The 288358-nt window shown below is 45.1% G+C and overlaps 3 protein-coding genes and 1 pseudogene across 7 annotated transcripts; 1 reads left to right on the top strand and 3 right to left on the bottom strand.

The window, feature by feature from the left end:
• Nucleotides 1-32906: 32906 nt before the first annotated feature.
• RBP2 (retinol binding protein 2) lies at nucleotides 32907-55318 on the bottom strand. Its single transcript, XM_066245691.1, has 4 exons — nucleotides 55164-55318; nucleotides 43211-43389; nucleotides 34755-34856; nucleotides 32907-33164 (listed from the first exon to the last, which is right to left on the bottom strand). The coding sequence occupies exons 1-4, from the start codon at nucleotides 55234-55236 to the stop codon at nucleotides 33114-33116; spliced, it is 405 nt and encodes a 134-aa protein (XP_066101788.1). The 5' UTR covers nucleotides 55237-55318; the 3' UTR covers nucleotides 32907-33113.
• A 25477-nt stretch (nucleotides 55319-80795) lies between these two features.
• RBP1 (retinol binding protein 1) lies at nucleotides 80796-103619 on the bottom strand. Its single transcript, XM_066244618.1, is given in 5 exon segments — nucleotides 80796-81031; nucleotides 83076-83177; nucleotides 102732-102910; nucleotides 103368-103470; nucleotides 103472-103619. Coding segments are annotated over 5 exon segments (582 nt in total). The 5' UTR covers nucleotides 103616-103619; the 3' UTR covers nucleotides 80796-80977.
• A 22569-nt stretch (nucleotides 103620-126188) lies between these two features.
• On the bottom strand, nucleotides 126189-248112 carry NMNAT3 (nicotinamide nucleotide adenylyltransferase 3). Of its 5 annotated transcripts, none has more exons than XM_066245504.1 (5): nucleotides 247871-248112; nucleotides 185800-185949; nucleotides 138458-138641; nucleotides 132656-132738; nucleotides 126189-126794 (listed from the first exon to the last, which is right to left on the bottom strand). In XM_066245504.1, exons 2-5 carry the CDS (start codon nucleotides 185906-185908, stop codon nucleotides 126412-126414), a joined length of 759 nt encoding a protein of 252 aa, XP_066101601.1. In that variant the 5' UTR covers nucleotides 185909-185949; nucleotides 247871-248112; the 3' UTR covers nucleotides 126189-126411. The 5 variants fall into 5 exon arrangements, 3 of the variants coding, with proteins under 3 accessions (XP_066101601.1, XP_066101602.1, XP_066101603.1); XM_066245505.1 differs by having other exon boundaries at nucleotides 185800-185944; XR_010727323.1 differs by having other exon boundaries at nucleotides 126730-126794; nucleotides 132656-132979.
• Nucleotides 209313-210707, top strand: LOC136314452 (DNA-(apurinic or apyrimidinic site) endonuclease 2 pseudogene; annotated as a pseudogene).
• Nucleotides 248113-288358: the final 40246 nt, after the last annotated feature.

Genomic DNA, 288358 nt, shown 5'->3' with positions numbered 1-288358 from the left:
TTCACATCTCATATTTTGTATAAAAAATAAACTCAAAATGGATCATGGATTTAAACGGAAAGCACAAAATTATATAGCTTTTAAAGAAAAAATAGGAGAAAGTCTTCAACTCTAGAGCTAGGCAAAGATACTTAGACTTGACACTAAAAACATAATCCACAAAAGGAAAAATTGATAAATTGGACTCCATTAAACCGAAAATGTTTGCTCTGCAAAGAGCAATAAGAGGATAAAAAAAAGATAAGCTACATACTCGGAGAATTATTTGTATACCACATATCTGACAAAGGACTAGTATCTAAAATATATGAAGAACGCTCAAAACTCAAAAGTAAAACAAATGAATAATTCAGTTTTAAAGTGGTAATAATATGATGAGATATTTCACTAAAAAGAATATACAGCAGGCAAATAAACACATAAAAAGACAGTCATCATTAGCCATTAGGTAAAGGCAAATTAAAACCACAATGAGACGTTACTACACACTGATTAGAATGATTAAAATGCTGACAAGGATGTGGAGCAAACAGACAACTCATACATTGCTGGTGAGAATTCAAAATAGTAAGGTTATTTGGGAAATAGTTTGGTAGTTTCTCAAAAAACTAAACATGCCTCTACCATACAACTTAGCCTTTGTACTTCCAGGCTCTATCCCGGAGAAATCAAGCTACGTTCACATGAAAACCTGTCCACAAATGTTTATAGCAGCTTTATTTGTAATAATCAAAACTGAAAACAACCCAGATGCCCTTCAACAGGTGAGTGATTAAACAATCTGTGGCACATCCTATCATGAAATGCTAGTCAGCAACAAAAAAGGATGAACTATTGATACAGATGACAACCCAGAGGAATCTCCAGAGAAAGAAGCTGAGTGAAAAAAGGCAGTTTCTAAAGGTTGCATATGTATGGATGAAATGACAAAATTACAAAAGGCAGAATAAATTAGCAGTTGCCAGGGATTAAGGCAGTGGTTCTCAAACTTTTTGAAGTCGGGACACATTTAAAATCCTACAAATAATTGTAGGCACACTATATACAAATTTCTGAGAAACATGTTATAATAATTAAGTCAAATATTAAAGAAAAAATATAAAGTCCAAGCATGCTTTTATGGTAATTAAAGAAAATAAATATGACAAAATTAAATTTATTCTGACATTAAAAAACATTTTTATGTTACATCTTTTGTTATGCTTTTTAGAATTCGTAAAAAAGAGGGGTTAAAAATTAAAAAGTGACAAAAAGTTATCTTTTTATATATATAGATACATTCTTAGTAAGATTTAGTAAATTCGGCAGGTCTTGGTGAGAATGTGTTAAGTTTTTTTTGTTGTTGTTGTTGTTTTTTGTGTGTGTGTGTTAAGTTTTTTTATTCTTGTGTTTATGAGAAACATGAGCCTGATGTGTCCTAGCGATTTCTTCAATGTTTGGGCATATATTTGAAAGGCAAACTCTCATTTCCTCATCAATACATTGAAGAATTCCTCTCTTTTTACTCTTAATTGTGTTGAGGGTAGAAAATCCTAATTCACATAAATAGGATGTTGAAAATTGTAGTAAAATGTTCAAAGCTTTTTTAGATATTGCCGCATATTCTTCTTTTATAGAAATCCAAAAGTCTTCAAGAGACAATTCCTTATGTTTAATAATCCACGATCAGTGGATATAGCTGCCAGTTCTTCTGTTAATGTTAAACCAAAATCACTTGAAGCTTCCTTGAATGCGTTTCTAATCCAATTGTATTGTTCAGTGTTAAGTGATGGAAAATGCTATAAATTAAATTCTGCCCGTCAGCCTTCAAGTCCTATTTTATTTACACTTAACTTTTGCTCACTTCCAGAATCGAATTCTTCAATATCACACTTCTTTTTGAGAAATCTATCCATTTTATTTGGGTGTATTTATCTAAAAATAATATAATGATGTGTTAATAATAAATATAATAATGATGTAAGAGTGGTATTCCCATAATGAAATGGTATAATAGAGCAACTATATTTATTTTTATATCTAGGTACATGCCACGAACCAGCGCAGCTAGTAATTCCAGGTCCCGAGTGGGAATGGTGTGGAATTAAGAAAATAGGGGGTTAGGCCTGACTTGTGATGGTGCAGTGGATAAAGCGTCAACCTGGAAACACTGAGGTTGCTGGTTCAAAACCCTGGCTTGCCTGGTCAAGGCACATATAGGAGTTGATGCTTCCTGCTCCTCCCCCTTCTCTCTCTCTCTCCCCCCCCTGTCTAAAAAGAATAAAAATTTAAAAAAATAAAAAAAATAAAAAATAAAAGAAAATAGGGGGTTGGGAGGGCCCTGTAATTGCTGCTGACAAAAATTAAATGTGCCCAAAAACCGCATCTTGCTTTATTTATAGGGCAAAATGGGCCATTAACAAATCAATGAGATAGATCTTTAATCATGTTTCCAAGGCAACTCAAGAATTTTACCAAGTGTAGAAACCCCACCATACATATCATCTTAACTTTATACCAAACAAAGGATAGAAGATAGAAGAAACTAGCCTCCAGTCTTTCCAGGGAACATGGGAGGTAGTGTAAACAATCCAGCACCACAGTTTAACCAGCCTTTTCAACCTAATCAGGCAAGTGAGGTGAGGGGTTGGGCAGACTGTCAGCTTACAGCCAATTTCCCACACCTCTGTCCCCCCAAAATCTAAACTCCAAAAACCCTGTAGGTTTTTTGGTCCCCAACAGGCATATATTTCTCTGGAATACCATAGGGCGCACCTGGAAATCTTCTAGGGCGCACCAGTGTGCCCTGGCTCACACTTTGAGAACCACTGGTTAATGAGATTATGGTTGAGAGGAGAATGGGTGTGGCTAAAAGGGGCACCATGAGGAATCATACAGGTAGTGGTTAAGTTCTATATGTTGACTGTATCAATGCTAATATCCTAGTTATAATATTGTATTATATAATAGTTTTACAAGATGTTACCATTGAGGAAAACTGACAAAGCATTCACGAGATGGCTATTCTTTCCTACAAATGTATGTGAACTTACAATTACCTTAAAAGAAAAGGTTTAATTTAAAAATATCAGTACTTTTTTTTCAAATAATGTATTTTATTATTTATAAAACAACTTGCATTAATTGTGAACTACTGCCCTAGAAGTACGCTGCTCACAAAAATTAGGGGATCAGGGAACATGCAGATACTCCAGTACTTTCAGCCTTTGGTATAGTGCATTTTCACCAATGAAATAAAAGTTGGTTTTGCATCTCATTTGCATAATCAAACAACTTTCTTTGACTTGTCGTTTGCTGTTCTGATGTTCTTGTTTAATAAAAATAAATCAAATGCTTCTTTTTTTTATCACTTCATATTCATTTTGAAATATCGCCTAATTTTTGTGAGCACTATAGTTATTTACTTAACTTTTTATTTTGAGCTATGTAGATCTATAGAATAATTGCAAACTACTTAGTAGAGTTTTTATGTATCATTTACCTATATGCGCCCAATTATTAACATCTTGTATAAATATAGTGTAATGACCAGAACCAGGAAATTAACATCAGTACAATATCATTAACAAATTCAAGATACCATTCAAACTTCATCAGCTTTTCTATTAATGTTCTGTTTTTGTTCCAGGATCCCAATTCAGGAACCACACTGTATTTAGTTGTCATTTATTCCTGTTCTCTGACTGGCTCCAATTGTTTCTTAGTCTTTTCTTATCTCTTCATGACTCTGACATTGCCAGAGATCAGTTGTTTTAGTGAATGTTTCTCATTATAGTCCTGTCTGGTGCTTTCATGTAATTGCACTGAGCTCTTTGCTCTATGAAGCCATCTGAAAGCTCCTAGCTTCTGAAATTAGAAAAGGATTTCTAGGAAAACGGAGAACTGAAGGAGAAAATTCACTGGGTCCTACAGAAATATATTTATGTACATACAACACATACTTACAGGGCAGTCCCTCCAAAAGCCCCAACCAACCATATATGCCGGCTGTCCAGGGTTGTGAGCCATACTCTGTTCTTGCATAAATACTTTTAACCGCTAGGTGGTGCCTTAATTCTTCTCAGTTGCAGCAATTTTGCTAGGTTAGCTCCAGGAGTCTGCTCTAAAAGTCTTTTAAGTTCTTTGTCAGCCAAGCGCAGAGTGTGCAAATCATTTCTGCAGCTGATTCAGATGTATTATGATGTGCTGGGAAACCTGAGCATTCTCTCACCCTGTGGAGATTAATTTCCTTGAAATATTCATTGGATTAAATGTATTTAAACATGCACTGTTTAAAGCTCAGTGCTGCAAAATGCCATACTTCAGGTATATATTACATGTTAAATAATTAACTTCAGTGTGGGAGAAGAAGGAAGGGAGGGAGAGAGGGAGGGAGGGATAGAAAGACCGTGTTTAGTACTAGGCCAAGGGTGAGGCTGATGGCTGTCAAGTCTAAAGCTTTCCACATCAGCTAAAGTGGGGGGAAACAGAACCTCGGAAGTATGAATTTTACATGTCTAACACATGAAAACCGTGGGGTGCTGTGCCTAACACAGAGTAGGCACTCATACAAAACAAGATTCAGGAAGTTTTCTGCTTCTTTAGACCAAGGGATAGCATTGGTCCTGGCTCTGTGGCACTCTCTTCTTCCCTGTGCCGACAAGCTCTCCCTTAGTTCTGGGACGTGTTAGATAGAGCACAGGTGCTATGGGCACAGACTCGGGAGCCAAACTGTCACGGCCCGTGGCCCAGCTCCACCGCACACCCGCTGTGAGACCCTGGGCAAGTTTCATAAACTCTCAGTGCCTCAGTCTCTTCATCTGAGGATATTAATTGTACCTTACCTTACAGGGTTGCTGTGAGGGTCGACTGAGCCATTCATATAAATTCACGAGAACAGTACTGGCATCCTTGGAGATATTGCAGGTTTAGCTCCAGACCACTGTAATGAAGCCAGCATCAAGTCCTAATCATTTTACCGGTGGAGAGCCTTACCTTCAATTTGTAAAAAGAAATACACACTACCTGTGAAAACTAATAAAGAGAAGCACAATAAAATGCCTGTACCTGTCACATAGTTTATACAGGTGTTGGCTATTATTGTTATTTCAGGTTAATTCAGACCTCATGAGCCTTCAACTCTTAGCTGGCCCTCACACATGAGTGGGGTCTGTCCTGCCTCCCAGTGTTCAATTCTTTGTCTTCGGGCCATGATCCGATTTTCAAACTTCTGGAAGCCTGTATGCAGGCCTCCCTTCCCCAAATGGCACCTGCTCCCCTGCTGAAGCCTCTCCTCTCCTCTTGTATTCAAATTCACCTTTCTCATACCCTGATTTGTGGCTACAGTAGAAAATAGAGCAAACCAACAAATTCATACGAAGATGCTAATGGCTGAATATAAGCTCCAGGGGGGCAGAAGTCTTGCTGGCCTTCCTTACTACTATCCCTAATACCTAGCAGGTACCTGAACATAAAAGGGGCTCTGGCCCTGGCCGGTTGGCTCAGCGGTAGAGCGTCCGCCTGGCGTGCGGTGGACCCGGGTTCGATTCCCGGCCAGGGCACATAGGAGAAGCGCCCATTTGCTTCTCCAACCCCCCCCCCCTTCCTCTCTGTCTCTCTCTTCCCCTCCCACAGCCAAGGCTCCATTGGAGCAAAGATGGCCCGGGCGCTGGGGATGGCTCCTTGGCCTCTGCCCCAGGCGCTAGAGTGGCTCTGGTCGTGGCAGAGCGACGCCCCGGAGGGGCAGAGCGTCGCCCCCTGGTGGGCGTGCCGGGTGGATCCCGGTCGGGCACATGCGGGAGTCTGTCTGACTGTCTCTCCCCGTTTCCAGCTTCAGAAAAATACAAAAATAAAATAAAAAAAAAAAGGAAAAAAAAAGGGGCTCATTAAATATCTGTTACATGACATTTGGAACTGTAGGAACACAAAACCTTATTGAAAGTAATGCTTCTTGCCTGGCCGGTGGCGGCACAGTGGATAGAGCAGCAATCCAGAGCGCTGAGGTCACCAGCCGCTGGCTAGTGCCTGAGGTTACCGGTTCGATTTCCGATTAAGGCACATAGGAGAACCAATCAATGGATGTACAATTAAAAGTAGAGCAACAAGTTGATACTTCTCACCATCAAGTAATGCTTCTTGAATGGTGGGATTTCAGGCTGAAGAGGGAAATGTTGAAGGCAAGGTACTCCTACCTGCGTCCTTCAGACCACAATGACTAGGGAAACCTTTACTTCACTTACATATACAACTGTATTTTAAAATAGCATTTTCTTTGGAAATAATTTTTGAACTATAGAAAAGTTACAGGGAAAGTGCCCATTTTTCAGCTTCCCTGGATGTTAATATTAACATCTTACATAGCCATAGTGCTCAAAACCATGAAATTAACATCAAGACTATGAATGTAACTATTAATGCTATTAATTATTATTAATTAAACTACAAGCCTAATTGGAATTTTACTAGTTGCCCCACTAACGTGGAACTAACATTGCATTTAATTGCTTTAGTCTTCTCCAATCTGTGACACTTCCTCAGTCTTTCTTCATTTTTGGTGACCTTGCTACTCTTAAAGAATACCAGTCAGTTATATTGTAGAATATCTGTCATCTGAGTTTTGTTGGATGTTTCTCATTATTGGGTTGAATTATGGATTTTTGGAAGAAATAACCGCAGAGCGATGTGACTTTCTCAGCATAATATATCGGGGATACATGGTGTCAATGTCTTATTATAGGTGATGATTAACCTTGATCACTTGTTTAAGGTGGTGTCCATGGGTTTCTCTACTGTAAAAGTGCTATTTTCCCTTTATAATTAATAAATATCTTGAAGGAGATACTTTGAGATAATGCAAATATTCTGTTTCTCCTCAAATGTTCTCACACTGATTTGAACATCCATTAGTAGATTTTGTCTGTAATAGTTATTACTGTGGTATTTGATACTTCTTATTTCTTCTACATTTATTTACTGGACTTCTTCTGTAAAGAAGAGCTGTTCTTTCTTCTCCATTTAGAAATAAGATTAAAAATTTATTATTAGTATGAAACCATAGGTATTTATATTATCTTATGGATTATTATCCAATATTTACTTTATTTCTTAATTTGTTCCAGTTTTGGCCAATGAAATTTGCTTCAAGTTGGCTGTGTGTTTTGTCATGTGCCCCATCCTTTCTTGAGCCTTTTTATAAGGTCATATTTGGTAACCATAGAGATCACCTGGGCATATGCCCCGTTATACACTGGGGAGAAAGGTCCAGGTGATCCAGTGCTGTTAGGAGAGGTTGTGCTTAGAATGTCTGTTCTGCTCTCTGCACACATTTTTTTTTTTTTTTTGTATTTTTCTGAAGCTGGAAACGGGGAGAGACAGACAGACTCCCGCATGCGCCCGACCGGGATCCACCCAGCACGCCCACCAGGGGCGATGCTCTGCCCACCAGGGGGTGGGCGATGCTCTACCCCTCCGGGCGTCGCTCTGCCGAGACCAGAGCCACTCTAGCGCCTGGGGCAGAGGCCAAGGCGCCATTCCCAGCGCCCGGGCTTTGCTCCAATGGAGCTTCGCTGCGGGAGAGGAAGAGAGAGACAGAGAGGAAGGGGGGGCGGGTGGAGAAGCAAATGGGCACCTCCCCCATGTGCCCCGGCCGGGAATCGAACCCGGGTCCCTCGCACGCCAGGCCGACGCTCTACCGCTGAGCCAACCCTCTCTGCACACTTTAAAGTCCTTGTTTACCAAGAAATTCACATAAACCCACATATCCCTCTGATTGCCAGGGCTCAGCCAGCCCCTGGTTGGCCAGGAGGCAGGATTCTCTCCCTACTTCTGCCTAATAACTCCTGCAGCCAAGTGTCAGGGATGACTGGCCTTCCCTGGTGGCTCTCTGCATCTTCCCCTAACCCCTGACAATCAGGGAAGGTAAATTTTTAGGTTATTGTTATTAATGTTATTATGCTACTATAAAAGCAAGCATCTCACTTTTCAGCGAAATGTGGCCAGCCAGAGCTTTTTTAAAAGTGGAGGTGAAAGGGATATAGAAGTATAAATTGTCAGTTATGAAAACAGGCTTGAGGCTATAAAGTACAGTGTAGGGAATATAGTTGATAATATTATAATAACTACACATGGTGAAAGGTGGGTATAGAGTAGACTTACTAGGGAGATCCCTTTGTGAGGTATATAAATGCCTAATCACTGTGTTGTACACCTGAAACCAATATACTATTGCATGTCAACTGTAATTGAAAAATAAATTAAGATAAATAAAGAAATACATTTTTTAAAGTGTAGGTTCAATTTATTTCTTATTCATGCAGTAATGGTTTGAAAGTAAATGAGTCTTGTTAAAGGAGCCAGAACATTTAAGTCGAAAATGGTTTTCTTTGCAGAGAGAGGAGTAAGTGAAGGCTATCACTCAGAAACATCAAGACATATCCACAACGTGGAATCTTTTACAAGAAAATTGGCCTGGACTCATAACAAAGTCAGTGTCATAAAAACATAAAGAAAAGTGATGAGGCTTTTGTAGATTAAAAGAGGCCAAGGAGACGTAACAACCAAATACAACGTGTTGATCCTTGATGGGATCCTGATTTTTAAAAAGTTATAAAAAGTCATTTTGGAGACAGTTGAGGAGATATGAGTTTGGACTGGATATCAGACACTGGGGAATTATTAATCTTCTTAGGTGTGATTGTGGCATTATCATTCTATAGGAGAGCATTCTTGTTCTTAGAACGTAACATGCTCAAGTATTTAGCAGTGAAGTGTTTTGATGTCTGCAACTTTCAAAAATTCTGAAAAGAAGTTAATAGAGTAAGTCAAATGTGGCAAAATGTTAATAGTTATTAATTCTAGGTATATTGATATAACACTCTTCCTCTTTTAGTATTCTCTACATTTAAAATTCTTCAAAATAAAAACTCTGAGGAAAAATTACCCCCTCCCCAGTCTTGTTTTATATCCTCCACTTATCAAGAAAAAACACACTCCATTTCATTCCCATAAAAATAACAAAAGTCAGTTCCTTTCAACTGCAATGATCACACGGGCAGGGGTTCAGGAACTCACATTAGCAGGGCCACGAGTATGAAGCCTGGATCTGTGGAGAAATGGTCAGGGGTGGGTGCAGAGCTCTGGCCTTTGTATAGCTGGGCTCAAATCCTGCCTCTCTGCTATTTCAGCATTCAGTGCCCTTGGCTAAGGAATTTAAAACTTCTGGGCTTCAGTTTCTGCAACTGTGAAATAATGACAGTAACATACATAAATATTTTTTGACAGAGACAGTGAGAGAGTCACAGAGAGGGACAGATAGAGACAGACAGACAAGAAAGAAGAGAGATGAGATACATCAGTTCTTCGTTGCAGCTCCTTAGTTGTTCATTGATTGCTTTCTCATATGTGCCTTGATGGGAGGTGGAGGTGGGGGCTCCAGCAGAGCAAGTGACCCTTTGCTCAAGCCAGTGACTTTGGGCTTTAAGCCAGCAACCATGAGGTCATGTCTACGATCCCACACTCAAGCCAGTGACCCCGCACTCAAGCTGGTGAGCCCACGCTGAAGCCGGCAACCTCGGGGTTTCAAACCTGGGTCCTCCACATTCCAGTCCGATGCTCTATCTACTGTGCCACCGCCTGGTCAGACGTAACAGTTATTTGTCGCAAGAATCAAATGTTCTATTTTTACATGCCATCTAATGTGGGTATGATAACACCTCCGTGTAAGGTGGTAGCAGCTGTTGTGTTAGGTACTAAGGGTCATCTTGTGAGCCCCTGCAGACAACCTAGTCCCTCCATGGAGTACAGAGAATATGGAGATAATGTGCAGGCCCTCGGCAGCTAGACATTGGCTGATGGAAGCAGGCATGAGGGTGGGGCGGGGCAGGCATGGGGACCTTGAAATAATTTGAGCAAATAAGATTTTACTTATAATCACTATACCTTTATAACTTTTAGATGGAAAACATTAACTTATTAAATGTAAACATGTGTGACAATATTTTAAAAGTTTGTTTGGCACAGTTCCTTCTGTTTTTGAATCAGGCGTCTCCAAGAATAGAAAGGTTGACAAGTGGATATCTTTATGCAAAAACATGATCCTTGACTCTTACATGCCTCTACAGACAAACATTAGTATGAAACGGATCATAGTTAAATGTAAGAGCCAATTATACAACTTCTAGAAGTAAATATAGAGTAAAACCCATCGTGATCTTAGGTTAGACAGACATTTCTTAAATAGGACACAAAAAGCATGAATCATAAGAAAAAAAATTGATTAAAATGGACGTCATCAAAAGACATTGTCTTTAAAAAAGATACTGTTAAAATGAAACAGCAAGTCCCAGACTGATAGAAAACGTTTGCAAAACATATATTTAATAAGGGACTTGTATCTGAAATATATAAAAGACTTCTTACAATTCAATAATGAGAAGATAACCCAATTAAAAAGGGGGCAAAGGACCTGAACAGACCTTTTTCTAGATAACATATACAGATGGCAAAGAAACAGATGAAAAGATGCTCAACATCATTAGTCAAAAACTACAATGAGCCAGCACCACACAAAACTAAATGACTAAAATTAAAAAGACAATACCAACTGTTGGTGAGGGTGTGGAGCAACTGAAATGTTCATACACTGCTAGTGTGAATGCAGAATGGTATGGCTACTCTGGAAAAGGGTTTGGCAGTTTATTATAGTTAAACATACACTTAACATAGTTCCACTTAATATAGAAATTCCACTCCTAAGTATTTACCCAAGAGAAATGAAAGCATATGTTTGCATAGAGACCTGTATGTGAGTGTTTATAGCAGCTCTATTCAGAATAGCCCCAAACTGGAAACAACGCAAATGCCCATGAGCTGATAAATGGATGAAAACTATGGTATGTCCATAGAATATAATGCTATGTAACAATAAAAAAAAAGAAAAAAGAATGAACATACAAAAAAAGTGCGTGAATCTCAAAAATGTGGTAAATGAAAGAAGGCAGAGATATAATTATATAGTCACTTACATGACTTTCTGGCAACTTTAACAGGGGTGTTCTGGAGATTATAATCTAGTGATGGGACTCGATTTGTGAAGATCCTAGGGTGGTATACCTGCTAGGAGGCTGATGTAACTCTGACTTGACCTTGTGGGAGCCTGGGTTGATGGATTAGAGAGAAGGAATGAACAGTAAGAGCATTATGCAGAAGACTTGGCTTCTTATCCTTGCTCTTCTAGGAGTGAGCTGTGTGCTGTTTGACAAGTCACTTAACCTCTCTGGGCCTCAGTTCCTAATCAGGGAACTGAGTTCCTCAATAGGGATACATATCTACTCCCAAGAAGAGTGAGAGTTAAGTTGGAGATAAAGGTAAAGTGTCTCATACCCAGAACAGAAATGGAGCTCTTTGAAGATTAATTCCCTTCCCTGCTGATTTCATCCCCTTTGTTCCTCATTGATGCGCCTCTTGGCCCTTTCTTTTGCTTCTCTTCTGTAGGAAATGTAAGCACAAACCTAAGCCAGTCTGATACATGTCTCTTGCTGGCTTTTCCCAAGCACCAGCCCTCAGTTGTGTCTTCCTCGTAAACAACTTAGCAACTAACATTCTGTGAGATCTTGGGCAAGTCAACTTCCTTCTCTGGGCCAGATGGTTGCAAAGGGCCCCTATTTCAGCTTCTTTGCTCCAGGATTCTAGTGCAGGAATGAAAAAGTGGCAGAAGTCAAGAAGCAGTTGCAGATGAAAGTCTAAAGGAGGAGACAGAGCCACGGGGGCCCTGGGCCTAGGCCTGGGGTCCAGCCGTGAGTGGAAAGAGGACCTTTGTGAAGTCAGTCTAGAGTTTAGAGGAGAGGGACGGGAGTTCAGACTGGTTCCTGTTTCCTCTCCACAGGACCCCCACCTGGCAAAGTGTTGTGTGGTAGGTGGGGGCACTGCCCTCTCTCAGGGAAAAGTCACTTCTCAGGGTGGGGTGCCTGCATGTTCCCAGTCTGAGACGCTGGCCTGCTCTCTTCTGGGCACAGCTGATTCATCTCTGGCTTCCAGAGAACAGCGGCACTTGGCAGCGTCCCACCTTCTTGAATTTCTAGTTTTCTTGTGGTTTCCTTCAGGCTTAGCTACAAAAGCAGTAAAAAACAAAGACAATCTAACTTCTCAGCTGCCTATTTTGGGTGGCATGAGGGGCTACATATTTTTGATACGTGTTTGTTGAATGGGAACTCCAGTGTGGACTTGGCCCCTTCCTCACTGCTACTCCGTGTGACAAGTAGAATATTCATAGGAGAATAAACTGCTGTTCGGGGAATAATCCAGCCCCTGGGACTCACCAGACACAGACAGGGTCTGCCTTTGCAAATGTCCTCCAGTCCTCGGTCAGGCCCTAGGAAGCAGTTCTTGGTCTCTGCAGTGGAATATGAGGTGCCAGCCCCAACTTATGTGGCAGCAAAGGGCAAGGCAAGCTCGGGGTCTTTGCAATGTGGCTGGCTGCCCAGGCCTCCGTGTGACCCTTGGCCCCACTGGCCAGCAGTACTCACTCTGTGGGGAGGAAACAGCAGAGCACCATAGTCTATCTAGTGACCTTAACCTCCTAGGAGATTCTTGAAGTATGATGCTGAGCAACTTCGGAGAAAAGAGCCAAAGAAGAACCATTGACCTCCCTGGGCTGAGGGTGATTGACCTCAGTGAGATAATGCCTTTCCCTTTAAGCTGTGATACACAGTAACTTCCAAATTGGCCTGCTGCCTCAGTCCCCACTTCCAGCTAGATTGGTATTTTGTCTCTAACGGGCATATTTTATTAAAATACCACGCAATCACACAGGCCTGGGTTTGGATCCCAGTTCTTCCCCTTTGGGAAAGTGACTTAGCTTCTGTGTGTCTTACTTTCTCATCTGCATGAGATTGGAAAAGCCACCTGGAGGAGTCATTGGGAGAAGAAAATAAAGAAAGAAGGAAATAAAGGCAGGGAGGGAGGGAGGGGTGAGGGGAGGGGAGGGGAAGGAAGGGAAGGGAAGGGAAGGGAAGGGAAATGAAAGAAAGGAAGAAAGAAAGAAAGAAAGAAAGAAAGAAAGAAAGAAAGAAAGAAAGAAAGAAAGAAAGGAAGGAGGGAGGGAGGGAGGGAGGGAGGGAGGGAAGAAGAGAGAGAGGGAAGGAGGGAGGAGGGGAGGGAGGGAGGGAAGAAGGAAATGGAAAAGCAGTGCTCTGTGCATGGTGGAAGCTCCGTAAGTGGGGCGTATTCTTACAATTGTTCCTAGGACCCCATGAACAGGAAAGGGTCACATATACCAACAAAGTTGTTTTTACTAGACCAGTAGTTCTGAGGGTGTTGTACCTCAACCAGCAGTATCTGGGAACTGGTTAGAAGTGCAGATTCTCAGACTTGACCCTACCTCAGATCTTCTGAGTCAGAAACTCTGGGGTGAGGCCCGCGAGCTGTTTCAATAAGCCTGTATGTGATTCTGATGCACACTTGAGTTTGAGAACAATTGTACTTGTTTTGCAAACTTGAGCTAAGACAATTTAAAATGGTGTTGTACAAATGTATTAATTTTGCACCAAATTTGAAATAATGCAAATCCCCCAAGAAGTATATCATCACAATTTCCATCATCTCAAAGCTGGTGAGTGAATAAATTTTGAACAGTATTTACACTATATGCTTGGTAGTATCCTTTTAGTCACTATCAAGTAGGATGCTTTTGGAAAGAGGTAATCCTGACTGAAACTGGCTTAAGAGATCAGAAAATGTATTAGTTCATGACTTATCCCATAGGTCATGGGTACATCCTGGAACAGTTCATCAGGGGCACGTAGCTGCCCTGTGACTCCTGTTCTGCACATGTCCACACGTTGGTTTACCTTCAGGTAACCAACGTGCGGACATGTGGATTAACTTTGGATCTTGGATTAACTTGGATCTTGGATTAACTTTCTATTTCTGGAGGGTGGGGGTAATTATGACTGTGGCTGTTCTAGATGTCACACCAGACTTGTCAACACTGCAAGGAAGAAACTGATTTTTGTGACTCTTTAGAAACCAAAACCAATGATACTTCTTTAGAGTATGACCATGCAGTATTTTGGAATACCTGTACTAAAAAATTACTTGCTATTTATCTGACATTCAAACTTAGTTGGGAGTCCTGGTATTGTTATTGTTATTGTTATTATTATTATTATTATTTTGGTTAAAGCTGGCAACACTACACCAAGATAATGGCAGATATTCTTAAAAAAATTAAAAACAAAACAACAAAAATGCCTCCAGCAGAAGCCCCTAACTACCCTAGAGAAGTCGCATTGGCAGTAGGACCTACCATTCCTTGGGCTCCTTTCCAAATGTGGGTACTGTTTTAACCCCTTATAGGAGGTGCTTGTGGCTTTAATGAAATTCCAATAGAGAGATCCAAAATCTTCCAGGCTTCACATGATTTTTACATGGGTCCTTCTCCTCCCTACTGTCCCCTCAGGATATAAAAAATTAGAAACACTTGCATTACTCCAACCTCTACAGCTTGCAGAACTCAAATAGGTTTGAGGTACAACAGGATAGAATTGATGAGGAAAGGTTTTTATTCAGAGCTCTCTATGTAATGAGCATAATAAAAATGAATATATCCCAAGTATAAAAGCAAGCAGTATGTAGAAGGCAGAGGATAGATGAAGAACCCTGTCCAGAAGAAAACCCAAAGGAATGAAAGAAAATTCCCTCTGGCTATTTTGAGGATGTTGTTTGTTTAGTTGGCTGTCCACCAGATTTTTCTAGCAATAAAAGAAAGAAAAAGCCATGGATCTTTAATTAACTTTCTACTTCTGGAAATTACTGCTTAAGAGAAAATCGAATAAGTGCCCCAAACAATAAAAAATGCTGTATGTTCAGGGATATTGGTTCTACTCTTGTTTACAGTAGTAAACAAAAAAATTTATATAGTCAGAAATTGGTTGAGCAGATGATAAAAATTCATACCTTGAAATACCATGCAGTGTTGAAAATGAAGACTGGGATCTGCATGTTCTACTTCTGAGTAAAAATAGTTAGGTTATGGAGCAACACGTAAAGGAAAATCCCTTTGAGATTGATCTGTTTACCTGTGATTATGTGCTTTTGTTCATAAAAGTTCCTGCAAAGGTGTTTTCTCAAGTTGTTATCAATGGTTCCCATGTTTTATGATGGGATTTCTAATTTTTTATCTTTCTCTACACTTTTCTGTATTGAGTTGAATTTTTTTCTAAACATCATATATGTATTAATTTTATTTAAAAAATAACTTGTATCTCCCTCTGCCTTCCTTGAGCTCAGGGGACTTGCAAAGTACTTGAAGTACCCTAAACCCAGGTCCCATTAGCTTTGTAATGAGTGGCCCAACACTTTGACCTCAGGACAGTTCTGCAGCCCATACCCTCGGCAAGTCTTAGCAACAGCTGATTGACTTACAGCTACCAATGAGCAGCTGTTGGGACACTGGACCTGTGGCAGATGAATTGTTTTGGAAAGCAGAATGGGGCAATGGAAGAGTAAGAGTCCAGCAACTTACTGGCCATACCATCTTAGGCAATTATTTCTCTTCTCTAGCTGTAATTTTCCTGTCCAAAAATGGAGTTAGTAGAACCTACATTATAGGGTTATTGTAGGGATCAGATAAAATATATAATCTATGTAAAAAATACTCAATAAATATCAGTTTTCCTCTTCAAAGTCTTTTCATTCTGTGGTTAAAATCAGATTTTTAATTTTATGGATGACTGAACCTTGAGTTCAAATTTATTTGGAAATGGTTGTGGAAAGGTAAATGCCCTCCCTGACCCCTCATATATATCCATGTATCTCGCCTTCAACACACTAAGATTTCACTAGTGGCGGGAGTCTTACAACTCAATTATTTGTTTCCAGACCTTTGATTTCCTGGTGCATTATCTCATTTGATATGTGGGAAACAAGAGAATCATACTGTTATTTTGATGAATAGAACATGATTAAACAGTTGTCAGGAAATCAGAACAAAAGGGAATGCTTTGCACTCAAAAGGCTGGCAATCAGCAACGAAAGGTCAGAACAGTGTCTGTCACCAGCGATGGGAAGAGGGTTTTCATTTCCCCACACGGTGACAGACTCTTGCTTTCCAGCTTTGCATCTCTGGGTTTCAGCTCCATTCAGCAGCAGAGTCAGCCTGCTGCCCTGGACTGCAACACAAGTTGAGCACATTGGGTTACTTTTGTCTTATTCAGTACAGCAGTGTGGGGTTTTGTTTTGGTTTTTTTTTGTATTTTTCTGAAGCTAGAAACGGGGAGGCAGTCAGACAGACTCCCGCATGCGCCCGACCGGGATCCACCCTGCACGCCCACCAGGGGGCGATGCTCTGCCCATCCGGGGCATCACTCTGTCGTTACCAGAGCCATTCCAGCACCTGGGGCAGAGGCCAAGGAGCTATCCCCAGTGTCCGGGCCATCTTTTGCTCCAATGGAGCCTCGGCTGCGGAAGGGGAAGAGAGAGACAGAGAGGAAGGAGAGGGGGAGGGGTGGAGAAGCAGATGGGCGTTTCTCCTATGTGTCCTGGCCAGGAATCGAACCTGGGACTCCTGCACGCCAGGCCGACGCTCTACCACTGAGCCAACCGGCTAGGGCCAGTGTGGGTTTTAAAGAATAATTAAGAAGAAGGAACCAGCCTTCCATGCTGTCTTCAGAGGGTCAGTCTGTCCTAGGGTATGATGAAAACATTCTCTCTGAAGTCAACTTAACTCAGGAACCCAGCAAAATGAGATTGCTCACCGGATCAGAGTTTGGAAACACGTTTAAAATAAGAAAAAATATTTATGGCAACTAGTATGTGAAAGCAATGAAGTCAAAAAGTTGAGTTCCAGTTGGGGCACCAAGCATGTGGCCGTGGAATCCCGGATTAAGCAGAACAAATAACTGCTCTGCACAAGTCCAGACAATTTCTCCCTCAGATCACATTTGTATTTCTGTATTACATCTGTATTTCTTAATGAGGTTAATGTTTAGAAAAGATGGATAGACCAATGAACCTTGTGCTTAGGCCAAAGGGCTTCAGAATTTAAAAATGCACAAAGGTCCATGTCATAAAATTTCCCAAGTCAGAGTCCCTCAACCAGGGGAACTTTCCCTCTGTTTGAGTGGGTGTACATCTGAGGGGGCTAACCAACAACCTGACCCTCACTAATGCCCTCTATTTGGGAGGTGGGGAGCGAGGGAGATTCTAGGGGCTCTGCATGGGGTTGAACACCATTAGGAATTGATGCTGATGAATTAACAGCTTCCAAACAGTCAAGCATTGAAACCAAACTCTCATAATTTTGGTCACTGGTAACCATGGGATTAGTAACTTGGCTCAGATTGTGAATGACTCTGTGTGTGTATGTTTATGTGTGTGTGTGTGTGTGTGTGCAAGCACGCACACACATTAAGTGGAATAAAAGAACAGAAATAGAAGATCCCAAACAATTAATTGCCCAATTAGCTGTCCTCGCAATTATAGGCATGTGACATTCAGTAAAAGCACAATGATTATTTTTAATTAAGCTGCCCATTGTGAAAATGTCCTCCTGGCTCAGCCACAATGCCAACAGGTTCTTACTGTGGTGCCTTTGCTTTTGAGAGGCAGGCACAATAGTTTCCTTCACACTAAGCCCAAGTCTGCTTTCTTAATTAACAAAGTTGAAATGAGGGTGGGAAAAAATGTGGTTGGGAGCTGGGGGCCCAGGGCTCAGCTAGACGACCTTTTTAATAATTTCTCAGGCTTGAGGGTTGCCTGCCCAGTCTGCATCTGAGGAAATATTGCAGGGGGAAGCAGGGCAGGATGGGAAGACTGGCTTTGATCCAGGACATTGTTGTTAGCTAAACGTCTCTCTCGTTTTTTTTAAGTGAGAGGTGGGAAGCAAGGAGGCAGAGACAGACTCCCACATGCGCCTTGTCCAGGATCCACCTGGCAAGCTCCCTACAGCGTGAATCTCTGCGCATCTGGGGCAGCTGCTCTGTTGCTCAGCAACTGAGCTATTTTAGCACCTGAGGTGAGGCCATGGAGCTATCCTTAGTGCCCAGGGCCAAATTGCTCAAACCATTTGAACCATGGCTGCAGGTGGGAGAGAAGAAGAAGAAGAAGAAGTAGAGGAGGAGGAGGAGGAGGAGGAGGAGGAGAAGAAGAAGAAGAAGAAGAAGAAGAAGAAGAAGAAGGGAGAAAGGGAGAGAGAGAGAGAGAGAGAGAGAGAGAGAGAGAGAGAGAGAAGGAGGAGTGGAGAAGCAGATGGTCACCTTGCATTTCCTGTGTACCCTGACCAGATGTCAAACCTAGGACTTCCACATGCCGGGCCGATGGTCTACTGGTAAAGCCAACCGGCCAGGGCCTAAAGGTCTCTTTTCAAAGCAGGGTGGTGTATAGGCAAAAATGAAAGATGAGTGAAAATGAGCACAATCTCAGGTTCCAGAGATTCAACAACATTAATGATTGAGGTCTGACTGACACCGTGTCAACATTTCCTGCCGGAATCTAGAAATCCAAGGAAGGGCCAGAACCTGAAAACTCTTCTTCCTCCTCTTGGTTTTCAAGTACCTGGTCTCAGAGACTGACCCGCCCACCCACTCAGGGCCCAGCTCCAGGATGCACAAGAACCTCAGTTTTCTTTGGCATTCTCCCCTCCTGGCATCATGCCAACCCCCTGCCCACCCAAAAAGACAGCACAACCCTAATACAGTGGGTCTTGAGGTTCTCGCATGTATCATTTTCACATCCTTGAGCTCAGAAAGACGAGACCAAGGGGAACCAGAATTTTGAAGGCCCCTGAGAACTCATCGTAGGCCTCTTCTGCCTTTGGTGGCAGCTCAGATCCCAGAGCCTGGGGAGGGCTCTGCACGCAGCGAACACTTAACCAATGCAAGCTTATCTGACCCAGTGCTCCTGAGAAATCCCCACTAGCCAGCACTTCTGCTGTCTTGTACTATGAGATGTGGTGTTCCTAATGGTCCTATTATAGGACACGGACCAGCGTTTGCTTAAAGGCAAGGGGGGCTTATGTATCTAGGCTTACTGCAGGCTTTGCGGCTTCACAACCGAGGGAATCTGAGTAGGTTACTTAACTGTTCTGAGCAGCAGGGAGCCTATGTGTAGAAGGGGAATAAAAGTGGAACCTGTCTCATGGAGACATTGTAAAGACTAAATAAGGAAATTCATGGGAGGGTCCCACCACTAGTCAGTACTCAAAACTGGTCACTATTATTAATATGTATTTATTATTTCTTTCAAAATGGTGGCTCAATGTCAAAATTGGGCCTGCAGAGAAGACCCATCAACCCCTCAGCCTCACACCGACCTTGAGGCTTGGAGGGTAAGGCACAGGCTGATGGGCCCATTGTGTGATCCGCCCTGCACGTGACCTCCAGGAGGGTCGTTCTAAAAATGGAGCTCTAAAGCATATCTCTCATACTACTTGAAGCCCTTCAGTGGCTGCCACTGACCACCGGCTATCAGCAGGGCATCTTGCATGACAGAGGGTCTTCTTAGCAACCTGGGACTCAGGCAGAGGCAAAGTTGGAGAGGGTGTGGGGGTCTGCATGGGTCAGGGTCCCAGGGTTTAAACCAAGTCTAGGGAAGACTGAGGAACAGAAAGGAAACGGATTTGGGGCAGGCATTTCAGAACCTAAGGCAGGCTGGAAGGAGGTGGGGCCTGCGTGACAGCTGGACCTGAGCGTGACCGTCGATCCTGGGGTGGTGGGGAGATTTTGACCTCTCTTTGTGCATCAGCGGATGGCTGCCTTTCTTCCCGGTGTGTGAAGAGAAGCGTGGCAGCACCCGGGACAGCTTCAGAGGCTGGTGTGCAAAAGAAACCCCCACCATGGGCAGTTAAGGTGACTGGGGTTGCAAGTTAGAGAAACTCCAATTCAAATAGGCTTGAGAAATAGGGATGTTTCCCCTCGCAATTCTGGAAGTCCAGCGCCGAGGCAGGCTCCAGGTGAGGGACTATAGATGGCTCAACACTGTCATCGAGCATGCAGGCTCTCCTGTGTCTCAGCTCTGCCATCCTTGCTGTGGACCCCCTCCTAAGATGCTCCAGAGTCTCGAGATGGCTCCAGGGAAAATGACGTAGGGCCCTCATCGGAAGGGGGGCCCTACGTCGCCCTTCCGATGACTGGGCGACGTAGGGCCCCCCAGACCAACATGGTTTCCCTTTGGAGCTGGATGGATCCCATAACAAATTTTGGACTCAGCTGGAGAATACTCAGGGGAGATTGTGGGTTGGGTACACAAGCAACCTCTCCGCAGGTCCTAACAAACACACACCTCACAGCACACATGGGAGGTATGCCGGGTTTGCAGGGCGGAGACACACTCGAGCTTCTTGAAGACCCATGGCAACCTGGAGAGGCAGGCAAGGATTAGCCCATCTACTTGCCAGAGGAGGGCTCAGAGAGGCTAAGAAACGAATTCAGGGTCACACAGGCGAGGCTCAGCAGCAGGCTTTCTTTCCCCTCCCTGCCCACTCAAAGGTTGTTTGTGGTCTAGAGTCCAATGAACGCCCTGAGGGCAAGAGGGAGGCCCCGGGTGACTGAGTTGTTCTGTCTACGATTGGATTGATACGTAACAATCCCTTCAGGAACAACCCCACCATGTGTGCATGCTAGAACTTCCATGCTTGACTCCCTCCCGGGCCCCAGCCCTGAGCCACCAACCCACTGCTCTCTGGCCCTGGCTTCTCCCCGCTGCCATCCCTGCTTCCTGCCCACAGGCCTGCTGTTCATGCTTTCCTTGTCTGCTCCTATGTGACCTTTGTCCCAAGATTCCCCGTTATCAGCCAATGACAAAGTCCTCCCTGTATGGTGTCACAGGCAGGGGAGCAGAAGGCAGAGGGGAAGGACATTCTTATGCAGACAGGCTGTGGCAGCTGCCCCAAGGCAATGTGGCACTGAAGCCATCTGAGCAGGTCTGGGTAGATTGGTCCAGGGGTTGCCAGCCAGAACACCAACTCCATCAGGGCAAAAACATTGATTTGTCCACTGGAAGTTGGGATTCCTTCCAAGGAGGTTCCCTGTTGATGCTCGGTACAAACTAAGGGGTTGGAGACAGCGTACTTTAGACAAGCTGGTTTTCAAAGTAGCCGAGGGGCAGAGGCCACTTGTTGGCGGCTGGGGCTTAACCTTTGCTCCTGTAGGGGTGCAGGGGGGAGGGGAATGTGGCCTTCTTCTCTTTCTTCTTATTCTGATGAGAGAACCAGGGTTAGGGAGGCTTCCCTTCCCAGGTGCCAGTGAGAGGTTTGGGCCCCTCTGGTGTGGGCCCCACTGTGATGCCCACCCTCCAGGCCCACGAGTCAGAGGTGCCATCAGGGTCCACCTGAGTTTCTTGCTGTTTCCCAGGGCTTCTTCCCTCCTTCGCCAAAGGGAGTCTCCCAAGCTCGGGTGGGTCCCACCAGGGATTTATGGATACCCTGCGGGGTCTTTTTGCCTTTTGGAATCCCTAGGTTGGCAATAAATGTGAGCCCCAGAGTTGTGGGGGACACTTTCCTCGTCCACTGGTTAGGAGACCTGTGGCTGAGTGTCTGCTCTGCCTTAGCTACCTGGGTGACTTGGGGAAAATCAAGTAATCCCTTTGTGGCTCAGTTTCCTCATCTGCCAAGAGGATTTCCATAATATCTACCTTTTATCCTGGTTCTTATGAAGATTTCAGATGGTAACAAGTATGAAAATGCCATGCAAACTGGAATGCAGGTAATAAAAATAGAGGCGACTCTTCTGGTGATCCCTAACCCAATGCTGTGCTTTGTAATTCCCCCCTATTTGGACATAAGGACATGGGAGAGGGCGTGGCTTTCAGAGAGGTAGTTCTTTTCCTTAGGCCCCATCGTATTTGGGAAGAGGACGGGAGCGGAAGTCAGGAAAACCTGAACTCGAGTCCCAGCTTCCTCCACCACTAACTAAGCAAACTCCTTCTCTGGCTTCTGGTGGTGGTCGTGGGGGTGGTCAGATAACCACTAGGCTCCCCCTCCCGATCCACTTTTCTGAATTTTATTGAACTCCTTACCCTTATAGTCAGTTATAACCAGGTTTCCACTGTAGTTTTGGCTAAACAAAAAGAAAGCTTTATTGAGGTACAATTAGCATACAATACACTAGGGGTGCTGATTCTGAGAAAATGTGGCTGCTTCTTGCCCGATGCCTTCACAGTCTCTGGAACTGCCCCCTGCTTGGGGACAGCAGCACTATTTTTCCTGGCATCCAGGGTCCTCGTTACTGGAAGTGCATTAGCATTTCCCAAACGTTATGATGGGGCTAAGAAGCACCTCCAGGCCTGTGAAAGGGAGAGAGGAAACTTTGAGAGAGTGATCACTTAAAAATGTCAACTAAATCTTTGAAATCCTGACTCTTTCTGCAAAGAAGCATGTTTCGGCCAGCTCTTCCATGTTTCCAAAAGAGCCAACAACGGAGAGGTATGAGCTGAGCCAAACAGTGGCAGCACCCCAAAGCCGCGCTGTGAAGGAAACTCGCAGGCGACTGCGACCATTCTGAAATCTTGGATGTTGGGGTAAAGCAGATTAATCCTATACTTGTGTTATAGAAAAAAAAAAGTCTTCCTATATATTCTAGATAGTCAGCCATGTGGTCAATGGCTCTGTATCCACTGAAGATAATGTTATAAAAGAATAATTAATGACTCAAGAAGCGTCCTCACTAGACCAGCTTCTCATCTTCTGCACTATTGTCATTTGGGGCCAGACCCTTCTTTATTGAATGTTGGAGACTGAATAAATAAACAGGGTATTTTTGCAATCTGGACAGAGGTGCTGGGCCCAAACCCCACCTCATTTGCCTAGTTAACAAAGAGCTACAGCTGATTCTCATTTGTCTCACCCATGTTCTCCGGAGGAGGCTGGAAGCTAGTTTCTTATTAGTGTAAAGTAGATTTGGATGGTATGGTGGGGGTTGTCTTTGAGTTGCCTTGGAAACTTAATTGAATTGCTGATGGACCACATTTTTTCTATGAATAAAAGTGGATGCGTTTCTGGGAGCAAGCACATTACAGCTAAGGAACAGTTGAGACTGTTTGCTGTGGCGTCCTCCTGAACCCAGTTGTGTGTGTGTGTGTGTGCGCGTGTGTGTGTGTATCTTTAAGTCCCTATCTATCATTTATTCAATGCCATACCTTTTCCCGTTCGAAGACCCCATAATACACTCGTTGTGGCTGGACCACGACAATTGGGGTGTTGGGGGCTGCCCTGTGCGTTGTAGGATGTTGAGCAGCATCCCTGCCTTTACCCATTAGATGTCAGGAGCACCCCACCCCCAGCTATGCCAACCAAAAATATCTCCAGACACTGCGAATGTCCCCTGGGGGCAAAACTGTCCTAGTTTGGTTTCGTAAAAAATGGTTCAATTTTTGTTTTGTTTTTTTTTGTTTTTTTGTATTTTTCTGAAGCTGGAAACGGGAATAGACAGTCAGACAGACTCCCGCATGCGCCCGACCGGGATCCACCTGGCACGCCCACCAGGGGGTGACGCTCTGCCCACCAGGGTGCGATGCTCTGCCCCTCCGGGGCGTCGCTCTGTCACGACCAGAGCCACTCTAGCGCCTGAGGCAGAGGCCAAGGAGCCATCCCCAGCGCCCGGGCCATCTTTGCTCCAATGGAGCCTTGCTGCGGGAGGGGAAGAGAGAGACAGAGAGGAAGGAGAGGGGGAGGGGTGGAGAAGCAGATGGGCGCTTCTCCTATGTGCCCTGGCCGGGAATCGAACCCAGGACTTCTGCACGCCAGGCCAACGCTCTACCACTGAGCAAACCGGCCAGGGCTTGATTTTGGTTTTTAAAAAAACAAATTAGGAGTGCTGTTTTAGCCACTGCTTATTGTGTGACTGTTATGAGCCAGGCACCAGGTTAGGTGCTGTACAGACCAGTGTATGGCCAGTAGTCGCCACAGTTGTGGCCATGCACATGCATGTTCTCATTGGATCCGGGCAGATGGTAAAGCAACAGTGGAGCCTGACCAGGCGGTGGCGTAGTGGATAGAGCGTTGGACTGGGATGTGGAGGACCCAGGTTCGAGACCCCAAGGTCGCCAGCTTGAGCGCGGGCTCATCTGGTTTGAGCAAAGCTCACCAGCTTGGACCCAAGGTCGCTGGCTCGAGCAAGGGGTTACTCGGTCTGCTGTGGCCCCACGGTCAAGGCACACATGAGGGAGCGATCAATGAACAACTAAGGTGTCGCAACAGAAAACTGATGATTGATGCTTCTCATCTCTTTCCCTTCTTGTCTGTCTGTCCCTGTCTATCCCTCTCTTTGACTCTCTGTCTCTGTAAAAAAAACAAAATAAAAAAATAATAATAAAAATTAAAAATTAAAGAAACAGTGGAGCCAAAAAATGGCAGGCCATGCCTTTATTAAAGTCTTGCACCGGCCTGATGAGCAAATACACAGTGCTCCCAAAACCATTGACACATTGTCCGGTTCCGCAACCAGGAGAATCTTCTCCAGTTTCTCCTATTAATAGAATCAAAGGCCCCACCGATCTTAGCGGAGCTTGCAAAAGCCCCTCACCTCTGGTTCCCCATTTGCACACCTTCTCCTCTCTGCTCAAACTGGCTTCTTCTTCAGCACTCAGCATTCTCTCTGTTCTCCCTGCAAAACATGGCCTCTCTCTCAGCACCCTTCTCCTTCTTCTTTTCTCCTTTTCAAAACTATCCGGTGTGAAAACCTCTCCTCCAGCAAACATTAGCAAAACAATGGCCCTTCCCAAGCAGGAAGGTAATCTGCAATTTCACAGACCACATATACCTGGCATTGCCCAGCCCCCAATGCAAACTATAAGTGAGCCAACATAAAAATCCTATTTTACAAACTTATTTGACCAACAGACGGGATCTTGTTTACTGTGACTAGTGGATTACAAGGGCCTTCTATTTCCTTCTCTTATTATGAGAAACACATAAAGCAACAGGGTATTTTTATTTCTCTAGTGAATTTGCAGATTCTCCCTCTGCCTCACACCTTACCCAGCTAGGAGGAGGGGCAGTGTCGCTGGGGAAAAGAGATTAGAGTCCTGGCCCTGTCACCTCTTAGGAGTGTGCTTTTAGAATCTGTCATGCTGGGCGTGGTGGCATGCGCCTGTAGTCCCAGCTACTCGGGAGGCTGAGGCGGGAGGATCGCTTGAGCCCAGGAGTTCTGGGCTATAGTGCGCTATGCGGATTGGGTGTCCACACTAAGTTCGGTATCAATATGGTGACCTCCTGGGAGTGGGGGACCACCAGGTTACCTAAGGAGGGGTGAACTGGCCCAGGTCGGAGTAGAATCTGTCTCACCCTTTTTGAGCTTCATTTGTAAAATAAAGAGAAAGGTACGTGCCTTGTGAGACTATGAGGCTTAGAAACAGAATTTGTGAGGAGGGAGAACATACCTGCTTTGCTTACTACTGCCTCCTCAATGCCTGGCCCTGGGACTAGTCCTAGTGGATAGTCAATACATGCTCCCTGGATGAGTAGGTTAATGGAGAGAAATGTCTGGCATCTGTCACAGGCACTGGCACCCATATATACCCAGTAAATGCTCACTGGCCGACTGGCCGTGATACAGGTGCAGAGGAGAGAGGCACCAGCAGGTGTCAGATGCTTCAGAGGGTAGGCCACAAGCTAGAGCCACCTCTGTCCTTGTGGAATTTGTGATCCCGGAGAATGGGAATAATAGTTAATGCAAATGATTAAATAATTGCAAGTGTGAAGATTACGGCTAAGCAGGGGTGTCACACTCACACATAAGCACGCCCAGCCATGGTGGCGCTGAGACCATCTGCCCAGGACTCTAGCCTGCGGGACTGTGGTTAGCCAAGGATCTGGGCTCTGGAGAAGTTTTAGAGAGGTTTTTATTGCTTTTTAAGCTGAAAACAATGAACTCTAATAACAGAAAACATTTCCACTGAGCATGTAAGTAATGAGTTAAAAGTAATTAACTAGTCTATTTTGTTCTAATTCAATAGCGCTTTCTTTTATTAACTTCATCTTCCTTTAAGATCGAGATTAAGTTTTGTTTGCATTTGAAAAAGGTCACATTTGCCTAAAGATGGATGGATGACTGGAGTCAGGCAGCTAATTGTGCTGGGAATGCCAACAAGTGACTGGGCTCTGTGGGGCCGTGTCACACCCTGGCCCTCCCGTGGCTGGTCTGTTACCCTGGGCGTGTTCCGCGCCCTACCTGCCGAGCTGCAGTTTTCTCCTGTGAAGCGAGGATGGTTTTACCATGCCAGGCTGCGTTGAGGATTAGGAGGCTGCAGTATGCACAGAAAGCACCTGGCATACCTGCGGCCCTAGGAGGGGTCAGTTTATGATGAGCCCCTCACCTCTTCCTTCTTCCTTCACTTCAGAGACAGCCTCTCCTATCATATTCTCTTTACTGCTCATTTCCTGGGGGTGTGCTCACCCTCACGCATCCTTGCAACGGTCTGAGTCAGACTGGGCCCGCCTGGTGGGCAGGGGCTGGGGGCTCACCTGAGTGCCCCTCACGGCTCATTTGCTATCAGACACTGACAGGGTTGCCGGTGGGAGCCATGACCCCCTCCTCCCTTAAGAGGTTTCCTTTCATTAAAGCCTGTTACACTGGTCTTTCAGACTTCGATTGATTCTATCAGATGCCTCCCCTCCCTTCCTGTTCTGCTGTCACTGCCAGGAACTGTTTCTAGCCTCATGGCAGCAGGCTTTAGCTGGTTTCTACCAGTGGGGGCGCTGATGGGAGATTGGAAAATGGAAAGAAAGGAGAAGCCAGGTGTCTGTCTACTCCTCCCTCTTGTGTTGGGGGTATTACTTTTGGCGGTGGCTGTGTCCTCCCATAACCATGGTCCAGTCCTTCTCATCACACCACCTTCCTCCCTGCATCCCTCTGCGCCTCGTGGGTGGTATTGGCAGCTTACTGAAGTTGCAAAGCTTTGAGCGATGTCACCATCTCGGTGGACTTCTAAGCTCTTCCATCTTCTGTGTGAGCAATTCCCTGTACTGACTTTCCTCCATGGGAAATGCCTCCCCTGGCTGTTTCCCCGACAGGAGCAGATTGGCACACTCCGTGTCTCCAGCCTCTGCCCGTGGAAGGCTGGGGGCATTTTCTGTTATAATATACTAGAAAAGGTGGGTTTTGCTCACCTTTTCCAGAAATTTAGTAATCCAGAGCATTGAGGAGCAACTCAAGTGAGGGCCAGTCAGTGCCAGAAAAATCTATGTCTAAATCTTCAAAATGTATGAAAGTTCTGTCTGGTTCATTATTATTTCATTTTCTCAAGCCCCAGCTTCTAACTGGATCTATCTACATAACAAGTGCAATCAGTGAGCCTAAATTAAATATCCCTCACCTCTGCCCTTCTAATAGTCACAAATCATGAGTATAAAGAGCCAGTTCAAGGGGAAAAAGTGGCTCCGGCGGCCAGCTCTGTCCATCAGTTCTGTTCAGCTCTGCACAGAGGCAGGACCTAACCCCCGGGCTGGGAGACTGCAAACAAGTCACTTTCAATGAGGGCCTGTCTGCAGCAGAATTAGTCTTGAAGGAGACTTACAGTGAATGCTGATTTAAGAAAAGTGCAACCTGATTACAGATGATTGGGAGGGAATGACATTTGTGGTCTCCTGAACGTGCCAGGGACCTGGAGCCTGCTACGGTATGTCTGGACATCCAGGAAGCAGGAGAACCACGCTGTGTCTGCTGGGAGCCCCCTGCTTTGTGGAGCGTCCCAGACTCTGGAGACAGAACCAACTGGGTTCAAATTCTGCCTCTGTTACTTACCAGCTGTGGGGGCGGGGTGAGTGGTTGTGCTGGTCTGAGCCTCAGCTTCCTCATCTGTAAAATGGGCTCTTTTGTCTTAGTCCTAGAAAAAGCTCCAGGACAGAGAAAGTGCTCAACAAAGACCAAGGGCGTATTATCCTTTCCGTGAACATCCTTCAAGAACCCAGGCCACGGCTCTAGAGCGCCTATAAGCACACTTGCTCTGTGTTGACTCTGTTAGTCAAACTTAAATAAACTTCTTGTGCTTTGGGAGAGGTGGGTTCAAACTAGAAAAAGCCCCTGGGGCGAGTCTGAGCTGCTGTGGCTCTGGTTGTCTGTGCAGTCTGGTCAGGAGGACGGTTCATATGGGACTCTTTCTCCTGCATCCACTCAGAGTGAGGCTGGGTCCTGCCCCGAGTCTCTCCTCCTCCTCCTTCCTGCCCTCCTCTCCCCAGCTTTCCCATTCTTTCCTCCTACTCCTCCCTTTTCTTCTCCTCTTCTTCTTTTCTTTCTTCCACTCCCCTCCTTTCCCAATCTTTTTCCTCCTCTTTTCTCTTCTCCTTTCCCTCTTCTCCTCCCCTCACCCCTGGTGACATCACTGCTCTGTGGCCTCAAAAATGTCTGCAGAGGTCTGGCTGCTCCGTCAGCCCCAGCCAGAGGAGGTAACGTGTAGGGCAGGGGTCCCCAAACTACGGCTCACGGGCCACATGTGACCCCCTGAGGCCATTTATCCGTCCCCCTGCCGCACTTCCAGAAGGGGCACCTCTTTCATTGGTGGTCAGTGAGAGGAGCATAGTTCCCATTGAAATACTGGTCAGTTTGTTGATTTAAATTTGCTTGTTCTTTATTTTAAATATTGTATTGTTCCTGTTTTGTGTTGTTGTTTTTTTTACTTTAAAATAAGATGTGTGCATAGGGATTTGTTCATAGTTTTTTTTATAGTCTGGCCCTCCAATGGTCTGAGGGACAATGAACTGGGCCACTGTGTAAAAAGTTTGGGGACCCCTGGTGTAGGGGGTAACAGTTAGCCATGGGAGGGTGGCAGTCGGTGATGGAGAGAAGGCATGTGGCCTTGCAATTATTGCTCCCTTACCTTGTGTGCGAGGTCTGAGCCAAATCCCTCCGCCATCCTCCTCTCCCCTCCCACCGCTAAGCCATGCTGAGGTCATTCTTCTGCCTCTTCCCCAGACTCACAGGCGTCTCCATTTCCCATCTCCTCTGGGAGCGTCCTGTGACCCCTGCCCAGTGCAGCGCTCCTTGGAGCGCCTCTCGTGTTCTCCCCTTCCTTCCTGTGCCCATTCCCTGGCCTTGACACGGGTCTCTCAGTGATTCTCCCCTGAGCATGTTACAACAGCCTCTGAACACGTGAACCTGAGTCCCTCTCCCCACCTCCATCTGTCCTGCCAACAATGTCTGGAGCATTTCTCCTGGCCTGTGTATTGGGTCACATCACTCTGTGCTCAGAAGCCTACACTGGGTCTCATGATCCTCCAGTGAAGCCCAGCAAGGCATCCACAACCTACCCACCCGAGGGGGAGACAGCAACCTTCCTGGTGCCTGGCCTCCTCTCTTCCACCACAGGCAGGCACGACAGTCCCATGTTCCTCAACCCTCTGCATTCTTCTGCCTCATGCCTTCGCTACTGGGCCCTGTCTCCATCAGCCACTCCAGGGTCCCGATGCTTCCAATCACAAAGCTGCTCTAGAACAGGGGTTGGGAATCTTTTTGGCTGAGAGAGCCATGAACGCCTCATATTTTAAAATGTAATTTTGTGAGAGCCATACAATGACTTGGGTACCTTAGGCATTATCCAATAAAAATTTGGTGTTGTCCCGGAGGACAGCTGTGATTGGCTCCAGCTACCCGCAACCATGAACATGAGTGGTAGGAAATGAGTGGATTGTAATACATGAGAATGTTTTATATTTTAATGTTATTATTTTTTTTAATTAAAGATTTGTCTGCGAGCCAGATGCAGCCATCAAAAGGGCCACATCTGGCTCACGAGCCATAGGTTCCCGGACCTTGCTCTAGAAAGTTTACCATTCTTTCTCTCACAGGCCTCAGCACACACACACACACACACACACACACAGGCTGGGGCTCTGATTCTCATCAGAAAGATGTGTGGGTGGTTCATGCGACCTTTGACCACCTGTAGAGATGGATGGGGCTTTTGCTTGAGAGGGTGAGAGAGTGGATGCACATTTCAAAGGAATGGTACCTTTAAAAACCACAATGAAATGAGTCATGCGTTAACTGATTGAGGTTGGGTTTGTCAGTGTGCTTGCTTGCCTGGCCCCTGCCACCACTCGCCTGGGCCCTGCCGGTGACCTCAGAGTCAGAATCTTGAAGGCAGCGGGAGCAGGAGTCTGTGTTTTTAATGTCTTCCTGGTGATTTTCAAATTTGGTGACTGTAGAAAGGGATCTTCATGTTAAAGCTTGTAGAAAGCAGAGAGTTTTAACGAAGGGGCTCACTACCTTACCATGTATATGTCTGTATAAATGTATGGGGTTGGGGTGCACAATGTGTAGACACAGCAAGGTCTCACTTAAAAATTATCGAAAGGTTCCTGGAAACGGTGATTTTAAGCAAAACAACATATAAGAAACCAGTTTTACTGTAGGCTAATTGGTATAAGCAAGAGTTAAATTCCTAGGGCACATACCTGATTACAAAAGACATCACGAAATCCCTAAATAAAGATCCAGAGCGCTTCTAATATGAAACATTGAAATAAATATGAGCTCTAAATGCATTTAAGAAAGATAAAAAGCAAGTGAGATACCGTTTCCCCCATGTATAAGATGCACCTTTTCCCCGAAAAAGTTGGGGTCTAAAAATTGGGTGCATCTCATACAGTGGTTGTAGATTTTTTTTTTACTTGCCTTTCCCTCTTTTTTGCACAGATGAGGAGTTGTATGCATTTTATGATGAATAAAACGAGTTCAGTAACTTTATATAATACTTTTTTTTTTCAAATTTTGGGCCCCAAAATTAAGGTGCGCCTTATACATGGGAGCATCTTATACATGGGGGAATAGGGTAATTACAGTATTTTCCAACCCGCTCATTCCAGTTCAGGGTCTTGGGTGGCCGGAGCCTGTCCTGGCAACTCAGGGCACCAGGTGGGACCCAGGCTTGGACAGGATGCCCTACCCACACAGGACACTCTCATACCCACACCCACACTCACTCAGATGGGGACAATTTAGACAGGCCAACTGGTGAAGCTCACCTGCACATCTTTGGACTATGAGAAGCAGATGGAGTCCTGGGAGAATATCCACGCAGACATGGGGAGAGTGTGTACACGCCACACTGACAGTGTTCCCGGGCAGGCATGGATTTCTTATTTTCTCATCAATGCTATTATGAAACAACATTATTTGGGAACCTGCTGCATGTGTGTATGTCTATATGTACACATTACACAAAACACATACATACAGTATCAACTGCTGTTCCAGTGGCTGTGCTAATATTTTATTCACTCCTTACTACCCCGAATGAAGCAGGTTCCATAGTCCTCCCTTTATAGATGGAGAAATGGAGGCTCAGGGAAGGGGTGTAACTGCTGCAGAGTCACCCAGCTGGACAGTGGGGGCCGGGGCAGGATTTGAATTGAGGGCTGATGCAGAAGTCCATGCCTCAGCCACTCTGCAATGCTGCCCATTTGTGAGCCAGGATTATAGCCGGTCCCCAGTGAGCTTTCAGACATGATGCCATTCAATAGCACTTTCTCAAGGGACAAAGGAGAGGGTCATCTGAGATTATGGTGGGCAAGAGCAGGACTAGGTAGGGGAGGGCAACCACAGGGGGACACGGGGCACCTGGAGAAGTTTCAGGGAAGCTGGGGACAAAGGTCCCACTTCACCAGTCCTCCCACTGGGCTCCCGGTCTGCCGCAGGAGATGGGCCTGCATCTCCTCAGGAGGTTCCGCTGTTCCCGGAGCCCATGGAAAAACCCACCCCCCACCTCTGCCAGGTCCCCAGCCAGCAGGTGGCCTCACCCGGGCACTGTCCTGGCTTTCTTGCCGCAGGAGCATGGCATGGCCGTTGGGCAGCACAGATTTCCAGGAGGCCCCTGGCATGGCCACCTGTCCACAAGGGCTTGAGTCAAGACCGGCCCTGAGCCACATGGCCGGATTACAGCCTTTCTGCCTCCGACCGCATTTAGGATGCTCAGGGCCACTGAAGGAGCTCATCATTCAGATCACACCAGAGTATTCTGACCCCACGTGCTAACCCTCTTGGGAAAAACCCATTTTTCAAGGGCAATGTTTGCCTAATGTTAGGACTGCAGGCCCTGCTGCAGAACCATGAAGGAGACGTCTTTGACCTGCAGTGCCCTCCCAGTGCCCCACCATGAATCCATCCCTGTGAGCCATTCCCTCTGCGTCTGCAGGTGCACTGCTGCATTTGAGTGTCCAGCAGGGAAACACAGTGCTTCTCAGAGTTATGAACCGAATGTTCGAGCCACCAGAAAGCCGTGGAGGTACTGACCTATTGCTACTTAGCGCCCACTCATCTGGACCCCTGGGACTGTGGGGAGAATAAATCCACATAATGACCAGAGCTAACAGGAACCAGGTCCCATTTCAAGTACTTTGTATGTATTAACTTGCTTAAGCCTCACAGTGATCCAGTGGAGGAGATGCTGTTTGTCCTCTCTACGTTGTAGAAGAGTAAAACAAGGCTAGAGAGGCCAAACAATGTGCCTGTGGTCAACCAGCTAAGAAGTGGGGACATAGGACTTGAACTCGGGCTGTCTGGCAGTTCTTGGTGACTCCTCCGCAGAGATGCCAGTCGGCCCAGGGCTGGAGGGCAGTGGGCCGGCCTAGCCCAAGAGCAGCTGGTATTGCAGACCTACAGAACCTGTAGAATTAGCTCTGCCCATGCTGCTTGAGCAAAGTATAAACCACAAGGCATATGCATCTTAGAATCTTAGAGAAATGAATGTGCTAAATAAAGGAATGAATGTCAAATAGGCAGTGTTCAAGAATTAATAGGGGATGCTGTATTGGCCAGAGAACAATTCCAGGTAAAAGAACCCCCTAACAAACCAACTAACAAAAGAACTAATAAACCAAGCTAATCTAAATTAAATATAAACAACAACAAAGCCACAGGGAAAACCACCAGGCAGGCAATCACCTCTTCTGCTTGTGGATAAAAGTGACAGTTCTAGAAATAAAGGGAGAGAGAGATACAGGATTTCAAAGTATGAAAGTGATCTTTGTTCGTTTAATGCCAGGTTTCAGAGGAGGGGGAATATGTCTGTTACTGTTACACATTCATTCTGTTTGAGACCCATCCAGATGCCTTCACGGGCTGTCAGGGGTGGGAGGGTCCCTGCGGCTGCTTCTCAAAGCCAGTCAAGAACTCTTCACTGGGAGTGCGGGGCAGGCCCCCTCGCGGCCATCACTTCTTTTTGAACACTTGACGGCACACCTGGTCACAACATGTCAGCTCCTGCAACATCAGAAAGTGGGTGAGTGACCAACAAGCCGGGCCTTCCTTCTGCCCTGCCCCGAGCCCTCTTGCTATCTGCGATGTGGGTGGGGGGAGGGGAGCTCTAACACACATACATTCTGGAGCTCTAACACACACACAATGTGCATCTCACAGACCCAATCAGCTGGCATGCCCTGCAGGTAGCAGTAATTTGATTTTGACACTTGAATTGAACTTGAACAACTATAAAAATGAAAAATTCCAAGAAATTACCCTCTTGGGCGGGATTTCTCCTACTTTTATGATTAAAGCAACATCGCTTAATTTATGAAAGGCAGAAAAGCCACAAAGAAGAGGAGGACCTAGTGGGGAGGAGTGTTCGAAAGGCAAGGGCCTAGGAAGATGCAGGCTGGTGAGCTGTGTCCCACCACCCTGTGGCTTTCTGGCCTCGGAGATTAGAACATTGGGTGGTGGTGGCCCAGGCAATAAAAGGGTGCGTGCTGCAGAAGGTCCTGCCAGGCCTGCACGTGCAAAGATGCTGTTTTTTTCTGAATCCAGGCAGAGGGAGCTCCCAGGCCTTATCTGCGCCTCATGGCCCTTTGCGGGAGGAGAGAAAAACACAAGTATGCGGACCACCATAAAATCATTTCACTTGACGATGAATCCATTCTCTTACTCACAGGGACTGCTGGGCATTGTGCTACAATTAAAAAGATCCATCATCCGAAGTAGAGCAGGTAGGTAAAACCGTCAATGTGAAAACACAGTGAATACCTCCCATTTATCATCAGTTGACGTTGCCTCCAAAATAAAGATCTCAGGTGAGGCAAGGCTGGCTCTGAACGGCACCATGGTGACCTGAATACTGACATTAGAGCCAGGGACCTGCCTGACTCCACATGTATGAATGAAGAGACATTTGTGGAATGAGCCAGTCATTTAACAAATGGGTGACTGAATGCACAAAGGAGAGATTTTTCACTATTTGAATGTTTGACCCATAAATTGCCTAAAAGATTGAAGAATGAAAAATTAAGCTACCAACAAATGTATAATTTAAGGATCTCAGCAATGGTTCCTACTGCTCTGTTCTAGTACCAAGTATCCTAGTATATTTTGGAATTGGGCGGACATACCTTACAATGAGAGGCCAGTGTCTGCGGTCTGTCTATAAGCACTTCACTGGTCCAGCGGTCCCCTGTCCATTCTGCCTGCACCCCAGCCCCTCTTCTTCCAGGCTCATTACTGTGAGGAGGCCTGGTCCCTCCCCCTTTTGGGACATCTTAATTCTGTGCTTCACTCATACTGTGCTCCAGCTGGACTTTAATAGGTTCCCTGCATTTCTCCATGGACCTCTGCTTCTTAACTTAGCATTTTAAACTTGTTTTAATTGCAACCATTCACAGAAACAGCCATATAGATTTCGTCCTGGAGCTGCCTGAGCCAGGCAGGAATGGCTTTCTGGCTATATGACCACACGCACTAGGCTGGAGCTCAGGGGAAGTGTGCAGAGCCTTTTTTTCCCCTTTGGTGAAAGCGCCAGACTAGGTGAACAGGCAATTTGTGTGATTACAAGTGAAAGGGAGCCCAGCAGATCCTGAGACTTACCAGGTGTAGCTTGTCCCCTTCAACCCACTGCCTCCAGCCACGGTTTTCTTTCTCCCCCTTCTGCACGCACACAAGGACGTCACCATCCCAGGTGACCAGCGACTGCAATGACAAGTTCCCAAGCAAATCAACGATATGGTCTTGATTGCAACTAAACAAACCTAAATCCCAAAGCTGTTCTCGGGCTCTTGTGTGTCCACTGGGTAGAGCCTCAGCCTCAGCCAAGATCCTTTCAGGCTCATTTGCCACATACACCTGCCATTCCAGCCAAATCAGCTTGTAGCTGGTTCAGTTCTCTTTTTAAGAATTCTGCTCTTCTGTTTTTATCATATGGTGGATATACTTTTCAAATCAGAGGGGGGAAAGCTGATGAATTTGATGGTATAACAGTGTAAAATTTCTAGAAGGGAAAAATACCCTAAAGTTAATCTGAATAACAAACTATGAAAAATAATTATAACACATGTCAGATAAAAGACCTAATTCCCTTATATATAAGGGACTCCTATAAATCATTAAGGAAAAAAATCATTAACCTAATAGGTAATCCAACAAAGGAGGCCAACTGACAGCTTACAAAGAAAAAAACAAACCCCCCCCACAAAATACAACCCTAGCTGATGGCTGATGGATTTTAAACATAATAAAAGATATTCAACTTTACCCATAATAAGAGAAATGCAAGTTAAGGCTGTTTTTGTTTGGTTGTTAGCAAGAGAGAGAGAGAGAGAGGGTGCACGTGCATGACAGATAAGCTCAAAGGGAAAGAGATGAGAAGCATTAATTCTTCATTGTGGCATCTTAGTTGTTCACTGATTGTTTTCTCATATGTGCCTTGGCTGGGGGGCTCCAGCAGAGCAAGTGACTCCTTGCTCAAGCCAGCGACTTTTTGCCTCAAGCCAGAGACCATGGGGTCATGTCTATGATCACATGCTCAAGTCAGAAACCCCACACTCAAGCTGGTGAGCCAGTGCTCAAGCTGACAACCTTGGGGTTTCGAACCTGGGTCCTCAGCATCCCAGTCCAATGCTCTATCCACTGCTCTACTGCCTGGTCTGGCAAGGCTGTTTGTTTTTTAGGTACAATTCATCTTACAGTCAAAGGTAAAAGAGTGATAGCACACCACAGAGAACAGGAACCCTCCTACATGGCTGGTGGGTATATCAATCAATATTAATCTTATTGTACCTTTCAAAATATAACATTATATATATATACTAGAAACTCTACTGGGAATTTTCCCCTACAGGAATCACAATGCAAGGCCTGCTCACTGTAGGTCAGTAAAAACAGGAGGGAAGCTACCTGTCACAGGGTGCACAGATAGATGGCTCTAGGGTCAGCTTCGTCATCCAGAACCAGGAGGGTGGACCTGCTTCTGGTCCTGGGTTTCCCCCAGGCAGTGATGCCGACTGGTTACTATCACAGGGTGGCAGCAACGGTGCAGAATTTGTACTGGATGATTAGCAGGTTGGAGAAGCCACAAACCTACTAAAACCTAAAAGGCTCAAACCCTTGTGCATATATTTACAAATTACACCCCTCCAACTCTCCCTCTATTCTCCCTCTTACCTCTGCTAGCACCTGCATGGTAACAGGTGGTCCTGTAGGGCCACCCACTTCTGTGCCAGACTTAGGCTTGCCCTAAGTGCACCTCCTGAGATGACGCCATTCTCATCCAAGCAGTGGTTTTCCATTGGTGCTGTCCTGCCTTGGGGATGACCCCGATGCTGGTTTACTTCCCAGTATGTGCAAACCGTATTACATCTCCATGAACAATATTATGCTAAAGACCAGATGTTTACTTGTCTGTATATCTTGTAAACCCAGTTGGTGATAAACTGAGTTGTATATTTTAATTCACTGTCCTTGTACATTCAGGTCTGTTTTTTGGTACAAATCTGTTTTTAGACTGTTTAAGTCTAGCTCCTTCTAAAATAATATTTGACCTCGATCATGTTATATATTTTATGTACAATTTTATTCTTCCTCATGTTACTTCTCAACACATTGCAGCACTGTTTGTTACAGCAAAGGAAGCCTCATGAATTCTGTCAGTGGGAGGCTGGTTAAATATGGCGTGGTTCATCCTTGCCATGCAGCTCTTGGGAGAAGGGAGCAGTTCTACACTTATGGAGAAGAGCAGTAGTCTCCATAGCACACAGTTTAAGTTTTAAAAGCCAGGAGCAGGGCCATATGCATAAAACAAGCGGGGTGGGGAGTGTGCCTGCCTGCATGTTTGCACATGTTCCCTGAAAGGAGGTAGCAAACCCTATTCGTGCCTGCCACATGGGGTGGGAACTGAGAGGCTGAGCACAGGGGTGGGAAGAAAATGTTACTTTTTATTCTCTGAATCCTTTCTAACCATCTGCAATATTAATATTTCCTGAATTAATCCAACAATTAATTCATATGCTTTCTAAAGCCTCACATCTTAGAATGTCTTGCAAAAGCTTAGTTCATAGGTTGTTTTCCTAGTTTTTTGTTTGTGTGTGTGTGTGTGTGTTTATTAAGTGAGAGGTGGGGAGGCATCTCCTAGGTTTTCTAGGGGGGAGATGTTGGCTGGAATATTCCAGAGTTTCCTTCCAAACAAATGAGAAAGGAATATACATTTTTTTGTTACCCATCCTTGATCTTGGACCCAGTCCCTGCCCTAAGAGATAAAAAAGGACTCATATCTTCTATTTGGGCAAGGACTGTGTCTTCTAATCCCCTCACCCATATTGTCTTACACATCACAGATATCTAATAGACATTGATTGAGTTAGTATCCGTCTCCCCCCATGTAAGCTGTTCATTTCTGCTGCCTCAGACTGGGCACAGCCACCAGTGCATAGGAGGTGCTGGATAAGCCTTGTTGAATGCATATATGATTGTTTTTGTTACGAGGGAATCTTGAGGTAAACCCGCATAAGGAAATAAATGAGAATGTGTATTCTTTGACAACAGTTCTTGACAATGACTCAGCCAGCCCACCTCTTTGCCTTTGTTTCTGTGGCACCAGCAGAGCACACACATGTCCAACGACATGAACACTGGATGGTAACTGTCTATCTACTTGTCTACTTCCTCATGAGGCTAGGAGGTCTTTGAGGGCAGGAAAGGGGGTCTAATTCATCACTTTATCAATAGCTTCTGACCCTAACCGCACATGTAGCAGGGACTTTGCAAATTTATAAGGAAACAAAGGAGAAAAATGTTGGTGCATGAGGGCCTGTCCGAATATTTTCTTTTAAAAACTCATGTTGGGCAGCAAGATGAAAAGTTATTCTGACCGTAAAGTACATTGATTATCAATGAATCATGGTAATGCCTATATATAACAGCCTTACCCCTACATAAAATAGACAATGAGAAGAGAGAAGGAAATGGTTAAATGAACTAAAATTCCAATTCAATTTGCTTTTTTATATATATATATTTTTTCTGAAGCTGGAAACGGGGAGAGACAGTCAGACAGACTCCCGCATGCGCCCGACCGGGATCCACTTGGCACGCCCACCAGGGGCAACGCTCTGCCCACCAGGGGGCGATGCTCTGCCCACCAGGGGGCGATGCTTTGCCCCTCCGGGGCATTGCTCTGCCGCGACCAGAGCCATTCTAGCACCTGGGGCAGAGGCCAAGGAGCCATCCCCAGCGCCCGGGCCATCTTTGCTCCAATGGAGCCTCGGCTGCGGGAGGGGGAGAGAGAGACAGAGAGGAAGGAGAGGGGGAGGCGGGGGTGGAGAAGCAAATGGGCGCTTCTCCTATGTGCCCTGGCCGGGAATCGAACCCGGGTCCACCGCACGCCAGGCGGACGCTCTACCGCTGAGCCAACTGGCCAGGGCCCAATTTGCTTTTGTTGGTGTCCTTTATGTCTGTATCAGAGGAGGCTTTTAAAAGAGGCTCAATTGCCTTAAAAGATGTTGTGGTTGAGGACATGGATATAAGCGAGGGAAACCACTGCTGCTGAGCCTGGGGCGGGAGAGGGAGAGCATTCCGTGAGGATGAAGAGGATGGATGAAGGATGCTGGGCCCATGCTGCGATTTTCCCTATCACATTGTCCACAGTTAACATAATTAAAAACAGCTCTGGCCGGGTAGCACAGTTGGTTAGAGCATCGTCTGGATAAACCAAAGTGTGGGTTTGATCCCCAGTCCGGGCGCCTACAAGAGCCAGCCAATGAATGCATGGATGGGTGGAGCAACAGGTTGGTGTTTCTCTCTCAAAACAAAACAAAACAAACAAACAAAAAAACCCCACAGCCCTTTGTGGTAAATTAGATGCAGGTACTGCATCAATTTAATTATCAATGAAATTTACAGAAGTTTATAAATATACTGTGGAATATAAGAGAATATCTTAGTTTTTAGGAAGTACACACTGAATTATTTAGGGGTAACACAACAGATTGTTTAGAAAATATATGGATATTATAGAGAAAGAGCATGTACAAAAGATAAAGCAAACAGGGCAAGAAGTAACAATAGGTAACTCTTGGTAAAGGGTGTACAGAATGGTCTTTGTTATATTCTTGAACCTTCTCTGTAAATTTAAAACACTCCCAAATAAGTGTCTTTAAAAAGAAAAGAGAAGAGAAAATAGCTGTTTACATTAAGAGCATTGAAGGATACTACCAACATGTCTAACCCCTCCCTAGCGTGCCCCTCCCCCAGGTCAGAGTTATTCCTGTAGCGCCCACCCTCCTCTGGCATCTCTGAGGGGGTCCTCCCGGAGGGGCTGCTTCTCCTGAGCTCTCTGGAGACATCACAGTCATATTATAGGTTCTATTGTTTTTTTGTTTTTGTTTTTTGTTTTTTTACAGGACAGAGAGAGAATCAGAGAGGGATAGATAGGGACAGACAGACAGGAGCGGAGAGAGATGAGAAGCATCAATCATTAGTTTTTCATTGCGACACCTTAGTTGTTCATTGATTGCTTTCTCATATGTGCCTTGACTGGGGGCCTTCAGCAGACTGAGTAACCCCTTGCTTGAGCCAGTGACCTTGGGTCCAAGCTGGTGAGCTTTACTCAAACCAGATGAGCCTGCGCTCTAGCTGGCGACCTCAGGGTCTTGAACCTGGGTCCTCCGCATCCAAGTCCAACACTCTATCCACTGCACCGCCGCCTGGTTAGGCGGGTTCTATTGGTTTTAATTGCCATTATCTTTCTCTGCTTTTCCCTGCCCCAATTACTTATTTTTTTTAATTAACATATAATTCACATGTGATAAAATTCATCCTTTTAAAGTATCTAATTCAGTCATTTTTAGCACATTCCCAAGGTTGTGAAACCATTACCACTCTGTAAATCCAAGCATTTTCCTTGCCTCCAAAGAAACCTCACACATACTAGCAGTCACTACCAATTCCCTCAGCTCCTGGCACCCACTTTCTGTTTGTATAATTTTGTCTATTCTGGACATTTCATATAAGTCATATAGCATGTGGTCTTGTGTCTCACTTCTCTCCCTTAGCATAATGTTCCCAAGTTCATCCATGTTGTAGAATTAATCAGTGCTTCATTCTTCTTTATGCCTGCATGATATTCTGTTGTATGAATATCAATTGCTTCTTTTTCACTTAATTTTATTTGGGGTAGCTTGTGTAATTTTGAAAGGGACTTTAAACCCTCTTAGAAACAAGTCAGGGTAGGCAGTGAGAAATAGATATGATCTCAGAAGGAAGAAGGGGATCCCTGGGCCCCTCAGAGAGAAGTCAACCCCATGATCAATGTGGGTTTATTGCCTTGGCTCTGGGATGGCGAAAAACTGGGTACTATAGGGCCCTACGGAACCTTGGCTGCGACCCCGTCTCTCCACCTCTCCTTCAAACTGCTGAATGGGAGATTTCCAGAGGGGCTCATGAGGGTGACCAAGGACTTGAGAAATGGAACCCTGGGGAATAAGAGCATTAGTAGTACTACACAAACACATACACACACATGTGCACACACACAAACATACATACACACGTGCACACAGACACATAGCTTGTGTCTGCATTCAGGCATACCACCATGTGTGGGCGACAGAAATTAATTAGAGACAGACTCACCTACACCCTGTCGCCCCCTTCTAGTTGAAGGGTTCCAGTCAAGTGACAGGAGGTAGGCTGGCCTGAGGGCACCTGCTCTGTGCTGGGATTTCCCTGGAAGGGGCCCTTAGTTGGAGCCTGAGCAAACTCTGTCCTCAGCTCCAGAGAGAGAATGGGGGGGGGGGTGGCAGAGAGGGCAGGAGGGTGGTAGGGGAGGGGGAGAGGAAAGGAGGGAGGGGAGAGAGAGAGAGAGAGAGAGAGAGAGAGAGTGTGTGTGTGTGTTAGCCCCAACTTCTTGCTATGGGAAAGCAGAGACAGAAAGTGGGCGAGGGGGTCCTCCCTATGCAGGGCTAAGAACTGACCTGGGGGAGGATGGGGTCGGAGGAAGAGGAGAGTGGGAAGCAGAGAGGCAGAAGAAAAGTGAGTGTGAACAAACAGAATCCTTTAAGTGTCAGGAAGGTTTGAAAGGGCACAATTCATTTCAGGAAGAGTGAGTTTTCTACCATCCAAGGTGATAAAAGAACAAGTCAGAAAGAACAGGCCTGTTTTTCAACCCAAAACGGAAAGACCAGGGAAAATGAATCATCCTGAACTGATTAGGTTAGGACAGCAGAGTGATGCAAAAATTCTGAGCACATTTTCCTATGAATTCCGGTGTCTGATGAATTGGCCTTCCAGCCACCCAGTTCAGAAAAGCCCTGTCAATCCATCAGCCTCGCGGGGAGGGACGCACGGGGGCCGTCCCAGGGCTCCTGCGGCTTAGGCTCCTGTGCCAAGTCGGCTCCGATGGAAGCATTTCCAAAGTGCTTTTCATTTCCTACTTTTCTTTAGGAAGCAGCACTAAATATAATTTAAACTTGACGTGATGGCTGAGATTATCAACGCTGCAGGACAACTTGAGAAATAAAATGTGTCCTGCTCTCTTGGCTTTGGGAGTCAGTAGCAAAGAAAGAGGACAACTTTTCCTTTCAGTCCCCTCAGGAGAGGAACCAGGGCCCCCGTCCCTTGCTTTGGGGGAGAGCTGAGACCTTTAGCTTTGAAAGAGCTTCTGGAAGCACAAGAGAAGGGGGACTCTGGGGAGAGTGGGGCTCCCTGTGAATGGGGAGGGGGAGTGGGAGGGGGAGGCTGGGTTTCTTTTTGGCACCCTGAAGGGCTGGCCTCTGCTGGTGGTGAGAAACTGGGTACCTGGGAACAGGAACCAGCCCCACCCTCCCCAGCTTGGAGCCAGGGCAGAGGTCCTGGTGGCTGCATTGGCACAGATGGGGTGTGTACTGTAAGTATTCAAGCTGTTCACCCTCATATAAACTGCACGGGCACGAACAGTGAGCAGCCAGTGGCAATCACGGTAAATGACAAACCAGAAAACCTTTCCTGGACTGTAACCTCCGGGGTTCTTGCATGATGCTAAGGTTGAGTTGGGAGAGTCCTTAAATTCGACTGAGACTGGACTTTTCTCACTCCCGTTTGTGAGAACTGACCAGGTATAATTGAATTTGAAGAACCAAAGACAGGCGCACTGGGTGTGAATATAAACACTGCGACAAATGGTCACTAGGCAGTGATACTACATGGTGACTGTAGCGGAGAGGGACCTGCTGTTGCCCCTGCCTTTCCCACCACCCACCCACTTTCCCTGTTGCTTTTTCTCTCTGGCTTACTGACAAACTGCTCTTCTGCGTGAGGGCCTGCCTCTTCTGCATTCCAGTTCTTGGGCTTTGAGATAACTCCCCACCTGTGTACTCAGGGCTGTCTGCTCATGTTCAATTCCTACCTATACCCAAACCGTTCAAGCAGTCTGGCTTCTGATGCATGGGCGGTCCTCCGTTATATCCTGTGAGTTAAGGTGATGTGAACACAGAAGGCACACAGTTGCCCGAGATTTCTGTAAGTGACTAGTACTGGGGAAACCCTGACTTCATTAAGTACACTGAGTTTTTGGTTTGCTTTTTACTGAATTACAAAAAAAATTAAATCATTGGGGATCATCTAAAATTGAGATATTTCGTATAAAAACATGAATTCTCAACGTCTCCTGAAAAGGAAAAATGTATTTCACCATGAGGGCTTCGTGGAAATCTGCCACGAAGGCTGCCCCTCTGGTGGAGCTGGGCTACTCAGCTCACACGGCGGCCTCCTCCCTGGGCAGTCTGCCTTGCTCTCTCTCTGCCTGCCGGCCCACGCCAGGCCCCAGAGAGGCCAACGTCCTTTCATCTCTCCTTTGCTTGTAAGCTCAGTGCAGAAGCCAGCTTGCCTCTTCCGACATTAAATAATGATTCTTTTTGCCGGCACTATTGAGTCCACTCTGGTCCGCCTTTCCAGGTTGTTTCTGTCATTGTGTGTGTGTGTGTGTGTGTGTGTGTGTGTATGTGTGTGTGTGTGTAAAGCTAAACAGCCACCCTCTCCAGAGTGTACGAATGGAAAGCACCCACCCAGGTTAGTACCTTAACAGTCCGGTTGTCCAGGCCCTTGGTATGCTCGTCAAACTCCACTCCAACAGTGAAATCCAAGTCATAGTTGCGGAATGTGCTGTTGGTTTTCGTCTTGAAGTTATCGCCATCTTGATTAATGATCTTCGTCTGAGTCAGGCGCACGGCAATCTTGCGGGTGGCAAAATCAATATCTGTTGGCAAAGGGAGTTGTGGAGGTTCCGATGTGCTCAGCCAGACTCATTCAGTTTTTTAACAAGGCCAAGTAATCAAGACCACTGACGCAGAACAGCACCAGCCACATTTCCTTGCTTAAGTGGGAAATAAGAGTTGTCTTACACACGACCAATTTGGGCATCTCAGTCAATTGTTGGGGACCGTAGGGTTTCTCCTGCCTCCTCAGGAGCCCTGCTGGCAAGAGGAGGTAGCAGGCAGGGCTCCTGCCTGAGCTGCAACTCTCCAATATGTGTTCATACACACACACACATACACACATCTCTCCACCACAGCAGCTCCATTCTATGTATTTGACATACTGGGTTTATTTTTAAGAGTTTGCTGAACAGAAGACTTAAAAGTTTAAAAGAAAAAGGAGTGTTTAATAATAACCAGTCTAGATCATGGGTAAAGATGGATTTTGTTAATGTCCACAGCGGGGAACGATATGATACAAATTTCCACTTTTAGAGCAGATTAGGGGCTTCCTTAGCTAGGCTGTTCTGCCTCACTCATCAGCCTCAAGTACAGTTTTAAGCATACTGCAGACACTTAATAAACGTTTGCTCAGAGATTTTTTTTTAAGGAAAAGATGGGTATTTGTTTATATTTTTATTATGAAAAATTACAAACAAACAAAAGTAGAGAGGAGAGTACAGGGAACTCTATACTCACCACCAAGACTCAACAACTATCAAGATTTTTCTGTGTTCATTCCATCTATAGCTTTTCTTTGTCTCAGTGTTTTAAAGGAAATCTTCTTCATCTCTTAGAGACCATTAGTAAGTAAAAGGGAGCATGCCCTTCAATGGAGTGTTTCATTTCCTAAGCTTTACATTTTACAGTAAGAAGCTAAGTGCTGAGCTCACCTCCTTGCTAACCTCTGGTTATACATAAAACATCAGCCAAGCCAAAATGTCACTATCCTATGGATTAAACCAGAGGATAATTCTGGAACTGCTAAATTTCTGTCCTTGCTATGAACATCATTAAGCTCTTGGTCTCTCACCAAATCATATTTGATCTCTTTTATGCCTATAAATTCTCAAGATAATTTTGGATACCAATCTGAATCTTTATTTTTTGGAAGTCCACCTGGAAGATTTCAAAAACAATAAGATTGATTCTATTATATCTCAAGGACAACCTCAAGGGTGAGAACAGTTCCGATTCATTGAGTGCCGTTCCTCTGAGACTTCCAGCCTTGTCTCTATGATAGGTCGGTGATTAACCTCACAGTGTGCGCGTCTGGTAGGGGATAAATGCTGTTGTATTCACGAGAGACCGACAGCTACCAACAATTGAGGGAGCTCGTGTCAGTTTGGAGAATCAGCATCTCCTCTGGCTGTACCCTTACCCCACCTGCTGCCCTTCCATGTAGCCAAGCGCCACTTCCCTCACCCTCTCTCCTTTTTGACTTTCTGACCCATTGCCTTCTGAATCCCCTTTGGTCACTATCATACTCCTTCTCCCAAAGGGCCAAGGCGAAGCCCAAGCTGATTGCTTGGACAACAACAGAATCACATCTGCATAGGAAACAGCCCTGGCTGGTCTTTAGGACCCTAAGTTATATAAAGTCAGCTTTTATCATTAGAGAATAATTTTAAGTAACATCAGTCACCCCAGGAGATAAAAAGATACTATACCTGTATCCTAACTTGCAAAGAGAAATTAGGGTCAAGTTGGCATGAGCTGGTGAATGAGTACCAGTGCCTTGCTCAACTACTATTCACTACTATTTGTTGAGAACTTGCCTTGTCTAAGAATTCATCAGTGAGTCCCAAACTGGCTGCCCATCAGAATCACTTGGGAAAACGTAAAAGAAACTATAGACTTTTAAGACCTACCCAAGGCCCAGAACCTTCAGATAGCTTTAGATCTTGGGTTTCCTCATAAGGAGCTGTTTGGAGAAAGACTTCCATGGTTTAAAAAATCTAATAGCTACTGTTTATCTTAGTCACCTGGGCCCTGCAATTATGAAAATATCTGTTTAATTTTTCACCTTTCAAGGCAACTGCTGGCCTGTTTGGAAGGGAGAAGATGAGACAGGACCAAATGGTCAAGGATTTCTGACTTAAAAATGAATCCTTCCTGCCCTGGCCAGTTGGCTCAGCGGTAGAGCGTCAGCTTGGCATGTGGAAGTCCCAGGTTCGATCCCCAGCCAGGGCACACAGGAGAAGCACCCATTTGCTTCTCCACCCTTCCCTCTCTCCTTCCTCTCTATCTCTCTCTTCCCCTCCTGCAGCCAAGGCTACTTTGGAACAAAGCTGGCCTGGGCACTGAAAATGGCTCCATGGCCTCCACCTCAGGTGCTAGAATGGCTCTCGTTGCAGCAGAGCAATGCACCAGAGGGCCGAGTATTGCCCCCTGGTGGGCATGCCGGGTGGATCCTGGTCGGGCACATGTGGGAGTCTGTTTGTCTGCCTCTCCCTCCTTCTCACTTCAGAGAAACACACACACACACACACACACACACACACACACACACACACACACACACACTCCTTCCTTAAAATTGCTAAAAGCCACTAAGGAACGTTTTCCCTATTCTAGTCAGTATAAAGACATGCTTACAGCAGGCAGAGGGCTAATATGTCACATTCCAATCTGTAAGTCTCTCATTCTACCCCAGTCTAATGCAGCAGACAATGTCCATGTGTCTAACTTCAGTCCTGTTGCTGGACATTTGGGTCCAGGTTTAGAAGCAGCAGAAAGAAGTGGCTAAGTGGAGCTATTGTTAGCAGCATTGGGTTATTCTGAGGATGAAATTGTGTTCTTGAAGAGCTCTGCCCAGTGGCTGGTGGCTTGTGGTAATGGCCCATAAATGGTAGCTGCTGGCTCCATCATCACTAAGTCCCCTGATGTCACCAGGTGGCTGGTTGGAGTCCTTTGCATCTTTCCACGTACTCCCTGTATGTTTGCTCCCTGAATTCCCACCCCTGTGCTCCCAGCCCTCCAGATCTCACAGGGCCCGGCCCAGCCTCGCCTTCTCCAGTCTGCTCTGCAGTCTCTTCCTCCTTCCTCACTGCTGTCCAGGCCGTATGGTTTGACGCCCAAGAGACACTTCCTGGTATTTTCCTCTGACTTTGTCATGGGGCCGCTTGCTTTTCCCTCTGAAGTCTTACCTCTAAGTAGACAAGAAAAATGCTGTTTCCTTGCTGTGTCCCCATAGAACCAGGCCCAGAGCTGTGCACAGATCACTTGCTCAAGGGACATTTATGGATTGGTTAATAGGAGCACCGTGGTCCGGGACAGTGGTTCTCCAGGTGAGGTCCCTGGGCTCGCAGCATCACAGTACCCGGGGACCTCTTAGAAATGTTAATTCCGGGCTCACCCTAGATGTACAGGGGTTGGGCCCTGCTTGTTTTTACAAGCCTTCCAGGTGATTCTGTGCATGCTAAAGTTTAGAACCACTGGTATAAAAGAGTGAGGGTGAGGGCCAGATCCGGGTATAAATCCTGACCCTGAGTTCCCAGCTATGTAACCTCCGTGAAGTCACTCCCTTTCTGAACCTGTTATCTCACAGTAAAATGGGGGAAAGAAAGCTCCTCTCATAGAGTTTTTTAATGCAGGATTCGCTTAAAATAATGGTAAAATGCTTTACACGGTGCCAAGGAGCTCATGGGTATTTGACACACATTGGCCTCCAAGCTGTGGCCTTTTCTGTTCAGGTCAAACACAGTGACCAGTGCAACTTTCAGACTGGAGTAAAATATTAGAGTCACATTTACATCTGCTGCTCCACGCTGTCCAGGGCCCTGGACTCTGACAATCAGGCTGGCGGCTGACCCACCTTCTCACTTGCATAGCCCTGGTCTGTCATATGGCATTTTATCAGCTTCTTCACTCTATGGTTTGGCCAATGGGTAGGCACAACTTTAGCTCCTGCTTTGGCCCTCCATGCTGAGGTCCATGCTGTGCTATACCCTGCTGCTGGGCCCATAGTAAGGATACGGGGAAAAAAACAACCAACCAACCACAGGGCATGTACTGACCAGATGAAACAAAGAACTCTAGGCAAAGCGACTCAGAAAGAATTGGGATTTACAGAGAAATTTAGAAATAAAGTGATCCTCAGAGAACAAGTCTATTTTTATTTTAGTTTTTTGTAAATGTATTGATTTTAGAGAGAGGAAGGGAGAGAGAAACATTGATCTGTTGTTCCACTTATATATGCATTCATTGGTTGATTCTTATGTGTGCCCTGATTGGGGATCAAACTCACAACCTTGATGTATCAGGATGATTCTCTAAACAACTGAGCTATCTGGCTAGGGCCTGCGAGCTATTTTTATTCCCCAGATGTGGCTATCAAGTCCCACAGACATTAAGTGGTGGGTTCAGAGCTACTTAGGTAGGCTCAAGCTCCTAACAGTTTGTCTACGGATGCATTCTGTTTGTCATTCACAACTAAGCCTTTTCTAACAGAAAATACTGCTTGCCCTTGGCTGCTCAGAATGGTGGGCTGCAATTTAAAGTGCCTATTGCTGAGAGAACTGGTTTGTCCTGGAAACACCGTCCCTAGTCAATCATTCTGACCAGTGCCGGGGGAATCTTATTAGGGGCTCTATGCAAATGAGATCAAGTACCACTTCTTCTCTGGACTGAAAAATGGTGTGGCCTCTTTGCTACCCTTTAGTGTTTACACAGGCTAGTTAATCATGTCACCTCTGCTCCACTCCAGGGAAGGGGGCCAAATGTTCTGTTGGTGGATGCGTGATATTTCTAATCAGCAGGAAAGGTTTACCTGCAGCTGTAGAGTACACATGCACACACACACAGGTTATAAAAACACTTCCTCTTTGTACTTTCCAGAGAAGATTATTTTTCTGATACGGTATTTTAACACCAGGGTTATCGACTATGTTTTATCTGCTTTTCTGGATTAAAAGTAACTCTGAGCCTGATTTATAACCAGGTGAAATGAATTTCTATCTCGGAGCAAAAGGTCCAAAGGCAAGCTATTTCTGAATAATATATATGGCTTGTAGTTGCTGCAGAAGAAAAAGACAACACTGGAGGGACTTTATTAAAAGCATACTTTTCATAACTGCATTTTGAACAATGCCAGCCATAAAGTTGAAATATGAGTATTCTACTCAACATTAAAATGCATTGTAATGTGCGTGTGAAAAAAGCTGAAGTTGCAGGCTAAGAGGGCAGGCGCTCTCTGCAAATTAAATAGCAGAGATGCACACAGATTCATCATATAAAATCTGAGACCCGTTCCAAGTGCAGCTTTGATGGGCTTCAGACCTGGACTCCTTAATTCTCAAATCATCAGCACTCTTACTTAAGCAGTCGTGAGCAGCAGCATGGAGGAGCAATACATGCCATCTCCTCCTCCGGATAACCCATTTTGAGAGGAATTAGCCTGGCTCCTGCCTGCCTCCTCCTCCTCCTCTTCCTGTCACTCCTCAAGGACATCTCCAAAGAGGTTTCAAACGTTCCCGGGCCAGCAGAGGCAGGCGGGGGACCTTCGGGTGCCTCCCTGATCCCTTGCACTATTTCACCTCCTCACCCGCTGCCTAGCACTCGCCCCTGGGAAGGGGCTCAGGGTGGAGATTCTGGTACATGCAAAAAAGGGACCAAACTTCACCTGGGTTTCTTCCACCCCAGCACTTTCTCTGACTACACCCTGTGCTCTAGATTTTTTTTTTTTATATCAGTGTGCCAGTTTTAATAATCCCCTTGGATGAATAATGGGCATCTGAAACCAAAATATGCAAACAGAATTCTGAATGTACTTCCCCATCCCAGCACCCCTATCCAAACTCACTCCTCTCCATTTCGGCAGATGAGATCACCATCTTTCCAGTTATTAGGGCCTAAGCCTGGGGGCTGTCTTCATTCTTCCTGCTTCCTAGTCATCTGTAAACCCTGTCAGTGTTATCTCCAAAATAATACACTGAATCTGTTCTCTCTTCTCCAGCCCTGGCACAGCCCTAGCCCAAACCACCATCACTTCTTGCCTGAACCACACAGCAGCCTGCTAATGGGCACCCCTGCTTCCAACCTTGCCCACCTAGGATTCGTTCTTCATACTGTAGCCATAGTGATCCTCCAAGAATATAAACTGAATTAAGTTTTTCCATCATAAGGCCTGCCATTCCTCTGTGCTCAGACTTTCCCTTGTTTATCACTCTCTCAACACAACAGCCTTTGTATAGTTCTCAGACGGGCCCAGAGACTTTGCGCCTGCTGTTCCCTGTGCTGGGAAGAATACTTTTCAGTCTCTAAGTTTAGGCTTTGAAGACACCTCCTCAGACAGCCTTCCCTGACCACCCATCACTCTCCACCAAATCTTTCCTTCATATTTTCTTTAAAGCACTTATCACTACTTAAAATCTAATTAAACCAGTGATTTTCAACCTTTTTCATCTCAGGATACACATAACTAATTACTAAAATGTCTCAGTACAACAAAAATATATTTTTTGTCAAACTGACAAAACGATATAATTTTTATTGATTTACAAAATAATAATAGTAATTACCTACCCTTTTTGCTCCAATGTGATTCTTTTTTTTAATCAGGTGCCTATACTTGTTTATAAGGATTTTGGTACCAAGAATTAACCCATCAGACACAACCTTGTTATGTGACATGACCAATAAGATGCAACTTTATTATATGACCTATATATTTATGATTCAAGACAGGGTATTCACACCGGACAGTTATTGTTGGGTTGGCTATTGTCATTTTTTATTGGACAAACTAAGGGAAAAGAGGTCAGTGCCCCTGACTAAATAGTCAAGTATCGCATGTTTTAAAAACTCTTGCACCACATTGGTTGAAAATCGCTGTCTTAAACTGTTTACTCTCTCCCCCCTCCACTAGCATGTACCTCCACAACACTTGTTGCCCGGGTTACCACCATATTGTCAATGCCTAGGGGACTTCCTGGTACGTCATAGGTGCTCAGTACATTTGTTGAAAACTGAACTAATTAAATAAAATAATGTATATAAAACTCTAGCACAAGGCTTATCGTGACATGAGGATCATTCATGTATGTGCTCACGTCTGCTGCTAGACTGGCACCTAACAGTCAGGATGACAGGATTTTGAACAATTCGGGTGTTCAGGAAATATTTCCTGGCAGAGACGACTCAGCTGAGAGCTGCCTGAGTTTAGCCTCTAAAGGTTAACGCCTTCCTGGTGGAATTATCCAGAGACCCACTAGGACTTTCGCAGTGGCCAGTGCTCTCTTAAATCTGTGCATGTTAATTTAATTTCAAAGATTGTTTTCATTGAAGATAATCCTCATTTGTTTTCATTGAAGATAATCCTCATTTTCTTTTGTGTATTAAGAGAAGAACTGGATTTCTCCTAATATTACAATTTATGGAATAAAGATTTTCTAAAAACCATCTAAATTTAACATTAATTGAGCATTTTTAAAAACACACACCTTCTGTTACATGTCCCCCATCTTCTTGATTAAAGTTACATGGTAGTGTTTCACTTCCCAGGCTGTCTTCTTGCCTTTTCCTCACTCAGTCACCAAATCTAGTCTATTTCCTGCTCTGGACATCCCCTGTCCCCTTTCTTAAAATTGCTCTCATCCTCTTCCAGAGCATCGCCCCCTTCTCAGTTCTCTGACAGTCTCTGCGAACCAATCATCAGTTGGCCGGCAGACTGAGTGCTCATGGCTTCTCTCCTGCATGCATTTCCTCCTGTCCTCACAGGATGATGGCAAAGCTCCTTTCCATCCTGTCCACACATGATGGCAAAGCTCCTTTCCATCCTGTCCACACGTGATGGCAAAGCTCCTTCAAAATTTGTCCCTATCACCTTTCCTGACTCTTCTTTCCCTTCCTTCTTGCGCATCAACTTCTGACAATACAATTCCTCTGTTCCCCCTGCCTACACCAGTTCTTACTGGCCTGACCCTTGCACAGGCCCACAGGGCCAATCTTGACTCCATCTCCGAATGGAGCACTCCTCTCCTTCCTTCAAAAGCCCACCTAGAAGTACTCAGGAAGCCTTCTGTGACCTGTGTATCGTAGATCGCTCCGCCACCATCCTGTACACCTGGTTACTACTGTTCCACTGTTACTATGGCCCTTTCAGGCCTGAGGGACGGAATCACCCACTGTCCCATCGGGAGCAGCTTATAGGTTCTTAAATGGTTGCAATAGTACTTCCCATCCTACATGCCATTCTTTCAATGATGCCCTCAGTATGGGTGGGCTTCAACTGACAGACCACAAAAGAAAAGGTATTATGTGATTTCTGAGTCTGGGTCATTAAAGGTCATTCAGTTCCTGTGTCCTCTCCCTTTGGACACTGCCAGCATTCAGTGAGGAAACCCAGGCTACATGGAGACATCACATGTAGATGTCAACGGCCCCAGCTGACGTCTCAGCCACCGGCCGTCACCATCCCCAGCCACCGTCTAACCACAGCTGAACAGAGCTCCCAGCGAGAACCACCCAGGCGAACCCAGTCAGACTGCATAACTATGAGAGATAATAAGAAAATGATTGTCAGTGTTTTAAGACACTATGTTTTGAGGGTGATTTGTCACACTGTAATAGAAAATAGGCACACCATTTGTGCACCGTTATAATGTGACTGTCTGTGCCAGTCTGAGCTCCTGGGAACAGAGACAGGGCTTCATTTTGCCTTAGATGGTGTAGTTCCCAGCTTCCACCACTGGCCTCTAGAACGTTCATAGAAAAGTCACATGACTTCCCTGAGTAGTACTGGCCTCACTCCTGGGCAGTGAATGGACTCTTAGCCAGCATTCTCTCATAGCACTGGGACCTCCTCCTTAGACAGCCCTTGTTGGGCTCCCCTTTAAATTGAAGGCCACTCCTCCTGCTCCCTGATGCCCTGATCCAACCTGAATGAGGACCTTAGGACATGACACATTTCTCAGGGTAAATGAATGGACCAGCTGTTTTCTTGCTGTCAAAAAAGTACCTAGGGCCTCAAGAAACATCAGGTGTCCAAGGAGGCAGGAAAGCAGATACCATTGACCTTTGGCACTCACTGTTGAAATAGTTAATGACTTTGATAATTTGGGGCAAACCCAAAGGTTTTCATGACGTGTCATGTCACTCTGCTGAGGCTGGCAGCTGAGTCATGTGGCGAGGTCAGTGTGTGGAGTGAGTCACTGGGAGCCTCTCCTTCCAGCAGTCCTGTCCACAGAGGAAGCCAACTCCCTGGAGCTGGGGATTCAGGTCTGAGAAAGTGATGGTTCTTCGGCAGAAAGAGAAGTTATAGTGAATGTTACTTACATAGCTGGGACTTACTGAGCTCTCTGCATGTGTTCTCCCCAAATACCAAGGGCCTCATGTTCAAAAGGGCAAGGAAGGCAAGCTTCATTGACTTGTTAATGTTGGAAAAACAACTCTGCCTCGCCAGGTGGGTGTGGAGGAAATTGTACAGATCTGCTGGGTTGCTTTCAGGAGAAAAAACTGACAGGGTGGCCCCACCTCAGCTGCATCTGGCTGAGGCCCTTGAGACCCGTTTTTGGTCACTGCTAGTGCCGGCCCCTCCCCCCACGCATGGACCCTGGGCAGGTGGGAGGGATCAGGTGTCCTGTCACCATGGTGGGACAGCTATGTGAGCTGAAGCAATCCTGCATAGGGCATCATGGACTCAAGCCGGAGCAACTTCCTGGGGCCCTACAACACTGTGGGCTGTCAGCAACTGGGTAAACTGAGGCATGAGGCACACCCACATTTTGGGTTTAAGTAGTACAACCACACACAGTATTAATCTTAATTAGGAGACTGTCAGTCTAATGGTTAGACTAAACTGCAGAGACTCTGGTACTAAAAGGTCCAACAGTTTCCACGTTAGTGAGTGAAACCAATGTAGTATGAGGCCAAATTGGAAATCCTGACTGAAGCTCAAAGAGACAGCAGGTGTCTGATAGCAAAGACACCGCGGCAGAGGTACCCAGATAACAAGCACACCCATGAGCGGGGAGCCCCTCACCCACACTGAGGGTATGAACTGGTATGGAAGGGTCCACAGTCCACAGGGAGGCTGTTTCTAGAAAGAGGGTACTTTGGAGAGAACGGACAGTGTGCCCCCTATTCCTCCCTACATTGCCCCCCTTCCTCCCGGAGGGGACAGAGGGTGGTGAGAGAGTGGCTTGCCTCTCACCTTAGACCTAGAGAAAGGGATTTCAGTCCCCCCACCCCCACACCCCACCCCCAGCAGAGCCATAAACTAAACTGAGACTAGATTTTATACTTAAAGTCATGGCAGTACTTTTTATTATTTTAAAATAAGCAGCAAAAGACACAAAGTTGCTTTCTGATCTTACTTCCTGAGACCTGCTAGTTTGGCCTGCAGCTGAAACCTCGAAGCCCCCAAATAGCCCTTGTTAAAATGCTTTCCACATCTTCCAGATGACAACCACTTCCAACACCATCTGGAGAAACAGGCAAGGCTGGGGTATTATCCCTGCTTGGCAGATGAGGAAACTGGTCAAGGTCAGAGAGAAAGCCTCAGCTATGTTGGCCCCTCTGGTTTAGTTTCCTTCTCTGATGATCTTTTCAGAATTACAGTTCTGAGCTGAGCTCCAGACCATTCATTTACCCACAGGTAGAATCAGAATTCAATTTCTATTGCTCACACAAGACACTAAAAACAGGTGCAATAGGGTTAGGATTTTGGATTTTGGCCTTTGGCCTCCGCCCTCCTGCCTCCTGCCTCTTGCCTCCTCCCTTCTCTTCCAAGTATTCTGATAACCAGGAGGAAAAAAAGTTATCCAGTGCTGGAAACACAGAAGAAAGCCCCAGTCTCTATAAACATATCACAGCCCTCCTTGTCACTGACACAGTGGAAATGTGCATTAAGTTAGAAGATAACTGCACAGAAAAACCCATGACACCTGTTTTTGATGAGACTTCCCATCACCATATCCAAATGATTGGGTCAGAGGCCCAGAGCTGTTTTCCTTGTGTTTGCATGGGTGCGTTCCAGCCAGGAGCCCCTTCTGGGGGGACAGTGCTAGCGCTGGGGAGGGTGCTCGGAGGCTGCAGCAGGATGGGATCAGGACACCCCGCCGGGCTACCTGCTCAGTGCCTGGACCATGCTAGCTGCTCAGCAAAGTAAGCTCCCCTTTGAGGGTCAGTTCCTCCAGTTTCTGGTGTTTTCTGCCAGTCCCACAAGAGAGTCAACTCAGGACATACATGGATTGAGCCCCTGGCATGAAGTCTAGAGCCAAAGTCAGATAAGCAGTCCTACACTGCTGGATCTATATGACCAAAGCCTTTCCTAGCCTCTGCGAGCTTGATTTTCTCTAGGCTGAAAGAGAGATGTGCTAGTCACTCCTCTTCTGCTTCCCCACTGCAAGGCTGATGAAAGAGCAAAGCAGGGGGCATTGGCGGATCATATCAGGTCCAGCTGGTTATCTAAGAGCTGGCAGTCACAAGGCAGGGGAGCGATGGCATGGTCCTCACAAGTCTGGCTTTACTTTTGCTTGCATGTGTGTGCGTGTAACTATGTATGTATATGCTCCATTCACTGTATTTTTTGTGTGTGTGTGCCAGAAACTATGCTAAGGACATTCTAGACATAATCTCATTTACTACTATTCCCAACTTACAGACAAGAACTCAGAGAACGTGTATGATCTCCCTGATATTACACAACAGGTAAGCAAAGAGTGAAGGAGGCTGGCAGTCAGGCCTGTGGAATTCTATAGTGGCACTGTCTGGAGGGACAGCCACAGTCCTTCTGAAGCGGCCCTCCCTCTTCCGTCCCCGGCCACCCCCTTACCCAGGGCCTTCATGTAGCCTTCAAAGTTGTCATTACTCTCCATCTCCCAGGTTCCATTCTGGTCCCTCGTCATGGTGGTGGTCTCTGGTTACCCAGGTGTGTGGCAGGTATCAAGGAGTAGGCTGCAGAGAGAATGTTTCGAAAGGAGCCACTTTTAAAGCCTAATGGATTATCATGCCTTTGAAGATAACAGGTTCAAAGGTGATAAGCACAGCCCAAAGGAACTTTCCTTTCCTTTGCAAAGTTCAAAAGGACTGCAGACAACCCATGCTCAAAGTCCCACAATGGAATACTACCCAATAGCAAAAAGGAACAATCTCCTGATACACAGAACAACATGGATGCCTCCAGTGACGTTATGCTGAGGGTAGGCAACCTGACACAAAAGATCACATACTACATGAAACTCTAGGAAAAAAACACCACCTAATTTACAGTGAACTAAAACAGATCAGTGATTTGGAGGGTCCGGGGCAAGGACAGGGTGCAAAGGACACTTTGTGGGGAGATAGGATGAAAATGTTCTGTAGTTGAGACGGCGGTTGTATGAGCGTTATCAAAACTCAAACTCTATAACTGATACCTGTCTCCTATCACTGTCATTTATACTTTAATAAAAAAAAATGAATACAATAATTTTTATTTGTGTATTTATTCATGGTTGTTTATGTAAAAAAGATTTAGTATCAACCCAAACTAAAATCCCATAGTACACCTACAGCAGTGAGCTGATCAGCATGAAGTAAACGTGGGCTAGAGGCTGTAATTAGAAATTGACTAGATGTTTGTAAGAAATGTCAGCTTAGCCTGACCTGTGGTGGCGCAGTGGATAAAGCGTCGACCTGGAAATGCCGAGGTCGCCGGTTCGAAACCCTGGGCTTGCCTGGTCAAGGCACATATGGGAGTTGATGCTTCCAGCTCCTCCCCCCTTCTCTCTCTCTCTCTCTCTCTCTCTCTCTCTCGTCTCTATAATGAACAAATAAAATCTTTAAAAAAAAAAAAAGAAATGTCAGCTTAAATATTAGCTTAAAAAGTTAAGAGGAACGTCTAGAGAGCAGTGGTTCTCAAACTCTAGCAAGTGTCAGATTTATCTGGGGGGCTTTATTAAAACATAGATTGTTGGGCACTACACTTGACCTTCTGATTTAATAGGTCTGGGGTAGGGCCTAAGAATCTGCATTTCTAATAGCCACAGCCACCACCACCACCACCCCCCCCCCCCCAGGTGCTGCTGCTGCTGCTGAGAACTATTAGAGTCATAGAAATCAAGGACATCAATGGAGAGGAAAAATAAACCCTTAAAAAAGTTTTGGATTGGCCACACCAAGTTTTGAATCCAGCTTTCACTACTTCCTAGCAGGGGGACCCTTGGACTTCACCTTCTTTGAGTGTCAGGTTCAATGTAGAAGTTAAAGGTGATAAACTTACAGCTCTTAGCAGAGTCCCTGGCACACAGCCTGTGTGGATTCCAAGGTAGTGACTACGGTATGGGGCGGTAGATTAGGTTTCTAGGAAGTGTTTGACTTAATCCTCAACAAAACACAGCTTCAGCATGTTTTTTTAGACTCAGATTTGTGTGTGTAGAAAATGGGGAGGTAGGAAGGACAAATTCTGGCAAAAAAAATGTGACGGATAGTGGATGAAAGATGGCAATTGCCAATTACTCAGCCAGTATTAGCCCCTACACCTTCCATCCAAGGACGACCACCTATCTTAGAATTGACAGCGGAGCCCCAATTTCAAATGTTCTGTCTCAGGGCCCCTTTATTCTCTACTCATTCTGACAAATCACATACCTGAAGCTTTCCTTTTCTCAGCCGCCTGGGTGTCTCCACTTCTGAACTCATTTGCATAACTCTTTGTAGAATCCCTTAGGTGACTATTAAAACTGGGAAAACTCATCAGCCATAAACCAGTCTTTCTAAGTTGCAAGAAAAACCAGTCTTTCTAAATTGCAAGAACCTCTCTGGAGACCACACTAAAAAGTGAAATTGTGGGTCTCTCAAGAAGCTTGGGTTTGAGATAAATCAGTCAGTCAAGAGTAAAGACAACAGAGGTCCCTAGGCATTTACCTGCACTCCCCGAGAGCATCCAACGCTCGGCCGCTGGGCTCCCGCGGGCTCCCAGAGCCAGGCAGCTCCTCAGGCCCAGCCTGCCCGGCTCAGCCCTCTCTTTCCTCATGATGTCAGAAGGCCTCTTTTCAGCAGGCAAATGGCATCAGCTGGATGCTGACTCACCTTCTCCTCAGGGCCCACTCCTTCCCCTCCCTGTGATTTGCACATATGGCCCAGCCAACTGTGCTTGTTATGGGAACAAGATTCCGACAGGTTTTTTCACCCAGAGTCCCTTCAGCCGCCAGGCACTACAGGGCCTTGCTTTAGTTTTTACTTAAATTGTGCTGCTTCTTCATGTTTGCTCCCAAAATGCAGGCCAGGAGAGCAAGAGGTCACAAACCCTCGTCCCTCTCAGGGCCACAGGGATCAGATTGCTCTGGCCCAGGAAGGAGCCTATTTGCAATCCCCTGTGGAAGGGAGCTGGCAGGGGTCACACAGACCACCTCTTCCCAACGGGGCTATTCCTGCCTCTCTTCTAAAGACTCTTGGAGAGCCCTTGGCAGTCCTACCCCTAGCAACCGTTTCCGCCAGAACTTAAGGAATGTCTGACATTCTCCAGATTAGGAAAATCTGTTTATTAATAAACCTCTTTCCCTGAGATTAGGGCCATTTCCTGTTTTACCACCATATCCCCAGTGTCTAGTGCAGAGCAGATGAGGAATAAACAAATTTGTACAAGCAGTGAAGACTTCTTGTATTGAGTGCGAGTGAGGGAGGCCACACACAGCACAAAGCCCCAATTTTCTGCATCCTCTGTGGAAAGCAGGGTGGAAGGACTTTTACTCAGTGATGCTGTGAACTACCTGCAATCTTTCTTTTCCAAACTTCAAATTAAATGAAAACATTGGTGAGTGAATAAGCTATTGGTCCATATACTCTCCCACCATTTATCAAATGCTGTCTGATGTGTTAAAAAATCAATAGAGATGTGCCCTTTGAAGAACTTTTATTACATAGTGTTTTGTTTCCAATAAGTGGTGTGACCCATGATTAGAATAACAATTGTGACCTTTGTTGTGAGTGTTGAGCACTCATCCAGGCTTGTTTCATTTAACTTTCTTAACAACTCTTCAAGGGAGGGGGGATGTCAGTGAGTTTTCACTAGTATAAGGACTATGAAGATGATGTTCAGAGAGGTTAGGTGCCTTCCCAAAGGTCACACAGCCAGGAAAAAGATGGTAGATTTCAACCCAAACACTCTTCTAATATGGCCTTTGTTTTCTAATTGAGGAACATAATATTTATCTCTTAAGGCAGTGTTGAAGATTGAGTTGTGTAATGCTGGTGGCCGGAGCCAGGCAGGTCCACATTGGATTTGGGCAGAGGGTAGAGAAACTGTGGAGCCAGATAGCTTTGGTCCGTTTCATTTAATAGAGTCTCACGGTGGTAGACAAGCAAACGGGAAAACCACTTCTCAGGCAAACAAACAGCAAAAATGACCCCTGACAATGGCGGGCAGGCATTCCACAATCCACCATCCACCCTGGGGGCAGGCACTGTAGCCTTACATAGACTATACACACATGGTGCTGCCGTGTGCTCACAGACTAATCAGGCAAAGAACAAGCGAGCAAGCCTAACACAGCTGTTTTCCCAACAGCTTGGATAACTTTTTTTTAATATAAGAGAAAGATTCTTTAGAAAGTCACAGCCTGACCTGTGGTGGCACAGTAGATAAAGTATCAACCGGTAATGCTGAAGTCGCTAGTTCGAACTCCCGGGCTTGCCCAGTCAAAGCACATGCAGAAGCAACTACAAGCTCATGCTTCCTGCTCCTCTCCCCCCCCCCCCGCCTTTCTCTCTCTCCTTTTTGAGAGCTACAGTGTGAGATGCAGGCTGAGCACCAATGGCACCTGGAACTGGAGTGGTTTCTAGAGAAGGAGTTGCAGGTTTGTGAGCTCCAGTTTGCCCTGGAAGCAGAATGTTGGCGCGGGCAGCTTCTGGAGAAACATTTGCAGATTCAGAAGCTTGAGCCTCAGCTTCAGGCTGAGAGCCGGCAGTCACAGGAGCCAAAATGGTTGTTGAAGCAGCATCCTGCTGGCAGAGTGGCTCTGAGTTGGTAGCTGGTGGGAGCAGGTGTTTCCAACTTCTCCGTTTCTGAGTAGAAGGCTTGGGCTGAAGCTGTGATTCGCAGACTCAGAGCCTGGCCAGTGGTCACCCAGAAGGTAAAAATCCAGCATCCAAGAGTGCCCCAGGGGCAGGCATAATGCTCACCACAGGTAGTGGAGTGCTCTGTGGTCCAGCCCTACACCCAGGCAGAGCTGATGGAGTTTGGGGCGAAATTCAGGCAGAAACCCATTGAGCCCCTGGCAGCCTGGTTGCTGCAGTTGTGGGACATAGGGGGTGGATGGCATCATGTTCCTCAGAACAAAGATGGACAGTAAGGCTGTGAGGGCTGCTGCCCATGCTGCTCCCCTGACTAACGAGAGAAATGGGCCTGGAAAGGTTACCTGAACACAGATGTGGGTAGATTTGATTGCAGCCAGGGATGATAGGGAGAAAGTAGATGGCAAGCCTAATAAAGTCTTGTTGGAGCTTTGTCAGCAGCTTGAGTCAGAACAGAGGTTCCAGCCAGTAAAAAAGCTGGGGAAGGGGGTGCCCCTGGCATCTTCCAGGAAAATGGTTGGCTTTCAGGTTGCAGGGTCCCCAAAAGTCGTCCCAGTTTGCACAGGGGGAAGGGTGAGGGACCCGTCTAACAGATACAGGTGGGGGGCGGAGGCCCCATGTGAAATTGGCAATCCACTGATGCCCTTCTAACGTGCAGCAGGTGTTGGCATTGCCAGTAATGGATTTTTATCTTGATGATTTGCACAGACAGCTGGGCTGTCTATCATGGACTGCTTCTCACCCAGTTTCAGAGATGCACCAATGTCACTTTCTTCAATGAACATGGCCCTGGACTGTACAGGCCCTCCACCTTAGATGGGTGGTGTTATTGGCACTGTGAGGTAAGGAGCTAGAGGTGGGCCTCCAGTTAACTCCCTGGGCAGAGTGCTCAGGGAGACATTATGACATTATGTAATTGTCATTTTGGTGTGTATGTAATGTACCTATTGTGAGGTGAACAATCCTAAAGGGGTGGAATGTGGGGCAGCTGAGTGAGGCTTCTTGCTGGTTTACCAGCTGCAAGCACTTTGCCTGATTGGTGCGAGTGTGTGGCTGCACCATGTGTGCATAGTCTATGTAAGGCTAGGGTGCTTGCAATCGGGGGATTGCAGATGGCGGATTGCCTGCCCGCCACTGTGGGGGGCCATTTTTCCTGAGAAGTGGTTTCCCCTGCCTGTGTGCTCGTCCACCGTTGTGAGACTATTAAACGGAATGGCCCAACTTTTTCCAGCTCTGCAGTTTCTCTACTGTCTGCCCAAATCCAATGTGAACCTGCCTGGCCTTGGCCACCAGCAATACACTACCAAAGTGTGAGAACCATGCTACAATGATACACGAAATCATAGGAGAGCTAGAAAAACAAGCAAATACAAAATTCCCATGAGGTCCAGGTGTAAAGAGAGAGCAGGGGGTGGCCAAAGATGTTAGGTCAGAGAAAGCATCAGCTTTATATGGTCTCCTCAGTGCCCACATTCTGCGGATGCTGCCCCCTGGACTTGGGAGGACCAGGCCTCAGGAACTGTCACACGGCTATGACCACACGGCTGCCCTTGTGCCAACAGGGGCCTGGAGGCGGCCCCTGGCAGCACGCACTGTGCTTGGGCCATTGTTGGGCTGCTGGTGAGGAGCGCCTGGTTGTGCTGCACTTCTTGATTGGGCAGATCACCCACCTCAGCCTCGCTTTTAATCTGATTAAATATTTCCCAACCAGACACCCCCCCGAGGCTCCCTGGGTAAGGCGGTCTGTTCTGCCTGCTGACAGAGGTGAGACCTCAGACCCAGAGCTTCCACAGAACCTTGATTAAATTATTTGGCAGCTCTTAGGCTAGGGTATGAGCAATCAGCTTTGTCCTCATCTGGAGACTCAGAAGGAATAGGACCTGGAAGTTCCTTCAGCTACCAGGCAGCACAGGGCCTTGCCTAAGTTTTTATGTAAAATGTGATTCTTCGCTTTTGCTCTGTAATGCTGGTGGTTGAGGCCAGGCAGGTTCGCCTAAGTTTTTATGTAAAATGTGATTCTTCGCTTTTGCTCTGTAATGCTGGTGGTTGAGGCCAGGCAGGTTCGCCTAAGTTTTTATGTAAAATGTGATTCTTCACTTTTGCTCTGTAATGCTGGTGGTTGAGGCCAGGCAGGTTCGCCTAAGTTTTTATGTAAAATGTGATTCTTCGCTTTTGCTCTGTAATGCTGGTGGTTGAGGCCAGGCAGGTTCGGGCAGATGGTAGATGACTTGTGGAGCCAGAAAGCGTAGGGCCACATCAGTTTATTGGAGGCTTACAAAAACAGGCAAGTGAATAAACAAAAAAAGAAAAGAGTTAATAAAGGAAAACCTGCTTCTTGCAGTGAAGGACAAGGGAGCAGGAAAACCGTACCTCGTAGTGGCGGGAATGTGATCTGGGAGAATCGCCCTGAGGGAAAACACCCTAGCCTTACATAGACTATACACACATGGCACTGCCACGAGCTCATGCACTAATCAGCAAAGTGCTTGCAGCCAGTAAACCAGCGAGCAAGCCTAACACAGCTGCTTTCCCTGCATGCTCTCTGAAGGCAGGCTAGGAGAGCAGGAAGTTACACATCCTCATCTCTCCCAGGGCCACAGGGATGAAATTACTCTGGCCCAGAAAGGGCCCGTTTGCAATCCCCTGTCCTCCCCACTTTCTCTCACCCCCTTACCAACAGTCAAAAAGAGGTAGGGAGTAGGCAGGGGTCACTGCAGACCACCTCTTTCCAAGGGTCTGTCCCTACGTCTGCAAGAACCCCTAGACTGCCTTTGGCAATCTCACTGGATGGAAACTTCTTCCCATTGACCTTTCCTTCCACCAGACCTAAGGAATGTCTGACATTTCCATTTAATATACCTTGAAAATATTTTCAAATCAACATATTATTTATCTACTTCATTCTTATTTATTTATTTACCTATTCATATTTTATTCTTTTTTTTTCTTAAGTGAGAAAAGAGGATGCAGAGGGACAGACTCCTGAATGTACCCTGACTGGGATTCATCTGGCAAGCCCCCTATGGAGCAATGCTCTGCCAGTTAGGGGCCTTTGCTCCATTGCTTGGCAACTGAGCTATTTTAGCACCAGAGGTGAGGCCATGGAGCCATCTTCAGCACCCGGTGCCAACTTGTTCAAAACGAGCCGTGGCTGTGGGAGGAGAAGAGAGAGATAGAGAGAGAAGGGAGAGAGGGAGGGGTGGAGAAGCAGATGGTCACTTTTCCTGTGTGCCCTAACCAGGAATCAAACCTGGGACATCCACATGCCAGGCTGATGCTCTACTGCTGAGCCAACTGGCCAGGGCTACCTATTTATATTTTATTGCATTTTTGAGAAGGTAACCTAGTCATATAGTTTGAAATTCAAGTAGTGTAAAAAAAAATACTTATTTTTTCACCTATGCAAAGTGTTGTTCACCTATGCTCAGTTCCCACTGCTGCTACATTTGTGTGAATTTCTTATGTTCCTTTCTTTCCAGAGATCCTTTATTGCATGTAAAGTCAAATGCTAAGATATTTTCTCCCTCTTGCCTTTTTACCCAAACTTGGATTCACACGTTTCTTTTTTCTAATCTTGGCCAACTTTCCTTAGCAATACAGAAAGACATTTCTTATTTTTTCTGACTGCTGCCTAGTGTCTCACTGCTTACAAGTACCATAATTAATTTAGCCAGCCCTGAGATGAAGGTCATTTGAGTCGCTTACTACTACTTATAACTACAAACATTATGCTATTAAGAAAATATCGGCCCTGGCCGGTTGGCTCAGTGGTAGAGTGTTGGCCTGGCGTGCAGGAGTCCCAGGTTCGATTCCCGGCCAGGGCACACAGGAGAAGCGCCCATCTGCTTCTCCATCCCTCCCCCTCTCCTTCCTCTCTGTCTCTCTCTTCCCCTCCCGCAGCCGAGGCTCCATTGGAGCAAAGATGGCCCGGGCGCTGAGGATGGCTCTGTGGCCTCTGCCTTGGGCGCTAGAATGGCTCTGGTTGAGGCAGAGCGACACCCCAGATGGGCAGAGCATTGCCCCCTGGTGGGTATGCCAGGTGGATCCCAGTTGGGCACATGCAGGAGTCTGTCTTACTGCTCCCCGTTTCCAGCTTCAGAAAAATACAAAAAAAAAAAAAAAAATTGTAGTGGTTTTCAAGTAGGTTGTCCCAATGTATTAGAGTTCTTATTTCATCATGTTCTTAGCAACCCTATGTATTAGCAAATAATTTTTTAAATATTTATCAAGAAACTATGTAAAATGCATTTTATGTTTTAAAATGGGTTTCTTTTATTAAAAGCACAATTGAGCATTTTTCAAATATTTGTGAACCTTTTTATTTTTCTGCCAGCTGTCTTTTTATATCCTTTGTCATTTTAAATTGGGTCATTAGTTTTTTTCATTGACTTACAAAGAGGTTTTTATATATTAAGGAAATATTATGTCTTTAAAGACAATCCTGAGAAAAGTCTACCACCTCCTGTAGGAATATGCTATGAAAATATGCAGAGTTAGGATGACATTAAGAGACAGTGAGGCGCCCTGGCCGGTTGGCTCAGTGGTAGAGCATCAGCCTGGCGTGCAGGAGTCCCGGATTTAATTCCCAGGCAGGGCACACAGGAGAAGCGCCCATCTGCTTCTCCATCCCTCCCCCTCTCCTTCCTCTCTGTCTCTCTCTTCCCCTCCCGCAGCCAAGGCTCCATTGGAGCAAAGTTGGCCTGGGCGCTGAGGATGGCTCTGTGGCCTCTGCCTCAGGTGCTAGAATGGCTCTGGTTGAGGCAGAGCGACACCCCAGATGGGCAGAGCATTGCCCCCTGGTGGGCATGCCGGGTGGATCCCGGTCAGGTGCATGCGGGAGTCTGTCTGACTGACTCCCCGTTTCCAACTTCAGAAAAATACAAAAAACAAAAAAGAGACAGTGAGGCACCATAGGGCGAAAGCCCTGAGTGGACGAGAGTCCAGGAGCCTCTCTGACCCCATACTAGAAACAGTGCATGCTGGAAATAGCACAACAGCAGGATAAGATTCAGCAATGCAGAATATGTTTAGGCTCTCAGAACAGAGATTAGAAGTCATCATGTTCCTTGTACTTTACTCCCTGAAAACGTCTGCTGTCTGTTTTCTTGAGTTTTTTGTACTGGCTAATAACTATCTAAGTAAGTCTGGGGACCAGGCTTCAGTCCCTTGGTTTGCTGACCAGGGCTTTGCCTCCCCTCAGCCCCTTGGAGCACGTCATCTGGTCTCCGAGTTGTTCATTGTCACCATGACAACCTCCATTCCTGCTTGGTTAATCACATGTGTTAATAATTTTAACTGTACTGACCTCTCTGAAATTACTCTAAAAGGCTCAGCCTGAAAAGTGATGTTAAGAGAGACTTTGGGGGCCCTGGCCGGTTGGCTCAGCGGTAGAGCGTCGGACTGGCGTGCGGGGGGACCCGGGTTCGATTCCCGGCCAGGGCACATAGGAGAAGCGCCCATTTGCTTCTCCACCCCCTCCCTCCTTCCTCTCTGTCTCTCTCTTCCCCTCCCGCAGCAGAGGCTGCCCCAGGCGCTAGAGTGGCTCTGGTCGCAGCAGAGCAACGCCCCGGAGGGGCAGAGCATCGCCCCTGGTGGGCGTGCTGGGTGGATCCCGGTCGGGCGCATGCGGGAGTCTGTCTGACTGTCTCTCCCCGTTTCCAGCTTCAGAAAAATACAAAAAAAAAAAAAAAAAAAAAGAGAGACTTTGGGTCTGAAGCCCTCTGCCTTTCTGCCCTTCTGTGCCTGGCCTATAGTCCTTGCTCTGCTCATGTCTATCTAACTGCCTACCACGTTTTGACCTATCTGTAAGACAGGACAAATTTCCATTTACTAAACTTCTGTTTTACCCGGAAATGACCCTTTGAAGCCCCCAGGGTGCATTAGCTCAGGATGTCTTATGTACCTCTATCTCCCTTTCTATTTCTGAACCTCTCATGAATGGAGTGTTTCTGACTCATGTATGTGGGCTTCCCATACATATATATGTATTAAATTTGGTTATTTTTTTCTTGCTAATCCATCTCATGTTTAATTGATTATTAGACCAGCCAGAAGAACCTTAAAGTAGAGGAAAGTTTGTCCCTCTCCCATGCAATCTAATACTCATCTTTAATTCTTTCCAAACTCTCAATTATAATGTAAAATCATTTTCAATAGAATCTAGCACATCAAGTAAAGACATTTTTTCCCTGATGATACTGTCCTGGCGATGCCCTTCTCCCTCCTATTGTAGCCCTACGGTTTAGGCTGCACCACAACCAATGGGGGCTGTGCTGTGCCCAGTGTCATTACATCTAGAAGCCCACTTGGACAATTTCCGAGAGAGTAAACCTGTAGTTTTTGATGGGGTAAGATAGGTATAGTCAATTTTCTGGATGGCACAGAGGTGGAAATGCAGGATCCCAGCCGTTCTTTTGTAGATGTGAATATAGTTAATCCTTCTGCTGTTAGTCTTTCCCCTGCCTCCCGGGGCGTTCTGTGCTTCTGACTTCTGTGCCCCACAGAAGGCTCTGTGGCTAAATTGGATTGCTTTTTATTGGCATACCTTTTTGTGACACTTCAGTTTCCTTTTTCTACTCTGCTAAGTCAATCACCACGTTCATTCAACCACTTTTCCATTTTTCCCATCACTCAATGGCTCTCTCTCATTTTCTTCACTTTTGTGGATTTATAACATTTTTATTCATTTCTGAAAAATTATAAAAAATTTTTGAAATGGGCAAAAAAATATGACTGGGTGCTCTGTCTAGCTCACCTATTTAGGGGATCTTTGCCTTTGGTTATCTTTGATTAGGCTAGTTTTCAACTCTGTAGAAATAAAAGTTAACTTATAGAACTGATTGTAATGCAAATATTTCTGGCCAATAGCTCCACAATTGATTCCTGATCATGGCAATGCAAGTAGGTTTTATCCAGTAGAGAATATGAATCTTGTAAATCAAATCTCTATTTGAATGATAATATAAGCAGATTGGAAATGAATACAAGCAGATTGTAACATCTAACTGGTTGCCTAATTAACTAATGAGTTAATTTTAAATCTTTGCTAAGTGTTCCTTTTATGTTTGTATAAGGTTTTGATTTCATATTTTAGAAAGTTATCTTTTGAAGCACTTTGGAGTTCTTGCTGAGATGCTCAACAGATTTCCCTGAAAGAACCATGTGCAGCCTGACCTGTGGTGGCACAGTGGATAAAGCATCGACCTGGAATGCTGAGGTCACTGGTTCAAAACCCTGGGCTTGCCTGGTCAAGGCACATATGGGCGTTGATGCTTCTTGCTCCTCTCTCTCTCTCTCTCTCTCTCTCTCTCCCCCCATTCATTTTTTTTCCTCTCCAAAATGAATAAAAAATTAAAAAATAAATTTTAAAAAAGTTATCTTTAAGAAAAAAAAAAAAAAGAACCTGGTGGACTGTGTATCCAGAGAAGTACAGTTCATGAGCAGCTCAAGCCAAGGCAGTTTTTCTCAGCTCTTAGGGCTGAATCCAAAGTGTCACAAAACTTGAACTTCACCAGCTCTGTATTCTCTGTTGTCCCCTTCCCCCACTTCATTTTGTGTTTTGGTTTGGGTTCACTTACAGCTCTTCTGTGATAGCAGGGACTGGGAATTTGGCTTGATGGTCTGACCCTTGGTGACTTCTGTAGATAAATGATAGGTATGTATTCTTTGCTGGGTGAGAGATGACAGAAAATCAAGTTTGTTAGTTTTTTAAAAAAATTATTTGCTTATGTGTTTGTCTATTTTGCATACAATTATTTAAACAATTTATGCCCACTAGGAAGCAGAACAGCACTCTATGTCCTGTCACCTGGCCTGTGGCTAACATTGCAGAATTAAAGCTCTCAATGTGGATGTGCCTGTTTCCCTGTGTCTGGAGGGAATAATAAAATTACATTACAAAGATTTTTTTTAAATTAAAGGACCCTTGTTTGAATTGGTTTATAGAATACATAAGTGCCTATTAAAATACTGAAAAATAGCCTGACCTGTGGTGGCGCAGTGGATAAAGCCTTGAGACCTGGAATGTTGAGGTCACCGGTTTGAAACCCTGGGCTTGCCTGGTCAAGGCACATACAGGAGTTGATGCTTCCTGCTCCTCCCTACCTTCTCTCTCTCTCTCTCTCTTCTATGAAATGAATAAATAAAATAAAAATAATTTTAAAAATACTGAAAAATAAGATAAACTCCAAATCCATAAAAATGTGTCAAAAATTGTTCTTCCTGCCCTGGCCGGTTGGCTCAGTGATAGAGCGTTGGTCTGGCATGCAGAAGTCCCGGGTTTGATTCCCAGCCAGGGCACACAGGAGAAGTGCCCATCTGCTTCTCCACCCCTCCCCCTCTCCTTCCTCTCTGTCTCTCTCTTCCCCTCCTGCAGCCAAGGCTCTATTGGGGTAAAGTTGGCCCGGGCAATGAGGATGGCTCTATGGCCTCTGCCTCAGGCACTAGAATGGCTCTGGTTGCAACAGAGCAACGCCCCAGATAGGCAGAGCATCGCCCCCTGGTGGGCATGCCTGGTAGATCCTGGTTGGGCACATGCGGGAGTCTGTCTGACTGCCTCCCTGTTTCCAACTTCAGAAAAATACAAAAAAAAAAAATTGTTCTTCCTGAAACTAAACTTAGAAAACTTTTAAGAATCCAAATTCATATAAAGTACATGTTAGGTAAACTAATGTGATTTAATAAAAACAACAACATGCCTTCTCTGATTTATCACTGTTAAGTATAATACAAGCAGATCAGAAGTGAGGACTTAGAACTGGCATTATTTGAGGCAATATAACCATCATCTACCCAGGAAAAGTCAGAATCAACACACCATTTGTTAAAACTGATACAAGTTCAGAAAGTTTGCCAGATATAAAAGCCAACTAAATCAATAGCATTGCCTTATACTAGCCATGACTTACTAGAAAATATAAATTAAAAATATAAGAAATAAAGAAGTGAAAAGAAGAAATTGTTCATAAGGGCAAGAAATCTATAGAGTATAAGAATTAACAGAAATAAAAACATACAAGATCTCTATGAAGAAAAATTTTAACAATTACTTCTTTTACCCTTTATCTTTATATGAAAGAGACTTTTTAAATACAGCATTTCTCTTTCACTCATAATATGTCATGTGCCTAACAAAATTCCACTAATGAAAAAAAAAAGTGAGAAAAAACATATATGGTGATTAATCAACAACAGAAACCATACCTGGAGAAGGACCCTGAGTTTGGTCTCCCAACAGAGATGAGAACCAGTTGATCTTGCTGGAGGCTTGGGCAGGGGCTGTGAGGCCATCCATCTGGTGACCAGCTTGGCCTTAACTCCTCCAGATGCTGGGATGGAGCATGAGGGAGATTTCCTATGCAGAAACCTTGACACCTCTATTAAAGAACACACAGGGTGGGGGATAGGCGAAGACTTGACTTGGGGTGGTGAACACACAATACGCTGTACAGAGGTGTTCAGAGGGCTCCTGAAACCTGTATAAGTATGTTAGCCAGCGTCACCTCAATACAATTCAATTTTAAAAATAGAACATATAGTTGTGACATGTGGAACACAGGGTTAATAAAGCTGTTGTAATAATTCTAACCTGCATGTCATTTTCCACACGAACAACTGTAAACCTACTTTTGTCCATTCCTGTATAAGATTGAATTATCAATAAAAGGGAGATATTTGGATTAGATGACATTGTGAAGTTTCCTAGTCCACACAAATTCATCCATGAATTCAATGTACTCCTAAACAAAATTCCAGGTAGAATATTTGTGTGTGTGTGTGTGGGGGGGGGGGGGACACAATAAAATTGCTCTAAAATTTATATGGAGTAATAAGAGTCCATGAATAGCTAAGTCTAAGATTGGAGGGTGGGCCTGACTTGTGGTGGCACAGTGGATAAAACGTTGACCTGGAATCCTGAGGTCACCAGTTCAAAACCCTGAGCTTGTGTGGTCAAGGCACATACAGGAAGCAACTATGAGTTGATGCTTCCTGCTTCTCCAACCCCCCTACCTTTCTTTCTCTCTCTCTCTCCTCTCCCTAAAACTAATAAATAAAATCTTTAAAAAAATAAGATTGTAGGGTGGGAATTTGTCTTAACAATATTAAGATATGCTATAATGTCAAATTAATAAATATACTATGGTATTAATTAACACCAGTACAGACTGATAGACCAAAGGAGCAGAATGGAGAGTTCACACACAGACCCCTATGCTTAGGGGAAGTCACTGTACAACAGAAGTGATATCACAAATATATTAATTTCTCTATAATTTTTTGCTGAATAATAATAATTAAAGGGCACAAATGTTTTCTCTGATCCCTGTTTTAGTCATATTCCTTAGATTTTATATGTAGTATTTTAAAAAACTTTTTATTTTGATATAATTATAGACTTAGAAAAAGTTACAAAAAGAGTACAAAGAACTCCCATGCACCGACCACTAGGCTTCCTCCAATGGTGGCATCTTCTATAACAATGGAACATTATCAAAACCAAGAAATCGATTGGCACAATTAATACAATTAATTACAAATCTTCCTTAGATTTCAGCATTTTATATGTGCTTATTTTTTGTAAGGCTTTGTGTACAGATCCATGATATTTAATCACATGTATAGATTCATGTAACCACAACCATAATCAAGATACAGAACTGTTCTGTCCCCACAAAGGAACCCCCTCTTTATTCTGTCCCTTTACAGTCATATCCTCCTGCCCCTTCCCTAACCCCTGGCAAACACTGAAGGAGCTGGACCTCCATCTCTCTAATTTTGTCATTTAGATAATGCCATATAAATGGAATTAAATAGCATGTAACTTTTGAGAGTGGCTTTTTTCACTTTCTTAATGCTGTAAGACCATCCAAATATTGTAAATACCAATAGTTTGTTCCTTCAATTGCTGAGTAGTATTCAGCTGTATGAATGTACCCCAGTTTGTTCAACCCTTCATCAGTTGAAAGACATTTGAATTTTTTTTTTTTTTAGTCTTAGGTTATTATAAACAAAGCAGCTATGGACATTCATGCATGGTTTTTTGTGTGAATACAAGGTTTTATTTCTCTGGGAAAAAATACCCAAGAGTGTTACTTCTGGGTTGTATGAAAAGTATATGTTTAATATTTTAAAAAACTGCCCGGCTCATTTCCAGAGTGGCCCTACCATTTCATATTCCCACTGAAAATGTATGTGTGATGCAGTAACTCTGCATCCTTGTCAATACTGGGCATTATCAGATTTTAATTTTAGCTATTCTGACAAGTCTGTTGTGGTATGTTATTGTGGTTTAATTTGCATTTTCAACAGCTAATGATGTTGAACATCATTCAATGTGTTTATTTGCTATCCTGCTATCTCCATTGGTGAAGTATTGATTCAAGTCTTCTGCCCATTTTCTAGTTGGGTTATTTGTTTTCTTACTGTTGCGTTTGGAGTTCTTTACATAGTTTGTATAGAAGTCCTCTGACAGATATGCATCTTGCAAATATTTTCTCCTATGTAGTCTTTTCCTTATTAATTTCTCACTATTTTGCCATTTCAGTTTTGATTTACTGTTTGATCCAAAGGTGCTTAAAGAGAGTTAATGGGCCACAAAAAAAAATGGAGTTGAATAATAAATGTCAGCCAGCAGAGAAGTCATCCAGGGCCGACGGGGAAGACATCTTTTTTAGGCAGGGCCTTTAGCTGAGTCTTGAAGAACAGGTGGGGTTTGGGGGAAATATCTGTAGTGATTACAGCAACCTTGAGGATTATCAGTAAGGAGCTATAAAATGGTGAGAGTCCTAAAGTGCAAAATCGCAGAGATTTTCTTGAGACACTCCAGGCGTTATCTCGATACCCCAAATCAGGTGATGCAATGCCCACCGCATTTGAAGAGTGGCACCCTTTTGTGGGCCAAAGGTCCTCATCTATGGCTGCGTGGCAGGAAGAGTTCTTAACATAGTCTGGAGGTCTCCTTAGGAGGGCCATAAATGAAAACGTGGCCAAGGCTGCGCTGATAATCACGGTGTGTGAAGTGCAGGCTATTAATTAACGTACTTGCACAGTCCAGTAACTCAGAGGACACAGGGCGAAGGGAGGAGGGAGAGGACAGCATGAGACTATGTCCCACCCGCCTGGGGACAGTCTGCTGAAGGCCAGATGGGGATAATAGGAAAGAACTCCTGGATGTGCGACCCGACTTGGCCCTTCTCTGCCAAGATCACTGCAGCACCAGACCCATCAAAATTCAGCAGAATTAGTTATGAAAGTCAGTCAAAGATGGCTTTTTAGAGAAAGGGCCTTTTCAGCAGGTTCCCAAGAATATTCTAGAAAGGGAAGAACTGAGCATTTGGGGGGGGGTAGGGGATGAGAAGAACAACAGCATAGTACAGGAACCATCACGTCCACTTCAGGAGACAAGCATGACTCAGACAGAAAGGGTATGTCCAGGAGCGTCAGGGGAGGGACCTCTGACAGAGGTCTTGAACACCAGAATGAGGAGGGAAGATGCTACAGGCCAGGAATGAAAGTGCTCCTGTGGGCACAGGCAGTGCCCCGCATTCTCTGGCCCCCACTCTTGTCATGGTGTCTGAGATGTCAAGGAGGTCTAGGCTCGTTCCTTCAGATTAAGACATCACCCCCTTCTGGTTCTTCTTTCAGGAGCAAAACAGTCTAAAGATACTTCTTTACTCTCATGTTCCACGCACACAATGGGCGAGCCCAAGTAAATGTATCTCATGAGGCTAGGCCTGCTAAACGTTTCCTTCTCTTACCTTTCCAAATACCTACCAGCTGAACCTGATGTGACATGTCCTGTGTTAGTGGCCTAGCCATGACCCTGGCCTGATTGGGCGATCAGTATACATTTATGGGGACATCTCAAGCCACTAATGCCATTTTGAAACTAGTATCTGATATTCAGATATTGCCTCATCTATTTAATATCATTGGTAGTTTGGGGGGTGTTTTGAGCTTAAAACAACAGAAATTCTCTCACTTCAGGAGACCAAGGTCCAAAATCCAGATAGGGAAAGGGCTGGTTCCTTCTGGAGGCTCTTAGCGAGAATCAGTTCGGGGCCGTGCTCTCAGCTTCTAGCGGCTACAGGCAATCCTCGGCATTCTTCGACTTGTAGACACACATCACTCTATTTTTTGCTTCCATATTCAAATCACCCTTCTTTACTGTGTCCTATAAGGATTAGAAAATTGTTGGATTTAGGGCTGACCCTAATCCAGTATGATTTTATCTTAATCTCTACCATAATCACTTCTCCATCGTGTTTTCAGTAAATTAATAAGAGAACCGCCATCTTATTCTTTCCCCTAATTCTTGGTTTCTCTAGTATTCAAAAGAGCAACCTGAGGTCTGTTAGCTCTTCCCTCTCCCTTTTCTAGCTCCTCGAGTCCAGACTCTAAAATATGGTCTCGTGAATTGAGCCCAGTCTATGTCATCACAAAGACCAGGTGCCAATCCCAGTGCTGCCTCGTGGTTCTGCCTGTAAAGCCCAATAGAGAAGAAAGGGAGTCCTGCCAGCGGCTGATAGATCATACTCAGGAGGTCCAGAGGATGGGGCACAGCACTTCGTCATGGTTTCCATGGAGATCTTGTCAGCCCACAGAAGCCACACTGTCGTGTTTCTGAATTCCTGTATTAGCGATTGATTGCTGTATAACAAATTATCCCATAATTCAGTAGTTCGAAACAAGATAAACATTTATTATCTTATGCTTTCTGTGGGTCAGGAGCTTGAGAGTGGCTTAGTTGGGCAGAGGATCTACTTTCCAAGGTGGTTGTGATGAGAGGCCTCTGCTGCTGTCCAGGTGGGCCTCTCCACGGGGCTGCTGCGGTGTCCTCGTGACAGGTGCTGGATTCCCTCAGCTGAGTGATCCAAGAGAAAGAGCAAGGGGAAAGTTCTAGCCCTGGCTGATGGCACAGTGGATAGAGCATCATTCCAGAACGCCAAGGTCGCCTGTTCAATCCCAGGGTCACTGGCTCGACTCCAAGGTCAACAGTCTAAGGGTACCAGCTGGTTCCTTCAGTTGTGGGTTTGATCTCGGACAGCACAAGTTGATGATTCTCTCTCTCTCTCTTCCCTCTTCCTCTTTCTAAAAAAAAGAAAAGAAAAAGAAAGAAAAAATGCTATTTTTGTATGACTTAGCCTCAGAAGTCGCATACCATCCATCACTTCTGACACCAGTTCATATTCAAGAAAGGGGTGGGGGGAAATTAGGCTCTGCCTTTTGAAAGAAAACATATCAATGAATTTGCCAAAGTAGTTTTTTTTTTTAAAGGATTTTTATTGATTTTACAGAGAGAGAAGAGAGATGGAGGGGGAAGAATGAGAAATATCAATTCATAGTTGCTTCATTTTAGTTGTTCATTGATGCCTTATTGTATGTGCCTTGACCAGGCAAGTGCAGGGTTTTGAACTGGCAACCTCAGCATCCTAGGTTGACACTCTGCTGTGTCACCACAGGCCAGGCAAATTTGCCAAAATATTTAAAAACCACCACAGATCATTTCTCATTAGGCCTCCATCCTTCTCTTCTTCTGTCTTCATTTACTTAGTCTTATGAATACTCTGCTCTCCCTACCTCTAACCCCCACCCCATGGTCCAGGACAGGGGTCAGGAACCCTTTTGGCTGAGAGAGCCATGAACGCCACATATTTTAAAATGTAATTCCATGAGAGCCATACAATATGTTTAACACTAAATACAAGTAAATGTGTGCATTTTATGTAAGACCAACACTTTTAAAGTACAATAAGTCTCTGTTATGCTGTTGTTAACCAATGATGAATAAAGTACTTCTTACCATTAATGCGACTTCTGGTGCTGCATGGTTTTGCTGATGGCTTTGTAGTCTGGTTGATACATGGTGAGGTTAAGCTTCATGCAGGCGTTGAGACTTCCATCCATTAAACGTGATCGGTCTTAACATTGTTTAGAAGTGAGAATGACTGCTCACATGCATACGTAGAGCCAAACATTGTCAGTACAGCAATACTCACACGCTGCAGTGTGTGGTATGTGACGGTAAGCGCGATCAAAGTTTTGACAATCAGCTGGTCCGCAGGTTGAAGTTTTTCCATTTCTCCCCACTTGTGTTTGCTCGCCAACTCTGCTTGCTGTCATACAAGTCTTTCCAAATCTTCATTCAGTGACTTGAACTTATTCACCCACATGTCTGAGGCCTTCAGGTCAGCAGCTTGTAGCTCAAAATCTCTGACGGAGACACCGGGGATGTAACTCAGGTCGGCGCTGTCCACTGCACACTCATGTGGATGGGTGATGAACTTAAAAAGACAAGTGCGCTCATGAAATTCTCCAAAGCGGGCTTTGAATGACTGCAGGAGATTAGGTGTGAAGCCCGCCAGCTGCTGGAGATCAAGATGTTGAGCAGAGTCACTTCCTGTGCATGCATCTTTACACTCTCCAAGTTTTTCAAAGTGTGGTAAACAACCTGTTTCAATGTCGGAGATGAAGAGTTCCAGCTTGTTTTCAAATACAAACACTGCTTGTTGAAGGGATAAGACTGTATTCCCAACGCCTTGCATTTTCACATTGAGCTAGTTCAGATGTTCAGTCACGTCCACGAGATAGTAGAACTTCAGGAGCCACTCAGTGTTAGCTACTCAGGATGCTCGACGTTTTTCATTTCAAGAAAAGTCTGGATTTCGCTCAGACAAGCCGTGAAACGGCTGAGCACCTTCCCTCTTGACAACCAACGTACATTGCTGTGCAGAAGCAGACCAGGATAATTATTCCCAACTTCATCCAGCAGTGTTTTAAACTGGTGATCATTTAAAGCTCGGGCAAAATAAAGTTGACCACCCGAATAACCAGCGACATCACCTCACCAAGCTGCTCGCCACACATCTGAGCACAAAGCACCTCCTAATGTAGGATGCAGTGAAAACTTAGGATGGGTCTCTTTTCATGTTCACAAAGAAGCACTATGAATCCTCTGTTTTTCCTCACCATGCACAGAGCACCATCAGTACACACCGAAATAAGTTTATCCATTGGTAGATTTTTTCTTTAGCGAATTCAGTAAAAGACTTGAATAAATCCTTCCCTCTTGTTGTCTCTTTATTAGGCAAAACAGCAAGACTTTCCTCACATAGTGTGTCACCGACAGCATACCTTGCAATCACGCTGAACTGGGGTAAATGACTTACGTCTGTTGACTCATCCAAAGCGAGAGAAAAGAGTGGTGCTGCATTTATGTCCTTCACTTGTGTTGCCTCAATTTGATTTGCCATCATGATGGTACGATCGTGAACAGTTCTTGCCGACAGAGGCATGTCTTTTATTCATTTGATTATCTTGTCTTTATCCGAAAAGTCATCAAAAAGTTCACTGGCAACATCAAGCATGAATGTTTTGGCATACTCCCCATCTGTGAATGGCTTTCTGTTTCTCACAATTGCTAAAGCACCAGCAAAGCTAGCCGAATTCCAGTCACCTTGTTGGGTCCAAACACGGAGTTGCTGCTGAATAGCATGCACTCTGCACAGGAGCTCTTGACATGCTTTCTTCCTGCTGTTCCCTGCTAGATATTTCGATGCAAATGTAGTATGGTGTGTGTCGAAGTGCCACTTTATATTTGACCGTTTCATCCATGCAAATTTATCATTGCATATTAGACACACTGCAGAACCTGCTCTCTCCACAAAGGCGAATTCCTCTGTCCATTCCTGTTGAAAAGTATGATACTCTTCATCTATTTTTCTTTTAGCCATCTTCTTTGTCAAGAGGGTTTCTGCAATTAGCTAGCTGACTACTTGATTAAAAGGAGGGAAGTTTACTTCCTGACCTCACAATGACCTGTGTATGTTAGGCATTATCCAATAAAAATTGGTGTTGTCCCTGAGGACAGCTGTGATTGGCTCCAGCCACCTGCAACCATGAACATGAGTGGTAGGAAATGAATGGATTGTACTACATGAGAATGTTTTATATTTTTAACGTTATTATTGTTTTATTAAAGCCATCAAAAGAGCCACATCTGGCTCGTGAGCCATAGGTTCCCGACCCCCGGTCCAGGATCTCTGCCAGAGTGGCACGTGTGTGATGGTGAGGGTGGGTGCTGAATAAGCTCACAAAAAATCTCTTCTTGTTTTATATTCCAACGAACGTTCTCACTAAAAGGTGAGTGAGGAGAAAAAGGAAGAGGTTAGGGGGAAAAAATACCCTATTTTGACACATGAAAGTGCGTAACTTGAAGCAATTTCACTAACTTGTCAGAGAGATTCAGTTTGTTTTTTTTTTATCAGGAGGTTGGGAGTAATAACATAATAGGACTATTTTAGTCACAGGTAACTGAACTCCAACTCGTACTAGTTAAGGAAAAACAAAAAGGTTAGTTGGCTCAGAAGAAAAAAGCGGAGGTTTGGGACAGGTGCTGGCAGGGCTGGGCCCCGACACACAAACGAGGAAGCGTCTCTTCCTCTCTTGTCTCTGCCTCATGTCAGTAAGGCTCCCTCCCCTGATGGCTCTCAGCAGCTCCAGGCTGACCTTCGACCCCCTTTGCACCCCCAAGTGATGGGAGCATCTTTTCCCCAGTGGTTTAAGCTAAAAACGTGAGCTGATGTACTTGTGCCAGCCCTCGTGACCCCGGGCTTGACCGGCCCAGCCCGTGCTGTGCAGCCGGCCTGGAGAGTGGCTGGGACGAGGGGGGTAGGTCCTGTCTGAACCGCGAGGATTGAGTGTTCCTTCCGGAGGAAAGGGGACCAGACTTGGAACAAGCGAGCTGACAGTGGTCCACTCCGCTGATGAACACCAAAGCAGATAGATGTTTATGTGGCAATGGATGGGAAATGTTTTTTTCTGAATTCATTTAATCCTCACAAAGTAAATGAGGAATTGTGATTTACAGATTAGGGAACTGAGGCACAGGGGATGTGTGCCTTGTCTTAACCTCACAGAGCTAGGAAGTAGCAGAGTTGGGATTGAGCCCAGGCTGCATGGCTCCAGAGCAAAGCCGCCTGCCTTTGCTCAGTGGGTCGTGCCACCGCCCTCAGCTCAGTGTAATGCTGGTAGTTGAGGACATGCAGGCTCTCATTGGATTCAGGCAGACGGTAGAGAAACTGCGGAGCTGGAAAGCATAGGGCCACACTCATTTAATAAAGTCTCGCAATGGAGGACAAGCAAACTGGCAGGGGAAAACCTCTTCTCACAGCTGCAAGCGAACAAACAATAAAATGACCACTCATAGTGTTGGCCACGCAATCTACAATCTGCCACCCGCAATCTGCCATCCTCTGCCAGCCCTGAGGGCAAGCGCCCATAGCCTTACATAGCGTATACGCACCTGGCACTGCCACGTGCTCACGCTCTAATCAAGCAAAGTGCTTGCAGCCGGTAAGCCAGCAAGCAAGCCCAACACAGCTGTTTTCCCGACACTCCGTCTCAGTACTTTCTGCCTGAGAGCTACACATGGTTTTAGTTTTTGAAAATCTGATGTGATGTAAATATACTAGTAAGTTCTCAGAGTGTATTTTGAAATACTATAACTCTTCAATTCAAAAAAATATGTCAAAAACCTTTCCAACTTGGCAGACCCAGGGAATTGCAAGATACAGTGACACTATTTTCACAGCCTAGTGGCACCAGGCCAGCTGGCCAGTCCTATGGGCAACACAGTATGTTGCCCTGCTTTGGAAATGCAGGGAGGGAGTCCGTGAATAGTACCCACTTATGCTGTCAGGTACTGTTGTTATCATTAAAAATCTTTATAACCTGTTACAAGGGCATCCAAGTGACAGTTGAGTGGTACAGCCTGCAACAGGCTGTTACACTGTTACAGCCACTGTTACAGCCCGCAACAGTGTTCCAGAAGCAGAGCTAACGTCAATAGCTTTGGACTGGAGGTGAGAGGTGCTATAAAATGCCACAGAGATGGCTGAACAAGCTGACACGCGCTGCTGCCAAGTTCAGGACGGTGCTGAGTAATCAGAAAGCTGCTTTAAAGCCAGAAGCCAGCCTCTGTGGTTACAGATTTAGGCACAATAAGAAACAGGCCTCCCACTTTACATATACTTCTTTGGGGAGATTAGTCTCATATGAAGTGAATTTTGAATTAAATGCGACTGCCCTGTGCTTAGCTCCAGCTGGTATGCTTTGCTCTTTTCCCTTCTCACCACTGAGAGAACAGCTGCCAGATTGGTTTTGCTGAAAGGCTGATCATGCCACTCTCCTGCTCAAAAACCTCCTGTGTCTTCCGCTGCCCATTAAAATAGGTCCCGTCACTCAAGCTATTCAGAGTGGGGCTGAGTTTCCCATTGGGACCAGAGGATCAAATCTCACATGCACATTCACACTAATAGGGCTACACCGATGAGCCCTCCAGAGGAAGCCAACTGTTGAGGGAGGTACTGGGAGTCGTCTGATGGGGGGTCTCAATACCTGGGATGGGATGGGAGCTCCTGAATGCCCAACCAATAGGTGTGGCACTAGCTCGGTGCCTGGCACACATAATAGGTCTTCATTAAACATTGTGTGATGAATGAATGAATGAATGGTCTTTATAAGAATCTTTGCCTTTCCCCCGACTGGATGGCTCGGTTGGTTAGAGCCTTGTCCTGAAACACCGAGGTTGTGGGTTTGATCCCCAGTCAGGGCACACACAGGAACAGAGGCATGTTCCTGCTTCCCTCTTCCTTTTCTCTCTAATCAATAAATTTACAAAATTAAAAGAAAAAGTTTTGCCTGAGTTTCCTATGCTCAAGGACAGAGCCCAGAGCCACAAAGGTAAAGGGGTCTCCCCAATCCTAGGCAATTCTGAGTTTTCATGTCCTTGGTCTCAGCTAGGGAAATGACCTTAATAATAAAAAGCATTAAACATTTCTCAACCTTATCACTGTTGACATACTGGGCTGGGCAGTTGTCGTGGGGGGCTGTCCCGAGGACTGCAGGGTGCTCGGTGGTATCCCCGGCTCCTGCCTAACAGCATGGGTGGGGGCACTACCGGCATCAAGCAGGCAGAAGCCAGAGGGGCCAGTAGAGAACCCCCCCATCCAAGTTATTAAATTAAATGTCTCCAGACATTGTCATATACTCCTGGGTGGAGACGGGATCACCTTCAGGTTCAAAACACTGGTCTAGGCAGTGAATCTTGACTCCTATGGCAAAGTAGAATCACCTGGGGAGCTTTAAAAACATCCGGATGCCTGGGTCTCACCTTGAGACAGTCTGGTGTAACTGGTTCTGGGGAATGGCCTGGTACAGGGAGTTTTGAAAACCTCACAGATGGCTCTAAGGTTCAGCCAGGTCTGAGAGCCACTGATGTAGTGCTTGGCAGTCTACAAGCTTTACAGGCACTACAAGGTACACCCCCCCACTCCCCCCCCCCCCCCCGTGCGGGAGGTGAGGCGGGTCATTCCTGTGGTGTGCTGACTGGAGAAGGTCCAGAGAAGTGTGGTGTTGCCCTGTGGTAGAGCTGGGATTCAAACTCAGCGCCTCTGACTCCTAACCCAGTCCTTGTTCCGAGGGGCAGGGCACAACCTGGGCAGCCTTGCTGTTAAGGGGTCCCTCAAAGTAAGTCCCAGGGGCTTCCCTATCCATGGTCGCCCCCCTCCTCACTCACCCTTCAGTTTTCCTGTGCTTCTTTAATCAAAGGCACAGCTGGGAACTCAAGTTATACTTTAGTATGAACCTGAGGTTGCTTGCCCTCTTCTAGAGGAATGTGCAAGTTAGTCTCATCTGTGACAGCGAAGGGGTGGGGGAGGCAGAAGAGGGTAAACGGGGGGTGGTGGTGGTGGTGGTGATGGAAGGAAGCTTGACTTTGGGTGGTGAACACAATAAAGTATATAGATGATGTATTATAGAACTGTACACCTGAAACCTACATAATTTTATTAACCAATGTCACCTCAATAAATTCAAGAGAAACAAATGCATACACACACACACATAGTGAAAGGGAAGGTTTTCTATCAGCGCATAGATGAGGCAGGGATGGTCTGAGGTTGGTTCATGACCCTCTGAAATCAAATCCAATTGGCAGTTGCCTCTGATTAAAGTTCACCTCATTCTCGCTGTTTCCTAGCTGCTACCCAGTCCCACCTCATTAGCAAACAGTTTTTAGAACGTCTCCGATGTGTACACGCGGAGTCAGAGACCTCTGTTGGTCAGGTCTCCTAACTAGGCTCTAAGTTCCCTCAGCGAGCACCTTCTCCGGCTTCTGTGACGCTCGGTGCACGGTGGCCCTGACTGGACAGGTAATGTGGTAGGTGCACAGATGAACTGAATGTCAGGCCGTGTTCCCCACACCCGAGCCAGTGCCCCGGGGGAAAGATCACACAGGTGCCAGGTCATGACGTGCGGCTGGATTTTCCCCTTGTGTCCAGGAGAGGCATCAGAAGCTAATTCCAGAGAAAAAGTGAGCACAGTGGGGTTGTGAAGCTTCTTCAAAACAGACATCTTGAGCAGAAATCACTTTTATTGGGATGGTTTTAAGAAAAGGAAAAGAGACAAGGTCAAGAGCCAGACTGCTAGCAGATACCTGGGGGTGGCTGGACATCTCTGCCCCATGCTGTGCAGAGAGTGGGACCCTGGCCCACACGTCCACGCCACCCACTCCTCGAGACCGAGGTCGGCCCGGCTTCAGTGCACCTTCTTGAACACTTGCTTGCAGACCACACCCTGCACTCTCATCTCCTGAAACAAAAACAGATGCTGGTTGTTGGCCAGAGCAAGGTCACGCTTGGGGCTCAGTACATCCAGGGGCAGAAATTTTAAAAATACTCAGTGGCTGCCATTTTCCCCAAGAGTTGGTTTGAATTAACCAATTCCTTGGAAAGTCGGCTGAACTGGATCAGTGGAGATCAGGCTACCGCCCGTAAACGGAACTGGCTGGGAAACAGATGTGGTTCAGACCTGACCGATGGGATTGACCCTCTGATGCACTCACTGCCTCCTGAGGGGGCCAAAAGGCTCTAAGAACCTTGGGCCTAACTCAGAACAGAGTCTGTGGCCAGCCTTGGAAGAAATCAGGCCCAGGCTCATGGCTCAAATCCCCCGCCGCCAAGGGGCTTCAATAGGTGGCAAACTAGTGCAGTGGTTCCAAGCTTTAGTTGCACGTTGGAGTTAGCTGGGGAGTTGGAAAAATGCCTGGGCCCAGGTGAGACAAGCTGTATCGGTATCTCAGTAAGTAGAGCACTGGAGTTGCTCTTATTAAAAGCTCCTGGGTAGTACTGAAATATAGTCAAGAAAAGCCCTGCCCTGCCTAAGGGCAGCCCCTGCTGATTGCTCTCAGGGAGAATGGCAGCGCAGTGTTGCACACCTTCCAAGGTGTTTTTTTAGAGAGAGAGAAACACTGATTTGTTATTCCACTTATTTAGGTATTCATTGGTTGATTCATGTATGTGCCCAACCGGGAGTCGAATGTGCAACCTTGGACATTGGGATCATGCTCTACCGACTGAACTACCAGGCCAGGGCCTCAACGTGTATTTTTTTGAAGGAGGATAGAAGGATAGATAGAAATCAGAATATTTATATGACATCTCTTGATTTTTAAATTGTTGGCTGAAGGAGTTTAAAGCCCACTGATGGCCAAATAGAAGAGGCCTGTGGCCCCCAGTTTGTCACAGAACCACAGGACTACTGAGCTAAAAAGGCCCGTGGAGATTATATAACCTTCCTCATTTCTCTGCAGTGAGGAAGCAGAAGCCCAGGGCCAAGGTCAGGCACTGCAGCCTAGGCTCTCTGTATCGTCCTCAGCTGCCTCTGAAAATACTGCCCTGTGCCTCTTCCCCCGCACACATCTTGCAGACCCTCATTTTTGCAGAACCCCTATGTGGTAGGACATTTTGCAGATGACGCTGAGGGAAGAAAGGTATCTACTCAAAGGCACCCAGTGAGTCAGGACTAGAACCCAGGTCCCTGGGTCATGCTCCTTTCTTAGAAGGAAGATACTTGGGGATTCCGGGGCGACAGAAAGAGCGATGAGAGGTCTCCTCTCAGAGGACACATGTTAGTTCAGCTCTCCAAGTGCTAAGGCCCCGACTCTGGATTTGTCTGTGCTTTTCCCAGACAATGCATGGAGTAGACATGGCTTTGTCCAGGGGGCCCAGGCTGGAGGACAGGGTGAGGGGGCCCACACCTGAGCTGAGAAAGGTTTCTCCTCTCCCGACCTAGATTGTTACGATCATGCCTTAGAGAAGCTTAGAGAATTCTAGGTTCATGTCTGCCACAATTTGGCAGGGTCAGAGGCAGCTGTAACAGCGGGCGCACTGGGTGCGCCCCGGGGCCCCGAATTCTGAAGGGCCCCGCAAAACTCCAAATTTACACTTTTTTCTAATGTAAGGGGTCCAGTATTCTGCCCCCGGGGCCTCAACCGACCTTAATCTGCCTCTGGGCATGGTGGAAATAGACTTCATTTGGGAGTAAATTTAGTTTTGCCACTTCCTAGCTGTGTCACTTGGATGGGAGCCTCCACGTGCTCGCCCTGAAAACACCAGTGCTTGGCCCAGAGGGTTGCCCAGAGGATAGAAACGGGGAGGGAAAGCGAAAGGGCCCACCCCCTCCCTCTGAGTGGCAGGTGGCTCAGCCTATACCTAGAACACACATTGCTCAGCATCTTCGCCAGGCCCTGGGAACAGAAACTTCAGAGCAGAACCAAGGTTCATTGGGACCTCAACCGTGACCAGGGCCTCTCGGGTGCAGCCTGGCCCGGCCGACACCCTCCCCAGGAACCTACCAGGTGCAGTTCGTCACCCTCAATCCACTGGGTCCAGCCGCGTCCCTCCTTCTCACCCTTCTGCACACACTCGAGCTTGTCCCCGTCCCAGCTCACGGTGGTCTGCCAAACAAAGACACAGTTTATGACAGTCTTGAGCAAGCATCCCCTGGGGGCTGGAGGAAGGGAAGCGGCACCCTTGATAGAGATATCCAGTCAAGTTCCTTATAGAAAATTTGCAGCCTGATAGTCCCTGTCCATCATGTGCTCTTATTAAAATGTGCAAATCAGTTTTAAGAGTACAAAATCCTTAATAAATTTCATTTAAAAGGGTGATTAGAAGAGAAAATGTCACTGGGATGGGGCTGTCAGTGCAAAGGCTGAGAACGGGACAGGGAAGGGGGAGGGGCTTCCGAGGGCTGAGTGCACACCAGGTGCAGGCACCTGAGGGCTGCTGTCCTGTACAGACTCCCCTGCCCATCTCCAGAATTCATTCATTCATCCGTCCACTCATTTGTTCGTTTGCAAGGTCCTGAGACACCAAAAAGACCACACTGTTGCCTTTAAAGAGCTGTTCATCTCATGCAGAATGAGCTCAGATATAAATAACCAACCGAGGAACAACGGCAGCACCTCCTGGCGCTCCCTGTGCGTCTCTGGACCCTCCTGACTGTCCACTCGGAGCACGGATTAGCATCTCCACTTCACAGACTTGCCAAGTTCATCCAGATGGTCAATGGCAGAGCCAGTTTGGAACACAGACCTGCGGGGCTCCGAAGCCTCCCTCCCCACTGAGCTTCCCTGCTTCCCTAAGTGGCCCAGGGTGACCAGTTACAGACCATGGCAGCAGGAATCCAGATGAGAGCCAGGGAAGGAGAAGCTCGGAGGAGGAGGCCCAGGGCTGGGCCTTGGAGGGTGAAGAACGGAGCTGAAGCAGAGCACAGGAGGTGCTGGGCAGAGGGGCGCTTGAGGGAGCTCCCTGAGACGAAAGCACAGAGATGAGACAGCACAGCCACGCCGAGGAAGCTCCGTGGGAGGGGACCAGGGAACTGGAGGGCAAAGAGGAAGCCCCCTGCCGTGTCAGTGCTCGCTACCATGCCCACCCACCACCTTTGAGCCTCCACATCTTCCCTGAGCTCTGGCTGCCCTGCCAGGCGATGGGTGCGCTCAAGGGGAGACAGATACTGGGGGGAGGCCCAGCCTGGGCCAGTGGCAGCCATCAGTCTTACTGGAGCGGCAAAGGGTCCACCCAGAAATAAGGAGCTCAGAGTGTTGGAATTTAGAAATGAGACCGTCCCGGAGCTCATGGTCTGGGCTGGGACCTGTGTGTCGGTACAGTGGGCATCTACACTACTTGCAGCTACCCCCTCCTTCTGAACAGCCTGCTTCCCCACCGTAGCAGTTAGAACTCCATCTGCCCCTTGGTCACTGTGTGGCTGAGCAAGTCCCTTCTCTGGGATCCAGTGTTCCCATCTGTCATAGGAGAGGGGTGGGCCATAGGCCATTAACTCAGAGGCCCTGGCTTTAGAGGTAAGGTTCTAGGATTTTTGTGTTCCCAGCCTTGCTCAGCTGAGTCAGGACAGTCAACAACAGCCTGATAAGGATTAAAGAGAAGGAGAAATCAGGGAAATGGGTGTGGGGTGAGTGTGGCCACTCCCTATAGGAAGACCACCTTCTCCTGCCGCCCAAACCATCTCTTTCCTGGGCTTCTTGATCACTACTGCCCTCTGCTGTTGGGATGACTCCTGCAAGGAGACACATGCACAAGGGCGCCAGGTGGTGCCAGCTGTGTTCCCTCAGGGGTATGAGGCATGGGAGGACTTGGGGTGGCAGCGACTCTTCTCCCCACAGAGCTCATTTAGGGCGCATGTCCAGCCCCAAGTCAGAGAGAAGGTCCCACCTCCAAGTCAGAACATAATGAAGTTAACATCTGACAAGGTGTGTCATGGGTAATGACCATTAATGACTTCAAGTCAAAAGACAAATTGTCCATTCGCTGGGTGCCTTGTCCATGCCAGGCCCATGGAAGGAAGAGAGGAATGAGAAATCAGACAGTTCTTGGTTTCAAGGAGCTCCTCAGAGCCCTTGGCTCTGTAATCAACAGAGCTTCTCTTCATGTTTATCCAGAGTCTGCATACTGAGGGCTCCAGGCTCAAGCAGAGACCAACAGAGGATCACTGGTTCTCAGCTACGCTATACACACTTCTGCCTCTACTGGAAATATGAGAGTCAGTGAGCATCTTCACACCCTTTATACCAGAAAGCACAGGAAATGCTTAAAAAAGAACACAGAAATGAGAAGAATACCTGTAATCTTGCTTTTTCAAAGATAAAGACTCTAACATTTTGGTGTATTTTTGCCTACTCATTTTTTCTATTGATAAACATATATATTTCTGGTTTTTTTATTTACTTTTTTATATTTTATTTATTAATTTTTATTAGAGAGAGAGGGGGGAGAGAGAGAGAGAGGGAGAGATAGAGAGAGAACAGGGGAGGAGCAGGAAGCATCAACTCCCATATGTGCCTTGACCAGGCAAGCCCAGGGTTTTGAACTGGTGACCTCAGCATTCCAGGTCGATGCTTTATCCACTGCGCCACCACAGGTCAGGCCTATATTTCTGTTTTTTAAAATTAGGTTCGCATCATTTGTGGTTTCGTACCCTAGTTTCTTCATTTAATAGAAGCAATCACTTCAACACATTTTCTCCATAAGCATTATTTTAATTGTTACACAATATTCAGGAAATGGCTACATTGTTTGTGAGGACCAGCACAAAATAAAAACGATGGGCTTCTTTTTAAAAAATGATTAAGCGCCTTGACCAGATACCTTGGTTGGTTAGAGCTTTGTTCAGATGTGCCAAGGTTGTGGGTTCGATCCCCAGTCAGGGCACATACAAGAACAGATTGATGTTTCTGCCTGTCTTTCTTTCTCTTTCTCTCTCTCTCTCTCTCTCTCTCTTCCCCTCTCTCTAAAATCAATCAATAAATTTTAAAAAATTATTAAAAAATTTAAGGCAGTGAAAACCAGAGCATTAAACCAAGTGCAGGGCCCTTCTGAGTCTTTGGAAGCGCTTGAATGCTGAGGGCATGTCCTCTCAGAAGTCCTACCCCTTGGAACCAAACTGGTGTACTTTAGGAAGTCCAGGCTAGACCACTGAAGAGAAAGGCCATGTGGAAAAGCCCTGGAGGACAAGAAAGAGAAGTTACTGCAGAAGAACTGAGTCCCCAGCTGAGCCTTTGGCTGAATGCAGTCACATGGGGCTGAAGAGCTGTCCTATGAATCCATGGGATCATGAGAATAAACAGTTGTTGCTTTAAGTTATTAAGTTTGGGGGTGGTTGTTGTGTGGTGTTCAGGCACCTGAAAAGCCTACTTTACGAGGTTGTGCTGAGGATGAGAGAAAAATACATCAAATGCCTAGGGCTGGCATGTGAGGCTCAGATATGGATACATGGATATGAATGGGGTTTGCTTGCTGAATTGAACAATAACTAGTCTTCTTTTCTTTTTTTTTTAAGTTGGAGATAAATGAAGAACTGACGGACATGCTATTTATCATGGCTAAATGCTTCGGAAGCTCCTCCCTTCCTGGAGACACCGCTCCAAACAGAAGACCTTGCAGGGCTGCCTGCTGAGCTGGTTGCCAAGGAGCACCGCTCTGTTCGTGTCCCTTCCTGTAAAATTTAATTAGTCTTTGTTGAAGCAGAGGATCTATTTGGAGACTTCCCTCTGATAGTTCTGATGGCTCCAGAAAGGTGATTTAGTTCTCCTACCCTGCTGTCCCACATTCACCTGTGGTGGGCTGGGATTTTTCTTTTTAAGCTTTGTACCCTGTGGCAACAAACTAGCCATTGCCCAGAGAATCAGATTTGTCCTAAGAATAGAAAAGGGGGTGGGGATTCAGGGAGAAGGACAAACATCCAAAACAACTGAAAGGAAGAAAGAAAGAAGCAATGTTGCAAGGGTAATGGGTAACAGTGGTCACTTGTTTTCTTATGACTCAGAACATAACTTCTGATAACAGCCTTTCCTGGGACTAAGAAGAGGTTACTCTGTGACCCTCGGCAGTAAGCAGCCAGCCACCTGCACTAGACCAGCAGCACTGAAGGCCCGCCAGGGTTTCAGCTTGTCCTGTGAATGCCAAATCTGGCAGGGTCCCTAAGATCTCATTCAATCTAGTTTTCTAGCTTGGCCTCTCACCACTGCTTATTCCATTGAATGGCGGAATTTCAGCCAAGAGGATGTTTCTGATGCTTTTCAGGTGGCACAGGGAGGCTGATGCTCTGGGGCTGAGGTGGACAGGGTACAAACCAAGGGATGGGCAGTGTTGCCTCCAGTGCCCCAGCCCCATTAGCTCTGGCACTTCACCTTGGAAATGAAATTCAGAAGAACCCAAGGACAGGGAGGAAGTACGACCATACTCAACTCCCCTCCTAACAGTAACTCTCACTGCATACACCACCTAAAGGTCTGCAAACGGACCGGAGCCCAGAACAGCTGGTTGTAAAGTGAAGCCAGTCTAACTTTTCTATTAAAAACTAATCATCTCCAATACTTTGGCCTTGTCAGCAGTTTTCCCAGAAAGACATGCACCAGCAGATGAATGAAGACAGCTTTGTCACTCTGACAAGGGACTGTCGCTTTAAAGCCGTTATCTAGCTGCCCTGACCACTTAGGAAGCCCAGCTGGCACTGCTGCATGGGGGCCAGTGACACAAAAACCTGCCTTTCACAGGCAGCCTGAGGAAGTATGTCCCAGGGAAGCCTCGAGGTCTCCTTGCCCCATGCAAGTGACCTGTACGAGGAGTGACAGGCCATTCCCAATAAATGGATCCACCTCTCAGCAGTGACCTGGCATGAACCACAACCAGTGGGATTCAAGTTGGCTTCGAGAATTTGTGCCATTAATTATAGTTCTCAAAGCCCAAAAACCCACTCCAGTGAATGGGACGTGGGAGATGACCAGTCATCCCTTGACACTCACCGCCCAGCTCTAGGAGGCCCTCTGCTATGGGCCACCTCCCTGAGGGCTGGGACTGAATCTTGTTGTCTCTGGTTCTAGAGCCAGGTCCTAAGAAGGCAGGTCTTACCCATGGTGATTCTGGCTGCAGAGGCCAGAGCCAGCATTGACCCACGTGTGCTTTTTAAGTTGGGGGAAAGGGGATTGAAAATCCATGATGTGAATCACTAGATGATGCAAATTGGCCATTCTTCGTGGAGTTTGATTTTAAAGTATGCTTCACCCTTTGAGGATTCCTGGGACAATAAGGCAGTCCTCAGCCTCTGTAGCTTGTGTTAAATATGTGAGCAGATGGGAAGGGCAAGGAGGGTACAGAGAACCTGCCAAATGCCTAGTACTGTGCTGGGACGGTTCCATGTTTCACTTGACCTTCAAGCTTTAGAGCTGTTAAAAATGAAACCTAGGCCCTGGCCGGTTGGCTCAGTGGTAGAGTGTTGGCCCAGCATGTGGAAGTCCCAGGTTTGATTCCCTGTCAGGGAACACAGGAGAAGCGCCCATCTGCCTCTCCACCCTTCCTCCTCTCCATCCTCTGTCTCTCTCTTCCCCTCCCGCAGCCAAGGCTCCATTGGAGCAAAGTTGGCCCAGGCACTGAGGATGGCTCCATGGCCTCTGCCTCAGGAGCTAGAATGGCTCCGGTTGCAACAGAGCAATGCCCTAGATGGGCAGAGCATCGCCCCCTGGTGAGCATGCCGGGTGGATCCCAGTAGGGCACATGTGGGAGTCTGTCTCTCTGCCTCCCTGCTTCTCATTTCAGAAAAATATAAAATAAAATAAAATAGAATAAAGCTTAGTTGAGTAAGCAGCCCAGGCCACCTGGGGATTAGGAGTTGAGCCATCACTACACCCAGTGCTCTCGGGCAGAGGCATCCGCTAGCCGCCTCCGAGGCCAGGCTGATGCCTAAGTGGATGAGCTGGCTCCACCTCTACTGATCCACTCCTAGGGGGCTGGCAATTATCTAAAATCAGCACATTCAGGGGAAAAGCCAATTCACTCTAAAAGCAGATTAAAACTAAATTAATAAGGCCTTAAAATGTGAACAAGTAATTAGGGACATAAAAGCTGTTAAAAGCAACTATTACAAACCAGTAAAGCCACAAAAAGGCCTTTGTGGGCACAGAAGAATACAGTTCTAAGACCATGAAGAAGCTTACAACAAATGATAACAAATTCTCAGGACAAACAAAATGATGAAATGTTAAGACTCATCTCGACGTGTCCTTTTTTAAATTCCTTAAGCATTTACAAAAAAGTACCCAGAATCAATTTAAATAAAAAAAAAACACTGTCAGAGAACTCAAGGCCCCATGAGGCCAAGGTTCTGGATGGAGAGGAGAGAAATGGAGCTGGAGATGGTCACGGGGCTCCTGTGGAACTGCACTCAGTCATTCTGGGACTGGCATTGGCGGTGGCCCTGAGGCTGAGCTAGATCCAAGCTCTGCCCGCGGCACAGACGGAGGGAGGGCAAACATATAAACTGACACGCACCCACCTGTGTTCTGTGCTGGGATGTGTGATGGGCACCCAACCCAGCCTGGGGTACTAGAGAAGGCATCCTGGTGGAAGGAAGAGGACCATTATCATTAGCACTGTCACCATCCTCATTCTAAAAACACTACTGAATACTCACTGTGTGCTAGGCAGGATATTAAACAGAACGTGGGTCATAGCAAGTTGACTCTTTAAACATCCTGGAGCAATTATGCTTCCCCTCATTTTATAGATGGGGAGACTGAGGCTTTAAGGTAATCCACCCAGAAAGTGGAGAGATGAGATTTGAGTATAGTAGCACTCTTGGCTACTGCGCTCTGCCGTTCCCTGATCTAGGCTGCCCTTTGAATTAGCAGTAGGACGTGCAGCACTGTTCCACGCAGGGAAACAACATTCAGCAACTGTGGGTTCCACACCTGCACAATAGCGTCCGGCACTGTAAACAGAGGCAGGTGAGGCCAAGACCCTGCTCTCAAGAGCTCACACACTACTGGAGAAGAAGACAAGCAGAGAGAGAATTCCAACAGGACAGGAAGTGCTGGCTCGCGGCAGGTGACGGTAGTTGTGCAAGGGGGAAGGTATGTCATCAGCTTCTGAAGTGGGGCAGAGGTCCAGCAAGGAAGCGTTCCTGGAGGGAGTCATACTGGAAGGAATGCTGGAACTGACACCAAAAAACACCAAGAATATTCAGTTAAAAAGTAAAAACTGGGCCCTGGCCGGTTGGCTCAGCGGTAGAGCGTCGGCCTGGTGTGCAGGGGACCCGGGTTCGATTCCCGGCCAGGGCACATAGAAGAGGCACCCATTTGCTTCTCCACCCCCCCTCCTTCCTCTCTGTCTCTCTCTTCCCCTCCCGCAGCCAAGGCTCCATTGGAGCAAAGATGGCCCGGGCGCTGGGGATGGCTCCTTGGCCTCTGCCCCAGGCGCTAGAGTGGCTCTGGTGGCAGCAGAGCGACGCCCCGGAGGGGCAGAGCATCACCCCCTGGTGGGCAGAGCTTCGCCCCTGGTGGGCGTGCTGGGTGGATCCCGGTCGGGCGCATGCGGGAGTCTGTCTGACTGTCTCTCCCCGTTTCCAGCTTCAGAAAAAAGTAAAAACTGGAAAAGAGGCATGACGGACTCCCCGGAAGAGGGAACAGCCTGGAGAGATGCAGGGAGGTCAGGGGCTACATGAGGGAGGCTTCTAAACGGGCTTGGCCTGGCTGGACTGTTGGCATGACCCTCCTCATGGAGCCTGATCCTGTTCCTCCAACTCGTGGACTTACTGCAGAGACCACTCATGGTCTTCCTTTTTCCTCAAATTCACTTCTCCGTGGCTCCAACCAGCCTAACCTGTGCCATGGACAATCCAGATGTTTGCTTATCCGGCAGGCAGCACTGGCTCTGCTACTCAGGCCAGTGCGAGGATTATTAGGTCTGTCCGAAGGTGGGGCAGATGGGTAAGGGAGGGGCTGTCCAGCCAGAGAGTGCTCAGAGGGGTTCTGGAGGGCAGAGGCTACCCTCCACTTTTTATCTTTCAAGGAGAACAGAAACAAACAGCTCCCAGGAGATAAGAGATGCTAGCCCCATAACCAGTAACCAAGGGAGAGTGAGCAGGTCAGGAGCTCTTGATGGAGAGCTCCCTGGGGTCTGAGATCCTTTTAGTCACAGCAGGATACCAGCCCCCACCTTAGAATCTACTAGGAGAAAATGCACATTACCATTCACTGAGTGAATAAGTGAATGAATGAATGGCAGGAAAACATTCTAGGGGTACTCTTGTAATTTTTCAGACAATGAGCACCCATATGTTTTTTTTAGACAAACTATCCCAGGCAACGTGGCTGTTTATTCTTCCATAGATTATTAGCCTTATAAAATTGGGTTAGCCACTGGAGTGGCAAAGGCCCCAGTTTTCTTGGGCCTGTAGCACTTGGTCATCATGCCCCTGGGCACACAGCCAGTAAGAGTACCAGTCATGGCTTAAAGCCCCTTCTGCTGGACTTGGAACCCACAGCTGCCCTATGTTCCCACATGACTATCTTGCTGTCACGGATGCCGTCACTATGGATGGATGCTGTCAGTCACTATGGAACAGCACCCGCCTGGCAGGTGAGCTTGGGTCTGGCCCAGCCACCAGAGAGCAGTTCTCCTTCCTGTGCTAGCCATTCAGGAGAGACCCACCAACAGCCTTGGGTAGAGGCAGGCCTGAGCTCCAATCCCTGCCCTCCTCTTTCTAGTGCATGACCCCAAGCAATTTACTCCACATCCTGAGCCTCCATTTCTTCATCTGCAAAATGGGCTAAAGAGTTTGCCACAGGCCAGAGCTACAGGAGAAAATGAAACAAGGGGCCGCAAGGACCTATTTCAGTGTGGGACACATAAAACACTTGCTAGGTGGTAGATGCCCTCTGCCCTTGACCTTGCCCAGCCTATGTGTTCAGGTGTGGAGGGGCACACGCCCTTTCAGGCCTGCCTCCACCCAGTGACCCGGCTAGCTTTTCCCCGGATGGCTGGGTGTCCCTTCACATGTCACCACCCCCAGGATTTGTCTTTCAGAGGACATGCTTTACAAGGTGAGCGGATATTAACAACTCATATTGCTAGAGCAGTTGAGTGCAGACTTTCTTTCATCTATCCCTTACCAGGGAGTAGATATCCTTTATAATTATCCCTATTTCACAGACAAATAAAGGCACAGAGAGGTGAAGTCACTGGCTTAAGGGTGGTGTATTTTAAATGGCAGAGATGGAATTCTAAAGATGACAGTCTCGTTCCAGAGCTACACTGGTTACAAACCAGCCAGACTGCCAGACCCGGCCTCAGAGGGGGCTGCGCTGTGGACAAGGATCGGGTGCCCTCAGCCCTTGAAGCTGGGGTTCTTGGCCAGCAAAGTAGTCTCCACTGTCGGGCAGAATGGCACGTAAACCAGATGTCACTCCCCTGCCCCTGACAGTTCCATCCCACAACACTACTACTTCATGGGGGACACTGCATTTGAGATTTCAAGCATTTCACAGAGAAGTTAACCCAGAGCTTTGAGCCCTTAACAGCACAATGATCTCATCTGCTCTGGTAACAATCTAGAGTCAGACCACCCGGATCTAAACCATGTTCCGCCAGCCACCTCATCTCAGAGGAGATACCTGTTCTGCCTTTTCTTCATTTATAATATAGGAAGAATTCCGGCATCTTCACCAGGGAATTGTGAGGATTAAAGGATGAATGGACAGAAAGTGCTCAGAATTCTTAGCACATGGGAAATAACGGACAAACTTAGCTATTATTAAATGGCAAGTGGATCGTGCAGTGATAGGGCAATGGCTAGCATTTATATTGTTTGAAGGTTGGCTATTTTTACTTAATACTCATTTGACAAACACATTGGAGCCCACTGTGCTGGGCACTGAAGATACAAAGGTGTGATCCCGCTGCCATTGACAAGTGTCACAGGTACCCTAGGAGCAGCACCTGCAGAGAGAAGCAGTGAGGCAGAAGGCAGAGATGAGGTGGGTTGGTGAGTCAGGACAAGATCGATGGAGCAGTTAAGCCTGGACTGGTCTCAACCAAAGAGAAGTTATCCTCCTGGGGGAAGAGACAGGGGCCTTATCCCAGGGAAGTGAGCATGGCAAGTGAAAGCTCCTGCAAAGGGTGAGATGGGAGCAAGTGTAAGGTGTGAGGTAGGGAATGGGGCTGAAGAGGCTGGTGTGGACCATGTTTTTTTTTTGTCTGGTTGGGTTTTTTTTTTGTATTTTTCCGAAGCTGGAAATGGGGAGGCAGTCAGACAGACTCCCGCAGGCACCCAACCGGGATACATCCGGCATGCCCACCAGGGGGCGATGCTCTGCCCACCAGGGGGCGATGCTCTGCCCCTCCGGGGCGTCGCTCTGTTGCAACCAGTCATTCTAGCGCCTGAGGCAGAGGTCATGGAGCCTTCCCCAGCGCCCCGGCAAACTTTGCTCCAGTGGAGCCTTGGCTGCGGGAGGGGAAGAGAGAGACAGAGAGGAAGGAGGGGGGAGGGGTGGAGGAGCAGATGGGCGCTTCTCCTGTGTGCCCTGGCTAGGAATCGAACCCAGGACTCCTGCATGCCAGGCTGACGCTCTACCACTGAGCCAACTGGCCAGGGCCTGGACCATGTTTTGAAGAGCTCGAGGCACTGGAGAAGCTTCTGGGGGTCTTGAGGTTAGAGTAGCATGATCAGATTCCCTTTTTTTTTTTTTTTTTAACAGAGGCAGAGATAGACAGGGACAGACAGACAGGAACGGAGAGAGATGAGAAGCATCAATCATCAGTTTCTCGTTGCGCGTTGCGACTTCTTAGTTGTTCATTGATTGCTTTCTCACATGTGCCTTGACCGTGGGCCTTCAGCAGAACGAGTAACCCCCTGCTGGAGCCAGCGACCTTGGGTCCAAGCTGGAGAGCTCTTTGCTCAAGCCAAATGAGCCCACGCTCAAGCTGGCGACCTCGGGGTCTCGAACCTGGGTCCTTCCGCATCCCAATCCGACACTCTATCTACTGCGCCACCACCTGGTCAGGCCAGATTCCCTTTTTAGAGTGAGAAAACGGGGCTGCAGTGTTGAACACTGTAGAAGGGAGATCAATGTGAAGATACTGCAGTCATTAAATGAAATAATCCATGGGAAGCGCTAAGCCTGGCACACAGTGAGCACAAGCGATGCTAATTGTTATTATTACTACAGGCAAGAGACAGGCAGATGCTAAGCAGCAGAACCTATGGAACTGGTTGACTGATTGCCCACAAACGCTTTTCATATATCTTCACAGTGATCATTTACGTGACTACGTGGTGGTCTACAGAATTAAAACGCCAGTCACTGTAATCACCGTGGTTAGGAACACCTGCAGGAGGCAGTCTCTTCTGTAAATCATACAGAGCAGGAGTCAGAGAGACCTGAAGGAGGATCACCAGTAGTGTGCTGGGGGCAGCCCCTTTAGGTCCCTGTCTCTGAAACAGGACAGCAGCGCCCCCTCTAGGACTGCCGGAGGATTACATGATATAGGGAGAGTGCTAGGGCAGTGGCTGCCACAGAGTAGCCCTCACACGGTGGCTATGCTTCTCTGGGTCACTGGGGATAGGACAGCCACAGGTACCTTCCTACGGCTAGATACAGTTTCTTTTTTCTTTTAAATGATTTCCCTGGAATATAATCCCATACGTGGGATCTCTGAGTCAAAGAGTAAGATGACTTTTCTGACTCATCGCACACTGCAAGATGGGATCCTCCCCCCATTTTCCGAGTGCAGGGCCAGTCTGTTGCGAGGCTGGCAAAGGTGGGTCCTGCAGCCTGGGTTCCCTATATCCCGAACTCCTCCCTCATGCCCACCTTGTTTATGCAGTTCCTCCCCTGCTGTCCTCAGACCGCAGCCAGGGAAGAAGGGGGAAGGCAGGAGGGAAGGGGAGACTCTTTAACATCCAGCTATTAAGGACAGCTAGCTAGCACTCTAAGATTTGCTTATTAAAGAAGTCTTTAATAGGGAAGTTTTTGGTTAGTTAACTAAAACAAATGTGCTCTAATGGAGGCAATTAGGCAGCATAACAGAGACCTGGGGTTCCCCTTTGGAGGACAGGGATGTGTATGTGTGTGTGTATGAACACAAACTCTAGCACAACTTAATTTATACAACAGAGACAGCAGTACAAAGGCTTCCCCAGAGGAAGCTATTGTGAACCAGTGTGGTCCTTGCTCTCAGAGATTTCAACCAACTCCAAGTCAGATATGAAAAAACCCCAATCACATTGGAATGTCTGCAGTGGGACCTGGGCTGCAGGGCTGGTTTGCAGAGACTTGACAGTTCTCTGCTTACAGACTCTGGACACCCGCAGGGGAGGGCGGAGGGGTTTCTTGCCCTACGTATCTCTTCTGGTTCCAGGCTCCAAGGAGCCAAGGGTCCCGGTTGACTGTCAGGGCCTAGGAATCCTTCGAGTCTGGGATGGTAAACCCCCAGCCTCGGGTGTCAGAAGGGCTCTGGCTTTTTGTTGCACACAGCACTGCGGCTTCATGAGGGACTGTCCCCGGTACTATCTCTATGGGCCTGAGAATTTGACTTGTACGCAGCAATCATGATGCCCATATTTTGCAGATATGAAAACAGGTATGTTGTGTCCAATCATGGAAGGTCACTCTTGTCCACATCTTCATTCTTTGTCAACACTGTCTACCTCCATGTCGTGATGAGGCTCACAGTAAGTGCCAGCCCTCAGCAGAGCTCTGTGGGAGGTCTTGTAACAGAGACTTGTATCTAATTAGAATCCTTTTTCTGCCACCAGCTGGCTGGGTGACCTTGAGTTACAAAGGTTCTTAACCTCTCCCAGCCTGAGTCTCATCTGTAAAGTGGGTATAATGTTATTTACAGAATAGCAGTTGTTGTGGGGATAAAATAAAAAGCTAAAATCATTATAGGCAAGGTACTTAGTAAGGATTGAATACATGTTTTTTCCCTTTGTTCCGGCCTAACAAAAAACAAAACCTAACAAACCAGTGTGATTCTTGAAAGCTACTTTGTGAATTTTATTTGGGTTGATCTAATTCTTTTACTAATCCTCAAAAGCATGCTGCTGACCCGATTTCAAAGGTCAGAGAACTTTAGCTAAGACATGAAAGAGACTCCGTGTTTCCATCCTGGAAACGCTCCAGCCGAATGCAGGGGGCCTGATCCGGGCAGAGGCGGCTCCTAGAGGCTGCCAGACCTGATGGCACACTCCCAGCTCTACAGCCCAGGGAGTTGTTTCTGCCACTGGCATTGTGCTTTTTAAAAATAAGAATAAAAAAAAAATCTCTTTAATGAGTCAAGAACAGGATCAAGAAAACTGGCAAGAATTTACACCAAAGTGTGAACAGTAGTTTGGTGGATTTTATGTATACCACATATAATTGGATGGATGGATGAATAGATGATGGACAGATGGAAATAAGAAAGTCAGAGAGGTAAGGGAAGGAAACAGAGATGGTTAAAAGGGACAGAATTCAGAAATCTGTAAGTGCTGATACAGAAAGATGCCCAAGAAATATCAATGAGTGAAAAAAATAATATGCAGAGAAATGGGTCTTTCTTTTGCCCTTTCCCTCTTCTTTCCTTCCTTCTTTCTTCCTCCCTTCCTTCCTTCCTGGCATTAGAGATATTGACTAATTATCTGATCAATAGACAGAGGAAGATTTCCAGACAGATCCACCAGAAACAGTAACAAGAACAACCTCTGGGGAGTGGGAATCAGGCCAAGAGAGGGAAGGGGTCCTTTCCCTTTCAGCTGACTCTCTTCTGTGCTATTCGAATTTTTTTCCTTTTCAGTAAAAACAAAGAGCCCCACAGAGGGGCGGAGGTCTAGAAGCAGGAGGCAGGCTCTGAGGAAGGGGTCATCCTGAGTTCAGAGCTGCAGATGAAGGCAGGGTCTCTCAGCCAGGGGCAGAGGCGCCAGACTCCTGCATGAACAAAACCACCTCCTCCAGGGAAAACCTGACTGGGTGTCCATGGTGGGATGACAAATGGCCCTTCTACCACCACCACGCAGAGCCAGGCTGGCTGTGATTCCTGGCTGAGACTCAGTCTTCTCCCACAAAAGCTGCTCATTCCGGTAGTGGGGGGCGGGGAGTTGGGAACAAAGAACCCAGTCATTAATCATTCCGAGGAATTCCCTGGCCCCGGAGTGGGGAACACTATTTGAAGTTGAGGAGCACCTTCCTTTTTCAAGGGTCCCCCACTCTGCCAAAGCCTATAACTGCGAGGTTCAATAAATGATAATAGTTTCAAGCTGGGCTGGAGATTTCATCTCAATGGATTAAGGTATACAAGAGACAACAGAGAAAAACTGGGTCTAGTCTATACATTTCCACCAAAATGATAGCCTCTCTCGCTTGCTGGCCATGTAAAAGCTGACTAGAACAGACTGAAAATGAGAGCTGAGGGACCCTGGGCTACACAGACCTCAGTCCCTCCAGGCCTCTGCCTGCGCAGAGACTGCAGAGCCATTTCTGCTGGTTCCGGGCACCGACTGTCGTGTCTACAGGCGTCAGACGACGGACTAAACCAGTCAGCGGCCGTGGCTATCTACACCTGGACTAACCCAGTCAGCGGCCATAGCTCTCTACACCTGGACTAACCCAGTCAGCGGCCGTGGCTCTCTACACCTGGACTAACCCAGTCAGCGGCCGTGGCTCTCTACACCTGGACTAACCCAGTCAGCGGCCGTGGCTCTCTACACCTGGACTAACCCAGTCAGCGGCCATAGCTCTCTACACCTGGACTAACCCAGTCAGCGGCCGTGGCTCTCTACACCTGGACTAACCCAGTCAGCAGCCATAGCTCTCTACACCTGGACTAAACCAGTCAGCGGCCATAGCTCTCTACACCTGGACTAACCCAGTCAGCGGCCATAGCTCTCTACACCTGGACTAACCCAGTCGGCGGCCGTGGCTCTCTACACCTGGACTAACCCAGTCGGCGGCCGTGGCTCTCTACACCTGGACTAACCCAGTCAGCGGCCGTGGCTCTCTACACCTGGACTAACCCAGTCAGCGGCCATAGCTCTCTACACCTGGACTAACCCAGTCAGCGGCCATAGCTCTCTACACCTGGACTAACCCAGTCAGCGGCCGTGGCTCTCTACACCTGGACTAACCCAGTCAGCGGCCATAGCTCTCTACACCTGGACTAAACCAGTCAGCGGCCGTGGCTCTCTACACCTGGACTAACCCAGTCAGCGGCCATGGCTCTCTACACCTGGACTAACCCAGTCGGCGGCCGTGGCTCTCTACACCTGGACTAACCCAGTCAGCGGCCGTGGCTCTCTACACCTGGACTAACCCAGTCAGCGGCCATGGCTCTCTACACCTGGACTAACCCAGTCAGCGGCCGTGGCTCTCTACACCTGGACTAACCCAGTCAGCGGCCGTGGCTCTCTACACCTGGACTAACCCAGTCAGCGGCCGTGGCTCTCTACACCTGGACTAACCCAGTCAGCGGCCATGGCTCTCTACACCTGGACTAACCCAGTCAGCGGCCGTGGCTCTCTACACCTGGACTAACCCAGTCAGCGGCCGTGGCTCTCTACACCTGGACTAACCCAGTCAGCGGCCGTGGCTCTCTACACCTGGACTAACCCAGTCAGCGGCCGTGGCTCTCTACACCTGGACTAACCCAGTCAGCGGCCGTGGCTCTCTACACCTGGTTTTAGAGAGACCCAGGCACAGAGACGGTTCTTGACTCCAAAGCAGTCGTGGAAAGCCTTAGTTGCATTAGTACCACCTGGCGGTGTGCTGAAACTCAGATGGCTGGCCAGCGCTGTGGCCGGAGAATCTGTGTCTCTAACATTCCTGTGGTGTTGCTGCTGCTAGCCGCTGCTCAGGAACCCACAGTGCCACCATGGCGACGGCCAGCTGAGCCTCGACTCCAAGTAACAGGGTGGGCTGAGCAGACAGCCTGCGGTAAACGGGAGAAGGTCCCATCTAAAGGGAGCAACTGGGACAGTGTCCCAGGGAGCCACACGGCACGAAATAATCAGGCACCCAGCATTTTTAGCATCTTGATTTCTTTTTTTTAGGTAAAAACAGCCAGAAATATGGACTTTTTGCTATGAAATCTTACACTCTTTGGCAATCACTGACAATTGGCTCTGAAGTTTTTCAAACATTGTGCAGGCCAAACATGACACATCTGCAGGCCAGATTTCAGCCTCTGGCTGGGGACTTATCTGTGTTCCCATGGAAAAGAGGCCGGGTTGGGACCTCTGAGCCAGGAAGCCTCAGAGGGGAGTGTCAGCCTGACCACGCCTCTCTCAGCAAGAGCTCCCTGAGGCTTGTCCAGGCCACAGCTGGGCTCCCTAGCAGGTCCCCATCACTCCTCTCCTCTGGCCACATGCTCCACTCCAGCCACACCCAAGTCTTCCAGACTGCATCTCTCTGACCACCCAAAACCTCCTCCCAACCAGGCCCTTCCTGACCTCTGGCCTTTCGATGCCTGTTCCCTCTGCCTGGAATGCTTTAATCCTTCCGCACATCTTCCCTAACTCTTGTCCTTCAAGGCCCCACTCAGCTGTGATCTCCTCCGAGGAGCCTTCCGTGAACACTGCTCCCCCAACCCCCAGCCCTTTGTGCCTGGCCCACTGTGTTTCCATCACAACACTGGGCTGTAATGGCCTGAAGATGCAGCTGTCTCCTCCACTGGCCTGGCTGCTCCAGGAGGACTTGCTGACTCTGTCCCCACACTGAGCCCAGGGCCTGGTGTGGGGACAGATCTGAAATAGCCTTTACCAAGTGTTGTTCTCTTGGCCTTGACCTTCCTCTCATCCCCTTCCTGTTTGCCTGGCTCCTTCCTGCCTAACCTTCAAGCCACAGCACAGACTCTACTTCCTGTGGGAACTTCCCCTGACCTCCCAGGCCCAGGAGGGGGGGTCCTCTCTGTCTGTCCTTCCTCCATGGCACACTATCAAAGTATGACCGGCTGCTTTGGTCTGTCTCCCCACCACCCTGAACTCTGTGAGGGGTGGACTCTCATGTGACTCATCTCAGTGACACAGGGGCTGCAAAGACAGAACAAGCACCTCAAACTGCTTGTAGGACCAAGACAGGAATAAACAAAACATGAGTGACTGATCCCAGGTGAGATGGAATTGCACTGTAAGACGGCGACAACAGACTGGCTCCTTCCCAGCTGCTGCTTCTGGCTGGTGGGTGCACCGCGTGTGGAGCAGAAGGGGCCACCACCTTGCTCAGGACCCCTGAGGGCCCAGAGGCCTCAGCCAGCATGGCACCTTGGTATGCAGCTCCCCTCCGTTAACCAGCCTCAGGCTGGACAGTTGCTGTAATTCTTTTATCCTAACCCTTCCGCAGCCACGCTCTCCACCATGGTCCACCATCTACCCGGGCAGCCATGGGGGCGAGGATGGGGCCAAAGGCCTGAGCAGTGGGGCTGTCCACCCTCCAATGGGCAATAGCAAGGTGAGTGAGTAGCCATCTACTAAGTCCTAGGACAGCAAAAGTGGCCCTGAGTGCTGCCCAAGTTCATCTAGTTTGCCCAGGAAAGTCTCCCTGATCTGCACACCTACCACTGTCCTACTGCTGGGTAAAGAAAAGAAGGCGGCAGTGTGTCTTTTCCTTTGTGTCCAAAACCCTCCCTTCCACCTCCTTTTCTTTTATAATCAAGTGCAGAAATGACCCTCTCCAGAACCCCTTCTGGGGCCCCCTCTGTGTGCTTCCCTTTGTCACCACTGATCTCACCGTGTTTGGACTGTGTGTGTTTCTACCACGAAAACTGTGAGTTCCTGAACATCAGGGATTGTGCCGCGCTGGGCGGCAGCCCTGTCCCAGGTGCAGGGACTACTAGCATGCCGGGACAGCGGGAGGGACAGTGCAGTGGTTAAGGGCAGGCACTGTGGCACTGACGGACCAAATTGGTATCTTCCCTCTACCATTTCCTTTGCTTCCCCAAGATCACAAACAAGAAGTACTGCTTCAGTTTTCTTCTCTGTAAAAGGCTGTGAAGATTGAATTAAAATAAAATGTGAACAGTACCTGGTTCATAGTAAGGACTTGATGACTATTAGCTAGGATTCCTAGGTGATCAGTAAATGTTTTACGTATTAATAGAGGGAGAAAAAGAGTGAAGATAATTAGCCAAGTACAAGCCATCACATTCCAGAGGTTGTGGGTGACCCAAAGTAGAGATGTTTTTTGTGTTCTGTGAGTACCCCAAGAGTGAGTGGGGGTGACTGTTCTTACAGTGCAATTCCAAACAGTGGGCCAGGGAGCAGATCTTGGGCAGTGGTCTGAAAGGCAGGGCCCCCAACTTCATGAAGGCAGACCTTTCCCACTGTGAGCCTCTGGGCAGATTAAGAGGCCTCGTGTCTTTTTAAAGGCACAACCTGACATGTCCCTACAACAACAGAGTTTTTACCACAACTGGCTTCTCCAAGGACACTCCCTGTCGGCTACCACCTTTCCGCCGACATTCCAAACAGCAGGTTCACACTCACTCCCGACCGCCTTCAGATGATTCAACCGATTCAACGTAAGGGATGAGTCCTCCAGGCCTGGGGCTCCTTGTTTCCACACACCAGCACCGCTCAATCAGTCCTAAGAAACCTCAGCCACCTGGTGTCTGCAAAGGCTGCCAGCAGAGAGCAGGAGCATGGGCTTCAAAGTCCGAAGACCTCGGGTTCAAATCTCATCTCTTGCAAGTCTCTTCCCTTGTGGAGCCTGTTATTGCACAATATGGGGTGACTAATCCCTCCCTCACCGGGCTGTGCACAGTTCAGGGCATACAGCGGACTCCCAGTAAACGATGGAAGGGGGAGGGCCTCATCAGTAAGCATAAGCTAGCCCTGCACCCGAGACTGCGAATGGGAGACCGGAGAACCCTGACCTCCCAGCAACCTCAGAATGTTGGTGGAGGCTGGGGCTGACCTTCTGGAGTTTGCAGTAACAGCACTAATTGGGGTCTCCCGGTCACCAGCTTCCCACACGGGGGGGGGGGGGGGCGGGTCTCCCTCCTCTCCCCTCTCCCCTTCCCATTACTGCATCCTCTGGCCTGAGCTACAGAAGAGCTGACCTTCCCAGTAGGTGTTGGCTGCAAGGTTCAGAGGAGGCTCAGCAGGCACAGTGGAAGACAGGTGGGAAAGGGGATGGTCATGAGCCAAAGCCCCGCTTGGGGACGGGAAGGGGCAGATCAGAAGGCTTCTGGCAAGGGTCACAGTGCCCCTTGCTTCCTTGAGTGGCTTCTATGCTAGGTCATATAGGAAGTTTACATTCCAGGAGGGCTCCTTGTGTTTTTTCTTTATTTCCTCCCTTCCTGCTCTCTCTTTCCTCCACCAGCCAGAGAACAGGCAACAAACATGCTTGGAATTCCAGGCCGGCCCCTCCCTAGTTGTGCAGCTCCAGGCATGTTACTTCATCTCTTAGAGGCTGTTTTCTCATCTGTTAAATGGGTGTACTCATACCTCTATCAAAGGTTGTTGGAAGGATTAGGTACACGACCCATTGTCTGGATACAGTAGAAACTAAACAGAGTTTTATAACTATAACCGTCTGGTATAGACGGAGGGGGATGCTGGATGAGTGGGTACTGCCTACTTTGGGGGCTGGGGTGCCAAGGTCCCTTGCTCCCTTCTCAAATGAATTAGCGCAGCATTTGGCCAGGCCCCATGGGCAGGAGATGCCCTGGTATAGGTAAATCCTCACCATGCACTTGCGGTCATCTATGCCGGTCAGATCCTCCTCAAACTCCTTTCCCACCTGGAAGTCCATGATGTAGTTCCTAAAAGTGCTCAGCGTGCGGATGATCATATGGTCTCCCTCCTGCACGATCTCTTTGTCTGGCTTCAGCAAGTTGGCGATTTTGCGCAGGGCCACATTGACATCTGCAGGGATGCCGGGACAGAGAGAGGCAAAGAGTTGGCTAAAATACTCAGAGAGCTGTTCGTAAGGTAGAGGGGCTTGCTCTCCCGGGAGAAACAGCTGCGGTTTCCTCTCGCTTGGGTTATCTCTGTGTACACCCAGTTTGTGCCTTTTTCTTTTTCTTTCTTTCCTTTTTTTTTTTTTTTTTGGCAACCAAGTTTCCGCCCTTATGCTTACTCTTTAAAAACAAAAACTAGGAAACCAAGCTCAGCTTTCTTAACAAAGTAATCCATGTCTAGAGCCAACTATTAGATATTTACCACCAATGAACCTTAACAACCCCCATCCTCCAATTCGAAGCCTGCTGGCCACCCTGGGAGCCCTGGCGGCAGACGCCCTTTCCGCGCATACTCTGGGGAGGAGCCCCCTCGTGCGGCTCGGAGGGGCCCCCCGGGCCGAGCTCGGCGAGCCGCGGCTTACCGAGCGCGCGCAAGTACTCCTCGAAATTCTCGTTGGCCAGCATCTTCCAGTACCCGGTGAAGTCGACCGGCATTTCGGGGGTCGACTGGGACCAGACGGCCACGGAGTGGGCGGGAGCAGCTCTCGGCTCTGCCGGGGCAGTGGCTGCAGACGCGACCCGGCTGGTGGGCGGCCCGGAACTGTGCACCCTCCAACGGGGCGGCGACAGCTGGATTCCGAGCGCGCACAAAGCCCGCAGGAGGCTCCATTGTAGCCGTCGCTCCTCCTTCCTTGGCGGGGGCGGGGGCGGGGATGTTGGAGGGCTAGGTTTGTCCCTGGCCGGCGGCCACCTTCCTTCAAACCGTCAATTCGCTTTTCTATGAAGGAAGAAATGGGGGCTGTGTGTGTGTGTGTGTGTGTGTGCGTGCGTGTGTGTGTGTGTGTGTATGTGTGTTGGTTTGTAAATTCTTTCAAAAGCCATGAACTTCTCACATTCGGCGGCCACTTGAGGGTTGGGAAACAGAAAGTCTCTCCAGTTCGCTGGAACCATTAAGGAAAGAAGCCACTTTATAGGCCTTTGTCTGAAGCCCCGTGCTGATGGCCAGGGTGGTGGGTGTCCAGTCAGAGTCAGGAAAGCTGGGCAGTTCAGCTCTGAGCGATAAAAGCGGGGCACTCTCCACATCCTCCCCCAAATAGAAGCAAGGCTGAGGTGGTTTTATGAGGTTGTTTTAAGGAAGTGTGGCTAAAAAGGCCCTCTGGGCAGTTCGGATCCACACGTTTAAGAACTACTGCTTTATGCAAATAAGCAATTATTAATATACAGCTGATTTTATTCTGACCCTGTCACCTAAAGGCAGCGCAGCACACCAGTGTTCTGAATTTCGCTTTTTTCACTTAATATATTCTGGAGACATTTCCATATCTGTACATAGGCAGTATCCTCATTCTTTTGCAGGACAGCCTATTGTTTATCTAGCTTATCCCTCATCTATTGACATTTGTATTGTTTCTCATCCTTTCTAATGAAGATCCTTGATCACATCTCATTTCCACCTGGGGATATGTCACAGTGCTTTAAAATCTCTTTCTTTGCCAACAAGATGACATCATCATGTGGGTTGACTTTTTGACCCTCTATTAAAGACTAAATATTGCTTTGACATTGCATTTTGCACAAATCATAGCCAAGGTGACAGCAGATACCCACCCCCCACCCCCAAGTTCTACAGTGGCTCCCTCCCACCAACCCCCACATCACAGTTAGTCTTTACACGGCATCTGGCTGGGTTAGGAAAGGATGCCTCTTCCTGATGGGAGGGGCAGCTTTATCCTCCAGGAGTGGCTTGGATTTCAGCCCCTTTTCCGCCTTACTCTACACTAGGGTGTCTCAACCTTGGCACTGTTGCCATTTTGGCATAATCCTTTGTTGGGGGTGAGTGGTGGTTGTGCTATGTATTGAAGGATGTTTAGCAGCATCCCTAGCTAGATTCCAGTGGTACTTCCCACAAAGATGTCTTTAGACCAGGGGTCCCCAAACTACGGCCAGCGGGCCGCATGCGGCCCCCTGAGGCCATTTATCCGGCCCCCGCCACACTTCCAGATGGGGCACCTCTTTCATTGGTGGTCAGTGAGAGGAGCATAGTTCCCATTGAAATACTGGTCAGTTTGTTGATTTAAATTTACTTGTTCTTTATTTTAACTATTGTATTTGTTCCCGTTTTGTTTTTTTACTTTAAAATAAAATATGTGCAGTGTGCACAGGGATTTGTTCATAGTTTTTTTTATAGTCCGGCCCTCCAACGGTCTGAGGGACAGTGAACTGGCCCCCTGTGTAAAAAGTTTGGGGGCCCCTGCTTTAGACAGTGTGAAATGCCCCGGGCAGGGTAGGAGGGGATGGATCCGATAGAGACCCACCATCTGACAGCTGTACCCCTTATCAGGCTTGTCTCCTATTTCTTCTCACCCGGCCCTGGGATGCTCATGCCATCAGTTGCTCACACAAGACCTGACCCTATGTCCCTCCCTCGCCAGCCCAGGGCTTATCTCAATGGGACAGCCCACCCTGGCCCTGCCCAGCCTGAAGAAACCCCTGTGGCTCAGGCAGGTGGCTGGGAGGGTCCCAGCCTGGGTTGGGTTTTCTAAGGCATCTAATCAGGACTAGCCATGGCCTCTGGTTGCCCTGTTGGCTTGACTCACTAGAATGATCAGCCAAACAATGAACTGGTCATTCTTCAGTCACCCCCAACTAGTCAAAATTCCTTTTCTGCTCCCTTGCATCATCCAGCTCAACCAACTGGATTCCTCACCCTCCTCCACCTTCTGCCTTTGTGCCGGGTCTCCTGAGATGGTTTATGCCACCTGTCCAGCACAGTGCCTGGCACACAGCAGGGCCCTGCAGTTCGGGCCCTCTGCCAGCACAGAGTGGTCCCTTCATGCTCTACGCAGAGGCCTGCCCTCTTCACCATTCCCCTCCTCCCTTGTCCATCCCAAAGAACCATGGTCTGGCCACTCCGTCCTCTGGCCAGTTTAGACATCTCCTGTTCACCTGGCCTCACTGTGCTGAAATGGCCAGCTGGGCACTGCTGGCACTTAGCTCAGCCTGTTTTGCCCGTGTCTGCCTGCCTTTGCTTGGTCCCCCCGCAGGTCAGTGTACTCCTGCTCTTCTCCCGGGAGGGCTCTCCCTGGTGCACCTGGGCTGGCTGTGCTGTCACTTGAGGCTGGGGCGGGTTGTGAGGGCAGGCTTTAGAGGCAGAGGCTTGGTTGGAAGTTGGCTGTCACTGTTCACCTGAGTGATCTTAGGTAAATTGCTTATCCCTCTGTGCCTCAATTCCTACATCTGTAAAATGGGGACACCTCTCAAGGTGGTCAGAAGCAAAGGAGAAAAGGGATGTAAAGGACATAGTAGATAGAGTCCTGGAGCTCCAGAAATAGTGCTATTTGAGGAGCCTCAGAAGTGAGGGGAAAAGCCAGGGAGAAAGGGGTGCTGGCCTGTGCCCTTTTGGGACTTTGAGATCAGTCCAGTGAGTTAAAGAGGGAAGTGCTCTGCGGAAGGGTCGTGGAAGCAGCAGGTATCAGCACGGTTGTCCTTGCTCAGCCCACTCTGTCACTCTTGATTTAACCCATTAATCAGTTTTCGGAGCTCCTTGCTGTCTGGTTGATCACTTGGATATGTTAACCCAAGTCAGCAACTGAGAACAGTGTGTGAAGAAGAGAGAGGTGTTCTGTGTGGGACTGGCAGTTAGTGAGGACCCCCTGGAGGGGGTGAGGACAGGCAGTATCAGAGAGGTTAGGAGGAGGAAGGATAGGCCAGGGGAGGGAAGACAGGTGAACAAAGCAGTTCAGAGGAAGGGGCAAACTTGTTAGTGATTGAAGAGAGAGAGAGGTAAACACTAGGACATCCTAATGGGAGGTAAACACTAGGACATCCTAATGGGCTTGTTTCATTCACTAGTTTTAAAAAAGAGCAGCAGAGATCTGAGATCCACGATTAATCTCAAAGCCCTACCAAGACCATAAGAAAGGGAACCAGCCGTGTGGGGAACCACCCTGAGGCTGCTGAGAGGCACAGGGAGCCACCCGGGGTTGGGGGCGGGGCAGAAGGCCAAGGGCCCCAGATGGTCTCCTGGGGGAGAGCTCAGAAGAGCTTAGGAGGAAATGTGCCGGCTCATTCTTTAGTGGATCAGTGTGCTTCATGGGGATAAATTATAGCTCAGGGGGCCATCTCCATGAAATGTTTCCTCTCTTGCCCTTGATCCTTAGTCACTTTGTGAGGTGGGGGGTCCTGTCCTTTACTGAGTGGTCAAGCAGCTTGTCCAGGGTCCCCAGTGGTTGGGCCAGCGGAGGAGCTTCCCCAGGACAGGGGGGTTGCAGCAGAGAGCCCTGGGGCAGACCTCCAACTACTACCACACCTCCCTCATCAAAGATGCTTCTATGATGCTGGGGCAGGGGTGTACTTTCGAGCCTCATCCCTGCCCCTGTTGCTGTATCTTCTACACCCAGAGACCCCTAGCAGGGAGTAGGTGGCCTTGTACTCTTGCTTTGGGCTTATAAAGAAAACCTTTCTCATCTGACACCACATCCTTGCTTTTCTTCTCAAGGGCTCATTTTATTTTGAAGGCTTGTAAAATCTCTTCCTGTGTTAAAATATGTCTCTAGAGTTATGTGACAGGGAACCAGCCCTGCTCCAATCCCTGAGCTGTCACCATGCCGTCTGTGAGGTTAATGTCTGAAAGGCCAAGAGTGGCCTTACTGAGTCCATAGAGAGGGAGAGGGCTTGTCAAGAGGCCACAGGGGCTGAGGGGCACCAAGGTCCACTGAGGATGCATTTCTTTGATGATGCAAATGTGCAAACAACACACTATGTCCATAAGCCCCAGAATCTTTTTTTTTTTTTTTGTATTTTTCTGAAGCTGGAAACGGGGAGAGACAGTCAGACAGACTCCCGCATGCGCCTGACCGGGATCCACCTGGCACGCCCACCAGGGGCGATGCTCTGCCCCTCCGGGGCGTCGCTCTGCTGCGACCAGAGCCACTCTAGCGCCTGGGGCAGAAGCCAAGGAGCCATCCCCAGCACCCGCACCATCTTTGCTCCAATGGAGCCTTGGCTGCAGGAGGGGAAGAGAGAGACAGAGAGGAAGGAGGGGGGGGTGGAGAAGCAAATGGGCGCTTCTCCTGTGTGCCCTGGCAGGGAATCGAACTCGGGTCCCCCGCACGCCAGGCCGACACTCTACCGCTGAGCCAAGCCCCAGAATCTTAATTCCACTTTAGCGAGGCGTGGTGGTCTAAGGATTTATTTCTGAATAAAAAATGTGCATCAGCTACCTGCTATCAACATGTGACAATTGTTTCTAGAGATGGTGACATACACCTTTCATGGGAAGGGTTTCTTTTTCTTTCTTTTCTCCCCCCACTTTTCTCCCTCCCACCTCTCCTTTCCTCTCTCTCTCTCACTTTTTTTTTTGCTTAATTATTTTATTATGGAAAAACGTCAACTTACGTAAACATAGAATTGCGTATTGAAGTCCCACGGATTTGTCACCGGCTTCAACAATTACTAATCCACAGCCAACCTGGTTTCAGCTCTGTCTCAACCCACTCCCACTGCCCAAATTATTTTCAGGCAAGTACCAGACATTTCCTCTAGAAACACTTCAAGAAGTATCTCTATAAGATAAAGGCTTATTAAATATATATATATATACACCATCACCATTATCACAACTAAAAACAATAATATTAATTCCTTAATGGCATCAAATATTCAGAAAATGTCCACTTATTCTTTTCTTTTCCATTTTTTTCATCTTGCCCCTTTCATTTTTTTCCTTCACTCTCTTTGTTTGAATCAGGATCTAAACAAGTTGTATACATTGCCATTGGTTGATAATCTCTTTTATTTTGTGGTTTATCCTTTCATTAAAAAGTATAAATATATAGTCATGCCTTTTCTTAGAGAAGTGGTAGCAAACAATAGAACATGGCAGAGCTCCCTCACAGCATTATGGGGGGAGCTCCCTCCTTCCCCACACAGAGGTGTAGTCTCCATTGTGTGATGTGCCGTACTTTCCCGAACCAGACCCCTCCTGATGGACACAGGGATTGTCTCCAGTCTTTTGCAATGAGCAGGTTAAGTCTTTTTATATTTTTTTAGTATATTTTAGGGCTATATTCTTGAAGGTGGGTTGCTGTGTCAAAGGGCAAATACTTTATGTCCTTTGGCTAGATCAGGGGTTGGGAACCTATGGCTCGCGAGCCAGATATGGCTCTTTCGATGGCTGCATTTGGCTCGCAGACAAATCTTTAATAAAAAAAAAATGTTAAAAATAGAAAACATTCTCATGTATTACAATCCATTCATTTCCTACCGCTCATGTTCATGGTTGCAGGTGGCTGGAACCAATCACAGCTGTCCTCCAGGACAACACCAAATTTTTATTGGATAATTCCTACTGTACACAGGTCGTTGAATGGCTCTCATGGAATTACATTTTAAAATATGTGGCGTTCATGGCTCTCTCAGCCAAAAAGATTCCCAACCCAACCCCTGGGCTAGATACTGCCCAATTTCCCTCCTTAGGGTGGTACTATTTTACCTTCTGAGCAGCAATGCATGATAGTGCCTTTTTCCTCACTAATAGACTATGTTGCTAAACTCTTGGATTTTTGCTAGGTGAAAAAGGGTATCTTGGGTAGTTTGCATTTGAATTTGGGAAGGGCTTTGGTATGAAGAAGTGAGCAATCATTTTCTTATTTAGCCAGGATTATAAAACCCCAGGCGATCCCCTCTGTATGTGTATGTGAGGGACCATCAGAATGAAGTAGAGCTGCTGAGCAGTCATGACTTCAGGGTTCGTCTTATTAAAATGTATTTACAGACTCCATCTTCAGTGCTTAGTGCTGCATGTTACTTGTCCAGCCACAACAAGTTATACCAGGGTCCCGAATGGAAAAAGGTATGGAATTGAATAAATGATAGACAGGGACTTAAAGATACACACACACACGCGCACACACGCACACACACGGGTTCAGGAGGACGCCACGGCAAACAGTCTCTACTGTTCCTTAGCTGTAACGTGCTTGCTCCCAGAAACACATCCACTTTTATTCAGAGAAAAAATGTGGTCCATCAGCCATTCAATTAAGCTTCCAAGGCAACTCAAAGACAACCCCCACCATACCATACAAATCTACTTTACACTAATAAGAAACTAGCTTCCAGCCTCCTCCGGAGAACATGGGTGAGACAAATGAGAATCAGCTGTAGCTCTTTGTTCACTAGGCAAATGAGGTGGGGTTTGGGCCCAGCACCTCTGTCCAGCTTGCAAAAATACCCTGTTTATTTATTCGGTCCCCAGCATTACCTCATGTGAATGGCTGCTTAACATGCTATCAGAAGTGGTGTAGTCAGGATTCCAAGGAGAGCAGGGCCTCCCAGGGTCTGGGAAGATGGGCGGTGTCCCACGGGCAGCCCTATCTGTCTACCATCTTGGGAGTCATGCCAGGATCCAGGTGTTTTTTTTGTTTTTTTTTTAGGGTGGGGGTGGTTACTGCACATGCCTTCCTGCTGTTCCAGCCACGGGGTGGTGTGGTGGCTCCCTTGGCTTGCTGCCAGATGGCTAGAGCACCTTGGAAAGTGTGGTTCAGAAGGCGAAGACTCGTAAATAGCTTGCACACAGTAATGATGTGGTCTGGTGGGCCAATCTAGGACACTCAGTGAGGATGTTGTTAGTCACGACAGTTTTATGAACAACAGAACCTCTTCTACTTTATCTCCCCCTGCCCGCCTCCCCAGTCTAATCTCCTTCTGCCCAGATACCAGGTCTCAACTTCCCTGTGTTCCCATAGGCATACATTGGTAAGGAAACGCCTCCTGGAGAATGAAGCCTGGGTCCTGTGGAATCCTGTGATCTCTGTGGGCAGGCACACATGTTGGGGGCGGGGGATTATCCATAAGCTGGTGGAAGCCCACACGTGGGTTTCAAGGCTGTGCCAGGCACGTGATTATTCTGGATGTCTCCTGATCTGATAGCCCAATTCAGGGGCGAAAGCCTTATGGAGCAGAGGCTCACCAACCCAGATGACAAGACTGGGAAGATTTTGGTAACAGGCTTTATGGAAAGGAAGAAAGGAACCTTGCCAAGCTGACTAGCAAGGGAGAGTGGAGCACCAGGCACAGCCTGGGACTGGGTTTTTTAAGGGTTTTGGGGAGGGTGAGTGAGAAGGGTCGTGGGCATTCAGCCGATTGGCTGCTGAACAAAGGAGGGTCTCTTATGGAAGTCTGCCAGGACTTTCCGGCTTGTCAGACATTCCTTTGCGGCTGGTCGTCTGCGAGCCCTGACACAGACTTACTGGCAGGGCTAAAGAAATGAAGCCCAAGAGCAGATGGGAAGACTGGAGATGCCATCATCTCATGCTTGCCATGTCATGACAGTGACACTGGGATGGTTTTTGGTCAGAAGCAATTACTAAAAAAAATTTTTGTCTGACTGGTGGTGGCACAGTGGATAGAGCATCGATCTGGAACGCTGAGGTCCCAGGTTCAAAACCTTGAGGTCACCAGCTTGGACGCAGGCTCATCAGCTTGAGCACGGGATCGCTGGCTTGAGTGTGGTATCATCAACATGATCTCAGGTCACTGGCTTGAGCCCAAAGGTTGCTGGCTTGAAGCCCAAGGTCACTGGCCTGAGTCCAAGGTCGCTGGCTTGAGCCCCCCCCTCCCTCAAGGCATGTATGAAAAGCAATCAATGAACTAAAGTAAAACAATTAGGAGTTGATGCTTCTCTCTCTCCTTTCTCTCTCTCTTCCTTCCTCTCTCTCTCTCTTTCAATAAATGAAAAAAAAAATTAAAGGACTTTTTAAGTGAGATGCCCTTAGCAATTAATTTATACCACAGTCATTAAAAGGTGGGAAAAGGGTCAAAATAATTTATTTGCTATGCCCATGAAAGGACTAAAGTGGGAGGCAGGAACAAGTTATCTGAGAAGTTGGGCAACTAGGAACAGCCATTGCCGAGTTTTAGACAGAAGACTGGACGAGGCAGATTCTTGACGCACATGGTGTTTGATCTACCAGTAGGTCCACTGGCCAGTAGCTGGGAAGAGGTGGCCATAGAGGTGGCCAATTTTTTTCCCAATCACTTCTCTTGAGCAGTACTTGGTATTCTTGGATCCTGAGTGTTTGAGACTTAACAGAATATTCTGTGTTTTCACTTTGGTGAGACTCTCAAAAATATATTTTTGGCTAATAATAATAAATTTGAAAAAAATACAAGTTATATATATTCACAAATTTTCCCACTTTCCTACATTTTTTTTAAAATCAATGGTAATAATTTTATTTTATTTTATTTTATTTTTACAGAGGCAGAAATAGACAGGGACAGACAGACAGGAACGGAGAGAGATGAGAAGCATCAATCATCAGTTTCTCGTTGCGCGTTGCGACTTCTTAGTTGTTCATTGATTGCTCTCTCACATGTGCCTTGACCGTGGGCCTTCAGCAGACCAAGTAACCTCCTTCTGGAGCCAGCGACCTTGGGTCTAAGCTGGTGAGCTCTTTGCTCAAGCCAGATGAGCCCGCGCTCAAGCTGGCGACCTCGGGGTCTCGAACCTGGGTCCTTCCGCATCCCAGTCCGATGCTCTATCCACTGCGCCACCACCTGGTCAGGCCCACTTTCCCACATTTTAAGGAAGATTGTGGTTATGTGTACTTTACCCCGGAACGACTTAGAAAGCTAATCAGAGGTGTTGTGTGGAGGGGAGGGCTGGTGGTGGCCCTGAAAGGCTGACTTAGTGGACAGAGAAAGAGCAAGAAGCTACCCTTGGAAGAGGAGGGAGACTGGGAAAGGCTGAGTGATGGAGAAGTGCGGTGAAGAGGCAGGTGTCCCAGCACAGGATTAAGAACTTTTCAAAATCAATTGTTATGACCACTAATGGTGAGATAAGACTCTACTAGATCTTCATTTTCAGACAAGAATGCAATTTTTAAGAGGTCACACGGGGCCCTGGCTGGTTGGCTCAGTGGTAGTGCATTGCCCAGCATATGGACATCCTGAGTTCGATTCCTGGTCAAGGCACACAGGAGAAGTGACCATCTGCTTCTCCAACCCTCCCCCTCTTCCTTCCCTCTATCTCTCTTTCCCCCCTGCAGCCATGTTGGTTGGAACAAGTTGGCCCCCGGCACTGAGGATAGCTCCATGGCCTTGCCTCAGGTGCTAAAAATAGCCTGGTTGCTTAGCAACTGAGCAATGCCCCAGATGGGCACAGCATCCTTCTAGGGGGCTTGGCAGGTGGATCCTGGTGGGGGTGCTTGTGGAAATCTGCCACTCTGCTTCCCCGCTTCTCACTTAAGAAAGAAAAAAAGAGGTCACATGGGCCCTGATGAGATAGCTCAGTTGGTTAGAGCACTGTCCTGATACGCCAGGTTGCAGTTTCAGTCCCTAGTCAGGGCATGTACAAGAAGCAACCAGTGAATCCATAAATAAGTTGAACAACAAATTGATGTTTCTCTCTCTCTCTCTCTCTCTCTCTCTCTCTCTCTCTCTCCCTCCCTCCCTCCCCTTTTCTCTCTCTCTAAAATCAATTAAAAAAGAAAAAAGAGGTCACGAGGGTAGAACTGTAGGGCTTAGGACTGAAGTTGTGTCTGGCCCTGTCTGACCCCAAAGTTCACGGTCTTACCCACCAGCTGTGTCCTGAATGAGGCCAAGATCTATGGGAACCTTGGCATGCTGGATCTGAAAAATAAGCCCACAGAAGAAAATCCCAGAGAGAAAATAATTCTCCAGAGTCATCATCAATATGGAAGCAGTACTCGAATCCCCAGGTAAAAAGAAAGCACAGGGTATATATTCTAAGCAGAAAAATCTATAAACAGTTAAAGATTAATGTACCTTGGTGAAGCTCCAGCCAGCCTTAAAAAGAACAAATCTTGCCAGAGCCATGTTCTGGTGTTCTCGGGGCAGAACTACACACTGAAGAGATGAAAACGAAGCAGCTGGTCAAACACACTGATTTCCAGGAAGAACGTGGCCCAGCCCTCTGAGGACTTCCTGGAGACCTGACAGTGAATACAGATCTGGGCCGAATCTGTCCCCTGAGGAGCGGGAGGTGGCCTCTGAGGGGAGGATGGGGGGTGGGGGTGGGGTGGGCCAAGATCCCCTCTTCAGTTCAGGGCTCGCCTCAGGGCTCTGTCTACATCCTGTCTCCGTGGAAGCAGTCAAGGGTGGATCTCCTTTTTAGGCAGCTCATGGAAGTTTTGTGCTTCCAAAAAGGGAGGAAATAGGCCAGGAGCTCATTGATTCAGGGCAGAGAAGACATTCCAAATAACTTTATAATAATCTTTGTGAAGACCCTTCTCCCCTGTGAACTTCCTTCCTTCCTGCTCTACCCTAGCCTCTGGGTTGAGAGAGCCCAGCAGAACTGGGCTATACAGTCAGAGTGGTTTTGAATCTCAGACCTTCAATTTCCTAGCTGTGTGATTATGGGTAAGTCACTTGATGTCTCTGAGTCATCACCTTGTAGGGTAGTTTTGAGGGGTCTGGCACATACATTCTCAACAATACCTAGTTTCTTTTTCTTCCTTGTCCTTTGAGGCCCTTGACCATCTGACCTCAACACCTTTTCCCAGCCCCTCTGTTCCTTTCCCGTTCACACCCTCCCACGCCGGTGGCATGGTCTTCCACGCCCTCACAGCTACGTCTTACTCCTATAGAACCTGGGCCCAAACACTCTCCCACTTCTCCTCTTCTCCCTTCACATCCTCGTGTTCCAACTTCACCAGGATCCTGCCCTGAATTCTGAGGCATGAGCTCTCCCAATTATGTTGTTCTACCCACGCGGCCTGGGGCGACCCGAGCTCTTTCTGTGTGGTATGCTTGTGCACGCTGGCGTCGCTCACTCAGTGAGACTGCTGACGTTTTGTGGCCAGTGACCTCCATATTTCTTGCAGCACATGGTCATAAATTGGACACACAGTAACAAGAGCTCCGTGGACACTCACCAAGAGAACCAGGGCAAGTGTCAAAGCCGTGAGTTCATGGTTCCTTTCAGCAAACACTTACTTAGTGCCTTGTAGGGAGGTGGCTGGAGCTGGGCTTGATGCCGAGGACACTGCCATGGGTAAGACACTACCTGAGGAAGTGAAGTCCAGTGGGAGAAGAGGTGTAGCAAGTAGCGGTTTGTACAAAGCCCTTCGAGGCCAAGGTGATGGTTGAGCACAGGGCCAAGGTTTAGACGGATGAGTAGGCACTTGCCTTATTGAGGGTGGAGGGGCTATTCCCAAGAGGGAACGGTGCATGCAAGAACAGGAAGGCATAGGAAAGGCTGCAGGGAAAGTGGGATAATCAAATGTGGCTACAGTGTGGCTAAGGGGAGCAGGTGGGGGCAGGAGGGATGGGTGGTCTGACACAGTGGAAGAAAATGTAGGAGACAAGTGTGGCCAGGTCATGGACAGCCTTATATGCTATAACAAGCCAGCTGGACTCTATCCTGTAGGTAGGAGAGCCACTGAGAAGGTGAAGTACAAGAGTGTCACTCTGAGGGAAAGGGGGGAGAGGGGCATGCAGTCACGGTAGCAGGCCCTGGGAACGAGCCTCTGCAAGCCAGCCAGCCCAGAGGAACAGAGCACAGGCTGGGGGTGCAGAGGACAGGAAGGTGGCTCGCTCTGCCGCCACGAGATTGCAACGACTGGACGATGGCAAGCAAAACCATCTTGTTTTTGTGCCACCACGTTCCTGGGCTCTCGGGATGAGAGTAGGATGTGAAAGTTATCTGCCCACCTAGTTACAAATCCACCATTCATCTAAACAACCTGCTTTTCTCCACCCATTGGACGCACTGCCAAAGAATGCACCCAACCTCCTACCCATCACCTATTCATATACCCACCCACTCATTCGTATACAGCACTGTCCACCCACCCAGCCATCCTTCTGACCATCTTTCCAACCGTCCAGCCACCTTTATTTTAAAACAGAGTTTTCACTTCAAGGTATAACTAGCAACATAGTGAGTCGGAGAAATTCTTGAGACCTGTGGCAGACTGCCAAAGTAGCTATCACATCATCAAGAGATGGGCTGGCTTCAGTACTTGCTCTGACCAGTAGAACTTGTGGCGGAAATGATGTACCAGTCCTGAGTGAGGCCTCTAGAAGTCTTGCAGCTTTTGCTCTCATAGTCTTGGGACCCTGCCACCTACCAAGTGAACAAGCCTGGGCTGGTCTAATGGATAACAAGAGATACATGGTCCAGTCACTCCTGTTGCCTCAGCCAACAACAAGTCAGCCACAGACGTCAAAGTGCGTCCAGCCAAGATCAGCTGATATTGGCCCAGAAGCTCCCAGCTCACTACTAGATTTATAGGGAAGAATAAATGGTTCTTGTTTTAAGCCACTACGTTTTGGAGTGATCTGTTTCACAGCAAAGTTAACCGACATAAATGCTCAAGGAACTAGCATATTCAAAGTCCTGCCCACCTCCACTGAGGCTCCCAGAGCCCTCGCCAAGGCATTTGCCTTTATTTTTCTGGGCAAACCAGTAAGACGTGGAGCGGCTACAGACAAGATGTGGTAGCATAGTTTTGGTAGATCTTGGATGTTCTAAGCATCCAAGAAAAGCTAGGAAAAAAATAAAACCCCCAGCCTGATGAGGATGATGATGATCCCAGCCATTGTTTGAGTGCTCATGTGACAAACACGATCTGATTTAATCCTTAAACCGCACTGTGGGCTAGGAATTCTTACCACTCTTTTATGGGTAAAAAGCAATGAAGTTTGGAGAGCGTAAGTAGCTGGCTCAATGTCACATAGTTATAAGTAAGTAAAAAAAAACCATGATGCTTAACCCCATTCAGGGAGACAGCCATAAAACAGGGGCACCCAGGGGGCCTGGCACCGTGGGAGAGGGACACGCCAGGCTGTAGCACAGAGAGGCTGTCCCTAGCGGCGGAAGTTAGGAAAGCCAGGCAGCTTGAGATGAGAGGGAAATCCACACCTCACAAACATCCATCTGTATAGACTTGCGTCCTCACGCCAAGAAGCCAGTGAGCTTTGGCCAGGTCAGAGCTCCAGGAGAGGCTGTGTATGGAGACAAAGCTCTGGGGCTGCGAGAGAGGGTCGGGACCCCACACCAGGCCCAACGCTCTGTGCCCTGAGCTTGATGCAGCTTCTTGGGAAGGAAGACCCTGGCTGCTCTGCAGGATCAGGCTGCAGGTGACCAGCCCACCAGTCTAGTAGCAGTGTACTGACTCTGTCCTGCTCCGTGGAGTCAGGCTCCCAGACCTACACTCCCTCAAGCACGGGCTACAATGCCTGTGGGCCTGGGGGGCGGGGGAGCTCCTTCTAGCTTCTGCCCAACCTGCGTAGGTCCAGGTCTGCCCGCCCACAGTGGAGGGAGGAATGGAGGAGGATAGGAGGAATAGGTGACACTCAGGTGGCATCTGCCTATCCACCCCTTTTCTCCCTCCAGGGCCCTGCTTTTCCCATCACGGTGCCACTTCCTGCACCAAACAGGAGCAAAAGGGGTCTACACCAACTGCTGGGCTACTTGGTGGTGTGTGGGCACTGACCCGAGTGTTGGGGGTGCCCACCACTTCCTCTCTGTCTGCGCTTACAGATGTGTCGTTGCCACATGGGCCAGGTGGGCAAGTCCATCTAGGGCTGGTGAATCTCTCTCTGGGAACCTAGAATTGTGACCCTGAGACACGGTTATGGTGAGAGCTCACATGGGCACCAGATGATGAGCAGTGGCCAAGGAGCATAGAAGCCAATCTGGGGAGTAAGGGCCGGGAGGGAGGGAGAGAGGAAGAGAGGAAAAGGAGGAGAAGAAAGGAGAGGAAAGGGGGGGAAGTGGCAGGGGGCGCTTAAATTTCTTCTTTCTTTCCAGTTTCCTGTGAACCCTGTAGGTGTCCCATCCTCGGGTCCTTTCAGTTGTCGACATCCTGTGACACCTGGTGTTCCCATCTCCCTTATTGAGGCTAGTTTGAGGAGCTCCTGTTTAACAAAATGAAAAAAGAGGCTTTTAAGGTGCCCAACCAACACCAGGAACACCGTTTGCCTACAAACTGCGATGTCTCTCTGTGGCAAGTGAGTTCCTGAAATTCATCACAAATTATCTGTTAAAATAAAGAGGTATCGCTTTAGCTTGTATAAGAGATAAGGAAAGTGACATTCTGGAAAAGAATAAGGAAATGTGAATTTCAACAGCTCAATGAGATTCTTTCCACCCCCTACACTCCCATTTTGTTTTGTGTATGTGCTTACAAAAAAAATTCAATTTACTTTAAAAAATCTAGAGTCTACAATCTGGTAACATCGATTAGAATAAAAAGTACAGAAACCATTTGACTCAGCAATACTACTCCTGGGAGTCTCTCCCACAAAAGCACTGGTTTGCAAGGGCTGATGTATAAGGGTATTTATTGCAGAATTGTTCGTAGCAGCAATAAACTGGGAAAATCTTTAGATAAAAGCTTCCTAAGATGCTCCTTTGACTACTGTGTTCCACATATTAAGTGTATGCATATAAATAAAAAGGGTTCTGTGTGTAAACACGCTTCAGAAACACTGACTTGCACAACGTGAAACCAGTGGGTTTACCATGGGCTTCTCAGCACCACTGAATGCTTATTCGAATATTATTTCATGAAGTACTTATTGAGCTAGGAGTTGTACTGGGGAAAAAGAACAATGATCAAAACAAACCCTTGCTTTCAGGGAACTTTGAGTCAATAATTTCAAGAGTGATACAATTCTCTTATGAGAGGACAGGGAGCTAGGAGCATTGTGGGCAAGTCGAAGTTCATCGGGACTCGGACAAGCCTTCTTAGAAAAATGACTTGAGGTGGAAAACTGGAGAAGAAATGGAAATCAGCCCAAAGACGGGGAGAAGGGAGACAGCGTCCCAGGCAGATGCGAACAGTATGCAAAAGCTCCAGTGAGAGAGAGAGGTGGGTGTGAGAAACTGAGAAATGCCGGTATGGCTGGAGCAGAGGAAGCAAGAGCTGTGGGGGCGGGGGCCGCGGGGAGTGGGGAGGGAGGACTGGGGGGGTGTGGAGCAGGTCACCCCAGGAGGAGTCAGGTCTTTATTCCAAGGGCAGGCAAAGGAAGCTCGGGAGGATTTAAAACAACAACAACAAAACCTTTATTGCCTGACCAGGCGGTGGCGCAGTGGATAGAGCATTGGACAGGGATGCGGAGGACCCAGGTTTGAAACCCCAAAGTCGCCGGCTTGAGCGTGGGCTCATCTGGTTTGAGCAAGGCTCACCAGCTTGAGCCCAAGGTCGCTGGCTTGAGCAAGGGGTCACTTGCTCTGCTGTAGACCCTCCCTCCAGTCAAGGCACATATGAGAAAGCAATCAATGAACAACTAAGGTGCCGCAATGAAGAATTGATGCTTGTCATCTCTCTCCCTTCCTGTCTGCCTGTCCATCTCTCTGTCCCTCTGTTTCTGTCACACACACACACACACACACACACACACCAACCCCCCCCCCCCCCCCAAACCTTTATTGAAGTATAACTTAAATGTCACAAAATTTACCTATTTTTGTTCCTAGTTTGAGGAGCTTTAATAAATATATATAGTTGTGCAACCATCAGCACAGTCTAGCTAGGACATCCTATCACCTACAAACCTTCCCTGTGCCCAGTTGCGTCAATCTCCACTCCTGCCCTCAGGCAGCACTGGCCTGCCTTCTTCTGTAGTTTTGTCTTTTCTAGAAATTTCACATAAATGGAATCATACACTATGCTGTCATATATGTCTGGCTTCTTTCACTTAGCATTATTTTGGGAGTCATCCACATTGGGGCAGGTATGTATCATGAGTTCCTTCTTTTAATTGCTGGATATGATTCCATTATGTGGTCATATCTGTTGATCCATTTTACTAGTTGATGGATGTCTGAATTTTCAAGTTTTGGGCTATAATGAATAATGAATGCTGCTATAAACATTGACACACAAGTCTGAGTGGACCTGTTTGCACCTCTTTTGGGTGGATACCCAGGAGTGGATTGCTGGATGCTTTAAATCATTCTAGTGGGTACAAAGTGGCATCTCACTGTGGTTCTCTCAAGGCTAACAGTGTTGAGCCTCGCTTCATGGGCTTCTTCTTCTTCTTTCTTTCCTCTTTCTTCTTTTCCTCCTCCCCCTCTTCTCCCTCCTTCTCCTGCTCTTCCCCCTCCTCTTCCCCCTCCTCCTCCTCCTCCTCCTCCTCCTCCTTCTTCTTCTTCTTCTTCTTCTTCTTAATTCAGTGAGAGGAGGGGAGGCGGAGAGACAGACTCCCATATGCGCCCTGACTGGGATCCACCCAGAAAGCCCACTAAGGGGTGATGCTCTCCCCATCAAGGGCATTGTTCTGTTGCTCAGCAACTGAGCTCTTCTGAGCACCTGAGGCGGAGGCCACGGAACCATCCTCAGCACCTGGGGTCAATTTGCTCCAATTGAGCCATGGCTGCAGGAGGACGAGGAGAAGGAGAGAGAGAAAGAGAAGCAAGAGGGGGAGGAGTGGAGAAGCAGATGGGTGCTTCTCCTGTGTGCCCTGACTGGAAATCAAACCCGAGACACCCATACCTGGCCAATGCTCTACCACTGAGCCAACCAGCCAGGGCCGCTTCGTGGGCTTCTTTATCCTTCATGCATCTTCTCTGGTGAGGCGTCTTGTTTCTGGGACTCCACATTTGATAACTCACCTGAAGGACTTAGAGGCAATTATTTATACTTATGCAATGGGTTATTACAGCAAAAGGACACACAGCAGGACTAGCTGGGGAGAAGACAGGTAGAGTCTGGAGAAGCCCCGGCAAAGGCTTCCCATGTCTCCCTTTGGAGGTGGAGGCTGCACAGAGCATTTCCCTCCAGCAGTGAAATGCAGCAACGGGTGCACTGTTTCCGCCCGGGGTTCCAAATCCAGGGTTTTTGTCACGCGCTGGTGAGGCAGGCACACTGCCTGCGCAACCAGCCACAATTACTGAAGTTCCGGGCTCCTAGAGGGAAAGCAGGTGTTCTCGATCCATCACGTTGTTCACAGTCTCGGCAAGCTGGTACAGCAAGATTCAGTGCCCCGGGCGGGGTTCTTATCACTTAGAAACATAGGCAGCGCTCCAAAAGCCGATTTCTCAGATGCCAGCCAAGGGTCACCCAGGAGCTGGTCCTGCTAAAGAGCAGCACCAGGCCTGCTGCACACGTCCAGCCAAGTCTTTTGATCATTTTAAAATTGGATTTTAGTCTTCTTTTGGGGGGAATTGTTAAGACTTCTTTATATCTTCTGGACACAAGTCATTTATTAGATAAATGTTTTGCAAATGTGTTCTCCAACTTGTCTTACACTTTCTCAGTGGTGTCCCTCGGAAGTTTAGACAGGGAAAAAATACGACTAGATTAGCACGTGCACAAAACTGCTACTGTGGAGAGTAATTGACGGGGCCGGGGAGGTTGGGGAGGCCACTGCCGTGGTCCAGGTGGGAGATGACGGTGCTCTGTTTTTTTTTTTTTTTTTTGTATTTTTCTGAAGCTGGAAACGGGGAGAGACAGTCAGACAGACTCCCGCATGCGCCAGACAGGGATCCACCCGGCACGCCCACCAGGGGCGACTCTCTGCCCACCAGGGGGCGATGCTCTGCCCCTCCGGGGCAGACGATGATCTGGTTTGGGAGGTGACAGGAGGAATGGAGAAATTGGGCTGCATGTGAACGATGTATATAAAGTAAGACTGACAGGGCATGCAAACACTGTTGGATTTCCAACAGCAGAAAGGTAAGGTCCCCCAAACCTTTGTCCATGGAATGTAACGTTATTGCTGTTTGTCACAGTGAAACTCCCACGAATCTGTGGCATTTCAGTGTTTTGATAATTTGGGAATTGGTGGGGCCGGATGAATTTTAGGGTCCCTTCTAGTTTTCAGTCTATGGTGCCATGAACACGTCCTTCTGGGGTTACTTTAAAAATTCTGAAATACTCTGCAGTGTGTGCCTAGGTGCATCATTATAGATTGTTTATTAGTTACACACGTGTACCTGTAATGCTGAATTTTGGTCCAAGAAGACGACTTCCGGACTGAAACTGAACACAGTCTCTGCACAGAGAGCGCTGAAAGAGTGAAGGCAGGAATGCTTTTGCACAGGCAGCGCAAGGACCGGGTGAGGAAATTCATATTCATATATTAACCCAATTACCAAATGTACCTTGCAAATCCGGAGCGCTATAGGTTTAAAATGGGATTTCACATCATTCTGTCCCAAATGACACCGACAGTATTAGAAATGAGAAATTCTCTCCTCAGGCTGGGATACAGAGCTCCTCTCATTTGGGTAGCACATGCTGTCATAGGAGAACCTTTATTTCAGACTGGAAGTTCTGTTTAACCAGGAGTCCGAACCACTGTTTTCCTATTCTTGCAAAATAAACACCCAGGCAAACTAGATGCAGAAAAGGCCCGAGGACACGGAATGGAATGTGAAATCAGGTATGCTGGTCAAAGTAAGTGCAGTAAATCAGGAGCCCGTGGTGAGACTTTTTTCCTCTCCCTGATTACTAACAAAGGGAGGCTACCCGCAAATCTAGGGGACAGAGTAGGAAATGGGGTGTGTGTGTGTGTGTGTGTGTGTGTGTGTGTGTTGTTTTATTTTAGAAGAGGGCATTGTAAAGGCTCAGAAATGAATGTTTTGCTCGGTAGGAGCCCTATGAGAGTCATGACTCAGAGAGGAAGGCATCTCCTCTGAGACCCGCTGGGCCCGGTACCCTGAGCCTACGGAAAGGCTGGACAGGGGGATGGCACGCAGGGACCTCTGCCCTCAGGTGCACCCCACAGTACTAACCCCTTCTTCAGGAGGTGATGATGAATCTAGCCCATCACACCGTGTACTCTGCCCTCTCCCTCCTCGGGGCTTTTGTACACGCTGTTCATTGTGAAACCCGGGCCTCGGCCCATCCCCAAGTCTCGGGACTTCATCCTTCAGGTCTCCAATCCATCTTCTCTTCCCTGCCATCAGGGCGAATCCCTGATGTTGTATAGGGTCTAAACTCGGTACGATTTTGATGGCCTCTTTTCAGAATAAGAAGAACAATTATGAACGTGACAGCCGACATCCACCCAATGAGCCCCCCCCCCCCCCAGGTGCTGGAAAGGGCCTGGGCAAGTGCAAGGCTCCATCACGGGGAGCCTGCGCCTCTTGCTGTCAGAGCGCATGGCGCGTTCGCCATCAGAGCCCTCCTCACAGTTTGTGATCATATGTTTAGCTGTGTGAATATTTGATTCCTGTCCATCTCCCCAATGGACTGTGAAGGGAGGGACTGTTTCCCTTTTGCTCCTGATTGTACCCCTACTGTTTAGTGCTTGGTACGTGACAGGGCCTTGACAAACAGGATTTTTTCTTAAGTGAGAGGCAGGGAGACAGAGACAGATTCCCACATGCACTCCGATTGGGATCCACCCAGCAACCCCCATTTGGGGCTGATGCTCTGCCCATCTGGGGGCATTGTGCTATTGCTCAGCAACTGAGCTATTTTTAGCACCTGAAGCGAGGCCATGCAGCCATTCTCAGCATCCAGTTCCAACTTGCTTGAACCATTCAAGCCATGGCTGTGGAAGGGAGGGGGAGAGAGAAAGGAGGAGGAGGGGTGGAGAAGCAGATGGTCCTTTCTCCTGTGTTCCCTGACCGGCAATCGAACCCGAGACTTCCACACACTGGGCCGACATAAATCAGCCTTGCAACTGGCCTGAGTCAACTGGCCAGGGCTAACAAATAGGATTTGAATAAATGAATCCTAAATTTCGAATCATAATAATCAAAATCATAAAACTGCTAGCTTTCACTCATTGACAGTCTCTATGTGCCAGGCCCTGGATGGCAGTTCTGAGGGTACAGATATGTTGAAGGCCTCATGGGAGAGAAAGCCATTATGGGTACTGGGAAATGGAGATTGAAGCTGAGGATCCTCTGAGTCAAGGATGTGACTTCTAATTCCTACTATCAAGAGCACTATGGGACTGGCAAGTTGCTCAGTGGATAAAGCATCAGCCCAGCTTATGAACATCCTGGGTTTGAGTCCTGGCAAGGAAACACAGGAGAAGTAACCACCTGCTTCTCCCCCTCTCCCTCTCTCTACCCTTTCTCCCCGCCCCCCCCTGCAGCTAGTGGCTTGATTGGTTTGAGTGTGGACCTGGGCACTGAGGATTGCTCCATTGGAGTGCATCAGCCTTAGGTGCTAAAGATAGCTTGGTACTTGAGCATGGGCCCCAGATGGGGTTTCTGTGTGGACCCTGGTTGCGGTGCATGAAGGGTCTGCCTCACTATCTCCCCTCTTCTCACCTAAAAAGAAGCAGCCGTGTCCCTGAAAATAAACATGACTATGTAAGTGGTAGGGACTTCTTCCAAACGAGTTTTATACAAGAGCCTGTTCTAAAGCTGCTGCTCCCGAATTTCTCTCTCGGGAAACAGAACCCCTCCTCATATACATATCCTCCACAGCCATGTGCTTAAACCAGTGGGTCTTAACTAGGATGATCATTTTGTGCCCGAGGGGACATGTAGCAATGTCTGCCAGCATTTTTGTTGTTATAGCAGTGAGTAAGGGGATGTTACTGACAGCTTCTAATGGATAGAGGCCAAGAATGCTAATACGCATCCTACAATGCATAGGACAGCCCTTCACAGCAAAGAGAGATCCAGCCGAGAGTGTCAATATAACCCAAGTTGAGAAACCCTGCCTCAGACCAATAGGCTCTCTCTCTAACCCCTTTCCTGGACACCACAGCTGTTTGCAGGGTTTTCTTTTCCTTTGCCTTCTATATGCCACACAAAACAGTGGGGCAACACTACTCAGAGAGCGAGGAGAAAGACATTCACCAGAGTAAATCTGATGTCATTTCACTGATATATTCAGCTTATTAAAGATAAACTAGTACTTACTGTAGCAGGCAGTGTTCTAGGCTAACGCATCGCATGGCCTGGGAATCTTATTAATGCAGATTCCGAGTCAGCGGGTCTGTGGTGGAGCCTGAGAGTCTGCAATACTAAGCATCTCCCAGGGCCTGTAAATACTGTGCCTGGGACCACACTTGGAGCAGCCAATTCCTAGGCACTTAGGACAGATCAGCAAACAACACAAAGAACCCCAGTCCTCGGAGAGCTCTCAGTCTGGTTAGAAATATATTGGACCCAAAGGAAGGTGGAACGTCTGCAGTCAGAGGCAGTCAGAGACTTAGGAAATCAGAGCCAGAGAACACTTAGAAGATGTCTAATCAAACCTCCCATTCGGATTCAGTGTCGGTCATCGCAGTTCTGACACACATGCAAACCCTGGGGTACACGTGGGGAGGTACTAGGTTCCCACTGACACATTGCTTTTCCGCAGGACGGAATCTGTAGCAAGGATGAGCCAGGGGAGAAGTATGGAGAAGCAGTCTGAGTGCATGCAGGCACCTGGTCAGCAAGGGAAAAGAGCACACTCAGACAGAATTAGGCCAATCCAAACCTCTTCCTAATCAGGAGAGACGGGACCAATCCCGAACCCACGCTAGGTCCCCGTCCTCATCCTGCAGAGCCCACCGGACACGGCCACCTATCCGGAGCGGCTTCAGATTAGGGAGCCACTGCAGGGTGTTGAAAAGCAATGGCCTCCACCACTGCTGGGGCTCGGGAACATAAACTTTCAAACTCATGCCAGTTCGATTGGAACAGTAGCAAATTGCATGGAGCAGCTAGAAAGAAGAGCAACAGCTGGTACGCCACACATTAATAATATAACAAAGGAAGAAAAAAGAGAAACTTCTCATTAGTACTTTTTGATGTCAATTTATTATCTATCCCTTTGTCAGTACTCAAACGGGCAACCATTAAACATTCAGAGAGATCCTTTAACACAGTTGAGGCATCTCTTACCTCAGTTTCTTTTTAGAAACCCGGAAGTCAAGATTCCTGGCACTGATAGAATAGCTGTGTTAAAAATATCTGCTGTATCAAAAATATTGTTTGAGGATCAGTACTTAAAACAATTTTAGTTTAAATTTTATCAACAGCCAGTAAGCAGGAAGATCCTAGTTCTTAACAGAAGATTTGCTGTAAATCAGCAAAGTGCTGCTTCCAACTTTTTAAGTCCTCAGTATTGTTTGAAACATGGTGTTGACAAAGCCTGCCGACAGTAATTAGCGTCCTGTCAACTCTCTCCAATCAAGATCAGCACACTGCACCTGGTGGTAGTTAAAAAATGCATTGTGGGCAATTCTGCTCTGACTCACAGGGGACCTTGTCATATGCAGGATTGCCTTCAATGCATGTCACAGTTACTGTTTACAAAATGAGAAGGCCTCTTCCCTCAGAGGTTCCGAGAGCTTTTGCCTAATCCTAACGACCTGCCACACGGCTTTAACTCCTTTGATAAATGTCCATCCTTGCGATGTAGCATTTGCTCCTCCTGAAAGAAGGAATCTCTTCTTGGGACAGAAGTCTCCTCAGAAGTAAGATCACTGTTGTAATAAAAACAAAAAACCGGAAAAGCAAAAAGGAAAGCAGAGACCTTCACCGCTTCCTCCTCAGGAGGGGCTGGGCGGAGAAGCGGCCGGCCCCCCCTAGCTTGTCTCTCTGTCACTGTGCTGGGCGCCACCGCCTTCCCAGGCGCCGTCCCCGGAATAGAGGTGGTGGTCCTGGATGTAGGCGATGACGGGGTCCGGGAGCAGGTACTTCACGCTCAGCCCTCGGCCCACGGCCCTCCGGATGAACGTGGCGCTGATCTCATTCTGCACCGGCTCCTGCACCAGGTGAATGTTGTGCCGGAACCTCTGAAGGACGGGCGAGCCCGAGATGTAGCCCTGTGGGTTGTAACCAGCCCGGCTCACACACACCAAGCCGAACTTCTCCACTATTTCCTGGATGTGCTCGTCTTTCCAGAGGTCGGGGGTCTGGAAGGTCTTGAGGATGTCTGCCCCGCAGAGGAGCTTCAGTTCCGGCACGGCTGGAAAAACAAGGGTGGAGCCCAGCGAAGTTAGAGGGAGGGTCATGGCCAGTAAGGATAACACATCCCATTTGAAATGATCATAGAATGCATTTCTTGGAATGTATTGGGAACAACTCAATGTCTCCATGTTCATGACTTAAAAAAAGAAAAAGGATGACTCAGAAGCTACTTCGGGGACATACAATTATAATAATTCAATCAATAAATCTTTTTATATTGGTGAAATGTCAAGTAATAAAAAACCAGCTTTTATTTTCAGTATCATAGCACAAGTCCGTTATCCCCCAGCAGAGTGGTCCAGAGCGGCTGCGCTGTGCCCAGACCCCAGCTTCTGACAGAGATACGCTTCTTGAAGCCCTAGGACTAACAAGCTGTAGGCCTCAGGCAAGTTACTTCCCGTCTCAAAACCCATTTCAGCTCTAACATGTGTACTTCTAGAACTAAGATCTCATCATAAAGGTTAATTATAAAGGAAACCCAAAAGGTCTCTAAGACCCCAGCTGATGACTGTTCCTCTGTTTTTAATGAAGCAAAGCTCTAGAACAACTGATCAATATGGATAATCCTTTGACATTTGTTCTAACAGAATGGTGATTGTGATGATAAAAGAATATAGTACCTTAACATTTACTGGATGCTTACTTATAAACACTATTGATTGCTAAGCGTGCCTTCCATGTAATAATCTCACTTGAGCCTCAGAAGAACTTTATGAGGTAGGTATTATTGTTGTGCCCATTTTTCAGAGGGAGAAACAGAGGCACGGTGAGGCAAGTGACTTGTCTGAGGTCACTTATCTAGGCAGAGTAGTCAGGACTCAAACCTGACAGCCAGCCTCCAGGTGGGGTATTCGTAATTGCTAGGCTCTGCTGCCGCCTGCTGGCAGGAATTGTACATGCATCAGAAACGAGAAGCCCTTCCTGGATTTGGAAAGGAAAAAGCAAGTGTGTGGTAGAAGCAACGTTCTGGTATCTCTACAGGTGGATTCTAGCTTGAGCAAACTGCGAAGGCTGGGCTCCCAGAGCACTGGCACCTCTCAGTCACCATGAAACCTCATTGGGAGGGGCTGCAGGGATACTGCCTACTGGGGAAAAACCTGATGTAAACATTCAGTTTGGGCTCCTGCACTGTGGAAACTTTGAAGGAATCTGGACATGGACCACCGAGCTGAATTTAAAGAGGAGTACTAGATTGGCTGTGGGATGGAAAGTGAAAACTTGGAAGTGTCATGGAGGCCTGCGGTCCAGCCTCAGTTGGGCACAGGCTGCTGTGAGGCTACAGCCAAGATCTTTCCTTCTCTGGGCCTCAGTTTCCCATCTGTGAAATGGTGGGCACAGACTTGTTTATTCAGCAGATGTAATTATAGAAACACTCTTTTCAAACACTCCAGCAGCATAATATTGACATAATGAAATGACATTCAAACACTTAATGCATGGATTCATGAATTCTCCATGTTAAGAAGCAGGATTCTAAGAGCCAGATACCTTAGATTCAAATCCTGTTTCTCTCATTCAACAGCTGTGTGACCTCAACTTTAAAGTGAAGTGAGGATATTAACAGTCCTTATCAAATCAGATTATTTTAGAATTGGATGAGCTTATAAATGTAAAGAACTTAGAACATTAATTGGAATAGAGTGAATGTGGTATATGTTAGCTACCATCCACCCACCCACCCACCTACTTATCCACCAATTCATTCATCAACACAGCCATCGAACAGTTATGGGGTATCTCCTGGCCTTGTAAAATCAATAAAACTTCATTTAAAAATTATTTGGTATCTCACACTTTTCACTAATTTGGGCTGATCTCATTGTTTCAACATATATGTGGATTGGAACTATCCTGCACCTGTGAGGTTTTACTCTAATTTCTTATTTATTCAACCATTGTAATTAGCATAAGTCCAGAGTTTGTCCTTTTAAACAGATGGGTGGTTTTTATATGCTCTTCCTATGGGGGACATTAAATGAGGATTTAATTCCAGGGTCTCCAGAGGACTAGGGCACACATACCCCGGTTCCCATAGGTCAGAGAACAGAGAAGACACCCCTTTCTTCTCCCAGTAGGTGTTTGTGAGGACAACTGCCATATATCAGCTTCAATATTAGGTACCACTTGATTCATTAAAAATGACAGTAAGGAATATGATTCACCTTGAGCCCTTGCCTACAGGGAATAAATGCTCATATCTCCCTGTTCTTGAAGTCAAGGCATGTCTTCTTCTGGCAACAGGTGCCCAGACCTCAACTCTGGGCAGCCCTGTTATCAGGCCTCACAGAGGCGTTTGCATATCTCTTTCAAATCCATTCACATCACTCTACAAAATCTTCAGATCGGCTGGCTCTGACCATGCAAATCCAAAGTACATAAGTCTGAGGTGTTGAATAAAGGCTGCCAATTTGACTTGTCTGGACGGTGACACAGTGACATAAATAGGGTATCTACTGGCATTTTCAGGCAGCGTGCCCTCTTTGTGAATAGCCACAGGCTTTGAAAAGCAGATGAAACTGAGATTTATATGGAATGTGAGGGAAGTGCCATCAGGGCCCTTTCCTTTGAATGTCCAGTCGCCCTAACTATGACATTAAAGAGCACAAACCTGCGGTCAGTCAGCCCTGGGTTCGAATTTCAGATCTTCTGGGACTGGGGTAGTTGTAGCAGACACGCCTGCTTCCCCAGCTATGAAGGGGGTGACAGAGCCTCCTGAGGAAGCTATGGGAATTGAGTGAGGCAGCGGGCGCTGTGTGAGCTTCCTGCCTAGCACAGGGTATGGACATGGCCACGCGGGCCACACAGACACATTCCAGAGCGTGGGACTTCTGAGTCTACACAGGAGGATGCCAAAGATGAAGCCGGGGACTGGCATCTGCAGGGCAGCACCCAACTTAACCAGACAAGTCAGTGGGAAACGGAACCGGACGGAACGCCTGCCCTGGCTGTGTGGAAGGGAGTCCGCTGAAGGTCACCGAGCTGTGCTCAGCCCCGCTGGCCAAGGGCGAGGGCCACCTTCACAAAAGACAGACACAGGCGGGCTTTAAAGGACCCAGGCATCACCCATCCCCGTGTTACACTCAAGTAGCCCAGAACGCAGCAAGCAATCCACATGGCTGGCGAGGCCAAGGAGGACTGCAAATCCCAGCAGTGACGAGCAGAGCAGGGCTCTGGCAGCCAGAAAGTGCTGAGCTCAGCCTGTCATTTGCAATCCTAGAGCAGAAGAGCACACAGTAAAAATTACACGGCACACAAGGTCCTTTAGAAACGCGTCACCAGTACATGCAAGCCACCGCATCAAAAGCCAAACTTACGCCGAGAAAAACTCCACTTTCCTTTTTAAAATGGCTCTAGCGTTGTTGTTTTTTCTGATTACAAATATGAGATCTGTGTCAATTATGGAATGTTTGGAAAATATTCCAGTGTTAAAAGTAGGAAACCACAATAATAATTCTGCTTTCTACAAACCATGTCTTAGTGTATTTTTAAATATCTACATATTTTCCTATAACTTGAGATTATAAATACAGGATTGTACCCTGGTTTTTCCCACTTACCTCATAAACGTTTCTCCGTACCACGCAATCCTTTTGTGTAGGTTCTTCACCCCATGTATACGGTATAATCTACTTACACATCCCCTTGTATTCAACACTGAGGTTGTTTTTATTTTCTGCCATTATAAAAATTGCTGCGGTAAACATCTTTCTGCATAAATCTCTGTCCTAATTTCTAATTATTTTCTCAGCTAGATTCCTAGGAGGGGACTATTTCAAACAAGAGGCATGGACATTTTTAAAGCCCCTAATATATTTTGGTAAACTGAAAAGCCCATTTTTTATTTATTGTAAGCTTCCTTTTTTAACATTTATTTTTGACAAGAACAAGATGAGTAGAATTTAGGGTTTGAACAGAGAGAGAGGGGATAACAGACCCCAACACTGCACAGCCAAGTAGAGCAGGCTAGTGGCCCAAAGAAAAACAAACCCCAAAGAGTATGCTGTGAGCTTCGGCAGAGGGAGGGCGAGTCCCTCTCAGTGAAAGTTGAGGGAACTGGTTTCATGCGGAAGGTATGTTCCAAACTGGGCCTCAGGGTCACACAGGTTTCAACAGGGGGGCAGGCCCATAAAGAGCTGAGACAGGTATTCTGGAAGCATCTGCAGAGAGGGGAAGTGTGAGAAGATGGGAACGGCAGCATCCCTCCCACATCGCTGGGGGCGCCAGCACTCCCTGGTGGCACAGAGCGCCCAGCACCTGTGCTCATTCCTGCCTCTGGCCCTGCTCAGCTACCCTTCGGCCAGGAATGCCCCCAACCCCAGATAACCTACTGATCCTACGGGTCTAGTGCAGGCGTTTCCTCCTCCAGGCAGCTTTCCCGATCCATGCCCGGACTCACTACCATCCACAGCCTGTCTCCAGCTGAGGTCAGTGGCTGGGCACGCTGTGTGTTCTCAGCCTGAACCAGGGCGAGGTCCAGGCAGGTGTTCAGCGAGCATCACTCCAACCCTATTAGCAGTGACCGCTGAGCCAGTGATGACTCAGAAAGGAGGCAAAGGCTGAGAATCACTGTGCTCATGACGGAGGGCAGGGGGGAGTAACCCATGTGGTCCGGAGGATAGGCAGAGACCAGAGGCATATAATAAACACTGTATCAGCTTATTATACCGGAGACGCTACAACTCCTTCCTTCTTAGATTCCTACTCACATGCAGTTCCCCAAACTGCCTGTAAAGCACATCCTCAGAGCGCCTATCAAACACCCAGATTCCCAGGTGCCCCTCCCACTCAGGAGGTCTGGGGATGGCCTGGGAATTAGTGCTTTAAACAAGCCTCACTGGTGATTCTGCTGAGAATGACCCTCTGACCAGCATTTGGGGACTGCTGCATGAAACCCCCATGGCCTCGTGCCACTTTCAAGTTCTTTTAGAAGAATGTTTCCCAGCTGGTGTTCTGGCAAGCACCAGTTCTGAGAAATACTAACACGCATGAAAAAGAGTTCCGCGACTAAAACATGCTGATGGCTGCCATTTCCCTTTTCTGAAGAGTCGGGATGCACATAAACACAGTACAGGCCCTGCAGGAAGGAAACCATTTCAGTTTTGTTTAACCATGACAGTCCCAAGCCTTCTGATCTGAAAACAGTGTCCCACCAACCGAGGTTGGGAGGGCCGCAGATAGGGCTCTGGAGTCGCAGCCCAGTGGGACCAGTAATGAATTCCCTTGTGTGTCATATCCTGCTCCCCCACCACCTGTTACTCCCTTTTGTATGCATGTGGGGGCCATGCATTTGAGCCCCCAGGACCATAGATGCCATGAGAAAAAGAAGGTACTTTGAAATCATAGATGACAGGTTCCATCACATTCCAGGAGTTGACAACAGGGTAGAAACCTAGGGTTACAAATTAAAAGAATAATCCAAATCAACTCTAAATTCCCTTAAAAACATCAATTCCTCTTGTTGCCTGCACCAATGGTTCTTTTCTAAGTGAACCACTGAGTTTAATGGTTATAGTGGCATATTTTGTATTTAAAAAAGAAAAAAAACCCACCTTAAAAACAAAAAAACAAAACAAAAAGAGGCTTTTAAAAGAACCCCAGCATCACTCACCAATCTATCCCTGTGTAGCCCTGACTGTAATCCATGTCACAAGCACAAGTCACAAGGGTAGGCAACCTCTGAGGGGCAGAAAATCCCAAACTAGTACAGTACTTTATAAAGGGCAGAGGCCGATTGTTTAATTTGACCTGGGAAGCTTCACCTCAACTTGGTAGGCCTCAACATGCTTATCTGTGCCAGAAAGCTGTGACCTGAGCCTCCCATCAGTTCTCCCTCCCACAGACAAGGGGGTCAACACCCACCTGTGGGCACCGGGGAGACAGCTTTGCCTTGGTCCCAGCCTTCCTTCTGGGGCAGAGATCTGAGCAGTTCGCTGTGATGATGCCTGTGTTGCAAACAGACGGCTCAGGGTGGGTCTGTGCGGCCGGCCTACAGTCTCCCAAAGCCACCCAGGGGCTCTCAGAGGTTAAGTCGCAGCCTGCTTTTGTCTATTTTAGGTAGCACGTTCCACAAATCTTGCTGAGAGCCTACTATGTGCCAGGTACTGTGCCAGGTGTTAGAAAGCAGAGGCTGTGGGGTCCTTCCAGAGTGCCCCACCCAAGACAGTTCACTGCCTTCTGTGAGCCCTGTATAAAAGGAAGGAAATTAGCATATTTTCACTCTTTCCACATTTTCTTTCAGTATCTCACTTTTAAGAAAGAGTTGAGTAGGGGTTAAGGACATGGGCTATTATAATCAGACAGACATGAATTCAAAATACAAATTTTCATTTGTAAATGCGGGATAATAACACTTACTTTTTAGACTTCTGTGAAGGTAAATAAGCTATTACACAGTAAGCACTGGCCCTATAGCTGGCTCCCAAAAGAGATGCTTGCTTTTGTCCTAAGTTAGTCCCTTAGAACTAGAGAGGGTAATGGTTAAGAGTCTGGCTCCAAGCCAGACTGCTGGGTTGAATCCCAGTTCCCCACAGGTCAGCTGTGGGACCCCAAGTTTGAATGGTTCAACACCTGCAAAATGAGGAGTAAGGGCACCGCGTGCCTCCAATGGGCGGTTATGAAGATTAAAGGAGCTGTGCATGCAGAGTGCACTGAACAGTGTGTGCACACAGCAAATCATGTTACATGTTAGCACTTCAAATATGATTAGACACACCAATTTGGCATGCATGGGTCTTTTAGCATTCTGTCTTCTGCAAATCAAGAGGTAGCGGTGTCTTCTTTTTGTTTAATCAAACACAGGTAATCACTGTGTCATATCGATTAAATCTTCCATCTTCTACCTTCTGTATTATGCATTAACTAGACTTGTACTTGGGAGGGAGCAGGGCCTGGTGGTAAAAGCATGTGCTCTGCAGCCAGAGCAGATGGGTTCAAGTTTAGGTTCTCCTGCATGTATGATCCTGGATGGGTCAGTAACACCTCAGAGCCTCACTGACCTTGTCTGCTAATTGGTCATGAAAGTGAATGCCACCCTCATCTCCACTGAGTCTCACAAGAACACGAAAGAAGAAGGGATCTACTCTGCCTAATGCCGGGAAGAGGCTCCATGTCGATTCTTGCTGGGGGAAGGCTCAGTGTAAGGGTGAAGCTCGAGAGTTAGACGGCCTGGGTGGGGACTCTGGTTCCAGCTGTCGCTGCGCAGTCCTGGTGGGTTCCTTCTGCAATCTGCCGCCCGTTTCCTGATCTACAGCATGGGGGAGGGTGCCAGCACCCTGCCCTAGAGAGCTGTTGTGAGGATTAAGTGATGAGCCTAGCGCTGGCCCACACAAAGAAAGTGCCCAATAAATGTTAGCTGTTATTATTATTACTGTTGTCAGTCTGTCTTCCCCACCAGATTGTGAACAGGGAGCTCATTTAATTAATCCTTATATAGCCTTTGTACCCAGGAGCTGCTTACCGAGAGTCGGCTGAATTCAGGAATGATGGAAGGAGTGGATAAATCAATACATTTCATTCTGGTCCAGAGTCCTTCCTGAGGATCTCAGAGACTATCAGCGTTTTCTTAAGCCCAAGGTGCTCCCATATTGTCTTTCTGCTTTGGTTTGGGTAAGTTTCATCTCTGAGTGTTCACTCCTGGTTAGTCTAAAATCTTACATCAGACTGAAGTAGGCTGGAGTCTCACTTCTGCTTTCTAATTTTAAGACTTTGAGTATGGTACTGATCCTTTCAGATCCTCCACTTCTTTAAACGTAAAATGGGGCTTAAACCCACCTACTTCTCAGAGTTGCTGAGCTGACTGGACGTTATATACACGAAAGTGCCTGGTGTACAATGGTAGGTGATGAGTACAAGGTGCTGTCATTTTATTTTATTTACCTTGAAGCTTCTAGTTCAAGTTAACCATACTTTGAATATTAGCTAGGTCTCTAAACTCTGGGGTGCAAATGATTACTTTCACTGCCAAATGCCTCTTCCTTATAGACTTCCATTCTGCCTGTGTGTGAAGTGTCCATCAATTCCTCTTGTTGCCTGTACCAATGGTATCCTGGTATGCTCAGCCAGGGCCTGAGGACTGACCCTGGGCACATGTTCCCTATGTCCTAAGCAGCCCCCGTGGTCTCCAGGGACACCAGGGCCGATGCAAAGTCAGCCACGTTGTGTTCCCACAATGTCTTCATGGTTTTGAAGACAGCCATGATCATGGCTTCAGAGTTGAACACACTGGGGCTCTACAACTTGCTTATGTATTGTGTGATAAACTTAGCTTCCTAAACTTTGGTTTCTTCATCTGTAAAATGAGGACAACATAAGATCGTGTTTGCCAAGGGGTTCAGGAGACGATGAGGATGGACCATATCAAGTGGCATGTAACCAAGGTTCCTCCCACACAACAGGGGGAAAAGGTGAGTGAAATAAGTTATCACATGCCCTAAAAGCATGAAAGCTGGCCTTGATTTTAAAAATTAAGAGTAAAAATCAGCAACCTGATATGGAGAAAAAGAATCCTCAATAAGCCCCACAGTGGGCTTATTTTACAGTGATATTTGTCACTATTACTATGAGGGAAATTCACTGTTGACTCTATCAAGAAGATACTAAATGGAGCAAAGGGTAGGGCAGATTTACCATGCTTGTAAAAATCACCTAACTTTACAATTTTAACCAGATTTTCAATCTTAAAAGAAAAAAGGGTACTTCTGGTAGCTTTATAAAAGCATTTGTAATCAAACAAATTTTCTAATGCAATGGATACACTTGGATATGAAGCTCACTCCAAATATGGATAATCAGCTATCTGATAAAATGGTGTTCACTGTCTGTATCTGTATCAGTAGATTCTCAAGCTTGGCTGTGCAAAAGAAATCATTCACAGACCTTTTATTTTTTTTTTCTTTTTCTTTTTTGTATTTTTGTATTTTTCTGAAGCTGGAAACGGGGAGAGACAGTCAGACAGACTCCCGCATGCGCCCGACTGGGATCCACCCGGCACGCCCACCAGGGGGCGATGCTCTGCCCCTCCGGGGCGTCGCTCTGCCGCGACCAGAGCCACTCTAGCGCCTGGGGCAGAGGCCAAGGAGCCATCCCCAGCGCCCGGGCCATCTTTGCTCCAATGGAGCCTTGCTGCGGGAGGGGAAGAGAGAGACAGAGAGGAAGGAGGGGGGGTGGAGAAGCAAATGGGGGCTTCTCCTATGTGCCCTGGCCAGGAATCAAACCCAGGTCCCCCGCACACCAGGCCGACGCTCTACCGCTGAGCCAACCAGCCAGGGCCATTCGCAGACCTTTTAAAAACTACCCATGACTACCCAACCTAGACAAATCATAATCTTGGGAGGGGGTGAGCATTTTTTTAAAAAGCTTCCCAGGTGATCCCTATGGCCAGAGTTGAGACCACTGGTTTAGATGGATCTTGGTACTAATGAAAAGCCTGAGTCATATACTTGGCAACTCAGTCCGTGGCCTCAATCCTGGCCACAAGCCAGCCTGACATTAAAATCACCAGGGAGCTCTAAAAAACCGTGATGACATCCCAGTCTCTGGGGTAAGACTTAGGCACTGATACTTTTGAAAGCCCCCTAGGTGATTCATGGTACAGCCAGGGCTGAGAAGTACTGAACTAAAGGATATAGTAAAAAAAAAAAAAAAAAAAAAAAAGAAAGGAAAAGAATGTTCAGTAAAATTTTAGCTTGCACCTGCATTTTTGCAGCAGAAACACTAGGAATATGATGTAGTACTGTGGTCAGTCCCTATTTATCCAGGATAAATTACAGGCCAGCGTTAGGGATGCAGGGAAGATAACTAACATTACTAAGCACCTACCAGAAACCAGCTGTTTTTCCTATACTATCTCATTTAATGCACGCTGCACCCCAGTGAAGCAGGTGGTGTCATCCCCATATTATTAGGTGAGGAACTGAGGCTCAGAGGGGCTAACTTACTTTCATTAAAGTCACTTAGCTAGTAAACTGGGCTCCAAAACCTGGGCCCTCTGCCAGACTCCACAGGGCAGAGGAGGACAGCATCTGTCTGTTTCTGCTTATATATTTAAGCTAAATGATTTGTTGGATTGTCTATTGTTTCTATTCCCCTGTTAGCCTGGATAAATGAGAGCTGACACTACGGCTTATTCTGAAAGAATGATCTAGGTGTAAATTTACTCCTTCTGTTAAGAAAAGCGCATGTCCTAACAATTATTCCACACTTGCTCTCCGTTTAACTTGGCAGCAGGTTCTGAAGTAGAACTGTAACTGCTGAAAGCTTCAGTTGGTTCTTTCCCCCCAAAACATAAATAATAACCAGGATATATAACTAAATATTTACCCATACTAAAAAGGTAAACATTTTTCTCCTATGTGACTTTTTTTTTTTGTATTTTTCTGATGTGAGAAGCAGGGAGGCAGAGAGACAGACTCCTGCATGCGCCCAACCGGGATCCACCCAGCTTGCCCACCAGGGTTCTATGCCTTGCCCATCTGGGGCATTGCTCCATTGCAACTGGAGCCATTTTAGTGCCTGAGGTGAGGCCATAGTGCCATCCTCAGTGCCCAGTCCAACCTTGCTCCAATGGAGCCTTGGCTGCAGGAGGGGAAGAGAGAGACAGAGAGAAAAGAGAGGGGGAGGGGTGGAGAAGCAGATGGGCACTTCTCCTGTGTGCCCTGACTGGGAATTAAACCCGGGACATCCACATACCAGGCTGATGCTCTACCACTGAGCCAACCGGCCAGGGCCTCCCAAGTAACTTTGAAGTACAAAATGAAAACTAAACCAGATTATAAACAGACCTGCCAACTATTCAACTTGTCCCTTGTGCTTCTTACTCTCTGACAATCCTTGTGCTTCCATATAGGCCAATGACACAGCCCATAGTTTGCAATCCCTTCCAGCAGAGTTGGCTGTCATTAGGGAGGAGGCAGGCTCACCTCAGAATCCCCTGTGACAGCCAGGACAGGTGGGACTTTCTGCTTCTCTACAAACTCCCAATAACATTTCCCAGATGCAACTCAGAGACCCACTGTCCTAACACGGAGGGCTTGCCAGGGCTTTTAAACAGCAAATTACTTATGCTGAACATTAGCAGCAATTCCAAAAGAAAAAAAATAAAAACCCATATAACTATTTCTAGATTCACTGTCCCCCTCTATTTTAAAGTCCAGATTTGTAGAAGCCAGGATTTGTATAATTAGAAAAGATGGCTTATTATTTACATGCGGTTTTCAACTTATTCAATGTGACAATAATAAAAGGTCCCAATTACTGAATATTTTTGTGTGGTTCTGCGTCAGAAAAGTTATTTACATCTTTAATTAGGATTTATTGCCCCCATTTTGCCCATTTTGCAAGTGAGAAATGTGTCTCAGAGAAGTTAGGTCAAGTGCCTAAAGTCACACAGCTACTAAGCGCTGGTGGCAGTGGACCCGGCTCGTATGGCCCGCTGAAACTAGACTGGGCGTTTCCAGAAAGCCCATCCTGAGGGCAGTGGTATGTGATTTCTCATAGGACCTCTCTGAGAGCACGAGTCTGTTGGTTTTATCCCTCCAGGGTTGGATTTTGACCAAGAAGGCCTGGCTGAAGCCCCACTCAACACTATCCCTACCTCTCAACCTCTGGGCTCACAGACACGTCCCATGGCCCCTGGTCATTTCATGAAAGCATGCCCATCGTTACCTCAGCACCTTCACCGTCTCCATCCATTGCGCCTGCTCACTCTCCCAGGGGTCCACCCGGATCCAGTCGGATGTCTGCAGGGCCAGCCGGACCATGGCCACTCGGTGGTGGGCAGCTGCAAGGTCTTTCTTCCTGTAGTTGTCATTGACGGGAGAGATGACACCCCCAATCACCTGGTATAGTCCTAGGAAAAGGAGAACAGTGGCGTTGTACTTACAAATGCTTTCTACTTGGCAGCCTGGACTCAGGCAGGTGCTTAAAATATCCATGTCTCATCCTGGCACCCTCTCCTGAATGGCCAGCACCCTTAGGCAAATGGAAAAGCCACCTCAGGACCATGTTCTTCTTCTTCAGTCTTCTTCAACCCAGAGTACCACCTCTTGAGAGGAAGAGGGGGGCAAACAAGGCTCCCGGGTAGCAATGTGGACAGTTTGAGTCACAGTATGTTGGAGGGACACCATGACTTTCCTGTCTGGGACATAACAGAGGCACCATCATCCCCTAATCATGAATGGGACAATAGTTACATATAATTTCTTAGCCCAAATAGGGGATTTTGTGGATCAAAGATGAAGGGGTGGGCTTTAGCCTGAACCAGGTGGGCGGGTGATGGGAAGCAGGTTTACTGCACAGCCCTCACAGTGCCTTTGGAGGAATGTGCTGCTAAGGGAATTGGAAGGCCTGCTTTGGAAAGGCGTGAACTGTGCTAATTAATTAGCGAGGCTGGATGGCTCAGGGTCTGGAGAACGGGCGTTTTAAGTTTAGAGCTGCAGTGACAGCGTAAAAGCTACAGAGAACCATCACGGAAAGGATATGATGGGACTCAAAGGACTTGGGTAGGAGCTTTTAGGACACCTTAGGCAAATTACTAAGCTATTGGAAAAAATAAAACACTTGGCTATTTGAACTTCAGTATTCTTATCTGTAAACTGGATAATGCCTGCTTGGCAGGACCTTGTGATAAGGATGAAATCAGATAAGGTTTATGTAGTGGGATAATATTTTGATTTTATATATATATATACATTTAAAGTTGTATAAGAAAATATAACACACAAATAAAAGAGCACAGTACACAGATGGTTTGACAGTTATAAGGTACATCCTGATCTAATCACCATGTGGGTCAAGATATGGAGCTTTGCGGGCACACTGTAAGTGCCCTGTCACAACCCCCATTCTGGCAGAAGTTACCTACTGTTCCAACCTTTAAATATTAATTCTCTTGCTTTCCTTTACAGCCTTATCTTTACTATTAATGTTTTATAATAAGTAAATTTCAAGTATTTATGCAGCCTTAAAAAACATAAATTCATGTTTCCTGCTTCTGAAACTTTTATAAATTGAATCAACTGAATGTATTCTTTCGTTAGGCCTTTTTCACTTTATGGGAGCAAAACTCATGTAGTACAACCAGTTTTATTGCTGCATAACATCCATTACATGATTATATACCTAATAATTAATCTATTTTACTGTTGATGGACTCGGCTGGATTCTGGCTTTAGACAAATACAAACAAGGTTGCTATGAAAATCCTGGCACAAGTCCCCCTGTGCACACAGGCACACATTTCTCAGGGCACATCCCTAAGAGTGGAATTGCTGAGTCATAGGGGAGGTGTGTTTGCAGCTTCACTAGATAATGCCACACAGTTTTCTAATGTGGTTGGAGCTATTTATCCTCCAACCAGCAGTGTATGAGAGTTTCCTTTTGCTTCATACCATGCCACATGGGGTTATTGTCAAGATTTTCTGAATCTGAGAGATGTGCAGTTGTATTTCATTGTGGTTTTAATGTTCATTTTCCTCCTTACTAATGTAGCTGAGCCTTTATTCATATATATTATTAAACATGAAAGCTTAATTTCTTTTTGTGAAGTGCCTGTTCCAAATCTTTGGCCCATATTTTGGTTTGTCTGCCTTTCAGTCATTGATTTGTAGAGTTCTTAATATATTCTAAATATTAGCTTTTAGTTGGTAATATGCCATACATATCTTCTCTCATTTCATGGCTTATCTTATTTTTCTTTTTATAGACTCTTTTTGAAAACAAAAGTTTTTAATTTTAAGGAAGTTGGGTTATTAATTTTTTTCCTTTATGACGAGTGTATTTTATTCTAAAGGCATTTTCCTATATTATCGCATAAAAAGTTTAGTTTAGTTTTTCACATTTGAATCTTTGTGCATGTGAATTGTATTAAGTTATTTTCCATTTGGATAGTCAATTATTCCATCAATATTTATCAAAAAAACCCTGTCCACCCCACTGTGCATTGTCACCCATGTGTCCATCTGTGCATGGGCCCGTTTCTCTACTCTCTGTTCTAATCTGTTGTTCTGTTTGCCTGTCCCTGTGCAATGATACATTGCTTTGCTTAATATAGCCTTATTATACAGCTTGATACCTGGGTAAGCAAACCCTCCCACCTTGTTCTTCAAGAGTGTCTTGGCAATTCTTGACATGTTGCGTTTGCCATATAAACTTTAGAGCTTGTCAAATCCACAAAAATGAATTCCCTACCCCCAACCAAAAAAACCTGCTAAAAACTCAATAGGAATTGAACTGAATTAATAATTCAATTTAGGGAGAAGTGCCATTTTTATTATATTGAGCCTTCTAATTCATGAGTGTGGTACCTTTCCATTTCTTCTTAAATGTCTCTAAAGGTTTATAATTTTTCTTATAGAGCACTTACTCATCTTCTGTAAGATTCCTAGCTACTTGATTTTTTGGATGCCACTCTAAATGTCATTTAAAAAATTACTTTTTCTTGCATTTGTTGTTAACATGTAACTATACTTGATTTAGTATTGTGTATCTAGTAACCTTGCTTAACTCTTTTATTGACTAATCATTTATCTGCAGTCTTTTGAGTCTTCTATGTTCAAATTAATACCAGCTGAAAATAATGACTATTTTGTTGATTCCTTTCCAATCCTTATACCTTTTTCTTTTTTAAAAAATTTTATTTAGAAAATTAAATATAACAGGGTGACATTGATTATTTTTCTTGTTACATCATTTAAGACTGGTAGTATAATGCTGAATCGAGATAATATTAGCAGGTATCCTTGTATTATTCTCACTATCAATTTTTTTCCTTAAAATTTTTTTTATTAACTTTATTGGGGCGACATTGGTTATTGTTTATTGTATACTGCCCATAATTGTTATAAAGAATTGCTTATTTTTTCTTTTGTTTCCTTTGCCCAAGGATATTTATCAGAAAGAAATACTGCTATGAGGAGTGTCCAAGGTTTCACTACCTATGTTTTCTTCTAAGATTTTTATGGTTTCAAGTCTTATATTTAAGTCTTTAATCCATTTTTGAGTTTATTCTTCTATATGGTGTAAGAAGGCAGTCTAGTTTCATTTCTTTGCACGTATCTGTTCAATTTTCCCCAAACCATTTATAGACTAGACTATCTTTACCCTACTGTATGTTCTTGCCTCCTTTGTCAGTTTATTTATTTATATTAATAGATCATAAAGGCAAGGGTTTGTTTCTGGGCTCTTTATTCTGTTCCATTGATCTACACTGCTCACAAAAATTAGGGGATCAGGGAACATGCAGATACTCCAGTAGTTTCAGCCTTTTAATTTAATTAATTAATTAATTAATTTAATTTTTACACAGAGAGTGAGTCAGAGAGAGGGATAGACAGGGACAGACAGACAGGAACGAAGAGAGATGAGAAGCACCAATCATTAGTTTTTCATTGCACCTTAATTGTTCATTGATTGCTTTCTCATATGTGCCTTGACCACAGGCCTTCAGCAGACCGAGTAACCCCTTGTTGGACCCAGCAACCTTCGGTTCAAGTTTGCTCAAACCAGATGAGCCCGCGCTCAAGCTGGCGACCTCGGGGTCTCGAACCTGGGTCCTCTGCATCCTAGTCCGACGCTCTATCTACTGCGCCACCGCCTAGTCAGGCAGTTTCAGCCTTTTGATATATGTAGTGCATTTTCGCCAATGAAATAAAAGTTGATTTTGCATCTCATTTGCATAATTGAACAACTTTCTTTGACTTATCATATGCTTTTCTGATGGTCTTGTTTAATAAAAAAAAGAAAATCAAATGCTTCTTTTTTTATTGCTTCATATTCATTTTGAAATATCCCCTAATTTTTGTGAGAAGTATATATGTATATTTTTATGCCAGTACCTTGCTGTTTTAGTCACTATGGCCTTGTAGTATAGTTTGATATCAGGTAGCATGATTCCTCCAACTTTGTTCTTCTTTCTCATGATGCTGTGGCTATTTGAGGTGTTCTGTGGTTCTATAGAAAATTTTCAAATATTTGTTCTAGTTTTGTGAAATACACCATAGGTATCTTGATAGGAATTGTGTTGAATCTACTGATAAATGAATTCAGTAAAGTAGCAGGATACATAATAAATATACAGAAATTACTTGTATAATGAATAATGAAAAAGAAATAATGAATAATGAAAGGAAAACTAAGAAATCCCTTTTACAATTGCATCTAAAATGATAAAATACTTATGAATAAATTTAACCAACCATGTAAAAGACCTGTACTTAAAAAGTTATAAGAAAGAAACCGAAAAAGATACAAATAAGTGGAAGTATACACTGTGTACATGGAGAGGAAGAATTAGCATTATTAAAATGCCCATACCAACCAAAGCAATCTATAGACCACTATCTGATATTAGGTTGGGTTTATGTGAATTGACTGAATTATAGTCAATGGGATGTGGATAGAAGTGATGTATACCTTGTCTAGACTCGTCTATAAAAAACTTTTGCATACCCTTCCAACTCTCCGATAGTGAATCTGAAAACTGTAATTGAGGTAGCAAAGCCATAGGTGGGGCCTATGCCATAGAAATGTTTATCTGAAACCCATGTACTCTTACTGATCAATGTCACCATGTTAAAGCTAGTTTTCTAAATAAAATTAAAACAAAGACATTCCCAGCTATTCCTAGTTTAAGAGCATTTGTCATAATTAAATTCTATCAAATGCATTTTCTACAACTCTTGAAATTACTGTGTGACTTTCTCCTTTACTCAGTGAATATAGTGGATTGCATTAAAATAAAAATAAAAAAAACCCAGAAAACTCCATAAGCATATTGGGAGATTTTAACATCCCTCTTTCAGTAACAATACAACAGGCAGACAAAATGTAAAATCAATAAAAATGTAGATTTAAACAAAATGATAGCCAATCTTGACTGAATGGACAGAACATTGCACTCAAAAATCAGAATACACATTTTTTTATGTACACATGGAACATTTACCAAGTCTGGCTTGCCCTAGTCTGGGACATAAAGCAAGTATCAAACATTTGAAGTGATTAAAATGAATACAGATTATGTTCACTGACTACAGTGCAACTAAGCTAGAAATTAATAACAAAATGATAACCAAAAATTTCAATATGTTTGGTAAGTAAGAGAGAGAGAGAGAGAGAGAGAGGAGGGGGAGGAGCAGGAAGCATCAACTCTCATATATGCCTTGACCAGGCAAGCCCAGGGTTTTGAACCAGTGACCTCAGTGTTCCAAGTCGACGCATTATCCCACTGCGCCACCACAGGTCAGGCCCTTTACATTCTTAATGTTGGTTGCATCTTTGTTCTTGTGTGTGTATATATGTGTGTGTGTGTGTGTGTGAGAGAGAGAGAGAGAGAGAGAGAGAGAGAGAGAGAGAGAGGTGGGGAGGCAGAGACAGACTCTTGCATGTGCCCTGACTGGGATCCACCTGGCAAGCCGACTAGGGGGCGATGCCCATCTGGCCTGATGCTCTGTTGCTCAGGAACGGAGCCATTTTATTGCCTGAGGCAACGCCATGGAGCCATCCTCAGCACTCTCATGCCAACTCACTCAAACCCCTTGAGCCATGGCTGTGGGAGGGGAAGAGACAGAGGGAGAGAAGGAAAGGGAGTGGAGAAGCAGATGGTTGATTCTCCTGTGTGCCCTGACCAGGAATTGAACCCAGGACTTCCACATGCTGGCCCGACATTCTTCCACTGAGCCAACTGGCCAGAGCTGGTTGCGTCTCTGTTCTTTTTCCTTGCTCCACCTTGGAGAAGTTTGTCATTCTACTAGTATTTTCAAAGAACCAAGTTTTGGCTTTATTGATCTTCTCTGATGAATGTTTGTTTTCTATTTCATCTATTTCTGTTCTTATTTTTACTAATTCTATCCTTCTACTTTCTTGATGAGGGACACTCAGCTAATTAATCTGTGTTCTTTCTTATTTTCTAATATACATAGTTCAAGCTATAAAATTTCTCTCTAAGATTGTCTTTTCTTGTATCCCACCCATTTTCATATGTAGTGTTTTATAATCATTCAATTCAAAATGTTTTCTCATTTTATTGTCTTTTTTGACCTATGAGTTATTTTAAAGTACTTTTTCTTTATTTAAAAAAAAATTTGAAAGCTTGTTTAAAATTTTTTTTTTATCTATTGATTTTGGAGAGAGAGAGGAAGGAGAGAGAGAGAATAAAATATCTATCTGTTCCTGTTTGGGTCCTGACCATGGTATGAACCAGCAACCTTTGTGGATCTGGACGATGCTCTACTCATTAGTCAACAGAGCCAAATATCAACAGTACAACGATTGAAATTTCTTTTGGGAGCCAAATTTTTAAAACTTAAACGATATAGGTAGGTACATTGTTATTAAATTAATTAGGGTACTCCTTAGCTGGCCTTTGCTAAACACTCAAGGGGCCAAAGAGCCGCATGTGGCTCGCAAGCTATGGTTTGCTGACCAAGGTTCTAACCAACCAACCAACCAAGCTATCTGGCCAGTGCTTAAAATTATTTTTATTACTTACCAAACATATTGAAATTTTTGGTTATCATTTTGTTATTAATTTCTAGCTTAGTTGCACTGTAGTCAGTGAACATAATCTGTATTCATTTTAATCACTTCAAATGTTTGATACTTGCTTTATGTCCCAGACTGGGGCAAGCCAGATTTGGTAAATGTTCCATGTGTACATAAAAAAATGTGTATTCTGATTTTTGTGTGCAATGTTCTGTCCATTCAGTCAAGATTGGCTATCATTTTGTTTAAATCTACATTTTTACTGATTTTACATTTTGTCTGCCTGTTGTATTGTTACTGAAAGAGGGATGTTAAAATCTCCCAATATGGGGTATATACCCCAAAACCTCAGAAACATTGATACATGAAGACACATGTAGCCCCATGTTCATTGCAGCACTGTTCACAGTGGCCAAGACATGGAAACAACCAAAAAGCCCTTCAATAGAAGACTGGATAAAGAAGATGTGGCACATATACACTATGGAATACTACTCAGCCATAAGAAATGATGACATCAGATCATTTACAGCAAAATGGTGGGATCTTGATAACATTATAAGGAGTGAAATAAGCAAAGCAGAAAAAAACAAGAACTACATGATTCCATACATTGGTGGAACATAAAAATGAGACTAAGAGACATGGACAAGAGTGTGGTGGTTACCAAGGGTGGGGGGGGAGGGAGGACATGGGAGGGAGGGAGGGAGGGAGGGAGAGTTAGGGGGAGGGGGAGGGGCACAGAGAACTAGATAGAGGGTGACGGAGGACAATCTGACTTTGGGCGAGGGGTTTGCAACATAATTTGATGACAAAATAACCTAGACATGTTTTCTTTGAATATATGTACCCTGATTTATTAATGTCATCCCATTACCATTAATAAAAATTTATTAAAAAAAAAAATAAAATAAAAAAAAAAAAAAAAAAAAAAAAAAAAATCTCCCAATATGCTTATGGAGTTTTCTGGGGTTTTTTTATTTTTAAATTTTATTTAGGAAATTAACTTTAACATGGTGATATTGATCAATAAGAGTATGCAGATTTCAGGTAAACATCTCTATAGCATTTGAACTGTTGATTATGTTGTATACCCATCACCCAAAGTCAAATCATTTTCCGTCACCTTATATTTGTCTCTCTTTACACCCTTCCCCCCGAAAACTAATGTAGCCTCAACAGCTTTATTTTGATTAGTATATGCATGGTATATATATTTTAAATCTTTCTCTTTCAACCTTTCTGTGTTTCTGTCAAGTACAGCTTTTATAAATAGCTAAATTAAAATACTTTTGGTCAAGTTTTACAGTTTCTGATTTTTAATGGGAATATTAAGTTTACTTACATTTAATGTGGCTGTTGACATATTCACGTTTCAAGCTACCATATTATTTTGTGTTTCTTTTTTGTCATTAGTTTTATGGGTTTTTTTCTTTCTTTCTTCCTGTCTTTGGATTTTATTTCACTTTTTTTCCCTCTCAAACTGAAACTTAATATATCTAGTCTTATATCCAAAGTAAATTAAGACCTTTACCCTTTTCCTCAACAACACAGGACTCTGCATCTCTGTTTAATACCTCCTTACATATTATTATTGTAAATATTTTAAATCTATTTATCTCCTTAACCTTACTAGTGTATTTTGTTTTATACACCAATCACATTTAAATTTACCCATGGAACACCCTCCCGAATAGACTACATATTAGACCACAAAACTAGCCTCAATAAATTCAGGAAGACTGAAGTCATATCAAGCATCTTTTCTGTCCACAATGGCATGAAACTAGAAACCAACTACAGGAAAAAGCTGGATAAAACATAAATATGTGGAGACTAAACAACATGCTACTAAACAACCAATGGATCAAAGAGGAAATAAAACAGAAAATAAAAAATGATTTTGAAACTAATGAAAATGAAAACACAACTCTTCAACATTTATGGGACACAGCAAAAGCAGTTCTAAGGGGGAAGTACAGAGCTATCTGAGTCTACCTCAAAAAACAAGAAAAATCTCAAAGAAACAATCTCACACTACATCTAATGGAACTATAGAAAGACGAACAAAACACAAAATAGAGGGAAGGGAATAGTTAAGATCTGAGTAGAAATAAACAATAAAGAATTAAAACAAATAGAAAAGTATCAATGAAACTAAGATAGTTGGTCTTTGAAAAGTCTTTTTTTAAAACTTGTTGAAGTTTGTTTAATGGCTCAGAATATGGCCCATCTCAATGAATATTCCATGGCTGCTTAACAAAAAAGTGTATTCTACTGTTGTTAGGTGGAGAGTTCCATACATATCATTTAGATCCTGCTGGTTGATTGTATTCTTCAGTTCTAGATCCTTGCTGATTTTCTGTCAAGCATTTCTGTTAATTACCAAGAGTGGAGTATTGAACTTCCCACTTATAACTGCTTATAACTGTGAATTTGTCTATTTGGCTTTTCAGCTCTATCAGTTTTTGCTATATATATATTGAGACTTATTCTGTATGCATTCATTTAGAATTGTTATGTGTTTCAGTGGATTTTCATTGAGCTTTTAATTTTATTTTAGTCATTATTTTTAGAAGTTCTGATTGGTACTTCATCAAACCTGGTGTCATTTTATAGTTATTTTTTCTTTCTTTTTTTGTGTGTGAGAGACAGAGAGAGGGATAGATAGGGACAGACAGACAGGAAGGGAGAGAGATGAGAAGCATCAAGGCTTTGTTGCAGCACCTTAGTTGTTTATTGATTGCTTTCTCATATGTGCCTTGACATATGGCAGACATATGTCACAGCAGAGTGAGTGACCCCTTGCTCAAGCCAGTGACCTTGGGCTTTAAGCCAGCGACCATGGGGTCATGTCTATGATCCCATGCTCAAGCCAGTGACCCCATACTCAAACTGGTGAGCCTGCGCTCAAGCCAGATGAGCCTGCACTCAAGTCAGTGACCTTGGGGTTTCAAACCTGGGTCCTCTGTGTCCCATTCTGACGCTTTATCTACTGTGCCACCACCTGGTCAGGCAGTTTCTTTTTTCTTTAAATAAAAGTATAACTTAAAAAATCTATATCTGACAATACCAATTTCAAAGTCTGTATGGGTTATTTTTGTTGTCTGTTGTTTCTGCTCATTCTTAAATTGTTTTCTTTTGTGCTTATTTTTGGCTGCTTGCTGGTCAATGTCCTGACTAGTTATTTGTGGGGAATTCCCCAGGCCTAAAATGGACATACCCTCCTCCAGAAAGGCTTTATATTAGCCTGGCCAGGCCCTTGGAGTTATTAAAAGTCATAGATGGCCTTAAATCAAGCTCTTGGTTTGAGCTTATTTGGCCAATCCAGACAAAGTGTTGCAAATCTGAGCAAAGGCTGATATGTGGCCATTTTTCTCCAGTAATATTTTATCCTTTTGTTTTTCCCTTCTCCTGCTCACCTTAGTACAAAAGCACCAAGGCTTCTCTGAAGTTCCCTAGGGTTGGGGAAAGGTGGGTTGAGATCTAGTTCACCATGGTCCTGAGGGTGCAGCTCTTTGGGGGGCAGTCTAGCTTAATGTTTGGGACGTCTCCCATAAGGCTACCAGCTTGGGAGGGCTCCAGCCTCCATGAAGGAGGGTTCTGGGGCAAAAGGTTACCAGGGCTGGAAAAAGGCCTCAAAGAACTTCCAGCTTCCAAAGGGCCAGGCTGCATTCTTGGGTAACCTCTTTCCTTCTTGGCTTCTGTGGCCACTAAATCAGAGCTTAAGTGAGCAGTAAGGCAAATGCCTGTAGAACATCAGTGGTTCTGGTGATCTAGCAATGGACTGACTTCCATAGCTACAGGTGTCTCAGCTGGTCTGAGACATCCCCACTTTTCAGCTTTAAAAGTGAGGTTTGAAAAATGTTCTATCCACCACCATTTTCTGTTTAGTGAGAGTTGATTCAAAGAATGCAGCCTGGCCCTTTGGAAGCTGGAAGTTCTCTGAGGCCTTTTTCCAGCCCTGGTAACCAGGTTGCCCCAGGCCCCTTCTCCATGGAGCTGCAGCATCCATGGCTCCCGGGGGTGCAGAACCCGACGAGAACAGAGAAGACGTCCAGCTTTTGAATTCCAGCACTGGCTGCTAGGACTCTGCCAGAGAAGCGCTTGTGGAGGTTAAAGTTTTCATATAGGAGTCATGCTTTGCTGAGAGAGAAAGATTTATTTAAGTTCCAAAAGTTACCCTTTAAAAATCCGGAACCAGAGCCCAGGGAGTCAGAGCACAGTTTTACTAAAATCCACAGAGTAGTAAGAAGAAAAGAATAGGAAAACGGAAAGGAAAGGCCCTTTCTGGGATGAATTGGAGGAGTGAGCAGGCACAGAAGAAGCTCAAGGCTCTTTTCCTTCCCACAATCCCAGTGCTGCCCCCTATGTGACCCCCTCTCCCAATCCTCAGATGCAGGTGCTCCTCCAGTGAGCACACTGCTACCCATCCTCACCTCCACTACAGCGCGTGTATGACCATGATGTTTACCTGTCTTTCCCAGGAGACTGACAGCTCCCTAAGGCCACTTAGGTAACTTGTCTTCACTCTGGTAACATGCCTAGAACATTGCTTAGGATGAAGTTATACTGTCCTTACCTTGAGGTTAGTCACCATAGTAATACATGGCTGTGAGTGTAACATGGTGGCTAGAACTCCCTGTTTACCTCCATCTTCTGTGGAAAATCTAATAAAATGACAATAAAGAAATAAAAGACGTACAAAATTGCAAGGACAAAGGGAGTAAAAAAGGAGAAAACAATAGATAGGAAGGGTGTACAAAATTTTGGAAGCTGGAGAGCATTTAATGAATAATGGTGACAGAGCAAGCAGAGTCTGCAGGCAGGGAAGGTGGTAAGGAGCAGGGTGCCCTGTACAGCAGAAGCCTACTATGGCTTAGGAAATGGAGGAGCCAGCAACCTCTCTTGGTGTGGGTGCCAGAGGGCCGGAACACAGGAGGACTAGGTGAGAGTTTGCCCCTAGGAGTCCTTAGATCCAATCACCTACCTTATTTTCCCACCCAGGCAGAAGACCAGAAAGATTCTTGACTCCCAGAGACAGGTACAGCTGAGAGGAGGGGTAAAGTACTATCCTGAAGACAGGAAGATTAAGTCTGACTCCCAGTATACCAGATTGGAGATACCTCTTTGGGAAACAGTGTTACCCAAGAGAAGATAGCTACAGATACACACGTTTGAGAGTCTTGGACCTAGGACCTGATACATGGCCATGAGGCCCGCCAGCTTCACCCATAAACTCAGAGCTTCCAGCCAGCATTTAGGACTTGATCTGAAAATATCAGTGGAGAGTCTAAGAAGAGACACGTTTTAGAGAGGTGCTGGTCTGAAAGACAGAGACCAAAACAACCACCAGGAGACAAAGGACTCAGTGGACACAAAGGCAATGCAGAGATCAAAAAGAAATTTCAAAAATCTCTGAATAATGTTATCAGAAAGAAAAGAGATGATAATTTCATCCACAAAACAAGAATAGGATGTGTTATGAAGAATAATCAGAAAATAGGAAGAAGCTCTTAGAAAATGCAAAAATACTAGTTCAACAATATTCACCAGCTGCCTATTACATGCCAGGTTCTGTGCTAGGACAGTGGGGTGATAAAGTAGACCAAGCCTTGTCCTTGTGGGACTTACATTCTGGTGGATGACAGCAGCAATAAAACCAATTCATTGAAAAATGGAAAGATAAGTTTGAGGAGATTATATGCCAGAAAGAAGATAAAAGTAGAGGATGGATCCAGGAGATCCAATATCTGATAGAAATTCTGGAAAGAGAACAGAGGGCAGAAAACATCAAAGAAATATCGTATTTTCCCAAACTAGAAGGACATACATTTTCAGAATCAAAGGCCCTCTAAATGCTCAGCACTTTGGATAAAAGAAGATCTATCTACACACTGGCAAACCATTATAAAACTTCAGACAACCAGGTTTAATGAGAAGAGTCTAAAAGCTTCCAGAGAAAACTAGAGGTCAAATACACAGGACTGGGAAGCAGGATATCAATGAATTTCTCACCATCAATTCTGAATCCAGAAGACAGTAGAGCAAAGTCTTTGAAACGTTAAAGGAAAATTATTTCAACCTAGAATTCTCTTTTTTTTAAAAAATTAGTGAGAGCAGGGGAGATAGACAGACAGACTTCTGAATGTACTCTGACCAGGATCCATCTGACAAGCTCCCTATGGGGCGATGCTCTGCCCATCTGGGGCGTTGCTCTGTTGCTTGGCTGTTCATATTCATTGCTCATTTGTCTACTGATGTGTATAAACTCTTTTTTTTATTTTTTTATTAGAGAGGAGAGAGAAAGGGAGAGAGAGACAGAGAGGGAGAGAGAGAGGAGAGAGAGACAGAGAGAGAAGGTGGGGAGGAGCAGGAAGCATCAACTCCCATATGTGCCTTGACCAGGCAAGCCCAGGGTTTCGAACCGGCGACCTCAGCATTTCCAGGTCGACGTTTTATCCACTGCGCCACCACAGGGAAAGCTGTGTATAAACTCTTTTTAACAAGTATATTAAATATTTGCCTGCTGGGTCTGTTGGTAACCATATAGAAAGGACTGACTCCAAATCATGAACATATGTCTCCTCTCCTGTCTGCTAGGAATAGTCAGTCTCGACTATCTAAGACTTCCATATCCACGTGAAGTAAAGCCTCAGGTCTTCAGTTCAGGGCCACTTCTGTCTATTTCTCTGCTTGTTATTGCTCCTCTGTTCTATTCTCTTTTTAAAATTTTATATATTTATTTATTATTTATTTATTAGTGAGTGAAAGAGAGACAGACAGACAGGGAGAGAAATGAGAAGCATCTGCTCATAGTTGTGGCACCTTAGTTGTTCATCAATTGCTTTCTCATATGTGCCTTGACCAGGGGAACTCTAGCCAAGCCAGTGACCACGGGCTCAAGCCAGTAATCTTGGGCTTCAGGCCAGTGGCCTTTGGGCTCAAGCCAGCAACCATGGGGTCATGTCTATAATCCAACATTCAAGCTGGCAACCCTGCGCTCAAGCCTGATGAGCCAGTGCTCAAGCTGGCGACCTTGGGGTTTTGAACCTGGGCCCTCAGTGTCCCAGGCTGATGTTCTATCTACAGTGCCACTGCCCAGTCAGGCTGCTCTATGAATCAATGCTCTGTCTCTTTTCATAATTTTTATATCATAATATTTTTCTTGAGTTCTGGAAGAATTCCTTGGGTTGGTGTTCTAATTGCCTTGAGTTGTCAAAAATCGCCCCCTTGCTATCCTGTCTCCACTGAGCACTCACTTGGTGGATGTTTTTCACTGTGAATGCCCTTCAATGTCCTCAGACACTCCTTTTTCACACAGGCTGCTCTACTGCTACTACCACATTCTCCTCTTGACTCTCAGGGAGAATCAGGGATTTAAATTTTTTATCTTTTAAGTAGAGGACCCCTTGGCCTGAATCTTGAGGCTGGAGCCTTCTTTGGAAGTTCAATTCCTTCTCATCTGACCTGTGTCCTTTCTCTGATCCCAGAAAGGTCTACCTGTCCAGTATGGGCTGTTGAGTAGCCCTGTCTGAGCCTGGGTAGGTTCCTGTTTAATTATTCTGTTCACAGCAAAAGGACAAAGGCAACATTTAGCCTTATTGTAATTTTTCTTTGCATCTTAGAAATATACTTGCTTATGTAATTCAAGGAGGGAGCCACAGGTCAAAGGAAACAGGCATTAACAAGGAATTCTCTACTTCTAGGATTCATCTTTAGTATTATATTGACTGAAATAGTAAGGTAAGAAATCAGATTTTTCCTCCAAATACTTATGTGACTATCCCATTTCATTTTATCAAATAATCTGCCCCTCCCCACTGACTTTTTGTTTTTCCTATACCATACAGTCTTTTGATATAGTGTTTTATGTTTCATTGTGCTGTCTAGAGTCAGTATCACATTCATCTAATCACCTTTTTTTAAAAATTACATTTTAATGTCTGGAAGAGCTTTCTGAGCACCTGGTTAGTCTTCCAGGAGAATCCTGGGATACCTTCTCAAGTTAAATAAATAAAAATAGCCAGGGGTACTTTCACTGGAAAGCCAACCAATAAATGACTGTGCCAGCGAGGAGCTGGTCATATTTCCATTTAGTCTCTAAGCAGAGGAACAGAACTGCTGCCCTCAATGCCCTTCACATTTCTGGTTCAGGTTAGCCCTGGGGGCTGGTGTTCTTGGCTATTTCTCTTGTGAATGGATGTTTTTTTCTCATATTTTATTATATGCACATATTTTCTTATTAAATTGTATTACAGCCGTTATTTGGAAAACTCTACCTGTTTTTTTTTAATTATAGTTGACATACCATAGTATATGTTTCAGGTGTACAACATAGTGATTCAATATTTATATTCTTTACAATGTGATCACTCTGCGTTTTGGTTTGTTTAGTTTGGATCTGGGCTACCTTACTGAACTGATTAGTTCTAATAGTTTTCCAAATGCTTCTTTCTTGGACTTTTTTGGGGATACAGTAACACCACCTGAAAATAATAAAAACTGAATCTCCTTTCTATAACTATATTTCTTCTTTTTGACTGATGCCATTGGAAAATAATAGTGGTGAGTAGGCATTCTTTTCTATTTCCTTGCTTTTATGGGAATGCTTCTGAAGTATTAGTTATCATGCCAGATAAGTATCCATATAGTTCTAATTTACTAAGAGCTCAAGAAAAAAATCGAGTAGGTGTTGGATTTTATTGAATGACTTTTAAGTGTGTATTGAGATGATGACTTAGGTTTCATAAAAATATATTGTCTTAGTAATGTGATATATTAATAGATATTTTTATGGTATACTGTCCTTGAATACCTGGGATAAGTGCTACCTGGTCATGCTGAATTATTCTTTCATTAGCAATCTCATAACCTACTATTTTATATGGATGTTTCGCATCCAAGATTACACTCTTAAACACTAGCTATAATGCCACAATATCCTTATCCAATTTTCCATGTTCTAGAAAATGCCTATGGCAGATTGAATTATTGGTCCTAATTTCCCAGTCCACCATGACGTTACACACCCACACTTCCGCCACAGCCTCACAAAGGCACAACATACTTTCCCGCCCCTTAACTTTAGACTTGGCCATGAGATTTCCTTTGGCCAATGGGATATCAGCAGATGCAACATAAACAGAAACTTAATACTTGATTTCTTGGTGCCCGGCCTGTGCTTGTACCATCCCTGTGAGAGAATGTAAGAAGTAGCCATTACCTTGTCTATTCTCCTAGACCCCAGAATTATTTAAATACTATAAACTAGTGAGAATTAGATAACATATGGACAGTTTGGGGCACTTAGCTGGTTTCTCAGCAATGGTTCCCGCCTCCACTGTCTGGTCTGATGAGTCAGCAGAGGAGAGACTTGTGGCAGACTGCATTTTTCAAAGATGGTCAGAACATTTACCCCTCCCCCCAGCCTATATGCTCTGTGCCCCTCCCCTTGGACCTGGGTGGGCACTTGTGACTGCTTTACTCAGTGGCAGAAGTGATACTCTGTTACTTCTGTGGCTGGGTCATAAAAATGCCATATACTTCCACTTTGTGATGTGGGAAGGCTTGGTCTTAGAACCTGGCTATAAGACAGTGAAAGCCCAAACTAGCCTAGGCTGAGAGATTCCACAGCACAGTCCCACGTACGTACTACGGTCAACATTAACATCCCATCTGACATCCCCACCAATTCCCAGCATCAACTGCCAGAGTGAAGCAGTCTCCAGATGCTTCCTGCTCCCAGGTGTCCAGTCACACCCAGTTGAGTCTCAAGCATCCTAGAGCACAGACAAGCCGCCCCACCGTGCTTTGTCCAAATTTCTGATCCACGGAATCTCTGAGTATAACAAAATGGTCAATTTACACCATTAAGTTTGGGGTGGTTGTTACGTAATAATAATAAGGACAAGAATGGAGATGAAGAAAGGTTATGTGATTTTTCTATGGTTACGCTACCAAAAAATGGCAGAATTGGAATTTAAACCCAGATCTGCCTGTACTTTTACTAATGTACTGTATTGGTGACCGACAGTGAGGTTTGGAGAACCAGCCAGGTAGCCCCACCTCTGTCTATGTGTAGCCCTGAATCAGGTCATCGTGGTGTACGACAGAAATTCCATCCCCTTTAGAGCTGACCTAAACAGTAAGAGCATATCTGCTAGCAAGACTGGGCTTCAATAAAATGTTACTGCTGCTTAAAATGCTAGCAGCCTCACAAACCATTAAGTAAGACTTAATAGCATTCCAAAGTGTAGACTTTATTATTTCCACAGAGACTGCTTTGGCACATTTATCAACATTTTATTAAGAACAAGCATTCATATTCAAAACAGAGCTACACTTGTCAAAGGGTAGAGAAAAGTGTTAGGTAATGCTTGGCCTTGGCTTCCCTGTCACACAGGTGGAGGGTTTTTTGTTTTATGTATTTATTTTAGAGAGAAAGATAATGGGGGAGAGGGAGAGAGAAAAACATCGATTTGTTGTTCCACTTATTTATGCATTCATTGGTTGATTCTTGTATGTGCCCTGATGGAGGATCGAACCTGCAACCTTGTCACGTCAGGACAATGCTCCAGCTAACGGAACTACCCTGCCAGGGCCCACACAGGCTGACTCTTAATTGACCCTTTGGCAAACTCTAGTTCTGGGGCTTATGCTCAGAAAGCTTAGTGCTCCTGTGGGCACAGGCAGAGCAAACTCTTACCTACTTCATGGACCCTTCTGTCCATTTTCTTCTTTCTTTGCTTGTGCTGTCTGAAAATCACCCTGGAAACAAGGCCTTGAAAAGCAAAAGAATTTTAAGAACTATCAGAAGCAACCCAAGGAAAAGGAGCCAGAGTGATGATAAACAGGTCAGGAAAAAAAAAAAAAAGATGAGAATCTCAATTATTAAATGGATTTGCAAGTTTTCAAACAAAGGTTACTGTGATTAAGCTTGGCCTCCAAGATAAGCCTGGAAAACATGATCTGGCTGAGGCTATTAAGGCTTTGTGGCCATTTTGGCACCCTTTTCTTTATTTTCTCCATCAGATTTCAAGCTAATTTAACAAGCTTGGCTTTCTTTTTTTCTCATCAGCCAGATGGCTCTTCACTCCTATGGTCCAAATGAACTCAGGACTGCCTGTTTCCTGCTCTGCTCTGTGCACTGCTGGCCAGAGCACCCTTCAGTTTCATAGGCCACTGAGTGCCTGATCACAGAAGTCTGGAGGAGGAATAGGTCCAAGCATTCTCAGCATCCCCAAGAAGACTGGTGGCCCTCTGGAAGCACAGTGGGCCACCTGGGGCAGTGGCGGCCATTACTGGAAGTGTAATCATCCTTCCTCCCTCTTCAGTGCCCTCAGAGTATGCAGCTCTGCCTGCCCTTCACTTTCCTCCTTTCTATGCAAAGACTCTTTCAGCCAGCAAACTTCCTGCCGCAACAAAGCTCTGATCTCCAGAATCTTTCAATGCCCAAGCTTTTCAGTGGGAGGCTTCTCTTTCTTTCGTTTCCAAATATCCTGCTTTCTTGCATGCAACTTCTTAAAAACTTGGCAAAGTAAACAACAAAGCAGCAATATTTCATAGGGTTTAAATTTCCCTTTTGGTCCTAAATAAGAGGACTATTTTCTTGTCCCTCTACTGCGTTGTTCGCTACAATCATTTCTCTGAGTCTCAGGCAGTTAGTGTTGGTCAGCTAGGAGTGCCTTCCTTTATATGAATACTGACAAAGCCTCGGATGGGGTGGCTGGCTCCTTGGGGTCCTATGTGCTTTCAGGGTATTCGAACCTCTTTCTTTTGCGTGTCTCTGTTTTCCATCATTTAACTCCTGGCTGCGTCTCTCTGCCTGCTGAAAAGGACGAGTGTCCTCGCAGAGTAGGTAGGTTTTAAAAAGAACTCACCAAAATTCCCAAATGCTAGGGCTCAGCTCCTCAGAAACTTGTTATTTTCTCTTTGGGGGTCTTAGATCTGCTAAGAATCTCACACAGAAAGAAAGGCAGTGGGAGGCAGGTTGTAATCAGACAGTTCGCTTTGTATAAAGTCCGCTGAAGGAGTCATGGGAAAGCAGCTCGAAATACTGCCTTGGACAACCTCTGTGTGTGTGTGTGTGTGTGTGTGTGTGTGTGTGTGTGTGTAAGAGAGAGAGAGAGAGAGAGAGAGAGAGAGAAATCTATGCAAAGCAGCCTCATTTCCCATTAATAACTAGTCTGGGGCAAATTGTCATCTCAGTTGTCCTCCCAGGACAGGCTTTGTAGTGGTAGGAACTTGAGAGCCACCTGTCAGAGGCACACCTGAGCAAGGGATTCAGCTCTGGTGCTTATGAGCTGTGTGACTTGGGGCAAATTACTTAACCTCTCTGTTCCCCAGTCTCTTCACTTGATTCAAATGAGCTAATGTAGGAGACAGAGACAACCTCAGGCAAACACATTGTTGGAGAACACACTAGAAATGTCAGTTGAATATACCCCTGCTCCTCTCTTATTTTCACTACCAACACCATTTCTCTTCTTCTTAAGGCAAGAGGGGGCTACATTCATTTATTTAGCTGACAGCTTGGCATGGACTTTAAGGCAGGCAATAAACCAGCACTGTGAATTCTGAAATAAAGTGGGATCCCTGCCCTCATGGGGGTTTCAGTCTTGGAAGAGATGGACAGTCACCACGAGGTGGTCAGTGGAGGCAGAGGCACACGGAGAGCCCAGAGGAGGTCTTGAATAGGTTGAGCAGATTTTCTGGAGGATGAGACATCTAAACTGAGTCACAATAGGCCTGACCTATGGTGGTGCAGTGGATAAAGCGTCGACCTGGAAATGCTGAGGTCGCTGGTTCGAAACCCTGGGCTTGCCTGGTCAAGGCACATATGGGAGTTGATGCTTCCTGCTCCTCCCCCCTTCTCTCTCTCTGTCTCTCTCTCTCCTCTCTAAATGAATAAATAAAAAAAAAATAAAGAAAAATAAACTGAGTCACAATACAATGCAGAAGGCAGGTGGTGAACTAAGAAAGGTGAAATCTTGTTAATCAAATCAATTCTACTTTAACTGTATTGAAAAGAGACTTCTTTTTTTTTTTTTTAATCTTCAGAACAACTGAAGCTTGATGACTCCTTGATTCTGCACTAATATCCTTGCCCATTTCTTGATACTTTTTCAATTTACCTTCATGGTAATTTACACTCAAGGAAACTGTCCAAGACTGCTAAGGGATTCAATAAAATAGGTCATGGAGTTAAATGCTGTGGTGAAACATGAGACTTAATTTTATGGATAAAATTTAAACTGCTGAGCTGTCTTTTTGTTTTATTCGTGTTAAGACTAATGATGTCTCAGTGAATGGGAAGGGACCCCTGCAGGAATCAGGTAGCCGTTTTCCTAATTCTGTGAGCACATCTGGTGGGGTTGTGGACTTTGCCCTTGAGGCCAACAGACATGGTATTTGGGAAGACACCTGAGCAGCCCACTAGCCCACCTCTACTACCTGGGCTGCTCCTGACACTGCTGCAGGAACAAGAAGCCTGAAACTGGAATTCTTCCTAAGACTGACATTGGGACGAATGAGAAAGAGGAGGACGATGTTTTAACATCAGTACTTCTTGGTATTTCTCAAAGTAAGGTCTGCATTGATGTCATCGTTAATAATTCTTGGCAGTGAGGCATATAACTATAATTTTTCCCAAGCATCCCAGGGAAATGGGATTCTTATGTGTCTGTCAGTGGAGAACCTTGGGTTCTGACTATGGAGGGACCACTTCCTTTCTGTTACCAGTTCTTTTATTAACCCAGCACTGGGCTGTAAACAAAGACCACTTTTCCATAATGACCAAATTACCATTTTTTATGAGTATGGGGTAAAAGAATAAAGGCAATTATATCTCTAAAGGATATGGGCTTCTTAGGCTGTAAATGTTTTATGGAGTTTAATGCAATTCCATATTTGTGGTTTGTTTCTAACAATACCCTTAATTTACATGTCTAATGTATTCAATGGTCAATTCTGATTATGTAAACGATAGATGATCTTCTCCATTTGCAATATAAGACATAATTTAGAGTTGCAAAACTAACCTAAAGCTAACCATTCTCACCAAGCACTAAAAAATTAGTCCCTCAGGGGAAACATTTTTCTTAAGTTTTATTTTTCTTTTTATTTCAACTGTTGCTTAAATTAGTGTTCTGTAGCTATTCTGTGTACTAGTAAATGGGCACCTACCACCTCCCTCAAAGAAAAAGGCTTCAGTGATCCAATAAGCCTGGGAAACACCAGGGCAGACAAAGTGAAAGGTTTTTACTGCCGATGTCCCAAGAGCCTCTAATGTGTGGACTGCATAGTAACTCTCCAAGGAGGCAGAAATCTCAGGGATTATCAGGCTTATTTAGCTTTCATGGAACATTCTGCTGGATGAGTATTAGGAGGACCACAGGTTGTAAAATACTCAGTTAACTCCATTGCAAATTATTTCAGGGGGAATCAGGCTGCTTTCATTGAGATGCACTGCTTGTAAGACCCGGCCTAGGAAAGTGTTATTTAACTGTGAGTATATATTGGGTCACTTGAGGCCAGCTTCTTCAAATACAAACTTTCCACCCTTGACAAGGTTAAGCACCGATCTAAATTGTGGGAATCACAATCTGCTTGATCATCACTAACACTGCCACTGCCATCAAATCACGATCAGTACTGTTGACCACCATCACGATCCACACCACCATCATACTGAGAGTGCCATACCATCATACAATGAGCAAGACCACTGCCATCACCATCGCCATCACCACACTAAGAGCAACGAACACCACGGCCGTGTTACACTCTAATTTTTACACTACCACTATCACCATTAGTGCAACCATCACCTCCACTGCAGCCACTGGGACTGCTGTCTGAGTAGCCGCCACCACGGACCCCACTGTTACCACAATCCTTCCAATGTCCAGACTGGAGTAAAAGAAAACACAGTGTTATTATTCCAGGCTGCACTCAAAGGTTGGAAAGCCAGGTGTCGTGGCACATATTTATCCCTGGTTACTATGGCAGCCGAAGAACCATGAGGTGGAACCAGACATGGTAGCACAGCAGAACCCTGGGATCTAAAGTTGAGTCTAAACAAGACCTTTGATCCAAGACAGGAGTTCCCATTAGCTCTGTGACTACATAAAAAATTTCACACAGGGCTGCCATGCCAGCTTATCTGATGGGAAGATTAAGCCCTGGTCCGTTTTCAGAAATGTGGAAACTGAATTTCATCTAGTTGTTGGGGAGCAGTCCCCTCGAGTAGCCACGTGGCAACCATGGAGGGGTTTTAAAACTGGCACAAAAAGAAGCTTGTTACTGTTTGAGAAGCCAGTGTGTGTGTGTGTGTGTGGGGGGGGGGGACACCAGAGCAGAAAAAACTCACTCTATTATATGCTCCAGTTTATATAACTAAACTCCTTTAAAGGTATGTTTTATGTGTGGACTATTGTATCTGTTGTGCATTAATAATAATGAACAATGGCTGGCATGTATTGAGTGCTAACAAATACATGTTGGGAACCGTGCTAGTCTTTACATATACTATCTCTTTAATCCTCACAACCACTCTACGAAAGAAATGTGATTGTTATTCCCATTTTCCTGACGAACAAAGTGCAAAGAAGTAGTGAAGCCCTAGGGTTTCAAAACAAATTAATTGTATCACTGGGGTATGAACGTAGGTAATCTGGTTCCAGGGTCCATGATTTTAACCAAAACTCGACAATGTTAAACACACTACCTGCACAGTGTCTGCTCACATGTGCAGTGTATAAATGTTTGCTGCTTCGGGTGATTTCAAGGATGTTCAACGGTATTGTCGGTTATGTGTAATTTGTCTTTTAGAGCCTAGCCCCAGAAAAGATGTAAGTCCACTGAAATCTAAGTAGAAGAAAGAGACATGAAAGAGTACCAAGTGCAAAGCAATTTGGTGCAAAAGATGATAATGGAGCAATGACGACTCTCTGGGCAAAGTTCTCATAAATTCACACAAACATGCAATGGTGTGCAGGGCCCTGGGCAAGGCAATGCCAGCCCTCTGGCTCATTATTCCATAACTTATGTGTGCGGAAGTCCTGAGTGGGACTCCGGAAAAGACAGCCTAGGTTCAGATAGCCGTGAAGTTTTCCAAGCACTTCCAGAGATGGCAAGAGCACGAGAGACAGATCAGGGATAATTCTGAGAGGTACAGAGGGGACTTGCCAGGTGATTGTCCATTCTTCCTCCTCATCCCAGTTCATTCCTTAGATAGCATGATGTTAAACCCACTTTGCAAATGTACCTATTGTTAACTCAAATATATACAAATATATATACATGTATCTATATTCTACACAAACACAGACATGCGCAGATAGAAAGTTTTGTTTTAAGAAAAGAGATAGACTCCCTCAAATAATCTTAAACTGTGCCCCAGTCTGAGTGTCCACAGCGGGGCTAGACCTTTGTCAGAAATGTCTGGTCCTGTACTGGGGGAAGTTGCTGGGCGGAACTTTAAGGTGCCCTCAGCTCTAAGATCCCACCACCATCATCAAACTCATCATTCTCTCCTTACTAAGTGCTCAGGAAGTGCCAGGCCCTGTGCAGTGTTTACAGGGTTTAGATCCTCATAACAATCCCAAAGGCAGTTGCCATCATCCCCCTAAGGTTTCTTAGCTGGCTCAGTCAAGGCTGCACAGGTTGGAAATGAGAGCGCTGGGATTTGAAAGAGGTCCATTTGTTTGGTTCTGAAGTTTTGCTGGTTACTTTTTGTCCTTGTTTTAACCACCTCTTAGGTTAAGATTCTTTATCTCTAAGATGGTGGGGAAATAATGCCATTTCATGGGATTGTTCTGGGGATTAAATAATAGAATATATGTTAAAACATTTTGTAGAATGTAAAGGAGCCATTCAAATGTAATGTTACTATTAGTTTGGTTTCATGTGATAAATGCTATTTAAAAAAAGTACGTAAGAAATTTCCTTAGCTATTTAGATAATGACTTGAACAAAATTTTTGGCTTCTTTTGTAATTTTACATTTTAACTTTTCATTTTAGAATTATTTTAGATTTACAGTTGCAAAGTACTTAGCAGACACAGTACAAAGAGTTCCCATATCTCCTTCACTTAGTTTCTACTCTTGTTATTTTATATAACCACAGTGCACTGATCCAAACCAGAAACTAACATTAACACTATTCACTCATCTCCTGTCCCACAATGACCATTTTCTGGTCTAGGATCTAATCTAGGATCTCACAGTGCATGTTAATTGTCCTGTATCCTCTAATCAAGGACAACTCCTCAGCCTTTCAAGACATGGACACATTTGTAAAGTACTCGCCAATTATGTTGTAGAATGTCCCTACATTTGGTTTGTCTGATGTTTTCTCACAATAGATCGAGCTTGGATACGCCTCAGGCAAGGCTACCTCAGAAAGGCCACTGTGCCCTTCTCAGTGCAGCATATCACAGGGCACGTGAAGCTGGTCTGTCCAGATTCTGGTGATATCAACTCTGGTACTTGGTTGAGGTGTTGCCTGCCAGGTTTCTCTACTGAAAAGTTACTATTTCCCCCCTGTGTATTTGTAATTAATAATTATCTATGGGAAAATACTTTGAAACTATTCAAATATCCTGTTTCCCACCATACTTTTACTCACTAATTTAGCATCTGTTGATAATTCTGATGTGTGGAAATCATTACTATGACATTTGCCAAGTAGTGATTTCCTATTTCCAGCACTCCTTCTATGGTATTAAATCAGAATTCTACTGTAAGGCAGAACTGTCCTTTCTCCTGCACTTCTTTATTCATTCAATCATTTATTTATATCAATATGGACTCCTGGATATTTATTTTATTCTATGGAGTATAATCCATTATCATTTATTTTGATCCTCATATGAGCCCTGATTTGCCCAATGGGTGCTTCTTTAAATTGGCTCCTATGTCTTTTTGATACACTCCTATCATTTATTAAGCTCTTCCTTGCTTTCTGAAACCACACTCATCTTGTACTTTCTCTGCCCCCCACACCCTCCCTGGAATCAACCATTTATCCAAGGAGTTCTGGTTTTTTAATTGGAAAATGGCATTTAGATCGCAAGAGGGCTAGTTATGCCCATTTTTATGGGGGTTTTGTGATTTCTAGGCACCTATTAGAAGGCAGAGATAGGAAATTATATATACATATATTACATATATACTCACACAGGTGTATACACCTTTCTGTATTTATGCCTACTACTATCCATCTGTGTGTGTGTGTGTGTGTGTGTGTGTGTGTATATATATATATATATATATATATATATATATAAAACCATGAGTTCATACCAAAACCTCCAATTCTAATCCAAAACCATGGAGTTTGTCCCAGCCTGCCTTCCCCTCCTTATTTGTAACTTCTTTTTTCAATAGTGACAGAACTGGCTCTATCATTATTGGGCAAATGAGTTTGTAAAATATGATTTTTTAAGTTTGCTCACTTTTATTGTTAAAAATGGCCACTGTGGCCCTGGCCGGTTGGCTCAGCGGTAGAGCGTCGGCCTGGCGTGCGGGGGACCCGGGTTCGATTCCCGGCCAGGGCACATAGGAGAAGCACCCATTTGCTTCTCCACCCCCACCCCCTCCTTACTCTCTCTCTCTTCCCCTCCCGCAGCCAAGGCTCCATTGGAGCAAAGATGGCCCGGGCGCTGGGGATGGCTCCTTGGCCTCTGACCCAGGCGCTGGAGTGGCTCTGGTCGCGGCAGAGCGACACCCCGGAGGGGCAGAGCATCGCCCCTGGTGGGCGTGCCGGGTGGATCCCGGTCAGGCGCATGCGGGAGTCTGTCTGACTGTCTCTCCCCGTTTCCAGCTTCAGAAAAATACAAAAAGAAAAAAAAATGGCCACTGTACATGCAAGTGGCGCTGCCCAGGTGAAACTGCTAATTACCTTCCTGCTTGGGAAGGGCCACTGTTATGCTAATGTCGCTGGAGGAGGGGCTTTTGCACCAAGAAAAGTTTGTGAGGAAGAAGAAAGGCAAGATGGCAGGGTGCTGAAGGAGAAGCCAGTTTGTGCAGAGAGGGGAGAAGGGAGAAGGCGTGCAGATGGGGAACCAGCAGTGACTGAGCTGGTGGGGCCTTTGATTCTAGGAAAAATCGGAAAAGATTCTCCTGGTTGTGGAACTGGAGAATGTGTGAGTGGGTTTTGGAGCCCTCAGTGTGTTTACTCGCCAGCTGGGTGTGAGGCTAGGATACAGGAATGGCCCACCAGTTTTGGGCTCTGCGGTTTCTTTGCCTTCTGCCCAAATCTAATGGGAACCCGCACCTGCCCGGCTGTGATGGCTGCGACTACTGACCTTACCATCATCCACAATGATTTACTCGTTTGCTTGCTCCTTATATTTTCATAAAGCAGTCTCAAACTGCTCGCCCATACTCCTGTGGACAGCGAGTTTCCTAACTAGAGAACAGAGCTTAGGTACACTTCTTTTTGTCTTTACCCTTGTGGTTTCCAGTCATACTGCTGCTTTCCAAGTCGCTGAGGTTGGCTTTTTCTTTCCCACTGCCTTCAGTGTGGTTACGTACTCATTTGTAATATATAGAATTAGGCATGTTTGTTACTGTTTGTATTTCATTTTGGGTTCCTTTCACATCCTGGTTGACTTTAATTGTTCATGTTTTTGGCTACGTGATTCTAAGAGTGAGACTATAGAAGAAGGGACAGAGTAAGGGCTCCTCCCTCACTCTACCTTCTGCCCCAATTATTCCTATTTCCCCCTTCTTCCTGCTCTGTTCTCATCCTCCCCCTAGAAGGAACCATTCTTATTAGTTTACAAAATCCATTCTTAAATGATTTTGTCCTAAGATTTACTTTCCCTATAATTATCAGTAACTTATAAATCTCCCCAAGGTCTAACTCTTTCTCAAGAACTTCATCTTTAGACATAGTTATACTGACACATCTTTTCAATTTGTTTTAATCAATGCCCTTTGTGCTGATGGGAATGTTATTTCATTGACCATTTTATCTGATGTTGGTCTGGGTGTTCTGAGCGCTCATTGTATGAGTTCTCTTTATGAGCTGCTTAAAAAAGATGCCAAATGCTGGTGCCTAACTTGGAAGGATCTTTGCTTCCCATTTGGAAGACAGAGACGGTTGCAAGTCTTGGCATATAACTCTGGAGCTGCCTCTTCAGGGAGTTGAAAGTTCAGCCTGGCTGGTTGTTGCAGCAGCAGCAGCAGGCAGGCAGGGACAACATGCAGAGACAGAACAGTTTGTTCAGGAGATGGGGGTCCCCATGGCATGATAATAGAGCACTGGCTTTGCCTTGTAAGAGACTAGGGCTTTGTCTCTTACACGCTAGGGAGATCTCATGCAACAAACATCACCTCTCTAGGCCTCAAGTTTCCTTAGATCTGTGAAGTGGGAATATTATTACTAGACATGAGTCTATCTGAAAACCCCTGGCATGTAAGTGGTCCAATGAAGGACAGGTACTTCCTTACTTTACCCTTTCGTTTTCACATCAATCAACTATGTTGTTTCAATTATTTTTTGTATTTTTAATTAAATTTTTTTATTTTGAGATAATTATAGACACATAAGCAGTTGTAAGATATAATACAGACCCCCAGTTTCCCCCAATGGTAACATCTTACAGTATTATACTAGGATAGCACAACCAGGACAGCAAAATCGATATAATCCACCGACCTTATTCAGATTTCACCAGTTTTACATGCATTCATTTGAGTGTGTGTGTGTGTGTGTGTGTGTGTTTAGTTCCAAGAAGTTTCATCACACCCGTAGATTTCATGTATCCACCACCACAGTAGAGCTATATAGCAGTTCCCTCACCAGAAAACCCGCAGGCTGTCATTTTATCACCGTGCTTCCCGCCCCTACCCCCCCAGCCTCCATCACTAACCCCAGGCAACCACTGATCTATTTTCATTTATATAATTTCACTATTGCAAGAATGTTATTTGAATGGAATCATATAATACAGAAACTTTTAGGAGTGGCTTTTTTCAGTCTGCTTTATTTCCTGGAGCTTCATCAAAAGTGTCATGGGTAGTTTGTTTCTGTTTATTGCTGTCAGGTTCTATGATGTGGATGAATCACAGTTTCACTATTTAGCCCTTAAAGGACATCTGGATTGTTTTCAGTTGTTAGCCACTATAACTGAAACTGTAATGAACACTGCGTACAGGTTTTTGTGTGAACGTAGTTTCCATTTCTCTGGGATAAATGCCCAGGAGTGCAATTGCTGGGTCATATGGTAGTTTTGTTTTAAAAATTTAGTTTTACAAAATCTTTCAAACTGTTTTCCGAAGTGGTTGCGCCATTTTCTGTTCCTACCAGTGACTATGAGCAGTCAGTCTAGTTTCTTGGCATCCTTTCCGGCAGTTAGTCTTGTTATTATTTTTTATTTTAGTCATTTTAATGGGTATGCAGTAATATCTTTTTGTGGTTTTAAAGTTGTGTTTCCCTAATCTCTTTCATGTGCTTCTTTGCCATCTGTGTATGCTCTTCAGTGAAATGCCTCTTGGTGTCCTTTTGCCATTTCCTAATTAGACGGTTTAGGGTTTCATTAAGTTTTGAAAATTCTTTATTTATTCTAGATACTTGTTCTTTGTTGAATGCATGATTTGCAACTTCAACTTTTTTTTAAATATAAGATTCTTTAAGTAAAACTAAATAATCAAAACGTAAACAGAAAGCCTGACCAGTCAGTGGCGCAGTGGATAGAACGTCGGACTGGGATGCGGAGGACCCAGGTTCGAGACCCCGAGGTTGCCAGCTTGAGCGTGGGCTCATCTGGATTGAGCAAGGCTCATCAGCTTGACCCCAAGGTCGCTGGCTTGAGCAAGGGGTCACTCACTCTGCTGTAGCCACCCCCCCACCCCATCAAGGCACATAAGAGAAAGCAATCAATGAACAGCTACAGTGCTGCAATGAAGAACTGATGCTTCTCATCTCTCTCCCTTCCTGTCTATCCGTCCCTATCTGTCCCTCTCTCTGACTCTGTCTCTATCAAAAAAAAAAACAAAAAACAGAAAAATACCCTGGATTTGTTTTATTTATTTTTATTTATTTATTTATTTTTAGGTGAGAGGAAGGGAGATAGTGAGGCAGACTCCTGCATGCATCCTGACTGGGATTCACCTAGCAATTCCATCAGGGGTCAATACTTGAGTACCAAGCTATTTTTAGTGCCGGAGGCTGATGTGCTCTAATGGAGCTATCCTTAGCGCTCAGGGCCATGTTTGAACCAATTGTGCAACTGGCTGTGGGAGGGAAGAGGGAGAGACCAGGGACAGGGAGTGGGGGACAAGCCGATGGTTGCTTCTCTTGTGTGTCCTGACTGAAAATTGAACCTGGGACGTCCATACACTGGGCCAATGCTCTATCCACTGAGCCACTGGCCAGGGCCAATTTGTTTTATTTTTATCTTTGGGAGAAAGGAGAAAAAGATGAAAAAGCAGGGGAAGAAGTGGGAAGCATCTTATACTTAATGGGGACATGAGTAATGGTCCCCACTTTTCATAGCACTGGATACATGAGCAGTAGTGATGTGAACGAACAACAGAATGCAGGGTTCACCAAGTGTCTGAGGGCCTCGGTATAAAGGTTAAGTGCTGTTTACTTCTAACCTAGTGTAGCCAAGTCCGGTGCAAAGTGGTGCCATGGAAAGCGCCCCCTCAGAGGATCCGTTTTAGTTAAGCAACATCTCAAGGTAGACATATAAGAGTAAGAAAAGTGCTAACTCATTATTAAATCAGAGCAGTGCTTCCTCTTGATGAATTTGGGATGTTAATGTCTGTGTAGCCAGAGACCCTTGAAGCCTCACATGATAAAGAAAAACTTATCTTGGTTCTAAATAATTGCTGCAGTAATCCAACTTTCTTAAATCTATCTCTCCCATAAAAAAAAAAAGTCTTAAATTAGAAATGTGAAATGAACAATTTTTCAGACGAGGCTGGAGAACTGCCCGTGTATATGTATTAAAATCACTCTATTTGATTAATAAGTGTCCATGTGAGCACAAGATTAAGGTAACATGCTAGGATTATATAATATTTACTCCTGCTCTCATGGCATCTCCTAAAGCCCAGAAGACCCAGACTGGCACTGTCATTACCTTAAATAGAATTATTACAGCTTAATTTCCCCCCTTATCTCAGATTACATGGCACCACCTGATTATGATGCATTTAATCCTCTCTTTATTCACTGTATATTAGAGAATCAAGGTTAAAATCACAGGGGTACAACAGTCATGTGCAACATATTGGACACTGATCAGATGTTTATATTTAACACAGAAAACTGCTGATGTAAGTAATGTTGCAATAAATATGCTTCAATTTAAAATGCATGTCACTAAGAAGAAAACCTGGGAGCCATAAAATACCTTTCCCCTCCTCAAGGTTGTCCAAAGGGAAAAAGAGGACAAAGCTTTCAACTGGGTCATTGTCTTTACGATGCAACTTAATCTGGGATGCCACAAACACGTGGGGCAGGATCGTTAGGAAATAACATCATAAAGTATCAAGAAAGGGCTAAGGAAAACAGGAGAAACTGTTTCGTGGTTTCCTCACTTCCATGCATAGATACGAGATTATTACGTGAACCTGTCCGGCCATGGCCACAGGAACAGGAGCTGCTTTACACAAGCACTGGGTTGGGGCCTGCTCAGGATGCAAGTGGAGAGGCCGAACATGTATTGGATACATCACGTGGGCTAGACACTTTATGTACCTCATCTCATTTAGGCCTTATAACAAATAACCTTGTAAGGCTGGAAGTTTTTACTCCCCTGTTACAGTGGAGGAGAAACACAGGTTGGAGGGGTGAAGTAAATTGCTCAAAACCATGGACTAGTGAGTGGGTCTGACAACAGGTTAACTTCAAAGCCAGTGCTCTTTTTGTGACCCTATGGTCACAGGGAGGGGAGCTTGTGTCCTCTATGGTTCACTGTTCTGCAATTCTTTCTCTGGTGGATTGTGGCATCCAAGGGAGAGCAGAAATAGAGACTCCCAGGAACCAAGAACAATCAAGCCAGAGCTGAGCACGGCTGGGTGGGGTCTGCGTGCTGCCAGGCAGAGGCCTCCTGGATCCTGCTTAGGTCGGAGCAAAGATTTGACTGACAGCAGATCTGTGCCCACTTTCTCTCCATGAGTCTAGAAAACTGGTGCTCTTCTTTCCAAAGGCATTTATTGAGCTGATTATAGAAAAGCATAAAGGACAAATTCTGGACTACAGTTTGGGACCCTGAATTCAAACCACAGCAAACTCAGGGAACAAAGTCTAAAACTGACAGTTTCCGAGCACTTAGAAAAAGTGATGACTGCTTAAAGCTAGCAAGAGTTCACAGAGAATAAGTCATTTCCCTATTTGGTAGTTTTCAGATGAACAGGCAACTAACAGCCATGAAGGCAGAACCTTATCCTGGCAGGCATTTGACAAGGTTTTACATGAAGCCTGAGCAATGAGGTGGGAAATGCACACTGGGCCAAGCTGTAGGGAGGAGCTGTCCGGGGCTGTGCACCTGCCTGCAAGGCTCTGGTGAACAGGGTCTGTCAGCAACCCAGGTGCTGGTTGAGAATCTGGACTATCCACGCATAGGTTGCTCAGAGTATTCTAACGGTTGCTTTTCCAGGGGTTCTCTGAGGATTCATGTATCAAGATCTCACCTAGTAGGAGTTGCCTGGTGGACACTTGGTTAAAGACTTTCACTGAGTCCCTTTCACCTCAAGTCCACATTCCTTGCTTGGCATTTCAGGCTCCACGATCTAGCCCTGACCACTTCCCCATGTTCCGCTCATCCACCCAGACTCTGCTCTCACCAAATCTGTCTTAGGACTTGCACATTCAGGAGGCCTCACAGGAGCCTGCTGCTGCAACTTGGCAGGAAGGGGCAGTGAGAACGCCTTTGGGTTCAACACCTGGGTCCACACCATAGTTCCTCTATGATTAGCTGTGTGAGTGACAACCTCTTCAAGCCTCAGGCTCCCTATCAATAAAGGTAGGGATATAACTGTCTCTAGGCCATTGAACACTTTCTGTGTTCCAGTCCTTGCACTTACACAGCCTCCTTTAATCATTATAGCCCATGTGATGATCTCGTGCATTGCTGTTATTCTTGTGCTTAAAGTATTCCTTCTCATCCCAACCCCCCCCCCTTGTCCCCATTTGATTTGTGGGTTCTCAAGAGTAGTACTAGAAGTACTTTAATCTTTAAAAATTCCTCTGTACTTGGAGGTTTGCACATTATAACGCTCTTATCTTCTACCCTATGGTCACTTTCACAAGGTTCTGTATGTACTTCCCTGTCCTGACTCAACTGCCCACCCCTCCCGACTCTTCCACTCTGGTCTCCACAAAGGCACATTTCCTGTGTGAGCGTTCCTGCTCATCTCCTTACCCTCTCTCTACTGATCTACAGAACCATGGCCACAATTAGGCCTTAGCACATAGCACATTGTGATTCTCTCCACCCACAATCTTGCCGTGATTTCCAAGACCACAAGGACAGCCCGTCTAACACTGGTTTTCTGCTCCTCATCTCCAAAGGTTTCTCCATGTTGCTCTGAAGCCACTGAAAGGTTCCTTTGTGTGCTGGATCTTGTTGGCCCCAAGACTGCTCCCTGATCTTTGTCCCTCCAGCTCTTCACAGTCACTCATTTCACCACTTCTGATAAGACTGCTTCCACCTCACTAGAGTCTTCAGCCCACTCTTGATCCTGCCTAGCCCATCTACCCTCTCATTCTGCACTCTACTTTTGATCTGCCTAAGACCCCAGATCAACCCTTTCACAGATGCTCATGTAATACCCAAAGTCCCATGCCCCTCCATATTACCAACACAAACTCCTTCCCTGGTTGAACCCAGCTACTCTCTTTGTCTGTGGTTGCCCAGTATAGCCAAAAGCTGCTGGGGGCCCTGGCCTGGTGGTTCAGTGGATAGAGTGTCGTCCCAGCACACTAAGGTCATAGGTTTGATCCCAGGTAAGGACATATATGAGAAGTAATCAATGAGTGCACAAGTAAATGAAACAACGAAGTGGAACAAGTTGATGCTTCTCTGTCTCCTTTCTAATTAATAAATCTATTGTCAGAAGCTACTTTGCACCTATGTAAATATCTTGTTATTTCAACGCTCTAGTTTTAGAATCCATTAATGATTCTTGCATGAATTCATTATTAAATGGTTGTCAAATGGTGATTTTTTTGACTCTTCCATTCCTTCTAAACTTATTAGTTGGCATTCTAGTGTAAGAAAGAGCTTTCCCTTCTTTCCCATCTATCTGTTTGCTCCTATAATTGACTAATAAATTATATCAGTTTAGAATCATGAACTGTTGCTTTATTCAACAAGTTATAATCTTTTATTTCATTATTTGTTTTTATGCCCAAATTGCCCCAGATTTTACCATTGGGAACCCTTTCATGCTGGCTCCTGTGTGCTTTTGCTGTCCCCATTATTTGAGTACTTTCTCATTTCTGGCACCACAAGATGTTCCAAGTTTATGTTAAACTTTCCCTATTCCAGCCCCAGAATCAATCATTTTTTACAAGGAGCCCTTTTTGTACAGAATGGTATGGCAAATTATACTATTGCTACTGGGGTATAATTATTTCTAGACCCTCTCAGCAGACAGAGATAAGATACAAATGTATTTGTGTCTGTAGATATGCTGACATACGTCTGCGAAGACTCACAGACTCTATCTCCCTGCCTGTTTATGTACCTTTCTACATACCACCTACTAACTTACCTACCCAATCTCTGTCTCTTATCCATGCATGAGTATATGCTAATACCTCCAATTCCAATCTCACATCCCTGGGGCATTCCTATGTTCTCTCTGTCCATATTTTTTAAGTCTCTTGTCCAACAGTGAAAAACCTGACTTCCATAAGATATTTACTTAGTGCTTACTTCTAGGATGCACAGAAAATAGTTTCAGAGTTGCAAATACATGACTCTGGGGAAAAGAAACTTACTTATTAGAGCTGAACGTTTGTTTACAATGGAATATTTTGTTTCCCATATTTTGCAATCACAAACAGTATAGCAAGCAATAATCTTTTAAACATGAAAATTCATATTTGCAGCTTCTCTAAGAAATCAGAAGGCTCGGCTATTCCCTTTTGTACAGGGCATGTGTGCTTCTCCACCAAGCATGCAACCTATAGAGGGGTTGGTAGGGTGGGGCCAGTCTGAGTCTTACTGCAGAAGACTCTGTGGGAAGACCAAGCAACTGCAAGAAGAGGAGGAACAACTGAAAAGTAGAGACAAATCTTACAGAGCTTGGGGCGTTATGGAGCTGTGTGGTCATCTCTAAGCAAGAGGAAGCTGATCCTTATACAAAGGTTGGCCCTCCCATAGTACCCAGACACAGAAAATGCAGACACAAATAGCGAAAAGTGCAGTAGCTGCAGACTGGTAGCCCACAGCAGGATACAAACAACAGTCGACACCAATCCAAGAAGAATTAGAGTCAACACTACTGTTAGTGGGTGGCAGACAGCACCAACCCTATCCTCAACAACCTACATAAGCAGCAAACCCAAAGGTGAAGTCTGGCAGGCACCAGACGCTGTGGAATATAAATATGCCCAACAGGACAGACACTGCAGTGTGTAATACACATAATAAAGGTTGACCCTTAAAGCCAGCTGGGAAAATAGTACCCTCAAGAAGCTCCTAGAACAAGGAAAACAACTGGCCTGGAGGACAGTACCATAGAGCCCATCTTCTTCATAAAGACCACACAAAAATTTCAAAGTCAGACAGCGCTTCCTAATACACAGACAAAATGGGCAGACAGAGAAATGTGACCCAAATGAATCAATAAGAGAAATCCCCAGAAAAAAAAACTGAATGAGATGGAAGTAACCAAACTAACAGATGCAGAGTTTAAAACTATGATTTTTAGGATGCTCAAGGATCTTAGAACAACAATGGATGGACATAATGAGCACCTAAATAAAGAGACAGCAAGCATCAAAAAGGACACTGAGATCATAAAAAAGAATCAGTCAGAAATGACAAATACAATATCAGACTGCACTAGAAGGAGTTAATAGCAAGTTGGATGAAGCAGAGGATCAAATCAGTGAGTTAGAGGACAAGATAAATGAAAGAAGAGAAGCAAAGCTGAAAAAAGAAATGAGGTTCAAAAAGTCTGAGGAAACTCTAAGAGAGCTCTGTGACAACATGAAGAGAAAAAACATCCAAATCATAAGGGTTCCTGAAAGAGAAGAGAATAAACAAGGAATAGAGAATCTGTTTAAAGAAATCATAGCTGAAAATTTCCCTAAAGTGATGAAGAAAAAAGTCACACAAGTTCAAGAAGCACAGAGAGTTCCATTAAAGAGGAACCCAAGGAGGCCTACAGCAAGACACATCATATTTAAGTGTCAAAGTTAAGAGACAAAGACAGAATACTAAAAGCTGCAAGGGAAATCAGTTAATTACCTATAAAGGAGCCCCCCTAAAAATGACATCTGACTTCTCAACAGAAACACTTGAGGCCAGAAGGGATTGGCAAGAAATATTCAAAGTGATACAAAGCAAAAACCTACAACCAAGACTTCTTTATCCAGCAAGGCTATCGTTTAAAATTGAAGGAGAAATAAAAAGCTTCCCAGACAAACAACAACAACAACAACAAAAAAAAAAACCTCAAGAGATTCATTACAACCAAACAAGTACTGCAAGAAAAGTTAAGGGGCCTGCTGTAAAAAGAGCAAAGGAAAAATAAAATCGAGAAAAAGAGGATTGTAGATTTAAAGAATAAAATGGCAATAAACTACATATCAATAATAACTTTAAATGTAAATGGATTAAATGCTCCAATCAAAAGACATAGGGTAGCTGTGTGGATAAGAAAACAGGACCCGTACATATGCTGTCTACAAGAGACGCACCTCAAAACAAAAGATACACATAGACTGAAAGTAAAGGGATGGAGAAAAGTATTTCACACAAATAGAAATTAAAAAAAAAAGCTGGGGTAGCAATACTTACATCTGACAAAATAGACTATAAAACAAAGAGATAAAGAAGGTCACTACATAATGATAAAGGGAGCAATCCAACAGGAAGATATAACCATTATAAATATCTATGCACCTAATATAGGAGCTCCTAAATATATAAAGCAGTTTTTGATGGGCATAAAAGGTGAGATCAACAGCAATACTATAATAGTAGGGGATTTTAATACCCCACTAACATCACTGGATAGATGCCCAAGAAAGAAAATTAACAAAGAAATAGTGGCCTTAAATGACACACTACTGTACAGAGTGTTTGTAAAGTCATGGTGCACTTTTGACCGATCACAAGAAAGCAAAAAAAAAGAAGATAGAAATGTGAAACCTGCACCAAATAAAAGGAAAACCCTCCCAGTTTCTGTAGGATGATGTGGCAGCATGTGCGCATGCGCAAATGATGATGTAACACTGTGTATACAGAGGAGCAGCCCACGGCCATGCCAGTCGAGATGTGGACGGTACAGAGGAAAGTTCTGTATGTTCTGTGGCTCGCTAAATTAGAATCTGTGACCAAAGTGCAACGTGAATATTGGTGCGTTTATAACGAAGTACCACCACATAAGAATAACATTACTAGGTGGGATAAGCAGTTGAAGGAAACCGGCAGTTTGGAGGAGAAACCCCGTTCTGGTAGGCCATCAGTCAGTGACGAGTATGTAGAGGCTATACGGGATAGCTACCTAAGGAGACCTAAAAAATCTGTGTGTGAGCCCACATCGAACTGCACTGAATAGATGTGAAACTGGGAGGGTTTTCCTTTTATTTGGTGCAGATTTCACATTTCTATCGTCTTTTGTTGCTTTCCTGATACCGGTCAAAAGTGCACCATGACTTTACGGACACACTGTAGATAACTGGATTTAATAGATATCTTCAGAACTTTTCACCCTAAAGCAGCAGAATATACATTCCTTTCAAGTGCTCATGGTACATTCTCTAGGATAGACCACATGTTAGAACACAAAACAAGTCTCAATAAATTAAGAAGATTGAAATCATATCAAGTATCTACTCTGATCACAATGGCATGAAACTAAAAATCAACTACAATATAAAAACTGAAAAACATTCAAACACTTGGAGGCTAAATAGCATGTTATTAAATAACGAATGGCTTAACAACAAGATCAAGGAAGAAATAAAAAAATTTCTTGAAACAAATGAAGAACATACAACAACTCAAAATTTATGGAACACAGCAAAAGCAGTCCTAGAAGGAAGTTCATATTACAGGCATACTTTAAGAAGCAAGAAAAAGCTCAAATAAACAACTTAACCCTGCATCTAAAAGAACTAGAAAAAGAATAACAAATAAAGTCCAGAGGAAGTAGAAGGAAGGAAATAATAAGGACCAGAGTGGAAATAAATGACATAGAGGCTAAAAAAAAAAAAAAAATACAGAAAATCAATGAAACCAAGATCCGTTTTTTGAAAAGATTGATGAACAAGATTGATGAACCTTTAACCAGACTCATCAAGAAAAAAAGGGAGAGGACTCAAATAAATAAAATCAGAAATGAAAGTGGAGAAGTAACAACTGATGCCACAGAAATACAAAGGAAGACACAAAACAAAATACTATGAAGAACTGTATGCCAAAAAATTGGAGAATGTAGATGAAATAGATAAATTCCTAGAAACATATAATCTTCCAAAACTGAATTGGGAAGAATCAGAAAACCTAAACAGACCGATTACAACAAATGAAATTGAAACAGTTATCAAAAAACTCCCAGCAAACAAAAGTCCTGGACTAGATGGCTTCACAGGCGAATTGTACCAAATATTCAAAGAAGAACTAACACCTATTATTCTCAAGCTATTTCAAAAAATTCAAGAGGAGGGAAGATTTCCAAGCTCCTTTGATGAGGCAAGCATAATCCTCATTCCAAAACCAGGTAAAGACACTACAAAGAAAAAAAACTATAGGCCAATATCCCTGATGAACTTAGATGCTAAAATTCTCAACAAAATATAAGCAAACCAGATCCAGCAATACATGAAAAAAATCAAACATCATGATTAAGTGGGATTTATTCTGGGGAGGCAAGGCTGGTACAATATTCGCAAATCAATCAATGTGATTCATCACATAAACAAAAGGAAGGACAAAACTCACATTATAATAACAACAGATGCAGAAAAAGCATTTGATAAAATCCAGCACCCATTCATGATCAAAACTCTCAGCAAAGTGGGAATACAGGGAACATACCTCAATATGATAAAGGCCATCTATGACAAACCCACTGCCAACATCATAATCAATGGGCAAAAATTAAAATCCCCTTAAGATCAGGAACAAGGCAGGGGTGCCCCCTTTCACCACTCTTATTCAACATAGTTCTGGAAGTCCTAACCACAGCAATCAGACAAAAAGAAGAAATAAAAGGCAACCAAATTGGAAAAGAAGAAGTAAAACTATCATTATTTGCTGATGACATGATACTGTACATAGAAAACCCTAGAAGTCTCAGTCAAAAAACTACTTGACCTGATAAGTGAATTTGGCAAGATGCCAGGATATAAAATGAATATTCAGAAATCAGTGGCATTTTTTTACACCAACAATAAACTGTCTGAAAGAGAAATTAAGGAAACAATCCCCTTTACTATTGCAACAAAAAAAAATAAAGTACCTAGGAGTAAATTTAACCAAGGAGGTAAAGGACTTGAACACAAAAAAATTATAAAACATTGATAAATAAATCAAGGAAGATACAAACAAGTGGACACATATACCATATTCATGGATAGGAAAAATAAACATCATTAAAATGTCTATATTACCCAAAGCAATCTATAAATTCAATGCAATTCCTATTAAAATACCAATGGCATACTTCAAAGATATAGAACAAATATTCCAAAAATTTATATGGAACCAAAAAGAACATAAATAGTCTCAGCAATCTTGAAAATAAAAAATAAAGTGGGAGGTATCACATTTCCTGATATCAAGTTATACTACAAGGCCATTGCACTCAAAATAGCTTGGTACTGGCATAAGATCAGGCATACAGATCAATGGAACAGAATAGAGAACCCAGAAGTAAACCCACACTTTTATGATTAATTGATATTTGACAAAGGAGGTAAGAGCATACAATGGAGTAAAGACAGTCTCTTTAGTAAATGGTGTTGGAAAATTGAACAGGTACATGCAAAAAAATGAAACTAGACCACCAACTTATACCATTCACAAAAATAATCTCAAAATAGAAAAAGACTTAAATGTAAGTCATAAAACCATAAACACCATGGAAGAAAACATAGGCAGTAAACTCTCCAATATCTCTCGTAGCAAAATTTTTGCTGATTTATCTCCACGGGCAAGTGAAATAAAGGACAAGATGAACAAATGGGACTATATTAAACTAAAAAGCTTTCGCACAGCAAAAGACACCATGAACAAAATAAAAAGACAACCCACACAATGGGAGAACATAATTGCTAATACATCTGATAAGGGGTTAATAACCAAAATTTATAAAAAACGTCTAAAACTCAACACCAGGAAGGTAAACAATCCAATTTTAAAAAGGGCAAAATAACTGAATACAGTAGACACTTCTCCAAAGAGGACATACAAATGGCCAATAGGTATATAAAAAAATGTTCAACATCACTAATCAGAGAAATGCAAATTAAAACCACAATGAGATATCACCTCACACTTATCATATGGTGCTTATTAACAAAACAATGCACAATAAGTGCTGGCGTGGGTGTGGAGAAAAGGGAACCCTCCTGCACTACTGGTGGGAATGCAGACTGGTGCAGCCACAGTGGAGAACTGTATGGGGTTTCCTCAAAAACTTAAAAATGGGACTGCCTTTTGACCCAGCTATCCCACTTTTAGGAATATATCCTAAGAACACCAAATCACTGATTCAAAAGAAGATATGCACCCCCATATTTATTGCAACATTGTTTACAATAGCCAAGATCTGGAAACAGCCCAAGTGTCTGTCAGTGGACAAGTGGATTAAAGAGCTGTGGTACATATATACAATGGAATACTACACAGCTGTGACAAAGAAGGAAATCTTATCTTTTGTAACAACATGGATGGACCTGGAGATTATTATGCTAAGTGAAACAAGCCAGGCAGAGAAAGAAAAATATCATATGATCTCGCATATATGTGGAATCTAATGAACAAAGTGAACTGAAGAACAGAATAGAGGCAGAGGTGGGGTCACAGGGACCAGAGGTACAGCGGTACAGTGGTCAGAGGGAAGGGGGATGAGGGGAGGGATCAGAGAAGGTGAAGGGATTAGTGAAATTATATATATACATAACACAGAGATACAGATAACAGGACAGCAAATCCTAGAGGGAAGGGGAGAGGAAGATGGGGGGGCAAATGGGGTATAAAAAGGGACACGGGGGTGGGGGGAGTTATATTCAGTGGAATACTTGAATCCATGTAAACATAATAAATTAAAAAGTAATAAAAAATTTTTAAAAATGTAATGAGCAGAATATTTACTTATGAGAATGAATTTGCCCCTAAAAAGGCTAACATCCTAAAATTGATGAGATGGAGTTTTGTAACAGAGCTGAGTAATATTTTTTAATTATTTAAATGGTTATCTTGAAATAAAGTAGACTTAACCAGTAAAAAAAAAAAAAAAGAAGAAGAAAATTCATATTTGCAGCTTCCCTTGAGAAATCAAAAGACTTGGCTATTCCCTTTTGTTCAGGGCATGTGTGCTTCCCCAGGGTTGCTAGGCTGTTTGCTCCCTCTGCCTTTCACTACAATCCCTCCTTGTCTTACATATTCAAATCCTACTTCACCTGCAGCCTGTCATTCCTGAAGAACTGTTTCTCATTGTCACCAACCTGGCTGTCAATGACACTGCTTCAATACAAGTGTTCTCACAAAAAACAAAACAAAACAAAAAGTGTTCTCACAAAGAACTAATGCTAAACTCCAGAGATGTGATCTTTCAGTTTTCATCTAACTTGACCTCTTGGTAGCAGTAAATCTTCCCCGTCTTCTTCAACAGAAATGGCTCTGGGTCCTTCCCACCTCTGGCTTCCTCAGGCTTGTTTGCAAGCTCATTCTCCTCAGTGGGGTTGTAATGCTATAGCTCCTCAGGGCTTATCTCTCTCCCTAACGCCCGCTCTGCGACCTCATTTAGCCCTATGGATATCTTTATTGTTGTCTATAGGTCACCTGCAAACGTCTACCTCCAGTCTTGTTTTCTCTGATCTCTAATCACCACCTTCTCTTAGACTTTCATATGTCCCTCAAACTCAACATGCCTGAAGCTGAACTTGTTGTTTGCTCAAGTCTGGTTCACCTCCAGGACTCTCGCAGTGGATGACACTCTTTTTCCCTCTCAGAAATTAGGCCAATTTTACCTTCTAATTACCTTCCACATCTATCAACTTCTCTTCATTGTCATTTTCACCCTCTCATCAAAAGTATTGTTTTGTCTGACTAGGCGGTGGCGCAGTGGATAGAGCGTCAGACTGGGATGTGGAGGACCCAGGTTCGAGACTCCGAGGTTGCCAGCTTGAGCGTGGGCTCATCTGGTTTGAGCAAAGCTCACCAGCTTGAACCCAAGGTCGCTGGCTCGAGCAAGGGGTCACTTGGTCTGCTGAAGGCTCGTGGTCAAGGCACATATGAGAAAGTAATCAATGAACAACTAAGGTGTTGCAAAGAAAAACTGATGATTAATGCTTCTCATCTCTCTCCCTTCCTATCTGTCTGTCCCTATCTATCCCTCTCTCTGACTCTCTGTCTCTGTTAAAAAAAAAAAGTATTGTTTCAACTGCCTCTGGCTTACCTCCACCCACTCTTTAGTGTGTGTGTGTTTCTGTGTGTATGTGTATGTGGAGGGGGAGAGGATAAGAGAAGTAGGGAAATGCAAATCGCACAGCTGTTAGGATAAAAAATTCCTTAACAGTGGCTGGCTGGCCCTCAAGGTTTGCTGCTTTTCTCTTTCTTGCTTTACCTCCTGCAACATTCCCCTTTGCTCCCAGCTTCAGTCATCAACAACCTGTTCAATCCTTGGTGGCCATGCTCTTTTCTACCACAGGGTCTTTGCTTATCCCTTTCCTATGACAAGGACACTCTTTCCCTGTATCCCCTGACCTTAGACAATGTCACTTTAACCTAAAATGTCCCTGATTATTCTTCTCCAGCTCAGTCCTTAACATTTTCAGAAACACTTTCCCTGGACTTTCTGCTTTTGTCAAACTGTCTCACTGTTTATACTGATAGTATCAGGAACTTCCCCTTAGTGGCACATGTCACCTGAGTGACTTTTTCCTCTGTGGGATTTGATTAATGTCTGTCTCCCAGCTGAAGACTAAATGTTTGTGTTCCCAAAATTCCCATGTTGAGTCCCGACCCCCAGTTTGAGGGTATTAAGAGGCAGGGCCTTTGGGAGATACCTGGGCTCTGATGAGGTCATGAGGATGGAGCTCTCACGAACGGGGTTAGCGCCCCTACAGGAGTCTGTGGTGACCCCCAGTTTGAGGGTACTAAGAGGCAGGGCCTTTGGGAGATACCTGGGCTCTGATGAGGTCATGAGGCTGGAGCTCTCACAAACGGGGTTAGCGCCCCTACAGGAGTCACATGGAGTACTTCCTGTCTCTGTACTCCACATATAGGATACAATGAGAAGTTGACAGTCTGCTACTTGGAAGAGAACTCTCACGAGAACCTGATCATACTGGTACCTGGAGCCTGGACTTCCAGCCTTCAGAACGATGGTAATAAACTTCTGTTGTTGATAAGCTACCCAATCTATATTATTTTTGTTATACCTTAGTGCCCGAGGTGACTAAGGCACTCCACCAGGAGCACAGAGACCACTTTACTCCGGTAGTATGTCTACATCTAGCATAACTCCCAGCTCAACAGTTAACTTGTTGAGTGAATGGAGGCAGCATGCGTGGTGGTTATGAGCACAGACTCTGGTGCAAACTGTCTCTGCCACTTACTGGCTGTGTGACTTCAGGCAAGTTACTCAATCTCTCTGAGCCTCAGCTTTCCCATCTGAAAAATAGGGAGAGTAACATTATCCTCCTCATAAGGTTGTTACAAAAGTTAAATGAGTTCATGTAATGCATTTAGAGAGTAAGAACGATGAGTTTGCTAGATACAAAAACAAACAGGAGCTACACAGTAATTAATGTACAAGTTTTAATTAAACAGACAGAAAATTTTATTTAAAACATAAAATACAAGTGGACTGTTTTTGAAATATAGGTGAATGGCCAAATTATATTGACTAGAAATAATAAACCGTTGAAATAACAGAAAACAGAATTCAAACCGAATTCAACTTCTATTAGTAAGTTTGTGACTACATGTTGGGAAAACAACTGCTTACTACTGGGAATACATCAAACATCTTAAGAGAAACTCAGGCTCAAGTCTTAACATATTCAATGAAATGTTTTAGGTATGTCTGATGCTATTGACTAGTCATATGTTGGGTTGAAGCATTTCTGTCAAAAATCAGCAAAGCAAGAATAAAAATCCCAAATGAACTTTGCAAAACCACCCACACCCACTACACATTTTCGTCCACCAAGCCTTTGAGAATCCACTCCATGAGGGCCCCACACAGCACGCAGTGCAAGGCAAAGAAGTGCTTCTGATTAAAGGACGACACTAAAATACAGAAAATCCATGGACACCACACATTCCTACTGGCCCACAGCTTATTCCCAAACAGTCTTTCAAGTAAAGGAAGGTAAAAAGAAAATAGTTGAGTTTGGCAAACTGCTTGTTAAAATGGCACTTGTAATCAGGGCTCTCTGTACGGTTGGGTGCCTGGGTAGCTGCCTGATGTGGAAATCACAAATTTACATTCCTTACTTTTTTTTAATGTTCATCTGAGCAACAGCATATTTTAAGTGCCTATAGTAATGTTCATTCCATCCATAGGTGAAAAAAATATGATGGAACTATGCTTGTAATATTTTATTCATTTCATAAAACCCATTATACCTTTGATGAAATACTACATTTTAATTCCTTCACATTTGTTGCTTCAGTAAACAAACATATAACCTAAAGAGAAAAAGTGCCAAACCACCAGGGGGTGACAAGCTGTCATTTGTTCCAGCTTTGTATTATGCCCAAAATTCCCTTGAGATATTATGAGTTTTATTTAATATTTTTCCATTAATATTTTAAAACTCTTATAATCTAGTTTTGTGTACCTCTTATATTATTCTTATTTAAGTATTAAATGCATGAAATAATAAACTACCTTTTAGTATATTGCTTTTTTATACTTAAAATGGTCATTAAGGCAGAGAACTGGTTGTTAAATTATTTAAATCCCACCACTGGACAATGCCCATGAACCTAGGGGCATTTCTGATGAGTCAAAGTTGGCAGAAAAAGCCACTCAGTGGCTAAGAGTCAAAGATCTGTTTCTGTCAAGTCAAGCAGAAGCTATGCACTCTGAAAAAACATTATTCTACACTATTTAAAATATATATAGGGAGCATATTCCTTCTTTCCCTCAAATAGAAATATTTTCATTTTCCCACATACTTGCTTTAGGATAAATTTTGTGAAGTACACTTGCTAGACCAAGGGCACATATTTTATTCCTAAGAGAGAAGGACACTTTATGTATGTATGTATGTATGTATGTATGTATGTATGTATGTATTTATTTATTTAATGATAGAGACAGAGAGAGGGAGAGAGATGAGAAGCATCAATTCTTTGTTGAGACACTTTAGTTGTTCATTGATTGTTTTCTCATATGTGCCTTGACCGAGGGACTACAGCAGACTGAGTGACCCCTTGCTCAAGCCAGAGACCTTGGGTTCAAGCTGGTGAGTTGTGCTCAAACCAGATGAGCCTGCGCTCAAGCCAGCGACCTTGGGGTTTTGAACCTGGGTCCTCTGTTTCCCAGTCCGAGGCTCTATCCACTACGCCACTGCCTGGTCATGTAAGAAGGATACTTTTTATTTTAACAGAACCACAATTATTGACCTTAAAAATTAAATAAATATTCTTTAATACCATCTAATATCTAGTCTGTTCAGAAATCCCCAATTCGTGATTACCATTTTAGAGTTGATTTGAATCAGGATTCAAATAAGGCCCATGCATGGTATTTGGTCTATATGTTTTTTAAATCTGTTGAATTACACAGTTTCCAGTTCCTTTTTCTTTCTTGCTGTTTATTTGTTAAAGAAATTGGGTCATGCCTGACCAGGCAGTGGTGCATTGGATAAAGCGTCAAACTGGAACACAGAAAACCCAGGTTCAAAACCTTGAGGTCACCAGCTTGAGCATAGGCTCATCTGGTTTGAGCACAGCTCACCAGCTTGAATCCAAGGTCACTAGCTTGAGTAAGGGGTCACTCGGTCTGCTGTAGCCCCCCTGGTCAAGAAACATATGAGAAAGCAATAAACAACTAAGGTGCCGCAATGAAGATTTGATGCTTCTCATCTCTCTCCCTTCCTGTCTGTCTGTGCCTATCTGTCCCTCTCTCTGCCTCTCTATCTGTCTCTGTCACAAGAAAAAAAAATTGGATCATTTGTTCTATAGAATTTATTCCATTTTATATATGACTGAAGCAACCTTATAGAGTCTTCTTTTTTTTTAAGTTTGGTTTGTTTGTTTTTTTTGTATTTTTTCGAAGTGGGGTCAGGGAGGCAGACAGACAGGCTCCCACATGCACCTGACCGGGATCCACCCAGCATGCCCACCAGGGGGCGATGCTCGGCCCCTCTGGGGCATTGCTCTACTGCAATCAGAGCCATTCTAGTGCCTGAGGTGGAGGCCATAGAGCAGGGGTCTCAAACTCAACTCAGCATGTGGGCCGCAGAGCAAGATCACAGCTGCTTGGCGGGCCGCACTAGGTCTACAAAAGGCAACTGTTACACAACACTTTTCTCACTGCAGTTGAAAACAAAAAAAAATCAGTACAACAAGCACAATCGTACATGCAGTTTACTCAGTGTCACAAAACGACCAGAAACTGTAGTTCGCATCACAACTGCTGTTAACTAAGCTAATATCTAGCTAGGATGCTAGAGAAATGAAAAATACAAGTAGGCCCCTAGGCTTACTTAATTTTATCCAAAATATTTTGAACTTCGTGGATTAGTCTACGGGCTGCACAAAATTGTTCAGCGGGCCGCATGCGGCCCGCGGGCCGCGAGTTTGAGACCCCTGCCATAGAGCCATCCTCAGCGCCTGGGCCAACTTTGCTCCAATGGCTGTGGGAGGGAAAGAGAGAGACAGAGAGAAAGGAGGGGGGAAGGGTGGAAAAGCAGATGGGTGCTTTTCCTGTATGCCCTGGGTGGGAATTGAACCTGGGACTTCCACACGCTGGGCTGATGCTCTACTGCTGAGCCAACTGGCCAGGGCCAAGTTTGGTATTTTTTATTGAGGTATAATTGGCATACAATATACCACACATATTTAAAAGGTATAATTTGGTAAGTTTTGATATATTCATGAACCCAACACCACAACTGAGACAATGAACATATCCATCACCTCCCAAACTTTCCTTGGGCCACTTGGTAATCCTTCCCTCCCGCCTCATGCTGCCTCCTGACCCTTCAACCAGTAATCTGTTCACTGTCACTAGATTCGTTTGCAATTCCTAGAATTTTATATGAATGAAATACATACAGTATATTCTCTTTTTTGTTTGGCTTCTATTCAGCATAATTGAACTTCATCTGCGTTTTTGGTTCATTCTTTTCTATTGCTGAGTATATTCCATTGCATGGATACAATACCATCTGTTTATTCACATGTTGATGGATGCTTGGATTGTTTCCAGTTTGGGGTCATCATACTTAGTGCTGCTGTGAACATGCATGCATAAGTCTTTGCATGAGCATATCCTTTCATTTCCTTGGGTAAACAGGTATGAAGCAGGTGAATCACATGGTCGGTAAACATTCAATTTGTAAGAAATTGCCAAGCAGTTTTCCACAGTCATTGTACCATTCACATTCCTAGCAGTAGTGTATAGGCATTCCATACAACAGTGTGTGGGGGAAGTCAAAAGTTATATGTGGATTTTCAACTGCATGGGGGTCAGTGCCCCTAACCCCTGCATTGTGCAAGGGTCAACTGCAGATGTTTGCTTACCCACTAAAGAATAGCAGAGGTTCTCAAGGACACATGCTACCTCTTCACCTGGCTGTGCAGGTGACGGGAGCATCAGGAAGGATGCCCTAACAGAGGCACAGGTTCTATAAAGTGCTCAGTGTCTTTAGCAAATCACGGGCAACATGAGGTGGACAGGGTGTGGGAAACCCTGAGAAAGATTCAACTACATGGCCAGATATATTACATGTACTTGTCACACAGCCAAGGGGCATGAGTCTTTGGGATATGATGGGAGAAATGTATGCCACCAGTTATGCTGTGAATGAATAAACCGAGTATTTTTAATAATGGTGATAATGACAGCAGCCAGGAAAGCTCCACAAGGCACAACCTACCAGTTCTTCCGCTGGACCTGGCCCGCTGACTGACCTGTTTGGTGTAGGTAGTCTCTGGCCACCTCAAACAAGCGCAGGTGCATATTGGTGATGGGGTTGAAGGAGCCACAGGCCAGGAGTACCACAGGGATTCGGCTTTTCATCTTGTCAGGCGCATTCACAGCTGCTGCAGTGGCCACCTTGCCTTATGGAGACAAAGACTCATGTCAGGGAGCTAGCACCAAGACAACTGTCCAGATCAGTATAAACCACACACAGGACATTACTTCTCACTTACCAGATGACTGAGGAGGCAATAATAACAATAAGACCATGTACTGAGGGCTTACCATGACCAGGAACTGTGCGAAGCACTATATCAAGATATATCCCTAGTCTCACCAAATCCTTTTAAAACCCCTGAATGGTTACTTATATGACTCAGGGACCCTAGAAGCTGCAGGAATGAAACTCAGACAGCCTGACCACAGAGATCACGTTCTGCTGTAAGCTCTATACCTTCTCTGGTCTCCGATGGGTCTCTTTGAGGTCAAAAGGAGATGTGTAAGACCCCTATAATGTCATCTTTGATATTCCAAGTAGAACTCAGGTTCCAGAGTAGATCAGTACTTTTTAAAGAAACTTATTTTAAAATAATCTCTGACTTTAAAGAAAAGTTGCAAAACTTATATAAAGAATTCCTCTATACCCTTTACCCAGGTTCCCCAAATGTCAGCATCTTACCACACTTGCTTTACTATTCATTCTCTCTCTACACATGCATGTGCACATGTATTGACCTACAAATAATTTTTTTCTGAAACCTTTGAGAGTAAGCTATGAACATAATACCTCTTTATTTATTATATAAATACTTTAGTATATATTTTCCAAGAACAAAGATATTTTCTTAAATTCAACTACAGGTATATGATCAGGGATATGACTTGTACTTGTCACATGTACAAGGCACATTTTAATTATAAAGCAATAATTAAAATCAGGAAATTAATACTGTTACAGGGCTATTACCTAACTTACAGATCTTTTCTGATTTCATCTGCTGTCCTTTATCTGGGGCCCAAGCATTTTGAGAGGGCCCAGCACACCCTCTTATCTCTGCATTCTGTGGCTTTTAGCCCTGGTGAAGTTAAAGGAAAGCAGAAAGCAGCATGGGCCCCCGGGGCAGGCTGCAGACATGGCCCTCCTACAACAAACGTGCTGCTTCCTAGAGTGTGGTGTAGAGCTCCCCTGGAGTTGGGCCTTGGTTTGATTCCTGGTTCTACCTCTTACTGGCTGTGTGATGTAGGACAAATCACAATACTCTCTGAGACTTAGCTTCCTAATGTGCAAAATGGGGACAATATTACTTACTCTTCTACGGCTGTTATGAGGACTAGTAAGCTATATATGGAAAGTGTCTGATTTATAAGAAGTGTTTAATAAATATCACTGTGGCTGCAGGATGATACCAACAACAATAATAAAAGATGCTGCTGCTACTGCCGCATGACAAGCCAGAGGAGAAGGAGAAAGGAGGTGGCAGTGTGCTTGCTGCTGGCAGCTTCCAAAATGGTCCCCAGTGATCCTCACCTCCCAGGATTCATCTGTAGTGTCCTCACCATGAGTGTGAGCTGGACTGGTAACTTGTTTCTAATGAATAGAATGCAACAAAGGAATAGAATCTCCCTTCTGAGAAGTTACCAAATGACACAGGCTTCCCTCTTCTGCTTTCTCACTTGCTCATTCCGGTGAAGTCAGCTGCCCTGCTGTGAGCTTCCTCAGGGAGAGCCCCATGAGGCAAGGAACTGAACGTGATTTCTGGTGCAAACAGCTGATAAGGAACTAAACCCTGCCAATAACCATGTGAGTGAATGCGAAAATGGATCCTTCCCCAACTGAGTCTTCAGATGAGACTGCAGCCCTGTGTCTTATGAGAGACTCTGAGTCAGAAGACAGAGTTAAGCCATATCTGTATATTTAACTACAGAAATGATGAGCTCATAAATGTGTTCTTTTTTTTTTTTTTTTTTTTTTGACAGAGACAAAGAGAGTCAGAGAGAAGACAGACAGGAAGGGAGAGAGATGAGAAGCATCAATTCTTCATTGCAGATCTTTAGTTGCTCATTGATTGCTCCCTCATATGTGACTTGACTAAGGGGCTACAGCAGAGCAAGTGACCCCTTACTCAAGCCAGCAACCTTGGGCTTCAAGCCAGTGACCTTTGGGCTCCATCTAGCAACCATGGAGTCATGTCTGTGATCTCACGATGCTCAAGCCAGCGACTCCGTGCTCAAGCTGTTTAGCCCATGCTCAAGCTGGCAACCTCAGGGTTTCAAGCCTGGGGCCTCCACATGTCCCAGTCCAACGTTCTATCCACTGCTCCACTGCCTGGTCAGCTTCAAGCAGAGACCGGGCCCGGAGTAGGGCTCAGTGAAGACAAAGAGGGCTGGCCACTGGAGAGCAGACCTGCCTCCCGGTGCTGAGAAGGCCAAGGCACTGCCGAGTGCAGAAAAGCAGTTCTGGATACGTTCTGAGTTTCAGCGTGAAGATAAAAAGAACTCTCCACCTAGGTGGGCTGTGGTTTCTGCAAGCTTCTTTTGAGGCGGCAAGAACACCCCCTGCTCTAAGAGAAGAAAGCAGTCTGCCAGCCGCTGCTGCTAGCTTCTTCCCAGGGAGGCTGGATGATTTAATGAGATATTATTTGCAGAGTGTGCTGAGCTATTCACAAGAGCAGTCTTGTGATGAGTGTTATCTGAAGAGGCTGTCTGTTTTTTTTACAACTATTATGAAGCCTTTCAAAACTCTATTTCACTTTGACAAAATATAATTTTGGGGGGCCATTAAAACATGTAACTGTTGCATTTCAGGTAACCTGGGGTTTTGATCCATTTTTCCAAAAGTTCCTAGAAACTGTAAACATTTGTTTTAATGGTGGCATCAATGGCAACGAAGAGTAATGTTGGGAAGAAGAGTAAATGACATTTAATAAGTGTCTTTCTTTTCTTTCCTTGCTGTGTGTGCTTTGAGCCACACTGCTCTAAACAGTGACTTACCCTGTCTGGGCAGCACTTCAGACAGGAAGAGGCAGCGAGTACACAGTCCCAGGCTCAGGAATGAGGTCGTGTACCTGCATCATTTATATACTCTAACACACTTCAACTATACACCCTCCCAAACCCAAACCTAGAGAAATACAATGATGGGGTTGAAATGGAGTCATTCCAGGGGTCCCCTAGGAGAATAATTCAGGCTCTGTTTTGAGTGCAAATCTCATCAGACACAAGGCCAGAAGCATCTCATAAAAAAGTGACTTGCCTGACCAGGCGGTGGCACAGTGGACAGAGCATCAGACTGGGATGTGGAGGACCCAGGTTCAAAACCCCGAGGTCACTGGCTTCAGCGCAGGCTCATCCGGCTTGAGCACAGGCTCACCAGCTTGAGCACGGGGTTGCTGGCTTGAGCGTGGGATCATAAACATGACCCCATGGCTGCTGGCTTGAGCCCAAAAGTCGCTGGCTTGAAGCCCAAAGGTTGCTGGCTTGAAGCCCAAGGTCGCTGGCTTGAGTAAGGGTTCATTCACTGAGTAAGGAGCCACAACAAAGAATTGATGCTTCTCATCTCTCTCCCTTCCTGTCTGTCTGGCCCTATCTGTCCCTCTCTCTGTCTCACTCTCTGTCTCTGTTACACAAACACACACAAAGTGACTCATCTGCCCTATCATCTAATAATACCTAGTGAGACACAGCAAGTGTGGAAGACTTTTTGCTATTGGGAAAGGCTTCTCATCAAGAAGCATTTAATGGAGGTCCACAGAGTGAGCAATAATTGCTGTTGAAGAATTTACAAGTTGAGAAGGCAATATAAAGTCTTCTTGAAATTCATCATTAAATTGGAGATGAGGCAAACAGATTCTACTTCTGGCCCTGACACTCTCTCCAGTGTACTTCTTCCCATTCTGGAGTCACCCGGACAGCATTTCATCCCACTCCTCAAATAAAACACGTGGCTTCCTTTCTCCTTGTATCTGTGAGTGCTGTTCCAAGCACCTGAACAGCCCTCCTCACCCCTGCCCTCATGGCTTTCTCCTTGGAGTCTTTACCCAAAGTCCCCCTCTGCCATCATGCTAATGTATCTGTTATACATTTGATCACTTCCTTTCTTTATCAGCCATAGAGCCATCATTTCTTTGTTTCCAAGTCACTCTTTCCCAAGTAGAAGATGAATTCCTACAGGATGCTTTCCCATTCACCTAGGTCCCCACAACTCCTGCACAGCTAGCGCACAGGGTCTTAGGAAATGTGTAGAATGAATGAAAGAATGACTGACTGTCCCCAGCCACACATCATCCCTTTCAGATGACCTTCTCTCTCTGGTTTTGTCCCAAACAGTCAACAGACAGGGCCTTCCAGAGATATCATCTGACCTTCTAGCTTCCTAGAGAAACTTAAGACTACTCCCTAAGGCCCCACCCCACATGCCTCAGGCTGCAATCAAGGAAGACATTCCTGCCCTGTTGTACCATCCTCAAGGGCAGGATCCCACCAACAGAAACATACCAGTCGCCTGCACACGGCCACCAAGGTCATCCCTCTGCCCTGGAGAACTGGTGTGCTGGAACAGACTGTCACTTTGCCAGGCAAGGGGACTCTGCAGATGTGATTAAAAGATCTTGAAGTGGGGAGGTTGGCTTGGATTATCCAGGTGGCCCAATTTTATCATGAGGGTCCTAATAAGAAGGAGGCATGAGTGTCAGATAGATTAAGAGGTAAGGACCAAGCAGTGACCAGAAAGGAGAGAAGATAATTATGCTGCTGGAGGAGATATTTAAAGATGGAGGAAGGGGCCACGAGCCAAGCAGTGCAAGCAGCCTCTAGATACTGGAATTGGCAAGAAAACAGATTCTTCCCTAGAGCCCTCAGAAGGAACACAGCCCTGCTGACACACATTGATTTCAGATTTCTGAAAGAACTATAAAATAAAACTGTGTTGTTTTAAGTTAATAATTTGTGGCACTTTGTTACAGCACCCATACGAAAATACACTCACCTATTTAGGGACTGGCTCTCTGAACTGACCTTCGAGCTAGGGCAGGAAAGGCTCAGAAATTGAGCTGATGAGGAGGATATTAAAGGGTGTGCCAGGCACAGGGACCAGCACTGTAAAGGACCTGAAACCACTACCTAAGGTTCATTGACACGAACTAAAAGCACGCCGATGTGGCCATGTGTGGGTATGAGCCGACATGTCAGTGGCTCAAGGCAAGGCTGCAGAGGGTGCAAAGGATCATGCAGGCATCCAAGGGGTCTGTGGAGGATTTTACCCTTTGGACGATGAGAGAAGTCTCTGAAGGATTTTAAATAGGGGTGTGACTCACTCATATTCCTGTCTTGGAAAGAGCTCTCAAGTGCTGCCATGATGGTGCATCAGGAAGCCCCAGAATGGCTATCCCCAGGACCCCTCTGCGTGGTGAAGGTCAGGCGGTCCCCAGCTTCCCAGAGGATGGCCCTCCCTGCTGCCTACGTTTCACCTCAGTCACCAGGCATTGTGATGCTGGCCAATGCCCCAGAAGTACTAAATTCTAACTAAGCATGTGCCCCTCGGCCCATTTGTCACAGGCTGTTGCAGACACAAGAGGAAAGGCGAGCCGGAAGGTTAAGTACCTGCCACTGAGGATGTAGTGTGCTAATGCTCACCGCTTGGGAGGCAGTCAATTTACCCCTCCTTGTGGTGAGCGCCTCTAACAGGACCTAGCTCGGGAAAGTGGCTGAGAACATCCCTGTTTATTATAGACATAAAGCAGATGGCTTCGGGCAGAATGGAAATGGATTCTACAAACATCTTTCATTACACAGGCCACCTGACCGGACTACTCATCTTAAAGAAAACAAGAGATGCAGTCTGTACAGGGTGGGACAAAAGTCAGTTCGGTGTGAGTACACAAAACTCAGTGTTTATTCTATTACTGTTTATTAAATATTGTATTATTTTTCATGTGAACAACTATAATCCTACTTTTGCCACACCCTGTATTTGTGGAGTTGAAAAGCACATTTTTCAGGACCCAGTAAACTCATTTCCACCTGTACAAGTAAGTGTATCAACTTCCCCAGGGCAATCAACCTTCATGTGAACTCCTGGCACTTTTTCTTTTCAACTTTGTTGGATACACCCGCTGTTGCTATGGGCACACAGTGCTGCTAAGAACAAAAGCAAAGCAAGCCTTCTTTGTTGGTGTGAGGATCCTCTGCCAGCCAACCCTTGGAAGAAACAAACATGCCAATTAAGCCCTCATCCCAATTATGAGACTCCCAGGGAAGTAGGCAGCCCAGTTCATCAGTTTTGAGAACTTTCAAAAAATTGGAAGGAGCCAAGGAATAGAATGAGGTCTCTTGCAACCCTACCCTCAGGAGTTGGGACTATCTTCGATAGTTGCAGGAAGGTACAACTGAGTGACAGCTATCTGGCTCCCTATGTGACGGACGAGGCACTGTGCTGAAAACTACACACATTGACACTGATTCTTTCAACACAGCTGGAAGGGAAGAGTTGTGCTTACATTCTGGTGAAGAGTTCCAGCCTCAGTGAGTCACATAGAAATAGAGATAAGTCCTGAGCCTCCCAGAGTTGTCATGGGGGTTATTGGAATTGACCCATCCAGCACAGAATTTGGCCCATAGGGGTTCTCCAGAAGTATTAGCTCTTTATCTTTTTTTTTCATTATGTTTCTTTTTTTTTTTGTATTTTTCTGAGGTGAGAAGCGGGGAGGCAGTAAGACAGACTCCACATGCGTCCAACCAGGATCCACCCGGCAAGCCCACTAGGGGGTGATGCTCTGCCCATCTGAGGTGTTGCTCTATTGCAACCGGAGCCATTCTAGTACCTGAGGCAGAGGCCATGGAGCCATCCTCAGTGCCCGGGCCAACTTTGCTCCAATGGAGCCTTGGCTGTGGGAGGAGAAGAGAGAGACAGAGAGGAAGGAGTGGGGGAAGGGTGGAGAAGTAAATGGGCACTTCTCCTGTGTGCCCTGGCTGGGAATCAAACCCAGGACTTCCACACACCAGGCAGATGCTCAACCACTGAGCTAGATGGCCAGGGCCTCCTTTCATTATGTTTTAAACAGAATTCACCATTCCCACATCTGCTGCTTGCTCATCTTGTCCAAAAAAGGCCCAATGGCCCTGAACAGTTGGCTCTGCAGTAGAGCATTGACCCAGCATGTGGAAGTCCCAGGTTCGATTCCTGGTTTCCTAGTCAGGACACACAGAAGAGGCGACCATCTGCTGCTTCTCCCCCTATCCCTCTCCCCTTTCCCTCTCTCTCTTTCCCTCTTATAGCCATGGCTCAATTGATTGGAGCATGCTGGGCCTGGGTGCTGAGTCTGGCTCTGTAAGCCTCCTCTTCATGTTTTAAAAATATATAGTTCAGTTGCGAGCATCCGCCTCAGATGGGGTTTGCCAGCTGGATCCTGGTCAGGGTGTACATGGGAGTATGTCTCTGTATGTCCCTTACCAGCACACACAAAAAAGGCCCCACGACTTCTTTTTTAAGTGAGAGAGAGAAAGATAGAGACAGATAGGGACAGACAGGCAGGAATGAAGAGAGATGAGAAGCATCAATTCTTCGTTGCAGCACCTTAGTTGTTCATTGATTGCTTTCTCATATGTGCCTTGACCAGTGGGCTACAGCAGAGCAGAGTGACCCCTTGCTCAAGCTAGTAACCTTGGACTCAAGCCAGTGACCTTGGGCTTCAAGCCAGCGACCTTTGGACTCCAGCCAGCAAACCCTTGCTCAAGCTGGTGCGCCCGTGCTTAAGCTGGCAACCTCAGAGTTTCGAACATGGGTCCTCTGTGTCCCAGTCCAATGCTCTATCCACGGTGCCACTGCCTGGTCAGGCAGGCCCCACAAATCTTATATTCCCCAATTATCAAAGCCTAGTATCCCTTAGAAACCTGTTGGCACCCCCCACTCACACACCTGTTAGGCAGCTCACTCAGACCACCTCAGCCTGGGATGTACCATGTGGGTGTGCCCCCAAAGAAGGCCATTACCACGGCCCACTGATACAGTTGTCCATCTAGCTCTAACTATAATCACTGAGCTCTAAATATCACAGAAACTTAACTAAGCATTAATATTGAGAAACAAAGGCATAGGTAGTTTAATGTCATTCTGGTAGAAGTAACATCTTCTGATAATGAAGAATAAATACACTCCAAATCACAAATGATTTATAACTTAGAACAAAGAAAGTATAGAAGAGCAAGTAGACGGTGAGAAGTACCTGGGATCTGCTGTGAGGAGTGCAAAGTAGCAGATAATTAAAATAAAAACCTACCAGCCACTCTGCTAGTGCCTTAGAGCAGTGGTCCCCAACCCCCAGGCCACGAACTGGTACCATGGGAAGAATAAATAACTTACATTATTTCCGTTTTATTTATATTTAAGTCTGAACGATGTTTTATTTTTTTAAAATGACCAGATTCCCTCTGTTACATCCATCTAAGACTCACTCTTGATGCTTGTCTCGGTCACGTGATACATTTATCTGTCCCACCCTAAAGGCCGGTCCGTGAAAATATTTTCTCACATTAAACCAGTCCATGGCCCAAAAACGGTTGGAGCCCACTGCCTTAGAGGTGAGTAAAACTTAGTGCCTATCCTTAAGATTATAATTTTGCAGAAAGAACAAACATCTCAGACCTAACATAGGGGCAGAGTCTGCAAGTAACTTCCCAATATTCATTTTCCCTTCCTCTTTAGTAAGAGAATCCTTGTCTTTAGCTGGCATATTGCTATATTCCCTAGTCTCTGCAACAGGGTGAGGCCCTGTGCCTAAGGTCTGGCCAGTAATCTGTGAATAGAAGTGTGAGTGATACTTCCAGGAACTCTCTTCAAGAGAAAAAGGCGTGCCTTTCTTTTCTTCTTACTCCTGCTTTCTAGAATGTGATGGCTGGAGTATGGCAGCTCTCTTGTATCCTGAGGAGGACTAACTCCAGGTTTGACAGAGAATAAGCCAAGAGAAAGCAAGGGCCCTGATGACCCTGAATCTGCCATACCAGCTCCAGACTGCCTATCTCTGGATTTCCTTTACCTGGGAGAGAAATAATCTTCTAAGCAATCATTATTTCCTATTTTCCCGTTATAGCAGCTAATTTCATTGCCTCCTTTTAACTGATGTACTAAGACCTAATGAATGTTGACTGAATTAGTATATAAAGAAATGAAAAGGTATGTACACTTTTAGGCGTTTCTCTTGCCCCAGTTAAAACTATTTTATATGCAAAACTCAAATGGATATTTTTTGAAAATACATCTCAGAAAAAAATCGACCATAACTTAATTTTTTATATGAATTTTTCATGGGAAGAAAAATCCTTACTCAGGACTCTAGAAGGTTGAAATGTGCAGCAGCAAGCCTGCTCTCCTATAGACCACAAACACCAGAGTCTGTCCTATCTTCTTCCCCCAAGCGCGAATTCATTATGGTGCACTGTTGCACTTAGCTTCGAGTGGGCCTTTTCCATATGGCTTGACAGTTTAATAGTTTTCTGATACTTGACAAAAATAAAGCACAATCATTCTACAAGGAGTTTGAGTTTCTAGATGGGTCTTTTCCAAATAACAGCTGTGCCTCAAAATTGAGTTACTCAATTTGCAATTTGTGGACACAATACTCAAACATTTACAAGTGAGCAAAACCGCAAATCACTTGGGCTATTTCCAGCCTTCAGAGTTTATGAAGTTTTTAGCAATGTTATAAGTGTGCAGCTGTCAACAAGCTCAAGCCATTGTTTCTGAACCACCAGACCTGGCAGGCGGCAGTGATGTCCTACTTAGCAGCAGGCCACGTAGAGCCAACCACAAACCCTCAGGAGAAAAAGAACGGGAGGGAGAAAAATGCATCTCACCGCAAAGCTCACAGATATAATTCCTATCATTTCTCTGTAATCCTTACCACATCTGTGTAGATGACACCTAAATCTGTAGCCCTGACCTTGCTTATGGGGCCCTACAGGTCCACAGAGGGCCATCTAGCCCTAGCTTGATAATAAGCCAGGTAGAAATGGAGTAAAAGCCAACTAGCACTTGCTGAGTGACCCTGACTCCTAGTCAGGAGAAGCCAGGTGAGGTGCATTAACAAACAGCCCTCCCAATATCAGTTACTTAAAAAAAAATAAAGGCGGCCCTGGCTGGTTGGCTCAGCGGTAGAGCGTCGGCCTGGCGTGCGGGGGACTCGGATTCGATTCCCAGCCAGAGCACATGGGAGAGGTGCCCATTTGCTTCTCCACCCCTCCCCCATCCTTTCTCTCTGTCTCTCTCTTCCCCTCCCGCAGCCAAGGCTCCATTGGAGCAAAGATGGCCCGGGCGCTGGGGATGGCTCCTTGGCCTCTGCCCCAGGCGCTGGAGTGGCTCTGGTCGCGGCAGAGCAACGCCCCGGAGGGGCAGAGCATCGCCCCCTGGTGGGCAGAGCATTGCCCCTGGTGGGCGTGCCGGGTGGATCCTGGTCGGGCGCATGCGGGAGTCTGTCTGACTGTCTCTCCCGTTTCCAGCTTCAAAAAAAAAAAAAAAGGCTTACTTCATGTCCTTGTTATACACACATTCATGCTGTTTGGGGGCTCTGCTCTGTGTTACCTTTGTCCCTTAATCTAGGACTCAAGCCGATGGAGAGTAACCACCTGGAATCTAGTTAGTCATCGTAGCGGGGAAAAGAGGGCTCTGGAAGGTCCCTCACCAAGAGTATGGGCCTGGCCTTAAATTGGCACATGTCACTTCCAACAATCACACCCAATCTCAGTGAGTTAGAAAATACAATTGTACTCTTGTTTCAAAGGTGGAGAGTCAGAAATATTTGGTGAACAGCCCTGTGCCCACTATAGTGAATTAATCAACCACTCTGAGCCTCAGTGACCCATATGGAAAAAGGAGATGGCATTGTCTTCACTTAATGTTGTTGATAGGTTCGGCAACTTTAAATGAATCTGTGTATAATGAAACCAATTTTACTATAATCTAATTGATATAAACAAGAGTTAAGGTCCTATGGCATCTCATCAACGTTATGACAAGATGACATTCGAGGACCTGCTATAATTACACATACCTCCCCAGGCTATAATGGTTATCGTAGCAGACCTACTTAGAACCGCACCCAACCCATAGGAGGTCCTCCAGAAGTATTAGCTCCTTTCCTTTCCTTGTGTTCAACACAGAATTCCCCATCTCCCACACTGGTTTCCAGCTGCCCATGCCCCTTTTCTGAAAAAGTTTCTACTTTTTCTAACCACCCATGATCAAAACCTGCCAGTTACCTATGACACTCTGCAGCCTTCATTGTGTTCCTCTAATACAGTTAGCCTTCAAGTGTGGCCCATATCCCCGACATAAGACCTAGCCACTATAGGATTCCATTACCTTTTTGTATCAATTAGAGTTGTTTTTATTTTAAATCCTGAACAAGAGAAACAAGCTCTGGTTATTTTAGTGCCCCTCCACTGAAGGCAAAACAGTGAAGGAGCATGGGATTATCAGAAGGCTACAAGGCCATCACAGAGAATAAACGAAGAGCTGAACATGAGATCTCAGGGTGGACAGGGATAGGGTGATGGCATGGTCTCAGCCTGGACAGGGTCGCATGGTCCAGACATGGTCACTGCAGCTCACACCAGTGTCCAATGCTGTTTCCAGAGAAGGGAAATAGATGTGGGCTGGACAGCTCCCCACCCCACCTCCAGTGATGGCTTCCACACTTGATAGGGTGTGAGGAACTCTGAAATCAATTCCCCTCACCAGTCTGGCCCCATCTGCTAAACAGATTAACCAGTTTGAAAGTTTGGATCCAATCATTTGAACTAATGTGATAAACTACTGAGTGTTTACCATGCACCAAGCACAGTATAAAATCTGGGCTGTTACCCTAAGCCAGGGGTAGTCAACCTTTTTATACCTACCGCCCACTTTTGTATCTCTGTTAGTAAAATTTTCTAACCGCCCACCGGTTCCACAGTAATGGTGATTTATAAAGTAGGGAAGTAACTATAAAATTTATAAAGCAGAGTTACAGCAAGTTAAAGCATATAATAATAATTACTTAGCAAGTACTTTATGTTGGATTTTCGCTAAGTTTGGCAGAATAAATCTTTATAAAACAACTTACTATAGTTAAATCTATCTTTTTATTTATACTTTGGTTGCTCCGCTACCGCCCACCATGAAAGCTGGAACGCCCACTAGTAGGTGGTAAGGACCAGGTTGACTACCAGTGCCCTAAGCCAATGATAAAGTTTTCAGTAGTTTGTTCTCTGCTGGCATTTATTTGCTAGGCCATGTCCTTTATCTGCATCAGGGAGATTCTGACCTCACTCTACCTCTTCTAATTGTCTCCTGACCTCCCTCTCTTCCCTACCTGTGCTCCATATCCTCACCATGTGAAGACCACCTGCCATTCTCTGCTGTGTCCTCCTAATCTTCCTGCTCCTGGGCCTCTCTCTATGCCACTGCCTGAGCTAGAACGGTCTCTTCCAGGACAACCCTCCCACAGAGCTTCCCCTGGTGGCCCACCCGAAGTCAGTGCTCCCTCCCCTGGCCTCTTATAGGTGACACTGTCTTTCCTGTTGTGTTCCCATACTTTTCTTGCCTGCCAGACTGTAAGCCCCTGAGGGCAGGGATCCCTCGGGACCCACTGCAGCATGGCCAGTGAATAGGGAATATTCACCTTATTCCTTGTGAAACAAGGTAAAAGTGAAAAGTAGATTAAAACGATAGCCAGAGAGCACTGGCCCCTTCCCAGCATGGTTTTGGCTGAGGCATGTAGCAGCAACTGAGGAGGAAATGTTCCCCAAATCACAATGGCAGAGCCCCAGGTTTGCCCCCCTTTCTGCTCCCAACACTTCCTGGTCTGTCCCAGGTCAGCGTCTATCTCCCGATCTGGGTGTCAGTACCCTTGTGAACTTGAATTTTGTTCTTATACCATAAATTATGTCTGCTGCCTTGGCTGGGCCTCATTCTGGGATACTGAGTCCACACCATTTGACTCTTGCACCCTCTCCCTTTTGTGCCCAAGCCTAATCCATGAGTCCATGCCCAGGGCCCTGCTCCAGTTCAGCGGTGAGCAATGAGCCCACAGGGGGTTGGGGAAGCGGTCCCATACCCTCTATAGCCCTGGGGGCTTCCCTGTATGGCAGCAAAAAGCAGAACAGTTCATAATGATGACAAGGGGATGGCACGATGGCCTTTCCAGTACCCAAATCACAAAACTGGCAGCCATCTAGGCTCTTCCCTCTCCCTGGCCTTGACAGCCTGTCAGTTCCAGCTCTGCAATATCTTTGTTATCCATCTCTCTTTCTCTCTAATTCCACAGTCACCGCCTTGAGCTGGGCTCATTATTACTCAATTGGATCTGAATGCCCTCTTAAACTGTCTCTTGCCTCTGGTCTCACCTCCTCTGATCCATCCTCTGCTCAGCTGCTCAAGGGACCTTTAACATGCATATCTGGTCCCTGCTTAATCCCTTGCTACCCAATCACATTCTGGATAATGCTGAAACTCGGTGTGGCACCCATGGCTTCTTACAATATAATCTGGTCCTGACCTGTTTCACAAGCTTCATCACTTACTTTCCCACCTCCTCCCCGTGTCTGCTCTGTTAAACTGCTTTCCACCCTATTCTAATTTCCTTGGACTGAATTTTAGGGCCAGCCCTAAAATCAAATATAAGACTAACCAGGTGGTGGCGCAGTGGATAGAGCATCAGACTGAGCTGCAGAGGACCCAGGTTCAAAACCCCAAGGTCGCCGGCTGGAGTGCGGGCTCATAGACATGACCCCATGGTTGCTGGCTTGAAGCCCAAGGTCGCTGGCTTAAGTAAGGGGTCACTTGCTCTGCTGTAGCCCCCCCTCGTCAAGGCACGTATGAGAAAACAATCAATGAACAACTAAAGGAGCTGCAACAAAGAATTGATGCTTCTTATCTCTCTCCCTTCCTATCTGTCCCTATCTGTCCCTCTCTCTATCTTCCTGTCTCTGTCACAAAAAAATAAAATAAAATATTCTAACAAAGAAGGCAACATTGTTTAGCTTTCCAGTTCATTCTTCACTAAAAAAGAAAACAAGTTGCCACTGCTATCAAGTTCCTTAAGACAACAGGAGGATGACAGCAAGATCCCAAAATAACTAGAAAGGCGAGAAGCTGGCCAGGCTCTCGGAAGGCAGAATAGACCGGTGGTGGCCCAGAGAACCACAGCAGGGACGAGGGGGCAAGAGTCTTGCTGCTCAAGGGTAGGTATTTACTTGAGAATTTCACTGGGTACATAACATAACCAAGACTGGAGAAACCCTTTCCCACCTCATGTAATAGAGTTTCCTCCAGAAGTTATAAGCCAAGCAGCCCATCTTCCCTTCTTTATTGAGCTATAGGCAGACTACCACGGTCATGAGCAGATAATTGCAAATCAGGGTAGTGATCTATGAAGTTAAAGAAGACCTGAGCCAGGCGTGGGTGCTGATTAATGAAAAATTTTAACCAAGTTCATCCAGCATCTATTTCACCATGTGTATAATTGTTACTGGAAATTAGATCCAAATGGTAGGCAGTTTATAGACAAAACTTATTTTGTTTCTCCCTTAGTCATTGCTTTAGAATCCACTAGAAGGACGGGTCGAACATGCTTTGTCCATGTCTCCTCCAAAGCTCATGCATAGGGAAACATTTCTCATGCACACAAGATACATGCACTCAAACAGCAAAGGGCAAGGGGCATTTCTGGCCTTGAACTGAGGTTCCCTGTGCTTGCATCTGGGGCACCTCTGTAACGGAAAAAGCTTGGCATTTACAAGCTCTATGACCTTGAATAGCCCTCCAGTCTCCTATGGAACGAGGATAACCCAATACTCATCCATGGGGTGCCATGAAGATAAACTAAAGAGACATATGAGGACTACATCAGACACATTAGGAAGAGGAAGCTTCTCATTACAGAGGCAGGAAATAGGATTCACATGTGCTCACCGTGTGTAGAGATACCACTGTCCCTGACTTATTCCTATACCTATTCCTGCGAGAGCAGGCCAAGTGAAGCCACTATCTGTCTGAGTGCATCCAGCCCTGCACAGCATAGAACCAGCGACATAGTGGGGCCGGTGTTCCAGCTCACTCAAGCCTGGGCTGGGCAGTCCAAGAAGCCCAACCATCTATGAGCAAGTCATGCACAGCACTCCAGCTGACCTGCACCAGGGACCCTCCCACAAAGTCAGGACTTGTTGACTCTCTTTACTATATATGTTTAAAAACCAGCAAAGAGGTTAATTTGCTTCAATAATTTCTGAAGAACTGAAGTATTTATCTGGTACACTTTGGCTGATGGCTGTTTGTATAGGCCACGGTACTACATGGTGATCTGCGAGTGTGTATGCCAAAAGCACTGGGCTCCTGGGAGTTGGAGCAGAGAGGCTGCCGGGAGGCTCAGGCAAGGAGGGACCTGCGTCCAGGGGAACAAGTAGATCCTGAGGCATCAAAGCCAATGAACAGAGCTAGAATCCAGTCAGGCCAGAAGAACTAACAAGCACTTCATGCCCAGAGGTTAGAATAAAGCCAGATGCAGACATCTGGAGGTATAAGCTCTAGAATAAAAACAGTAAAGCTTCATCTCACAGGCCTCCAGCTCATGTGAATTCTCTCTCCTGCCTGTGCTGGCCTCATTAAGTCAATAAAATAAAAATTTATGTGTAAAACAAAATGCAGCCAAAATGAAATTATGAAAGCTCACTTCCATAAGCAATGTTCCAGAAGCAGTGTGATGTGGCAGAGAATGCTGGTCCTTCTTGCAACATGGTCATTCCCTTTCTCCTTGTTAACAGATTCAGATTTTGTTCAGCTTCATGGGCTGTGGACATGAATCCACGTGGGAACCACAGCACCTCATCCACCATAGCAGTCAATCACCTTTGCCATGATTGGTCAGGAGTGAGCATGTGATCCAGTACTAGCCAATGAGATGTAAGAGAAAATGACTGGTGGCCTTTTGGAAAGATTTCCTCACCTGACAAAAGAGCAATGGTGAGAAGGCCCTTTTTCTGCCCCTTCCTTCTTTGGACACTGAGATGTATGGGTGTGACACTTTGGACTGCCACAACGCTCCTATCTCCACAAAGCAAGGCCTAAGAACTGCAGAGATAAAGGGCAACCTAAAGACTTGATCTACTGAAGTCACGGCATTAACCTGGTACTACTTCTCTCCAGCCTTTATTACATGAGCTGCTAAAGTATCTTTATTGCTGCAGCTACTGCTGGCCAGGTATTCGGTTACCTGTGGTCCAGAGCATCCAAACAGGTAAACCTCAGGAGGCCGCCGTGCTTGCCTTCCCCTGATAGTGTGTGCACTTCCCTGGACCAAGTGTGAGTCCAAAGTGTAAAGTTGGGTACTTTCTGCATTCTGTGGTCCCTCAAGTCCAGGCAGCTACATCATCTGGGGTGCAGTTGAAGAGGCGGTTCCTGCGCTTGAGGAAACCCCACTGTGTGGGATCTAGGAAGGGTTAGCTACTGAACTCCCATGTGGAACTGTACTGAGAGTTTTGTGGGGAAAATTTTGAACAAACATGACTGTTGGTTGACACTGTGAGCTCAGAGCCCAATATTAGAGGAAACTGCTCTGAGCCCCTAACACACCCCTTTCAGCTGCATTCACTACCCCCTCAGGCACTGCAGGGGCCTTCTTGAGGGCAGCTCTGTATTTGGTGGAACTGTCTTCACAACCAGTGCTCCCCAGAAGGACATCCTCCTTGCTCTGGCTCAACCCAGGCAGAGACAGCTGTGCCTTTCCTGCTTCAGTGCTGCCTGCCGGCCTAATGTGCCTACTGCCCAACACAGCCTGGTGTCTCAAGGAAGCCGAACACGTCAGCACAGTCATCTCCACGCCTTTGCTCCTGCTGGTCCCTCTGCTTAGAATGCCCTTTCTACTCATTTCTGCCTATTAAACTTTGCGCCTCTGGCACTCAGCTTATATTAGGCCATCATAAAAGGTCTGAACAACAATAAAAACAAGTATCTTGGTTAAAAAACAGGCAAAGAACTTGAATAGAAATTTCTCCAAAGAAGATATACAGACGGCCTAAGTATTCAATACATAAAAAGATGCTCAATATCACTAATTGTTAGGGAAATGCAAATCAAAATGACACTATAAAAAACACAGAAAACAACTGTTGGAAAAGGATGTAGAGAAAATGAAGCCCTCACGCACTGCTGGTGGGAATGTAAAATAATACAGAGGTTATGGAAAATGATACAGAGGTATGGCAGTTCTTCAGAAAATTAAAAATAGAATTATCACATGACCTAGTAATTCAACTTCTGGGTATATATGTAAAAGTATTGAAGGTAGGGTCTTAAAAAGATACTTGTACACCCATATACATAGTAGCATTATTTACAATAGCTAAAATGTAGAAGCAATCCAAGTGTCTAAACAAAATGTATATATATATATATAATGGACTAATATTTAGTCCTCAAAAAGAAGGATATTCTGACATATGCTACATCATGGATGAACCTTGAGGGCATTATGCTAAATTAAATAAGCCAGTCAGAAAAAGGCAAATACTGTACTCTATGGTTCCATTTATATAAGGTTCCTAGAACAATCATATTCATAGAGATGGAAGCTTGAATGGTGGTTGCCAGGGGCTGGATGAGGAGGGAATGGGGAGTGATTGTACTGTGTGTGGGTATAGTTTTGGTGTTACAGGATGAAAGAGTTTTAGAGATGGTTGTGTAACAGTGTGAATGTACTTAATGCTACTAAACTATATACTTAAAAATGGTTAAGACAGAAAATTTTATGTTATGTGTATTTTATCACAATTAAAATTTTAAAATAAAGCTCTCCTTTGGTAAGCCTTCTCTGATGCTAGGCTCCAACTACACTCTACTGCTCGTCAACCTCTGCCTTGACTCCTTGGTTCCTGTTTTCTCAGGAGTGTTTTCTGAGATTTACCCAGTTGCCTAAACCAAGAGAACCACAGAGAAATAGAACCAGAGCCCTGACTGAACCAATACATCACTTTTTAAACATTAAGCCAGTTTGAGTTAGTGTCCCATGACTTGCAACCAGAATCAACCTAACTGATAATTCACTTGATCTGAAACACTAGAACACTAAGAATAAAGTAAAAATGCTAAAAGTTTCCACGGAATAGGAAAAGCAAAGTTCATAGACAAAGGAATAAAAATAAAAGTAGCATCTGATCTCTCATCTACAGCATTAGACACAAAGACAACGAGCAGTTCCTGCAACCTTTCCAAGAGAAGACGACTATGAATCTGGGATTCTCTCTCTAGTGAGACCAACATGTAAGAATGAGATAGAGCCCTGACCGGTTGGCTCAGCGGTAGAGCATTGGCTTAGTGTGCGGAGGACCCGGGTTCGATTCCCGGCCAGGGCACACAGGAGAAGCGCCCATTTGCTTCTCCACCCCTCCGCCGCGCTTTCCTCTCTGTCTCTCTCTTCCCCTCCTGCAGCCAAGGCTCCATTGGAGCAAAGATGGCCCAGGCGCTGGGGATGGCTCCTTGGCCTCTGCCTCAGGTGCTAGAGTGGCTCTGGTCGCAACATGGCGACACCCAGGATGGGCAGAGCATCGCCCCCTGGTGGGCAGAGCATCGCCCCACGGTGGGCGTGCTGGGTGGATCCCGGTCGGGTGCATGCTGGAGTCTGTCTGACTGTTTCTCCCTGTTTCCAGCTTCAGAAAAACGAAAAAAAAAAGAAAAAAAGAATGAGATAGAATATATTTTTAGATGTAAATGAACTCTAAGTTGACCTCTGAGGCACTCTTTCTTAAAAAGTTCTTTGAGGATGTGTTCCAGAAAACCAGTGGCAAAAACCCCCCAACAAAGCAGAAGACAAGGGATACAAACTAGGATGAGAGGTTTACAGGCTGCAGAGTAACGGCTCAGGGCAGAACAGGAAAAGATGGACCTCTAAGAAAAAGGTGAATGCTGAGAGGCTGGGTAAACTGAAGTTACATGAAAACTCTGCTTTCAACTATAACACTAACACACACACACACACACACACACACACACGGTCAAAAATAGTGCAAATTAAAATGTGACTTAATTTTAAGCCCTTGATGGAATATGAAAAAAGAAAATTTATTTGACCTTAATATTAGGAATTTACCTTTGAGTGGTCCAGGGCTACTTGACCCTGGAGTGAACCTTTATGTGATCAAAATGACTTAGATGCTCTTTAATGATGTTCTACTTTTATAGTTAATCTAGTAAAAGGCAGAGAATGCTTACCTGTGAAGACAGAATAATAATACAAAAAAATAATCGTAACATATGAATACCTCTACCATGAGGGAAGTGGTTGGAGACTGTGTAGATGGGGAGAGGCATCAATATTTTCCTCTTCCTCATGAAGAGTTGACATAGTGATTGCAGTTTATAAACAAAAAAGAAAGCTGGTGGTGAGTAATAGATATGGGGAGAATAGCACATTAAAGATAGGGAATTAATTTTTCTCGCATAAAATGAGTTGGGAAGGTAGGCAGTTCAGGGAGAGTGCAGCAGTTCTGATATCATCAATATTCAAGCACCTCTCTAGATTTGTTCTTCTTTTTTTCTGTCATTCTTATAACATGGCTTTAATCTACCCTCAATGATGCCTCATGGTCACATGATGGCTGCTGCAGCTCTAGCCATTGTATTTGTGTTCCAGATAAGGAGGAGAAAGAGGGGAGAAGGGCAAGAGAGTCTCACCTGCTGAATCAATCCCCTTATAGAGTGCTTTCCTGAAGCCCCACCCAACAACTTCTGCTTAGATTTCAGCGGCCAGAACACAGTGACATGATTGTCTCTATCACAAGGACAACTAAGAATTGAAGTTTTTTTAGATGACACACTGCTGCTTTCAACAAAAGTGGGTTTGTTTCTGAGAAGAAGGGGGAATGGATATTAAGCAATTTACCATCTGTAATTCAAGAGATAGAAGTATATCATTTAAAGTAAAAAAGGTAACTAATAAAATAATAAAAATAATAGAACCATCAAAAATGAGAGGAAGGAGAAAGAGTAGAGTGCAGAATATAAATGAGTTAAATCAGTACTTTCTAATCAGAATCAATGATTATCTTATCAGAATACAATTTAAAGTTGTGCATTTAACCGCCAAAATAATAAGACTAAAGAGGCTACTTCTGGGAGGTAGGCAAGGGGATAGGAATGGAGCTGTAACTTTTTTATTAAACCCCTTTCTGAATTAGTTGAATTTTTTTTTTTTTGCACTTTTCCGAAGCTGGAAACGGGGAGAGACAGTCAGACAGACTCCCGCATGCCCCTGACCGGGATCCACCCGGCACGCCCACCAGGGGGCGATGCTCTGACCACCAGGGGGCGATGCTCTGTCCACCAGGGGGCGATGCTCTGCCCCTCCGGGGTGTCGCTCTGTTGCAACCAGAGCCACTCCAGCGCCTGGGGCAGAGGCCAAGGAGCCATCCCCAGCGCCTGGGCCATCTTTGATCCAATGGAGCCTTGCTGCGGGAGGGGAAGAGAAAGAGAGGAAGGAGAGGGGGAGGGGTGGAGAAGCAGATGGGTGCTTCTCCTGTGTGCCCTGGCCGGGAATCGAACCCGGGACCCCTTGCACGCCAGGCCGACGCTCTACCACTGAGCAAACCGGCCAGGGCCCTAAATTAGTTGAATTTTTAAAAAACCATATGCATGTATTGTTTTGATTACATAAGTAAGTGTTTAGTCTACTGGGAAGCAAAGCATCACTCTATTTCATTTACCCTTGACAATCTGGTTAAGTGGGCATTCTGGTATGTTTTTAACTCCCCTCACTGGCTTAGAAAGTGACAAAAAATAGCCATAGATAGGACTTTCTTTACTTTATTTCAACTGACTTGTTACTATTTTTTTAACTCGAGCCACTCATATTCAAGATCCCTTATGAGAAGACAGGCAGTCATATCACCTCTTCTGTTTCTGGTGGGGCAGGTCCACCTATGCCCCACTCTCTGAAATGAGGAGCCAAAACCTCCTTGTGCTCATTCCTCTGGGCCACTCCCATCTCCCTTCTGTGCAGGGAGTGTGTTCTACACCTGCCTGGTCTGCATTCTCAAATTGCTGTAGTAATGTCTCTATGATATATTAACAGGCAGTGGCCAAGGTGAGTTCTGCTGAAACAGACAGTAGTTTGGGCCATTCTGGACTAAACCCTAGAATGCATACAATAGTGCTGAGTGATGCAGTTTAATTTATGAGCATGCAGGTCTGCTATGAAATTGGGAAATGGAAGTACAAGACATTAGCATTCACATGACAAGGGCAGGGCCATGTCCAAAACTGTGATAGGCCTTTCACAAGGAGGACTGGAGAGTCTGAAGGAGCAGACACACTGACAGTTAAACATGTGTTCACGAACCTCATCCTTGTATTCTGACACCGCCAACCACCTGAGAGGTAGGTATGTGCTTCTCCTGCCCTCTGTCCTTAATGTAGCCCAACACTCTCCACTGTTTCTAACAGTAGAACAGTTGTATCCACATCTAAAATAAATTGCATGGTTTCGATGTGGTTTGATCTGCAGAAGGAAAGGTAGAACAGAGGGCTTCTCAACTTCCTCCTAACTGGAACATGCACACTATTATGCGGCTAAATATTTCCAAATTAAAAAGGGAAGCCAGGCACATTTATAATTTAACTTGTAGCAGTTGTACATGTGGTTCATGCTATGTAGTCTCCAGTTTAAGAAGCTCAGCAGCCAGAGATTTTGTCTGACCTTGACTTTCTAGTCTGTTTTTTAATGCACGGAGTGAAATAATATCTATTTCTGCCTTCCTTATGAATAAAAATACATTCTTCGAAAGAGTTCAAAGGAAATATTAAGTGTGCCCCAGCAGTAAGTTAAAGTATATCGGAAAAAGAGGTTGGGAAATTCCACTGAAGTCAGCTGACTACTGTTCCCTAAAGATATCAGGTTCTAATTCCTGGAACCTATAGATGTTACCTTATTTGGGAAAAGGGTCTTAGCAGATGTGATTCAGTTAAGAATCTTGAGATGAAAAGATTATCCTGGATTTACCCAGAGAGTCCTAAAAGCAATCACGAGTATCCTTATAGAAGGGAGAAAAGGGAAGCTTTTACACACACACACACACACACACACACACACGAAGGCTATGTAATGATGGAAAAGAGAGAAATTTGGTAACGCTGTCCTTGAAGATTGGAGGGATGTGGCCACAAACCAAGGAATGCCAGCAGCTACCAGAAGCTGGAGGAAGCAAGGAACAAATCTTCCTATAGCCTCCGAAGGGAATGCAGCCCTGCTAGTACCTTGATTTGGGCCTAGGGAGACTCATTCTACTTTTCTGGCCTCCAGAACTCTATGAAAATACTTTCTGCTCTTTTAAATGACCACCAAATTTGTGGTAATTTGTTACAACAGCACTAGAAAACAAATATACCTGTAGAGGTGCAGGAGGAGAGGATTTCAGTTTGTACAAAAACCAACCCAAACACTCTACAGTTCTTTCGTGGTATTTGTCAGAATTCAACTCCCTGCCTCCAGCAAGTGGAACATGAGAGGGTTTAAAGGACAGTCAGGCCCATAAAACACAGGTTAAGAGAAGCAGGATGCCACACTACTGGGTCCCTGGGGATAGCTCTGAGCAATGTCCCCTCTTGAAACAGGGGGCTGAGCACATGAAGAAAACATGGCTAGTTCTTCAATCAAACATTTTGATAAGAAACTTGTCACAAATTAACCTCATAGCTTAGAGAGGGCTACATAGATTATGTGTGTGTTGGGAGAGCACATCTTTAAAAAAACGCAGTGTAATTATTAATAAATATGGCCAGATGCCCGCAAGCATGTGGTACTAGGATGTTTTTCTGAAGGTTTATCTGTAATAGTGAAAAGTTTTAGAGACCCAAATGTCTAGTACCAAGAGGGGAATGGTTAAATTCTATATTATACTATGCAGCTATTAAAAAGTAATGCACTGGCCCTGGCCGGTTGGCTCAGCGGTAGAGCGTTGGCCTGGTGTGTCAAGTCCCGGGTTTGATTCCTGGTCAGGGCACACAGGAGAAGTGCCCATCTGCTTCTCCACTCTTCCCCCTCTTTCTTCTCTGTCTCTCTCTTCCCTTCCCACAGCCAAGGCTTCATTGGAGCAAAGTTGGCCTGGGTGCTGAGGATGGCTCCATGGCCTCTGCCTCAGGCGATAGAATGGCTCCGGCCATAACGGAGCTCCACCACAGATGGGCAGAGCATTGCCCCCTGGTGGGCATGCCGGGTGGATCCCGGTCAGGCACATGTTGAAGTCTGTCTGCCTCCCCGCTTCTAATCTTGCAAAAATACAAAAAAAAAGTAATGTACTGCTCATATACTGACATCAGAGGTTATTAATGAGTAAATATTGGGTTAAAAAAGGCAAGTTGGCAAGCAATATTACAGCTATTATCTCATTTTGGTTAAAAACTCTATTTATGGGGATTTGGACGTGTTCAGCTGTTTTCTTATGCCGACTTTTGGAGCAGGCTGCGAGGCATTAGCAGTTTGCTGTTAAGATGTTGCGCATGGTGAGCTGGAACATTAATGGGATCTGTAGCCCTCTGCAAGGGGTGCTTTACAAAGAGCCCAAGAACTGTACCGCCATGGCCATGGCGGGCATTTTGGACAAGTTGGACACTGACATCCTCTGTCTTCAGGAGACCAAAGTGACCAGGGATGTGCTGACAGAACCCCTGGCTATCGTTGAGGGCTATAGCTCCTATTTCAGCTTCAGCCTCAACCAAAAGTGGCTATTCTGGTGTAGCCACCTCCTGTAAGGACAGCGCTACCCCAGTGGCTGCTGAAGAAGGACTGAGTGGCCTACTTGCCACTCAGAATGGGGATGTGGGTTGCTATGGAAACATGGATGAGTTCACTCAAGAGGAGCTTCGGGCTCTGGACAACGAAGGCCGGGCCCTCCTCACACAGCACAAGATCTGTCATGTGATCATTCTGGCTGACCTAAACACGACCCACTGCCCCACTGACCACTGGGATGCAGCCAACCTGGAATGCTTTGAAGAGGACCCAGGACGCAAGTGGATGGATGTCTTGCTCAATAACCTGGATTGCCAGGCTGGGTCCCACGTAGGGGCCTTTGTTGATAGCTACCGCTGTTTCCAGCCAAAGCAGGAGGGAGCCTTTACCTACTAGTCGACAATCACTGGTACACGCTCTCTGAACAATAGCTCCCAGATTGGCTATGTGCTGGGGGACAGGACCCTGGTCATAAACACATTCCAGGCCTCCTTCTTGCTGCCTGAAGTGATGGGCTCTGACCATTGTCCTGTGGGTGCAGTATTGAGTGTGTCTTGTGTGCCAGCAAAACAGTGCCCACCTCTTTGCACCTGCTTCCTCCCCAAGTTTTCAGGCACCTAGCTCAAGATCCTTCACTTTCTAGTTCATCTCAAAGAAAATCCTGTGTTCAAGCAGTCAGCACTGCAGCTCAATGGTCAAACCCAAGAACGCCAAAACAAAGCCCGCGAGCGCTCAACCAGGCCTTGGCCAAGTCAGGCTGGCTCCAGCAAAGGCCAAGAAAACCCTGATGAACTACTTCCAGCCATCCTCCAGCTGTGCCCAGGCGTCTCCTAAGTTGAAAATGCCTAGCCTGGGTGCCCTTGGGACCCCAAAGATTCCAGAAGACGAGATGATGGCCAAAATGGTGGAGGTGCAGGCCAAGGCTTCAGAGGTCAAGGATGAGAAGGAGGTACAGACCTTGTTGTGGAAGTCTGTGCTGCATGGCCCTTGCCCACGCCCCTCTGTGGGACCACAGGGAGCCATGTGTGATGCGAACTGTGAAGAAGCCAGGACCCAACCTGGGCCGTCACTTCTACATGTGTTCCAGGCCTCAGGGTCCTCCCACTGACCCCTCTTCCTGCTGCAACTTCTTCCTCTGGGGAAGGCCCAGCTGAACCAACCCGGACCTAGGGATGTCTGGCATGGTCAACTCTGTACATGATCCGAGGCCAGCACCTTCCTAAGCTGCCAACTCCTCCCCCAAGACTTCCTTCCCCTCCTCTTTCACCTTCCTCAAGGATTCTTCTGTTTCCTCTTTTCCTCTTCTAAGGCCTCTCTTCCTCATCTTCCTGCCTTCCTGCCTAGCTCCTCGTTGGTGAGGAGCCTTAATGCTGCAGCCCAGTCCCCCGCCACACTTCCCACCTTCCTGTAAGAAATACACAGGTGCCCTGGCCAGTTGGCTCAGTGGTAGAGCATCGGCCTGGCGTGCGGGGGTCCTGGGTTCGATTCCCGGCCAGGGCACACAGGAGAAGCGCCCATCTGCTTCTCCACCCCCACCCCCTCTCCTTCCTCTCTGTCTCTCTCTTCCCCTCCCGCAGCCAAGGCTCCATTGGAGCAAAGATGGCCCGGGCGCTGGGGATGGCTCCTTGGCCTCTGCCCCAGGCGCTAGAGTGGCTCTGGTCGCAATAGAGCGACGCCCCCTGGTGGGCAGAGCATCGCCCCCTGGTGGGTGTGCTGGGTGGATCCCAGTCGGGCGCATGCGGGAGTCTGTTTCTCCCTGTTTCCAGCTTCAGAAAAATACAAAAAAAAAAAAAAAAGAAAGAAAAAAAGAAAAAGAAATACACAGGAATCAGTTGCTCCAGGAAATTTTAAAACCTTTCCTTCCTTGTTGGGAAATGTATCTGCCTAAATAAAGTCTGTGTTTTTTTAAAAAAAAACACAAAAAACAAAAAAAAAAAACCCTCTATTTATGTTGTTTGTCCTATACAGAAACAATATATAATTGAAAAAAAACCTTACTGCATGGGTACACATCAAACAGTAAGTTATCATCTCTTAGGGAAGGGGAGACGTTGAGGGCATAGCAGGAGGAGTAGACAGACTCGGACTTCCCTCTTTATACACATATGCTTTTTCCCTAAGTGTGGACTCTTTATGTAGTTTTCAGAAAGAAAAGACACACATGCAATAAAGACGCAATATGAAAACCTTGTCTAGGAAGGTGTTTGGTAAACAGTGGAGACTCTCAAGAACTGTGCCTGACAAAGGACTGTGCAGCAGGTGGTCTTTAGAAAGTGGCTGTGGCCTCCTGAGCTTGCCTGTGAGTCAGCTGATGTTGCAGGGTTAGAGCTGGGCTTTTACACCAAGCTCCCTAATGGTGCTGCCATAGTTTGAAGAAAAAAAAATCAGTCAGCAGCCCAAAGTCCCAGGCAAGTATGTCTTAACTCTCTCACAGGAATGGGGCAAGACTACTCCCCAATCCAGCGGTTTACACCAAAGTCAAGAGAAATCCGTCTTTTGAATACTTTCTCCTAAGAAATTCTACATGGGGATGTTCATAAAGGTGGTTTTGCCCTGGCCCTGGCTGGTTGGCTCAGCGGTGGAGCATCGGCCTGGCGTGCAGGGGACCTGGGTTCGATTCCCGGCCAGGGCACATAGGGGAGGCGCCCATTTGCTTCTCCACCCCCCCTCCTTCCTCTCTGTCTCTCTCTTCCCCTTCCGCAGCCAAGGCTCCATTGGAGCAAGGATGGCCTGAGCGCTGGGGGTGGCTCCTTGGCCTCTGCCCCAGGCGCTGGAGTGGCTCTGGTCGCGTCAGAGTGATGCCCCGGAGGGGCGGAGCATCGCCCCCTGGTGGGCAGAGCGTCGCCTCTGGTGGGCATGCCAGGTGGATCCCGGTCGGGCGCATGTGAGAGTCTGTCTGTCTCTCCCGGTTTCCAGCCTCGGAGAAAAAAAAAAAAAGGTGGTTTTGCCCCCTGGAAGGGTGGTTTTCTCACCAGATGAGCAGACGGTTCCTGTGATCACTACTGAACACGGCCCTCCTTGTGTTGGTGAGCTACCCAGCAGGACAGGAGGCCTTATAACTTGGCAAAGGACCCACTCAGCCTCCCTTCTTGAAGTACACTCCAACTATGCTCCAGCACATAGAAGGCACAGCACTTGAAGCATCACCCAGTTGTTCTGGATTAATAATGTACAGCCAGGCTGATCAACTGTATACCAAAAGAGTGTTATTACAGCTGGGGATATATGCATTGACCTCACACTGTTCCATTCTGAGGCTCTGGAAGATGAATGGGAGTATGTCTTGGGACACGAAAGCAAAGATGAGACCTCTGGACAACAAGAAACTATGAGCACAATTACCTCTTAGATAAAAGCAAGGGTGTGAGTCACTTCCATCTCAAAACACATGTTATATGAATGCATTACTTTGAAGGCGACAGGTCTCTACAAACACTTCTTAAGTGATAGCTCTTAGTGAAATTATTGCTTTATGTGGGATGAAAGAAACCAATCCTCTCTCTCCCCTATATAATTTGAAGTACTTCTTTTTTAATTTAAGTTTCTCCAAGATTTGCTGCAAATCTTTAAAAGTCATGACATTTTATGATTCTTTATTACAAATTTCAGAAAAGACTTTCATCTCCTGTATTTTAAAGAAGTTGTCACAAAAACAAAGATTGGGAGCTGGATTTTCCCTTAAACTGAGGGACTGCTAGGTTTTCTCTTCAAGTATTGAAGCCTTATTGGTTTGGTGCTCTTATTTGCAGAATGTTACCATCTGCTACAGCCCCTACTCTGATTTTATAGTTGAGGAAACTGAGAACCAGAGAGGGGAACTTGCTTATCCAAGGTCACAGAGGAAGGTTCCGCTAGAATCAGAGCTCAGGTGGAGACTTCTATCACACAGTGACACTGCCAAGTAAACCAAGCTCTTTGGTTATGGAGACTTTTAAGTTTTATTCAGGGAATGCATCATGACATACAACTCTCGTCCTCCGGCCTAGTAAGACTGTCACCCAGGGACAAACACAGAAGATTCATTCCTCTTGCGCAGGTAACACATTCAGAGAAACATAAGGTTAGAAGGACTTAGAGTGATTCTCTACTCTGCTTCTTTCCTTGAGGCAGAAGTCACTGATGTCATTTCAGGAGTATTTTTTTATTTTTAAAACCTTTCAGGGAAGATTTCATAATTTCTAATTTCTCTTATAAAAAGGAATAATCTGATTTCTTCTCAACAGTAAGATCCAAGAAATAACCTTAAGAAACCACTATATGGTCTTTTACCTAAAAATATAAAATTTTCCTTATTCCGATACCTCAGAAATAATTTTTTGTATTTGGAGTTTATTTTAAATGTTAGAAAATTAAATTTAATAGGGTGACAGTGATCAATAAGAGTACATAGGTTTCAGGTAAACATTTCTATAGCATTGTAACTGTTGATTATGTTGTACACCCATCACCCAAAGTCAAATCATTTTCCGTCACCTTATATTTGTCCCTCTTCACTCCCTTCCCCCATCTGCTCCTCCACATCCCCCTTCCTTTAGTAACCACTTCACTTTTATCTGTGTCCATGAGTCTCAGTGTCATATCCCACCTATGTGTGAAATCATACAGTTCTTAGCTTTTTCTGACTTACTTATTTCACTACCATGTTCTCAATGTGCATCCATGTTGTTGTGAATGTCACTATGTCATCATTTATTACGGCTGAGTAGTATTCCATTGTATATATGTACCATATCTTCTTTATCCAATCCTCTATCAAGGGACACTTTGGTTGTTTTAAGTCTTGGCCACTGTGAATAATGCTGCGATGAACATGGGGGTGCATGTATCTTTACGTACCAATGATTTCGAGTTTTGGGGGTAGATACCCAGTAGAGGGATTTCTGGGTCATATGGCAATTCTAGTCTTAATTTTCTGAAGAACCATCATAATTTTTTTCCATAATGGTTGTGCTAATTTGCATTTCCACCAGCAGTGAATGAGGGTTCCTTTTTCTCCACAGCCTCTCCAACAATTATTACCTGTCTTGTTGATGATAACCAATCTAACAGGTGTGCGGTAATATCTCACTGTACTTTTGACTTGCATTTCTCAAATAGCTAGTGAAATGAGCATCTTTTCATATATCTGCTGGCCATTTGTATGTCCTCTTGGGAGAAGTGTCTGCTCAGGTACTCTATTTTTTAATTGGATTGTTTGCTTGTTTGTTGCTGAGCTTTGTGTTCTTTATATATTTTGGATATTAATCCCTTATCCGAGCTATTTACAAATATCTCCCATTTAGTTGGCTGCCTATTTGTTTTGTTATCAGTTTATTTTGCTGTGCAGAAGCCTTTTAGTTTGATATAGTCCCATTCATTTATTTTTGCCTTAACTCCCCTTGCCTTTGGGGTCAAATTCAGAAATTATTCTCTACAGTCAAGGTCCATGAGTTTAGTACCTATGTTTTCTTCTATGTAATTTATTATTTCAGATCTTATATTTAGGTCTTTGATCCATTCTGAATTAATTTTTGTGCAGGTGGACAAACTATAATCAAGTTTCAGTCTTTTACATGTGGCTTTCCAATTTTCCCAGCACCATTTATTGAGCCTTTCTTTTCTCCATTGTGGTTTTTGGATCCTTTGTTGAAGATGATTTGTCCATATATATATGGTTTTATTTCTGGGCTCTTGATTCTGTTCCATTTGTCTGTATGTCTATTTTACTGCCAATATCATGCTATTTTGATTATCATGACTCTATAGTATAATTTGAAATTAGGTAGTGTGATACCTCCAGCTTCATTCTTTTTCCTCAGGATTGCTTTGGCTATTTCAGGGTTTTTTATTGGTTCCATACAAACCTGGTAATTTTTTTTTCTATTTCTTTAAAGAATGACATCCCAATGTCATTTGGATGGGAATTGAATTAAATTTGTATATTGCTTCGGGTAATGTGGCCATTTTAATTACTGTATTTTTCACTCCATAAGACGTATCCCCTCCCCAAAGTGGATGGGAAAATGTCCATGTATCTTACAGAGCGAAAAATACGGTATTTTATTAAATATTTTAACACACTATTTGGTTTAGAATATTTTTTTCTTATTTTCCTCCTTAAAACCCTAGGTGTGTCTTATGGTCAGGTGCGTCTTATGGAGTGAAAAATATGGTATGTTGATTCTTCCAATCCATGAACATGGAATATTTTTGCATTTCATTGGGTCTTTTCAATTTCTTTTAATACTGTTTTGTAATTTTCAGTATATAGGTCCTTTACATTGTTTTGTGTGTGTGTGTGTGTGTGTGTGTGTGTGTGTGTGTGTGACAGAGACAGAGAGAGGGATAGGGACAGACAGACAGGAAGGGAGACAGATGAGAAGCACCAATTCTTTGCTGCAGCTCCTTAGTTGTCCATTGACTGCTTTCTCATATGTGCCTTGACCAGAGGACTACAACAGAGTTAGTGACCCCTTGCTGAAGCCAGTGACCTTGGGCTCCAAGCCAGTGCTACCTTTGAGCTCAAGTCAATACCCATGGGGTCATGTCTATGATCTCATGTTCAAGCTGGCAACCTCAGAGTTTCGAACCTGGGTCCTCTGCATCCCAGTTTGATGCTCTATCCAATGTACCACTACATGCTCAGGCACATCCTTTGTTAAGTCTATTCCTAGGTATTTTAATTTTTTGTTGTTGCAACTGTAAAAGGAATTTTTTTTTAGTTCATTTTCTGAAGTTTCATTGTTGGCATATAGAAAAGCAATAGATTTTTGAATATGGTTTTGTGTCCCACAACTTTACTGTATTGACTTATTATTTCTAATAGCTTTTTGGTGGAGTCTTTCAGGTTTTTTTATATGCAGAATTATGTAATCTGCAAAAAGTGATACCTTTACTCCTTCTTTCCTAACATGGATGCCTTTTATTCTTTTTCTTGCCTGATTGCTCTGGCTAAAACTTCTAGAACTATGTTGAATAAGAGTGAAGAGGGTAGGCAGCCTTGTCTTGTTCCTGATTTTAGAATAAAAGCTTTCAGTTTTTCATTATTTTGTATATTAGCTGATGGTTCATCATATATGGCCTTTATTATGTTGAGATACTTTTCTTCTACTCCGATTTTCTTGAGTGTTTTAAACATAAAGGGATGTTGTATCTTATTGATAGCCTTTTCTGCATCTATTGATAGGATCATATGAATTTTGTTCTTTGTCTTATTAATGTGGTGTATTATGTTGATTGATTTACAAATGGTGAACTATCCTTGTGCTCCTGGAATAAATCTCACTTGATCATCATGCATTATTTTTTTAATGTGTTGTATTTGATTTGCTAGTAATTCATTTAGGATTTTTACATCTGTATTCATTAGACATATTGGTCTGTAGTTTTCTTTTTTTGTGTTGTCTTGCTTGCCCGGTTTTGGTATGAGGATTATGTTGGCCTCATAAAATATGTTAGGGAGTATTGCTTCTTCTATTTTTTGGAAGACTTTGCGAAGAATAGGTAACAAATCTTCTTTGAATGTTTGGTAGAATTCACTAATGTAGCCATCTGGTCCTGGACTTTATTTCTGGGGAGGTTTTTGATAGTTGTTTCTATTTCCTCCCTGCTTATAGGTCTATTTAGGTTTTCCACTTCTTCATGACTCAGTTTAGGAAGATTGTATATTTCTAGGAATTTATCCATTTCCTCTAGGTTGTTGAATTTGATGGCATATAATCTTTCATAGTAGTCTACTATAATCCTTTGTATATCTATGATGTCTGTGGTAATTTTCTCCTCTTTCATTTCAGATTTTGTTTATATAAGTCCTTTCTCTTTTTCCTTAGTGAGTCTAGTCAGGGATTTGTCCATTTTATTGACCTTTTCAAAGAACCATCTCTTTGTTGTATTAATTTTTCTCTAGTTTTTTGTTGTTGTTGTTGTTCTCTATTTCATTTAGTTCTGCTCTAATTTTTACTATTTCCTTTCTTCTGCTGACTTTGGGTTGCCTTTGTTCTTCTTTTTCTAGTTCCTTAAGATGTGATGTTAGGTTGTTTACTTGGGATTTCTCGTTTCTTGGTATAAACCTATAATGATAAAAAACTTCCCTCTTATTACTGCTTTTGTTGCATCCCAGAAATTTTGATTTGTCATGTTGTCATTTTTGTTTGTATATATCTTTTGATCTCTGCTTTTATTTCTTCTTTGACCCAGTCATTTTTAGAAGTATGTTGTTTTATTTCCACATTTTTGTGGGTTTATTTACTTCCTTTTTGCAGTTGAATTCTAATTTCAAAGTCTTATGGTCAGAAAATATGCTTGGTATAATTTCAGTTTTCCTGAATTTGTTGATGTTAGTTTTGTGGCCCAACATATAGTCTATCCTTAAGAATGTTCCATGTATGGCCCTGGCTGGTTGGCTCAGCGGTAGAGCGTCGGCCTGGAGTGCGGGGGACCTGGGTTCGATTCCCGGCCAGGGCACATAGGAGAAGCGCCCATTTGCTTCTCCACCCCCCCCTCCTTCCTCTCTGTCTCTCTCTTCCCCTCCCGCAGCCAAGGCTCCATTGGAGCAAAGATGGCCCAGGCGCTGGGGATGGCTCCTTGGCCTCTGCCCCAGGCACTAGAGTGGCTCTGGTCGCGGCAGAGCGATGCCCCAGAGGGGCAGAGCATCGCCCCCTGGTGGGCAGAGCGTAACCCCTGGTGGGCGTGCCGGGTGGATCCCGGTCGGGCGCATGCGGGAGTCTGTCTGACTGTCTCTCCCCGTTTCCAGCTTCAGAAAAATACAAAAAAAAAAAAAAAAAAGAATGTTCCATGCACACTGGAGAAAAATGTATAATCTGATGTTCTGGGATGTAATGTCCTGTAAATGTCTATTATGTCCATTTGGTCTAGTGTGTCATTTAACACTGATATTTGTTTACTGATTTTCTGTTTGGATGATCTATCTAAAGCCGTCAATAGTGTGTTAAGATCTCCAAGTATGATTGTGCTTTTTTCTGCTTGTATTTTTAGATCAGTTAGTAGATGTCATATATTTTGGTGCTCCTTGGTTCAGTGCATATGTACTAAGAAGTGTTCTGTCTTCTTTATACAGTGTCCCCTTTATCATTATAAAATGTCCATGTTTGTCTCTGGTTATTTTTGTTGTCTTGAAGTCAGCATTGTCAGATATGAATGTGCCTACATCTGTTTTTCTTTGGATATTTGCTTGAAGAATTGTTTTCCAACCTTTCACTTTGAGTCTACTTTTGTACTTGAAGCTTAGATGTATTCAATATCTCTTAAAGGCAGCATACGGTTGGGTTTTGCTTTTTGAGCCAATCTGCTACTGTGTGCCTCTTTATTAGTAAGTTCAGTCCATTTACATTTTGGGTAAGAAGTGACTATTCAAAATCACTTCCTAATTTAGTTCAACATGGACATTTCTACTGGAAAAGGAGTATGGAGTTGTCATGAAACCTCAACTATGATTTTTGTAAGAAATTGTTAAAAATGTAGATTAATTTGGTCCTGTTTGTATAAAGAACTTTGACAGAAATAATAATACTTCAAGACCTGTGAGCATTAAAACTCCTGAGTTAGAAATTATACAATGGCTCTTGCTGTATGATTTTCATCTCATAAGTTTCATCTCTCTAAGTTTTATAAAAAGTCTCATTTTTTGTTTGTTGGTTTTTTGCAAAGCAGTTTTTGTAGTAGGTCTTAGCTAGAGAAAGTACATTTCTAAGTATCCTGAAGGGGGAAATAAACAAAATAGATTAAAAACTCCACCAATGATTCAAAAGTCAGAGGTTATTCTGAGAGGAGGAAGTCTAACATTCATGATATTTAGAGAGGGGAAACTAATAATGTGTAGCACTTTATCTGAAGATGATACTGCTGATGTACTGCCAATGTCTTAAAACTACTTTTCCATCAATAATGAGATTACAGGCTCTTGAGAATCAAGGGGTTCATCCCAAAGGCAACTGCTGGAGTTGGGATGGTCCAAGACTGTGGCACAGTGCTGGCTCCGAGTGGGGAGCTGGCAGGTCTGAGGACAGTGTAAACACCATAGTCTTGGATTCAGGGTCCTGGGCAAGGGTGAAAAATGGCCTCTTTAATTTCATCCCCCACCCCAACCATCCATCTGATGGCCTGTGAAAGCGTCTGGAGCTATGGTTCAGCACTTCTGTCCCAGTCACTTTTCCTCTGATATTCCAAGCAAGGGTTTCTTTGAATGTCCTCCCTCTACCTTCCCCAGGTGTTCAGGAATCTTTCAGGCACTGATTGATGGTATACCTGGGGCCCACTCCTTGATCTGTGTCCAGAGCTCATCTTTAGGCCTGAAAGTGAAGGATCTATCTCAGTCCTCACTTACAGCCCAGAAAACTCAGGCTGATGGTGATGCTGGGAGGGCACTGTGCCTGGGAAGATGCTTGCACCCTGGGGTCTGCCCTGAGTCAGCTGGTTGCCAAGCCAGGGGTGGAGTCTCATAGGAGGCTCAGTAGCATCTCAGCCTGAATGCAGCCCACAGCTGATGAAAGAGCCACTCAATAGCAATAATTCAATTAAGTGTGTAGCCACAAAATGCAAGGAAGCCCAGAAATGAGGTTACATGGATCTGAGCACACGAGGTGAGGACAAGCTGTAGAGTTAGCTAGCATATAAGAGAGACAATATCATTACTAACCATTTATGGGGCACTGCTATTTCATATTATTTCAATTAGATGCTATTATTCCCCTTTTGCAGATGAAGATACTGGGGCTGAGAGAAGTGAACTAATTTGTTTAAGGTCACATAGAAGTGAACTAGGATCTGACTCCATACCCCTGGCTTTCTCCCAACCTGTTTCCCAAGATCTGTGCATGAACAAGGTGACAACTGCACTTTTCAGTTCTGCATGGGTCCGTGAGCACGTGCTTGCGGGGACTTCACAGCCCGGCTTCCCAGGTCCTCAGTAGCAGACTGTGTAAGTGCAACTGCAAAATTCTCAGAACTTAATTAAATTCACTCTAATTTTGAAAGCAAAAGCAAACAGATGCCCTGTAGCTTCTTTTCCTAGGAGAGAGGATGGAGAGCCAATAAACTGCCTTCACTTCCCTCCCTAGAGAGAAGCTTAGATCACTGTAGAACCGAATGCCGCTCTGTGCTCAGAGAGCAAACAGCTTTGGCTGAAACTTGAGAAGTCGAAATGCAAATGTAAAAACAAAACAAAACCTAAGCTTGATGTGCTTAACCATTCACTCAAGGTAGGATTTATAAAAATTCAAAGTACAAATTGGGTTTCATGATAAGCATCTTACCCCTATTTTACTGAAACGATGCAGTTAAAATGTTAAAGGAATGAATGAATACAGGGAGAAAAGAAAAGCCAGACATTCCAGTTTAAGGAATCAGTGCTTCATAAATGTCATCTATTGCATCATTTTCTGTGTCTACTTCATTTTATAAAAATATTTATACTTAGATTAAAAGGTTCCTAAGAGGTGACTCTGCAAATAAAATGAGACTCAGAAATGTTTTGTTTTGTTTTTAAATCCAATGCAAAAATCCTCAAAATGTGTTAGCAAATAGTGATAAAAGTGATATTGTTAAAATCCTCATAATTTAAAAAAGGCTTTAATGAAAAAATAATAGAAAATTTAAAAATGCTCAGAAACTATAAAATGGTTATTCGAGTTGAAGCTACTATTTTCTGAGCAAACAGATTATTTATCAGAAGTTTCTTAGTTACCATTTTCCTAAATTATAATCCTGTGTGCAGTAAGAAAAGGCTGCATTTGAGACCCCAAATTCTTCCTCTTTCTGTGTCCATACCCCTGTGAGAGTCTTCCTTTAGGCCTGACCTTTCCCTCTACTCCCTTCCTTGCTTCCACTTCCTAAGGTGAGTTTCTGGCCTCTGTCCAGGGCCTAGCACACTGGCACCCACATGCTTATTCTGAGCATTCCTGGCCTTCAACCTGGTACATAGAAGGTGCTAAATAATTGTTTGCTAAATAAATGATGCAGACATTTGGCCAGGAGCCACTTGCCTCCTTCCTCTCCTCGGAGTTCTTTTCTCCACCTGGAATGCCCCATTTCCCTAGTTTATCCACACCACCTGCTCCAATTTTCCATAAACAAACTACCACCATCCAGTCAGTTGTGTAGGACTCTGGTGCCCTTTCTTTTCCTCCCTGCACCCCCCCCCCCATCAGTTCATCCATCATGGAATCCTAGATCTCTCCCCTCCTCTCCATTACCTCTGTAACACTGGGCCACCCGGCTTTCGTTGCATCTATGGGGCTACCTCATGGCCTATCCTGCTCCCACTCCTCTGTCCAGCCTCTCCTGAATTTGTTCCTCCTTTGTTCCCCTCTGTCCTCAGGCTGGAGCCAAGCTTGTTGACAAGGTGGACAGGTGGTCTATCATATGGTTTTGCTGGTTCCATAATTCTCACCTCTTAGCAGTCAGTCTCCGGCCCCACCCCAGAAGTCAACTTGGTTCCCAGCAGTTAAAGAAGTCCTCTTACCCACCCTTGGCTAGCTGGTAAAGCAGAAACAAACGGTTAAATCAGGCAATCACTCAAAAACTAAGCAAATTCTACACAGAGATGACTTGTAAAAGGTCCTTCTTTCTCTCTGTTTCTCTCTCTCCCTCTCTCTCTCCTCTCTAAAAATGAATAAATAAAATTAAAAAAAAAACTTTATAAAAAGAAAAAAAAGAAGGGGGAGAGGGTACTGAGAGGTACACAGAAGCAACATGATGGCTTTATTTTTGGAGCAGGGACTGGAGCTTTCATAAATCCCATCCATCAGCAACATTCCCCATTCATTTCTTCTAGGGGGAGAGGGTGCCTGACCTGTGGTGGTGCAGTGGATAAAGTGTCGACCTGGAAATGCTGAGGTCGCTGGTTTGAAACCCTGGGCTTGCCTGGTCAAGGCACATATGGGAGTTGATGCTTCTAGCTCCTCCCCCCTTCTCTCTCTCTGTTTCTCTCTCTCCCTCTCTCTCTCCTCTCTAAAAATGAATAAATAAAATAAAAAAAAAAACTTTATAAAAAGAAAAAAAAGAAGGGGGAGAGGGTACTGAGAGGTACACAGAAGCAACATGATGGCAGCATGTGTCCTGACTGCCTGATTCCCTTGCCTCTACCACCACCAATCTTTATAGTCTAGCTCCTTCACCAGCACCTCCTGGGCGGGAGAGGGAGGGAAGCCACTCACTTTTTTTGAGTCTTTTCAAAGCATTCACACATTCCTCAAAAAACCCTACTCTTTCCTTTTATACACAGAATCTATCAGTTTATGGAATACTTAACAAAAGTGATGTGGTTTATTAACAATTTCAACCTGCACCAAACTGGAAACAAATACAGTGACTGTGGGTGTCGAATCATGAATGGAGACAGGAGAATTCGGGCAGAGGACTGAGCCCAGGCCTGGGGGTAGGGGTGGGAAACAGCAGGTAGACAGGCCTGCATGTGACTGCACTATGTGTGGTCCATCTCCTCTACTAGATTATGAGCTCTAGACCAGAAGAATCTGGCTAAGTTCACTGTCTTTATGATCTCTGTGTCTAGCATAGGACTGGAACATCTTCTGGCTTAGAAAATGCTGGGTGGATGGAGAAAAAAGCCTCCCCACAGAACAATCCTATTCCAGTTCCAGCTGCTCCTCTAGCAAACCAGGCTTCTGAGATTACCCCCGCCCCACTTGGAGCCATTCATGGCCCAGTGTAATACTAGTGGACAAGGCCAGGCAGGTTCATATTGGATTTGGGCCGATGGTAGAGGAACTGTAGAGCCAGAAAAACAGTGGGTCATTCCTGTTTAATAGATTCTTGCAACGGCAGATGAACAAACGGGAACACCGCTTCTCAAGGCAGCAGATGAATGAACAGCAAAACAGCCCCTCACAGTGATAGGCAAGTGATCCACAAAACAGCGCTGAGGGCAAGCACTCATAGGCTTACATAGGCTATACACATGTGGCTCTGCCATGTGCTCATGTACTAATCATGAAAAGTGCAGGCGAGCAAGCCTAACACAGCTGCTTTCCCAACAATCCACCCCTTTAGGGTTGCTCACCTCACAGTCTATGCAACAGGTATCTTTCACAATGGTCCCTTGAGAGGAGTGAGGTACAGTACATAAACAGAGACCACAGCAACAGCGCAAGCTATACCAAAAATGACAATAATTACAAAGGTGCCCTTCACAATGGCATCTCCCCAAGCAACCAGGGTATAACACACCTCTACCTTACGAGGCCCACCAGTTGCCCAGGGAGTTAACTGGAGGCCCACTTTCAGTCCCCTACTCTATGGTGCCAACAAAGCCACCCATCATAGGTGGAAGGCCTGTATATTCCACAGTCATGTCCACTGAAGAAAGTGTCCTTGGTGCATCTCTGCAACTGGATGGAAGCAGCTTCCCAGTGCAGGAGGGCCTCCACAGGTCTCCCATAATACTGTCCAGAAGTGACATGTCCATCCAGCAGGGGAACCAGTGCTCCCCTCCTCTTACAGTCCCTGTTTGAAGAGTCTATTACATCATTCAATGATCAGTCCACGATAGACAACCCAGCTGTCTGTGCAAATCACCCAAGGTGAAAATCCATTACAGGCCAATTAGCCATACAATTCTTTGGTAACAGACTTCAACGCCTTTCCCTAAGTGCTCTGTCCATTGTCACAAGCCCCATTCAAACCCCTCAGCAAGCTCACAGGGCCTGGAGGGGTCAAACACATTCAAGGCTTGTACTGCCCTAACAGTTCTTTTAGCTGCTGCAAAAGCACCTGTTGCACATTAGAAGGGGGCCAGTGGATTGCCAATTCCACATGGGACCTCCAGTCCCTGCCCATCCGTTAGATGGGTCCCTCGGCTTTCCCCCTTTTCAAACTGGACAACGGGTCTTGGGAATCCTTCTCTCCCTCAGCTGTCTCTAACAAGTGATGTTGCAATTGTGCAACCTGAACACCAACTGTTTTATTGGTAGCTGCCGGAGCTGCCTGCTTCCCCAGCTTTTTCAGTGACTGGTACCTCTGTTCCAGCTTAAGCTGCCTAACAGGACTCTATTAGATCTGCCATCCAATTTTTCTTTTTTCTTTTTTCTTTTTTTTTCTGAAGCTGGAAACGGGGAGAGACAGTCAGACAGACTCCCGCATGCGCCCGACCGGGATCCACCCAGCACGCCCACCAGAGGCGACGCTCTGCCCACCAGGGGGCAATGCTCTGCCCCTCCGGGGCGTCGCTCTGCCGTGACCAGAGCCACTCTAGCAGCTGGGGCACAGGCCAAGGAGCCATCCCCAGCACCCGGGCCATCTTTGCTCCAATGGAGCCCTGGCTGCAGGAGGGGAAGAGAGAGACAGAGAGGAAGGAGGGGAGGGGGGTGGAGAAGCAAATGGGCACTTCTCCTATGTGCCCTGGCCGGGAATCGAACCCGGGTACCCCGCACGCCAGGCCGATGCTCTACCACTGAGCCAACCGGCCAGGGCCATCCAATTTTTCTTTATCTTCCCTGGCCACAATCAAATCTACCCGCATCTGTGTTCAGTTAACCTTTATGGACCTGTTTCTCTTGTTAGTCAGGGATGCGGGGACAGCATGGCCAGCAGCCTGCACAGCCTATGGTTTCATGCTGCCTTCATCACACCAAAATCTGCCACCATCTGTGTAACAGTATTGATGGGACACCCCACACAGGGGCTCAAGATAGCCACTAGTGTCCAAAAAGGGCTGATGGGGCACTACAGAGAATAAGGTCCCTCATCCCCGCTGTAAATATTTCTTCATCTGGTCCACAGAACCTCCGGTTGAAAGCAGCATTCCTCATACCTATTTCTTGAAGGACCTGCTCCAGCTCAGTATATTACTGTCACCAACTCACTGCCCCCAAGTCTCCGGCATTCTGCCAGACCATACAAATGGCAGCCATCACCCACTCTAATAGGGTGTGGTTTCTTGGGTTGTCATGGCAGTTCTGAAGATGCTGTCTTAAGGAAGAGTGTGTGGTAATGGCGGCTAATTTCTTCATCTCTCTTCCAGAGAGCATGATGCCCTCCACTGCTATGGCCCACAACTGCAGCAACCAAGCTGCCAGGGACTCAGTGGGTTTCTGCCTGAATTTTGCCCCTAACTCCATCAACTCTGTCTGAGTGTAGGACCAGACCACAGAGTGCTTGCAAAGGGGGTTGTGCCTGTCCCTGAGGCACTTCCTGCTGCTGGGATTTTACCTTCTGGGTGACCACCAGCCAGACTCTGAGTCTGCCAACAGCAGTTTCAGCCCAAACCTCTTCTTCCTCAGAGAAGGAGGAGTTGGAAACACCTGCTACCACCAACTCGGAGTCCTTCCACGGGCATGAATGCAGTTCCTTCTTCAGTGACCTCTTTGGCTCTTGTGGCTGCTAGCTCTCAGCCTGAAGCTGAAACTTGAGCTCTTGAATGTGGAGCTGTATCTCTAACAACTGCCAGTGCCAGGCTTCGGCTTTTAGGACAAACTGAAGTTACCAAACCTGTAAATCCTTCTCAAGTGATTGTTCCAATTCCAGGCACTGTTGGTGTTCAGCCTGCATTTCATACTGAAGCTGTCCAAAGTGGTCTGCCTCTTTCTTCAGCAATTATTGCAGTTCAAGCCATCGTTGGTTCTCAGCCTATAGCCTGAACTGGAGTTCTCGAATCTGCAATTCTTTCTCCAGTGACCATTTCAGCTCATGCTGTAGTGGAGCTCAGTCTGCAGCTCATCCTGGAGTTTCTGACCTTGCACAGCCTCTTGAATAGAGCTTTTGTTATCCTCTCCCAGGGCTGTAAAAAACATCCAGCCCACAGCCCCACAGTATAGCCACAGGGAGACACATGCTGGAAAACAATGGCTACTCCTTTATCCCAACCTTCAAATCCTGCTGATCCAAATCCTGTCTGATCCAAATCCTGCTCACAGCACCAGACGTAATGTTGGCGGTGGCCGAGGCTGGGCAAGTTCACATTGGATTTAGGCAGATGGTAGAGGAACTGTACAGCTGGAAAGTGGTGGGCCATTCCTGCTTAACAGATTCTCGCAATGGCAAACGAGCAAACAGGCAGGAGGAAACCACTTCTCACAGCAGCAAATGAATGAACAGCAAAACAGCCCCAAACAGCAGCAGGCAAACAATCCACAAAACAGCCCTAGGGTAAGCACCGTAGCCTTACATAGGCTATACACACATGGCTCTGCCATGTGCTCACGCACCAATCATGCAAAGTGCAAGTGAGTAAACCTAACACAGCTGTTTTCTCAATACCCAGTCACATGGTTGGCAACACATTCTAACTCAGACCCAGTGTCTACCTCAAGATCTGCCCCTTAGTTCATCACAAAACTGAACATGAACACAAGAGGATACAAATAGCCCCGTTGGCTGGGGAATGTATTACGGGACTTATCAATGGCTGTGATAATTGTGCTTTTAAAAAAACAAACTTTAAAATTGTTTCAAACTCCTTCACTGCCATTAATAATCCCTTCATTCAGCAAACATCGATCAGCACCTACTAAGTGTCTGGCAATAGTAGGGAGGCCAAGAACCAGGGAGAGAGAAGTATCGGCCACATTCCCACCTGGAGCGCTCACCTGTCTGTGCAGGTGGGAAGCAGATGGGCTAACCAATGTTCACAACCCAGTGTTGAAAGCACTGGCATAAATAGGAACAGAGGGAGCCTGAGTACACAGAGGAGGGTCCCCAGACCAGCCAGGCTGAGGGAGGGATGCAAAAGGGGTATGGAAGTGTTTCAGGAAGAAATAATATAAATTTTGGGTTTTGAAAGATGAATAGGAGTTAGACAGGTAAGTGAGTTGGGAACAGAAAAGTGTTTGCAAAGCCTGGGAATGTGGGAAGCCATGGGGCATGTCGGGACTACAAGCAGGTCAACAGATAGCCGAGTTTGTGGGGCAGGGAAGATGACAACGTTCTCCAACAAGGTTCTCCAGGGCCAGCTGGCCAAGGGCCTTGTGTTCTATGGTAAGGTCAAACTTGATCCTGATGGCAGTGGCTGGTGAGCCCCTGCATAGTTTTACGCAGGGGAGTGATCAATCTACAAGTGATTACCTGAGGGTCTCCTGAACAGCTGAGCAGCACCTAGGGACATCTTCCCTTATTCATTGCTCTTGAGGCCACAGCAACTTAAAAGCCTCTTTTGCAGGCAGTTCTCCACCAAACCACTAAGCCTGCCTCCCTTCCATAACGCCCTCTCTGAGGCCACAGGTGCTTTCAATTGCATTCTAATTTCATGAAGTGATAAACATATGCTCATGTTCCATTTACAAGTTTTTGATGATCAGCCTGGCACTGTAGTGGCAAATTACCCATTTTCTATTTTAATTATTTTTACTTCTCAAGATGAAGGAAGAAAAGAAGCATTTTTAAATTACTAAAGTGCTCAAGCTACAGAGGGAGGGAAGAAATTAAACACTGCCACATCTCCCACCAACGGCACTATAACAGTAAGAGTTTGCAAAAATGAGATGCAAGCTTGTGGGCCGTGTTAGACCAGGCCTGGCGGTAAGTCTCGGGTCACCGCCATTGGTTTACCGGAAACATCCAGGCGGCAGCGAACCAGGGAAGAACGCGGCTGGCGGCAGAACTGCCACTGTGAAGGCTCTCAGGAATAGCTCCTAGAAAACTGGGCTGCTTTAGGTGACAGGTTTGTGCTCATGGGCACTACTCTTGCTTTTTCTGCTTCTAGGAGAAATTTTTAAAGATGGGATGGTTGCTTATTCAGATGCATCCAAGCATCTGGAATATTTGGTCATATTATGATTGGAACCCACAAGGATCCAGCCACACTAACTGGCATCACAGAACCCTGTCCTAAAGGAGACCCTGCACAGTGTCATATCTAGCTGCCTTCCTGTCCTGGTGGGGACTGGCTGGGGTGGGGGTGAGGAAGAGCCTTGGGAATGGACAGGAGGCGATGAATTAAGGTCACTAACTGAAATGAAAAGGAGCCTCGCACGCAGAGATGCATGCCAATGTTGGCAGCTTCACGTCCCACTTAATTTGCACATAACATTCATTGACAGAGTAGCATGTAAGTGAGAATGTGGTGGCTTTAAAGGTGCTGTTGATGGCTGTTTTCAGAGTGTAGCTTGGACAAGCTAAACAGTTTTATTATTGGGATGACTTGCTCATCAAGAAACTGTGCCAACCATCCAAATTCCTAACATCTTCCATGTGTAATGGGGCGCAGTCCTCGGAATGAGGGTATGGTGGACACAGTCCCTGTTCTCAAGACACTCTCTCCCATGGGAAGTCAGACGTAGAAAACACCACAAGCAGCTAGGGATTTTAACCCCTAGGGATGACAATAATAAATCAATAATAATAAATCAATAAATACTAAATGGCAATAGGTAAGAGCTACTTAGTGTACTATGGATTAGGCACTTTGTAGTTCTATTTACACATATATATGTAAGCAGCATTTATACTGTGCCTGTTCTTATGTCTCTTGTGTTATCTTTAATCTTTGAGAATACTGTGCAGAAGTATTATCATCCTGTTTCTGATGAGAACACTGGAGCCGGGCTCTGAAACTCAGGGCCTCTCCAGGGGTGCAGTACTGAGAAATACAGAGCAAGGACAAGCTCCTGCCTGATCACAAAGGCCAAGGCATTGCACCCCCACCCCCACGTCTCCCACCCTCCTCCGCCACTGCCTTCAAGATGCAGAAGTCGAGAAAGCCCATACTGTGCCTCCACCCAAGCCCCAGGCTCTTCGGTATTCCAGATGGGCTCCCTCAGTTTTGCAGGAAACATAGATGTAATCAGCATATTAAGCATCCTTTAGACATCGATCATAAATTCTTCCCTCAAGAGTAAACTGTCCTCCTTCCTTGTATCTCAAGATCCTTGCCTAGTAAGAAAAGGTGAGGGCAGATTGACGTGCAGGTCCTCCTCCCTCAATGGCACAGGCAAGGGGGCCTACACTCGGAGTTCAGCAGGGGTGTACCCCAGGTGTGTGTGTGTGTCCCTGTGTCTAATGGGGAGTGTGCTGGGCTCTGCTGGGGTTGTGTGTCACAGGGGGTGTCAGACAGGAAGGAGCATGTGCTGTAGTGGGTGTTGTGAGAGCTTCTGTTGGGGGAGTCTGCTGTGGAGGGGTGTGATGGAGAACAGTCTATTGGGTGTCTCATGGGAGGTGTGTGATGTGGATGTGAGGGGTCAAGGGTAGGTGACAGCAGGGCTATACTGCACGGTGGGGTGGAAATCATGCTGTGGGAGGGGATTTTTCATGGGGGGCATCCTGTGAGGGCATATCATGGGGTGGGCCATGAGGCTGTATTATGGGGGTGCACTGTGAGACTGACTTAGGGCTGTGACAGGGAGGTGTTATGGGTTGTGCTGTGGGATTTATCAGGGGTGTGTGGTGGGGGGTGTTGTGGGGGTACAACTGTGGGGTTGTGCTGTGGAGGTGTGGCATGGGTGGGCTGAGGGCAGGAAGGACTATGCAGTCCAGAGAATTGTCTCAGATCCCTGGTCAGTGCGGTGGGGCACCCTAGAGAGCTCACCACCGGGCCTGAGAAGGCTGCTCTTGCCCACTGCACCTGCCTGACCCCATGATAGTAAACTCGTGCCCTAGCACCCCCACTCTCCCTCCAGCCACATCCCTGGGCCCAGTGAGACATAGGGGGGCATGTTCTGGAGTTCTGCCACTTGGAAGAGCCTGGAAAGCCCCTCTATTCCTCACCCACTCACATCAGCTTTTCTATGGCAGGGTCCGGACGGTATTTGCAGGTCACAGCTAACACACTCTTCACAGCTCCACCCAGGGCTCGCTGTCAGGTTGACCTAGCCAGGAAACCTCCAGTTGAAGGAAGGCGTGCCCTTGGCTTTCTCCTCTGCTAGCAGAGCCCAGCACAGGGCAGCCACAGTCCTCTCTCCCCGCCCAGCAGCCTCCCTTAAGAACGCCACCCTTCCACTCCTGCTTCCACTCCGATCCTCCAGCCCATCTGTCTTGTGCAGGATCCATCTCTGGCGAGACTCACTGGAGTGGCAAATGCGGGAGAACTCACCCATGTAGGTAAAAACACTTGTTTGTTTTGAATGTATATGTGTTTTTTTTGGGTTTTTTTGTATATGTGTTTTTTCACGCAATCTTTACAATGAAAGATTTTCAAATATGCTGCCAACTTGAATTTTAAAATGAACAACTGGATATCCTCCACCAAGATTCTACCATTAATATTTTATTATGCTTGTTCTGTCATATATCCATCCCTAAGTCTAACCATTCATCAATCTGGTTTGTTTGTTGTTGTTTTTTTTGATGCCTTTCAAAGTAAGTTGCAGATAGTGGTGCACTTTTCCCTAAAGGCTTCAGCATGCATATCACTAACTGGAGCTTAGTTTAACATCCTTCCCCCCCCACCCCTCCTTTTGAACATACAATTCAATGTACAAATCCAGAGGACAACAGTCAACAAATTTTGACAAATGTATGCACCCATGTGACTCCAACTCCTACAAAATACAGAACAGCCCATCATTCCAGAAAGTCCCCTCATGTCCTCTTGCTATTCTATCTCCCTATTCCCCTTCCCTCAAGCAAACACTGCTCTAAATTTTCCACCATAGACTAGTTTTGCCTGTTTTAGGACTCAAAGTAGAAATAGAATTGTACAGTGTATAGTTTTCTGTGTCAGACTTTCGCTCAGTGTAATGTCTGTGAGATTCATCCAGGTGGGCATGTATCAGTAGTATGTTCCTTTTCATTGCTGAGTAGTATTCCATCCTTTGGCAATACTACAGTTTACTTATTCTCTTACTGATAAATTCCCTTTTTAAAAGTAAAAGGTATCACCTATTTGAGTTGACCTGTAATGAAATCCCTCTCACTTGTATTTCAACCTGTTTCTCTAGTGGGGAGAAGATCAGGCAGGCTCAGAGTCAGCGCAGCCCTGCCTGTTACACAGAGGGGATGAAGAATGGAAATAGTAGACTCCATCGCCTTTGTGGAAAAAGAGAGAAGCACAATTCTAGAGCAGAGACTCCCAAAGTGTGATGAGATGCAAGATAACTCTAGGCAAGAACTTTAATGTTTGCTTTTATAGGTACAGCCCATGTTTGGCTTGTGAAACTAATTTTCCTCCATGAAAGGAATATATAATAGTTTGCTTTTAAAATAAATTTATTTACACAAAAAAACTTTATTTAAAGAAATACTAACTATAGGGCAGTAAAGGTATGGAAAAATCATGAGACTTGTATGCAGATGACTGAGGAGTGACAATACCTAGATGCACATTAAATTTACCTGGGAGCTTTATTTTATTTTATTTTTTAGTGAGAGACAGGAAGGGAGAGAGACAGAAGCATCAGCTCACAGTTGTGGCAACTTAGTTGTTCATTGATTGCTTTCTCATAAGTGCCTTGACCAGAGTGAGGGGTGGGGCTCCAGCTAAGCCAGTGACCCCTTGCTCAAGCCAGCGACCTTGGGCTTCAAGCCAGAGACCTTTCGGCTCAAGCCAGCAACCATGGGGTCATGTCTATGATCCCATGTTCAATTCAGCGACACCGTGCTCAAGCTGGAGACCTCGGGGTTTTGAACCTAGGTCCTCAGTGTCCCAGGCCAACGCTATGTCCACTGTGCCACCATGTGGTCAGGATCACCTGGGAGCTTTAAAAACACCCATGCATAGGCCCACTTCCCAGAGCCTCTCTCACATAATTGGCTGAGGTGTTATCTAGGCATCAATAGGTTTAAAAAGCTCCTCAGGTGATTGTAATGTGCAGCTGGCATGAAAAGAATAGTCTGGAAAGCCATGGTTCTCCAGGTGTGGTGCCTGAACCAGCAGTACTAACATCACCTGGGCACTTGTTAGACGTGCTTGTTCTTAGGCCCCACTTCAGCCCTACTGAATCAGAGATTGGGGATGGGGCCCAGCAATCTGGGTCTTCATAAAATCTCCAGGTGGCTCTGACGCAGCTCAAGTTTGAGAACCACTGCTTAAGGGGCAGGCGTGAAAAGCCCTATAAGCAGCCTTCATTCAGCCCCCAAGGCTGAGGTCTGTACCATCATGGTACCAATCCAGCCAAGGTCAGCCAGCTCTGCCAGATCTACCCTCCACATACCCCTTCTCTTCCCAAGGACAGGGAGGGTGGGTGGAGGCCAGGTGGTGAGCAGCTGCAGACCAGTTATAAAGCAATGACATCCTAGATCTACTGTCTCTTAACCTCAATTAATCTACAAACCAGTTAATCAGCCCCCAGAAAATCCAGTGTTCACGATCATTTTATTTTTGCCACAGTTTTTGATTATCACTGACCTCCTTCCACTCCATTATCCTTGTTAATTGAGAATTGACTATGCAGTTAAAACGAATGTTTCTTCCACTAACAGAGCTGTATCAGATTCATCTTCAAGTCCCTCAAAGCTCAAGAAATGTGATGAGTCTATGGATATATTGATCTGATACAATTCATTTCACCAAGAATTCATGAAATTACCATTCAAAGGTCACCTATTATGTGTTCACACATCCAAAGGCTTATAGAAAAGAAACAGAATTTTAGTTGAAGAATAACATTGTATTTAGAGAGCCAAACCAGTGCTTGGCCAAGTCTGGTCTCTTGGTTAACAGTGATGTCTGCTTTAAAAGATGTTCAACACAGTCTAGAGATATGGCAAAGTCCTTGGAAATACCGAGAAGATAAGGTAATAACAAACACTCTGAGGGCTGTTCCCCTTTGCCGGCTGGCTATTTTGATAAGGAAAAATGCAAAGAAAGAGGAGACTAACAGGAAATCAGGGAATCTGTTTGTCTATTCTAATACTAAGTCTGACAAATAAACTTTCATGTAAAACCCCGAAGATTACAGAGCCTGGCAAAGAAAATCTGCAGTGACAAGTGGAATTCCTATTAAGTAGTATGTACCACGAGAAGATGTTTGACAAAACACCACAGCCCTTTTCCCATATTACAGCACAGCAAAAGAATGATGCCACCACACAGGAAAAATCAGCCGCCTGCAGACGGACAGTCACACACCGCAGGAAATCTCTCAGTCACCAGGCATCAAAAAAGACCCCGCTAGCTATCTCTCAGTTACCTGACTCAGGACTGACTACAAATCGCTCAACAAAAGTACACCTGGGAGAGTCAGAATCAGGTCTGAAGACGTGACTTCCTGTTCCCCCGAGAAGTGCTCCACCCCCCACCTCTGCCCCCAAATCTGGCCCCACCACTGTGGCCACTTATCTGTAGGTCTCAGAGTGTGGAACTGTGTCTAACTGAGCCGGAGACTGAGTACCTGAGTACCTACAAAGGGCTCAGTGAGAACTTAAAAACAAAGAGAACGTTTTATTATAAAAAATTACAAAGTAGAAAAAAAAAGTAGAGCAGATAATATGTATTTATATAAAGAACTGCTACAGAGAGGTCTCTAAATAATCATTAACAACTTTTCATGTTACTTCATATTTTTCCCCCTGGAAGTATATTAAAGACTTTATAAACTGCATGGACATTTTACCACTAAATACTTAAAAAAATAAAGGACATGTTCTAAAATAAGGACACTTTCTTTTTTATCCATAATACCATGATCACAACTGACAAAATTAACAATAATCAACAAAAATTCCTCAATATCACCTAATACTAGTCCAAATGTCAGTGTAGGTATTTTCAGGAAATAAAATATTGACACAGTTGAGGTCACTCTGAGAGGCAGACATGGATGCCCCAACAAAGACCCCAGGAAACAAAAGAGCCCCATCCCTGTCCCACCTGGGGGCTCTATCAATCTCAGAGGTGCAGGAGGGCAGAATGGGGGATTCCGTCTGGAGACTTGGGGAACCTCACTCCCTCAGGCCCAGAGCATCCAAACACAGCCCAAGCCCCTTCCAATCTTGCTCTGCTCTTGCTACTTCATTGTGTGACCTTGGGCAAGTCGCTAAACCCCACTGGCCTGTTTCCTCACCTATAAAGTAAACAGGCTGTCTAAACATTCTTTAAGATTTATTCTAACAGCCAGTCCATGACTCTCTGAGGATCTGGGCTTTCCTTTAAAAACATCCGTGGATCAGAAAGTCCAGGACTCCACAAAACCCTTATCTAGTTTGTCCATGCTGACCAAGGCTCAAGAACGGACTAAGAAGGAGAAAGAGGCAGGCTTGTTGAAGACATGAACATACTTCTCTTCCCTACCTGGAATGTTCCAAGCCTTTTTGTCCTTGAAGCCACAGAGACACGGACTTAAAGGCACCTGACTGCCTTACCCCAACCTTTCCCAACACAACACACAAATCTTTACTCAACTGTTCTGTGTGACCTTCCCAAACTCCAGCTAAGAGAGAACTAAGGAGTACATTTCTTTGTGTGATGAAAAAAGAAGAAAAGTGTGAAAATCATGCAGTAAACATACAGAAATGTACAGGCTTGTTTGTTGAGAGTTCCGAGACCACAGCAGAGAAAAAGCTCTTCTTTGTTTCTTAATGCACTTTTTATTACAGAAATTTTAAAACATATACAAAAGAAGAGAGATTAGCACAATGACCCCCCCCCCTTTTTTTTTTACTTCTAGGCCTTCCACCTCTAGTTCAGATACTCTTCACAGTCTAAAATTCAAATTTTGAGTCACCACCGATGGTGGGTAGGTCCACTTGTCCTGAATCCTTCTGTTTTGAAAACTACTCTGCCACCACTCCTTATGATTCTGGAAGGCTTGTCAATCTAGATGGCCAGAAAACTTTAACTTTACAGAAAAATGTGACTGGTCCAAGAGTGAACACATGTCCCTACAGGACAAACCAGAGCCCCTTTTTAATATGGACACGGACAAAAGAGTGTCTTCTTCTAAAATCAGGAGCTACATATGCCACATAAACCTGGAGTTGCCATCATCTCTACCTTAGAAAGTGAAGCCACCTGACCTATGGTGGTGCAGTGGATAAAGCGTCGACCTGGAAATGCTGAGGTCGCCAGTTCGAAACCCTGGGCTTGCCTGGTCAAGGCACATATGGGAGTTGATGCTTCCAGCTCCTCCCCCCTGTCTCTCTCTCCTCTCTCTCTCTCTCTCCCTCTCTCTCCTCTCTAAAATGAATAAAGAAAAAAAAAAAGAAAGTGAAGCCAACACAGTGGTAGGAAGAGCAGAAAAATCTCACTAGGTGAGATTCCTACTGCCATCATTTGAGCAGTTAAATGTAGTGGTGCCTGACACCCTGAAACTTTTCTATTCTAGCCATATTCCTAGTTTTATTTAGCCAACTTTGGGCAAGTTTCCATTCCTAACAACAAAAATCCTGAACATATGCCATGACAGATAGCTTTCCTTAAAGCAATAAGCACAGAGGTCAATCTTTCTTGTGAAAGTTCAAGTTTGGTCTTCTTAATTTAACAAAAACAATATATATATATGTATATATATATATATATATATATATTCCTTAAGGAATATATTTCCTAACAGAAACAGTACAAGCATATGATTTACAAATACTTCCTCATCAGGGGAAGAATTCCATGTTGCTAGATTTTTATCAGGATGGCAACTCAGCAATGATCTCTTAGTACTATTGATGACCACCCTCACACATTCCTCCCAATAACTTCTGATGGTGCTACTTAGATAGGAGAGGCTATCAAGGGCTTGTCCTGGGCTGACCAGGTAGAATGCAAAACCAAAACCAAAAAATAAAACAAAAAACCAAAACTGTCCTTTGGGCCTGAACCCATGAAGCCAGGCAGAGCACAGTTGGTCCAGATTCCAGTTTCTGTGACAGACTGAGGAAATAAGAACACAGGCCTGAAGTGGCAACCACCCTATGCAAAGTGGTTACAAATGAAACTAAAGGAGATGGAAAACAGGCCGCTCCAAAACCTGTACTCAGTCACCTCCCCAATCAGTCTTCCTCAGCACAGTGTAGACACAGAGCTCCATTTGCTAGGCAGTGTAAACATGAGCTACAATGGCCACAGCCTATGTGACCTGTGGGAGGCCACGGTCTGGTGAGGGTGAGAGGAGGCATGTAAGTGCACGATGGAATGAGATGTTGGGCACTATGGGAAGAGCACACACATAACTAGCTTGAGCGCTTGAGGAAGCCTTCTTAGTTTATTCTTGCACCTGAAAGATGGCACAGAGATGTTATTCACTAGAGTAGTGTCTGTAATAGCGAAAGACTGCAGACAGCCCTAATCACCACCTAATGCCACTGAATGAGACACCCAAAGTGAGCCCTGCCTTGCTAAGTCTAGTCAACCCCCAGAACTGTGAGAGAATAAATTAAATAATTGTTCTCTTTTAAGTCCCTAAGTTTTGAGAAGTAGTTCTTGGTTCATGACGTCTTACTGATAAGCTTAGAAGAGTTTACCTATAATCCCATGGAAGTAGCAGAAAAACCCTGAGAGGAACAAGCATTTAGTTGGCCCTTTGAAAAGAGAAATAGACCAAGTGAACCATGGTGACACTGGATGCCTATATGTGAGCCACAAGAGGCATCAGTCAGCAGGCTGCTGGATGCAAAAGGTCTGGGCTCCAAAGAGTGTATGATGGGGAGGAGGATGTAGGAGGTGTCTATGTAAAGGTGAGAGTTAAAAACCAGGGGCAGGGAGGAAATCACCCAGGTGGAATATACAAAGAGGAGGCCAAGGGAAGAACCCTGAGGCTGCACCACTGAAAATGTCAGCAGAGGAGAGGCAGCAGGTAGAGAAGTCAGACAAGAAACAATTAGTCTAGAAGGAGGAAAATCCAAGAAAGAAGGGCATGGGCAGAATTGCATGCTGCACAGAAAATATGAACAGAGAAAGACCAGATGATTTGGCAATGTGGAGGCCACTAGTGACCTATAGCAGAAGAGTCGTCCTGAAGTGGTAGGAAAAAATATATATTGCAATGTATCCCCATTAATACAAAGCTCTTCAACCAAACTTTGAGACCAGATAGCAAATAATTTTGGACTCCTTGCTTGATCTTCTGAGCAGCATTGGAGGGAAAAAGGAAGAAAAAAATGCACAGGACAGAAGGAGAAAAGCAAGAGAAGTCAAACATTGACAAATTGAATAACTACCTCTGCATGGCAAAGAGATGACAAAAGGCACAAAGTGGTCAAACTGACTGCCTCTTCAAATTTTTTTTTTGGTAGAAAAATTAGGAAATCTTATGTTGACCATCCACAGCAATGACAGGAACTGGTAAGAAGCTGTGCATGAGCACTGGGTGTACACAGGCTTCATCTGGTGAGCCAATACTGGGCAGAGCACTCTGTAGGGGAGGAGGCAAGCTCAGGGTCAGTGAAAGATGTCTGCTGTGCACACAGGACATGGGAATAGGGCCTGAACACCAGGTAGTCGCCATCTTGTTCTTTATGGAATGCATGTTGAACCATAGCTTAAAAAAGAAATGGCCCATTGATGTCACCCCATTAAAATTAATAAAAATTTTTAAAAAAGAAAAGAAATGGCCTCATTTCTCTAAAACATCGGCATAATGAATCTTTTCTATACAAATTCTAAAATGCCCATAACTCAAAGCATATAAACTAGCCACTAAACCCTATTGAGCTTGCTACATGAACAATTTTAAATCATTCTTGGAGTAAGTCCTTCATTTGTAGTGACAAATATTAAGTCTAATAGACTTAATAAATACATGGAGAATGTTTCTAGACTCTGCATTGTGCCCCAAACTCCTGTCATTATTCTTCCTCTGCATAGAAAAAAAAACCCAAGCATATAAAATGGATTGGGATTCACAACACTATAGAGTGAGTTAAGCTGAAATGTCAGCAAAACAATCTTGTATTCCTCAATTGTGAAAAGATATTTTGATGAAGAGCTTACTAAACCTTTAACTGAAGACAGTGTTACCATATAAAGGTAATGACTACAAAGCATTTATCACAATGCCTAAAGCCATCACTACAGAAATTCTCTCTCATCCTCTGGTATTAGCGTCAGGATGGTGACTCCAGTATTAATATTAAAACATACAAATGAAGTTAAATACTTTCTCCTGATAAATTTTTCTTTTTAAGATCACCTTAATATACTAGAGAAATAACAGAAAAAAAATCAAGCTACAACAAATGGGGACACATTGTCACAATAAAGACAAATTTTATTATAAACTCAGGCCCTCTTTTAAAGCGTTGGGTCTCAAACTGCACAGCTGCAGGACACTAGCATTCTGCCACTTCAGCCGAATATTGGCAGTCCATCCCAATGCACAGGGAAGAAATACAATACTATGTCTCTTAATTAAAGTTTTCTTCCCACAAAGTTTCATAAGCTTTTGGGATTGGTTAGTGCTTATTACAGTCTTCAATTTAGTATAAATGGAGCTCTGATTCAGCACTGAATTATGGATTTGGTTATTTCAGTTCAGTACACTGAAAATGTTTGTGGTGTTGAGGGAATAAGGTTACAGCAGACATTGTCAGTGCTATGCCCTGAGCACTCAGGCCTCACTATTTCGGAGAAGTTTCCTTGTCTTCCATGTGCCAGTGTCTGCATCCCTTTTCCATGGTGCTTCCCGGGGTGACTGGCCACAAGGCCTGGAGAATTCATTCCCCATAGGAGCAGTGCTCAACCAATCACTGGGGAACAAAATTTTTGTTGCATCCACAAAAACACTTGTTCTTATGTAATTTGAGTGTGCTGATCTCAAATCTGACATTAGTTTTTCTCTGTAAACCTCAGTTTTTTTGCAATTCAAGATTTTAAGTTTTCATCTTATTGTAAAATTTTCAACATTTACTTTAACATAATGAAGTAGAATGTCTTCTTGGGCATCATCTTTATGAAAATATAGTAATTTATATAATGCAATAAATACACTAATACACTAAAGGATATGACTGCATCAGAATTAGTCTACAATGTCAAAATAGAACATATTAAAACACTTATTTTAATCATAAAATTTGTACAAAACTATTTAAATTCTTTTCAGGCATAAATTTGCATTTGTAGCTCTTGCATTTGTGTACTTGTTGAGGACAACTTGTTTGATGCTCCAGCAGTAGTCTGCTTATCACTAACAGCTCCAAGATTTTCGGGAAACTTATCAAGGTGACTGTTCAGGAAGTGAATCTTAACACTCATGTTACATCCAATGTTGCAAAAGCCAACAGCATCCTTTGAACCAGAAGTTCATAGTTTTGTGCTTTTTTGTTGCCAAGGAAGTTCTTTGTAACTGCCACAGAAGACTGCCATGCTGCTTTCTCCTCCTAATTCATCTTCCTGGCAAATTTTTTGTCACGTATGAGGGTTCGAATTTTTTTTTTTTTTTTTTTTTCATTTTTCTGAAGCTGGAAACAGGGAGAGACAGTCAGACAGACTCCCGCATGCGCCCGACCGGGATCCACCCGGCACGCCCACCAGGGGCAATGTTCTGCCCACCAGGGGGCGATGCTCTGCCCATCCTGGGCGTCGCCATGTTGTGACCAGAGCCACTCTAGCGCCTGGGGCAGAGGCCACAGAGCCATCCCCAGCGCCCGGGCCATCTTTGCTCCAATGGAGCCTTGGCTGCGGGAGGGGAAGAGAGAGACAGAGAGGGAAAGCGCAGCAGAGGGGTGGAGAAGCAAATGGGCGCTTCTCCTGTGTGCCCTGGCCGGGAATCGAACCCGGGCCCTCCGCACGCTAGGCCGACGCTCTACCGCTGAGCCAACCGGCCAGGGCCTGAGGGTTCGAATTTGAGGTTCATCAAATATGCCTGCTTTTATTTCCTCGAAAGACAAGGCAGGAAAAGCAGAAATAATATGTTGAAAGCATTCACTTTCTCTATTCAAAGCCTGAACAAACTGCTTCATTAAGCCAAGTTTGATGTGAAGTGGGTGAAAAATGATCCTGTCTCAATTAACTACAGGTTCATTCACAATATTTTGCATCCCTACTTCCAGAGCTTCACGTTTTGGCCACTCCTTCTGTGTCCAGTGTTTCTCCTGAGCTTGGCTGTCCCACAAACACAGCAAGGATACTTTGTGAAACCTCTCTGTTATCCTAGCAGGAAATTTACTATTTTAAGATCCACATAAATGATCCAATTATGCTCCTCATACTTCAAAAAGTTGAGGACAATTTTTATGTTGTTCTTACTAAGTCATTCAATTCGGGTTGGCTAAACTGCTGAGGGGTTAATGACTGCTTGCCATCAGAAGAAGATCCTTCAGATTCTACAACCATTTCCTCATGCATCTTATCAAAATACACTTGATCACCATGTTCACTTTCTTTGTTCTTAGAAGAAATAAAACCATTGAAAACTGGAACTGAGAGTGTCTCAGAGTGTGGGATAGGTCATATTGCTGAAGGAATATTAGGATATGCGATCATATGCCGTTTTTTCTTGCCAATGCCATTTGTATGGATCAGACAGAAATTACAGTCACTGCTGTGGTCCTTAGGTTCACGCCAAACCATGGGAATACCAAAAGGCATTCCTTTGCATTTTCCTTTTGTCCAGTCACGAAACATTTCCTCACAATTATGACACACAATATGAGGAGCCCAATTCTTGTCTTGATCGCCATGGGGGACTTGAAAATAGGCAATATATGCACGTGTCACAAATGATGAAGTATTGTGCCTTTGACGTTGAAGTGTGTAACAGCCACATATATAACAGAAGGTGTCAGGACTATTCTTACATTTACGCCTGCTTGAAGAAGCCATGATTCAATCTTAAAACAAAATAAGAGGGTGTTTTTATCAGATAATAATTTTTTACATTTAAAAACAACTACAATTATGTAAAAGTGATGTTTATAAAACATTAATTGCCTTGTGGTTATGTTCAATCCAAGAGTTGTTGCCCTTTAACTCCAATTTAAAAACCAATGCATGCCATTAACTGTAAGAAAAAGAAATTAAAATTGCATAAAAACTAGAGCATGCACCAAAAAACAGATTTCAGATTTGAAATCAGCAATGCAGAAATATTTAGAAACAATTCTAAAACCTCATGCAACAGAAAATGAAAAAAAAAAAATTGTTCCCCTGTGAATGTGTACATACCCAGCCCCACAGGAGGCTAACTCTGGATGGGTGCTGCACACTAGCTGCTGGGGACTCCAAGCAGGTGCAAGTGCCAGGGGTCCACACTGGGGACCTGCTTGATGGTATGCTCCTCTGCCTTATTTCCTTACTTCTTGCTAGCGTTTCCTGGGATCTCCTCCCAAATAGACTCAAATCCTTGTCTCAAACAAACACATGTGTCATGATTTCCTAATGTTTGCCCAACTGAATGAATTTGAGAACTGCTGCTTGAGGACATACCCTTGGCCACACACTAGGCAGCAGAGGATACACGGGTCCAGGGCTGACAAAGGGAAAGTGGCCATTAAGAACATACAAAGCAGCCCCTGAGGTACTGACTACTGAGGCCTGAGCAGGACAAGAAGCCAGAGTGGTACAGGGCTGCCCCAGCAATTGCTGGGGTGTGTGTGTGTGGGGGGGAGTAGAGGTTGTTGAAACTTCACCAGTGAGGCCCCAAAAGGTTGCAAACCCAACCGTCCCCAGCCCTACCCCTGGGAACAAGGATGAGAGAGGCTGACAGAGGGATATGAGGCTATAGGGCAGGAGGGGGCAGTTGCCTTCTTCATCTTAAAGATGATGAAGAAGAATCTGAGAATCTAAGTCTCCAGGGCCGGAGTGAGCACACCTGCAGGCCACTGAGCCAGTGGACCCAGAGTACATTCCTCTACCAGAGACATGGAGGCAGGCAGCCAAACCTGGCTTTAGAAATTGTTGATTGAAAGATTAATCAGAATAAGGCTACAAATGTCATGCCCTTAAAACTGCAAACAGCAGAAATATTATTTAACTTGGCTTGTTTGAGGATTAAAAAAAAGTTATAGGCGTAATAAAACAATATAGAAAGTTTGAGATATATAATAAACAAGTCATACATAATTTCACTGTTCAAATACAGCACCGGTCCCCTTTCAGGCTTCCCTCACAGACTTTTCCTGAGTGTACCTTAATGTAATGGCATTCTGTTCACTGAGCATGTGATGTCTTACATGACTAATCTTCATATTTTTAAATACTGCATAATATTTCATTTACCTGGTGTTCTGTAATTTAACTATCTTCCTATTTGTATATTCAGGTTACATCTAATTTTTCACGATTATTAAAAAAAAAATGCATCTTTATACAGTTGTTCTTTTCACTTTCCAAATTATTTTAACACAGAATCATAGAAGAAGCCAAAGGACAGTGGCATGTCAGTGACACCTGAAACAGGCAGCCTCCTCCTTTTATCATCTGCGGTCCTTCAATTATTCAAAATATAGAAAGTGGGTAACAGACAATGGCATCTTTTTTCGACAAAAACACATTAAGGCAATAATGACCAAAGGCATCTTAAAAATTACATAAAAGAATGTCTGAGATGAGAATTAAAAAGCAAAGCAGTCTTTGATACTAAGTTTAGGGTTCGTGCCATAAAAACCTATTCTGATCTTTAAACTCAATATTTGAAAGTCAATAATTTCAAGTTAGATTCCTACACACTAATTCATGTAACAGGCATTCTGTCCTAATGATCACCTGCTCATTGAGAAACGTCTAGCCCTTTGAGATCTGCTCTTTACCTGGCCTGGTGTGATTCCCTTACTGACATTGACAATCGTTCTCTCCAATATGCAACTTACTGGGCCCAAATTGGAGTTCGTTTGCATCACTTGTTTTCATCATTCTCCCCCGCCCCAATAGCAAACCCTTTTCAGCTAGCAGACTGGCTGACAGCAGAGCTCCAATGGCTGCAGTTTGTATGCAATTAGGCTGACGGGTTCTTCAGCCTTACTCCACACTCCTCTCTTCTAAACACTGGGACTAGGCGGGAAGGACCAGAATCAAGGCATTAAACCCCCACACATCTGCCTTTAATATGTTAACTCTGCTTCTGCAATCCAGTTCCAACACTCCCACCTTGGCTGTGTCTGCCGTGACAGTTCATTTCATACGAGAAAGCAAGGGAGGAGGTGCTGATGGAAGGGGGAAGGCAGGAAGGAAGATTGGCTCTAATTTAAAACCATCTTAGGAGCTCTAAAAAGTTCCATGTTGACAGATAGACACATTTTCTCCTCAGGACCCACAGGCCTTGTGGATTTCTGCACAGTGATGCCAGTTCCCTTCCTTGCTTCAGGGAAGATGGCAGCTCCTCGCTCTAATGAGGTCTACATCTGAGACTGGTGGAGATCAGAGATGTGTTTTGTCAACAGCTCTGGTCAAACAAATAAAATAACTAATAATATTCAGCCATGGAAAGAGAATATTTCTTGGGGCTGTTCAGATCATATCTTATTTAAAGCCAGCCTTTTAGTGTTATTATCTCCTTGTTCTCAGTGGAACTGAATAGGCTTGAAGGCAGGCATGGTGTCCCCAGAGGACTGCTGGTTCCTCACAGAGACTGTGCTGGGGTGGCACCGCACTGCATGCAGACAGGTGTTCCTGCCCTCTGGACAACAGCAGTCAGCTTTGCCCTTCTTTTCTCTCAAGTGACAGGTCACTAGCTGTGACGTAAAGAAATCTATGCTGGAACCTCACCCTGGTTTGCTCAGGGGTATCAAAGAAGACGAAAACTAATAGGCTCACAGGTGGACCCCTGTCACTCAGAAGAGGGCTCCAGCACCCACTGTATCAGAACTACCCGCAGAGAAGGTAATTCCAGGGCAGTTGGAGAAGGGCATGCCTGAAAAGGTGCCCACTGGGACTATAAGAAGGCAGCTGCTCCAGGGATTCTAGCTTCAGGGGCAGCTCTGGCCAGAGGCAGGGACAACAGGCAGGCAGACATGCAAATCAGATTTTCACTGGGAAGCAGGCCAGACCCAGAGATGGCACTCCTGGGTAGAAAGAGCAGACAGCTCTCACTTCCAGAAAACAGGGCCAACCTCATCCAAGATACTTTCACCTGAAAACCCATCACTGAGACCCTTAGATTTCCCAGAAGTTGATTTCTCCAGATTCACACAATAAACAGAATGCCTTTCTATTCCTAGTTCCTAGATTGGCGCTGTGGGTATATGAGCATGTGAGAGACAATGATGAGGAAATTATGAGTCCACTGTGGTTTGTTATACCCCACCATGCAGCACTACGTTGCTAAAACACTGGGGCTGGAGCTGCCATCCTAAGACCTGCCCTGCAAAAGGGGATCTGTCTGTCTTCACCAGGGAACTAAGATAAATGAGCAAAGACAGACACTGGTCAGGACAAGCCACTTTATTTAAGAGCTTCGACAGCCTAAAGTGGTTTAACATAGATGCATGAAAGATTTATCTAGATGATAAAATACCTGAACTTGAAAGGCACATAAATTATAATTTTGCAGGGTTTTTTCCTTTTAAGATTTCACAGAGTCAAGTGCTTTAAGTAATGAATGAAATGTACATAAAGTTGACCTCATTTCACACAACCTGTTTGGTTAGTGTCTGAAGAAAGTCTTTGTTTCTCGATGGGATAGAGTTCAGAAATGACACCACTCATCTGTGTCTGTGGCTTTCTATCCCAGTGGAGATCATTGGGAGGAATAATAAATATAATAATAACAGCAGCTATTATTGATTGAGCACTTAATAGACCAAGTGCTGTGCACTAAGAATAGCATTTCATATACTTATACATGAGTATCACTTATACTCCTAACGGTCCTATGAGTTAGGTACAATGATTCCCATTCTACAGATGCCAAAACTGGGCTTTAGAGAGCTTCTGTGACACACTCGAGTCACATAGATAATTTATGACTCCAGAGCTGTGGTGTCACCACTAAACTGCAACATAAATGGAAATGCTTGGTCTTCAGCAAGTTCTCAAAAGCACTAGTTACCTTTCTCTATCTTCACACTGCTTTCTTTTAACAGCACACTAAATCACAGGGATGTTTGCCTAGGGGGTTTGTTTAATGTTCATTCATTCATTCATTCTGGGCTCAGCACTCTGCTGGATGCAGGACTAACAGGATTGAATTCCACAGCTCCTAGACCAGTCTCAGGCAATTACCACATGAGGGTGAGGGTCTGCATGGGGGGTGGGGGTCAGGGGCAGCCCCTCACAGGAGATCCACACCCAGCTGTGGTTGGAGACACAATCAGAATTAGACAATTTTAGACTTTTTTCAACCCTCATTTTCCCCCACGACTTCTGCTGTTTCCTTTAGCCTAAGTCTCTAGGCCTTCTGACAGTGTGGCTGCCCAGAGGCCCTTTATCATGCAGAACACCCCGTTTCTCCAGATGGGGCTGATGCTTTCTGGTGAAAACACTGCAAGAGATAACCCAACTCCCATGCTAATCACCCTGCACAGTCCCTCAGAGCCACCCCTTCAGCCCGTTTTTTGCCCTTCTCCTTCCTGTTTCACCAGTTTTTCCCCAGAATAAGGAATGATAACAATAGCAGCAAGTAGTGGTAACTTTCTACATATTGGGCATTGTTCTATGTATTTTATGTACATTAACTCATTAAATCCCCATTACAACCCTCTGAGGTAGGCCCTATTATTATTTCTATTTTAGTTCATTTAGGGGAAGATGGAAGGAGTTAATATTTCTTCAGGACAAACTAGAGGGGGGGGCAGAGTAGGTTTATGTTGTTTGCGTGAAAAATAATACAGTAAGAAGTAATAATACAAGAATAAATTCTGTTTCACATACAACTGTAAACCTACTTTTGCCACATCCTGTGCGGCAAGCTTGCGTAGCTGTGCCAAGCACTGTGTTTCAGCTTGCATCATCAGTGACCTTCCCAGAGCCATTCCCAGAGCTGGGAAGTAACAAAAAAGCATTCGAGCCCACGTCTGTGTCTGGAAGCCTAGAGCTCCCCTTCTTCTCTCCAAGTCTGACACTGCCACGGTCGGTGAGGGGAAACAGAGACTGCCCTCTCCCTCTAGCGCCCTTCTGTGAATACCTGTTCTGTTTGTCTGTTTGTCTGGTTTTGTTTTCAACACCACCTACAAATGGCACCAGACTCCTTCCTCTCCTAACTGTATTTCCCAGTGCCTGAGCCTCCCAGCCACCTGCCATGGAGCAAACACCAACAGTGTAACAGAGCCAAAGAAAGAATTGGGATCATTCAGGTGAACATTATACACCAAAAGCTGACAGATGTTTCCTGAAGCCCAAAACTCTCTCCTAAATACCCGGGTTTCAAGAGCTAGGGGTCCTAAGCCAGGAGATTTTTGGACAGTTTTAGGGGGTGGTGACACTACCAATAAAAGTAAGGAACTAACTGATGCTCAGTGGAGGAGTGTGAGCCTTCCGTTCTGGGCGCTCATGCAGCTGGCAACAGGTGAGGCTTCCTGGGAAATAGGTACCTGGCCGAAACAGAGGGGCTTTCCCAGACAAGGCCAGAGGGCCAGACCCTCTCCTCTGGGCTCCTAGAGCACCACGCCCAGCAGGCTGGAACTCAGTTTACTTCCCTGGCCCACCCACATGAGCTCCAGGACAGGGCCCATGAAGATTACTCTCAATCTTCAGAGCCAGTGTAAAGTTGGTGCCAATTACATATTTCCAGAATGAATGACCAAACTAGCCATCATTTTAAAGAACAGGCTGTTTGTGAGACTCAGACAAGGAAATAGGACTCAAGGAGAGGGGGGTAAGTTTGCCCAGAGGCAGGCACACTATTTAGTGCATGTTAACATTCTGCTCCATTCAGAAAGGTCTTCCCTTTCACTTCCCTTACTGCACACCTGGGCACTGCCAAGTTATTTACATTCACCCTCTCAATCATCAGTGAGTAGGAACAGTCCCATTTTACAGAGGAGAAAGTTAAGGAACTTTGTTTCCCCTCAGTTCTCTGCAGGCCAGCCCCACTGAGCTTCCTGACCTCAAAAGGGTCACATTCTCTCCCCAAAATGTGTTTGCTCTGTTGTTCTCCACCCTGGAATTCTTCATATAGAAATCCGGACTCCAGCGTCCTTCACGGATGGTGACCACCTGTTAAGTGCTCTCCCAGCACCCTATTCTTTCCCGCTTCACAGCGCTTTCCAGTTTTAACTTTCACATTTATGAGTGGGCCTCTCCCACCAGACGGTTAGCTCCAGGGCGGCGCGCACCAGTTCGTTTGCCCACAGCTGTATCTTCGGCACTTGGGCCAGAGGCGGGCACTCTGTGGCACACGATAAGAATTGGTGGGATACTTATTGGTATCTAAGTGCACGAGTACTGAAGGGGGGATTCGAACTCACGTTTCCCGACCTCGGGTCAGAACCACAGGAGTAATTGGGCTTGGATGACAACGCTGAGGCAAGAATGAGCAGCGGCGGAGGGGACGCGTTGGGGTCCCTTCGACCCGGGACCCGGTGCCAGGCTCCGCACCCTGCCGCGCCACCTGCCGCCCCGGGGTCCAAGTTTCAGCGGGCGCCCAGAAGGGCAAAGCGGGCTGACCAGGGCCTTCCTGGACGCGCTTACCTGCGTGTCCCGCGGCTCCTCAGAGGTGCACGGCGAGCCTTGGGGAACTTCCGGGGACTCGGCAGAACCAGGGCTCTCGGCCCGCGTGCCGCCCTGCACCCAAGGACCGGGAGGGGACAGAACCCGGTCTCCAAACGCAATGCCCCCTTCAACGGGGTCAAGCCGGGACAAGCCCACAGCCACCCCGCGCTGGGGGCGGGCCTAAGGCGATCCAGACCCCGCGCACCCAGGCTCGCCGCTGTGGGCGGAGCCACAGGGAAACGTAGCTCTGCGCCCCGCCCCCTCACTGAGGGCAAACCTAAGGAGACTGGGCTCTGTACCCCGCCCCTTCAATCAAACAAGCTCCGCCCACTCGTCGATCCTGCCCCCCCCTCCCGCAAAAGCAATTGCGTAGCGTGTTTGCATTTTATTTTCCTGTCTTGTATTACGTTTTATTTCTTATTTAATTTTAATTTTTAAAATTCAATTAATAATATATATCAAAGTAGTGCATGAGAAATTTTTACAAAATAAAATTTTCTACATGTCTCTATAAAGAAAGCAGCATGGCCCTCTCTTGCTTTCCACACATAGCCTTTTTTTTTTTTTACAAGGACAAAATTAATATTTATATTTATTTTTCTTGTTTTTTGTTTTTTTAAAATTAATTTTAAGGGGTGATATTGATAAATCAGGGTACATATGTTCAGAGAAAACATCTCTAGGTTATTTTGACATTTGATTATGCTGCATTCCCATCACCCAATGTCCAATTGTCTTCCGTCATCTTCTAACTGGTTTTCTTTGTGCCCCTCCTCTCCCCCAACCCCCTCCCTCTCCTCCCCCCCACTCCGTAACCCCCACACTCTTGTCCCACACACAGCCTTTTATATCAGTTTCTCCACTTAGTTCTTCTAGTGGTCATCCCCCTGTTGCTAAAAAAAAAAAAAAAAAAAAAAAAAAAAAAGCTTACATGGCAATTTTTTGATTTATCTATTGACTTTCTGTCATGTTAGATGAGGATTTACTCTCTTACTGTGCCCCTGCCTCCCTTCTCCTGACAAATTTATACCTCTATTCTCAAGTCCTGCCCTGGTGAGCTCTGAGACCTCAAACCAGGAGTAGATGAAGGTTTTCTGGGACCTGAAGCTTATAAAATTGTGGGAAAAGAGGGAAAGAGAGACTGTTTTAGAAAGCCCTACTGTAAGGCCAGCGGCCGCTGCCATGGCCATGCTGGTTCTCATTGGATTTAGGCGGACAGTAAAAGATCTGTGGAGCCAGAAAATGGTGGGCCATTCCGTTTATTAAAGTCTCATAAGGGCAAACAAGCAAACAGGCAGGGAAAACTGCTTCTCTCTCCTCAGGGCTCCAAAGCCCCAACTCAGTCTCTAGTTCCACAACCCAGACTCATTCTCTGGACTCACCCTTCAGGCTCCCAGGCCCCCACCAGCCTCCTCTGGGCTCCCAAGGCCCTCAGCACTCTCCAGCAAAACTGGCCAGGCGGAAATAGCCCTTCTAAAGCAAACAATAGCAATCGCCCCTCTCCTTGGAGGCAGGTGTAAGGTATTTTTCCCCACCGAGAAGGAAGGAAGAGGGCTCGAGCCACAAAGTGTGGAATAGCAAACGGCTTTATTGAGTACAGAGTGTGCATCCCGCCCGGCAAGGTTCCCTGGCCCCGAGGAAAGAAAGATGAAGGCCAGATGGAGGCTAGGGAAGTTGCACAGATTAAACCGCGTGGGAGATATTTAAAGGGTCCCTCTAGGGAAGTGGAGCTAACATGACGTGGTGAAATCCCACTGGCTGGCAGACGATCTCCTTTCCAAACGGTTCCTGTGAAGCCTCCTTTTGGCGCACTTAGTTGTGGGCGGTCCTAGCCAAAGTTCGTGGGTCTGAGTTCCTGTAAAGCCAGAAGGCAGGGCCAGGGCTACCATCAGAGCAGCCCGGCCCTTGCAGGTTCGCATTGGATTCGGACAGTTGGTAAAGAAACCATGGAGCCAAAAACTGGTGGGCCATAGCGTTTAATCCTACCTTGCACCCGGCGGGCAAGTAAAAATACACACTGGGCTCCAAAAACCCAGTCACACTCAGTGCTCACAAAGCCACTGACTTATCCGAGTTTCCTAGAATCAAAGGTTTCTAGCTCACCAGCCTTATTCTCCTCAGTTCCCCATCTCCTTCCTTATCCCAGATACAAACTCTACACAAACTGGCATCTCACTCAGCACTCTGCCATCTTGGCTGCTTCTCCTGGCCTCATCCACGTGGCCTCCTTCCGCTGCTGGCTCTACTTTCTCTGCTCTCTCATGCTAACCTCAGGAACCAAGAGAGCAAACTCTCGTTCCGCCCCCATTTTATATTGTAGCTTCACAACCTCTAATCCAATATACAAAGTAGGGAAGTCCCTAATACAAAGTCACTTCTGAGGCATGATTGGATTGCACCACCCCACATCAAAAAGGGTAGGAAAGGCTTAATCCCAAAACCAAACCCCAGGCTACAAGGATTCCACCTGCCTTTAGCCCACCCCAACACACATTAATATCACCTGGGTGACGGCATCTTTAACAAAGTGAGCATAATACATTTTATCCGCCCAACAGTTCCCCACGTGACCATCCCCCATTATCCACCGACTTTACAGCAGGCAATCCACAATTTGCAATCTGCTGCCCTGAGGGCAAGTACCCCAGCCTTTCATAGACTATACACACAAGGCGCTGCCCCAATACAATGCAAAATAAAAGCAAGCAAACCTAACTCACTTGTTTTCACACTTGAAACACATTGGTTTGCCCAACAGTTCATTTTTATGCAAATGAGTAGTCCAAACTTGCAACCTCTGATTGGTCCAAATAGCACTTTCCTAATTAGTCTGTGTAAAGCCAGTTGCCGTGGCCACCATCCATCACAGCTGCCTGGCCCATGCAGGTTCGCATTGGATTCTGACAGTTGGTAAAGAAACAATGGAGCCAAAAACTGGTGGGCCATCATCTTTAATCCTACAGGTGTGCAGGCTTTATTAGAGGAGAAAGACCCGCCGGGGACTTCTCTGGGAGAAGGGCACCGAAACAGACTCTGAAGCAAAAATTTATTAAGGTAGGGGAGAGCTTTGAGCAAGTGTGTGTTGAGTCAGCAATTCTGGTATGCTCCCTTCTGCAGTTTTACGATTCTGGCTTCCTGGAATGCTTCTCCTTGGGGCGGTCAACCAGCTTCCTAGAACTATTCTGCTTCAGGGGCGGTAGTAAGTAAGCAAGGGTGGGGTCATATAGACAAGGGAACAGCAAAAGGGCAGTTGGAAGTTCTGGTGAATTCATGTATCTATCACTAGCTTGCACTGGTGGGCAAGTAAAAACACACACTGGGTTCCAAAACCCACTCATTCAGTGCTCACAAAGCTACGACTTATCTGAGTTTCCTAGAATCAAAGGTTTCTACCTCACCAGACTTATTCACCTCTGTGAATTCCCCATTTCCTTCCTTCTTCCTGCATAAACTCTGCACAAACTGGCTTCTCACTCAGCACTCCACCATCTTGGCTGCTTCTCCTGGCTTCCTCCATGTGGCTTTTCTCTGCTCTCCTCTCTAAGGTTAATCCCAGAAACCGAGAGAGCAAGCTCCTGGTCTGCCCCACTTTGTAGTGCAGAAATCAAAACCTTTAATCCAATATACAAAATAGGGAAGTCTCTAATACAAAGTCACTTATCTGAGGCATGATGAGATTGCACCACCCCACATCAAAAAGGGTGGGAAAGGCTTAGTCCTAAAACCAAGCCCCAGGCTACAAGGATCCTGCCTGCCCACAGCCCGCCCCCAACACACATTAATATCACCTGGGCGACTGGCTTCCACGTGGGCAGCGCCATCTTTAACAAAGTGAGCATAATATATTTTATCTGCCCAATAGTCTGTATAGATGCAAACAAGGATATAGCTGCAGAGTTCCAATTGGATGAGGCAGGTCTTAGCCCATTCAGTGAAAGATGATTTCAAGAACTCTTTTAAAAGGGTTAGCTTAGATCAGTGGTTCTCAAACTTTTTGAAGTCAGGGTGCATTTAAAATTCTACAAATAATTGTAGGCACACTATATATAAATTTCTGAGAAATGTTATAATAATTAATTCACATATTAAGAAAAAATATAAAGTCTAAGCGTGCTTTTATGGTAATTAAACAAAATAAATATGACAAAATTAAATTTATTCTGAAATTAAAAAACATTTTTATGTTACATTTTTTGAGTTATGCTTTTTAGAATTCTTAAAAAGGAGGGGTTAAAAATTTAAAAAAAGACAAAAAGTTATCTTTATATATATAGATACATTCTTACTAAGTTTTAGTAAATTTAGCAGGTCCCGGTGAGAATGTGTTAAGTTTTTTCATTCTTGTGTTTATGAGAAACAAGAGCCTGAGGTGTCCTAGTGATTTCTTCAATGTTTGGGCATATATTTGAAAGGCAAACTCTCATTTCCTTGTCAATACATTGAAGAATTCCTCTCTTTTTATTCTTAATTGTGTTGAGTGCAGAAAACCCCCACCATACATATCATCTTAACTTTACACCAAACAAAGGATAGAAGAAACTTGCCTTCAGTCTTTCCGGGGAACATGAAGGGTAGTGTAAACAATCCAGCACCACAGTTTAACAGCCTTTTGCAACCTAATCAGGCAAGTGAGGTGGGGGGGGGGGGTTGGACAGATTTTCAGCTTACAGCCAATTCCCTACACCTCTGTCCCCCAAAAATCTAAACTCCAAAAATCCTGTTGGTTTTTTGGTCCCCAACAGGCATATATTTCTCTGGAATACCATAGGGCACACCTGGAAATCTTCTAGGGTGCACTTTGAGAACCACTGGCTTAGATATTAGGAATACAGTACAGAAGGCTGAAGGCTTAGTCTGTAGCTTTTCCCCGAAGTGTAGAGTGCAGGAAAGGCCTCTACAATGGCTGCTAAACTCTGGTTATAAATTTGGGGCCAATTAACCATAAGGCATCCTTCCTGGCAGATATATTCCTTCTTGAGGTCCATATTCTGCCCTGCCTCCCTTCTCTTCTGCTCATTCTCCTTTGTTGAGCTCCTGAGGATCAGGGACTTGGGAGTAACTTCAACTTAAGGTAGGACATGTGCCTTGACAAGGTGACCTTAGACAAAGTCATTTTATCTCTTCAAGCCTCATTTGTCCTTTTCTGAAATTGGAGGTATCCTCAACCTATTGGGGAGGATTAAGTGGCTTAATATCTATATGTACAAGGATAATTTTTTTTCATTTTTAAATCCATTTTTTAACAACTCAGAAATTTTAAATATTGGTCAAATTTATTGTTTCTTTCTTTCTTTTTTAAAAGATTTTTATTTATTGATTTTAGAAAGAGGAAAGAGAGAAAGAAGGGGTGGAGGAGCAGGAAGCATCAACTCATAGTTGCTTCTGGTATGTTCTTTGACTGGGCAAGCCTGGAGTTTTGAACCAATGACCTCAGCACTGGAGTGCTTTATCCACTGCACCATCACATGACAGGCTACTGTTCTTTTCTTTTTATTGCCTCTGGATTATGTATTATTCTTAGGCCACTCCCATTCTGAGATTTAAAAAAAAATTTAAGGATAATTATCTTTGAATGTTCTCTTATTGATAACTCAGTTTGTCATTCAGCTGAGTGAGAGGCTCATAAGAAAGGTTGGGGACTGGCCTGGCCAGATGCTCAGTTGGTTAGAGTGGCATCTTGATGTGCAGAGGTTGCTGGTTTGATTACCTGTCAGGGCACAGACAGAAACAGATTGGCATTTCTGTCTCTAAGAATCTATGTGTGTAATTCAACCTGTTCCACAGGTTAAATTAAAATCAAGGGCTAATTCCTTCTGAGTTTGGGCCCTGACCAAGGGAAGGAGAGGCTGGACACAGAGGGCAAGGCAGAGAGTGGGCAATGACTTCCACATGCAACGGATACTTCTTTCCCTGGATAGTGAAGACTAACTAAAGCTTGGTCTAAGAGGAAGCCTGGCTTCCTGGGCACAAAGTAATAGTGTCTCTTAGTGGTGAGAGGTAAGAGTGGCCACACTTTACCTAATCTAAGTGGGGGAGGGGCAAAGAGCAGTGGTTGAGAAATCCACTCTGAAGAGACAACTAGCTCCTAATATTTATATTTTAGAAGAGTAAATGCTAGGTAAGACTTATGCCCTTTTATTTAGGGCACAAAGGGCTACTGGATCATGGGTATAACAGGCATAATATTTTTATATCTCTTCTTTATTGATAGGTTTTATTTCTCCTGATTGCTATCTGCCATTGTGGCTCAAGGAAATGCCCGGGTAATGCTATCTAAGGAAAGAGGAGGATTTTACATAGAGGTTGCCTCAGTTTGGGATCCTCAGAAACAGATCCTGAGACAAGGATTTAAGTAGTTTATTTGGGAGTCCAATAAAGGATGCATTATTGAGCCAGCTGCTATAAGGTGACTGGAGCTTAATCTGTAAGGAAAACTAGAGAGCAGTGTAAAAGAACATGCCTCAGTCCCTAGCTGGTTGGCTCAGTGTCCGAGCATCCACCCGATGTGTGGGTGTCCCAGGCTCGATTCCCAGTCAGGGCACACAGGAGAAATGACCGCCTGCTTTTCTACCCTCCGCCTCCCCTTCTCTCTCTCTCTTACTCTCTTTGTTCCCCTATCCACAGCCATGGATTGATTAATTCAAACGTGTTGGCCCCAGGCACTGAGGATGGCTCCATGGATCCTCCACCTCAGGTGTTAAAAATAGCCCGGTTGCGAGCTTGGCCCCAATTGGGCAAAGCATCAGCCCTAGTTGGGGGTTGCTGGTTGGATCTCGGTCAGGAGAGGTAGGAGTCTGTCTCTCTATCTCCTCTCCTCTCACTTGAAAAAAGAAAAAGTAGAAAAAGAAGAACATGTCTCAGAATTATCACACACACACACACACACACACACACACACACACACACACTGTAGGAGGGAGGTCTCTAAGGGAAAAAACTAGAACTGATAGGTTAGCTTGTTTTTAAGCATTTTACAAATTATTTTTAGGCATAAAATTATGGTTACCAAATGAGATCAAGCCATAACATTATTGTGCAGCTTTAGTGTTCATATAAAGTTTTAATAGGAGCACTTTAAGCAAACTGTCTAGGCTTAGCGGTGTGTCCTGAGCACATTCTGGAAACTTGCTCCTAAGGTCATGAAGGGACTGAGGACTGGGTCAAGTCTGAATTTGGGCTAGTCCTTGACTTCTGGGTGCTCAGAAGGGAGGTTGGTGGGTTTTTGAAATGATGGAAGAGAGAAAACTTTTCAATCACTCAAAGTACTGCAGAAGGTGGGTGTTTTCTTTTTTTTTTTAAAGATTCTTTTCTTTTTTCAAAATTTTTTATTTATTCATTTTAGAGAGGAGAGGGAGAGACAGAGAGAGAGAGAGAGAGACAGAGACAGAGAGAGAGAGAGAAAGGAGAGACAGAGAGAGAGAAGGGGGGAGGAGCTGGAAGCATCAACTCCCAAATGTGCCTTGACCAGGCAAGCTCAGGGTTTCGAACCGGCGACCTCAGCATTTCCAGGTCGACGCTTTATCCACTGCGCCACTACAGGTCAGGCTGGTGGGTGTTTTCTTATCAACAATAAACAGATAGTGCCAAGGCCTACTCTTTCTTATATGGCCATTGAAGCAGGCCTCCACTAGAAAGGCACCATTTTGCCAACCTGGCTACGTCTGCCAGCCATTCTTACTATTGAGTTAAGGTGATCCTTTGAAAACGTGAATCACTTCACAACACTCCCCGCTCAAAAGAATAGTGGCTTACTCTATAAGTAAGATAAGATACCCAGTCCTCCCTCATGGCTTCCAAGGCCCAGATAAACTTTCCCTGACATAGTCTCCTGACAGAGATCATTCCTTGCCTCCAGTCCCCTTGGCTTCATTGCTGCCCCATGAACACACTGGGACTTTTTGTACCTCAGAGACACAGCCTGACTGTTCTCGCTGACTAAAATGGTATACTTTCCCACTCTCAGTGTAACTTTCCCAATTCACTAGCTTTCTAATAACCCACCCTACCTACAAAATGGACAGCAAACCCTCCCATACTACTGTTTATAACACTCATAACCTGTCATTGACATATTTTTATTCATTATTCATCTTACTTAAATATAAGGTCCAAATATATCCTTGTTTCTTGATATATCCCTACTGTTACTATTTATTGAACTACTAAGTGTTCAATAAATATTTGTTGAATGAATGAATGAATCAAGCCAATGAAAAATATAAATAAAATCAGTAAATATACAGTTCGAAAATATTCTAGAATGCAAACTTTAAACGAATTCAAATTGGATTCCTCTCAAATTGGTGAAAATTGTCAGAGTAGAGAGAGAGAGAAAAGAAAATGAAGTGGCTGAGATGAATTATATAATCTGATTGATAATTACAGGTGAGTATTAGACTGAGAACTTTTACTACTTTATCTTTGACCCAATGTCTGTGTTAAATATTTAAGCAAAGGTTAGTGCAAAAGGCTACAGACTCATTTAAAAGTAGTAAAAAGAAAAGAGTTTCCCCTAGTCATTTTAATAATTCAGAATGGTGTTCTGTAGCTTCTGTTGGCATTTGAAGGTCCAAGATGGTAACTGCTTACCTGAAAATAGAGGCCTTGATTAAATATTTATGATCTCACTCATTTTCATTTTCTGCATATTTTTTATTCCTGCTTCCTGCATTTTTAAATCTATTCTTCAGCTGCACAATTCACACACTAAAGTTAATAGAAATGTTTCATGGATTATTAAATGCAGCTAAGCAATGAGCTTTTGCTAGAACATAAGGCCAAACTGGGGCCACTTTGCTGTTCTAACGAAGTAATTTTCCTTAAAGTTACAGACTACGAATTTACAGAGGCCTCTGCTCTGTATTCTGTAGTTTTGTTAGGCAGGTGCATGTCTACTGCAAAAAGAGAGGCTTTAAAGTGGGAAACAAAGACTCCCAACAAACAGGATTTACTCTGGTTCAGTTAAGCAGTCTTGTAATCAAGAACTGTTGAAATCATAGAGTTGAGAAGTGGGCTTTTGAATTTATGGCAAGGACACTATATAGTGCCTCCTTGCTAATAAAAACATTGCACTCTGGTGCCAGTAGCAGTAGAGTGGGTTTTACTTAGTGTCTACCTAGGCTTAATTGTCTAAGGAATGTTCCAGTGGCAGCACTCCAATGCTGTAAATTATCTTTCTTAATGGAGCTTTTATATCCTGCCCCTGTTGCTAAAATCGTAATCCCGGCTTTGATGTCCATCTGAGCCCACTTGGTACAAAGAAGGCCTTCTAAGGAGGTCAGAGTCATAATGCATGTTACAATGGAGAGCACTTTAAGAACAGCCCATCAGTTTTTGATAAGGAGAGAGTACCCAAAGCCGTTAGATGATTTTCTCAAGATCACATACAGCTGGTCAGAGATGAGGCTGGAGTATCAGTCAGGATCTTTGTTGTTGTTGTTACAAACAACAGAAATAGCCTCTGCTAACTGAGCGGAAGTGAGTTTAGTGGTAGGATTGGGTCGTCGGAACTTACAGTAGGACTGGTGGAGATCCACACTTAGGAAGGGGCCGGAAGAAAGCAGTTCTGAAAAGCTAGATGAGCAGAAATGCCACTGCCGGGGTAGATAATTACATTGTAGCCACTTCTTCTGTATTATTTCACTCATTCATGAGTCAAAGTCCTGAGAGAGACTCTGATTGGCCAAGATTAGGACGGGCTCCCCTGGCTGTCCTGGGAAAGGTGTTGACAAACCAAACCTTTTGACTTTGGATGTTGAAGGGAAGGTTCCTGAATTTACTCTCCCACTAAGATTCTCATACCAGATCCCCCCAAAAACTCCCCAAATTATGCCATTCAGAGAAAGAAAGGCAGGGAAACAAGGAAGCCAAGGTACAATGAAGCCCAAATTCAGTTTAGAGTGGTAGACTCCTCTGCAGCTAGAAATGGCCACGAGAAGCAAAGAGGAATTTATTGGAGTTACTAAGAAGGTTTTACTTTTCAAACACAGGAGCTCCCCGTCCTTCTCCTTCCTTTGTCTGTCCTGAAATGTGGATATGATCTTGGAGGCCAAGCAGCCATCTTGGTCTGTGAGGTGACAAACATGAACTGCAAAGTTACTTGCTACAAATGGTTAAGTGGATAATTAGGAGTCTGCTATGCAAATATGCCACAGAGTGGCTGTGCTACCTCTGAACTTCCTGCCTGCAGACTTCTTATTTTGTAAGAAAATTAACAAGTTATTTGGCCAGGCCACTACAGTTGGGTATGAATAGCATGCAGCCTATCATAATATGATAACACAAATTGGTCCTAGAATTTTGGTCTCTTGATTCCTAACGGAGCACCATTTCTATTCCACATACAAAAGCGTGATTTCCTCCCTTTAAGGAGCTTATGGTCAAATTGAGGTTAAGATCTCTTAAGCAAGTAGAAACAAGAACCTGTGATGTATAATGCAATCTCAACAGTTCAAAACAGACTACGAGGGCAAAGCCAGAGTTCAAATGCCAGGCCTTCTGCGCAGGTCCTCGCCCCATCCTCCTGCCTCTGAGCCCTGACTGTCACCATCATTCTTTTCTGCATCTTCACCTTCACCTCCTTCTTGCTCCTTCCTCCTTGCTTATAAAGAGTCAAGTCTGTCCTCTCCTAAACTCCCCCCCCCCCCTTTACCCCTTGAGCTCTCTAACAACAAATCTCTTGCCTCTTCTTATCCAAACTTCTCAAAGTGGTGGTGTGGTCACACCTCTTCTGCCATTTAATCCTCGACGCAGAACATCTAGCTATGTCCCTACTGCCACACTGCCACTGCTCGGCTGATTGCTCCTTCCGATGGGGAAGTCTCGGTCCACCCTGACTGGCCCTGTGTGCCACCTTTGATAGTGCTGGCCACTGCCTTTGTAAACACTTCCCCCTCCTTGGCTCTGTGACTTCACGTTTTCATTCTCCTCTTACCTCTTGGAGTGTGCTTGCTGGACCTTTTAATCAAGGCATCAGACCACACCCTAGGCAATTAAAGGACACTGTACCTCACCGTAGAACCTGAATTGTGGCAGAGAAACCCAGATTCTAAAAATGGTGGTGCCCTGGCAGGATAGTTTAAGAGCCCTTGGCACACAGGACCCCAGAACTTCCAGGTTCTGTCAGCCCTCTGTCTGCTTCTTTAGCTCCCTAGAGGCCTACCTGCAAATATTTTCTTTTATATTAACCAGAGTCAGTTTCTGCGGTTGGTGCCCAAAAAGGCCTGAGAGATACTTTGGGTTATGCTCAGTTCTCTAAGCACATGTGCAGAGTAGGCCATATGCCCTGGTTTGTTCCTGCATACTCAGGGAGTTCATTCTTCAAAGCTCAGGTAAAATATCACCTCCTCCATGAAGCCCTCCCTGATGCATTTCCTTGCAGTCAAATATGTTGATATTTCCACTTGATTGCCTCAGCAAGACCCTGACTTTCAATGGTTCCTTAGGGTCTGTAGCACTGAGTAGCCCCTTCAGAGTCACCTCTAATGCTCACAGAGAAGTCTGTACAGGTTCAATTTGCCCAGCTGGTCTGTTGGAACATAGGGCTATGTCCTGGTCTTCTTCACTAACCTAGTGTCTCCTAAATGATGCTGTCCTGCCTCAGGTGAGAACTTAAAAAAAATATGACAGGATTCCTTATAGTAAAGTCAGCCCTGGACTTTGAGCTGTCCTCTGAGAAGGAGCTGGCAAGAAACCATTCCATCTCAGAGCGAGAAGAGCCCATTCATTCTCTCTACACTCTCATGTTTTCTCCTGCCCTTCGTACCTGTGTAGTTCTCCAGGAAGCAGACATTGAGATGGAAGTAAAGGTGCCAAACATTTACAGGGCACAGAAGCGGGGATGGATGGGGACAGACTGTAATGTAGACTGACAGTCTTTGTCATTCGTGGGACTCCAAAGCTTAGATTATCCAGTAGGGGAGCCCTGTGTTGGATAGAAATGGCCAGATCTGTACTCAACTTTGCTTAGTCATTGACTGGGGTCTGCCTTGAGAATAGTTTGACCTTGGTTTAAAAACTGGGGCAGGCCCTGCAGAAGTTAGCAGTTGAGGCTCTCAGGAAGCCATGCCCCTTCCACTTGGAAAGCAGGTTTTTCTGGATGTGGATCTGAGCAGTAGATCTCCGTGTCTGCCACACCTCCTACCAGCCAGTATTTGTACAGGAACTCATGGAGTGGCCCAGGGCCCCACATGGCTCCTGGCTCTGTGCCCTGGTTTCTGCCAGTGACACAGAGGCTATATCTGTAGCAAGGGAGAGGTTTGGGAGAGGTTTTGTTTGTATCCCAGATCCTAAAATAATAACCAGAACTGGAAACTTCACCATTGAGATTTTTGTACTCTAGTAGTGAAAGCCCAGCGGTAAATCCTGGCTCTGTGTTCTTCCCTCTCCTGCTGGCCCTGCCCTGCCCCCTTGCCCACACCTTCTCTGTATGCAGCTCAGGCTGCTAGTGTCTGGAACAGGGGGCTGTGCTCAGAGGTCTCCCTGGCTGAATGAGCTAAGGAATGAATGAATGAATGGTGAAATGAGTGAAGGAAAGAACGATGGCCCAGATGAAAGAATACAAGAATGGTGAAATGGCCCGAGAAAAGAACAAATTGAATAAAGATACTTCAGCAACAGAACCACCAGCCGAGTCACTTAGGGAAGAGATGACCATGTCCACCCTCCAGGGATTCTTTGAAAAATCGCTTGACTACTTCATCCAGCAGCAGAAGCAGTGTCTGGTTTCCTTCCTGCCTATTTCCCAGTGATGACAACTATTCTTTTTACTTTGAGCCTTCAGCTGTATGGTGCATTTGCCACTTTTTCCTTCAAGGCAGCTTTGCCAAAGGCATGCCGAGCACAGATTGTCTGTGAAGGCGGGATGACTCTGTGGATCTCAGACCAAAGGAGGTAATTGACTGCACCACCCCAGCCTTGCTACCATTGATCTTTATTGCTTCATGCTTTACTCAAATGGCACCTGAGCCTCGAGCCTCCAGTTGTGGGCACAGTTGGTTAGAGCTCAGGGTTCCCAAGGGTAGGAGAGAAGGTTGAGTGCTCCCTCCCATCCCCTCCAATGACTGACAGCCATGCACTAATTGGCCTACCTCTCCTTGGGCAGTTCCAGAGCCTGTAATTGAACCTGATTCTGGCAGCTTGCCCTATCTGAAGAGTGTGCTGTAGAAACACACCCTAGAGGAGGGCGCAGTTTTCCCAAGATCATTTTCAGAAGGGACAAGTGGAACTTCACACTAATGCTTTAGTCAATACCCCATAGTTTTCCTTCCAAGAGAAGGAAGTATGAAACAAATTAGCAACTGCTTATGCATTTGCAATCTTGCATATATTGTGTCAGTCAGCTGAAGCTAAGTTATATTGTGGTAACAAACAACCCCCACATATCTGTAGCTTACAAAAACAAAGACCTCTTTTTATTTGCTCAGGCCACATATCCATTATGGTCAACTATAGTTCTGCTCCACTCCATGTTTACATAGTGACCATTTTGAGGACATGGAAAACCATAAGCCGGCTCTTAGCACTTATATGCAGAGGTGACACGTCCTTTCATCCATAGTTTATTAACCTAAGCAAATCATAGGCCAATTCGAAGTTCAAAGAGCTCAAGACATATAGTCCTCCCACAGGTTATAGGTCTGATGTCAGTGGGATAGGAAAATAGAATTCCCCCCCAGGGAATGCTAATATTGTAAATCATATTGTACAGAACCCCTTGCATTTACAGTGAGGAGTCCATCAAAGCAGTTTGGATAATCTAGTAAGCTCTCAGGCGTGTGAAAAGCTCTATATCTGCAGGTGAGGTGGAGGCTGGACCTCTACAAGCAGCATGATTTAGTAGCTGAGGTCTCGTTTGATTTCCCTGTTTGCTTGTGTGACCTTGAACAAATTGCCTAACCTTTGCAAACCTTTAAATGGGCCTATTAATATCTATGTATTAAGGCTATTGTGAAGATTAAATCAGAGATCAGGCAGGTGCTTAATGCTTTGGAGATTTTACTATGATAAAGTAGTTCATGCTTGCATTGGACAATGGAAAATTCAGAAAAATGGAAAAAAAAAAAAAACAAATAACACTAAGGCATTTCTTGCTACTCAAAGACAGCCAGTGTTAAAATTTTGGCATATTTCCGTCAAAGGATGAAAGCATGCTATTTTTAAAGCTGCAGCTGTGTCTGCATTTGGGTCAAAGGACAAGGAAGACATTTGCTGGGGGAGACACCTTACCGGGCTGGTTAGCTCACCTCCCTCGCTCTCTTTGGCAAGTCTGGATAGAAAACATTGAGAGACAGTTTTCTGAATTATCTGCATACTAATCAAACAGAAGATTTTTAGTTCTCTGCTGAAAGCAGAGAGAAAGGGAAGTTCCATGGCTGGAGCTCTAGAAATCAGAAAAGGAAGGATATAATCACAGTGAAAAGTTTAAGAGGCTATCTGAGACAGAGATAACAGGTAGGGAGAAAAGTGAGGGATGCCCAGGGAGAGATAAAGGCAAGGAGGGATGGAACGGTGAGCAGGCACAGAAAGACACAGAGAGGGATATCCAAAGGGGAGCCAGAGAGGAACAGGGTCACAGACAACGTGAAGTTCAGTGACACCAGCATCAGCTTGCCCTTCAGTGACCAGAAGCCAGGCCGATTTTGCTGGCACAGGTGGTCAATGACCCCCAGAGACTGAAGCCTGATTTCTAGCTCTCAACCCTTTTCTGCTCTCTGCTGCTGCCCCCCCCCCCCCCCCCCACACACATAACCATCCTCAAACCTTTAGGCTAAAAATCCTTTCACAAAACAGACTGATTTGCTGGTGCCTTGGGGAATGCAGGAGGGTCCTTGTCTTGAGAGGCGTTAAGTGACTTAGGGAGAGGAACAGGGTACAGCGGAACTGTGCTGAGATTTCTTGAGGGGATTGATAACTGGGCCAAAAAAAAAAGAGTTTGGAATAAGAGGTGAGAGGCCACCCCCAGAAAAATGAAATCCCCTTTTCTTGGGGAATCCTTGATATCTCAAGGAAAAGGTTTCAGGTTCCTGGATTTCTGTGAGACTGAAGCTTGAGTTATATTTGGGTATTAGAAAATCTGTTAATAGATATGTATTAAATATCAAATATAGCCAAATATCATAATGAGAACTATATAACGAGATATAAATATTTAGCAGAGTTGAGCTCATACTGTCCGCGTTATCTACCCTGTGTTTTCTCCCAAGCATTATATTTGAAACCTTCTCCCACATCATTCAAAGATCTCCAGAAACACCATTTTAGGGCATTTACTTTCTAACAGCCTTTGTGTTGCCCCCCCCCCCCCCCATACTCCCCTCTCCGGGCTTCCTCCCCGCTCCCGCTGCCCACCGGCTTTGTTCATGAATCCTACTCCACCGAGCCAGAGGAGGGGCCTCTGACAAGGTCCTTGGTGGGCCCAATTATGGAAAACATGGCCTGAGTCACAGATGAGTGATTGCTGTGTCTCTCCTGCCCGTTACAGGAGCCATCACGAAGACACTTTCAGAGTACTTTTGTTATTCGCCATTGTGGTTAATGAAAAGATGAAATTGGAGCCTATGAGCACAACATGTAGGCAGTGCCATAATTAGCCCTTTGGAAGGTGAAGGATCCACTTTAAAATAAAAGAAAATAGTTTTACTCCCACAATGAAATGGCTGCAATTTTCCAGCTAAAGCCGAACCCGCAGTATTTCTGTAATTACGTCCCCTAGGTCTTCTAGTCGCTGTAATTTCTCCGTTTCTTCTTCTCTCTTTTGCCTCTTTTGTTCTTTTTTTTACTCTTAAGTAAAGTCTCTTTGGTACAAAGAAGGCTAAATAATATTATTTGCAAACAGGAGAAAAAAAAAGCTTAGTCACATGATATATGCATTTTATTTTGAAAAGTAGAAAATAAAAGGCCAAATAATTAAGTTCTTATTGTAGTAGAGCTGTGCTGTCTAAAACTCAGCCAAACCTATGCAGGCAAGACTTGGCCTTATTTCTACATGAAAGGGCAGGAGTCCTGAACAGGGAAAGACGGCTTCCTAGAGGTGACTGATCATTGTGGGAAATCACAGGCAGGGTGAGGCCGCAAGGGTGGTGGGTCAGACACCCTGGCCTCTACCCCAGACCAGACCTTGAAATGATCATTTCACCTTTCTGGGCCTCAGTTTCCTCATCTCTAAAATGCATAAACATCTCTGCTTTCTAGGCTTGATGTGAGCATGTGAAAGTGCCTATCACAGTGTCTAAATTGTGGTCAGGGCTCAACAATACTAATTATTCTTTTGACCCATGGCCATTGAATGAATAAACATTTAACACAGACAGGGAGAGTCCAAGCTAACAATGACTTGTTGGCTTCTGGAGACTTATAACTCCAGGTGTCTAGAAGATGGCCAAGTGAGACTCTGAATTTTCTCAAAGCAGCACTTTGAGGACTTTTCAGCGAAGAATCTTGCAAGACACTGCTGTTTTCCTGTTTTACTCTCGAGGAGAGGAGACGAGACTCAGCAACTTGCCCAGGGCCACACATCTTTAAGTGACAGAGCTCATCCTGACTCCAGAGCCTATGCTCATTTCTCTGCATCTTTGCTCAGATCCTGTCCAGGTTCTGTTGTGCATTGCTTTTTAACCTGTCAATTGGGAACATTGCTTGTCAAAGTGGTCAAGGGCTGGCCTTTGTTATCACACAGACCTGAATTCAAACTCCAGACCTCCCATCTCCTAGCTGTGTGACTTTAGGCAAGGAACTTAACATCCCTGAGTTCCATCTGTAAGATAGAAAGAACCCTGACAGAAGCTGTCTCATAGATGCTGTGGACATAAACCAGAGTGTTTGAAAAGCAACTGTATGAAGTGCCTGGCATCTTATGAGCCCCCAGTAAAATCATAGCTTTAAGAATCTCTCCTCCAGAAAAGGGAACTCTCATCCACTGTTGGTGGGACTGTAAAGTAGTACAACCATTATGGAGGAAAGTATGGTGGTTCCTCAAAAAACTGCAAACAGAACTACCTTATGACCCAGCAATCCCTCTACTGGGTATATACCCCAAAACCTCAGAAACATTGATACGTAAAGACACATGTAGCCCCATGTTCATTGCAGCACTGTTCACAGTGGCCAAGACATGGAAACAACCAAAAAGCCCTTCAATAGAAGACTGGATAAAGAAGATGTGGCACATATACACTATGGAATACTACTCAGCCATAAGAAATGATGACATCAGATCATTTACAGCAAAATGGTGGAATCTTGATAACATTATACAGAGTGAAATAAGTAAATCAGAAAAAAACAAGAACTACATGATTCCATACATTGGTGGAACATAAAAATGAGACTAAGAGACATGGACAAGAGTGTGGTGGTTATCAGGGGTGGGGGGAGGGAGGATGCAGGAGGGAGGGAGGGAGGGAGAGAGTTCGGGGGAGGGGCACAGAGAAAACTAGATAGAGGGTGACGGAGGACAATCTGACTCTGGGCGAGGGGTATGCAACATAATTTAATGACAAGATAACCTAGACATGTTTTCTTTGAATATATGTACCCTGATTTATTAATGTCATCCCATTAACATTAATAAAAAATTTATTAAAAAAAAAAAAGAATCTCTCCTCCGCCTGATCAGGTGGTGGCTCAGTGGGTAGAGTGTTGGACTGGGGTGCGGAGGACCGAGGTTCGAAACTCTAAGGTTGCCAGCTTGAGTGAGGGCTCATCTGGTTTGAGCAAGGCTTACCAGCTTGAGCCCAAGGTTTCTGACTTGAGCAAGGGGTCACTCGCTCTGCTGTAGCCCCCCAGTCAAAGCACATACGAGAAAGCAATCAATGAACAACTAAGGTGCTGCAATGAAAATTGATGCTTCTCAGCTCCCTCCCTTCCTGTCTGTCTGTCCCTATCTGTCCCTCTCTCTGTCTCTCTCTTTGTCCTGGTCACACACACACATACACACACACACACACATACACACACACACACACACACACACACACACACAATCTCTTCTATGTTGTTGTTGTGAAGATTTTTTAAAAGCTATGCATATATCTTCTTTAAAATATATTTTTAAAATATTTTATTTCTTGATTCTTTAGAGAGGACAGAAAGAGAGAAAAGCAGTGGAGGTGGGCAGCGGAGGGAGGAGCAGGAAGTGTCAGCTCGTAGTTGCTTTTAGTTGCTTCTCTTGCCTTGGCCGGGCAAGCCCAGCAATTCGAACCGGCCACCTCAGCGTTCCAGCTCAACACTTTATCGGTCAGGCTTCTTGTGAAGATTCATTGAGGCCACAGATATGAAAGTCTTTAGAACCTGGGAAGTCTAGATCCACATTGGCCCTTACTACAAATTTTCTTGCACTAATTTTGATACCCCTCCTGGTAATAATAGCCACAAGGTCCTTGTCACCAAAAACCCCATCCTTATACCTCTTAATACTCTCAGCTCTGAATTGTCCCCTGAACTGAGGGGACAGTTACCACATGAAAATGTGTGCAGGAGGTTCAGCAGTCAGTGCAAAGGCTTAAGCATCAATCCCCCTTCCTGGTTAGTTCCACTGTAGCTCTGTGTCAAACAGAGTCCCTGGTCCTCTAGCACAGGCAGCGCTGAGACAAGACAGGGGCAGAGCAGGGGGAGCCGCTGCTCTGTGATTACAAATTCACAGCGACCACCAGCCAAAAAATAGTGCCCTTTGGGAACACTAAAAACTGACTGCAGTGTCAGTTTACTGTTCTTGCCTGGGAATCTGGGCCCTGATCTGGGGATAGAGAAATCAGTGTCCTCGTCAGATCCTAGAGTCAGGTGGTGGTGGAAGGCCAGACCGGGTAAGGCTGCAGGGAGGTTTGTAACAGACCTGAGGGCCAGAACTGCCCCCCCTCCCTCCCCCCACCTTGCTCCCTCCCTTCCTTCCTGCAAATAATTCTTGAATTCCAATTGACCCAGGCCTTTGAGCAAAAGAATGAATCTGACCCAGCTTAGGCCTCAAGGGGAACAGAGAAGTAAAGGACAATGACATTCATTGATCAGCCAGGATAGAGGTACCCCAGGTGCCGGGGAGGCTCAGAGGGGAGCTCAACCTTAGTGGTAGTGTGGGGGGAGGGGATGTCTAGGGAAGCCTTCTAGGAGAAGTGGTATCTATGCTGCAATTTGAGGACTGTTGCAGAAGGGTGGGACTTAGAAGAGCCTAGGCCATGGTCCAGTGACACTGGGGGGATGCAAATAATTTGGCATGGTGGAAAATGAAGCAGCAGAATAGGGAGAGCAAGAATGGAAAAGGGAGGCAGGCTGGGACTGGGCTTGGGGCTATGGCTGGGCGGGGCAGGAAGCATCCTGTAAGCCAGGCTGTAGTGAGAAGAATGAGTCACACGGGCCCAGAGCATGTTTGACGGCCTTGCATTCCAATTCTGCCGTTTCGCAGCTGTGGGCCAGTTGCTCATCTATGAAATAGGAGTTCTCACACTTACTTCACAGGAGTGAACCTCCAAGCCAGTGTCTGGCCCAGTGGAGCACTCAGCTAATAATACTTCCTTCTTTCCCCCGAGTGTGGGGATTGGAGAGAATGTGGGATGGGAAGCCAGGCAGGCCAGTGTCTGGCCAGTAAACCTTTCCTCCCTGGTAGAATCATCTACTACTAAGCCCTTTGAAAGTCATACTATAGCTGGAACCATAAAATCTGTAGCCCCTCACTGGTCTCCAGGTAGGTGATGCGGCTTTTTGCTGAAAGGTCTCGTAGGGAGAGGGAGACGGAAGTTACATCACACATCTTATAAAACTTTTCTAAATGTTCTCTTTAAAAAATGTCTTTCCCAGCTGTTCACAGCCCCCTCCCCCCCACATACCCTTTCTCTCAATATCCACTCTAAAGCCTCTTTTTTCCTCCTTATCTCAGGGATACCATGTGGCACAATTCCGCAGGAAACCCTTCACATGTGTCTGGTATCCCCTGTACCCCATGAGACTACAGTTGGTGGCCCAGCTACACCCTCTTCAAAAACCCAACACAGCACACTGTCCCCAGTAGACCAAAGCTATGTCAGAACACATTTCTTGCCCCAAACAGTGGCTCTCCATTATCCCACCATAACCACTTCTTGAAAGTGACCATTCACTACAGTGACTGTTCACTCATGTGAAGGAGGCTTACTTATCTCCATTTTCCATGTGGCAAACTAAGGCTCGGTCATGTTCACACAGCTACCAAGAGGTACAGCTGTCTGTGCCTCTCCTGCACCTGTTCTCTCCACCCCTGCATAATACGGACCTTTCTATTCTATTAGGATTATGGGAAGGAAAGAGTATGTGCTCTATTTAGATTCCTTTAAGATTTATCACAGTAAGTACTGTGCACATACTAGAGACTGGATGAAGGAATTCATGGCAAAAAAAAAAAAAAATCAAAAACCTTAAGATCATTAATGACACAGTACCGCGTTGCATTCCTGTTCCATGCCAGGCAGTTGCCATGGTGATTTGAGTTCACGGACGATGGTACCAGATGCCTGGGCTCCATGTTCAGTTCCATCGCTGGCGGCGAGAACTTGAACAAATTGTCAACGTGCCTGTGCCTCAGTTTCCATGTCTTTAAGTTTGAGATAATTAGTTTATATACAATTGTTGCGATTAAGTAATTTCAGAGGTTTGAACATTTAGAACAGAGCCTGCATTTTAGTAAGTGCCACATATGTTAGGTTGTTTTTATGGCTACAATAGTGGGTGCGTGGGTGCTCACTCTGCAGCCAGACTCTTCTGGGGAAGTGTAACAAAGGGAACAGGAGCGAGAGTCTGTTCATTCGAGAGACTCGGAAGCCTGGGCAAAGGTTTTGAGGGTATTTTAACAACTTTGCTGATTAGTGGAAAAAAAAAAGAGATTGATCAGCAGGCCAAACTTTTCCAGTCTTGGCTCAGGTACAATTTCGATTACATCTATGGTTTAAATCATATGTTCTGGCTGCCCTGGAAGCCAGGTGCCCTCAGTGCCTGGCCCCTGAGCCCGTGCTAATTTGCAAGCCTGCATTAAAATCAACAAAATAGAACAAATGAAAGCAATGAGCATGGTGGAGAAAGTCAAGACGTTTTTTTCTTCCTCTGTGTCTAACAGAAGAATAGAGTCCCTCCAAGGAATAAATGAATTTAGTCATCACTGCTTTAGGAGAACCACTAACGTTAAAAAATAGATTTCACAACCTGGAGTTATGGAAATGCCATTGATGAACTCAAGTAATGTCAGGAAGGAAATCTGAACATCTAAAGCAGTAGCTGGAATTTTTAAATAAATAGATACTTATATGAAACAATATGTATATTAACTACCAAATCATATGCTCAGCTTCTACAGAAGACCAAAAGAGTGCAACCCCTGTATTCCCATTTCCCTTATTCTAGAATACTATTTCATGGCTGGGTAGAGGCAACTGAACCCCTTCTCTTGCTAGAAGGCACTTCGACTCCACTCAGTCCCCTGCCTCTGGTATGCAAATAGCCAACATAATTGCGAAGGGTAAGAACGATTTTCCCCTCCCCCCTTTAACCTGTGGCATTCATGCTGTGCCCACCCTGCTCAGTGTCTGAGCCTAGGCACCGAGTTTCTTCTTCCCAGGAGAGCACCCTGCAGGATGGTATGTCTAGTTCGTCACAAAATTATACAGGATTTCTGCTATTTGTGGTGCTGCTCAATTCATGAACCCAAAGAAATAATGGCAAGGTAGAAATTCTCTAAGAGGGAGCAGGGATTTTTCTTCCATAAACAGAGAAGTCAAGACATATGCATTGGCTAATGCCTGCTTCCCCAGCCAGGACACCTCAGCCCGATTTCCAGCTGGGTACTTCCATGGCCTTAATGGGCTGTAAGGCGTTCATTTTTGTTAATTTTGCAGCTGACAATTTCTTCTCTGGTTTAAGCGGCCTCAGACATTTGATTTGTTAGTTCTCATTGGAAGGGAGAAGGTGTAGTCCTGCACTCCACGGCTTCCATAAATCACATTTTCAGATGGCGTTAGCATGCCAGAACATCTCTGAGCATGGGGCCTGACATGAATAATCCCAAGGATGTGGCATTGTGTCAGCAGCAGCACTCGAAGCACTCCACAATCCCATCTGTGATTCACCGAACATTCGCGCTGAGGCTCAGACAAAGGTGAATTAGTTCCAGACAAAAATGCATCACTGCTCTATTGAACAGTCAATTATTAAACACATAATGGAATCTATGGTTAGCAAGGCATGCTGAAGATGTACCATGTTTGCACAATTTCTAAAGGAAAAGAAGACTGAATTGTAGTTTTGAAAAATGAAGAGATTCAGTGATATTTCAGGTAAAGATGGAAACACCCATCTTTCCTTGGAGGTATGCATGGGATTTCTGTTTATCATTCACATTTTCTTCAATTTCTCCCCTTTCTTAGGCCATGCGGCAGTCCGCTCTTGAAACTTGACAGTCAGCAAATCTGGAGGGGACAAATAAGGGTAGATTGTCCAAAGTGGTATACCATCTGACAGTCTTTATATTTTGGAGTTTTTTTTGGTTTTTATCCAACTGATGTGTGTGTGTGTGTGTGTGTGTGTGTGTGTGTTTTGAAATTCATAGGGCTTCAAGCAAAAGAGTATACCATATAGTTTACCTTCCTACCCTGTATCCTGGTCTGAAATTATCAGTGGGTGCCAAGCACTATCTAAGAGGTCTTCTTCTCTTCAACTAGGCTGGCTTCCACACTGCCTCAGGTCGTCCTGGGATGCAAGAAGCTGGTCAGTGGTTTTGATTCACAACACTGTCTGTGTAGCCCAAGTGGGATGGTTAAGGACAAGGCCAGGCTCAGGTACTCCCTTTAACGCTATCAAAAGCCAGTGGGGGCCTGACCTGTGATGGCACAGTGGGATAAAGCATCTACCTGGAACACTGAGGTTGCCAGTTCGAAGCCCTAGGCTTGCCTGGTCAAGGCACATATGGGAGTTGATGCTCCCTGCTCCTCCCCCCTTCTCTCTCTCTCTCTCCCCCCTCTTTCCCTCTCTCTCTCTCTCCTCTTTGAAAATTGAATAAAGTCTTAAAAAAAAACGTCAGTGGGTTCCGGTTGCTCTAGGTTCTAAGTTAAGCTACATGTCTTTGAGCAAACCACCTCCTCTTCCTGGCTTTTCTCATCTATAAAATGGGTGGGATGATTTTTTTATTTTTATTTTTATTTTTAGAGAGGAGAGAGAGAGACAGAGAGAGGAGAGAGAGAGAGACAGAGAGAAAGAAGGGGGGAGGAGCTGGAAGCATCAACTCCCATATGTGCCTTGACCAGGCAAGCCCAGGGTTTTGAACTGGCGACCTCAGCATTTCCAGGTCGATGCTTTATCCACTGTGCCACCACAGGTCAGGCGGGATGATTTTTTTTAAAGATGATGATAAAACTTTTTGTTCATTTACACAGTGAAATCAGATGCCATCTTTTGAGTGCATGTATGGTTTATTGAATAGTCTTAACTTACTTGGGGCACAGCATGAGATAATGTCATCTTTCTCTGGTCATTGCCCTCAGCTGGGTATGTTTCTATCCTCAGCAGCATCTTGGGCAGATTCCACCACTTTTCTGTGACTTTGGGTCATTACAACTTGAGTTCAGCTAACAGTTTCAATCTGAAACTCCATTTAGATCTCTTTTCCTCTCCTCCCCCAATAAAGACTTTACCCATGTGCTAAAGTCCTGGATATTTGTGTTTGGCCAAAGGTCAGATGTTGAAATCTTAAACCTCAAAGGTGATGGTATTAGTGTGAGGGAGGGGCTTCAGGAGGTGCTAATGTCCTGAGGGTGGAGCCCTCCTGAACAGAATCAGTGCCTTGTGATAGACACCCACAGAGCTCCCTCTCCTCTCCCACCACGTGTAAAGTGCAGTGGGAACTCAGCAACCCAGTGGAGGGCTGCCGCCGCCATGCTGCACCTTGATCTTAAACTTTCAGCCCCCAGATCTGGAAGAAATAAATTGTATTGTGTATAAGTCACCCAGTCTGTGGTATTTTGTTGTAGCAGCCTGCACGGACTAAGACACTGTGGCTCTGGGGACCTGTAGGAGGGAGGATAGTATGGCTTGCTCTCTTGTCTGGCACCTTAGAGTTGGTGGTGCGGAGTTTGCTTCTCAGACACCTGCTCCCCTCCATCTCTGATGAGTGGAGGGAGGCAGGTGCTTCTGGCTCACTGAGGTTCGGTACAATCCTGAGTCTGTCTGGTGGCTGATATGATGGCCCCTACATCAGTGGTCACCATGGGCTTTGGAGGGAATGTTCAGCTTTCCTCAGCTGAGGACTTGTCCAGAGATAACTAGCATATTCCCTATATCATCCACAATTCAGGTTTCTAACACTTGTGTTTCTACACAGGTGGGGCATGGGTCATAGTCTCGCGTGAGCCACTGGTCACCCAGCAGCCAATAGCTTGTGTTTCCCTCTAACCTCAGTGCTCTTCTCAGGGCCATGAGGAAGGTGGGTCTTCCCTGGCACCAGCTGTGGGTTACACGTATGGCAGTAGGCTCTCTACACAGATCCTTACTTACTCTGTTGGTCTGGGCTGCTACCACCAGCATCACACCTTCAAAAATGTCTAGCAGAGAAGCAAGCTACAGCTTCTGTTAGGCATACAGCCCAAACTGCAGGGAACATATGTCAATATTTTCCAGAAATTTTTCACCAGCCTCTAGTCCATTCAGAACTGGTATTAGAGGGGCCTGTGGGTGCTAAGCTTACCAAGCTGCTTACAGGAATGCAATGCTAGCTCTCCCTCTGCAGGTTACTTAATCTCCACGAATTCACTTCTGAAGCCTCATGTGTCTGGCTTTGGTAAGGCGGCGTGATCGTCTACTGACTTCCATTCTCCCTAGGACACTCCTCCTTGCCCATATTGGATAGATTGTTAAAGGCAGGGTAACTTGTGGCTGGAGGAGCAGGCATGGTCCTCCAAATAGGAGAGTACATTTCCCCGCAAAGCCTTGGGGTGGGAAAGGTATCTGGCTCTGATTGCTTTGGGCTTGCTTTAGAATGTAGGATACAGGCTCGAGCCAGGTAGCTCAGCTGGTTAGAGTTGTCATCACAACACACCAAGGTTGTGGGTTAGAAGCCCAGTCAAGGCACATACAAGAATCAACCAATGAGCCTGACCAGGCAGTGGCGCAGTGGATAGAGCATCAGACTGGGATGCAGAGGACCCAGGTTCGAGACCCCGAGGTCGCCAGCTTGAGCGCGGGCTCATCTGGTTTGAGCAAAGCTCACCAGCTTGGACCCAAGGTCACTGGCTTGAGCAAGGGGTTACTCGGTCTGCTTTAGGCCCATGGTCAAGGCACATATGAGAAAACAATCAGTGAACAACTAAGATGCCACAACAAAAAACTGATGGTTGATGCTTCTCATCTCTCTGTTCCTGTCTATCTGTCCCTATCTCTCTCTCTCTCTCTGTCTCTTTATTAAAACAACAACAACAACAACAAAAGAATCAACCAATGAATGCATAAATAAGTGGAAGAACAAATCAAACACTCTCTCTCTCACTTCAGTAAATAAAAATTAATTAAAAAAATGAATGCAGAGTACATGATGACTCTGTTCCCTCAGCACCGGGCTTTGCCGACAATCCCGAAACCACCGGAAAACTCACCCTCACTCTTTTGGTTTGTGTATTTGTGTTCTTCTGATTGCATCAGATCCTCACAGGGTCACATGGCTCACAAATATTCACAGCTCTCAGAATAAATGATGTCTCAGGGGCTTCTGGTTCTCAACCTCTTTGATTTTAGTTGGAACTGAGGTAAGCTTGTGTTTTCACATTAATTGGAAAGGTGGGTAAGACAAGGCTGCTCTTCCTGCACTTGTTCCTGTGGCAGAGGCTAAGGCTGGCTGAGTGTGCACGCTCTGTGCAGGTTCTGAAAGGGGACACCCCTGTCTCTGAGTAGGGGCAGGGTCTCTGTCGTCAGGGAGACCATGGCCAATGCCCCGCCCCAACCTCACAGAAACAGGTTAGGTAGGAAGTGCCTCCATGAGGGGGTTCCATAGTAAGCTTGAGAGAGGACACTGTAGGCCCTGCCACCTAAGGGAGACAGGAAAACGGAAAAAAGCACCCTGTGGCTGACCACACAGGGCCAAGGATGACCCCAGCATGTTTAATGGATCCTAAAGCAGGGGCCCGTTTCTCATCTCAACTCTGCCCCCAGGCCCGAGGCAAGGGCCTTGGCATCTTCTCTCCTCACCAGACACCTCCCCTTGACGTTGGCATGGGGCAGCGGCCCTATTAGTGCAAACCGCTTAATTAGGATAGGCTAGGTTCTGTTGTGGTAACAAGCACTCAGATCTCAAAGGCTTAGCACAAGAGTTTATTTTTCACTTAAATAAAGCCTGATATGGCCAGCAAAGGCTAGCCTCCACATAGTGACTCAAGGCCCCAGAATCCCTCCATTTGGGGATGCCACCATGTTAACACATGTTTTCCAAGATCTTCATAGCAGAGAGGGAGGGAGGGAGCAGATCCCTTCATGAGTCCACCTTGAGTGCCTGGGGCTCTAATTCTCACAACGAACGCTGCATTTCTTCACAGGTGCTCTAGACATGTGTCAGGTGCACGGGCTATGTCTATCTCCACAGTGGATAATTGTAATGTGCTCTCCCAATAACGTTGCAATGAGTTAGAACTGGACTTGTCTGAGCCTCTCTAGGTCTGGTAATGACACTGTGCATGTATCTATCTCTTTTATTTTCTAAGAGCTTTCAGATTTATCATCTTATTTCAGTCCTTCAGCATCTTTCTGAAGTGTGAAAACCCAAGTTCTCCCTGCGCTGTACAGTTGGAAAAGCCAGAGTTGGCAGGGCTGTATGCTTTACTTGTACCTACAGGTATGGCCGACCCATCCAGCAGTCCAGTGGCAGTGAAAGCAAGGTGCAAACAGCTGGCTGGAGCCTTCGGATCCCTTGTGGATTCTGCCTCTCCTTCCCTTCTCCCAGCTCCTGTTCAGGCTGCCTCAAGGTGTCCCCTTTACCACCCGTCTAGAACCTGTCCTTCTGCGCTACTGCCACCACCTTAGACCTTGAAGAGACTTAAGTATACAATTTAATAATGTAACAGTTCAGTCAACTCCCACCGTATACTCCATGATTGGATCCTAAGCAGAGCATAGAGTTTAAAGTCTAGTGACTGTATCCTTTTTTGAAATTCCCAAAAGTTTTTAAGGCTCTTGAAAATATGTCAGAACTGTCAAAAGTAAGAGGTTTGGCATTTTAAATTGCGAGATACAAATCCCAGCTCTGTTTGGTATGAAACAATATAAAATTGTAGAAAAAAGGAAAAATAAAAGTAGAGACTTTGAATTAAATAAGGTCATTTGCAAACATGCATTTATTCCTACTCCCTCCTGAGATACCAATAAAATATCAAGAAAAAGAAATAAAAATGGTATAAATCTGCCCAAACAAAATGAACAAGAGCAAAGATGACAGAGGGTAGGAGAGAGCCACAGATTTGGGAAGACAGGGTGTGGGTGGCGGAGGAAGCGGGTAAGTGTGCAGTGGATGCACGTGAGGGCTGATGGTTCACACTCAGAGCCAGAGTTCCAGGGATGGGAAGGTCCAGCTGTTGCTAAGACAAGGATAGACTTGAGACAGGTAGACAGAATGCAGGGCTGTGTAAGAAGCAGCTAGACACCCACTTCTCTTCTTCTTTGGCTCGCTATGGGAGATGTCTCTAATGAAACTCTACCAAGGAGGTCCTGAACTCAAGACACCCTACCCAGAGCAGAGAGGGCTCTGGGGACCATGATGAAAGCAGAGAAATCAAGTCCAAGTTCATAACTGACTGTGGGGAGTTCAGCTCCCACAGGAATGCTGACCGCCTGGCTTATAACCCCTGGGCAGAAGTCAGGAAAGTAATCCAGAACAGAGAACAAAAAATGTAGAAATAGGACAACCCCCCCCCCCAAAAAAACCAAAAAAACAAAAAGCAAAGGAAAATTATGGACTCAATCTGCAAGATCTAAATCTAACTGATAGAAGTTCCAGAAAGGACAAAAAAGATTAGTGGGAGGGAATTTTCAAAGAAGTAATAAAAATATATTTACCAGGCTGAAGGACTTGAGTTTCAGATAGAAAGGGCCTGTCACATGTCCAGCACAGTAGATGAAAAACGACCCACTCCAAGGCCAGAGTACCAGACATGAAGCAAATATCTTAAAAACATAAAGAGAGAGAGAATCATATAAAAATAAGTGGGAATCAAAATAGCATCAGACTTCTTAACAGCAACCCAGGATGCTGGCAGATAAGGAGCAATCCTTCAAAATCCTTAGGGGAAATGTTTTCAGTCTAAAATGCCCTGCATGACCACACTGTCAAGGATAAAACAATTACCTCTCATTACCCTTCATTGCATCCATTGTTTTGAGATGGGTGTGCTTCACAAAAACGAAGGAGTAAAAAAAACCACCACAAAACAGGAAACGAAACCGTAGGATTCAGGTGATGGAGGAGCCAGCGCAGAAAGAGGCGAAGGGGATTTGCAAGCTGGTGAGGTGACAAAGGTGTCCTGGGTGACAGCTATGCAGAAGCTCTCGAGAACAATTTCTCAGATTAGAGCAGGGGGATGGAGGGATCTAGGAGAGGTGTCACCAGAAAACACGTAAAAATAAAAAGAACAGAGATTATCTCATATATTTGACTGTAATGAGAATTGTTTTACAACTAGGTCAGCGTTCAGCATGAATTAGTGATTGATGCTTGGAAAAACAAGCAAATGAGAAGGTAAGGCAATTTCAACTTCTGGAAAAATGAAAACATGTACAAGAAAATAGATGTAATTATAATAACCATCTATCTCAGTCATGAACAATATTTATGTGGTTCTAGAAATGTGCACACTACAGTAATTTATCCAAAAAGTGTGATGTGATTATATTGAGAGGATGGGGAGGAAAGTTCATGGGATGGCTGGGGGAGAGAGGAGCAGCGAGAGATGGCTCAGTCCTCACCTGCCTAATGGCAGCTGACGGATACCGCCTACAACAGACCAGGGACTGGCCTTCGAGTGTCTTGCCTAGAGAGATAAATGTGCATACCAGAAAAGACATGCAGAGACTTGGAAGTTTCTTCCTGAGGAGCAGGACAAGGGTATAAGGTCAGACAGGAGCAGATCCTGGTTTGGTGGAACCTGGAGCTTATATCATTTGGGGACCCTCTAAGAAAAAGAATTACAAATTCAAAATTAAGAGCAAAGGTTTAGGAAGGGTTTGTCTTAATGAGGAGCTCTGAAGATCAATCATTTCCTAATGCGGCCACTTCTGATGCCAGGAAGGAGATGCTGTTTTCATTGTAAACTTTATGGCATTATTAATTGCTTAATAATGCCAATTAGTGTATTATTTTATGTATTTAAAAAAACCAAATGAGCATATTGTTAAAACCCAATCGACTTTGTCACTTGAATTAAACCATTTCTGCTTGGCTTTATATAGTGCTTTTGGGACCAAACTCATTTGCACAAATTGATACTTGTTTACCTCTTTGCATTGCTTGGTGCAGTAAGTCCTTCTTTTTCTATTTGAAAGGATAAAAGTGAATTTTCTCATAAATCTTTGTGTCTGCCCACCCAAGGGCTTAAACACTACTATGTTAAAAAGAAAAAGTCTCTCCCCTTTTTCTCATCTGTCCCTGTGCCCAAGGTTCTGAAATACACGGCTCCTTGACACAGGAATAGCTCTCCTGAGCCGTAGCAGCCAACACGGAAGTCGGTCAGTTACTGAGAGGAACAGAAACCCTTAATTCAGGAGAAAAGTCAGTGGGTACCATAGATGCTCTGTTTTAGGTGACAAAGCTCAGAGCAGAACTCAGGGTAGGAGGTAGAAAGGGGACATCAGAGGGCTGTAAATTTTGGTAAGACACAGCCTCTCACAGAGCACTCTTGCCAGCCCACTTCCAACTCCCCAGAGTCACCTAAAAAGAAGGCCGTCATGCTGTCAAAATGGTTCAGTTGTATCTGGCCATTCGAAATGCTTCAGCCACATTCAATAGCCATGCATTGAACATTAACTGTACCCAGGGCACTGTGCAAGGCTCTGTGTTGGTGGGATCACAAATGAGTGACACCTTGCCCTGCCCATAAAGAGCCCCTGACCTAGGGCTCAGGCTTGAAGCTCCTCTTCACCTTCTACTGCTAATCAAACCATCGCTGTGGACCACACTTTGCTCTAAGAGTAGGTATTCAGACACAGAAAAGATGCAGTTCCTGCCCTCTGGGAGATCACTGTTTTGCGAGGGGCCATGGAAAACAGAAGAGAAAGTTGAGTAGTCCCTGCTTCTGAGAAAGCTAGAGTTCATCTGGGGACATGACACACCTTTTAAAATCTGGAGCTGGGTGGAATGGAATTCAGAGAAGGTAAAGAAAGTGCCTGTAATTGGCAACTTTCTTGTAGATAGGACTTTTGTCCCTTGTTGACCAAGATTTAGTAAGTTTATAAACGAATAAAGAAAAATATCAAAAGTAAAGATGTTCACTTCTAAGCATTATTGATCAAATAAACTTGAAATTGGCAGCTATTGTATAGTTTCCCCTTTCCTGGGGTAGGTATTGGCTGTGCCCTGAGCCAGGGATGCCTGAACGACTACTATTAAATTATTAAGAGCCAAACTGAGGTCCCTCTTCCAGGACATTCAGGTTGAGTCAAATCCTCCCACTGTTCCCCTAAACCTCCTGTGAGACCCCCTTTATCAGTACAGATCACATGGAACAGAAGCCACCCGTTTCCCCACCAGATTGTGATGAACTAAGGTCAGGAAATGGTTTGCTGAATATTGTGGTGCCCAGTCTAGTCCTTGGCACCCATAGATGCTCAGAGGATGCTTCTTACACTGACGGAGGCACTGTGATGTCATGCTCATTTGAACTCCCTCCAGGCTGCCTGGGTGACTGTGTGGGCACAACGAACAAGAGGGTGAATGGGTGGAGGACTCGGAAGGAGGCATAGGAGCTCCCCCTAGGTATGAGTCATTTCCAAAGGCGTTGCCTCTAGAGGTCTCCGTCCGTAGGCAGGTGTGCCATTTCTCCTCACTCTCAGGCCAGTTCCCACTCTGCTGGCACGGCAGCTTGCCTATTACAAGAAGAAGGCCAGCATTGATCTGCCTCCCGTGTCCAGCGCAGATGAGCAATAAGAGTTCAGAAACTCTGGTCTGAAGGATGCATGCTTAAACTTGTCTTCCTAGCTGTTCATGTCTGTCCCTCTAAATGTCTGATGGTCTGTTTTTTCATCTTCACTTTAGAATGATATAAAAAGTAGGATACAATTTGGAACATGAAAGAAAAAAAAACCAGTTTAGAAAGAGTATTTCTAGATTGGACTGGATTAAAGTATTTACAAATCCCAACATACTTGAAAGTCAATCCATTTAATAGGGAAAGGGCTAAAATCCAAGCAGGCAAATAACCCAATTTAAACATGGCAAAGAATCTAAATAGACAGTTTCCCAAAGAACATATACAAATGGCCAATAAGCACATGAAAAGATGCTGAACATAATTAGTCATTAAGAAAACGCAAATCAAAACCACAATGAGATAGCACTCCGTACCCACTAGGATGGCTATAATCAAAAAGACAGATAATAAGTCTTGGCAACGATGTAGAGAAATCGGAGCCTGTATACATTGCTGGTGAAAATATAAAATAATACAACCCCTTTGGAAACAGTCTGGCAGTTATTAAAAATGTTAAACATCGAGTTACCATATGACCCAGCTATTCTACTTCTAAGTATAAATCCAAGAGAAATGGAAACATGTCCACAGAAAAATTTGTAGTCAAATGTTCAGCATTACTCATAATAGCCAAAAAGTAGAAAAACCCAAATGTTTATTAACTGATGAGTAGATAAACAAAATGTAGCCCATCTGTACAATAGAATATTATTCGACCATAAAAAGGAATGAAGTGCTACAGACACGATAGCATGGGACATTATGCTAAGTAAAATTTTATGCTATGTGAAAGAAGCCAGTCACCAAAGACCACACATTATATGATTTCATTTATATGAAACATCCAAAATAGACACATCTATGCATACATAATTTAGATTAGTGGTTGTTTAGGGCTGGGGGAGAGGGAGTGATTGCTAATGACTACAGGGTTTCCTTCTGAAGGGACAAAAATGTTAAAAAATTGATTGTGGTGCTTTTTGTACAACTCTGTGAATATACTAAAATCCATTGAATTGTACACTTTAAGTGGATGAATAAAACTGTCATTAAAAAAAATTCAAACAGAGCATCTCTCTGCCACCTGCCCTGACTCCATAGCCCAGGGGTCCCCAAACTTTTTACACAGGGGGCCAGTTCACTGTCCCTCAGACCGTTGGAGGGCTGGACTATAAAAAAAACTATGAACAAATCCCTATGCACACTGCACATATCTTATTTTAAAATAAAAAACAAAACAAAACGGGAACAAATACAATATTTAAAATAAAGAACAAGTGAATTTAAATCAACAAACTGACCAGTATTTCAATGGGAACTATGCTCCTCTCACTGACCTCCAATGAAAGAGGTGCCCCTTCCGGAAGTGCGGCGGGGGCCGTATAAATGGCCTCAGGGGGCCGCATGCGGCCCGTGGGCCGTAGTTTGGGGACCCCTGCCATAGCCTCTCTAACCACGGAGTTCACTCAGGGCCTTCTTCAAACGAGGGCTCGTCTACGTTCCTGTGTCTCATGTTGGTTGTGGGCCAGTCTCTCCCATCTGCATTGTGAGTTCTTTGAGGGTAAATTTAACCGTTTCTGCCTCTTTGATTCTCCCACTGAAGTAGGCACAGTGCTGCACACCAGAATGTTCATTTTTGTTTGATTTGGTAAATTAATATCTCTTAAAATGCAAAGAGAAAAACAATCCCTACCCCTACCTTATTAAAAGGTAGTGTGTGTGTATGTACATGCAAGGAAGGAGAAAGAGAGAGAGAGTATATGTGTGAGAGAGAGTGAGAGAATAAGTTTGGGTGTTTGAATGGGAGTTGTTGACACCTCTAAAGTCCTTCTAAAGCTGATAGGCAGGTGACTGAGGAGAGAGAAGAAGGCAGCCAGAAATAGAAGGACCTGTATTTTAATTCCAGTTCAGCTGATGCCTGGCTCATGGCTTGGGTTCTGGGACTCAGCAACCCACCTGTGAAAGAAATGGCCGGAGATTAAACCTCAAACACACCTTGTAGCCTGCATACCATGTGACTCAGTCTAGGGGAAAGATCCTGACTGGGGTCTGGAATATTGGCTCTACTCAAACTTTGGAAGATTTAAGATTCTTTCCCTCCCAGCCCTGTCATTCTCGATGTGTACTGAGGTGGGTGGGCTCTGGGGCCTCCCTGACTTCTGTCCGCAGTACACTTCCAGATGGGAGCGCACTGAGATCCAGGCCTGGGGCCCTAGCTGTGCTGGTGGCCGTGTTTACTTGAGTCAAGAATATTCAGGGACTGCTCCTTTCCCTTTCACTCCTCAATCCCAACTTGAGTTTTCACATTCCCTCCGCCACAGAGAAGACAAAACAATATGATTATATCATATGATCTCACATATATGTGGAATCTAATGAACAAAGTGAACTGAAGAATGGAATATAGATGGGGTCACAGGGACCAGAGGGACCGCAGTCAGAGGGAAGGGGGATGAGGGGATGGGATCAGAGAAGGTGAAGGGATTAGTGAAACTATATATACATAACACAGAGATGCAGATAACAGGACAGCGAATCCTAGAGGGAAGGGGGGAGGGGTCTGGGGGAGGGGGCAAAAGGGGTATAAAAAGGGACACAGGGGTGGGCGTGAGGGAGTTATATTCAGCAGGGCACTTGAATTCATCTAAACACAATAAATTAAAAAAATAAAAAATTTTAAAATATTAATAGAGACAGATTTAAAAAAACCCAGTTTGATTAGAGCAGATAAAGGAGGAAGAGGAGGAGGCAGCCTCAGCGGCCAGACCCACAGAGGAGTGGGTCAGGGGAATAGAAATGGCAGTGAAATCTAATGAGGGATGCCAGGAGGGCTGGCAGCAACGACAGGCACAGAGTTGTGGGCAGCAGTCAGCTGTGGTCGGAGCCACTTAGGGTGGGTGCCACAGCATCGTCTACTTTGGGATCCTGACGTCCCTGTCTTTCTCCCTGGAGTGGAGCGTCTTCCCATCTGCCTGGAGTAGCCTTCATGTGCACTGACTTATCCTGCCTCAGAAGGGTCTTAACTCCCAGTGATATCAGTAATGGTCCTCAAATAATGTTGTTCTGTTTAATGTCGTTTTATTATAAAATTGATAAGATAAAAAATGACTCCCAGCCTGGGCCTCTGTCTGTGTGGAGTTTGCATATTCTCCCCACGTCTGTGTGGGGACTTCGGTTTCTTCCGTCACACAGATGTGCACGGGAGATGAAGCAGTGTCTACATTGCCCCTGTCTGAGTGGGTGTGGGTGTGGGTGTGAGAGCACCCTGTGATAAGCAGGCATCCCATCCAGGGTGGGCGCCAGCCTGGTAGCCTCTGGTCACCCATGACCTGGAACTGGAAAGAGTGTGTTGAAAAAGAACTATTTGACTTGTTTTGATTCCTTTTTCTGAAATGTATGTACCGCTTATATTTATTTCAATGTTTAATATTAGAAGTGTTTGGGATCTTTATAAAACCAGAAATACACCACAGGGACTTAATTCTCCATGGCTACATTCTCTAGTATCCATAATGGAGTCTGTCAAAGGCTTCTTAAGACTATTTTTAAAATGTCCTATTTATGTAAAATTGGTTTTGATATATGTCATTTTGCTTAAAGTCACAGTTTTCCAAAAATTTATCCTAGTGTTAAATGAGGACTTACCCTTATAGTGATCACTCCCAGATTTTTGGTATCAAGTACTGTTCTTCCTTACCACCTGTCCATGAGGCAATTATCATCCCCACTTTGCAGATGAAAAATCAGGATGCGCAGAGATAAAGGCACTTGCTGGAGCTCCACAGAGGAGGTGCCCTGCCTCCAAAGTACCAGCTCCCTCCGCCCAGTGCTGGCTGCATGTCAGTGACAGGATTTGGGCTCTTTCCCTTATGCACAACCCCTCCTCTCGCCCAACCCACCACTTGCATATGAAGGCACTCAGCGTCTATTTGCTGACATTTTAAATTTAATCTGGATTATATCCTGAAGGGACAAGGCTCCGAAGAATCACTTGAAGGTATGTCCCCAAAGGATCTCTTTCACTCTTCCCAATGGCGTGGTGGGCACTGTGGGAGGAGCAGACTCTTATGTGACTGGTTCCACTTCACAGTCTTGGGACTGAGTGTCAGCTGCAGAAGGGAGGCTTCCAGGCCTTTAGCCTCAAACAAGTACTACATTCCCAAATGGTCCTCTTGAGCCAGTGTCCCTGCTGCCACTGGGCACATCCCCTAGGAGGGGGCTAGGGTCACCGGCCATTTGGCTGGAGTTGGGTCAGATTTCACACGTGCTGACTCTCCATGGCTACATTCTCTGGTATCCATAATGGAGTCTGTCAAATGCATCTTAAGACTATTTTTAAAAAGTCCTATTTAGCATCGAAGTGATGCCAGTAATGCAGCTTATAAAGCAAGACTACAAATGATCATTTCCTCTTCCAATTCTGTCCAAGGCTTGAAGATGGAGCGTCTATTCTTGGACAATCAAGACAAGTTTCTTTTCTTCTTACTTTTTTGAAATGTCAATCAAAATGTTATGCTGTTAGCATTCTTTGGGAGTCAGTGGTTAGCATATGAGCCAACGAGGTAGATTACAATCAACAGATAAATTATGGTTATGGGGATAAAGACAGAGTGTTATGGTTATATATATATATGAATGTCAACCTTCGGCTGAATGCTACCTTCCAACAGTGTTTGTGGGGCAGCTATGGTGTGCTTGGGAAGACCTACAGGTAATGTTTTATGAAGGCCTCAGGTAACAAGCATTTCTGCAGCACTAACACTGCCCCAGACACTGTTTTAAGTAGCGCTTTACATATTTATATCATTAATATGTATAATCACACTAGTAGGTCAGTACTATTACTATCTCCATTTTACAGATAAGGAAACTAAAGCTCAGAGAGGTTAAGTAACTTGCCCAAGATCACACAGCTAGCATGTGATAGAGCTGGGATACAAAACTAAGGCCATCAGATTTCAAAGCATAGGCTCTTAACCATTACACTGACTGTCCCTCATACGCTCAGATGCATGTTTGAGGAGCTCATACTGATAGTCAGGGGAGGCCTCCTGGAAGTGGTGGATGGAGCCAGGTTTGGGGCATCCTGGGTCTCCTCTGACCATTCCTCTGTTTGTGCCCCCCTCCATGCCATGTGCTCTTTCTTACTATTGTTCTAACCACCCTGTGTGCTCAGTCCTGGTGGCTTGTCTCGCCCCCTCATACCTCCTCCTCACTAGCTGTGTGAGAGCAAAAGCTCTGCCCTTCTCTTCTCTGTGCCTCGGCCTTCAGCCCAGGGTCTGGCCCTGGGACGGGGTTGCTCAGGGAACTTGGGCTGAATGGAGATGTTGATGAGAGGTGGAAAGGAGTGGAGGGGGTGTCTCAGGGTGGGACTGGGAATGAATGGGGCGGGGTTCGAAAATCTCTGGGTCCATGGGATGCCCAGGTCAGAAAGGCAACATCCTGGAGGTCCTTGTATGCAATGTAGGAATAAAAATCTAACAAAAACAGAGTTACTCTTGGGTAAATAGGCTTCAGGCAGGAATGGTTTTAGAAATTCAAACTGACCTTGAGACCACGGGGGACATTGGAGATATCTAAACCACAAACTATCAAATGCAGACAAGAGGCCGGAGAAGAGTTCTGATACCAGTGAGTGGGAGGTAGAGGAGCCCAGACAGGAGGCTCAGGGGAGACATCAGAGCAAACTCTAAATCAATTAAAAGCGAAAACTGATGGGAACTTGTCATGTTGTGCAACAGGTGATGACTCCAGTGGGTGCTGGGAAACACTTACCAGGGGCCATCACCAGGCTTTTCTCCTTGCCCTGGGCTATCTTGGAGAAAAGGCCAGAAGCTCTGCTCATTCACCGGTTAACTGTATCCTTGGGACGCCATCGGCATTACCCAGGGTTTCCCATCAGCTGTCTTCACCATCACATTGGCTGAGCCAACAACCTGTCATTTTTTCCTCCCAAGCTGCAGCTTCAGATGTGTTTTCCTTTCATGCAAGGGACCAAACTCTTTCAACCCACTCTATCATACTGGAGTGGGTAAAAAGAATTGCTGTCCCTCGGCAAAATTGATGCAAATGCCAACTCTGATTTGCAAACAGTCCCGTCATTGAGAGGCTGAGTTTCTTGCTTATAAGTTCCTCTTGAGTTCCCGAGAAAAGTAGAATAATCATTTATAAAAATAATAAAATCATGTCCTGGGCTGACTGTCTGCTTTCTAGCACTCAGTTACACAGCGGGTAGCTCATTCTGAGGACTCTGCTTTGCTAATGGAGCCCCCCCACACACACCTTTTAAGCACTGGGGTCTTTTCACACTGGAAGCGCACTGCACACGCCTAGCTAATAACTTAGAAATGGAACTGAGGGCTCCTTATAGATTTTTCACACATTCCTCCCTTGTCTTTTCATCTTTGCTAAGGTGTTCTCACCTAATCCCCTTACTTCTCTTGGGCTTCGAGTGAGTACTGCCCATGGCACTGTATGGTAACTGTTATTTACAAAGCACTTTGCTCTCTGCTAAGAGATTTTGGCAATTATCACATTTAAGGCTCACAACAACTTTCTAGTGATGCTATTTTTATCTGCATTTATGAATGGAGACAATAGGTGCAGAGAAGTTAAGGAATACAGTGAGTGTACATCCAGGACACAAAACCAGATAGGCCTCTGACCCCAGAGCCATGACTTCCCACGCTCTCCTACCCAGATCTTAGCAGCATTACAGAGGTCTTCTCTGATAGTCTGATACAAAGGAGGTAGCCATGGAGTCCATTGTGGTTTCTAAGGAGAAGGTAGTTGTGACAATGTCCAGGGTAGATATACTATCCTGCAGGTAGAATAAAATAATTTGTCCAATGGCTGATTAAAAGACCCCCTGTGTGTTCTCATTGTCATGTAACTGTAGGTCTTTAATGTATTTGACATTGCTATTGAAACAGAATTGCTATAGAAACAATCACAGCTGATGTTCAATGAGCCCCTGCTGTTTATCGAGTGCTATGCATGGGTACCCTCTAACCATTCATTCAAATGATCCTTTGACACATGTATTGCTAGCATTTTCATTTTTACAGCTGAAGAGACTGAGGCAGAGTGCAGTGCAGTAACTCACTCAAGGTCAACTTTATTAAGTGGCAGAACCAGGATTAGAAGCCAGGCAATTGACTCTGGACCTGCCCCAGAGCATTCACTCTCTTGCTCCTGTGTTTTCCCTCCTGTGTTCTTCCTCTTCTCTTCTGTTAGGGCCTTAACTCATGAGGTGGAGCCCCTCAGATCCTCGGTTTACACCTCCCCTCCCCCTCCATTCACATAGGGTTCCTCTCCAGCTCTGTTTGTTTGTTTACTACTTAGCTGTTTATTTTTTCCCCAGGAGGAAATAAACATCTCTGCTCTCCCTCTCCACCCCCTGTGGACCCTTATAAGCTCTTTCTCTAATGAATTTTATGTAAAAATTTATGTATATATGTCTCCTTGTAAACTATCTGGAGTTGTTTTATACATGCTTGGCTTTTAATTTATTTAAACAGTATTGGGCTATAAACACATTCTGGTTCTGAATTTTCTGTTCAAAACCATGCTTTTAAGATCTATCCATGTTGATTTATGTACATCTAGTCCACAGCTTCTCACTGTTGTCTCATTTTTTATTCTCCAGCACGTTTGCTTGATTATCCCTCCAGTGATGGACCCCCAAGTTTAACTTCTGCTATTCGAAATAATAATGCTGTCAACAAACATCCTCATAGTGGTTCTCTTATTACATCTGTGGAAAATCTCTGGATTGTATAAATGAAAGTGGAATTGCCACATCATAGGACATAAATACCCATAATTTTACTAAATTCTGTTAAATTGCTTTCCAAAACGGCTGTACTAACTTAAAGCTTCCAGCAAGCAGTGCACAAGTATTTGCATCTCCTCACGTCCTCACTTAAACTCTGAATTAACTACTTTTCTAATTTCTGCTACTCTGATGGCTGCAAAGCAGTTTCATTCATGATTTAATTTGCATATCTTTGATTACTAGGAGTAAGAGCATCACCTCATTATTTATTTTCTGGAAATTGCCCATTCATATCCTTGCCCCTTAAAAAATAATTGTGTTTACTGTCTTTTTTCTCAATGATTTGGAGTTCCTGGTAGAGTCTAGAGTAGACATGAATGCCTTATTGGTATTAGATATTGCAAAATCTTTTCCTAGTCTGTCATTGATCTGTTAATTTTGTCTGTGGTATTGCTTATTAAACCCCATGACTACCAAGTTATGTTATTTACCTGTTATTGGGTTGTTTTATTAGCCTTATAGTATCTTCTTTGGGATATATGATTATAGATATTCAGCTATATTATCTTCTGTGAGGCTAGTAGTTTTACTTCCCATGTTAGTGTTTATTCCATCTATAATATCTTGGCATAAAGTGACTATGTAGCTTTCTTCTTTTTCTCCTCTTCACAAACCAATTTCCTAACACCCACTGACTAAACAATCATTACTTCTCCCATTGTCTGTGGTACCACCTAAAGCATCCATAAAGCTCTCATATATACATGGCAGGAGGTGCTCCTTGGCCGAGAGTGCTCCTCCTGAGGAGATCGGCGCTTCTGTGTCCCGTCCACACAGTTCAGGAGAGATATGGACACTGATGGGTGGGCTGCCATGCTTAGTAAAGACTGCTCTCAGATGGGGCTGCTGACTTCAGACGTTGTAATGCACAACAGGATGCTCTTAGGGACCCTGAAATAGCCTCAGCTCAGCGTCCTGCTCAAACTGGGCTTCAGAGGAGCAGTTTATACTGCATATATGAGTATGTGCAGACTTAGATCACAATGGTCTGAATGTGAAGCCTGGTTGTACCACCTATAAGCTGGGTGAATTTGAATAAACCACTTAATTTCTCTGAACCTTAGTTTTATCCCCTGTAAATGAGGAGCTAAGAATAACTATTTCATAAGACTATCAAGAAGATCAAATGAAATACCTTGCACATTTCCCCGCACATGACAAGTGTTCATAAACACATGGCTGACAAAAGAAAAAGATTCATTGAAAAGATGCTGCTTGAAAGAGGAAGAGATGTTTGCTAGGCAGCTAGGCTGGTGGGGCTTCTGGGTGGGAGGGAGCAGTAGAACAAAGGCCTGAGGCTTGAAATAGCCTGACATTTCAGGAAACTGTAAGTGGTTTGTTTGGGCTGGAACATAGTGTGAGGGAGAGGAGGGACAGGCACTGTCTGTGGCATACACACGGATGGGTAATTACAGACTGTCTTAGGTGCTTGTCTAATTGTTTCACATGTGTGTCTGGTCATCTGGA

The sequence above is a fragment of the Saccopteryx bilineata genome, chromosome 10, assembly GCF_036850765.1.
Source record: "Saccopteryx bilineata isolate mSacBil1 chromosome 10, mSacBil1_pri_phased_curated, whole genome shotgun sequence".
In the NCBI taxonomy this organism is placed as follows: domain Eukaryota; kingdom Metazoa; phylum Chordata; class Mammalia; order Chiroptera; family Emballonuridae; genus Saccopteryx; species Saccopteryx bilineata.
The sequence above is the reverse complement of the archived record's forward strand: the minus strand, read 5'-3'. Positions and strand labels throughout refer to the sequence as shown.

Bases quoted from the DNA above. Each gene is read 5' to 3' on its own strand.
- RBP2 (XM_066245691.1), bottom strand. From the start codon at position 55,236: ATGACGAGGGACCAGAATGGAACCTGGGAGATGGAGAGTAATGACAAC. The intron at 43,390-55,163 runs GTAAGGGGGTGG...CTTTGCCAACAG, and splicing joins AGGCTACATGAAGGCCCTGG to ATATTGATTTTGCCACCCGC. The intron at 34,857-43,210 runs GTACTAACCTGG...TTGTCATTGCAG, and splicing joins TGGACAACCGGACTGTTAAG to TCGCTGGTCACCTGGGATGG.
- NMNAT3 (XM_066245504.1), bottom strand. From the start codon at position 185,908: ATGAAAAGCCGAATCCCTGTGGTACTCCTGGCCTGTGGCTCCTTCAAC. The intron at 138,642-185,799 runs GTCAGTCAGCGG...TCCTTTTCCTAG, and splicing joins AGACTACCTACACCAAACAG to GACTATACCAGGTGATTGGG. The intron at 132,739-138,457 runs GTAACGATGGGC...TTTGCAACACAG, and splicing joins GAGACGGTGAAGGTGCTGAG to GCATCATCACAGCGAACTGC.